Source organism: Dipodomys spectabilis, unplaced genomic scaffold (genome assembly GCF_019054845.1).
Source record: "Dipodomys spectabilis isolate Male_0828 unplaced genomic scaffold, ASM1905484v1 ptg000147l, whole genome shotgun sequence".
In the NCBI taxonomy this organism is placed as follows: Eukaryota; Metazoa; Chordata; class Mammalia; order Rodentia; family Heteromyidae; genus Dipodomys; species Dipodomys spectabilis.
The window spans coordinates 2,431,100-2,719,457 of record NW_024870824.1 but is presented as its reverse complement, the minus strand read 5'-3'; the positions used below and the strand labels follow the sequence as shown (position 1 = coordinate 2,719,457).

General features: G+C 37.8%; 1 protein-coding gene and 1 non-coding gene across 3 annotated transcripts; both read right to left on the bottom strand.

Annotated features, from left to right (window-relative positions):
• Positions 1–68,276: 68,276 nt before the first annotated feature.
• Man2a1 (mannosidase alpha class 2A member 1) lies at positions 68,277–236,755 on the bottom strand. 2 transcript variants are annotated; one of them, XM_042691919.1, is made up of 22 exons: positions 236,420–236,755; positions 212,500–212,754; positions 209,185–209,329; positions 198,233–198,404; positions 185,168–185,295; positions 174,262–174,435; positions 171,129–171,315; positions 166,701–166,878; positions 163,325–163,527; positions 160,395–160,577; positions 153,977–154,091; positions 151,035–151,105; positions 127,350–127,515; positions 124,819–125,037; positions 123,763–123,885; positions 120,948–121,062; positions 106,449–106,582; positions 103,318–103,459; positions 100,060–100,193; positions 93,416–93,616; positions 82,950–83,082; positions 68,277–68,287 (listed from the first exon to the last, which is right to left on the bottom strand). In XM_042691919.1, the coding sequence occupies exons 1-21, from the start codon at positions 236,552–236,554 to the stop codon at positions 82,963–82,965; spliced, it is 3,300 nt and encodes a 1,099-aa protein (XP_042547853.1). In that variant the 5' UTR covers positions 236,555–236,755; the 3' UTR covers positions 68,277–68,287; positions 82,950–82,962. The 2 variants fall into 2 exon arrangements, with proteins under 2 accessions (XP_042547853.1, XP_042547852.1); XM_042691918.1 differs by lacking the exon at positions 68,277–68,287 and adding an exon at positions 78,116–80,917 and having other exon boundaries at positions 82,972–83,082; positions 236,420–236,751.
• On the bottom strand, positions 113,321–113,428 carry LOC122118286. The gene has a single exon (XR_006149320.1). It is a non-coding gene; the product is annotated as a U6 spliceosomal RNA (small nuclear RNA).
• Positions 236,756–288,358: the final 51,603 nt, after the last annotated feature.

The following is a 288,358-nucleotide window of genomic DNA, read 5'->3' as shown; positions in this document are numbered from 1 at the left end:
GCCTCTATCAGAGGTACAACTCATATCCATGTACTGCAAGCACCTGGCCCCATGACCCCATGTCCAACCCCAGCCCAAGGCTTGACTAATAGAGAGAGAAACCAACACCTTAATTCACTAAAAGTTACTATATTAACTCTTCCTTTTATTCATGTCACATAGGCACATTGAGTCAAATGTGTACCCAAACTGAATTCTTTCCCCTCAGTAATGTCTTCCCAGAGGAAAATTCAGTTATCCAAATCATTTCTCCTACATAGAGTCATTTTCCTGGGGATTCTGTCAGAAAATTCCTTCAGCTCACTCTTCTTCTTTAATCTGCAGAAGCATAGTCTTACTAGGACTTTAGTGATTATTGTTAATACTACCTTAATACACTATGGGAGCTATTTGATGAGCATTCAAATGAACATATAATAACAGTGAGGTAAAGAACCATATACAATGCATTTTAATTATCTGAATTTGGAACTTGTAAGCAGTAATATTTACTACTAAATTTTATTTCCTGCAGAGAGCACTAGATTTGATATGTCTTCACTATTCTGTATTCTAACACTCCTTTCTTTCTTTCCTTCCTTTCCCTTTCTTCCTTCCTTCTTCCTATTTTATTCCTTCCTTCCTTCCTTTCATCCTTTCTTCCTTCCTTCCTTCCTGCCTTCCTTCCTCTCTCTTCTTTGTCTCTCTGTCTCTGTCTCTGTCTCTGTCTCATATCCCCCCCTCTCTTTCTCTCTCTCTCTTTTTCAGGTTGATACCAGACTCAGGTCTTTGAACTTGCTAGTTAAGTACTCTTCCATTGAACTAAATCCCCAGCTCCATAAATTATCTTTGTATGGCCTTGTGTCTAGATATTTTGGGGGGGTAAGTGCTAATATCACTTGAGGTAATCTAGAAAATTTGGAAGATTTATTACAGTACCTAGACTGACAACAGGCCATCCAACCTCAATTTCACTTAGAAAGCCAACAAAGGTCAATGGCTATTAACTAATTAAAGTCTAAAGGTGTTTTTTTTTCTAATGAGTACTATGCCAATCACAGGTTTGCAAAAATACTCTCTAGAAAATAAATGATGCTAGAATTAAGACAGTGGATTCTTACACAGTGGACTTGCATGTGATATGGCAACTTGCCAAATATCTGCCTTCCATTTCCAGTATTATAGGAGTGCTCAAAAGTGTTTATCTCCATGAAGTTTCATTTATTAGATTATATTGCAGAAACATCAAATGAGTCACTTTGGTTATCAATGACAAGAAACTTGGACATGATAAGGTGTGAGAATCTATATGATATGGTAATGCCATCAAACAAATATGGGTGTGTCAGCAAGTTTCAAAACCAACAACCTCCAAGAAGGAAAATAAGACCAACCTTATGCCAAAAGAGGGCAAGGAAGGAAAGCCAAGTGCTTCACTGAGTGCCTTCTCCATGATGAAATTGATATAACAAATGTCATTTTAAACATTTTAACAGCAAAAGAAGGTGCCCATTGCATTCTCTGGCTGACTCTTTTTCCTTCTCTTATTTGTTATCTATGTATGCTGTTGAAAGACGGTGGTTAAAAGCAGAAATTCTTAAAATTTAGAGACTGCATATTTGGACTAAACTTTCTGTTTAGGTTCTTCCTAGTGACAAGAGTTTGAGCTTGTGAATGTAGCCTTCTCCATTGGCTTGTACTTGTTCCCTTGTTATCCTAAGAGAATCTAACAGACATTATAAACTTTATTTTAGCCAGTAGCTCAACTTTGTCACATTTCTATTCTCAAGTATTTAACACAGAGAGAATGTTTTGGAAATATTTATATCAAAAGATTATTTATTACTCTCCCCAGCAGGTGAAACTATGAATACTCATCTGATTTCCTTGAAGTTTTACTTATTATCTTTAGGTAGTTATACAAAAGAATGCCCATTTAACATGTCTTGATTAAAGTCATCAACCCTTTCAACATTCCTACCAATCCCTCACCCACTCACCCTTTTCTCCAATCTTCTTAATTTTGTAGGATATACGTTGGGTTCCTATCTACATTTTCCCCCTCTTCTCCTCTTCATTCACCTACTCTTCTCCCTTGACCTCATCCTACACCTTTTGGGTACCTGCTTCCTGGTGTTGAACTTTGATTTTGGCTTTCTAAGGAATTTAAACTATTTGAGATCTCCCTTGAATCTATCATATTTCAGTTAATATAGTTGCGTACACTTGCATATAATGCTTCATTTTTGCAAACTTTAGAGCAACCAGCAACACACAAGTTGATGTGCTACTGAGGGCTTTCCAGTCCCTTCTATGGGGAGACACCCACATAGGCAGTGTGCCTACCACTTTCATTTACATCCATGCAATTAACTTCCAGGCTTTGCAGCCCACATTGAGAATAGTCTTCTGTGATTATCTTTCACCCTGTGCTATCTGAAGCAGAACTCATTATCTTCAAGTTTCATCATCTAAAACTTGCAGATATGTATTTGTTGTGCATTTGTTTTCCTCCACTGTGGCTTACACTATGGGGCATCTGCTGAGTAAGTGCTTTCATGTGGAGAAGATCCTCTGCAGCACTCCATTCCCTTAGCAAAAGTGGAGCTTTGAAAATGAAGAAAACCAGCTTTGAGAATACAAACAGATGATTCTGTACATGTATGCTAAGAGTGAGAGATTTCAGTCACTTAACAGAGAAATTATGGTCATTCTTCACTTCCTGATTTCACAATTCCCTCTTTGATGGTCCCTCTCTCCCTCCCACCCTCCCTTCCTTCCTCCCTCCCCCTCCCTTCCTCCCTCCCTTCCTTCCTTCCTTCCTTCCTTCCTTCCTTCCTTCCTTCCTTCCTTCCTTCCTTCCTTCCTTCCTTCCTTCTTTCCTTTCTCCCATTGTCCCTTTTACCCTCCTTCCATTCTACTCTCCATCTTTCTCCTCCTTTCTCTTTCTATTTCGGTCTGTCTCTGTCTCTGCCCCTGTCTCTGTCTCTTCATCTTTCTCTGCAATATTGAGATTTGAATTCAAAAATCTCATGTTTGGCACTCTATTACTTTAGCCATGTGCCTTTTGCTTTTACTTTGTTTTTGAGAGACATCTCACTCTTTGGCCTGGGTTGGCTTAGGACCACACTTGAGCCTTCTACCTCCACCTCCTGAGTAGCTCAGATTTAAAATACACACCACCACAGCTGGGTAATTTCTTCTTATCATAGTGTATTTCAAAGAAGGTTCTAATATTAGAAAATTCTAATATTTTGTCCATGTAAAAAACTTGATAGAATTTAAGTACATGGAAATCAAGCTAAACATGTTTGGTAAAAATGAGTAAAAATAAGCAAATTGACTGATGGCTTGATGGCTAAGTATAGATTTATTCACACAGGTAAAACCACTAGGATATACACTAAAATGCTAGCAGTTTTATTACTAAGATATATATTACCAATAGTTTTGATTATGCTATGGTTTCATGTATTCCATATTTTTAATAATGAAAATGGCCTAACAAATTTTGAAATTCAGGAGGCTGGATAAAACACCAACAAGTAGTTAGACTTCCCACATGAAGACTCAAGAGAAAATGAGGGCAGCTGCCAGTCTTCTTAGGTTCTTCAGTTTAGATCTGGGCAAAACAGTCACAAGCCAGCCCAGATTAACATGAATGGAGACAGAAACTTCAGCACCAGAAGATGTACTGAGGACGCATGTTCAGATAGTCAGGGAAGGTATTAAAGGTGGTGATTTTTAAGATAATCTACCATGGATTCCCAGAGGAGGCTAACAGGAAAGAAAAGAAAGCAAAAGTTTCACAGTGTTGACTTCTACCTGATTCTTTAGAGGAACTCTGGCAAGGAAGTCAGACCTCAAAGTAAGAGCTAGCCTTCCGTGTTCTCACATCCAAGTTCTTAGCCAACGAGGTGGGAGAAATCAACTGGAAAAGCACATGCTCTGAATAGGCATTTCTCCAGAAAATATATACAGCCAATCAAGTGATAGAGCACTAGCCTTGAGCTGAAGAGCTGAGGGACAGAACCCAGGCCCAGAGTTCAGGCCCCTTGACCTGCAAAAAAAGAAAAAAGAAAAAGAAAGAAAATATATACAGCCAATAAACCACAAGGAAAAATAGCTGGTATGACTCTTCACTAGAGAAATGTAAACCAAAATCACAGTGAGATGCCCCTTCATACTCTCTGTTCTCAGTGACTAGGGAACAAGGCTAGAGTGCATGCACAGGTGTGATCCTGTGAAAATTTTACTTGCTACTCTTGAAAAAATGCAGAAAGTGGATGGGGAAAATGTATCCTAAGTGTGTGTGTTGGGGTGCTAGTCCTCAGGCCTGGGCACTGTCCCTGAGCTTTCATGCTCAAGGCTAGTACTTTTCCACTTGGGCAACAACTCCACTTCTGACTTTTCAGGTGGTTAATTGGATGTAAGAATCCCACAGACTTTCCTGCCTAGACTGGCTTTGAACCTCAGATCTAAGCCTCCTGAGTAGCTAGGTGTGAACCACTGGTGCCAGGCATGTACCATTCTTCTTTATTGTGAAAATACCATAGAGAGATTACAATTACATAAGCAAGGTAATGAGTACATTTCTTATCAAGCATTGTTGCCTCCTCTGTTTCCCTTTACCATCCCTTCCCATCTCCTCCTCCCCCAACCCTGCCCCGCACCAAAGTTGTAAAGTTCGTTTTTCTACATAACGACTTGTACATCTCAATGTTGCAATGGGTCCACCTGTATCCCTATTTAAACAAGCTGTTTTTTCCCTTCCCCTCCACAAATTATACTAACATCAAATACAGTGAAAACAGAGGTTATACCATGGGGAAGGGAAATACAAAGCAACAAAGAAATCATCTTATAAACATGTTAGAAACAATAGCAAGCAAGAAAAGCCATTTGAGTCCTTATCTTGGGGTTCATTTCACCTAACATCAACTTACCTGACCGTTTCTGCTTGTCTCAGACATATACTAGTTATTGCAAATAAGGGAAACCATGGGACCTATGTTTTTTGGGGCCTGGCTTACTTCACTTAATATAATTTTTTCAAGTCTTTTCATGTACCATTTTTTAAAGCAACACATGATAACAATTGTGACTGCTATGGCCAAGGTTGGATGCTAGGTACACTCCAAAATAAACTACCAGGGTACTGATTTTTTCCCCAGCTAGTTCATTTCTGGTATATATAAAAACATTACTGAGTTTTGTATATTGATTTTGTATCTTACAACTTTATTGAATTAATCATTTCTAACAGTGGAATTTTGCTTTTTAATTTTTGATTTTTTTATTGTAAAGGTGATGTACAGAGGGGTTACAGTTACATAAGTCAGATAAGGAGTACCTTTCTTTTTGAACAGTGTCACCCCTTCCTCATTTTCTCAGTTTTTTTTCTTTTCCTTCCAACCTCCCTGCCCTGAGTTGTATAGTTCACTTCCAACATCGTGTCTAGTGAGTATCACTGCCGAATTAGTTCATCCTTTGTCCCATTGTTTCTGTGCTTCCCTTTCCCTCCCCAAATCAGTAGAGTCTGTAGGTTTTTCTGTAGAAAAATCTTGTAATCTGCAAACAGGAACACATGGATTTCATGAGAATGTGTTTGTACGTCACACATGCAGTTTGAAGGTAAGGCTAGGACAGTGATTCAAAGATAGCAGAAAAGGTGAGCAATTTCAAGGACTCAGTCTACTTTGATATTACTGTGTCCTGGATCTCTCTAGTAACACTTTGGTTCTTATGAACAGAATCTGTCCTGTCCAGATAGACAAGTGTAGCCGTGAAGCTGGCTGCAAAAGGATGTCTGCTTTCCATTTTAATTGGTTTCATAACCTCTGAGAGAATACAACTAGCTCCTGGATTTAGGGAGAATAAAAAAGTCCCTAAGAAAGGGTTTAAAGTGAAATCAATATCATTGGTCAAAAGCTTTTTGAGTACCATTTTTCCTACTGATTCCATTTTTGGCTTTACAAGAATATGTTAGCCTTCCTTTCTGCCTAGAAAGCTATGACTGCCCATTCTAAAGTCATAAATTATTCAGGAAACTCTTCTGTGAAGAGATCAAACCTGGACCACTCGATGGCTTTTTATTCATGTTAAATGTGTACAGTCTGCCTTGTCTTGGCGAGAAGGAGCCTCACACAGCAGGAGCATAGAAACACTGTTTACATGATCAGAAAACCAGTTTTGCTCCTGTTTCCCTCCTGCCCCCAACAGTTAGCCTCACTCAGAATATGAGCCTGCCCTTATCCTAATGGTGCATAATAGCAAAGCAACATCTGGCAGCTCAGAGCACTGGGGACCTCTCTGGAATTCTTCCCTGATGGTTTCCAATGCCAAAGGCATCACCCTCCTCTCTGGAGGCCTCTCAGGTACAAGCTTGCAGGATGTAACAGTTAAGTTGGTTAGTGGTCATCCATGAATTAAGAACACAATAGCTCATGGACTTTTCAGACCCACCTGTCAGATGGGCAGGTAGAAGGCTGCCGTGTAGATTTCTCTTCCTGTCTGAGTGAGGATGTGCAATGAGCATCAGTAGATTGTTCAGTTCATTCTGGAACAAAGGCAAGAGAGTTGGCACATAAAGGTATTAACTCTTGGCTTGTGCTCTTCCAGCTCCCCCAGGTCTAAGCCAGCTGCCAAGGAAAGAGCTTCCTCTGCTCAAGCTAGTCAGCAAACAGGAGGGAGGCTGAGGGAGGCTGAGCCCCTATACACACACACACACACACACACACACACACACATACGCCTGAATTCCAGTCCTGGAGCTGCCTTTGATCAATTTGTCCCAGTGAAAGTTTTTGCTGTTATTAATTACAACTATGATTAAGTATAACTCACTCAAAGTATCCTTAAGCCAAATGGAATTGGGGGGGGGGGGGTGACTCACACAGAACCAAGTATTTAGACCCCAGAAGAAACTGGAGCTGCAAACCTAAAAGCCACCAAAATCAGAAGGTAAATACTTCTTAACTCTGATCTTTGGGAAGAGCAAGGCGGTCCCTCTTCCAAAGGAGAGATAAAGCTGAACTGTAAGACAAATATGGAAAACCTGGACAGATGGGCCTAGGAGACCAAATTTATGAACCATGTTTATTTTATCCATTGAAACCACCATCATCTTCAAGGGCTCAGCATCTAGACCCTGGAATCCAGTGGAGGGAGCATTTTAACCTGCTAAGGTCCAGAGAAAACCCACATCATCAGGGCACAAAATAGATCAGAAATGCCAAATGTCCTATTACTCTTAGAGCCCCTGGTGCCCAGGTTACCACCTCAGTACCCAGCTGACCTCTATACCAGAGAGCAAAGGCAGCACTTGGGGCAAAGAGCCTCCAAGTGCTGGGTATGAGCCCATTCCGGGGGGTTCCACAGGTAGCAGTGTGTAAGCATGCTGAGTAGGAATGTGCCCTGCATTATATAAATGAGCTTATTTAGGGATTTCTCACTCTTATATGTGTGTGTCGGTTTCCTTCCCATTTCATCCCACAAATCATCTCTTTCTTCTGCTGGGGTTTCTGGAAATGGTTAAGAAATTAGGTGGCCCAGACTCACCCTCAAGCTGGGGAATCCTTCAGTGTCAGTCACTTCTGAATCAAGTGCATTTAGCTAGCTACCGTCTTGGTATTTTTCTAAATTACTGTCTTCAGCAAATGCTTAGATAAAACAGTCTTTTTATTATTCTGATGGAATTCAGCAAACAGTGTCTATGGGACTTTTGTTTTTGTGAAGTGCTCTGTTGCCAGGATACCCAGGGTGAAGATGTCAAAGAAGACACATTGAAAGGACAAGCTATAGCGAATATCCTGGAGCCAGCATCTTGCATACTAATCATTTTGCTTCACCCTATGCTGTCTTCTGTTTGCTATAGGAAAGATGCTAGTCCATAGTTTCTAAATAATAAACTATCTAGAGGACAGAAAACATGTATTATTAAAGAGGGCCGTGCATGTTTAACTCTCTTCTTTTTCCTTTTTGCCTTTCTTTTTAAAAATTATGGCCCTATGACCATTAGAGACAAAGTCTGTTTTTCTCGTTAATGCATATAGAGAGATGAAAGTGAAGTAGATTTCTTCTGACAATTTTGGAGATGTAAGTCACCTGTTCATTTTGAAAGCATATCTTAGAAAAGAAGTGGAGGTAGTGAATTTGTTCAAAGTACATTAGAAGTGTGTGAAAGTATCACAGTGAACTCTCTTTATATAATTAATATGTACTAATAAAAGAGGAAAAACTAAAAGTATAAAAAGCATAGTTAGGCATATCAACACGCATCTATTAAAGTATTTACTAGGTATATATATGCCACTAATGACCTAGAACTTAAACTTATGTAGATACACTTGAAACTGAATGAATTCCTACACCCAAATAAAGTCTTATACCCCCAATAAATAGAAAAGGCAACACCACAAGTTTAGAATAAGGATACTTGAGATTCTCTTGGCATTTGCTAGTAAGGGTATATTAGATATCAAGTTTATGATAAGCAATGTTACAATGTGTCAGGATTAAGAAGCAATTAACTTTAGACTGTCTTGAGTTTAGGTTCTTGACAATATATTATTATTATTATTATTATTATTAGAAGGCTATCTCATTTCATATGTGAAGTATCAGACTTGTCCAGGCAAAATATTTCTATATAACATTCTAGGTAAGCCTCGCAAGTTTGGAAGAGACATGGAGAAGGTCAAGGAAAATAAGCTAATAATGAGACTATCGTAATAACTGTTAAGGAAACTGAGAATAGGATTCAGGAGAAGAGAAGGGCAAAATGTTGGCAAAATGCTGTGTAGACAACACCAAATCAACTATAGATTTATTCATTTTGATTGATAGTTGTTGACAGCTGAAAATCAGTGTTGTTCTTTTATTAGTCAATAAAATCGAGACTTGTATACTGTAATTTCCAAAGGAAATCTGTTGGCAGGCTCCCATTGGACCTGCAGTCTGAAGTCTCCTTGCTCTTCCTTGAGGCTCCATGATATAAGACCTGCTGTTGGTTCTGGGGGAATCTTCTCTCTTAGCTACATGTGCTTTTCCTCACTGGAGAAGAAGAAAGACAATTGAGAGGGAAATCTATTCTTCATTTGGGGGAGGAGATTTCTCTGCCCCTTGAAGAATTCAGAGACCTCTGAGGAGATAGGTAGGAACTGCCATTTGGATCTAGGATTCTACCTCAAACAATAATCTCAGATTTTGAACAATTTATAAAAATCCATCTGAAGATTTCTGGCCAGTGATTTTGTTGTTGCTTTTTTGTTTTATTTGTGCTAGGCCTGGGGTTTGAACTTGGGGCCTGGGCACTGCCGCTATGCTTCCTTTTTGCTCAAGCTAGCACTCTACCCACTTGAGCCAGAGCTTCACTTCTAGCTTTCTTGGGGAGGGAGAGGAAGATAATAGTCTCATGGACTTTACTGCCTAGGCTAGCTTTGAACCATGATCTTCAGATCTCAGACTCCTGCATAGCTAGGGTTACAGATATGAGCCACCAGTGCACAGCTTCTGGCCAGTTTTTAGAATAGCCATCCAAAGAAGCTAACAGAATATGAAAAATAATTACTTTAAAGTTGACATGTTTTCCCACAATTCTTGTTGAAATATGCTGTAAATGCCCAAATGAGAATCCTTCAAGTGATTATAAACCTCTGTTCTTCCTCCTTCCTACTGACAGCCTGATTTAAAAAAATAATTTAAGTACAATGATGACTTATAGTTCTGTACACATGACCATATAAAATGATGCTAATCTAAATGAACTCCAAGATATGGAAAGAAGACATGTTGTTGATATTGTTGCTGTTGTTGTTTTTAATGTACTGTGGGAAGTTATTTCTTTCTTCTTCCTTTTTTTTCTTCTTTCTCCTTTTGGTTTATTCCCCCGATGTCACTTTTTTTCATTCTGGTACCCTGTGTCTTGTATATACATTTATCTGATTTGGGGAATGAAAGGGGAATAACAAAATGGTGAGAGAAAGGACAAAGGGTAAACCAATGCAACAGCAATACTCACAAGACACTATGTCAGAAATGAACTTTTCAACTTGAAGGGGGAATCCTGGGAGGAAGGAAAAATGGGAGAAAAATGAGAGAGAGAGAGAGTAACAATGTTCAACAAGAAATGTATTCACTGTCTCACTTACATAACTGTACAACACCTTTACAGTGAATTTTTTAAATGCACCATTGAATTGAAACCTCTTTTGTATAACTACTTACAGATTTTTTTTAATGGACCAACAAGACTCTAAGAAAAAATCAAAAGTAACTATACCATTAGTATGGGCATCTACTGACCTTTATACTAAGTTTCCGTACATACTGCTTTCGCCATTAAATAATTTACAGAGTGATATGAGAACCAATTGTTCAGATTATTCTTATTGCTTACTGAATATTATTAAGGTGAATATAAAGAGAACAACCAGTAGTTATACTGATAGTCACATTTGAGGTTGGTGCTCTACTACTTGAGCCATACCTCTAGCCCTTGATAGCTACATTTTAGAAGGTATCTTCAGTTCTTCAATGAATTAAGATTCATTTCTTTGGTCTTATAATGTCTTTTTTCTTATTTTCATAATAAAGAAATAATCTCAAAGCAGACAAGGATATATGCACAGAGATTAATATTTCAAAACTTTTAAGAAGAAAAAAAATCTAACGTCCAAAGAACAATTACATACATTTTGGAAAAACTTTAGCCAATGGAATATCATCATGGCAAAAATTTAAATTGATTTGAAGGGAAAATGGAATGTAAAATTGTAGAAATATGATTAAGTATTTGATAAAACATGCTCAAGCATTGATAGTTGGAACATTTGAATAGGAGAAATATGGACACCTCCTATTATAAACAGATATTACAGCTGAGTGCTGGTGGCTCAAACTTGTAAGTATAGCTACTCTAAAGGCTAAGATCTGAGGATCTTAGCCAAGCTGGGCAGGAAAGTCTGTGATCTTCTATATCCAACAAACCACCAAAAATCTGGAAGTGGAGCTATGGCTCAAGTTTACTGGCCTGGAGCATAAAAACTCCCAGGCCCTGAGCTCAAGCCCCATGACTGGCACCAAAACAAACAAAAACTAGTTTATTATTTGACAATGGAACCTGCAAGCAGAAACACCTTAAAGGTTTGAACTTCTCATGTCCATTATATTCCTATTCCAGATGAAATAGTAAAGGATTGTCCAAAGAGGAGAAATAGAATCTTGGTTGTGTTTGGACATCTATATCTAGTACATATATCACACATGTCCCTCTATTGTAACTCATGTTTAAACAGCTGCAATAAACTGCCTGGGAAAGGTTGTGTCTGGATTGACTTTTCTCGTGAGCTTGCCAATTTGGCAATCTGGATTTTTTTTTCCTGATTAATTTGCTTCTCATTTTGTAGACTGAAGCCCCACAGAAATCTCCACAGAAATGTCCTGTTTTCAGAGAAAAATGTATCTGCCTCAAAAGAACATGAGAGAGGGGCTGGAACATAGAAAAGCCTCAAGACATGAAATGCATTGACAAGTTTCCAGCACACCCGAGAGGATCCATGTGCAATTATTACATAGCCCTGAGTGGAATCATTGCCAGGTTGTGTTTCACATCAGCATTCTTGTGTCTTGCAACAGAATTACTTTTTACTCATTTTTCTCCTTTGCCCTCAAGCTGTCTTCTATTACTTAATTCTCCATCACAAAATTCATTGAGAATACAAGGAAACACAACCTATTCCTACCTAACCCTAAGGTGAGGAGGCATGTTATATAAACACATGTATGTATGTATATGTGTGATGTGTATGATTGTTTACATGATATGTATGTTATTATGTGTATATATAATATATTATACCCAATTAATTCTCATCCAAAGTATGTAGTATTATTATTTCTAGATTCTAGTCTGAAAGTGAGGCTCAAAAAGTATTTAAAATTTTGTCCTATCACTGATGGAATATCCAGGGTTTAGACTTTGGTTTGAAATCCCATTTTTCTATGTTGCCATGATGGATGGTTGCTGGACGACATCTGTTCTGGATTCCCTAGAAACAGGATAATCTCATCATTTACCATCCAAACTGGGACAATTTTTAGAAGGAAGGAAGAATTACATGAACACAAATGTGAAACAGTCTAGGACAATTGGGACTAATCATCTTAAAGTAGGAAAAACACTAAATATATCCAAGGGCCTCCAACAGTCTCACACACACACACACACACACACACACACACACACGTACGCACGCATGCATGCACGCACACACACATGCATACACATACCATTTGTGTTAGGTTTTCTCACCTTCTCAAGTAAATACAAAACCTTCAGCTACCTGGATTTCATTGAGAATTTTTGTGTCCCTGGAAACCATCCTCAAAGATCATAGGCAGGGACAATTCAATCAGAGCAGCCACTCAAAATAATCTTGCTTGAAATGAAGCCACAAAGTCAGGAAATCATTAGAGGCAGAAAATTTGAATTGACTTTCAATGATTCGCAAAAAGGGATGGGCTTCCTCTAAGCATGGAAGCTCAAATCCCATAAAGCCATTCAAGTGCCAGCAAATGTATCCTGTGCGGCAGCATAGAACCAGATGCACGGCTTACACCAACTCCCTTCCCCTCTCCATCATGTCCTTGCTAAAAGCACAGCGAATGCCAGAGAAAAAACAACTCAAAACCACTACTGGCTCTGTTGGCTGGGGCTAAAGAGACCCAAGCTAATAGTTGTTTTTCCAAGGAAAATTTTCATCTCTCTTCTTTTCTCCTGGACATCCTTATCAGCACTTCAGAGAACACGGCAATATCCACAAGCACGAATTGCCAAAATCTGCCTGCACAGCACCAGAAACATGACTGACTGTAGTATGAGTTGTGTGACCCAGAAGCCATTCTGTTCCATCTGAAGTGAGTGGCCGTCTCCCCAAGGAAATCCTTCAAAGCCCATTCTTCAAATTGATTCAGGATCCATCAGCTATCCCCAGCTACTGTATGTGAGCCAAATGGATTTTGTTCTCTGGCAAAGGAGCCAAAAGGTAATTTTTAGGTTCTAACAGTTTGGCACTGCTTTGGAGGCAAAGGAAATACTATGCATCAGGGAGAAACAGATGGAGCTGTGACAGGGAGAGGCAAGATTTAGCTGATAAAGAAGAGGATGAAGAGGCATGGTAAGTCCTCAAGAGAAAGTGGAAGTTTCAAAGAAATATACAGCTTATCACATAAAATTACCAGAGAAGACCAACAGACATCTTACAAAAGTCATTTACGAAATCAATCCTAATGATCTGTTAAAGCTAGAATTTCTAGCAGGATCTCCTAGAGCTTAGGAAATAAATTGTATTGTGTTTACATCTAGGTGTGATCTAGTTCCTCTGCAATCACTATCTCCTGAATAGCCTGTGCCCTCCGTTTCACTGAGCATGATGAGTTCACTTGCTTCTTCATTCATCACACCCATAACTGAGCGGTGAAGAAGACAGCATAGCATGGCGGTCAGAGGTGAGGAGGCTGGGCTCAGAATTCATATGCCTTCAAGCTTCACTTCTACTACTAACTAACTGAACCTGTGGTTTTGGAAGGATTTCATCACTGCTCTAGTTTCAATTTCCTTTCCTTTAGAATATAAAGAGGTTATTAATGGCACTTAACTGAATTCGTTCTATCAATATATGTACAAATGATAGAAGAATGCCTAGCTAATGGTGCTGTATAATCATTGGTTATCATTATGGTTAATGGAAATATTGCATTGATTGCTTTTTCACCATTGGATGAATTGTTCATGTTTGTTGTTGTTTTGTGTCTCTTCTTGCTCTGGATAACACATATTAGCTAACAAAGCAGAAAGAAAATGACACAATTTTCAAGTGAAAGCAAAAGAGAAATGGTATGGAACTAAAATTAAGCCAAGATATTTATACAAAAGACATAAGATAGATAGATAGATAGATAGATAGATAGATAGATAGATAGATAGATAGATAGATAGATAGATAGATAGACAGACAGACAGACAGACAGATAGGATTGATTGATTCAGATAAACTTTCAGGTTGATGTCTCATTATTGCTTCGTTTGAATTGAATATTTTCCTTGTTTTTTTCTAGCTTCTTCTTATCATTGATCATTAATGCTCATACCAGAAAGATATAACAGAGATCTAGCAAATATAGCTGAAGAAGTAGTAAAGTGAACAGCTAAAAAGAAAGGCATACAGAGACCAGAAGAGAAGGAAGAGAAGCAGAAAGTTTATAGGGCTTAAAATACTCCCAGCCTAGTCCTATAAATTTATTACTAAAGATGTTCTACCTACCCCAGAGTACTCTTAGGCTTTTCAGAACCTACAGGGAACTCCTAGCCTGGCCTCTGCATCCAATTAATGCTACCCATTAACATTTTCATGAGGTGATACATTTGTCTTCTGAATATGGTAATAATCTCAGAGTTCTTCCTCATCTTGGGAGAATTTATTCACCACAACTGTCTGTTCCTGGAACCAATTAGAAATTGTACTGCCTTGAAGATTTTTTAGTGGTGTTTGAACCTTAGGATTAACTTCAGCATAGTTCATGCTTATGTGTCATGTAAAGAAATTGTTGATATTCTAGAACTAGATGGTTAAAATAACAACTCATATTTAGACACAGAGAACCTTTGGAAGAACATTGAATCCTCTTTCCTTGTTTTGCATCTAAGATGAAGCAACTTTTTCCAGAGAGGCCTACTTTGTTCTTATGAGACTAAAAGTAGAGGAAGTGACACTGTGGCTCAAGTGGTAGGAACTAAAAGTAGATAGACAAAAGTAGTAGGAGAAAATTGAGGGAAGGGGTAACAAGGTTGACAAGTAATGTGCTCATTACTTTACTTATGTAACTGAAACCCCTCTGTACATCACCTTGACAGTAAAAAGAAAATTAACTTCTCAACAAAGGAGAGCTTGATGGAACATGATGTATGATGTTCCTGGTGGGTTTTGTTTTGTTTTCTGTTTTCTCTTATTGGGAGAGCATCTTTCACTGCTCTTCAGATGCTGTTTGGAAGGCTGTCTACACAGGATGTTCTCACTGCAGTTGTACTGGAGTGGACCATTCAGGAGCCTTGGCTAATTCTTCCCAGCTGTCCAGATGTCATCTGTCAGGACAGCCATTGCTATTTCTCATAAGAGCCAGTTTGAGTTTGAGCAGAATGACCATTTTCCAGGAGGAAGCCACAACATCAAGGTTATTACATTGGAAAGCATACTTTCATCCAAAATTTAATCAGTAAACACTAGTGGAGGGCCAGAAGATAATTACATACTTACGTAAGTGCATGAGCTTTCTCACACCCATTCTTGCCACTTCTCAGAAACATGGCAGCCAACAAAGAGTGGCCTCTGGAAGTAGAACCTTTGTTTTCAGCTTTGTAATCCTAGTTTAACCTTCCTGGCCTCAGTTTCTTTGGATGTGAAATTAAGATTCTAATAGTACCTATGACATCACTAAATGTAAATGAACCAAGGTAAATACTGGAACATTCAGGCAGTAGGTCAGGCCAAAGCCAATCTCAGAGCTATTGCATAAAGGGACATAAAGTATGCAAAACAAGACAATAAAAGGAAACTAATCCTTATAATACATGTAATTATGTTGTCTTGTAATGGGCTTGTTATTCACGGTATCTTCTTTCCATAGAGGTACATTGGCTTGAGTCACATTTCACTGGACGTACTTGGCCAAGTACCTACATTGTTATCGTTTCCAAGGGTTTGATTACCTTTGTACCTGGTATATTACTATAAGATGCGTTGCTGATATTTTGCCCTTAATTCTTGTTGAATATACTATTTTTAAGTAGTGCTACCATGCTATTATGAATCAGGAAGTACAGTATAGAAATTAGGTGAAAAATATCATAAAACCAGCGAACTATATGTTTTGTGGGGGAGCAATACTGGACTCAGAACTCAACCTCAGGCTTGCTAGGAAGTTGTTCTACTATTTGAGCCTTGCCTTCAGCTCCTTGTTGTGTTGATTTTTCGTTTTTGGTCGGTTGTGGGGCCTAAACTCTGGGCCTGGGCGCTGTCCCTCAGCTCTTCAGCTCAAGGCTACCACTCTACCACTTGAGCCACAGCGCCACTTCCAGCTTTTTCTGCTTATGTGGTGCTGAGGAATCGAACCCAGGGCCTCATGCATGCAAGGCAAGCACTCTACCACTAAGCCACTTTCCCTGCTCATGTGTTGATTATTTTCCAGGTACAGATTCACTTTATATCTGAGCAGGCCTGGGCTATATGTTGCTGGGATGATAAACAGTCCTAAAATTTAAATTATGATAAGTATATACATGTACACCATACATTATAGGTCTATATTCTGCATGTGAAAGAAAACATGTATCCTTTGCTTTCCTGAACCTGGATGACTATATTTAACCTAATGATCTCCATTTCCATCCATTTACCTGCAAATGACATAGTTTCATTCTTCTGTATGTGTGGATAGTACCCCATCATATATTTTCTTAATCCATTCATCCATTGTAGGGTACATAGACTGTTTCCATGGTTTGGCTCTTGTGAACAGTGCTGCAAAAAGACTTTAGTACAGTGCTGCACAAAGACTTTAGTATGCTGGTATCCCTGTCATATTCTGATTTTCATTCCTTCTGACATGAGCCCAATCATCCTTGAACTTTTCATTTACATTCTTTGAGTGCTGGCCATAATGTTGAGTTGTATAATATCTTCCTTGAATTAAATATGGCCATAGAATTCACACAAAACAAATTATTTCCAGATTTAGTTTCTTTAAAATTTGTAAATGTATTTCGTAGAGATGTTTACATTCTTTTCCATCTTTTATCGGTGTCTTACACACTAATTGAATATAAATTATCAAACACTTGATTATATTGAGCTCCTCTAGAGCATTGAACTTTTTGTAGAAATTATTCTTATACTCATCATCAGTTTATGTGATGTTAATTAAACTACAATTATAATCTTAAGGATAACTGGAAGAAAAGATTTGGAAACAGTCATTTGGGCCTTGGTAAGCATACAGGAATGCAGTATAACAGTGTACAGAAGAGTAGAGACTGAATGCTCAGCAGTCATGTGGCTGAAGGACTCCAAGTAACCCAAGCTTCATTTGTCATGTTTAAAAAAGAAATTGAGCCAAGCACCAGTAGTTCATGCTTGTAATCCTAGCTACATAGGAGGCTGAGATCTGAGGATCATGGTTCAAAGCCAACCCAGGCAGGAAAGTCTGTGAGACTCTATCTCCAACAAAATATCCAAAAAAGCCAAAAGTGGTGCTGTGGCTCAAGTGGTAGAGTGCTAGCTTTGAGCAAAAGAAGCTCAGGGACAGCACCTAGTCCTAGTGTTCAAACCCCAGAACCAGAAAAACAAAATGGAAGCAAGCAGTTAATCTCAATTGGAGCCCAGGACTGGTTCAGTAGTGTTCTAATGGTCACTTGGTAGTTTTATACTACATCTACTTATTTTTGGCTAGCAAAGCATTCCTTCTCATGGTGAACATAAATTCTCCATGAAACCGACCACAGGTCAATGAAACTACAACTAACAGTGGGAATTTAGTTGACACATAGCAGTGAATGCTTAAGCATGCTAGGCACAGCCATGGGCATTGAGTAGAGACAGATTCCCATGTGGAATCATCAGAATGCTGTAGTATTACTGGGCTCTTGATTCTTTACCCCCGTAAGACTTGTAAAAAAATCTGCTTCATTCAGTAAGCAAGCAATTGATTCAAGGCTATCTTTTTCTCTTCTGAGAGACTGGATGGATGAGAGTACAGGAGTTATTTTATTTTATTTTTTTTCACTCTGTGTCTGGTTAAATGATGTTATCATTTGCCACATGTACGACATCTTGTTTATGGTACAGTCAATTGATTATGACGCCTGGAACCTAGTGATGGATGGAACATGGCTGTGGTAGCAACAGAAAAACAAGGAAAAATAGCTGAGATTAACATATGGAGCCCTATGAATACCAATTTTGTGTCTTCTTTTATTTCAGCGATTTTCTAAATTTGAGATGATTCCTTTAATTAATCATATAGCCAAGGCTTTATCATTTTTTCAGCTTTTATCTGTGCCTTCAAATGACTTAAAAAGGGCGACTGCTGCTTTTAGTAAGAAAAGAAATGCGCCTTAAAGTTGGAAAGTAACAGGGAAGATTTCTGAGCTACTTATGTTAACGAATACAGCTAATGGGTATAGGTGTTAAATGTTGCCATTTCTACCTCCCTGAATGGCTCTGCAGATCACTTTGCTGGTAATCTTTATTCACTGCCCTCTTCCCTAGGCTCCCATGTCACAGGGAGTGCATCCCTGTGGTAAGCACACATCCAATGCACAATGTTCCCTGCCACAGGTTCCCTGCCAATAGTGGCTTCATCCTTTCTTCCCATAAGTTTGCTCAGTGTACAAGTCAAGGCTTCTTCTCTGTCAGCAGTTTTCTTTTCTTGTTCCTGCTTTCTGGATCCAGATAGTGCTTCCTGGGAGTACTGTCTAACAAACATCAAATCCAAACTCTCTCATCAGTGAGAAAACAGAGAGAGGATCTGATGAATAGCATTGCCATTTTCATAAAGTAGAATAAAATCTGTTGCATTCCAGCAAAACATTCTGTCCACAGTGTCATAATTTCTTGTTTTCATTTTTCTTTTCTTACTAGTGCATTTATTCATAAAGCTCCCACAACAGTACTGCCCTGAATCCATACCTGAACATATTCAGCTATGCACTGAGCCTGGTCTCCAATTAGCATGTAGGTTCCTTGAAGGCACGGACCTTTCATGTCTCCTGTCTCCAGCGTGCATACAATAGGACTGAGATGCAGCAAGCACTGACTATGGGTGGGTGGACATAATTAACCAAATCTCAGATCAGACAGAAGCACATCCTCCCTCCCAAAGACCTCCTTCCTGGTCCCCCAAGAATCTCTGCTGTGCATGTCTTCTGATTGCTTTTCTCTTCCCCCCTCCCTGAAGACCACCCCCACCATCACTACTGATTAATTTCTGTATTTTTCAGTCTTTGCAGTGTGGAAACATCCATTTTGTTTCCCAAGTGGGATATAGAACTGTAGGTAACAGGCAGTTAATAAGCTTAACAGGTAGGGACAGAGGCTCATTAATGGTTGCTCTGTGATTTGTAGCCAGTTCCCCCAGCACCTAAATCTTGAAATAAATATATTCAGAGACTCCGTTATCCCGGAAGAGGACATGGATCATTTTTCTTTCATTAACAATGGAGCTACTACAGCAACATTTTTATTTATATGCATATTTCCAAGCCTAAAAGCTTGTCCCTTTAAACCTGCTCGCACTAAATTTTGATCAGCCCTTGATGAAAGAAGACTTATGGATGGGAGACAACCTGGTAACCATCTGTGCCCAATGCATATTAAAGGAAATGTAAATTCAAAAGGCTTTGCAGCATATATCAGCTTCTTCATCCTGGGAAGACAGTGGATGATTAGAGAATCTGTGACCAAATCTCCTGATTCAGGAGGGCCATGTTAATGAGGAACTTTAGTGATATGCACAGCAGGAAGATGCCTTAAAAATTCTTGATAAAAGGGGGAAATTCATGGATCTTCTCTATATGACATGCTAGATACTTTGTAGGAAGGTGTCGCTATTCAACTAAGACCAACACACACATACACAGACACACACACACACATACTATGAATCCAGGGAGTCATGGTAATATTCTATGACCTTCTGTATACTCCCAACCATTCCAATGTACCACCCCAGGACGATAACCTTGGAACTGCCCTAGGCCTGGGCTGTTAGGCACATCCTGTGATCAGAACCCAGGCAATCATCCCATGCCTTCCTCTGAACCTTTATAACGTTTTCTGACTCCTCCCAAACTAACAAGGCTCTTTCCTGTCTATTTTAAAGTGGCTCTGTTAGTAACAGCTTTACTGTTTGCTTGAACTGAGAACTTTGGAAAAATGAGAGATAAGAGGTGGCCATCTTCAGCCATGAACTTTAAGAAATAGCAACGCACAATGGTAAGTGGAGAGCTAGAGACTGTTAAATCAGAGGGTTCAGGGAGGGAGATGGAAAGTGGGGGTGGAAGGAAGAGAGAAAATTATTTTTAAAATTATATTTTTGGACATTTTTCAGGTGCTGGCTCCAACTCTACTGGCATGTTTTTCCTTGGATTTCAGTAAGTAGCCACTTTCTTAGGCCAGTCCTCTGTTTAGCCTGAGCTCATTTGCAAAGACAACCTTGAGGAAGGCTTCTAGCAAACTAGGTGCAGGGGCTGCTGCAGACTTTGGCCAGGCCCTCAGCATACTTGTGCAGAAGGTCCTTCTCATTATCAAGAGCCTAGGCACCTGATATCAAGGCTCCCCACCTGTGAGCCCTGGCCTGGACTATTTCAGAAACAGACATTCCCATTGGTTGTGGAAGTGTCTTTTTAACAGTTCAGTCTTTCCAGAACACTCAGAATTGAAAGAAACAAGTACTAAGACACAGAGCTCTTTTCAATATGAAGACTTCTCAGAGATGAGAGCAAAGCCACTGATTTTAAGGTACAATCTCATTATTTGCTAGCTGTTCCCAGACTGCCATTACTTCAGTCATTACAATGGGCAGTCAGTCACAAAGAAAACTTCAGGCTTGAGTGCCTGTGGCTGTAACACAATGTCCTGACATCGGGAAAGTTATATGGGTAATCTCTTCATCTCAATTAGACGGAGGGCTCTTTCTGATCTTCAAAAATATTCTGTACATGATTCTAACTTCATTAAAAGTAGAATAGCAGGCTGAGAAAGTGGCTCAGTGTTAGAGTGCTTGCCTTGCATGCATGAGGCCCTGGGTTTGATTCCTCAGGACCACATAAGCAGAAAAAGCTGGAAGTGGCTCTTGTGGCTCAAGTGGTAGAGCGCTAGCCTTGAGCTAAAGAGCTGAGGGACATTGCCCAGTCCCCAAGTTCAGGTCCCATGACCGACTTAAAAAAAAAAAAAAAGAATACCCAGTCTCCTCAAATCTTATTGTTAGGTTTTTAAAAAGAGGTTGCCGAGTAAGAACAGTAGCACGCACGTGGTATTCAGGTAAGGGGTAGGTTTATTCAGTAGACCTGCTGGGACCAGGCAAGGTTGGCACTCCACGTGGCTAGGAAAGGCCTGGGAATGAGAGAGAGCTGGGAAAAGAGAGGAAAGCGCTAGAGCAGAGAGAAAGCAGAGAGAGCTAGAAAAGAGCAGCGAGAGGGAGCCTGGGCCTGGGCTAGGCCTTATCTAGAGTATGGGCAGAGAAAGGTGTGGCCACATCAAATTCAGATGTGACCTCAGCGGATGCAGATGTGACCTCTTCCAGGTATCCCAGTTGCCTAGGTAACACAGGTATTGGGTGGAGACTTTGCTGGGAGGAGAGTGGAGTCTGCTGGCCATCCAGGAGCGAACCTTACACTTACGTTTTCTTGGTTCGAATTCATATCCTAAATGTCCAGCCACAAGACTCAAATCTGTATGGGAGGAATTTTGCTCCCTTAAGCCAAGCACAAGAATGTCTTCTCACAGCTCTCTGGGTGACATTACACTTCCCACTGCCTCATCTTTTCCCCACAAGGCTTCCTGGACAAACCTCCCATTCATTCTCTACACTGCCTGAGCCAAAGGGAATAATTTAGCCTCACATGGGGACACCTTATCCTTAGAGTGCTAAATACAAGTTAAGACTCGTGACTCTTTTCAGCTCTAATCATAGACTAATTTCTCTGATAAAGCCACTCCAGATTTCCATTCAGCCCAGATCCTTGGCATCAGGCCTTGGAGCTGTTCTGGGCCCAGGCTTCAGGGCATATCCTGTGATCTGAGTGCACTACATCCCTCCCCCACTGAATCTTTCAACCTGCTTTGTTTTGATTATTTTAAAATCCTACCAAACCCATTAAGGCTAATGCTTAGCTGAAAGCAGCCACGACCTCTTGTCAGTGCTTGACACTGCCAGGCCATCAGCCACAAGGAAGAAGCTTAGGTCTTCTCTGAAAGAAACCAGCACCTTCTGTTTCCAAGGGGGCAGAAGCTATTGAAAAACAGACAACACCCATTCTCCCTAATTCTCCTAAGTCTGAGGCTCCCAGTCTCCTGCAGCCAGCTTAGGCCTGGGGCCTTTGAAGGTTTTGAGCAGCTGCAGAAGCAACAGCAGCCTTACTGTCCGAAAAGTTCCACCAGCAGCTCTGGGTGTTTGTAATCAAAACAAAAGTGCACCTGTGTTTTGGCAAGCTTCAAAGAGGTTATGAGTTGTAAGCAAAGGCCATATGGTAGAAAGTGAAGTGCTTGAATTCCATTGCTGAACAAATACAACCACAGAATCTTACCACCTTGACTGCTCAGTGACCTGAATGAGTGGACCCTTTCCTTATGAGAGATTTACGGCATACAGCTTTGTCCTTGAACAAGGGTCTCAGGAATTCAATCCACAGTTATAGACACCCCCGCCCCACCACACACATGGAGCATGTTCCTCGTGTCTTAGATTTATACTATTTTTCTGTGACCTCTCCTGGCTCCTACAATGCCTTTCTCACCCCCTATTCAAATCTATCACATTCTCTAGAACTCACTTATTTTTTTTTTCTCAAAATATTTCTTTGATCCTCAAGGCTCCTCCTCCAGCTCCTTCAGGGAGTCACATGCAATTCTGTGGTTTATCTTTTATTCCTTTTCTATTTGTCCTACCATGCTAATACTGTATTCTTCCAGATCTGATTTCATTTTCGCATACTCTGTGTGCTAAGAGTGGAAATTAAAAAATACTAAAACTATGACAAAGACCATGTTAGTCTTGTCCCTTAGCAACACTCTCTGAGTCAAGAAAACACACTTTGTCATTTCTTTTTTATATATACATTTTTATTGTAAAGATACTGTTCAGAGGGGTTACAGTTGCATGAGTAAGATAATGAGTACATTTCCTATCAAGCATTGTTACCCTCTCCTTTGTTTTTCCCCTACCATCCCTTCCCTTCCCACCTCCCCAACTACTCCCTCCCCCAGGCCCCAAGTTGTAGTTCCTTTTCAACATAGTGTCTTGTGCATCTCATTGTTACAATGGGTCAACCTGTATCCCTATCTAAGCATTTTATTTTTTCCCTTCCCCTCCCGAAATTGGAAATATATATATACAAGATGGAGGGCACTGCCATCAAATACAATGAAAACAGGGGTTATACCATGGGGAAAGGACATACAAGAGAAACAAAAAAATCACATAATACATTATAGATACTTTAAAAACAATAACAAGAAAGAAAAAAACAAGTTGTGTCCCTATCTTGGGATTCATTTCACTTAACATCATCTTACATGGTCATATGTACATAGCTTTTGACCTCTTCTGCTTGTCCTAGACATATACTAGTAATAGAAAATAAGGGAAACCATGGGACCTATGTTTCTTTGGGCCTGGCCTACTTCACTTAATATAATTTTTCCAAGTCTTTCCATTTCCTAACGATAACATTCTTTCTGATGGAGGCATAGAATTCCATATATATATATATATATATACATATATATATATATAATGATATATATATGAATATATATATATATATATATATATCACATTTTCCATCCACTCATCTACCGAGGGGCATCTGGGTTGGTTCCATATCTTAGCTATAGTAAATAATACTGCGATAACATAGCTATGCTGGTGGCTTTAGTATGGCCTTGTTTGTGATCATTTGGGTAAATGCCCAAAAGTGGGATTGCTGGGTCATAGGGGAACTCTATGTGGAGTCTTTTGAGGAACCTCCATACTGCTTTCCGAAGTGGATGAACAAGTTTACACTCCCACCAACAATGCAGTAGGGTTCCCTTCTGTCCACATCCTCTCCAGCATCTGTTGTTATTAGATTTCTTTTTTTTTTTTTAATTTAATTTTATTTTATTTGAGAACATACTGTACAGAGGGGTTACAATTACATGGGCAGGATAATGCATACATTTCTTACCAAGCATTGCAGCCTCCTCCTTTGTTTACCCTTCACCTCCCTTCCCAGCCTCCCCCCTCCCCCCCACCCAATCATACCCCCCCTCTCCCCCCACTGACATTGTAAAGCTGGTTTTGACATGACATTTTGTACTTCTCATTGTTGCAACAGGTCCACCTGAATCCTTAAACGACTTGTTTGTCCCCATCTCCTCCACATGTTATACTGACATCAAATATAGTGAAAGCGGGGGTTACACTGTGGGGGAGGGACATACAAAGCAACAAAGAAATAATCTTATAAATGCGTTAGAAACACATGCATGAAAGAAACAAAAACATTAAAATACATATTTGAGGGTTCGTTTTCCTAACATCACATTCTCTGACTTTTTCCGCTTGACTCATACCTATACTAGATATTGCAAATAAGGGAAACCATGGGACCTATGTTTCTTTGGGCCTGGCTTACTTCACTTAATATAATTTTTTCCAAGCCTTTCCATTTCCTAACAAATGGGGAAATGTCATTCTTTCTGATGGAGGCATAGAATTCCATTGTGTATATATACCACATCTTCTGATCCATTCATCTACTGAGGGGCATCTGGGTTGGTTCCATATCTTAGCTATGGTAAATAATGCTGCAATAAACATAGTTGTGCTGGTAGCTTTAGTGTGGCCTTGTTTGTGATCATTTGGGTAAATGCCCAAAAGTGGGATTGCTGGGTCATTGGGGAGCTCTATGTGGAGTCTTTTGAGGAACCTCCATACTGCTTTCCAAAGTGGTTGAACAAGTTTACATTCCCACCAGCAATGAAGTAAGGTTCCTTTCTGTCCACATCCCCTCCAGCATCTGTTTTTGTTAGATTTCTTGATTATGGCCATTCTAACTGGGGTGAGGTGGAATCTCAATGTTGTTTTGATTTGCATTTCTTTTATGGCTAGAAGTTGAGCATTTCTTCAAGTGTCTATTGGCCATTCTTATTTCCTCTTCAGAGAAGTCTTTAGCTCACTAATTATTTGGGTGGTTGTTTCTTTGAGGATTTGTTTTTTGGGGGGGTTAATTTTTTTTTTTAATTTTATTTTATTTTATTTGAGAACATACTGTACAGAGGGGTTACAATTACATGGGCAGGATAATGCATACATTTCTTACCAAGCATTGCAGCCTCCTCCTTTGTTTACCCTTCACCTCCCTTCCCAGCCTCCCCCCTCCCTCCCACCCAATCATACCCCCCCACTCCCCCCACTGACATTGTAAAGCTGGTTTTGACATGACATTTTGTACTTCTCATTGTTGCAACAGGTCCACCTGAATCCTTAAACGACTTGTTTGTCCCCATCTCCTCCACATGTTATACTGACATCAAATATAGTGAAAGCGGGGGTTACACTGTGGGGGAGGGACATACAAAGCAACAAAGAAATAATCTTATAAATGCGTTAGAAATACATGCATGAAAGAAACAAAAACATTAAAATACATATTTGAGGTTTCGTTTTCCTAACATCACATTCTCTGACTTTTTCCGCTTGACTCATACCTATACTAGATATTGCAAATAAGGGAAACCATGGGACCTATGTTTCTTTGGGCCTGGCTTACTTCACTTAATATAATTTTTTCCAAGCCTTTCCATTTCCTAACAAATGGGGAAATGTCATTCTTTCTGATGGAGGCATAGAATTCCATTGTGTATATATACCACATCTTCTTGATCCATTCATCTACTGAGGGGCATCTGGGTTGGTTCCATGTTTTAGCTATAGTAAATAATGCTGCAATAAACATAGTTGTGCTGGTAGCTTTAGTGTGGCCTTGTTTGTGATCATTTGGGTAAATGCCCAAAAGTGGGATTGCTGGGTCATTGGGGAGATCTATGTGGAGTCTTTTGAGGAACCTCCATACTGCTTTCCAAAGTGGTTGAACAAGTTTACATTCCCACCAACAATGAAGTAAGGTTCCTTTCTGTCCACATCCCCTCCAGCATCTGTTGTTGTTAGAGTTCTTGATTTTTGCTGTTCTAACTGGTGTGAGGTGATATCTCAATGTTGTTTTGATTTGCATTTCTTTTATGGCTAGGGATGTTGAACATTTCTTCATGTGTCTATTGGCCATCCTTCTTTCTTCTTCAGAGAAGCTTCTCTTTAAGTCTTTCGCCCACTTACTTATTGGGCAGTTGTTTCTTTGAGGATTTGTTGTTGGGTGGTTTAATTTTTTGAGTTCCAAGTATATTTTAGATATGAGACCCTTGTCCGTTGTATGGCTAGTAAAGATCTTCTCCCAATCCGTGGGCTTTCTATTGATCTTGCTAGCTATGTCATTTGCCCTGCAGAAGCTCTGCAACCTTATACACTCCCATTTGTCCAGCCTTTCTTTGATTTGTTGTGTTTCCAGGTCTCTATTCAGAAAATTTCGGCCTGAGCTAAGGAGACCCAGGGTTTCTCCTATTCCATCCTGTAATGTTTTCAGAGTGTCTGCTTTGAGTTCAAGGTCTTTGATCCATTTGGAGTTGATTCTGGTGCAGGGTGATATATAAGGATCTAGCTTTAGTTTTCTACATGTAGTTAACCAGTTTTGCCAGCACCATTTACTGAAGAGGCTGTCTGTCTTCCATTCTATTGTTTTACCTCCCTTATCGAAGATTAGATGGCTATAGGTCTGTAGGTTCATTTCTGGGTTTTCAATTCTATTCCATTGGTCCTGAGGTCTGTTCTTATGCCAATACCAAGCTGTTTTGATTACTATGGCTTTATAGTAGAGTTTGAAATTTGGTATTGATATTCCTCCAGCCGTGTTCTTTCCGTTGAGGAGCGTTTTTGCTATTCGGGGTCTTTTATTGTTCCATATGAATTTTTGGATTGCCTCTTCTATTTCCTTGAAGAATGAGGGTGGAATTTTGATAGGTATTGCGTTGAATTTGTAGATAGCCTTGGGAAGTATTGCCATTTTCACGATGTTAATCTTTCCAATCCAGGAGCATGGGAGGTTTTGCCATTTTTTAAGTTCTGTGTTGATTTCCTTTTTCAAGATTTAAAAGTTTTCATCATAGAGGTCCTTCACTTCTTTAGTTAAGTTAATTCCTAGGTATTTTATTTTTTGTGGGGCTATTACAAATGGAGTTGCTTTCCTAACTTCAGCCACACTTTTCTCATTGTTGGCATACAGAAAAGCCATTGATTTTTGGGGGTTAATTTTATAACCTGCTACTTTGCCAAAGTTTTGAATCAGCTTGAGTAATTTGGGAGTGGAGTCTATGGGAATCTTTAAATACAAGATCATGTCATCTGCAAAGAGGGAGAGTTTTATTTCTTCTTTCCCTATTTGGATCCCCTTTATGTCTGCATCTTGTCTTATTGCTGTAGCTAGGCATTCTAATACTAGATTGAAGAGAAGTGGAGAGAGTGGGCATCCTTGTCTTGTCCCTGAGTTAAGAGGAAATGGCTTTAGTTTTTCACCATTGAGTATAATGCTGGCTGTAGGTTTGTCATATACAGCCTTTATTGTATTGAGGAATGTTCCATGGATTCCTAATTTTTCCAAAACCTTCATCATAAAGGGGTGTTGGATCTTGTCGAATGCTTTTTCTGCGTCTATTGAGATAACCATGTGGTTCTTATTCTTGCTCCTGTTGATGTGATGAATAATATTAATTGATTTGCGTATATTGAACCAGCTTTGCATCCCTGAAATGAATCCTGTTTGATCGTGGTGTATGATTTTTTGGATGAATTGTTGAAGTCGGTTGGCCAAAATTTTGTTGAGAAGTTTTGCATCAATGTTCATCAAAGAAATGGGTCTATAGTTCTCTTTCTTTGATGAGTCCCTGCCTGGTTTTGGGATGAGGGTTATGATGGCTTCATAGAATGTGTTCGGTAGTGAGCTTTCTCTTTCAATTTCATTGAAGAGTTGGAGGAGAATTGGTGTGAGCTCTGCTTTGAAGGCCTTGTAAAATTCCGCTGTGAAACCATCTGGTCCTGGACTTTTCTTAGCTGGGAGGTCTCTTATTGCTGTTTCTATTTCAATGCTTGATATGGGCCTGTTAAGATAGTTTGCCTCATCTTGGTTTAGTTTTGGCATGTCAATATTTGCTAGGAAGAGGTCCATTTCTGTCAAGTTCTCAAACTTATTAGCATAAAGTTTTGAGAAGTATTCCCTTATAATGTTCTGAATCTTGCTTGTTTCCGTGGTGATGTTTCCATTCTCATCTCTGAGTTTATTGATTTGGGTGTGTTCTCTTCTTTTTCTGATAAGATTTGCTAAGGGTCTGTCAATTTTGTTAAGTTTTTCGAAGAACCAACTCTTTGTTTTGTTGATTCTTTCTATAGTTTTTTTGGATTCTAATTCATTTAATTCTGATTTAATTTTGATTATTTCTTTCCGTCTACTGGATCGGGGTTTATCTTGCTGCTCTTTTTCAAGGAGGTTTAGATGTGTCATTAAATTGTTGGTTTCAGATCTCTCCAATTTGTTGATGTAGGAGCTCAGAGCTATAAACTTGCCTCTGAGTACTGCCTTTGCTGTGTCCCAGAGGAGCTGGTATTTTGTGTGTTCATTTTTGTTGAATAGCATGAACATTTGAATTTCCTTTCTAATCTCTTCCATGACCCACTCATGATTCAGCAGTGTGTTGTTCAGCCTCCATGTGATACTGGACTTTCTTTGGTGGCTTTTGGTGTTGAGTTCTATCTTTATTCCCTTGTGGTCAGAGAGAATGCAAGGTATAACTTCAATGTTTCTGAATTTAGACAAGTTTGCTTTGTGGCCTAAAATGTGGTCTATTTTAGAAAACGTTCCATGTGCTGCTGAGAAAAACGTGTATTCTGATGCTGCTGGGTGAAATGTTCGGTAAATGTCTGTTAAGTCTAGTTGATCTATGCAGCTGTTTAGATCTGCGGTTTCTCTGTTGAGTTTTTGCCGAGTTGATCTATCTAGTGGGGAGAGTGGTGTGTTAAAATCCCCAACAATTAATGTCTTTGGATCTATATGGGATTTGAGGGAAAGTAGTGTTTCTTTGATAAATTTGGGTGCTCCATTGTTTGGCGAATAGATATTTAGAATTGTAATATCCTCCTGAAGGAGAGATCCTTTAATTAGTATGTAGCGACCTTCTTTATCTCTTTTCACGAATTTTAATTTGAAGTCTATTTTATCTGATATTAGGATTGCAACTCCCGCCTGTTTATGCGGTCCGTTTGCTTGGTAGATTTTGTTCCAGCCTTTAACATTGAAAATGTGTTTGTTTTTACGGGCAAGATGTGACTCCTGTAGGCAGCAGATAGAAGGGTCTTGTTTTTTAATCCAACTAGACAGTCTATGTCGCTTAATTGGAGAGTTCAGTCCGTTAACATTAAGAGATAGGACTGAGAGGTATTTGGGAGTTCCTGCCATGTTATCTACCTTCTTGGGGGCTGCGAAAACTGGGTTCTTCCTATGGTTCTTGGATTCTCAGTTTGGGTGCAGTTTCTTGGCCTTTATTGCGGTCTTGTTGTGGGGGGGTTAATTTTTTGAGTTCTAAGTATATTTTAGATATGCGACCCTTGTCCATTGTATGGCTAGTGAACTTCTCCCAATCTGTGGGCTTTCTATTGATCTTGCTAGCTATGTCCTTTGTCATGCAGAAGCCCTGCATTTTCATAAATCCCATTTGGCCAACCTTTCTTTGATTTCTTGTGTTCCTGGCTCTTTAATAAGAAAATGTTGGCCTGTGCCAAGGAGCCCTAGAGTTTCTCCTATTCCTTCCTGTAATGTTTTCAGGGTGTCTGCTTTGACTTTGAGGTCTTTAATCCATTTGGAGTTGATTTGCACAGTGATATATAAGAATCTAGCTTTAGTTTTCGACAGGTGTTTAACCAATTTTGACAGCATCATTTACTGAAAATGTTTTGTTTCTTCCATTCTATTTTTTTTAGCTTTCTTATCAAAGATTAGGTGGCTATAGGTCTGTGAGTTCATTTCTGGGTCTTCAGTTCTATTCCATTGGTCCTCAGGTCTGTTCTTGTGCCAGTACCAAGCTGTTTTGATTACTTGGCTTTGTAATAGAGTTTGAAATTTGGTATTGATATTCCTCCAGCACTGTTCTTTCTGCTAAGGATTGTTTTTGCTATTCAGGCTCTTTTATTGTTCCATATGAATTTTTGGATTCTTCTTCTATTTCATTGAAGAATGAAGTTGGGATATTGATAGGCATTGAACTTGTAGATAGCCTTTGGCAGTATTGCCATTTTCATGATGTTAATCTTCCCAGTCCAGGAGCATGGCAGGTTTTTCCACTTCCTTAGTTCTGCTTTAGTTTCCTTTTTCAGGTTTTTAAAGTTTTCATCAGAGAAGTCCTTCACTTCTTTAGTTATCTCCTAGTTATTTTATTATTTGTGGGGCTATTACAAGAAGAGTTGCTTTCCTGACTTCAGCAGCGTTCTTCTCATTATTGGCATACAGAAAAGCCATTGATATTTAAGAGTTAATTTTATACTTGGCTACTTTGCCAAAGTTTCAGATCACCTTGAGTAACTTAGGAGTGGAGTCTATGGGGTTCTTTAAATACAAGATCATGTCATCTGCAAAGAGGGAGAGTTTTACTTCATCTTCGGGACCAAGTTTTTAAGCACAAGAACCTATGGGAGACAGGGTATTCAGCCACATCACTCCCTTTAATGAGATGTCAAGGAAGACAATAGTGAGTTCCCACTCATAACTTTCTCAGCATCCTTAGTCCCATTGATATAAAGCAGCTTCTGGTGCCTTTCTTGGCAAAGACTTAATTCAGTCTCTATCCTCCGAAAAAGTAACAATCAGATCACAAGTCTTCAGAACCTGAGAACTGAGGTGGCCAGACCCCTCCAGGAAGGTCCATTAGAACTCTAACTCATTGTTTCACTTTGGGTGTCCTTAAGACCAGGTTGCGAGAGGAATTTTGCAAAATGGGACTATGAATAAAGTCCCTATAGGTAAAAAGCTCTAAACAAAAAGAGAGAGAATGAGAGAGAGAGAGAGAGAGCCCTTCCATGCCTATCCCCACCATTCCTCTCTCCATCAATGTAAGTGTGCCCCTGGGTGAGGTATCTCAACAACTCAGCCTTGTATGTGCTCCAGGAACTCTAGTCCCCTCATCATTTAATAGTAGAAACCAAACAAGAGAAAATCCACTCAAACCTGGATCCTAAAACATCAAAGTAGGAGGGTTTTTTTTTTTTGTTGTTGTTGTTCAGGGTTTTTTTTTAGAGTAAATAGAAGGATTTAGGGACTTAGATACTATCTAATTTCCTTTCACCCAGTTCATCACAGACAATGAAGATTTTGGTTCAAATGTTTGTAAATTGGAATATCAGAAACATATTTAGAGGCACCATTGCTAAAGAAGAACAAAAAAATATTTTTAAAAGGAAGTTTATAAAACCCTAAAGACATTCAAAATTGTGTCTCAGACTGGGCATGGTATGTTTTCAAGAACCTTGAACAGCAGAACTCTGGTGGCTCACACTTATAATCCTAGCTACTCAGGAGGCCAAGATCTGAGAACCAAGGTTCCAAGCTAGTTTAGGCAAGAAATTCCAGGAGACTCTTACCTCTCATTAACTACCCAAGAAGCCAGAGTGGAACTATAGTTCAATTGCTAGAGAACTAGATAGACCCATGAGTTCAAGCCCAAGGACTGGCAAATTTAAAAAGAAAGAAAGAAAAAGAAGAAAAGAAAAGAACCTTTGACCAAGCTCCACTCCCACCAGGAAGCTCTGTCCAGCCACACAGCAGTGTTGGAACCAGGCCTCCTTGTTCTAGAAACACTCTGTTCTCCACTCATCACACCATGCTGTCCTCCTACCCCACGCTGGGGACTTTGGCAGGCTGCTCAGTGCTTCATGCTCACACATAAACTCAGTTTTTCTTGGGTGTCTCCACGGCCGTCAGAAGAATTGTCTGTTATCAGGCTTATGTGAGATTAAATTTAGTCATTATCCTGGAAAAGAATTATCTTATGTTGACAAAAATCCCTCAGAGTTCACTGTAGAGAACTTTAATTTCCACATTCAAATGAGATTTGGATTTGATCAGGCATCAATTAAACCCCGTGCATTACACAGTGACCTAAGTTCTGAAGAAAAGCTACTTCCTACTTGATGCTAGCTCCAAGTGAAGGGCTTGTTTCTTTCCCCAGCCATCATTGGAGGTGACAGGTCAGACTCAGAGATGATGGGTAACACATTCACAGTAGTACATAGGAGCTTTGAGCTCTGCTTTTAGAAAAAGCCACATCTTAGATTATAGGCTCACTTTCCTGGGTCAGCTCTGCTTCACTGAGCACAGGACCACGTGACACTTAATAGCAAAGGCTTTCAGGCCACCAGGTCCAAGGTCAAGTGTGACTTCATCATTTCAGCCATGCCAAATTAGATTAATTAATTAAACAGTGTGGAGCCCTCTTACAAACTAAAACTAGACAGCATAGATGAGATAAGATACAGGCCTCTCATTTCTAGGTATATATTCAAAGAGAATCAATATACCAAAGAGGCACCACAGTCTCAAGTTTAATTGCATCAGTATTCATAGCAGCCAAGATCTAAAACCAGTGTATGTGTTCAAGGGTAGATGAAAGAATAAAGAAAATGTGCATATACACAGAAGAATGTTATTCAGCTCTTTAAACATACACACACACCCCCCCCCCACACACACACACACCCCACACACACAGCAAGCTGGTAGCTCAAGTCTGTAATCCTAGCTACTCAAGAGGCTGAAATCTGAGGATTGTGGTTCAGCCTGGGCAGGAAAGGCCTGGAGACTCTTATCTCCAATAATCCACCAGAAAACCAGAAGCAGTGTTGTGGCTCTAGTGGTAGAGCGCTAGCCTTGAGCTGAAGCGCTAAGGGACAGCACCCAGTCCCAGAGTGCAAGCCCCACAACAAAAAACAAACAACAACAACAACAAAAAAAAAAAAACTGGAACTGAAGGACTTGGAACAGAAAGACAAGTACTCCATGGTGTAACTCATAGGTGGGAAATAAGAAGTTTGTCTCAAAGTAGAAGAGACTAGAATAATAATTACCACAGACTCATAAGTGTGGGAAGAGAGGAAGAAGAGAGGTTATATAATAGATACCAAAACATAGACATGATAAGTTTTAGTATTTTATATCACAGCCAGATGATTGTAGCTTACAATGATCTGTGGAAAGAACTGGAAGAGAAGAACTTCAAAGTCCCAAATATAAACTAATATCGTCCCAAATTATAAGGAGACAGATTTTTAATTACGAATTAACAGGTATCAGAATATCACACCCTGAATATGATCAAAGTACTTTATCTGAATACATGAAAATTAAATAGTATTATATGCTAAAAATTATTTGAAGAAGAGGAGAATAAGAAAGAGTAATGGAGGGGTGAATTTTATCTAAGTATAGTATATGCACATATGGAAATATCACAGTGAAACACCTTTGTACAATTAATATATGCTAATGAAACAATCTCACAGTATCCTGAAATATGTATAATTATTATATATTAATTAAAAAGAAAGCAAAGATAAAGGGGTTCTCATCCTCTTAGAAAGTCCTCCCTTTTAAAAAGAACTATTAAAATTAAAAAATAATAACCCCCCCCAAGTGCAACTTCCTTTTCTGTCACATGGGAAATAATAATGATGTTATCATGACTATATCAATGCTTGACATTGAATAAGTCCTCAGTAAATGACAGGCATCACTTATCAATAACTCTCTTAGGGTTGTAATCATTTTCTACATTTTATGATTTATTATCCAAGTGTTAAGTATTCACTGGGCATTCTCTAAGTGTTGAGGAAGATAATATGGGTAAAGAAATGTCAACACATTATCTCTGTCTTCTAAGCACTTGTAGTTTCGAGGTATATGACATTTTTAGCTCACATATGAGACTGTAGATGGAGTGTTTTGAGAGTAGAGAGGAGTACTCGAATTTGACTGGAGAAGTCAAGGAAGGTGTCACAGAAATTCAGCAGACACTTAGAGCCCAAGGATAAATGTGTGTAGGGACACATGAGGGATGTGTCTCCAGCCAATCTCAGAGGACTGCTGCTTTGTATACCCAGTGAGGAAAGAAAAAAGAAGCAGGAGGAAGCAACAGGTAGATAATAAAAAGCTATTGTAAGCTTTCTGAAAGATCTTATCAGTTTCACACAAGAAGAACAAGGCCTAGCTTGCATTCATTTTTACCCAGCAGAGAGAGCTTCCAGAAGCAGATGCTCAGTCAATGTTATTTGAAAATACAAATTAATAAGTGAATGGAACACCAGTGTTACTATCTCAGGAATCACATCACATTTGGAGTGGAAAGGGATTAAAAGAAAAGGAATCCAACCCAAATCCCACCAGATTTCCTTTAGCGAAAGCTCCAAGGTTCCTGAATCATGCAAGTTAGACTGAAGGACAAACCTGACTCGCTTCCTTGATAACAAGAATAGCATCAATGTATATGAGGAGAGATGGTATATCTGCCCCTTGGAGGGTCTGAAGATATAAAATATCTCTGGCGGAGCCATCCACGCACTTTTCAAAACAAAGGATGTAAAGGTATGGCTATGGATTCAGGAGAGCTGAAGCCAGCCCACAAGTCCTCCCACATCTTAAGTGGAAGCAGAAGGGCTGGGCTGTGGGGGTGGGGGATGAAAGAGACCAGGAGGGAAAAGAGAACTTTTGCCAGGCTCCTCTGGGAAAGGGAAGTGGGAGGAATTCAGATGCTTTCTCTTGTCTCCAGAGCACTGCATTTCTTAATGAATCAGTTTTGCTCCAGATTTACTAAATGTATCACTGGGGGTGGGGTGCAAGAAGGCAGAAATACCACCTAGACTTAGATTATATGCTTGGTTTATTGTTAACACTCAAGTCAATATTGAATATTGATGAAAACTGTACAAATGTAACCACTGTTCATTGACTTATGAAAGGGAATATGCATGCCACCAGGAGGGAGCCTTTGAGAACCAAGTTTTCAGGATTCTGCTCCACACACTCCCTGTCTGTTCAAGATGACACAGTATAATAATAAACCAGAAGGCATAAACAAATGTTTCCCATATGTATTGCTTTTAGTAGGCAGTGGAATGTAACTTGAGGGTCCAGGTAAAAGGCAGGGGTAAGTTGGCTGACTCTGAGTTCAGAGAAGTAGAACCTTATCAATTACGAGGGGAATGAACAAGAATGCCTTGCTCAGTAGAGTGTATCATGAAGGGTTTGTCAAACTCTCTCTCATAGAGAGAGAGAGAGAGAAGAAAAAGGAGAACGAGGAGAAGGAAGAAAGAATAAGGAAGAGGAGAAGAAGCAGAAGAAGAAGGAGGAGGAGATGATGACAGAGGAGGAGGAAGAGGAAGAAGAGGGAACTGTTTCTACTGATTTTATTTCACGTTTTCTCTGTCGTGAAGAAGACTGAAAGAAATTAACCTTGGAAAGAAAGTAGCAATGTTGAGAATAAAAATTTTAAACATCATGAAAACCCTGTTCTTTTTTTTTTTTTTTTGGGGGGTCCGGTCGTGGGGCTTGAACTCTGGGCCTGGGCGCTGTCCATCAGCTCTTCAGCTCAAGGCTAGCACTCTACCACTCAAGCCACAGCGCCACTTCCGGCTTTTTTCTTTTTGCTTATGTGGTGCTGAGGAATCGAACCCAGGGCCTCCGGCTTGCAAGGCAAGCACTCTACCACTGAGCCACCTTCCCAGCCCGAAAAACCCTGTTCTTTCTCTAACCTCTGTCCTTTGTGAGGAGAGGGAAATACATTTTGAAAACTAGTGAGTCTTTCACTGTTCACTTGAAAGAGTTAAGTCTGGATCTTCCAAGCTGAACTGAGCTCCCTGTCTGTGCTAGATTAAAACAAGGAGGCATCTTCTTTCTGTGAAATGATCATTTTGGACATCAGTAAGGCTTCTTCTCCCATAAAAGGTCTCTCCAGCAATGTCAATATGCATGTGAATTCATCCACAAGTGTTGGCCATGACTATGCTTGTTAATGAGATTCCACAGTGGTCTGGTTGAGTGGTCCAAATCACTCTGCCTATGCCTCATTAACAGCTTCACACTTGGAGTCAGGCTTCCTGTGCACCACAGGGTCCTGTGGAGAATGATCACAGAAAGGCCAAAGGGTCCCACATCCATGGCCAGAGATCTCAGCACCATTCAAATACTATGAGACCAGAAACCAGGGCATTTCCAAATTTGGGATGTTGTTTTGCAGAGTTACCACAACCCTTTTAAGGAGATGGATATTCAGAAAATATTTATATTAAGACTCTCCAAGGGCAGATATAGTGAGAGGAGCAGCAACATGGCAGCTTACACTATATAAAATCTTGAATGAAAATACATATATATCACTCACTGTAATCAAAGAGAAAAAAACAGGTACAATGCTATATACAATGACTTAAAGATAACCTGGTAATTTAAAGAGATAAAAAAAGAACACATTAAGTACTTGAAAGAAGAGAACACAAATAGTGGGAAAAGTGTGTTCTCCATTTGGAACTTTCTAGATTCATATTATTTTTACTTGCATCAAGCAAAACTTTGATGATCTCAGGTACAAATGACAGAAGCAGAGGACTCTCAGTCACCCATTTAGGGGATCTATATCTAGTGGAGATACATTCAATCCTCTGCCCCAGAGCAGCAGGGATCTACAGCCTTGTCTAAAGCTGAATGTGGAGACTTGTGGGAGTTACTGCTCTGCATGCGGGACACATAGCACATGAAGCAGCATTAGGATGCAGAATTGGATGCGCCAGTAGACTAGCCTCTGAGTATCACCGATCTAAAGGTAGCAAGTGTGAGGCTACCGAGAATTTGGGGCACAAAATCATGTTTAGCAGTTCTCAGGGGCACTGGGATGACCAGAGGGACTTGTTATATTAGGCCCAATAGACAGGCCTGAAGAAGCAGAAAAGGAGTTATTAACCATGTGAGCTGGTGTGGTTTTTGTCACCTAACATAATGATGGTCTCCTCAGAAAACCTCTAGAGTAAAACAGAGGGAGACACTTCAGAAGGTTGCACCTGCCTAAAATAGCCACACTTGGGCCAGCTCCAAAGGTCCTGAGAGACAGTCATGTGCCACCTGAAGTCTGCAACTATTGTCCTACAACCCAGTGGAATAAATGAGGCCCATGTTTGAGCATGAAAGAAGAACATACAGTCAAAGAAGCATTTAATGAGGAATAATGGGGAAATACATAAATTATCTTCTGAGGCCTGAAATCAGAGAACAAGGCAGAGATACTGGTTCTGACAAAGGAATTTTGACTAACAGGAGATAATGAGTAGCTCACTCCATCCTAAGTCTAGGGCAATCTAACTATTGTTTAGAACATCAATTGATATAAGTGTATTGTAATGAACAAAGTTATATCAAACTGATTGGCTTCCCTATGGAGAAAACTCCCTAAGATTTGTGTCCAAGTTTCAATTAAAAAAAAAAAAGCATGAATCTCTTGGGTATAATTTAGTCCCTTTTCTGTTGGCATCTCCAACCTGAAGATCACACCGAAATTTCTCCCAAGACTCACTGTTCCATTAAATAGGCCACTATCCCCCAGCCAACTCTGAACTCAGCCTCCCTATGGCCAGCATGTCCAGATGCCAGGCTCTATCTGTGCAATCTGTAAACAGAAGCATCCATGCAATTCTTCCCTTGATTTGTAATGATATTTTAGGATTCAATCTGCTATTTAAAACAGCTGTTGTTGATTTACTTGGGACGCATGCTGATTTTACATCAAACACAATGTCATGCAACCTTCTCTAAGGAGTTCAGGGTGGGGTGGGGGAAGCACAGAATATAAGAACAGGATTTTTAACTGCTTGCCTACATTAGCAATCCCGTGTATATGATTTTTCAAGCACTCTGGGAAATAGCATGCATAGTTAACTGACATTAGGTTTACTCTCCCATCATCTATGTATCTATAAGGATAAAAGGCAGAGAAAAAGGGAAAAGTCCTCATATGGACAGTGAAAAACTAATTACAAAGATGGGGTCTTTCATTAATGCTGAAATATTATCTTTTTAAAACATGTGTTTATCAAAAGATTTTCAAGGAGATTTCTTAACTTGTCAATCTTTCTCTTTTCTGTTTTTATCTTCCTTTTGTCCTTTAACTTTGACCAGTTTCCAACATTGTTACCTTTATGCCTAGAGTTTCTTAGGACCAAGAAAACAAACTATGAGCAATTTGAGGACATTTTATCTCTTTAGTACCTAGCAAAAACCTGGAGGTTGTGGGCATTTAACAAGCATAAACAATTAGGTTGGATGAAGATTGTAGTCATTGCTCCAGAAGAATTATCTCCCTAGGTGGAAGTTTGACCTTCTTTATCACTATCCTACTTTGTTCCTGTCTCATGGCAGCTCAGTGGTAACATCCCTCACCTTGCCATTGGCCATCAGCGGAGAGCTATCTTCCAACCACAAAGCCCCCTTTCTCTTCCTTGAAGCATCTTGTCTGTCTGTGCACTTGGTTTTCAGTTCTGTGTCCCTGTGCTGGGGCCAAACCCCAACTGGCTTACTTTTTGCTATCTTGCTCTCCTCTATCCTAGCCTAATCTGATTATTCCACAACCCTCATCCTGATACACTGTATTTTAAGAAAAGCAGATAACAAAAGATCTGATTTTTTTAATATTTTTACCAAAAAGCCAATCCTAAAGTCTATTCAATGTGGCAATTTACCTTATATTATATCATATAGTGACACACCTAGGACTTCTTAGGAAGAAAACAATCCACAGATAATCAACTAAATAACATTGCTACTCAAAGACATTGGGATAGTAATGAATGGAATACCAATTCAGCAGGTACCTCCTTACTTTATAAGAAAGACCTCATCTCCTTATGCACTTAAATTTGAAAATAACATTATGTATAACATTATACACATATAAATAATTTTTGGGGGTCCTGTTGTGGGCCTGAACTCTGGGCCTGGGCACTGTCCCTCAGCTCTTCACCTCAAGGCTAGCCCTCTACCACTTGGGCCACAGCACCACTTGCGGCTTTTTTTTTTCTGCTTATGTGGTGCTGAGGAATCGAACCCAGGGCCTCATGCATACAAGGCAAGTGCTCTACCACTGAGCCACAGCCCATATAAATAATTTTTAAAGAAATTTAAATGATTTAGGGAATGAATAAGGCACAACAAATCAAGATGGAGCACCTGCTATTTGCTACACTTATTATATAAGTTGTGGATGTAACAGTAAATAAAAAGTATTTGTCTTCAGGATCTTATATTTATGTTGAGAGAGAAGAAGGAAAGAAGGAAGGAAAGAAGGAGGAAGGAAGAAAGGGAGGGTGGGAGGGATGGAGGGAGGGAGGGAGAGAGAGATAGAGAAAGAAAGAAAGAAAGAGAGAAAGAAAGAGAGAAAGAAAGAGAGAAAGAAAGAGAGAAAGAGAGAAAGAAAGAGAGAAAGAAAGAGAGAAAGAAAGAAAGAAAGAAAGAAAGTCTAAGTGCTCTAGGTAAAATATCTCAAATAGAAGCATTGTGGTGAGATAGGGAATAAGCTGTTCTCTCCATTAGGTGGTCATGGGAGGACTCTATGCAAACTCCTTTACATAAGCAAAAAGAAAAAAGCTGGAAGTGGCGCTGTGGCTCAAGTAGTAGAGTGCTAGCCTTGAGCTGAAGAGTGGAGGGACAGCACCCAGGCCCAGAGTTCAGGCCCCATGACTGAACCCAAAAATAAATAAATAAATAAAATAAAGATCTAAAAGAGATATAGGCAGAGAGTGCAATGGAATTAGGGAGGAAATAAGCCTTGTATGTGAAAAGATTTGAGATCTAGAATAGAATAGGAAATGAGGCTAGATTTTATGAGATTTTTTGCCATGCTAAAAAAAATATGGGATTTTGTTATAGGTGTGAGGATTATATTAGAAGATTCTGAATGAGAAGTGACATGACTTAGGTTGTAAAAAATCAAAAACAGGAAGAAAACTGAGGGTATTGTGTAGGAAGTGAATTTGGGGCATTTTAGGGTGGAAGCAAGAAGGTGTATTAGGAGCCTTTGTACCAGTCCACATGAGAGATGGTGTTAACCCACTGGAATGATATAGTGTTATTAAAATTGGTGAGAATCGTTTGATTTGAGGCATAATTGGAAGAATGGATAGAATTTGCTCCTGGATAGGATCTTGGATATGAAAGGGCAGAAGATTCCAAAGTGACTCCAGAAACTGACTCTTGTATCAGGAATTTAATAGGCTCTGGAGATGCTTTGATGTGAGTTGAGAACAGAGGTTGAAGCTGAAAAGAATATTGAGAGACACAAGACAGATGGGATGACTTAACAATAGAGAAAAAACAAAGATCTGAGAAATGAATTCCAGAGGATTCCAAAATGGAGGTCAGCAAGAAAGGGAGGAACCAAAGAGAAGCCTGAGGAGTAGCTGAGGGGATAGAATGGGTATCAGAAAGCCAGTATTTCCTAGCTGCCAAGTGAAGAACATTTCAGAAAAATGTTTGTGTCAAATGAGGCAGAGACTTCACAGAAGATGACAACTGTGTGGTAGTCTCTAGATCTCTAGATTCAGTGATCTAGAAGGAATCGGAGCTGAGCAGAGAAACAGACAGCAGCTAGAGGAAGGAAGACTTAAAATCTAGGAACTTAGGGTAAAGGAGTTTTTTTCCTCTTTGTTTTTTCTTTTTGTCTTTATTATTTCTTTGGTGCCTATTTTGTTTCTAAGATATAGTATCACTATATTACCTGGGCTTATGTTACATTCCTCAGGAGATTTTCCTGCTCCCGCCTTCCCACTTGTTTTAAGATGGAGATTATTGCAAATATGTATATAATTATGGTGATCTTGGGAAAGGAGAAAATCTGTGATACAAGAGAAAAGCTAAGCTTCACTTCCCAAGTACATAGATGAACTGGATACTGATACAGCAAAACTTTGTGATCCAAGTGCTTGCCACTCCAAATAAAACACCTTATAATTGCTTTTATTTCTCCCTTAATAAGGACAATCCTTTGGGGCTATATACAAAAAAAAATATTATTCCTTTCACTTAAAAAAAGTATCAGGAAACTGAGACAACCTAGTCAAAGTCACAGAGTCAATATCAGTAGCAGAGAGAGGACTCATCTTGAGCTTCAGCTAAAATGATTCCATTCTTTCCATTTCCCTCACACAACACATGTCAATGACAATCAGTTGAAACCCCACTCTCAGGAGGTCATTTCAAAGCCACTTCTTTAGTCTCTTGTGGATATTAAGTAAGACAAATTTTGACAAATTCATTCAAAAGTAGCATTTTCAACTTCGATCTGCACCTGTCTTCCCCCAATTATCCTAGTCCAGCAATGCAGAGCTGACAGATGGCTGTTACAACTTATCAAGGGAACACTTCTGTCCCTTTCTCTCCTGCCAGTCCTTCCAGATGCATTTCTTCTCAAATGGCAGTCTTATCAAGGATAGCATTCACTCTGCTAGCTAGCAAATAGCCAAGGGACAGGCTAGAAACAGAAAGACAGCAAGGGAAAATGACCTGAAATTATCCATTGCTGAGCCTGATGCTCAAGTGCATACTTAGCAGCTGACAATTGTTGTGACTGTTCAGTATTGTCATGGTCAGCTCAAGGCAAAGTCTACAGTGCTTAATTCTAATATACACAATTCTTCTCCCCTTGATACAAATAAAGAAGTGGAAAGATTTCACTCAGACAGATTTTTCTTTTCTTTCTTTTTTAATTTGTTTGCCGCCACCTAGATTCCCCTTTCAAAACAGGTTTCGATTCTTCCAAGGATAAAACCAGGATGAGAGACAAGAGGAGATGGATCTAAACAGTCGTTTTTGCTGTTTTACCACATCTGCTTGAAACTCCACAGCTGGCCCCAAATCCCAGAGATTACCAGAATGACTAATGAGTCACACTACTCCTTGTCTTAAATGTGCTTGTGAAAATGTTCAGGGATTTGACCACAGCTTTCCAACATCAGGAATGAGGAGGATGAGAATTCCCAGACATCAGCTACCTCATCTCCTGCATGGTCTAAAGTTTCTCCTTCTGGATGCCTTTAGCAGATGCTTTAGCTAGTCTTCTTTTAAATATCTTCACGGATGGCACTCCCTCCCCTTTTCTCTGAAAGGCTATTTCACAGTCCAGCGGATCTTATCATCACACTGTGTTTTCTAGAAAGCTGCCTGAAATTCATCTTTTGTTAATTTCTTAACATAACTCAGGCTTATTCACTTTGGCAACTCACCTACAAGCTGCCCATCTCCCTCACTGGCAATTAAACAAGGAAGTCTAAAAACGAGAGCTCACAAGCCAATCCTCTGTCTCCTTCCTTTTGCTTGCTGCATGAATCCCGCATGCCAAGAGCCTCTGGACACTGAAGAGCCAGTGGTTTTCTGTTCTTTTTCCTCTGTCTCTTCAATTATCACTTCAATCACTCTCAGCCACTTCATGGCCTGTGTTCATCTACCAGGCCTGGCAGGAGACCCAGTCATTAACACAGTGGAGTTATTCTTTCTTTTTCCACATTTTGTTATTAGATCAGTTCATTGTACAAAGGGGCTTCATTTGGACATGGCCCTATATGCGCACAACATACCTTGATCACACTCACCCTTTCTGGCACTCTCCCTCAAAATCCTTCCCCAATTCCCAAACCAATCTCAAAAACCTTCAGTGTTCTATTTTTCACACAATGTTGTTATTCTCATTGATCCCTGCTGGTCCTGACAGTGCCCCCTTCCCCAGTTCCCCCCTCCCCCCAGGTTCTTAACAAATTCTACCCTGTCACAGTGCAGAGTGTGGTCAGTCAACTGGAAGCAAGCACTGCAGCAAGGGTCAGAATCCAGTATTTCTTCTATCCATAGGCCCCACATTTCCGACTGTCACTCTGTCTTATCCACCCTTGAGCCAGCATCTCTGTACTCCTGAAGTCCATTAATACTTGGCTTTCAGCTCACCCTTTCAAGTTGACTCTACTTTAGGCCCTTTTTCTCTTTACTGCCAAATTTTCTGTCAATTTTACCTCACAGCTCTCATTTAATCCTGGCTGCACCATTTCTTACCTGGATGTATCACTTTTATCTTTTTTTTCTTTGGTAAAGACAGCCTGTGGGTTACAGAAAACACTATATTTCTTTTTTTTTTTTTTCCATTGAGAAAACACTATATTTCTTTCACCTTTTTATATATCAAAAAGCCAAGACAACATAGTCATCTAAATTTCAACTGTCTTGTCCAAAGTGGCAAAATTAATATCAGTATCAGAGTCAATGCTCATAGTCTAAGCTCTTGACATCATATCCATAGTGTTTCTCGATGTTCTGCATAACACGTGTCAGCAGCACACAATGGAAATGGGTCCTGTTTTGGACTTCTCTAATATTTGAGGAAAGTGCTACGTGTCTTAGTAGTTACTTCACTTACATGTTGTAATTAACTGGATAGAATCAACCTACTTTTCTTTTGCGTAAGAATTATATCTATGATATGGATGAAATGATTTAAAAACAAGGGAACAATTTCTTCCAAAGTTAATCCTCTTCAGGCCAAATACATTTTCTAAACAGAAACACAAAATATATGATAACTGGAAAGTAGTTTAATAAAATTTACATTCTGAATCCAAAAATTTCATCAGGCTATGAATTTATACAGACAGCTTCCTTTTGTTCAGTTCTTGATTGAACTAAACACCCACCCAGGCAAAATCAAGCATAAAGTTCCTCTTATCTTCAGGAGCTGTCGTCACCTGAACCATTCCACTTTAGAATCCACAGATGACAGTAAGAAAAACATGCATTTGAAGGATGAGCAATACACTCACTAAATATACTCAACTAACATCCTGTAGACTCACTATTAAACTTTTTGAATTTCCACACAAAATAAACTGTGATCTGCTTTAACTTATAAACTGTATTATACGGGTTTTTATTTCACTACTCTGGTTTAATTTCTACAAGAACATAGACACAGACACACACACACACAGACACACACACACACAGCCACACACACACACACACACACACACACACACACACACACACACACACACACACACACACACAGAGCGTGGTTTCATAGTTAGGGCCAACTGCTTATCCCAGGAAAATTAAATTAAAGCCCCTGGCATGAAACTAAAAGTTTGCTTCGCCTAATTGAGCAGCTAATGGGTATGGATGAATTTGAGGTGCAGATAAAAATATTGTTTTCAAAGAGCCTTTCTGATTAGCATGCTCTGAAATGGGCAAGAAAAAATATTTATGCAGCCATTTTCATAAGCAGGCTCGAATCCATTCGTTAAGCTCCAGAGAATATTTTAGAGAACTCTGTCTTGTATTTACATGAGGTGAACTACTTATTGCTAAAAGAAGGTTAAAATGCTGTATCAAAGCTATTAAGAGCTGCATCAGTACCCCGTCATCTTCTTCCTGCCCCTAACTTGTGTTTTCACTCAAAGACAATATGCATCTCCATTCAATGAAACTCCATCATTTCCTCTAATGCCCTCTCCCCCATCTCACAAATAGCTCTAATGTCATTGTGCTACTAAATAAACTAATAGTGACATGGAGGAGAGAAATAACAAATGACTAGTTGGGGAGGATTCTCAGAACTATTAATGTTCTGGAACTTCAACCTATAATTTTACTGTGTTTGTCTTTATAATGTTAAATGTCAGGGATGCTGGCCATTTTTTTTCTTTTTATTATCTCATACTTGTAAAACAAGTCTGCATTAGTAACAGAGCAGATATATACATTGTTTCCACAAACTTACATAAACCCAAAGAATTACAAAGCTTAGTTATGTCATATATCTTATTTAAGTCAGTTAAACAAAACTTGAAAGCAGCTATTTTTATTGATGGCTATCACTGAGACAGATTCCTCCCAAATTTCTCACTCATTATCCTTGTATATATGTCAATTTCTGAGCATATCTCTGGCTTTTTTTCTTTAGTTTTGGTTTTCTTAGATCTCTTGCCCATTTGTGAGGGAAGAATTGAGAAAATAACACAGATGTGGATTCGAACATTTAAGGCCTACAGATAATGTTCTAGAAGCTTCTCTCTCCCAAACCAAAGTTGGATAATTATGGAGTTATTGTTCCACCTGGGTGGCTATCCAGGCATTTCCTTCATCTGGTTCACAGGTGAGCTTATGAACATTCATAAGAACAAATGATCCTTTATGTTTCAAGGATTTCCTGCACCTGCTCTCAGAACCCCTGTCAGAGGGGTTCTGCCTAAGGAAGCTCTTTTCCACTCACATCTGTGTCCAAGAACTTTTTGTTGTAAGACAAAATGACAAAAAAAGATGATCTTAATGTAATTTACTCTTCTTTTGTTGGGCAATCATATAGTATGTGGCAGAGGCTTTCAAGTTTAACATGGTAATTTATTCATCCATTTTCCAAGTTCATTTTGTAAATGATGGATACTAACCTGAAAAGATCTTCAGATCTATCAAAGGAAATCTCTTGCCCTGACTATGAAACAAATGTTTTTTTTTTTAACAAAAGAATGTGCTTTTCCCCATTATCTATCAATTGGCTCAGATCAAACTCATTTTATCCCTTATTAAGTTAAAAAAAAAAAAAACAAAAAACAAAAGATCCTTGTTTGCACTTTTAAAGCTATGGAACTTTTCTCTTTAGAAACTCACATAGCTCAGCAAGTAACTTCTGTCCACACTCAGATTAAGTTTCCAATCAAATTCTCTTCTGAGTGTACAGATGCTAACTGTCCACCACTTTTTGGTTGTTGTTTGTCTACTACATTAAATGCAGAGCAGTGAGAACAAACTTCCTTTCATGTAACACATGCACCCCTGAGCTCCATACAGGCTCATGTACACACAGATCATTGAATCTAACTTTTTTCCTTCCACAAATTCAAAATATATCCCTTTAGTCTTCCATCCTTGAGGTCACAGGTCCAGCTCACACTTGACAAAGAAAGGGAGAAAGGAAACAATTTAACACCAACCTTCATTACTTCATCCTCAGGAAAACGTTGTCAAACGGGTATTGTATTTCTCTTACAGATGAAACTAAAGGAACCCAGAGTGGTCCTGGTCATTTGCCTTTGAGAGTTCTAAGCAAGATAGACACATTTTTCTTCTTATCAGAAGTCTCCTTTGCAATTTCCCTAATGCGAAGACATTCTGGCTTCCTCTTCAAGTAGAGAAAACACCTGAAAGGCTCAGAAAAAAAGTGTCTTCCAACACAAGTTCTCTCTGCAAGGTTTCATGTCAGACTATTCCTTGGGCCAGGCACAGTGGAGGTGCACTCAGAGGTGAACATCCTTTCCTGCTGCCTGTCAGGGCTTCCCTCACATGCCGTCCATCTTGCAGGCAAGCACAGGGAGTGTTTAATAAAGCTGACTTGGATAGTTGGAAATTGGTGTTTAGGCCATTCTCCAAAACTGTTAAAATGGCTGGGAAAAGCACCCATTTTGTTGGCAAGGAGTTCACTGCTGGTCCTGGATTTATTTTTACATAAATCTCTTTAAGAATTTTTAGTCGCCTGTTCTATTGAAAGGTCTTTCACTCATTCAAATCAAGTTAATCAGAATCATCGAGCACCGATCCTGTGCCAAGAATAGGTGGACGCTCTGAATATCTGTGAGATACTGCTGCTGGGCCTGGAGGAGCTCAACAGTGTGAGAAAGCCACAAAGAGCACAAAAAGTGCAAAAGAAGAACTTAAACGAGGTACAGAAAAAGAGTAACAGGGATTGGGACAGACCAGGCATCACATCTGATGAGGAATAATCAGAGGAGATATAATGAAAATGGAACAATCATTTGATACCGGTTTTTAGGAATTTATTCATTTGAACAGCAAATGTTTAGTGAGTATTTACTATGTACTAAGAATCTTCCCAATTGTAAGATATTTGGAAACTTAAGAGGTTCACAGTTCTTTCTTTTAAAATGCATTTAATCTAGTCACAAGTACACTAATGAGCACATAAATTAAGTAATTAAATCTTGAGTGGATGCTAAGAATTGAATGACCAAGACACACTGATAATATTAACCAGGTAGTGCTGGTAAAGGATACTGACCTTAGAAAAGTGGTCAAAGATCTTAAAGAATTGTTTTGTTGGTTTGTTATTGTTGCTTTCAGCCATGAGGCTTGAACTCAGGGCCTGGGTGCTGTTCCTCAGCTATTTTGCTCAAGGCTAGCTAGCATTCTACCAATTGAGTCACAGCTCCACTTCTGGTTTTCTGGTGGTTAGGTGATAAAAGCCTCACAGACTTTCCTGACCAGGCTGGCATTGAACCTTTATCCTCAGATCTCAGCCTCCTAAGTAGCTAGGATTACAGGCATAAGTCACCAGCACCTGGCTTTGTTTATTGTTTTTTCTTTGTTTGTGTTTGTTTTCATAGAGACCTAAAATATGAGGGAGAACTAATCATTGAGCAACAAGGACAAATTCTTTCTTAAAAGATTCAGAGGTTAAGAAGAAAGTCTTAACAGTTCATAGTGGCCAGAAGACAGGAGCACTGAGCAAGCCAGCTTGACAAGAAGCTGCAGAAACTGATAAAGCCCAGTCCTTACAAGGTGCTAGTCATGATAAGAAGTCTTTCTTTCTCCTAAACTTAGCAAGGATTTGAGTTGGGTGGTAGCTTCTTGTCACCATTTGAAAAGAGAAGTCAATTAAGAGTATCAAGTAGAGTTCCATGAGGTCACCTGTTGTAAAACTTGTAGCCGTAAGTGAAACAATGAGTTTTACAACAAGATGACTGCAGAGATAAAGATAGATATGGTCAAGATACATTTTGGAGGAAAAATAAGAATTTACAAGATTGAGCCAGACATTAAGGTAAACAACTCAAAGAAAAGTTCAGAGGAGAGAAGCAGTGAAACTGTTCAGGCTTCAGCGAGACTAGATTACGCTTAATACAGAGCCCTGGAGCCCTGGGTCATGAAATAACATGAGCCATCTTTGTGTGTGGAACCAGGTGGTGGTGGTTCTCCTTGATTCCAGTGTATTCCCTCTACTTGTCCCATGCTCCATGGGTGACTCATTCTAAGAAACATGAAAGTATAGGTTGCTAGAGTTCACAGACACTGAGACCAACATCTTCCAAAATGCAGTCTGTGTAAGGGAGCATTTGTTATATGACAATATTTCTTTAAAAGTACAAGGTAAGGAGATGGAAGATGGTTAGTGTTTGTGCTAGAGCAGTACTGTGGCACTTCCACCAATTATATTATGCTAGCCGGGCTTCTATAAGGTGAAGCAGACATTTTGGAGGATGAGCCTTTCTACCATTGGAGCTGTAATTGATGTTACACTCCAGTCTGGTGCAGTAGCCCCATCTTCTCCTTGGCTCCAACCTTAAGAAGTTGCACAGGGCACAGCTGTCCTCACCTGCCACTCAGGTTAATTCCATGGCTCTTTCCAGTTATCATTCTGGTTTATTATCGTCAGCCACATAATGTAATCACCACCTAATAGCAGCTTTGGATCTGGGAAATGTCATGAATTGCCTGATTTGAGGAAAGTCAGAAAGCAAGAGGAGAAAAGAAGACTAGAGGGATGAAGACCTTAATTATCAACTACCTGGGCAAACTTTGGCCAAATCAGATTGACACATAACATTAACCATCATACCCACACGACATTCATTACTTGCTATTCTGGGTCCATGCATGATTTGATTTCCCTTTGGTAAGTCACCTGCAGTCAACATAGTTGAGTCTGATTCTGATTTTTTTGGAACAGGCAGTGAGAAAATTCCACTGGATAGATGATTTACAAACAGACCATTAAGTTTCAGTTCTCAGGACTTTAGCACTAATCTGTTAGAAAATAGGAAAATAAAAGGATTTCCAAGGTTGCTAAGCTGGGAGGTTGAGTGGCAGAAATGTCTGACACTGCTATGGAGAAAGAGGACCTGAAGGATCCAATGAAGTAGCCCACACATCCATCCCAGGGGACCACTCAGAGGCAGGCAGGCACAGGAGAAAGATTATTATAAGGTTTATTAGAGGAGCCATATTTCCCCCAAGAGGGAGCACATGGCCTCCATCCCCATCCAGGTAGCAGGAGGGTCTGGGGGACAGGAAGTGAGGTCGATGGGAGTTCAGGTGGGTCTAGGCACAGAGAAGGAGGGGCCAGCTGTATGATGGGAACTCCAGGAGTGGGAGGGGGCCCAGGTGTGGGTGGAGCTGAGGACCAAAGGTGAGCATAATACTAACATTCCCTGCTCTGTTGTTTAGTTAAAAATAGGGGTACCAGGCGGGGGGGAGGGGGGGCGGTAAATGGGCGAAGGTCATTTCTTCTGGAGCTACTTTCTGCTGTCAAGTCCCTGTTTTGTTGCTCAGCTGGGTACCGTCCAAGAAGCATCTACTTGACAGTGGTTGGTAAAGGTCCTCCTTTGTCCATGACAATAGTTACCTAAAATGCAATACAATTAATAAAAGGCAAAATTGCTGTTAGCAGCCTAAGAGAGGAATATGCCATGGAAGGAATGATTTCCAGAAAGGGCCATCAAAGACCTGAAATTGCCTTTTCTGTCTTGGATTGGAGACATAGCATGGAACCTGACTCTGGCATCATGGAGGAGGGGGTAGCAGAAATAGCTAAAGGTACCAAAGCCAACTTTGGGCTACTTCCTGCTGGCCTGGGAGCATCAAGGAATCCCTGGAGTGGGGATCTTTAGGGTCCGGGTCTGTGCTGGGCAAGGCAGGACAATGTAAATGATGTCTTTGGTTGCCTGTAGGAACAGGATGGCCTTGACTTGTTCCCAAGTGGTATCCTGGGCAAGGGATGTTTGTTATCTTGTTGAAAGAGACTTTTGGAATGATCAGGCAAAAAGCTGACAAGATGACAAGGTCAGTTAACATGAATGACATAGGAGAACACACACTGACCACAGACCAGAAAAGTTCCACTTGGAGTATAAGCCCAATTACGGCCCTTTACAGGGAAGGAGGAATAACTGGACCTGGGGCAAGGAAGGCAGGAAGGGATGTCTAGGGTCTTGGCAACTGGGTAGAGGAGAACATCAGAAACTACAAATAGTAAATACAAATAGCAGGTAACAAAGGCAAGACTGTTAAACTTTCTGTCCAGTTAGATAGAGATGGACATTAGGTGGGCAAGCAACTATTCCTCTTGATCTCCTGGCTCTGATTAATTTTGAAAGGGTGAGCATGAAGTGACTTCATTTAGGATGTCATCTCCTCTTATTCCTCTCCATGGTTTTCCATTGTCAGGACTGACTTTGTCCTGGCGGGTGTCTCAGTATTCATTGCTGGGATAATTTGTCCCAGTTGGCATTTACCAGGTTTGGACTCAAGGCCTGGACAATGTCCCTGAGCACTTCTGCTCGAGGCTAGTGCTCTACCACTTAAGAGTCACAATGCCACTTTCAGCCTTCAGCTGGGTACTTAGAGATGAGAATCTCAAGCCATGCCTCCAGCCTGGCTCCTTGCTTTTTGGAGGGATTTTTTTGTGCCTGGGATGGCTTTGAACTATGGCAAAAGAAGTCTTTGTTACAAACCCCTTTTATTTCCAATTAAAGCAACAGGAGATCAATGAGATAGAGGTTACCTATAACTTGTTGACAACTGACTAACAATTACTTGTCAGAGTTTTTAAATAAAACCCAGTATATGTTTTTAACCTGTGACTGATTGTCACTCTAAGTACTGCCCACTGCCTCTGGGCAGCCTGTTTAAAGTGGCTTATATACAACATTTAACCTTTAACAAATGTACAGGCCTTTTCTTGGGCTACAGCAGCATAGCCTGTTTAACACCGTGGTTTATAAAAGCATTTTTGGCTGGCAAGGAACCTGATTTCTAGTGGCCCCAACAATGCCTACCTGTGTAGGCCTTTAGACAGATCTCAATAGGGAAATAATCTCAGCTCTACAAGCTTTTTAACAGATGAATTCAACCAGCTCAAAAGTTACTGCCAATTAGGACTTTGAGCAGACAGAGGGAGGTTGGGATTTAAATTATTTTTCACATTTTACAACCTTAGCTTTTACTGCCCACTATTACAGATGACTGGCAAGTTTTGCCCAGTTAGACCAACATGGATGTTAGGCATGTTTACAAATTATGTTTCCATAACCTCCTGGCTTTGATCAATTTTTTTTTTTGAGGGCCAAGCTCAAGTAACTCAGGATCTGGAACCATTTTTATCGTCCAAGCAATTGTTTGTAATTGCCTCTGGATGTTTTAACATTGCTGGAGCCCCTGGAGTGCCTTTTTCATGCTGGGATAAATGCACCTTTGGCCTTTTCCTTGGTCATTCATTGGACTTGAACTCAGGGTTTGAGTGCTGTCCCTCAGCTCTCCAGCTCAGGGCTAACACTCAGCCACTTTGAACTCCAAAGCAACTCTGCTTTTGAGCACTCTGCTGGCAGATTAGACATGACAATTTCACAGGTACTTTTGTCTGCCCAGGCTGGCTTCGAACTGCAGTTCCCAGATCAACGAGTTTCTACAAACGGCCACTTTTACTCCAATTAAAAGCAACAAAGATGGTCAGTGGAAGGAGTTTTATACGTGGAACTATATTAAGTTATATTTGACAAACTTGTCCTGTCTTTTACTGTTTGGGCTGGAAACTGTTACAAAAAACTTTAAGGGCAAACTGGAATAATCCTAATTTATCTTTTTACTTTGAAATAAGCCTTTAGGACAATTTTATCTTTTAAACTTTAGTCTGGGAGGCCAGCCACTCCCCACAACTTCCCACATTTTTACAAAGGGGCCGCCATTTTAATCCCTTTTGGTAATGTTACTTTAATTTGTATTTAAACACCTCATTGAAACACTGAGTTACACCCTTTACCTCCTGGCCACATTTTTTTTCCTACAGTCTGAGCTCCCTCCCAGCGGCGGTCCACTGTGAGGAGTGTAGCAGTTTTTCTTAATGTACTAGCACTGTAGCATCTTTCCTTGAGAAATACATACAATGGTAAAATAGCATAGATGTCAACTTATATCCTTTGCTCATACACCCCTTATGGTTTAACTTGTGGGATTAGCATTTACAAAATCAAATATCTGAAGTGGTTTGTGTTACCCCAAATTAGCAGGCTTTTGGTCATGTGTGATGGAGCAAGTCCTGCAAAGTCTGGGCATCTGTGGCATCTCCCAGCGTGTATGGACTGTCTCACCTCCTGTTGGTTACCTGAAGAATTCTCTATATACATTGGCTAAAGACCTGGTTTACACTGGCTTTTGTAGGCTGGTGTCACTGGTTAGGCAACAGTGACAACTTTGTTTTGTTCCTGGACATTTCCCATTCACATTTCCCTTGATCTTAAAGGGAGTTGATTGAGGCACAAGGGAGAAAACAGAGAATTAAAACCTTAGCCTTAGTTTACTAGTCATGGGCAGAGTTACAATATTTAACTCTTAGCTCTTGCCACAGAGGGTCCCCTGTGGTGCTATTTGGCTCATAATGAGGAGGGGGGAGAGTTATGGGGGGACACCAGTGAGAAACATCTTCACGTTTTCTCCATGGGGGCCTTTGGCCACGAGTAGGCCCTAGCAGGGAGCTCTGGGCACTTGTCCAAGATTTCAGTCAGACCACAGGATTGGGGCTTGATTAGCTCATGAAGGCCCAGGTGGCCTTACATAGACAGAACTACAGAAATCAGAAACCCAGAACTCCGGTTAACTGGTCGACTCACCTGGAGGTAGGACTTAATTAGCAGTGTCAGATGGGCAGGTAGAGTGCTTAGTCAGGAGAAAGTTACCGTGATGGTCCTCTGGTGACCAGAGTGTAGGATCTCAGGATAGGTCCTACGGCAGCTGGTTGAACCCCCTTCCAAAGTGGAGGGGGGAGCAAATCCACTGGGGAGCCTATCCCCGTATGGGCCACCACCAATGAAGGTCCCACACATCCATCTCAGGGGACCACGCAGAGACGGGCAGGCACAGGAGAAAGATTATTATAAGGTTTATTAGAGGAGCCATATTTCCCCCAAGAGGGAGCACATGGCCTCCATCCCCAACCAGGTAGCAGGAGGGTCTGGGGGATAGGAAGTGAGGTCAATGGGAGTTCAGGTGGGTCTTGGCAGAGAGAAGGAGGGGCCAGCTGTATGATGGGAACTCCAGGAGTGGGAGGGGCCAGCTGTATGATGGGAACTCCAGGAGTGGGAGGGGCCAGCTGTATGATGGGAACTCCAGGAGCGGGAGGGGCCTAGGTCTGGGTGAAGCTGAGGACCAAAGGTGAGCATAATACTAACAGGACCTACTTCAAAATGGCATGAATACAGAGGAACACATGAGAGAAAAGTGAGGACAGGGCAAAGCTTCGTTTGTGTGATTTAAATGGGTTAGTGACATAGATTTCATTTCATACAAAAGCTGGCTTAAGGTAGGCCCTTGTCTTCTGTAAGCAATGAGTCTTGACAGTTGCTGCGAACACATTATGCTCAGAAAGGAATCCAAGGGAATGGGCTTGCCTTTTCAAGGAGCACTGCATAGGCGATGGCAGCTCTGCTTCCTGAGCATTCCTTCTGAACTAAGTTACAGCATCACTGAACTCAGATGATTGAGCTGGACTTAGCTCCTCAGGCTGAAGCTAAATCTATCAGCTACTAATGTCACATCATTAATGGGAAATGATTCTAGCCCTGAAAAATCCCATCACTTTGACAATAAAAATCATCTTGTGCTGTTCAATATGAGCATATATAGTGCAGTGTCAGAGATGGGGAACAGCAAGCAGACAGGTTAAAATCCCATTCTGATCATTCTGAGGGATGGCAATGCAGTTTGGGACCCTTGATGGTTCCAGGTTAGAAAAAGGGATAGGGAGATGAAGGCACTACATGTTAGTATGAACTTCAAACAGATCCATGTGTACTCCTCAACAGCTTTTTCTTCCTTCTTCCTCTGTCTACTGCTTTCCTCTTTGTCTTTTCCACTACAATGTTGGATCCCTTTCCTATTTTAAGGACCATGCCAGAAACATATAAAAAGAGGATGGAAAGGAATGGACTGCACAGGCTGGGGTGGGGAAGGTCTGGGTGACTGGGGAGGGGAAGCATGTGGCTATTATGGTACACTACAGTGACAGCTGTGTAGTAATGGAAGATGTTTTGGGATCACCCAAGTTCTTCACAGTTCTTAAGTTTTGTTACTTTGTGGTCAGTGCTACAATGAATGAATTTCCTTATGTCATTATTGAAATTAATTATAGTGAAAATATTGGGAAAACTTAAATGTCAAACCTTATGAAATTGTTTAATTAAATTCAATAACTTATGGAATAAAATACTGCCTATCCACTTAATGACATTTTCCTTTTTCTTTTTAGTATATATTTTTTATTGTAAAAACACTGTACAGAGGGGTTACAGTTACATGAGTAAGGTAATGAATCCATTTCTTATCGAGCATTGTTTTACCTTCCTTTGTTTTTTCCCCACCATCCCTTCCCTCCCCACCTGCTCAGCTCCTCCCTCCCTCCCCCCTACAGAAGTTGTAAAGTGCATTTTCAACATAGTGTCTTGTACATCTCATTGTTACAATTTGTCAACCTGTATCCTTATTTAAGCATTTTGTTATTTCCTTTCCCATCCCCAAATTAGAAAAATCTATAAATAAGATGCAGGGCACCAGAATCAAATACAGTAAAAACAGGGGGAAGAACATGCAAAAGAAACAAAAAGCTGGGCACCCAGTGGCTCACACCTGTAATCCTAGCTACTAAGGAGGCTGAGATCTGAGGATCGAGGTTCAAAGCCAGCCCAAGCAGGAAAAGTCTGTGAGACTGTTACCTCCAATAAACCACTAGAAAACTGGAAGTGGCACTGTGGCTCAAGTGGTAGAATGTTCACCTTGAGCTGAAGAGCTGAGGGACAGGGCCCAGGTCCAGAGTTCAAGCTCTACAACCGGAAAAAGAAAAAGAAAAAGAAACAAAAAAATCACATTCATTTACTGAGGGGCATCTGGGTTGGTTCCACATCTTAGCTATGGTAAATAATGCTGCGATAAACCTGGTTGTAGATGAATGGATCAAGAAAATGTGATACACACACACAAAATGGAATTCTATGCCTCCATCAGAAGGAATGACACCACCCCATTTGTTAAGAAATGGAAAAACTTGGAAAAGTTATATTAAATAAAGTAAGCCAGAATCAAAGAAACATAGGTCCCAAGGTTTCCCTTATCTGCAATAACTAGTATATGTCTAGGACAAGCAGAAGAGTTCAAAAGCTATGTACCTATGACCATATAACCTGATGCTAAGTGAAATGAATCCCAAGATAGGGACACAAGAGGTTTTATCTTCGTTGCTATTCTTTTTAATGTACTTATAATGTACTGTGTGATTTGTTTTTGTTTCTTTGTATGTTCTTCCCCCATGGTACAATCCCTGTTGTCACTGTATTTGATTCGGAATCCTGCATCTTGTATACACATTTTTCTAATCTGGGAAGGGGAAGGGAAATAACAAAATGCTGAAATAACGATACAGGATGACCCATTGTAATAATGGGATGTACAAGACGGTATGTTGAAAATGAACTTTACAACTTTGCGGGGGGAGGGGGGAGGATATGGAAAGGGGAAGGAGGAGTTGGGAAGGTGGGGAGGAAAGGGATGGTAGGGGAAAATAAAGGAAGGCATAACAATGCTCCATAGGAAATGTACTTGTTATCATGCTCATGTAACTGTAACCCCTCTGTATAATATCTTTACAGTAAAAATATATATTAAGAAAAAAAGGATACACAATGAAAATGTCATACCTTGCTATTTTATATAATTAATAAAAATTTATAAACATCCTTGTTGAATGGAACTCCTTTGTGCAATTACTTAAAGATAATAAAATATTTTTAAATTTACAATAGGAAGAAGACAAGAGGGGAAGAATCCAGTGTATATCCTACAAAATAAACAAGTATGAGGGATGTGGGTAGGTGAGAGAATAAAAAAAGATTAAGAGATGGTGATGTGGCCCAAATAAATTGTATGCCGATATGGACTTGTCATGGCAAAACCTCTTACTATGTGCAATTTAATAGTCTAATAAAAATAAAAATAGCTTTTAAATTCTAAAAAGTTTGATTCCAAAACTATGTGTGTAAATAAATATAAAACATAAGATAGTAAGAATAAAGTTCATTTTAAATCACTTTTTTTTCCTCAACTGTCTACAATGATATATACTGGTTTATAGAGAAAAATCAACGTTTTTTTTAACAGAGGCATTTTTTTTGGGTCCGGTCATGGGGCCTGACCTCTGGGCCTGGGCACTGTCCCTCAGCTCTTCAGCTCAAGGCTAGCGCTCTACCACTTGAGCCACAGCGCCACTTCCAGCTTTTTTCTTTTTGCTTATGTGGTGCTGAGGAATCGAACCCAGGGCCTCATTCATGCAAGGCAAGCTCTCTACCACTGAGCCACCTTCCCAGCCCCCAGAGGCATTTTTAGAAGAAGAAAATTATTCATTTCCTTTACAGGCTCCATCAATTTTGGAAAGGAAGAGAAAGAAGAGAAAATATTTTTTGAAGAAGAATGTATTTCAGTTTCCTGTTCCCAAAGCAATCTCAGAAAAAAAGTAGCCCAGCAATGCTCTATCTCTTATTCAGTCATTGTGTGGTTCCATGCAGTGTCAAAAGACCTAGGGTCTCCTGCAGATGTCAGAAGTATGGCTAGATCCAGGGCAACCTTTCTTGGAGATGCTCTTCCATTTGATCTTGCAGATTTGTCCAGCCAAGTCAACCTCATGCAATGGGGGAGAATTCTTTATTTTTTAATTTAGTTTCACTGGTTAGGTACTGAGAAGCGGCATAACTGCTGGCCCTGCTAACAGAGATGTTGCTTAGAGCTGGGAAGAATCTATGCTCTGGCATCTTCTAAGCCTGCCTTTTCTTTCCAGGTTCCCCTTTCTACCTCCTTCTAGCTAAGTGGAAGCAAAATTATTTAACCTTCTTGACCTTGGTTTTCTCCACTACAAAATAGAGATGCTAATCTCCACCCACCAGTTCTGTAGAAGCGGCTCTTTTCAAGCTGTGCACCTGAACACAGTGGTAGTCACCACTAAGATGCAGTTCAAGCCAGTGAATGACCACTCCCCACCCACCCATACACCCACACACTCAGAGCGCTCCCCACAGCTGTCTCCCTCAGTCTCTCTGATACAATCCTCCAACCAGGGAAGAGAAGGCCTTACTTCCTGCTTCAGCTCTGTGGCAGGGGACCATTTGAGTCATCCATGGAACAATCCCAGAAGCTGTTCAATGTTTTGACTGTCATTCCTGGCTGTGGGTGTAAAACACGAACAAGGTGATTCACAGTGCCGAGACTGTAGATTGCAGAGATTTGAAGCTTTATTGTGAGAACAACATACTTGCTGAACTTACGTTAATAAATAAGATATGTCTCTGGCTTGGACGGTATCTTCCTTAAAACAGTAATTAAAAGAGAAGAGGGTTGGCTAGTGGCACAGGCTGCCTTGGGCTCAGAAGAAGGGCTGGGACCCTCCATGACATCTCATTATGAAGCCACCAACATGGCCATCTTTAATTTTGTTCCTATAAATGTAGAACAGAAGTAGATTTTTTTTTCTCCAATAAGATCCGCATTCCTGAAGAGAAAGTGTATGTCCTTCTATTTTAATAGATCATCTGAGAGTTTTTGACACTGATAAAGATTAAGAGCTGAACTTCTGGCCCATCTTGCTTCAGGCCTGTGCTGCTAACTCTTCAGAGATCAGAAGCTCTGAGAAAATAAAAGAAGAAAGCCTTAATTTATGATACAGGTCCTTTCTCAAGGATATTTTCTCCATTTTTTTTTGGAAAAGATAGGTCTAGAAGAATCTGGTTGAAGATATTTCATGGGATGATCAATCACTAACTCAGTAGACACTTCTATAACAGACAATCAATATTTTTACATTCTCCTAAAAAAATTGGGGGAAGAAAACCTTGTATGAGATTATATTGAAGAAAGAACTTTCTAGATACTAAGAATCTCATACAAATATGTCAAGAAAAAGCATTTGGTCTAGATTCTTGAATAATGTGTTAATGATATTTAAGTAAAGGCAATGTACACAAGAATGATTGTTCTTGTCTTTGATGGATACACTACAAAGACTAGCATGTGAAATTAATCCTAAACAGTCTTCAGAAATATCACGGCTTACGCAGAGAAAGGTCTAAACTACTGTGAACTTAAATCACATAGAATGCAGAGACTTTTTTTTTAAAAGAATTCACGTGCTAGATTTCTTGTGAAAAGTTTGGCTGAATTAAGTCCTAGGTACAAAGAAAACAACTCCAAATTGGGTGATTCAAGGTTGTTCGTCTCTTTGGCATTTCGATTTCACACCTGTTAGAACAGTTTGGAAACCCGAAAGGTGAAACCCTAAACATAATTTCATGATCTATTATTGTTTTGTTCTGTTTTATCTTCAGGCATCAGAAATTCTTCAAAACCCCTTTACCAGAGTTTGCATGAGGGCAGTGTGCACTTTTCACAGGTGTTCTGTCTGCCACAGACAACAGATTAAGGCTCACAAAAACTCATTGGCTAGCTTTTTCGGATGGCTTCTATTTCAAGGTCTTCTCTAATTAGCCTCCCCAAATGGACTGTTTAAAGCACGGCTAATCTTGAACTTGCTCTTTTTCCCTGACTGAAAGGAAAAATTGTGCTTCATTTAGTTGAGCTGTGGCGCTTACGTTGCACATTTGTCACGAGTGATATTTTACATTTCTGGATGGCAGCTGTTCAGAGTTTCCTTTGCTGGCAATATTAAGTTGGGAATTACTAATGGTGAATATATAAACCCCTTTAATATGCAACGGAATCAAAATTGCTCTAAATATTTACATTCCTAAATTCCAATGATTTTTTTCCCCCCAAAAGTATATTAGTCTGTAGAGATATTCTTTTTAGGGATCTAAAGGAGATATGAAATCATTTATAATATTTTTCATGTGGCCAAATGTTATTTTTGGTAATATTATAATTTAGGGTGTTGGTTAACTTTCACCCCTGCATCTATGTAATTTTAACTAATTTGTGTTATTTTCTTTCCAACACAAAATGAACTATTTCAAAAGCAGAGTTCAGTCTGGCAAAGAAGGCTGTTCTTGTGTTGTTCCTTCAAAGGCCTTTTTAAAACTTTGCCTTTGTTCTTCTACTGTAAGTAGAGATGTGGACCACAGTAAGTCCACAAGAGCTAAAATCCAACTGGCAAATCAATCCACAACACAGTTCCTTTCAGTGATTAATACCAAGCTTTTGTAGGTAACAAACAGCAGGAGCTCTTCTGTTTCTGCCAATAGGTGGAGTTCCTTGAGGAGGCAGAAATCTGAAGAAGGCTAGATGAAATACCAAGGAGCCTAAGAACCTAAAGTATCAAAACAACAACTACAACAATAACAAAAAAATTATTTCCTAACTTCCCTTTCTAGATTCTATAGTCCTTACCTTTTTTTTTTTCCTTTTACATAAGAGTCTTGATCCAAATAGATATCAGGAACAAAAGTTTAAAAGTCCCTGGGTTTGCAGGTGGGGAGGCAGAAAGCAAAGAAATATTAAATCAGAGAAAACCTTCCTCCCACACTCACACACACACAAATCAAAGAATAAATACTATTATGAAAAGGAACTCTGGGAGGATTTAACTGGAAGAGGAGGCACTCTCCAGTAGGAGAGAAAACATAAGGAAATTGCAGAGATGCTTAACAGCCCTGAGGTTAGATAACCACCACCCCTCCAGATACACAGACCAATCTCCAGCTGAACGCACAGTATGGAAAATGAAACTTGGTCTCAGTTGAACCTGAAGCCTCAAAACAATGGGTGGAAACCTTCCCTAGAGTCTATCTTGGTGGGCAAGAATGACCAGCTAAGACTTGTCATGGATGTAGTCCAATTTTGCAACCCTAGGCTTATCTCATAAGAGCAACAAGAAATAGTTGAAATTAAATCCCGGGAAAGTTCTGAGTCTCAATTCTTCTCTGCCGTCCACCTCCAGTGGAAAGGAAGATTTATGTTTTCTTTCTCCTGACCTTCAGTTCTATGAGGGAGAATCAAAGCATGATGTGATCTCTAATACCAGACTGGTGTATGACTCATTCCTGAGTAATCGAAAGTGAACTGTATGGTTGGATAAGACTGTCTTTTGTGGAAGACACCCTACATTAAGGTAAAGGTATCTACCAGACCCAGAGGGCTGCAGGAGGAAGTTCAAGATATTCGCAAAATCATATGTTCACATCTGGACGTGCCTGTCTCCATATGACCCAAAAAGTTACTTCAAAGTCAATTCTAAAGGTCTACCATTATCAATTGATTACAGCTTATTTCCCCTGTGCCTCTTTTCCCTTCCTCTTATCTTTCCAGGGAGTTGGAGGACTAGCAGAGTCATGAAACCAATCATATTCTGCTCCTATTTCCACCTATGGTCTAACAGGTGATGCTAGAGGAGGAGAGAAATTTAATGTTGAATGGAATGTAGTGTTTTGAGTGGGTATCAAGGTGATGGAACTGAGACCACTCTAGACATTAAAGAAACTAAACAGTATTTTATTTTCTAAGACTGACCAAGAAAATCAATGGCACCAGCTACCAATTTCATCTGAGGCAGAAAAGAACTGCCCTTGAAGTAGACTTGCTTGCCATAGTTCTAAGAAAATAAAATTAAATTGCTGGGTGACTTTTTAAGGACCCCTTAAAAGTTCTGTTTGTTCAACATAATGGTAAGATCAAAGTGAACATAACTAGGAAGGTGAAATCAGGCTATAGAATGCCTCTAGAAATGAGAAAGCATTCCACTGAGGAGAAGTAAAATTAGGAGAGCCTGCAATTTTGCTGAAGATACAGGGCAAGAATCCTCATTGCATTTAGGAAATAGAAGCATAAAAGTAATGGGGACTCTGATAAAACCATCTTTTCTCAATTGTGTCTTCCCATTGTCTCAGAACTGAAAACCTAATTTCCTTTCTTTTTAGGTAAACAAAATAAAGCAATACACTGGTGTGGATTAGACATTTTTCCATCAACTCATCAAATAGTAATAATACTGAAAAAGAATAATAACATCTGTGACTAGATGACTTTGTTTCTGTGATTATACATAGCTCTATTATGCAGGAAGCTTATGTCCAGTTATGAATCAGTCTTGTGTGTCAGTCTGGATAATAAATGAGTTCTTCCAGAATCCCACTGCTGGTATATGCTAACCCTCAGAATTCCTCTGTCAATAGATTTACAATGCAAACTCCATACTAAGGAGTTTTCCAACCTTATCACATTCACCTGAATAATGATATTTGAGAGTTATGGGTGTAAAGTATAAGAAGGAGGTGAGTAACATGTGACTAAATGATGGAGCAATCTTTCCATGATCTCCACATCTTTCTTCATATTGTACACAGAAATTGCCTCCTTCTACTAACAGATTTAACCAATGGGCATTATTAGATTCCAATAACTAGTAAAGTGATGAAGACCAAGTCATTTGCTTTATAGGACTTTCATTTTCTCCTCTACTGAGTGAGATGTTGGACTAGATCTATACTTGAAGGAGAATAAGACAAATCTGCTATTTAAAATGATATCCCATGGGGCTGGGAAGGTGGCTCAGTGGTAGAGCGCTTGCCTTGCAAGCTCGAGGCCCTGGGTTTGATTCCTCAGCACCACATAAGCAAAAAGAAAAAAGCTGGAAGTGGCACTGTGGCTCAAGTGGTAGAGCACTAGCCTTGAGCTGAAGAGCTGAGGGATAGCGCCCAGGCCCAGAGTTCAGGCCCCATGACCGGACCCAAAAATAAAAAATAAAATGATATCCCAAGCCTATCCCTAGAAATTCTTGTAGATAAAGCGTAGGGACTATCTGTAATTTAATACATTTCAGATAATTCCATAGCAGATGATATAGAAAAATGTTACAATATACAACCTGTGAGACCTCTAACAATTTTTATGGTCTCTTCTGTTCTGATCTGCTACGTTGTTTACTGACCATTTCCAAATGTATGGTGGTACCTTCCAAAATTTATTGTGCTTAATTAATTATTTTTATTTGAAACCCATTTACTCCTTGCATGCTAGGATCAGATAACAAAAATTCCAGTAATTGTACATTCCAGCATTCTGAGATTGCATGTGGTCCACTTGTTTTATTCATTGATGTAGGTTAACTAGATGATTGGACTAAAAGATTTTATTAACCAGCAGACCATACGATTCAGCTCTTGAGCTTTACCATGAGGAATTTTTTACTCTTTTGTTGTTATTCAGCAAATCCTGTTTCTTCCTTTGGGACGTATCCAAGAAGTTCTCTGTGTATTAAAAATGTTTACGGACATGGGTCACAAGTTAGACACTCTGAATTAATGATCCAACTTTCATAATTCTCTATTTGCTGTTTAAAGGTGTCTCAGTCTTGGAGAACATAGAGTATGTCTCCTTCTAAGTATTACTCTGCCCCTTCCCTTCACTCCATCCTTCCCAATTCACATCTGGTATTCTTACATGTGAAACATAAAATGGATGAAATCTCCTTAGGTTTATGTGTCATCATCCTCTGGTCCTAGCGGGTCTCTGATAGGTTATAGATTATTTGGCCCAGTGCCCAGGGAACACTAATTGCACCTTTGAGTTTCCCTACATGCTTCTTCTAAGTGCTATTCTGCTGTGCTCTGCTGAAGCCTTTTCTCTAGATGTATGGCCACCATCTTGACCTCTTCTTTCTAAGCCAGGGCCTCTTCTGGTCAACTGCTTTATTTAGTTTTTATTCTTTTCAGGAACAAAACCTTTATATGAAAAAGTGTGTGGGGTGGGGATGATATTTAAAGCTCAGCCTCTAGGTTCTTTCTTTGCACACATCCAGGCACCAGGTGAGAAGAGGTACTGCCAATAACAACGATATGCTGAAAATGCACTAGGATCAGCCACCATATCTTCCAACAAAGTACAACCCCAGGGTGGTCAAAGATAAGGGATATCCATGTCTGATGACTTGTTTTCCTTCCACTCCTCTCAGCCACCCACACTCAGAAATATAAGGGAATTCCTTTCCTTTCAGGCATAGCTTTTCCTGTAGCCCCGATCAATCCCCTGTACCCTACATGGCTTATCATGAAATTTAGTGATCTGGGCTCTCTAGATTCAGCATTTGATTTGTAAAAGGAATTCTGGCGAATTTAACCAACATATTTCCCCCCTCTCAACAAAGCTCTCATTACAATACTATGATCTCACTGTGAATTTTTTATAAATACGGTTTCCTATTGACAGCAAAGCAATAACTTTTCTAACTTCTTCCCCCAAATGATGAAGTCCGTTGATTTAATAAGTGCAGAGCAACATAGAAACATGATTTCTCAGGGTGAAAAATGCCTGCTTAATATTTACAAAAACACTCGTCCTAGAAAATAGTCCTGCCTCTCTCCAGGCAACTGCAAGCTAAGGAAATCATTTTTGCAGGAGTAACCATTGCATGTAGGCCCACAAACTATGAACTACTTAGGACCAAGTACTGTTAAGCTTTGATACTTTGAGATCTCCTCCAGATACTTAGAACCATAGGAATAAAGGGTTGGCAAGGTCATGATCAGTGTGATGAAATTTGGTACAATGAGACAGATGGCCTCTTCTAGGAAATGGGAGGTTAGTTGTAACCATTTTTGTATAATTTGGCCTCCATCTCACACTCCCGCCTGTGTCAACCCACTCTTTCAACTAGCTGAACCACCCAGGGACCTTCAGATCCTTCACATTGCTACAGCTGGGTCTGCTCACACAGTTTCCTGGATAGGAATGGCCCAGCGAGCAAATTCATCAGGCTATTGGAAAAATCTTACCTCTCACATATATTTCCATCAAACAAGAGAATCATGTGTTTTTCAGGAATGGAAGTACCATATTTAGTTAGTTTCACTTATGTTTCTTAAAGTGGATCATAGTGATATCTTACTTAAAGGGAAAAACAGATTATGTATAATTGCCATTTGCTATAATTTGTCTATTTTCTTAAAAAAAAAACAAAAAAACACCAGAACTTCTGAGTAGGAGCCACAAAGCTGTGTCTGGCTCTGAGGAAAGGGAGAAAATGGGAGAATAAACAGTGAGCAGGAAGCAGGGAGACACGGTTGTTACCATAGTGATAAACATCCAGTCCGGATGGTGCCTGTGCTGGCTTGTGCTAATGAGTGGGAGAAAACCACTCTCCTTCTGGACTGTAGTTGAGGACAGAAAAATCTGAAATGACCAATTTAACCCTCTATTTGACAGCCTACATTGTATATCTATAGATAGAATCGACATTCGTTAACTACTGGCTAAGTGGTTGATAACATGTTCAGTTTATCAGGAGATTTAATTGTTAGGTTTTAAAAGAAGAGGCCAAGTAAGAACAGCACCACGCACGTGGTATTCAGGTAAGGGGTAGGTTTAATCGTTCTGGTGGGCACCACACCAGGTTGGCACTCCAAGCAGCTGGGAAAGAAGGGGTCTGGCCCTGGGCTAGGCCTTATCTAGGGTAGGGGCTGGGGAGGGAGGAGAAAGGTGTGGCCACATCGAATCCAGATGTGACCTCAGCAGATGCAGATGTGACCTCTTCCAGGTGTGCCAGTTGTCTAGGCAACGCAGGTACTGGGTGGAGACTTGGCTGGGAGGAGGGCGGAGTCTGCTCTCCATCCAGGAGTGGATCTTACATTAATGTGTATAGATACAGAAAGAAAGGCTAAATTCTCGTTTTAAATATAAGGTAAAATGTTAAGAGGGTAAATAATTTGTTATTTCCACATCTAGCTAATGGAAGGACAGGGCCAAGACTTATATCCAAATCTAAACTTTAATGTATTTTCAACCTAAGTCTATTTCTATGGGTCACAATTTTGCATGTAATATTATGCACATCTCCTGGAATGAGGAAAACTTGGGAAATCCACAGTGGTCATCTCAAACTTCGATATTTTACCATTTCACCTGCCTTTCAAGTTTCCTAGAACAATAATTGATGTTTCTCTTTTGTTCAATTGTAAACCAAATAGGATAATGATAAGTGCTTAATTAGAAATGTGCTCAGACTAGAAAATGGTCCTAAGTGTAACAGGTTTCAACTCATATGCATTATTACAATAATGTTACAGCTTACTGATGATAAAGGCAAAGGTTATGGACTTCTCTCCTACATTAATTTTCTTTCAAAATAGGAATGTCTTTGAATTTTATGACAATCACACATTATTAGTAGGTACAATACTAAGAAATTAAAAGTCTCTATAATTCTATTCCAATCCATTTTCTATCCCCAACATAATAACTGTTGATACTGGTCTTTTCCAAATATTTCTGCAGAATATAGTGCTCAGCAGTGTAGATTCACATTCTAGCTTTGGCACTTATTAGTTATGCGACTAAATGATCCCTGTTTTCTTTCCTTCCCTTTTTCCTTCCTTCCCTCCTTCCTTCCTTCCTTCTTTCCTTCTGTCTCTTCCATCATTCCTCCCTCTCCCTTCCTCCCTTCCTACTTGTGGTCTTTCTTTCTTTCTTTCTTTCTCTTTCTCTCTCTCTTTTTCTCTTTCTCTTTCCTTCCTTCCTTCCTTCCCTCCTTCCTTCCTTCCTTTATTTTCTCTCTCTCTTCCTTTTTCTTTTGTTATACCAGCAATTGAACTCAGGTCCTCCTCCAAGGACCCTACCACTGGAACCATGTTCTATGTCCTTTTAGTTTTTCAGATGGGGGAGGGATGTCATTCTTTTGCAGAGATCAGCCTTTGTGATCATTCTACCTCTATCTCCCAAGTAGCTGGGATTACAAAAGTAACCCACCACATCTGACCCACACATTGGTCACTTTAATCCTTAATTACTTACCTGTAAAATAGGGACAATAATACTATGCAACACATATGAATGTTATGTTGAATAAGGTACATAATATGATAAATTTTGTTAAGTACCTTCCACAGTATCTTAGTATTTTGTAAGTGGTAGTATGCATAACTCTCCACCTCCATATACATAAACATAAATATATTGTTTACATAAAAGGATTATATTATACATCTTTAAAACATATCTATATATGCTTATATAAAAATCTATTATGGATGCATAATGCTTTGAGTTTTATATATATATATATATATATATATATATATATATATATATATATATATATATTATGCTACTTTTAGTCAGACCACCACATATTCCAGTTGTGATTTCAATCCAAAATCCAATCTTCAAAGGAAGAGTTTGGAATAATTTCTATAAAGGATAAGTTAACAAATATTTTATGCTTTGCAGGCCATTTAAGCTGATGCAATTCAGCCCTATTTCTGTATCAATAAAATAGCCAAAGATAGCAAGTAAGCAAATGAATATGGCTGTTTCAATAGTATTTTGTTTTCAAAATTATGCAAGGTGCTCCATTTGGTCTGTAGTCCTTGGTATAATGTTCTGATGGGTATTGCTATATTTATATCTGTTCTTGGTTCTCTTATTACTTTAAACACACTCACACACTTGTACACACATGATATTTTAGTAGACCACCATAGTAAAATAGTATAAGCTAGTGGCTTAAATACATTTATTTTTGACAGTGTCAGAGTCTAGAGGTTTAAGCTCAAGGTCCTGGCAAATTAGGTCTGGATGAAGGCTATGCTTCAGATAGAAAGAGAAGCAGAGGATAGAGTGTCTGCTATCTTTCCTCGCAAGGACTCTAATCACCATCATAAAGGCCCCTCCTCAATGATCTTACCTAGCCTACTTTCCTCCCATAGTCCTGTCTCCAAATAGCTTCATATTGGGTGTTAGGGCTTCTACATATGAGTTTTTGAAGGCCATATACACATTCATTCCATAAGACACAGAATAGGAGAATAGATTTTTATTGTGAAGCAGAAGATTTTTGAGATTTTATTCTCTTTCCAAAGTATGTGAGAGTACCCAATTTTCTACCTCAACCCTGCAGTACTTTTTTTTTTTTTGGGTCCGGTCGTGGGACCTGAACTCTGGGCCTGAGCACTGTCCCTCAGCTCTTCAGCTCAAGGCTAGCGCTCTACCACTTGAGCCACAGCACCACTTCTGGCTTTTTTCTTTTTGCTTATGTGGTGCTGAGGAATCGAACCCAGGGCCTCATGCATGCAAGGCAAGCGCTGTACCACTGAGCCACCTTCCCAGCCCCTTGTTTTTTTTGTTGTTTTTAATCATAACTCATTTTGTTTCTCAATAATCTAACAGGTAAAACATTCTATTTAGTTATGATTTACATATCCTTGATTATTCATGAAGACACATCTCTCCAAATGTTTATTGCTTTATTCAGGGATTTTAGTGTACATCTCTACAGCTTTTCTGTTTTAACATTTCTAAATAGATTTTTAATAAATTCTTCATATATTAGAGGTAGCAAGTCTTAGTTACTCACTCACATCATACTTTACCATAACATTTAAATTTGACCTTTGTATATACATTATATCAAAAGCACCTGTTTGCTGTGGATCCCTCACTCACTGGACCATGAGTTCATGGTCATGACCACTTGTTTTTCTTTACACATCTCAAGTTCATGCCACAAACAAAAAGAACTTCTTCACTCCAATGATTCAAATGTCCCCTTCTTTTTTTCTATCATATTTACAGTTATACATATATTTGCATTTGTATCTTTACTGTACTAAAGAATATTTATCTGAGATAGCTACACAATTTTATTTTTCTCTTAAGACTGTGCTGAGATAGACAAGTTGGCTCATGCTTGTTTGACTAGCTACTTGGGGGACTGAGATTGTGAAGTTCAAAGCCAGCCTACCCAGGCAAAAAGCTCATGAGACCCACCCATGAGTCAAAACAAAAATGCAAAGCGAAAAGAACAGTAGCATGCATCTGCTCTCCCAGCTATGTAAGGAAGTGTAAGTCAGAGGATCACAGTATAGCTTGACCTAGCCTAAAATAGCAAGGACTTCTTTGAGAAATAACAAAAGTAAAAGGGTTTGGGTATGTCTCAAGTGGTAGAGTGCCTGCCTAAGAAGGCTTAGAGTTTGAACTCTAGTTCCAAGAATAAAGTGCTATTTATTGAATGATTATCTCCTTACCATAGTTGTAAAATGTAACTTTTAACCTTTACTATATATGTATATATACTACATATGTATATATACTACATATATGTATACACACATGTATATATGTGTATGTATATATATGTATGTATACACACTCTAAGATAGATAGATAGATAGACAGACAGACAGACAGATAGATGTTATAAATGTGTTTGGGCACCTCTATATTTCTTTTTTTTTACTGTACAATTTTCATGTAAGAACATTTTTTCAGATAAATACAGTTTCAACTTGTCAACTCTCCTTTGAATCTAATCATTCATTCCCTACAGAGTAAGCCAATAAACAGAGCACCGAATCAGAACAGTCTTTCAATCTGGCTTTCTTCATTAGCTCCTTGGCTTTGAGCTTCATAGCTTTCAAAGATCCATAATCATACCTGTCTGACCTGCTTTGTGGCATTATTGTGAGACTAGAGAGTGAAAATTGAGCTGCGTACTCAAAATGCTCCAAAAATTAAAATTCCTGACAAGTGATAACTATTCATATTCCCCATTAGTGACAAATATCCATTGATTTCATTTTGAGCAGACTTTACTCTAATTGACTGGAGCTAGCTGAGCGGTATTCTGTGGGAAATGGAGACAAATCACTGAAAACAACTTCCTGTCTTATTTCCAGTTATATTCTAAACTACTGGTGGCTTAGTCATCTCAAAAAGTGAACCAAATACAGGAGGCATTCTTACAAAGTTTTATGCCTCTGATGATCCTGATACATGCCTTTCTATCAGGAATTCCCATAACCTCTCAGCTTCTCACTCTAGTAGCTCCTCAGGGAAGCTGGGAAGTCCTAGTGGACCTATGAGGGAAAGGGTTTGGGAAAGGAAGGATTTAGATTCTACTCATTTCCTGATATTGTTGTAATGAATTACCTCAAACTGGGTAGCCTCAACCATCAAAAACTTGTTCTCTCACAGTTCTGAATTCAGAGGTCTGAAGTTAAGGTATGAGTCAGGCCATCCTTGTTGTATAGAGCCTAGGGGGAATGCTTCCTTGTTTTGGCTTCTAATAGCTCTTGGCATTCTGTGATTTATGGCCACATCTCACCAAGTGCTGCCTCCACAGTCAGCATTGCCTTCCCATCGTTCTTTCCTCTCCTTTTTCCTCCATGCCTCCTCTACCCTCTTACAGATCACTGAATTTAGGTCCAACCCAGATGATCAAGCTTGAATGGTATCATCTCTAGGTCTTTTTACATCCTCAAAGGCCCTATTTCCAAGTAAGGTACCATTTAGAGGTTTCATGGATTGGGATGTGGATATGCCATTTTTCTGAGCAGCCTTTAAACCTACTACAAGAGCCTCACATTGTAAGCAAGGAACTGTAAAGCAGGCGGTGCTCATGCTATACTGGAGAATCAATAGGTTGCCGCGGGTACTAGCCAGAGTGTAAGCTCCTTTTCACACAATAGACTCAAAATCCTAACAGTCTATGGTTTCTCTATTGAGCTATATACCTCTAGTTTCTGTTGAACTCAAATTTGAATGAAGATGAATTAGCAAAAAAGATATCAATCTAATTACCTCCTTCCCGATCCCACTCCACATCTTTATACTCTTCATAGAAAACAGTCAAGATGAGATCATTAAACTAACACAACCTCTTTAACACGTGGTTAAAACAAGATAAAGACTGCACCACCAACCTTATCAATTGAACTGCAGTGTAAGACACTGCTTAGGCACTTCCTTCAGTGCAGCCTTTACTTTTAGTAAGTACCCTTTCTCTGAGTTTTTCAAGGCAAAGCTCTAGTAGGACTGATTCTAAACCATGGAGGGGCCAAGGATACTTCAGCTCTCTTGAGTTTTAAAGTGGTCTCTTATCTTTTGTTGAGCTGAGCCAGAAGCTCAGGCAGCCACCAATTTAAGGTGCTGATTCATGATCTGAAACTCAAATATTTTCACATAATCCTTTCAGGATTTTTTATGTTCTTCTTCAAATGCAGTCTTCAGCTTCCTCAGAGAATATTGTCATATTGTCAGTACATGTTTTTTTTTTTTTTCCTTTCAGGCTTAGGTTGTTTCAGGAGAGAGACTCACTGGTATTTATGAAAATAAAGAAAAACAAAAAAGTTTTTGCTTAAGAGGATCATCCTATTCTGATCTCCACACACCCAAAGGTGTCACAATGAAAACATGGAGAATCAGGACTTTGAAAGGTTATTTGGAAATAGCTCGGAGTGTTGCCATGGAGAACCAGTTAAAATACATTTTACTTCATCTGCTACAACAACTTTGTGCAAACCAGAAAATGTTTGGAAAGCCATCTAATTTGGAACTTGGCAGTGTGGCTTTAATGAGTAGACTAGAAAAAAAAGATTTCTTGGGAGATGGAGTGACTTGTTCAAGGTCCCACAGCAACATTTGGCAGAATTAAGATGAGAATTCAAATTTCCAGATGCCAATACAGGGCTTTTTCTACTATTGTGACCACGTTTCATTCTGTTCTATAATTAAAATATTCCTGGAAGTGATAACCTCAGGGATTCTACTTATCAGTCTTGAATCTACAGTCAGAGAAGAGGTCTGCAATAATTTCTCTAAAGAACCATTAGTAAGTATTTTCAGTTTATATGGTCTCTGTTAAAATGGCTCAACTCTACCTCCATAGCCACAGGTGGCCATAGAAAGTATGTAAACAAATGGTATGCATCATTGTGTGCCAATATAAACTCACTTATAAAAACAAGCAGTGGGCTTGATGAACCAAGACTGGAGTTAGATTTCACCAAACTTTACTTTGCTGTTCTGTAAAGTGAGGAAAATAAAAGGATATCCTTTATGGGGATTGACATGAGGGCTAAATGATAGAAGATATGTGATGCTATTTCAGTGCCCAGCATGACATAAAAATGTTGGTTATTATTATTACCATTACTTTATTTTTTTTAATTTAATTTTATTTTTTTTGTGAACATACTGTACAGAGGGGTTACAATTACATGGGCAAGATAAACCGTTACTTTATTTCTAATCATGCCTTCTGAGAAAAAAAAAGGAACAGAGAAATCAACATTTTTTTTGTTGTTGTTGGTCATGGGGCTGAACTCTGGGCCTGAGCGCTGTCCCTCAGCTCTTCAGCTCAAGGCTAGCGCTCTACCACTTGAGCCACAGCACCACTTTCGGTTTTCTGAGTGTTTATTGGAAATCAACATTTAATAACCTTTTCCTTTCCCCGCCCCTAGGCAAATGAATCAAGAATCACTCATGGCCATGAACCCCCGACTGCTTTTCAAGCTTCAACAAGTAGCTGTCTGTCACAATCACAAACAGCAGCCTCCAGATGCTACACCACCAGGGCTCTCTGCATGACCATAAGACAGTTAACCTTCCATCTGGAATCCTGGTAAATTCTGGACTCATGTAGTCTATTTGTTCTTTGACAAAAGATAATTGAAATGAATAATTTTCTTTTTAAATATTGAGCAGCTTCCATTTTCATGAGGAGAAAGCCTAGAGGTTTTTTATGGATTCATTTACAATGTTTCAAAGACCATCTTTTTTTTTTTTTTTTGCTAGTTCTACACTGCTTCTTGAGTTTTTTTCTAATTTGAAATTTTGTACTCCAAAGAGCTTCATCTTCAAAGCTGGGCTCTTTTTGTCTTTACTACAACTGTGTTGAAACCTCTCGCATTTTCTATCATGTAAACAGGGCAGGATTAAGGAGAAGATGGCCCAGTATTTCACCTAATGTCGTTTTTTACTGAATTGTAAAACCTCATTATTGTTACAGTTCACTGACATAGGATCAAGAGATTGCATTATGAAAAGATTCTTCTGATGTTTAAAATAATATAGAATCCTTTTAAAGTTAAAATATTTTAATAATGTGTTTCATTCATTATTTAATCTCTTATTGGAATGATAAATATTCCTGAGTTTATGGCTGACAAATTAAACCCTAGAGATAGCCCTGAAATAGACTGACTATGGGTTAATGAAAGAAGCTACTTTAATACCCTATAAAATTGTTCTGTCAAAGCTTAGATGATGCTCTACTATTTCACTTATAAAGTTTCATTGCATTGTATTACTTCAGTGTTCTAGGGGGTCTGATCCTCAGACTCATAAACAAGAGATTTGTGTTTCACAATTGCCTTAATGAAGCATCAGATGGTTACGCTGGAAAAGAACTATAAATTCTGAGATGTAATTTGTCCTTTCTTTAAAAACTATTAAGCAATTATGTGTAGTTACATCAATGTTTCTCTGAAAACTACACATATATATCTTTCATATTCTTAAACATTTAAGCAAATCAGTATTAACATGTATGCTATCATTTGTTCTCTATATGAGTAAAAGGAGTCTTTACATGAAAGTATTTCTAGTCTTCTAATAATTGTTCTTCATGAAACTTTCACCAGGCATACAGGTTCTAGATTTTGTCAAGCCACTCCCCTCTCCCACATCTAACTGATAATGTTTTATCTTTCCAGACTCACTCCAAAACAAATCCTTCCATCTCACCTTTCCATCTCCATAGGTAGGAGGGCATTCTTCCTTTGTTCACCCAGAGCATCTGTCATTTCTACCATAGATATAAGTTTCTTATGCTGTCATTATAGGGCACCTTAACTCTATCCAGATTTCTTGATCCCTAGCTCCCAGAATAGCTGTCCCACTCAATGACAAATAAAGTGTTTACTGAGTGAATACACAATGAAAAATCTAAACATTGATTGCTTCCAGAGTCTATTAAAGGTACCCCATAAATTTGATAAGGATGAATTTGCAGGTCTTACTTTAGAAAGTAGATCTTCACCTCAAAATAATCTCATTACCTGTACCTGGAAAACCCATTTGGGAAAACAAAAGAAATGAGTGAGTCAAATCACTTTTCTGGTGAACTCACTTCCATATAGCTAGTCTGAATTATCACAATCCTGCAGATAGAAAAGAAATGCACCCCAAGAAGGGCAAGTCCTCTGAGACCACTGCTCAATAGAGGAGTCTGGGACAAAAAGCTTAACTCCAACTTCAGATCATGGATTGAAAACCAGTCGATAAGTGTTACTGAAAAAAGTCACACATCCATACAGAAGTTTGGCTAATATTGCGAGGTTGATTTGGACCATAAAATGAGTCCCAATGCTAAGCTGAATAATAATACTAATAAAAGTGGAAAACAGCATACAGCATGGAAGCCAAGAACATATGCTGAATGGGAAGCCCTTTGGTAGATTAATACATTCATACGTAGTCCTTCCATGATAGCAATTTAGCTGGGAAAGCACCAGAATATGTAAATCATCACTTGAGATACTTCAAAGATGCTGGCCACCGCTGACTCACTGACTCCTCCTGCTTCCATCCCCTTTCTCCATTGCTCCCAATGCCTCTGTTCTCAGTTGACATTCAGAAGGTTCGCTTAGTCTCACAGGAGCCTAACTACTTCCACATTCAAATCAAAACACTCTGATCGTATGTGCCGAGGAACCTCAGCAAGCTTCAGGCACTTTGCTAGTACCCACATCCTTGATCAATTCACATTTTAAAAATCCCCTTTCCACTTTATAACCACAATAAAAACTGCTCTGCAATAAAGTACTGTTTTATTATTTTTTTTTAAATTGAAGAGAATGTACAAGGAGGTATGGACAGTAGGGACATATAAAAGGCTATATTGCATGGCCTGAACAACCAAGTATTCATCACTCAAGTACACACATAACACTCAGCGAAGCAGCCTGGTAGGCACATGTTCCTGGAAAGGCAGGGACACCCAAGAGTGCCTATTTCAATGTTTCTACTTCTTTAACATGAAATTCGATTTGGCTGAAAAGTGAAGCAGTTTATTATTTCGTATAGTAAGAAAATTGGAATTGGTTCATTTAGCAGCTCAAAATCATCAGACATAGGTTCTGATGATTTTGAAACGTGTGTGTCTTGGGCCTGGAATTGTGACTCGTCACTGAAAAAAGAAATCAGACTTAGGTTCTATTCATTTTTTAACTCAACACTTAGGTTGTCTTGGCAGGATTGCATAATTTCTGCAGTAGTTCTATCAATACTTCCACAATATTGCCTCTAAATGTTGCCATGCTCTCCCTCTCCCTTTTTTATATCAGTCTTAAAGCTTGAAATCAGTACTTAGATGCTATCCCTGAGCTCTTTTTGCTTAAGGCTAGTACTCTATCACATTAGCCACAGTTCCATTGCTGGCTTTGTTGTTGTTGTTCTTGATTAATTGGAGATAAGAATATAGGGATACAGGTGGACCCATTGCAACAACGATATATACAAGATGCTATGTCAAAAAACAAACTTTACAATTTAGGTGGGGAAGGTAGGCAAGTGGGGGGAAGGGGGGAAGTGTAGTTGTGGAGATGGAAGGGAAGTGATGGTAGGGGAAAAACAAAGCAGGAGGCAACAATGCTTGATAAGAAATGTACACGTTACCTTGCTCATATAACTGTAACCCCTCTGTACAGTATTTTCACAATAAAAAAACTTATTTAAAAAATAAAAAATAATAAAAAAAGAATCTCAAAGACATTCCAGCCTAGGTTGGCTTTGAACCACAATCAATCCTTAGATCTCAGCCTCCTGGGTAGCTAGAACCTACTACTTTAGCCAAGTCCACAGCTTTCCCCCTCTTAAGGGAAGACAATAGGTCTCTCCTAAAAGCACCAAATAACTTTTCATGATAGATCACTGGGGTATAATTGTGTCATATATCAACTCCTAAGCCAATCACATAGCCTGGATAAGCAAATTATCATATCAATTATCAATCATCATAATCAATTTATCTGCTGAGAGCCATGACACTGAAATTACATCCAGTCTTCTTAAGAAAGAAGATGGTGGAGGAATAGCGGTTGTTTGGTTTTACAGTTTCTTCCATAAGGTCAGGTCCTTTGAGGGGTTAGGAGTATAACTTCAAACAATTCTGTATTCATTTCAGGCCTTCAGGACAGGTTTTTGAACAAGGAAATAACATAAGCACATAAATATAATTAAAATATACAGGTTTTTTTTTCTAGCATTTGATTCTAAAACTAGTTTTTATTTTTCAACACTTACATGTTATTTACACGTGTTTCACATGACAAAACTGTTGAACTAAAATTCCCTGAATTGCTGTGTTCTATGTGTGAGAATGTAATGAACAAGATGACTCCAGTTCTTCCTCTTAAGGGAGTCTTACATCCTAGTAAGTCCACCCCACAAAACGTCAGGTTTGACTCTTCTGTGAGGAAAATAAAGGAGGGAGAGGAGATAGTTCTAGGAGCTAAGATTATGCCTCAAAATGTAGAGCATCTGCCTATCAAATACAAGGTTCTGAACCCAAACTCAAATAGTGAAAAGGAGGAGGAGGAGGGGGAGGGGGAGGGGGAGGAGGGGGAGGAGGGGGAGGAGGAGGGGGAGGAGGGGGAGGAGGAGGGGGAGGAGGAGGAGGAGGGGGAGGGGGAGGGACAGGAGGAGGGGGAAGGGGAAGGGGAGGAGGGGGAGGAGGAGGGGGAGGAGGAGGAGGAGGGGGAGGGGGAGGGACAGGAGGAGGGGGAAGGGGAAGGGGAGGAGGAGGGGGAAGGGGAGGAGGAGGAGGAGGGGGAGGGGGAGGGACAGGAGGAGGGGGAAGGGGAAGGGGAGGAGGAGGGGGAAGGGGAGGGGGAGGGGGAGGGGGAGGGGGAGGGGGAGGGGGAGGAGGAGGGGGCGGGGGAGGAGATGGAAAAAGCTTGTTTTGTATTGTGTAGCTCAAGTGGTAAGCCTCTGGCTAGACGATAACAGTAAAGTGGATTGGAAGTGGTATAAACTAACTGACCAGGAAAGATTCTTCAGATAACACTTGAGGCCAAACAAAAAGGAATAGAGAGCCCCTGCCATGGGAGATGAACAGACTCTCTGAAGCAGAGGAAACATGTACAAGACCATAAAAAGTGAGCTACCTAAGAGGGAGAATGGTAGACAAGGCTGACTTGGGTGAAGAATGGATTTCTTAAGCCACTCACAATGAGGTTCACATAAATCACAAGGTCAGAGACCAAGCCAGTTAGGGCTCTTCTGGCCACGGTACAAGTTTATATGTTATTTCAAGGGTAACAGGAAGTAGTTTTCCACAAATAAGAAAGAAGCCATCTAAATTTTACTTTCTAGAAGCTCCTTTTGGCTTCTGTGTGAGAAGAAACGTAGAAGGGCGGTAGGCGGGCAGTGTTGGAAGGCAAAGGCTGCAGGCTAGGTGTGATCTAGTCACTTGGAATTGAGTGCAGAGATTTTTTTTAAAGGATGTTTTCTGGCATTGCATATTATAGGGTATGGTGACTAATTGTCAAGAATTATTTAGAGAAGTTGAACAAGCAGACATTGCAAAAGCATGCCAAGCAGATGCTTTAATAAGTACATGAGCTCTTTGAAGAGCTTGTTAAAATGCAGATTCTGACCCAGGAGGTCTGAGGTCAGGACCACAAGTGTGCAGTTCTAACATTTTTCCAGGTAACCTAAACACTTCTCATCTATCATACTTGGTAGGATTCTAGCAGAATGTGACGTCAACTCACATTTTCAGTGCTGTGTTCTACTCTCTTAGTCATGCTACATGCTCCACAAGAGTTACCCATGTGTTGCTAGTCAAACTGAATTAAAAAATGTTGGGCTCCTTCGTTGCACTAATTACATTTCAAATGAACAAGAGCTATGCATAGCTAGCAGCAATCACACTGGATGACACGTTTATGTTGACATTTTCCTTTATCAAAAAGGCCTTATTAAAATAACCCTGTTTCAGAGAGGAAACTACTTCTGGTGCTCCAGGTTGAGCTTGCCATATTACCATGTTTTTCTTATTTTGGTTTAATGAGATATATGATCTCTATCAGCTAAAAGCAAATTGCATGATGGAAGTAATCTGCAATCTCCATTTGTTTACCCTCACCAGTGTATTTCTGTTGTACAACCCGAAGTATCCCAGTGTCCAATTCGCATTGCTCTGGTTGTAAAAGCCTATTTGCCTTGGGTTGGGATAAGGGACAGTACTTCTTATCCATGTGATTCAGTTCAGAATAACTTTGTATATCAATCACTATTACTAACACATGTCAAGAGCCAGCATACCACAGGATATTTACAATATATATAGGTAAAGGTGCTCTTCCCAATGGAGTCTCTATGATGTCCAGATAAAGTCTGACTCTTCTAGTAGATATATCAAATGCCCAGACCTTGCCTCAGAATGAGGACATGTCAGGGAAAGCAAAACAAGAAATATACTCAGAACCTGGACAATACCTCAAACTTCTCTACAACTAAATTCTTAACACTCTCTACCCTTGAACACTAGTTTCTAGGGAAAATTTCTTTTTTTTTTTCCTTCAGCCAGTGCTGAAGGATTCTTGCCTATTACACCCTAATTTATGTTCTAATTTCCTCTCTACCGCTTTTGATCTAATCATTCAAAATCATAAATCACCTTGGTTGGTTTCATATCACAGATCTATTGGATGCCTTGTGAATATGTAACCTTTTAAATCAAGCATTTCTCTATTAACTTCAACATTAAAATTAACATGTTGAAGGATTGGGTTTATTTCCCAAGGAAAGCCATTTTTGCTCATTTCTCTGGATTTCTACACTTCAGTGCATACATATTATACAGTGATCAATCTTTTTACTTCAAGTCTTTCCTAATAAGTCCAAATTTCTTAGTTGGATATGTTGTTTACCTGATCAACCTGTACAACTCCAGAATATTTACTCTTTGACTTTCCTCACCTCTGTTGTAAAGGAACTCCCTCAAAGCCATTGAAGCTGTGCAGCTGCCCAGGTCAATGGGCTGGGGAGGGGTCTGGCTCACCCTCTTCCCACCCTGAGCTTTGCTTTCTGGCTTGTCCTGGTCTCTGACTCTGACTTTACCAGCTCAACAAGAGTCTGTGGGAATAGCAGCTGGAAGGTTCCCAAATTCTCACTTGTGCCTATTCAATCTCTATAATTACTTTATTTTTTTAAAAAAAGGCTCTATTCCTTCAAAGGAATAAAGGTCGGATCCTTACTCCTTTGTTGTGTGTTCAACCATGTTTTAATAAATCTGTTTAGAAAATAGGATTAAAAATACTCTAGAGGACCATGCACAGGATAAAATTATCTTTTATTAGAGATCTTATATTACATATTCCCCAAAAGATATAAAAATCTTCCAAGAGAAAATATCAAAACCTGTTGATTCCAAGGTGAGCAAAATAATCAAAATGAAAGCAGACATGTTCTTGCAGACAAAGAAATGTGAAAACATTTTAGCACAAGTACAGTAAACACATGGGAAGATAAACTGTTTTACATCACATTTTACAGCATTTTTGTTTTAAGGGAAACAAGGATAATTAGTTCTCAAACAATGCACTTATAACCCCAAATTAAAATTTCAGAAAAGGAGGAGGCGGAAAGTGGTGAACTTACTGTGTGGTCAGCTGAACACCTGTGATAATAAATGCAACAGAACCTAACCAAACAATTACAAGACAGATCACAACTGAAGTGTGTGGTGCCAGAGACACCAAATTAGCCATTTAAAAAAAATTATCATAACCCAAAGCAAAGATAGCCTCTCTTCAATTCCCTAATGCTATATTCTAAAAGGAACTTTAAAAAGCAGAAATTTGCTGGTTAAAAGGACTTTCTGCCTCACCTATGAACAGCTGGTGGTAACAACACACACTGCATGAAACATCAAGTGACAAGGGACATAGCCACCTTGAATACCCAGAAGTGGCAGAACCAGTTATTGCATCAGGTTTTTGTTTCCTCTGATCAGAATTTGCAGAGTGATTAAGCACATCCACTTAACCACAGAACACAGTGAGCTCCCATAGGAAGGAATACATTATAGATGCAATGAGAACACTGATCTTATTCCTGGGATTTACTTCCGGCAACCCCAATGCCTGTAGATGTCCACAAGAAGGAAGTGGCTATTGTTGTTGGTTCAGTTGTGTATCCCTCCCCTCCCCCAAGTGAGGGAGGAAACTTATAGTTCATGTTTATTGCATGAAATTATCCCCATGTAATATCTTTATCAGCACTGCTATTGTTTCCTTAATTATTAAAGGCAAAGGAGTTTATGAATGTAACATAACAGTAATTGTAGGAGCTGCATCTTGAGCAAAAAATCCAGATGATAATCACACTACATAGTAAAACAATAATGGGTTAAATTTCTCTATAAAGACATTGGAAGGACGAGAGGTAAACAGTAGCTTAAAGTCAGATAATACTAAATCTATTACACCCAACCAAGGATTTTTCAAAACTGTACAGATCCAAAGAATGGTTTCTATGCTACAACTGAATATTCTAAAGGTCGCTAATGTTGCTGTGATTTTAAAATCAAGGAAACAATAATGTGACACAAAATTTATTAAAAGTACTGTAATGGCACATGGGCTGAGACCTACACCTTGAGGTTACCACATACAAAAGTTCAGAACAGACTGAACAAACATATCCTTTATAAGATACATTAGGATGCACTACATGAACATGGAATTCAAAACGGAGTCTATTTTAAAGCATTATCTCTTCAGTATGGTTAACTACTGTGAAATGGAAACAGTATCCGGATTTTGCCTGTGACAAAATCCTTGTTTCAAGTTGCAGTTTCCCTGGCAGCAGCATATTTTAATTAAACAATATTTTTCTTCCTTGTTTTGTTTTCTGACATCTCAGTACATTCAAATAGTCAAAATGTTTAGAGTAATACGACCACAAATTTAATGAAACAGATCAGAATGTGGCCAGCATTGTCAGGCAAGTATTACCTAAATGTATGTGTCATAGAAAGTACCCATTCCCCAGCCCTAACCTCCCCAAGTCCTCCCACTTTCCCAAACAGTAATATGGACACCAAAAGATTTAACAAGACTTATAAAAAAATAAGGCACATTTATTTTGATATGATAATTTTAAAATAGAAAACCCCATCTCAGAACACCTGTATTCAAATTAGCTGTGTAAAAAGACACCTTGTGGTACCTAAAATAGGAGTAGGGTACCTATGGAATTGCTTCTTCTATTTTCGTGACAATGGAATAAATTGCACCTATCCCACATTGTCAAGTAATGAAAAATACGCTTCTTTTTCTTCTTCTTTTTTTTTTCCTAACATTTAAGTTGAATGGTTCAAAATTAGTTATCTTGGAAATACAAAGGGTAAGCAAAGGAAGGTCAAGATGTTCAGTAGAAAGAGGAATGAAAATCAACTATGTTCATCAGAAAGGTAGGGATTGCACTTTTCCGTCCATTTCAACACTTGAGATTTTTCTGACTTGCATCAATGATTGCAACCCTTTTGGCCACTAGCAATTACCCACCAACCTTTTATTCTATTTTGGTCAAATGAGTAATTTTTATAAAACTAACAAATGCTTAGAAGGATCTCTTTACAACCTCTAACGCAAACAGAATGAGTTAGCATTTAACCTGAGATACAGTCCGTTATGAGGTTGTCTTTGAACGTTTCTTCACTCGCTGCACTAGTTCCTATCTATAGTGGTAGTTCTTGGGATGGACTCTGAAAATAAAAAAAAAGAAAGAAAAGAAAAAGCAACCTGGTAAAGAGCATGGCTTTTTTTCTTTTCTTACGGCATTGGATTAAAAAAAAAAATCACAGAATTCTTGTTCTCACAGTAACCAGAAGCTATAATAATGTGCTTCTTTATTGCACATCAAATCAAGAAAGGTATAAAAAGCCAATGCTTGTTGATTCAAATTCAAAATTCAGGTTCACCTCAACCGAATTCGGAATGTGCTGATTTCCATGGGATTCAAGTTGATCTCACTTATATTTTGGGCTTCTGGAGGTGAATACATCAAGGATAATGATGAAGGAATCAGACTTTCAACAGTAATCTTGTTAAAAAGTTTCTGTACCAACACCTAAAAGGAAATGAGAGATATTTATATATTGCTATAAATCCTGAAGAAAAATTACAAGACATCCATATATTCAGTCTAAAATAGTATGTGAAAGAATATGTATGCCATGTTGAAGGTCACTTTGAAGGGAAATTAAAGGGGAATGTTAAATACATGCACAGACATGCTTGCATACGTATGGGATTCCTGGAGGGAAACTTAGCAAATTGGCTGTGGCCATGAGCAATGTGTTCTGCATTACTTTCTGTACTGCTGGAGAATTTTTATACTGCATAGGAACCACTTTTTCAAAAGAAGAGATGACATCTATAAGAGAACAAGCCCTCACAGTGCCTGAAGAGTTAAAAGCATTCTTACATTCTTTCAGTCATTATATATCTTTAATAATGTGGTAGTTGGTTCTTTTCTTTTTTTCCTTATTGGAACTGATTCAAAGATACACACAGGCACATTTCTACAGAAGTCTGTAACATTACTGAGTTTTGTTCCATAGGGTGGAAAGATCATTTGGAAAACTCAAACCCTGCCAGGTTATTTTAATATATCTCTGGATCATATTCCACACCCTCCTTCCCCTTGGACTGAAATGTTTTAGTGTTAGAATGCTCAGAGCCAATTATACTCAGATCATCATCAATAAGAAAGGCTGAATTCAAATATTACCAAAAAAAAAAAATAAATCCAGAACTTCTTGGTAGCAATTCTGTGGAAAGTCAGGCAAAAATCATAGAGAATCAATCTATCCAGTAGACTCATGCCTATTACCAGATTTTCTCTCTTTTTAGATCTTTCCCGTATGCATTTGGAGCACATGCATTGACTCACTTGAGTATGGCCTGGGGGCTCAGGTTGGTAGAAAGCCAGGCCATTTGAGCAGCATGATGGGTCAGACCTGCCTAAGGGTTGAACCAACCTGGCTATATCACAGCACGCTAAGAGAAAGTGGCAGGAAACTGGAAGGTCCTTTCCTTCCAAGCAAAGGCTAAGGACTGCCCACAAGACCAACTTGAAGAGAAATCAGAAATAGGAAGCCAGCCAGCAATGTTCCATCTAAATGTTCAGTTTGGCCTGAAGAGTGTTGACTCATGCAAATCTGTATTAATCAGAAGACCTAGACATATGTTTATTTCCCAGAAGGAATAAATAGATCAAAGTTTTGTACAGCTGGCTATGGGCTATGCTCAATTACTTCACTGACCACAGTCTCAGTGCTCATATCATCACTTCCTTATTGCTATGCCAGTCAGCTTCAGTTATTCTAGAATATTTCCTAGCCACTGAAGAATTGGGGGTTACCACAGCTGGATTGCTATGGTATGTGAGAATGTGTAATCAAGAGAGGATGAAATGGTGAGGGGAAGAGATGCTTTGTCGTCTAGAAATGGAAGGCTGGAGAGGTGATCATGAGCATTGTCTTTAAACGGGGCTGAAGGTGAACAAGTGCTTTGTCTCTCCCCTTCCTCCCTCCCTTCCTCCCTTCCTTCCTTCCTTCCTTCCTTCCTTCCTTCCTTCCTTCCTTCCTTCCTTCCTTCCTTCCTTCTTTCCTTCCTTCCCTTCTTTCCCTCCTTCCTCTCCCCTCCCTTCCTCCCTCCCTGCCTCCCTTCCCTCTTTCTTTTTTATTTCTTTCTTCTTTACTTCTTTGCCTGCCCTTCTGCCCTCCCTCCCTTGTATGTACTATACTTGGGCTGGAATTCAGGGCCTGGGAGCTATCTCCTAAAATTTCACTCAAGGCTGATGTTCTACCACTTGAGCCACACCTCCACTTTTGTTTTTATTTTTTGGTGGGCTAACTGGAGCAAAGAGTCTCATAAACTTTACTGCTTGGGCTGGCTTTAAACTATAATCCTCGAATGTCAGCCTTCTGAGAAGCTAGGATTACAGGCATGAGCCACCGGCACCTAGTTAAATGCTTTCTTAAGCTGGAGAGACTTAAGGTAACTTGCAGACTGAGGGAAAGGAGTGAGGGAAGAGGCAATAAAAAATTACCCTTCTGTCAGGACAGTCAACAGAAGGTGAAGATTTCAAAGCACACCAACAACAATCTTTCAACTTACCTTTCCCTGAGTAGTAGGACAAACCAGCCCTGTGCCTCTGGTGACGAACCGGCAATCAAAGCCTTTCCTGTGGAGGATCAAGGCTGCTTCATCAGAGTACCCACTGCCTACCTGCAAATGATGAGCAACATCAATATGCTACAGGACATAAAAGCAAGGATTCAGAGAAACCACACACCAGTGTTGTGATGCCAACATCCCCAAAACATAACCACTCAGCAATGGAAGGAGGCAAATTCATTTTTCCCCAGGTTCTACATTCACTGTGCCTTTCTCCCCACCCAGCCAGGAGTGATGTGTTCTAGGGTTGCTGGTTAGGTGAAGTAACTTCATGCCCTGGTTTCACCTGTCGTCCTGCGGACACAGATTTAGGTTCACATGTTACATACTGTTTTATCAAAGTATCATCAAACAAGATTTTCTTTCTTTTTTAAATGTACACATCTGTTACGTAAAATGCACCTGAATTTAGTCCTTAACTGGTCATTGAATGACATGTCTCATCTCTTCAAAATGAATTGTGCTTCCTTGTGAAATACTAATTTTTGGTAACTGCATTAAGAGTCTTAATCTTTAATGTACTGGTTCATTATTTTTATACAAGAGGCATTTACCTGGAATCAGTTATGCTTATCACTTGCAGGACCACCCCACATTTGTTAAATTGACGTATCATTTAAATTCGTATTATAGAAACTATTCTTCCTGGGCAGACTAAACATGAAAAATAATAAACATAACCAGACATTTAGAGAGCTAAGTACGTATTTTCAGCAATATTCCTTGTATCCATTTAAATAATGATGCCACAACTGGTTCAAATTTTTTTCATTATTTTGAGTTAGGATTGCTTCAGTAAATTTCATTCCCTAAGGTAAAATATGCTTATGCTAATAAGCAAAATTAATTAAGGGTAATTCTTGGTGCTTTAAGAAATGTACAATTATTTAAAGGGAAGACGTGTTGGTGTTGTCAGCACTAGCATGATCCCTTTCTTCTCTGGCCACAGACATAAGCACGCTCAAGCTCTTGATCACCCCCACGAGGGGACCAGATTTTTTTTAATGTGCTATAGATATCTTTTGTGAGTAGCTGCCAGCATGTCCACCCCTGATTTGATTTTAACTTTCTTGAACAGTTTAAAGCTGTCCACACCTCAAAATTCTTGGCTGGAATAACCTGTGTTGGGATGTTTCACAGTATATTTTGCAGTGATGTTGTTAAAGATTTTGCTCAAGGGGAGAGAGAAAATATCTCTTAAGGAAATGAAAATAGCTTTTAAGTCATCACAGAACGTGATGCACATAGCAAGTTTAAAAATCATAAAGATTCCTAATGACATTTCAACAAATTTCACCCTGCCCACACAGATAACGGAAGAAAAAAAAACTACATAAGGAAACTCTGCACTTACTACATATAGAAGTTCCACAAAGAAAGCTGAATCAGAAACCCATTGGGAAGCTTGGGAATGGCTGTTTTTAGATTTGTAAATAGCAGTTTCACTTTCTGCAAAATGGAGCAAATACTTGTGTACTTTCTGTAAGCATTCATTGTGTGGATTAATCAATGGAAAATACTACATATGGAGGTCTTACATAAAGCCATGTAGAGCAGTGTGTACTAAGGGAGAAGCCAGGGATACTAGTGGATCAGTGCCTAGGCTAGGAGTTTGGCAGACTAAAATCTGGCTCCTTGTTCTGCAATGTACTAGCTGTCAATTTCAGCAAAACCAGTTTTTTTCTTTCTATAAAATGCAAATGGAATAAGATGAAGGAGCCATAGAAAGATGTGTTCTGTTGTTTGGCTTATATTATGCCCTTAGTATGTTAGCAATTAGCATTTCTCTCAATGTGATACAGTGAGTACTACAGCCTATTATTTTTTTTCTTTCCATATACTTTTTTATTGTAAAAATACTGTACAGAGGGGTTACAGTTACATGAGTAAGGTAATGAATACATTTCCTATTGAAGACTGTTACTTCCTCCTATGTTTTTGCCCCTACCATCCCTTCCTTCCCCACCTCCCCAACTCCTCCTTCTCCCCCGCCCCCGAAATTATAAAGTTCATTTTCAACAGTGTCGTGTACATTTCATTGTTACAATGGGTCAACCTGTATCCTTATTTAAGCATTTTGTTATATCCTTTCCCCTCCCCAAATTATAAAAATGTATATACACGATGCAGGACACCAGAATCAGATACAGTGAAAACAGGAGAAACACATAGTACACTATAAGTACTTAAAAACAATAGCAAGAAAGAAAAAAAACCACTTGTGTCCCTGTCTTGGGGTTCATTTTGCTTAACATCATTTTCTTGCTTGTCTTAGACATGTACTAGTTATTACAAATAAGGAAAATAATGGGACCTATGTTTCTTTGAGCCTGGCTTACTTCACTTAGCATAATTTTTTTCCAAGTCTTTCCATTTCCTAACAAATGGGTCAATGTCATTCTTTTTGATGGAGGCACAGAATTCCATTGTATGGAATTTTCTTGAACATTCATCTACTGAGGGGCATCTGGGTTGGTTTCATATCTTAGCTATGGTGAATAATGCTGTAATAAACATGGTTGTGCTGGTAGTTTTGGTATGACCTTGTTTGTGATTGTTTGGTTAAATGCCCAAAAGAGGGATTGCTAGCTCATAGGGGACCTGTATGTGGAGTCTTTTGAGGAACCTCCATACTGCTTTCCAAAGTGGTTGAACAAGTTTATACTCCTACCAACAATGCAGTAAGGTCCACTTTTGGCCATATCCCCTCCAGCATCTTCTGTTACTAGATTTCTTGATTATAGCCATTCTAACTGGGGTGAGGTGGAATCTCAATATTGTCTTGATTTGCATTTCTTTTATGGCTAGAGAAGATGAGCATTTCTTCATGTGTCTAATGGCCATTCTTATTTCCTCTTCAGAGTAGTCTCTCTTTAAGTCTTTAGCTCAATTATTAATTGGGTGGTTGTTTCTTTGAGGATTTGTTTTTGGGGGATTTAATTTTTTGAGTTCTAATATATTTTAGATATAAGACCCTTGTCTGTTGTATGGCTAGTGAAGATCTTCTCCCATCTGTTGGCTTTCTATTGATCTTGCTAAGTCCTTTGCCATGCAGAAGCTCTGCAGTTTCATGCAATCCCATTTGTCCAACCTTTCTTTGATTTGTTGTGTTTCTGGGTGTCTATTAAGAAAATTTCAGCCTATGCTAAGGAACCCTGGCCTTTCTCCTATTCCTTCCTGTAATGTTTTCAGGGTGTCTGCTTTTATTTTGAGGTCTTTGATCTATTTGGAGTTGATTCTGATGCAGGGTGATAAATACGGATCTAGATTTAGTTTTCTACAGGTGTTTAACCAATTTTAACAGCACCATTTACTGAAGAGGCTGTCTTTCTTCCATTCTATTTTTTTAGCTCCCTTGTCAAAGATTAGATGACTATACGTCTGTGGGTTCATTTCTGGGTTCATTTTCCTATTCCATTGGCCCTCAGGTCTCTTCTTGTGTCAGTACCAAGATGTTTTGATTACTATGGCTTTGTAGTAGAGTTTGAAATTTGGAATTGATATTCCTCCAGTGCTGTTCTTTCTGCCAAGAATTGTTTTTGTTATTCAGGGTCATTTATTGTTCCATATGAACTTTTGGATTGCTTCTTCTATTTCATTGAAGAATGAGGTTGGGATATTGATAGGTATCGCATTGAATTTGTAGATAGCCTTTGGCAGTATTACCATTTTCATGATATTAATCCTGCCAATCCAGGAGCATGGGAGGTTTTTCCACTTCCTTAGTTCTGCTTTAATTTCCTTTTTCAGGTTTTTAAAGTTTTTGTCTTAGAGGTCCTTCACCTCTTTTTTTTTTTTTGTCAGTAGTGGGGGCTTAACTCTGGGTCTGGGCTCTTCTGGTCTTGAGCTCTTCAGCTCAAGGCTAGCCCTACCACTGGAGCAACAGCACCACTTCCTGCTTTTTTCTGCTTATGTGGTACTAAGGAATTGAACCCAGGGCCTCATGCATGTGAGGCAAGCACTCTACTACTGAGCCAACTTTCCAGGTCCTGCACTTCTTTAGTTAATTCCTATGTATTTTATTTTTTTGTTGGGCTATTACAAAAGGAGTTGATTTACTAATTTTAGCCACGCTCTTCTCATTATTCGCATACAGGAAAGCCATTGATTTCTGAGGGTTAATTTTATACCCTGCTACTTTGCCAAAGTTTCTGATCAGCTCAAGTAACTTGGGAGCAGAGTCTATGGGGTTCTTTAAATACAAGATCATGTCATCTGCAAAGAGGGAGAGTTTTATGTCATCTTTCCCAATTTTGGATCCCCTTTATGTTTTCATCTTGTCTTATTGCCCTAGCTAGGCATTCTAATTCTAAGTTAAAGAGGAGTGGAGAGAGCGGACATCCTTGTCACACTCAGGAAATCAGACAATTATTTTCTAAGTGTTATAAATTCAACTTTCCCCCCTTTTTGTCAGTACCAGAGTTGTAACTCAGGGCCTTGTGCAGCTAGGCAGGTGCTTTACTAAAGCCACATTTCCAGATTTTTTTGGCTTCAGTTATTCTTTTGGATAGTATTTCATGATTTTGCCCAAGGCTGGCCTTAGAAAACAAGATCTTCCTATGTATGTCTCCCGAATGTATTATAAACATGTATTACTATGTCTGTCTTATTGCATGAGATAGGGTCTAGGGACTTGACTTTCTTTTTGGCAGGGGAAGGGGGGAGGGATAAGGGGAGTATGGACTGACCTGGAATCTTGATAACTGCCTCCCAATTAGGTGGGTCATTTAAATTCATATCCATAAACTTCCTCTATTTGGCATTGTGGACTTATAGATTTAGATAGGCTCTTATTTAAGACAATTTTAGAAGCCTTTGCCTCCTAAAGTACTTGGCTAGTTTTATTCATAGGATCATCTTTAAAACCCATATGATAGCAGGTGTTGCTAAAACTTCTGCAATACAATTCATCATGGGGGCGGAATTTTTAAGACACTAGTATATGACAGGGCAAGAAAATTCAGGAGTAAAACACCTCTGGAATTCTACTTTAGAGTTCTACAAAAGAGAAAAAGATCAACAATATAGAAGTAGAGATAAAATCATAAAAGTTAACTTTCATTGATAAAAAAGTTTTACTTTCTCTATGGACTAAAATTGTATCACTTTTGTAAGGACTAACTGAAATAGCAATCATCTGTCTGAGTTCCTTTAAAAATCAAATATTCATGAAAATATCAGTTTTCAAGCAAAAATACCTGCAGCAATGTAGCAGTTTTTTCAGTTTCAGAGTCTGTCTAGACATTTTATTTCCAAGAAAACTGTTTTTCAAAGTAGGGAAACTGTGAATTTAACTTGAATATGCATGCAAAAAAACAGATACCTTCAAGCAGTCTCACTGTATGTTCTGGGAGAGTAAATAGATCTTAGAAGAAGTGTATGTCCATTTACTAACACATTAGTATTATCTGAACCTCAGAAAAATAAGAGAGGTATGGGAAGAACAAAAAGAAAATGAAAAGATGACATCTGCTAAGCACTTGTCTGGATAAGTGTCTTCATCAATCACATTAGGCCACACTGGTGGGTGAGTCACAGAAATGAGGCTTAAATGTTCAATAGTCTTAGGGAAAATCCATTACAATAGGTGTGTGTGTGTGTGTGTGTGTGTGTGTGTGTGTGTGTGTGTGTGTGTGTGTGTGTGTGTGGTGTGTGTGTGTGTGGTGTGTGTGTGTGTGTGTGTGTGTGTGTGTGTGTGTGTGTGTGTGTTTGCTGGTATTAGGGCTTGAATTCTGGGCCTGGGCACTTACCTCTACCACATGAGGCACAGCTCTATTTCTGGATTTTTGCTAGTCAAGGTTAGAGATACAAGCCTCACAGACTTTCCTGCCTGAGCTGGCTTTAAACTGATTCTTGATCTCAGCCTCTTGAGTAAAAACTTGGATTGTAGGCATGAGCTACCAATACCCAACAAACTCATGGAACTTAATTTGATGTGTAAAAGCAAAATGCTTAACTAAAGGAAGCTATGCTTCTGGTTTAGGCTGGGAAAAGGAAGTATTTCAGTCAGATGCTAGTGGCTCATGAATATAATTCTAGCTACTCAGGAGAATGGCAGTTTGAAATTAGCTTGGGTAAAAAAGTCCTTGAGATTTTGTCTTCCAAATACCAACAAAGTGCAGGACTGGAGGTATGGCTCAAGTGTTAGAACACCAGCTGGGCAAGCAAACTGAGCAAGTACAGGCCCACAGTTCACACCCCAATACCACCCACTCAATAACGAAAGGGAGTACTTGGCCAAAGATCTCAGCAGAGTAAAAGATTTGGAGATGGTCATTTATATCCATTGTCTCTGAAAGCCCATTCTGAAAATTCCACTATTGTATGAGAATCTCTTCTGAGGGTGGGGGGATGGGTGCCACCCCACTCTTACTCCAAAAGGAATTTGATCTGTGCACTGATAACATGAGGACCACCAATAGGCAACCTATCATGAATTGTATGTAGTAAACCTACTGTTTTTTTGGAAAATGGAGGCCTTACTTCTGACTACATTTGCCCAGTGTAACAACATCTCTCGCCCCTACCTTTAAACTTCAAAGTTTCACTTTCCTGATTAAGGTCCTGCTAAATAAATACTCTGGGCCACTCAGATTCTTTGCAAATGCCTACCAGCACTTATCTTTCGTGCATTCTGGCAACTGGAAAGGTTAGAAAGTCACACTTTGTTATGAATTCTGAGGCAGGAAATAACCAGTAGAAACTCATTTTTGAAGGTATTCATTAAAATGTCCAATAATAGCTATCCCTGTTCTGATCCACAAGATAAGATGACAGAAAGAAAAGGGAGGTGAATAGTTGTTCACAGATACTTACAACAAAGGAAAATTTTCCCCATAATTTTCACCTTCCCCAGAAGCTAGGGAGGATCAATAAACCACTAATCAATTCTTATAACAAAGGCAAAACAAAGTAAAAAATCTGAAATTGCTATTTATAAGAAGAGAAAGTATGGCTAAACAAGTAGAGAGGAGACTCATTTGAAAAGTGGTATGGAAGGTGAAATGATTGGTTTTTCTATCTGCAAATGGTTACCCACAAATCAAAAGAAATCTCACAGGTATTAAGGAGAGATAAAAGTGTTATGTATGTGTAAATTAAATGAAAATATCAGATGATAAAATCAGTGGAAGTAATCTAGGAAAAAAAAAAAAAGCTGAACTTCACACTACTTTTCAACACGTAAGGTAGAATGTCACCACAAAGACAAACTGAATGCTTGGCTAGGTTCTCAACTCTATTTTAGGCTACCTGCAGCTCCAGCCTTCAGAACTTTGACTCAGGATCTCTCTTTCCATGGGATTTTCTCAGCATCCTCTCTGCCAAGCCTCTCTTTTAAATTTCTGATATCATGGCCTTCCTATTCAGTGTAGTGAGCAGTGTTTCTGTTCCCTAGTTTCAAATCTTTATAGAAACTTCTTTATACTATCTAATCTCTTGCTAGTGTAAAGAAAAGGGAGTGAAGCAGAGAAGACAATTTGAGAGAAGAGAGGACAAGCAACACACAGGATGAGGAGTCTAGCTGTCAAATTCCTAGACAGGAGCTAGAATGGGCGAGGCCACACAATATGCTGTGGACAGGCCTTCAGATAACTGTTCCCCCTTTACCTGATTATAAATCATTTCCCCAAGGCAGATATAAAGTAAAAAATCAACGTATGCTTACATAAAAACACAAATTCATCCACTAAAATAGGAAAAATTATGACAAACTAGATTTGAGAAACAGATAACAGATAATGGAGATAACAGCAATTTCTGAAATCGAATGGAAAGTTTCTAAGACTCATTAATTATAAATTTGAGGTTTTCACACCTATGAGACAATCATCTTTGACATGGGTTTATTTGTCAAAGTCTCTACTTTCTGAAATCTCCCTGGCATGATCTAGGCACAGTGAGTAGGAGACTGGCTGCTGGAAGGCAGACCACCTTGTCAGTTATCACACCTCCAGCCTGACCTAGACCTCTCACTGTGCCTAAATTCATAGTCCTTTACCCACAAGGAATTAGGAAGACCAAGTGAGGTTTAGAACTGAGGCACCTTCAGACACTGGACTGAGGGATCAGTCAACGCAACCTTTTTCATAATGGAGGTGATAGGCAAGTAGAGACATGTACTCTTGTCATGGATGAGAAAAATGCATAATTACATACAGGTCATGTTTATTTTGATCGTCCTTTGAGAGAAAAAATGAATTGCAACCCCTAAATAAATACCCATTATTTGTATACTGAAAGTTATCACAAGCACGCCAAACCAGAAACATGATTTAAAATGCTTAGCTTTAGTTTCTGAATTTATTCACTGAGTCATTTTTGTCTTCTTTTAGATTAACCATGGAATTACATAAATATCTCATTTTTTCTCTCCTTCCTTCTCCCTCCCTTCCTCCCTCTCTCTTTTTACTCTCTCTCTCTCTCTCTCTCTGTCTCTTGCTCTCTCTCTCACACACATTGGTATTGAGATTTGAACTCAAGACCTTATGCTTTCAAAGCAGGTGGTCTACCATTGAGCCACATGTCAAGCCCACACTGGGAATCTTTTAAGTAACATCATTCTTTGAATGACTACATACTTCACCTTTAATGAATGATTATCTTTCTTTTTTCAAAGGTAAGGGAACAAAAGAAGTCATTTTGAATGGACCAATTCTATCTTTTCTTGTACTTTGAGTGGGCTTTTGTAACCATTTCAAATACACGTATGTACTAAAAGTCAAAAGTTAACACAGGAACTGGCAACAGCTAATGTGATAACACAAAACAACGCCAAATATTTAGTTCTAATTATGTGTCAGCATAGTACTGATAGCAATTAACATTTCAATCTTTCTTCTTCCTAGTAAGATTCCCATATTGTTAAATCGCGCTATTACAAATCTCCATTTGCACACGTTTGCCTACACTGTAAGCAGTTTCAGGATAACAACATATATTTCTGCCTTTAAAGGCAGTGAGATTTTCCAGTGAGATTTCTTTTCTTCCTTACAAAAGACCTAATATCAGGATACCTGATACAGTCATATTTGACAAACAGTAGCTAAGTTAGCAGTCTCTCAGCCAGGGGGTAGTGAGGATGGGCCACGGGTTCACCTGTGCAAAGGTGACAGGAGCAGCAAGAAGCCAGGTGGCTGAAGTGAGTGCAGTCTAGACTAGATGGCCTGAATGCTCCAGGGTGTCAACTTAATTGGCAGGCAATGGGGTTGTTAATTAGGAATGAAATTAAATTTCTATTATAGGAAAAAAAACTAACAGCAGGAAGAATGCAAGGAAGTTGCCACTAAAAACAAGTGACTTGGAAAATAAGTGGCATTGTTGGATTATACAGGGAAAATTGACACTACACTCACTGATTCTAGTCAGTTTGAGGTGCTCCCAGAAAACACACACATTTCAAACCATTACAAGATCAAGGAACAGTGGCCATCCATTCCCCAAGTCCTTGGGGTCTTCAGGTTGTTCTGAAGCCATCTATGTCTCAAAGGAAGCCTTTTGACTTCAAAAATGGACATATATATAAATGAAAGCAGTCTAACCATTAAATTTCATACCTATTAAAACCTCCCATAGTTTATCTCCAACATTCTCCGAAATACTTGATTTCTTAATACAAAGGTCTGATTTGCAATGATTTTGTAGAAAAAAAGAACCAAAAATTCAAAGCCCCTCCTGTACAAATAGTGAAGTATCATGCTTCATGAGTCTCTTAACTCCTGATAAATACGGAGTCAGTAGAGCTGATCTACCTGGTCCTGCTACCTAACAGAGGCCAACCTCAGCTTCTGTTTTTGTTTTGTTGTTTTGAATTATTGCTTTTGCTTTGTTTTGTGTTGCTACTAGGGCTCTAACCTAGGGCCTTCAACCTTCACTAGGCTTAGTTTGCTCAGGGCTGTTGCTCTACCAATTGAGTCATACCTCCACTTCTAACTTTTTGGTAGATAAATGGAGATAAGAGTCACACACTTTTCTCTCTAGGCTTGCTTTGTTAGCTACTCAAGCATTTAAATTCAGATCTTAGCCTCCTGCGTAGCTAGGACTACAGGTATACAACTCAGCTTCTGAATTCATTATAAAATGAGGAGTCATCAACATTTATTTCCTGCACAGGAGAGCAGGAAATGATTATCTCTCTCCCTCCTTTAGGCTGTTATAGTAAAATGAACACTTGCTAAAACAAACATAGAATATTTCGGAAGGCAGATAAATTAGTACTGGGCTATGTACTGAACTAGAGTAACAATCGCTGAAAGGCATTGTGATTTTGGATAAAAAGCCCCCAGTCATTCTTAAGGGCACAGTAAACCTTCTAGTATTTTTCCATCCCTCCCTTTACCCCTTATATCAAGCAAAATATACTTTATCCATATACTTCGAGATGTACCTTTGACTGTATTGTCCGCAGATTAACCAGGTGGATGTCACAAGGCAACGATGATACCAATAGACGGAATTCACTCAGCAGCTCAAAGGTGGGTGAAGAGAACTTCTCTTTTACTACCATTGGAAAGACTGGATGGTTCAGGAATGAGGAAGTTATGTGGCTGAAGAGGGAAGGATAGCTGACTGGGATTTTTTCTTCTTCCTATCAAGCAAAAAAGTGTGAGGTAAATCATTGGTTAACTCTTATTTTATTCTAAAAACAGGAACACAATTATATATGCTATTGGGTATTTATACATTTACACAATACATTATTATTCAATATAATTTAAAAATATTTTAGTCTTTGCTATGGTGTAAACTGATAACATTTCTGGATATGCAAACATCAAATAAATCTATACCAGATTTAGGGGTATACATATGCTTGATAACACAAAAATTAATTAAATCGATGTCTATGTACAACCATAGCCAATAATGCCTAAGGAGTAAAAGCAGACATATGAAGAGCTAAGAGAATTTATGTAGAAATATCCTTTGATCACCAGCTACATTTGAAGTGAATTAATTTTTTTTTAAATGACTACTTCACGGATATCTCCTGATTTGCTTCTTTTTTGTAATAGAGGACTCTAAAGGCTTGGCTACTTATCTGTGTGAAAAGACAGGATTTTAAAAAGATATGGAGCTTAAAATTCAGAATGTCAGATTAACATTGGACAGAAGCGTGCTAGGAAAAAACAACTAGCATCATGCCAGCGGCTAACAGTAGATGTCATTACAATTCAGACCATGGAGAGAGAGAAAAAGTTAAAGGCAGCAGAGGGACACTGCAGTATTAAGATACTGACAAAAAAGATTAGGTCTGGAAGAGTTCTATGAAAATGTACGCATTAAATAAAGCATACAAAATAATATTCTCCAACAATACTGTCATTTAATGCAACTTGTAGAATAATGTGAATAGGGAAAGGGAACATTTTCAACAAGACACTTAAATGTGCTCACAGATCAAAGGACTTTTTTGATCTAGGTCAGGATTGCTGACAAAACTACTTCTGAGTAATAAAAGATAAAATATTCTAACAGACGGGAAAACATCTGCCTTCCCAGATTCAAGAGGCATTAAGTCCATTCTAGGTCAAGGCACATTCAGAAAAAGCTCTCAAGCTTTGTTTAATGTTCTTGGAGGAATTCCTGGACACTTCAGTGAGTAGATGAGACACTTCTTGACTAATTATCAATACCTGAGAAGCAATCATAGACAGATATACCAACCCTCCAAACAAGATCAGTTCTCTGACCTGAATTCAGCCAGTCCTTTCCTCGATTACCACACAACCTAATAACCTTGAAGCCTTTACAAAACATAGATTCTTGAACCTCACCCAGATTATTAGAATCAGGATCTCCAGGGGTGAGTCTCAGGGAATGTAAAAGTTAAAAAACAAACAAAAAAACATTTGCAAGCCAAGCCCACGAGTCAGCCACATCCTGTTCTGTGATTCTGTGCTGGGAACTGCCTGCACACACACATTCAAATACATACGTATCTATAAGCACACACATATACCCTATTCTCATATATTTATTATATTTATCTGTACGTATATAATCTTATAATCTATACTTCATTTATCTCTATCTGTGCACGTGCATGTACATGCCTCACTCAGCTACTTTTGGATTAAAGAAACAAGATTCAAATTGAAAGGTGTTGAGACAAAAAGAAACAATGCCATGCATGCAAATTGTTTGAGATTAAAGAATTGAAACTTGATTGCCCTCTGCAAGAAAAGACAGAAGTTTATATAAGAGTTGCATTTCAGCACCAGTAAGAGTACAATTAACAAGTAAACTGCTGAAGTTTGGCTGGAGTAACCAGGCAAAGTAATCACCTAGGGGTCCCATTTGTACATGTTTACCTACTGCAACAAAGGGCTCCCCACCATATTTAACTGTTGAACTACCAGTATTTGATTAACCGCTAGTAGGTAACCTTCTAAGCCTTTGGAAAAACCCAAAATTGATACAATGTGTGTTTAAGCTCTTAATGGGTTTATTGGCCTTATAGTTACTGATATTGTTCCTATAAATAGTATTTGGAGTTTAGTTGCCTGGAAGGTTTCAGAGTATGTAAGTCTAGCTTTCTCTCCACAACTTATTTGACTTTGAAGAGTTTCTAGTACATTGTGATTCAAACTACAAAGAGTTGAGATCTTTCTAAGTTAGAAGATCTTATTCTAGGAATCAGAATTAATTCCAGGCTGCTTGGTTCTCTTTATTAAGCTAACTTGAGCTAACTGATCATCAACAGTTAGAGGCTTTTTCATCTAATTAAAACTTGGTAAATTATTTAAGACAGTGAGTTATTTTTGTTTACTCAGTTTGATTTGATACATTTATGCGTCTGACCTTTGAGTGCTATTACTTTCCAGAGCCTTATATAAACAATTGGGGTTTTAATCTCATCTTTCTGTTTCTTTTTTCCTCCCTCCCTCCCTTCTTTGTTCTTGTTGGTTGTCGGGCTTGACTCAGGGCCTGGGTGCTATCCCTGAGTTTCTTTGCTCAAGTCTAGTGCTCTACCACTTTGAGCCACAGCACCACTTCTGGTCTTCTGGAGGTTAACTGGAGATGAGAGTCTCAGGGACTTTCCCACCTGGGCTGGCTTTGAATGTAATCCTCAGATCTCAGCCACCTGAATAGCTAGGATTACAGGGTGAGCCATTGGTGCCCAGCTTCTTTCTTTTTCTTCTTGTATGGAAAGAACCAATATCCAGAGGTAAAAATGACAGTTATACCACTTACGCACTTGTAGGATTTCCAAATCTATAATGCCTCTTTTCCCATACCAACCATCACTAGGAAAGGGGTACTAGGAAAGGAGTTACAGTCAAAGAAATAAATCTTTAAGTGATTAGTGCAAATACTTTCCTGTCCCCCCCCTCCCCCTTATTGATCATTAGTGTGACTACTAGTCAACTTAGTTCCACCAGTGTCCTCCACTGGTATCTCTGTATATCCCAGAGTACTGATCACTCCAAGTCTTTGCTCCCACTGTTTCTCTGCAGAACCCTCTGAGAACAAAACTTATTCCAAGATGGTTTCCGTGAAGCAGACAGGTTGAAAGCTTCCCATCAAAACGCTTAACTTTCTAGAGAGCATTTCCTACTTGTCCCATCATCAGTACCTTAGTCTTAGTAGAAGCTAAAAACACTTTTCTAGAAAAGTTAAATCAGTGTCACTAGAAATCAAAAGGTACAAGATATTGACTTAAGAATTTATAGTTGAGTGAAAGAAAAGAGATCAATATAGGATTATCAAAACATTGGAACACATTTGAATTGGTTATGTTCCAGCGAGGTTGTGTGATACATGTCAAGGCATGCATCTCAGACAGTCCTCAAATTCTAGATCCTCCTTCTAAGTATTGTAATTATAGGCATTTTGGGTGTTATCCAAGGTGTTTAATATTGGAATCAATAAAGGATTTCACTTCTAAGTGAAAGATTCATAGATCTTACATGAATTATTTTATTGCCATAGTTAGCAGAAGTTTTTGCACATTAGTATCAATATAGAGGAAAAAGCACATCTAAGCCAGAAATATTTCCAGGAGGATCAAGAGACAGTAGCTGTCAACACTCAGACAATGATGTGCCTATGCAGTTTTAGCTGTTAAAACTATCTTGCCAATAATTGATTTAAACTGTAAGACTTAAGAAACTTATATGAATCTTGACATCTAAAATGAATATTATTTTTTCCCAAAGAATTCTAAATACTTGAAGAATTCTTTCAATTAGCTGTTTCCATTTCATTCAATCAATTAGTGTTTTATTTATAGAATTAGTGTTTTATTTATAGAATGCCTATACCAGCAGCAAAAGGCCCTGTGGGAAACTTGGAGATGAAATGGACAAGCTCCTGGAATCTAATAGGGAGAGTAAAATATGCATATGGTGATAAAGCAGTGAGTGGAAATTGCAGTACAGTAGCATGATGTTCTGTAACAGCTCACTCATCTAGGTATTTGTGTATCCACTCATATCTATGGTATCTATCTATGATATCTGTCTGTCTGTCTGTCAGTCTGTCTATCTCCTGATTACCTATCAGTGAAGCAGAAATTCATGATCCAAAGGGAGAGAAAAGAATGGATCAGATAATCAAAATGCACAGATTCAATGGGAGCACAGGGGGATCCGATGTAGTCATAAGGAAGATAATTAAGTGAGCACTTATCTCAACTACTATCATGAGTTTTCTGGCAGAGAGGACAAAAAGTCACGTGTGAAAGCACTTTCAGGGAAGAGGACATGGGAAAAACTTAGAGTTGGGAAAAAAAAACAGTAAAAAAATAAAGCAGTGAGCCAAAGCAGAAATGGTGAGAGACATTCAAGATGTTTAGAGGACAGGCAGGAGTCATACATACCATGATAGGCTCTCAGGCCATTGTATGAATTTTGCCTTTTATTGTGAATGAAAATAATGAGAAGACATAATAAAGGCTAAGCTGAGATTAATAGGGTAGCTGTGGTTTGTAACAATAACAACAACAATAACAAAAATCCAATCACTCACTCTGTCTACTCAGGTGAACAAGCTTCTGGATACTAGGAGGGGAATAAAATATGTATATTTTGATTAAGAAATAAGCAGAAATTGCTATATAGTAGGATGGTAGTTCTTCCTATAAAGTGACAGCTGTGGCAGAAGAATGTGGGGTATATGTACAGGCAGATTTGGGAAATACATGGTATCAGCTTAGATCAGAAAGACATGAATCAAGAAACTCACAGATGTCAAATGTGCAGGTGAAGAGACAGGCCATTGGGATTAACTGTTGTGAGAAAAGGATTGAGGAGGGAAAAATGGCCATCGGGAATGATTCAGACATGGTCCTGGCTTAGAGGGGTGTTCTTGTCAGCCAGTGAGAGAACATTGGGACAAAAGGCCCTACCTGTATGGTTAAGGGAGCTCATAAGAGTAATCTGGGATTACATCGAACTTGAGACACACAAACACAAAAGAAAATATTAGGTAGGAGCTAGATAGATGGATTTGGAGATCAGAGGTAAAACTGATGTAGGGATATAAATTCGTGGGTTCCATCTGAGTAGAGGTAGCAGGTTGTAGAATGAAAGAGAAGATATTGCCAAGAGATAGCATCTAAAATGAGAAAAGGACAAAGCCAGGGGCTAGGCCTTGAGTACTCCATATTTTATGTCTAAGGAAATAATCAAAGAGATAAATAACAGCCAGAGAAGTTGAAGAAAAACCAAGTACGTATGGCACTGGGGAAGCACTGGCAGGGCAGTTTCTTAAGCAATGACCATTTTAAGTGTCAAATGGTACTAGAAAGTTTGGGTAGGTTATGACAGAAGATATCCACTGGAGACTGCCACATGGGCAAAAGCCAGAGAAGAGAGCCAGATAAAACAAACTCTTCATTAGCTCTGAGTGAGAAGTGTTTTCTGCTTTTATTTTTAACAGAAGAACAAAGACTGCTGAACAGCCAATGAAAAAGATCTCCTAGGGAAGTGTTGGCTTTGATGATGGGGGAAAGGGAAGAAGAGAGGACTGTCTGTAAAAGGATATGGAGGAAAGTAAAGGGGGTGAATTCCAAGTCATGTGGAGCTGCTGGCCTAAGAAAAACGGAGGGTTAAGGAAGGAAAATGGGGAAACAAAGGAGACTTAGTATCTGGAATAGAAAGCTCTCTTTTTTGGCTGTTCTCCCTAAGAAGTAAACAGTGAAGTTACTGCCTAAAAAGGGAAATAATGTAGTGCAGAAAAGAGATGGAGAACAAAAGGGAAGGGCCATTTCCAGGACCATTGATGGAGATGAGCATTAATACATGGAGAACTCTGAGATCCCTCTGATGACATCTGAGTATTATCAGGTACTCAGGTAAAGCCTGGCTTTTGTCAAATTGTTCAACACTGATGGCTGGACTTTTGCTTACTGGAATAAAAACTGGTTATGGACTACAGGTAAGTCAATCAATTTCCAATTAATAAATGTAAGACGAGAATAAGATCACTATTTGTTTTTCCCCAGTAACTAACTGGGTTTTCACTCAGGGCCTCAAACTTGCTCAGGTGACACTCCTACCTTCTTGAGCCAGGCTTCCAACCCAGCTTTTAACTGGTTATTTTGGAAACAGAGTCTGAGGATTTTTCTACCTGGTTTGGCTTCAAATTGCAATCCTCTGGATCTCAGCTTCCTGGTTTCACACTTTTGAATATATTCTACAATCAAGCTTAATTTTCCAAAGTATGTGACTAAGCTCTACTACATAATTCTTAATTAGCCCAATTTTTAAAACTTACGTCTTTGAAAATAATTTCATTTGAACTGCTTCCTTGACATTTACCTTCATAACGAACAAAAATAAAATGTAAAATGACCCAAATGCAGATCCAACACAATATTTACAATTGAAATTTGCTATGAATTTTGAATTGCTGCTCAATCTAATATAAAGATAACAGAATTGGAAATTTATATAAATAAAATTTTATATAAATAAAAAATATATAAATAAATTTTATATAAATAAAAATTAAGTATAAAGTTGTCACTTCAAATTAAGGTGACAAAGAAAACATCACCAGACCATGCTTGTTATTTTTTCCTACCATATTCACAACACTTCTTTTTTCCAGTAGTATTCGAAATAAGTTGGCTGTAATCTTGTTATCATGGACACCTTGCCCAAGGCCACGGTTATCATCTTGCATGAGTCTTCGATCCATGAAGACTTCAATTTGACCTAACAAACAACAACAGTGAAACTGAGTAGGATTTAATACATATATTCATGAAGGATAATTACAGAGGAAGATACGATATCATCAGCTAGGGCAGGTAGATACGGATACCATGGGTTTTCTTTCTTTGCTAATAGCTCAAAGTCACTATGCTAAATTCATAAAACAGGTCTGCATTTCTGCTTTCCTTCATTAATGTTTAATCATCTCTGATGAAAAGTTTAAAATGGAACAGGGCAGATCGAAACTTAACAGAAACTTTTTCCAAAAAAACCTAACCTGCAGGGCAAATCAAGTTCTCTTGAACTTTTGTTTTGGTAGCAGTGCTTAGAATAAAAATGCTGATGGAAGCAAATTAGGAATGCATTATACATGAAATAACAAGACACATATAGCTAAGGGGTCTTAAATAAGATTTGTGAATAAAATCCAGACTATTTGACAGGTGACAATTCTGAGGAAGTTGTAGAATTTGGAGACACCTCCTGATATTGTTAACAGTACCTCCAATTGTCCAGCTAGTCCTTTGGCTTACCTGGGTCATATTTAATTCCTTCATTTGCTATTCAATAGTTCCGTATTTCCTCTATTTTAGGATCTAAGCTACTGACTAGGTTACATGAGCTAGTAAACTGAAGAAACTAAAACCAGAACCAACTATATGTAGGCATTTAAGATTACACTCAATGAAACCTGAAATTAAAAGCTATGCATACTTTAAAAATATATTTATATTATTCATATCTATTAATGTATTAATGATCATTCAGAAGGAAAAATAAACGTTAATCCATTTTAGTAACTATTACTCTTGTAATTATACTAACTCTTTTTTTACTTTCTTTCTTCTTGATTTAGGTTTCCAAAACATAAAACTATAAGTAAAGAATAGCTGAATTTTTGTGGTTATTATCCCATAGTTCAGCTGACAACTATGTATATGCCCCAGCACTGACTCACTGTTCTCATGCCTATTCACAGCTTATCATGTTATATCTAACAAACATTAGTTCATCAATCTCTAGGCACTCCTGTTTCTAAACATGAATTCATAAAGCATGTGACATTTAATGATTTACCAGTTTGTGCTTCATTGACTTTACTCAAATAGTAGGGGTATTTGAAAGCCAGTAGCAAAGGAGAGGAAGATGTCTCACTGCCTGAATCTAGTGACTAGTATCTGTTGAGAGCACAACTTTGAGAAGTTAAAGCCACACTTAAATATTAGTGATTCAAGAGTCACTAAGATGGTTTGCATTTGTCTGAAGAATGGTGGGTTTTATGTAAGTTAACATCTACAGATTGAGAACTTCATTTAAAGTTATTTAAATTACAATTACTTAACATTCTGGATATTTCTTCAATAACTGAAAAACTTGGCAACATTGGGCTCCTATCCATATGGTAAAAATTAAACAACACCAAGTAGTGAGCAGCTTTCGCCCTGTCCATGGTAATGTGCTCTCCAGTGTGTCCAAGCCTCAGCCATCTGTGGTGCAAACTCAGTATTAGTCTCCTAAGCATAGGTTCACATGATTTAGTCTAGTGAAGGCCACAACACAAACTGAGAAGAAGCAACTAGTTTGTGTGTGGAAGAGTTCAATGGATGTAGATGCCTAGTATAAAAAGTAATTTTGTGTAAAAAGGATAATATATAAATATATTTTTATATTTTCTGCGCTCACATCGGACTGATCCTTTAGGTATTTTTAGCAATCCTTAGTAGATTAAAAAATGATAGAATGTATGGAAACCAATTAAAAGAATGTATCTTATAGAATAAAAGTCTCTCAATAGAAAGCTTAGCAAAGGTAGATTGATGTTTACTGTCTATTTTCTCTTTCTCTGCCTTGCTTTCTCTTTTAGAAGGTACTTCAGCTTCTTTCAGCTGCTTCATTCTCACACCCATATCACTCCTACCTCCTTTCTTCTTTTAGGAGGTAGCAGAGTAACAGACTATGTATGGTAATTAGTTTCTGGCACTGGAACAAAATACTCGAGTAAATCAGCTTATAAAAAGTAGCTCATAGTTTCAGCCCATGGCCACTTGGTTCTTTTTTCATGCTTGTAGCAAGACAGAAATAGCATGGCATAAGGGCATGGCAGAAGAAAGCAGCTTGCTGTATGTCAACCAGAAAGCAGGGGGAAAGGAAGAGACCAGGGACAAAGTATACCCTTCTAGGGAATGCCTCCAGGGACCTACTTCCTGTAGTCGGGCTTTGCCTGCTAGCTTCCATCAGACTATCTCAACAATGCCATTAAATTATGAGTCCATCAACACATTAATTCACTGGTCAGATCCAACTACTCATCATCCAACTATAATGTCATCAACGCATAAGCTTTCTGGGAAGCCACGTCACATCTAAAAGAATGTAAATTTGAGTTACAACTTCATACTCGCAGGCAATCAGAAGTAAGCTCTTGCTGTGGTTTAGATATAAAATATCTCGGTCCCAAGTCAGTGGCAATACTGAGAGTTTACTGAATCACAATGCTGCTAACTTCATCTATGGATTACTCCATTGTTAAGTTCATAGCTGAATGGTCTGGGTTACGGGGGACATACCTAAAAGATCTACCTGTTCCCATACTCCTTCCCTTTCTCTCTTCTTCCCTCCCTTCCTTCCCTGTCTCTCCTTTTTCTTTGCTTACCATATACCACCAGAAGAACAGCTCTTTTGGCCCCCGCCCCCTTACCTATGCTCCCTATATGAGGGTATGCTTAGGGCCTAAAACCTTTGTTATGACAAAAAACTGACTAACACAGGGAAAGGGAGAAAAATAAGGGAGGGGGGTAACAAGTTTGACAAGAAATATACTTACTACCTTATGTATGTAACTGTAACCTCTCTGTACAGCACTTTGACAATAAACTTTAAAAAAATAGTCACTGTGACATGGTGTCTTAGGTCCCTTCTTATCTGAAGACTGAGGCAATTCCTTTTATGGTGTTATCACAAAACTTTAACTTGATTAATATTCTGATTCTTGAAAGATAGGTAGGTTTTTAACTGGAAAGGCTAATGAACACATTTGGCAAAATGTAGTCATTACATTTTGAAGTGAATTATATTCTTACAGCTGAAATCTTTGAAAGCAAAAGAGAATTTAAAGAACACATACCAGAAGACATACTCGAAACTCCCAAGGACTGAGCAGAGAGCAGTGTCAATCGATGGTCAGCATCCTGGATGTATGCCATTGTGGTCATAGGATAAACATTTGCTTGAAGAGGCAATTTGTCCATGGTCCTTCTAGGTTGAATCTATAAAACCAAGCAATGCCCTTTTTGGAAAATGTGATATTTAAATATATGCATTTATAAAAGGACTATTTAAAGTACTGAGTCCTCTTCCAAAGATAAAGTGACACCAGTTCTGGTCTTGTTCGAGCAAAGAAATCATTTAAAAATTAAACTCTTCTTTAAAACAGTATGAAGGAAACCATGTGGATCTTAGAAAACAATTTTTGAGTAGGAATGCAAGAACTTGTCCAAATTTTAAAAATAGGCATTTCTATTTAAATTCAGAATAAAAATGCCTAACAAAAGTCTTCTGGCTCTCCCATATTTGCATAAAACAAATTATAAAGGTATTAAGTATTCATTTCTCATCCAAATCTAACATACTGCTTTTGTAATGAATGCTAAGCATAATAGCTCTGTATCCCCTTTCAAGAAATATCTCTTATTATTTTTGAATCCATTTTAATAAATATCACAGATCTCCCACCAAATCCTGTAATATATTACACATTATAATCAAATGCATTTATATTTAAAAATCACTCAATGTTTACTCTTCTTGTTTAGTTTCAATCTAGATAGGTCTAAATTCTAGTTTCTCATGCATGAAATTTTATATTTTAAAAGACTGTCAGTAGCTCAGTTAGTCCAAGTCACAATGACTTAAATTTTAGCCTCAAAAGACTTTTGCCAGCGAATCTTCATACCACTTAAAAATGTCACCTCCTCATTTACACTTTCAAAAGTTTAAGATGAAAGTCAGAATGAGGAGAAGTATAGTCATTGTAATAGTTCATGTGTACTGATTGCTCATTAATAGATACTGAGGAATGCCTCATAGATCTAATCTCTAATACTCCCAGAAGCCCTGCACTGTCATTCAAGTTATTGGTTGTTATGTTCCCTCCCCTCATTCATGTTCTTATAACCTGTGAATAAGACTTTATGTTAAAATATTCCACTTCAACTACTTAAGTTTTCCACTAATCCTATGCCTGGCATTCTTGTAAGAGGGAAATCTAGACATTGAAGGAAAGATAGAGTCACAGACAGGGCCATCAAGTGACCCCAGAGAAAGAAACTTGAGTGATATGTCTACAGGAATGCCAGGGGGTGTCAGCAAATGCCAGAAGTAGGAAGGAAAAGGAAGGACACTTTTTTTTTTTTTTTTAACTGACTGTAGAGAACAGGCCCTGTGGAGCCCTTAAATTCAGCTATCTGGTCTCCTGAACTGTGAAAGAATAAAGTTCTCTTGTTTTAAGCTACCCAGTTTGTGTGACTTGTATGGTATGCTAGCCCTATGAAATTAATATGTGGGTAAAGAAACAACTGTAAATTGTGGAAGGAAGGAAAGGAGGAAAGAGCAAAGATGAGAGGGGAGGGGAACACTGAAAAAATTTTCGATTTCTCCTAATTCTGACCTTCCCATATCTCTTAATTCATATCCTTAAATATTAGATATTTAACTCTGCCATAACTATATTGTTGCTTCCCAGTCCCCACCTATGGGTCTAGATATCTACTTTCACCCAAGTATTTCTAATTTCAAAGCTAAAATAACATGGTTTAAAAATAGATTATGGACTCAAAAATGTATTTTCCCTTTTATTAAAATATTTGATCCTTAAAAAGAAAACTAACATTTTTCAGTCACTCATTTTTACTTTTTTCTCATTCATGTATACACCCACACATACAAATAATTGCTTCTGAGAGATGTTAAGAAAGGATTTTATTTTGTACACATGAAAATGAATCACCATAAAGTCAGGATTTCATTTGAAAATCAAATGGCTATAATAGAATTAACATGTTAATTGGAATGTATGTAGCAATTTCCTGTACTTTGGAATAGGTTTAAATTTAAACTTTTAGAGGAAATCACAGGAAAAAAAAAACTATCACACTCTTTCCACTTATAGCCACTTGAAAACAGACAAAAAAGAAAGCATATGTTATATAATTATTTCTATTCATAGCCAGGAATTTCCTAAATGCTAATGTATAAAAAACTGCTCCTTTAAAAAAATACTATTATTTCAAAGACACATTGCCCATGCACATACAATTCAAAACACAGAGATTGAGTTAACAATAGAATTAGTACTATTACATTTTGATAGATAATGATCTCAAAAACTTATATGAGAATTTTCTTACTATTTAAAATTAATGAAAAATTTGATTAAGTATATACCTGCTCATATTTCTAGACAGACCTGTTTCTCTATGTATACATATATGTATGTATAAATGTATTGATAAAGAGAGGAAAAATTGTATAAAATTAAAATTTTCATAAAATTTAAGAGTTCATTATTAGATCATACATTTACTAATATATAAGGAATAAATAAAATATACACAGACTAATTCCTCATGAGGAAAAGGTATCTGTCAATACCCTGATCATGTTTCCTTTCTAGTATATTATATAAATAATAGAACATAGTATTATATAAAAGTAAAACAATATATTAGCATAAAATAATTATACAATAAAGTCAACAAATTTCCCTTTATGAAAAAAAAATTCTACAAGAAATATTCCTACAATATTTTTTCTAACTTAGGAAACCTGATTGAATATAGAACCTGTGTCTGTTAAAATTTACCTTAGTTTAGAAATAATTTGCAACATTAGGCATATTTTTTCAAAGGATCTAAAATCAACTGACTTATTATGTTATAATAATTCACTTTATTCACTAATTCAACCAATCCTTTCTCATTTTACTTATTTTGTGCTGGTTGCAGAGCTTGAACTTGGGGACCTGGGTGCTGTCTCTGAGCTCTTTTTGCTCAAGGCTAGTAACACTACCACTACCACTATCTCTTTGAACCACAGTGTTATTTCTGCTTTTTTTTTTTTTTTTAGTTGGAGATAAAGAGTCTCACAGACTTTTCTGCCTGAATTGTCTTTGAACTGCAATCCTTACATCTCAGCCTCCTGAGTAGCTAGGATTACAGTCATGAGCCACCAATGCTCAATTATTTTAAAGAAAATTACCTGGTATCCATTTAGGTCAGTATAAAATCTGTTTTGGTTGTTTATTTTAGAAGAAATTCTCATCACAATCTCACGGTTATGTACATCTCGGATGTCTACAATATTGGAAACTTCCACAGACTGTCCTTCTATTCCTAAAATTAAAAAAAAAGTATACGTTAGTAAAAAGTAATTACTGCCACAATTTTCCTAAATGTAAAGAGAACTCCTTCCAAATTAATATACATTTCCTTGTTTTCTGCTTCTTATCTTTATAATCTCATATACAAAAGTGCTAAAATTTATCTTTCTTCTATCTTAATATTAGAATGTTGGTAGCATTTTTGCAGGGGTATAAATTAATTCAATGGATGTAGATGACATGTAACATGCCACTGGCTCTCCAGTGAGTCCTGAGAGGAAGAAGGCCATTAAGTGAGAAGAGGCCAGCTCTCTTCTACAGGATTAGTTCCCCTTCTCACCTATACCTACTACTCCCTGACAGTGGCACTGAAACCCACCCACCCACCACCCTTTCTTGCTACACTACACATTAAGATCCACTGAAATTTATACTCTATTGATTTAAGAGACATGTGCTGTTACCCACAATCTACTTCTAAAAAAAAAGACAGGAGATCCGATGATTTATAGCTGAATCCCATCTTAACATATTGGTTCTAGTAGACTACAATCTAGAGAGCTCCCCAGAAGTGAAATCAATCTCAGCTGAGTTTGGTATCTCTTAGAAGCTTGAGTTATGGAGTAATCCATTCTACTTTTTGCTATATAAGGCAAAGTACAAGTGAAAAAAGGCCTAGACTTAGCAAACTTTTTTTTTTCTTTCTGATACATCTTAAGTGTTTACTAGTATCTATCTGTCATTCTACCTTAACTGTCTCATCAGGTCTTCAACAAAACCTTGGGTCAATTTCAGATGAAGAGAGGTATTATGAAAAACCCCAACACACTCAGTCAGATGGAGTATATGTAAGAGATGTTACAGGATCTTCAAAAGAGAACAATCAGGAAAGAGGTCAAAAGAAGAGACACTGCTCTATCCTATTTCATAAAGCTAATGCTCTTGAAGTTACAAGAACTCTGGAAACTTACCTACAGTTTTACTTCCTTTACCCTCTTTTCCCTCCTTTCCACACACTGTTACTGTTACTCTTACAAACACAAATTCTTTAAACTAATGAAGTCTGCATAGGGATGGTGAGCATGATTCCCATTCCTAGGAGTCAAAAGCAATCCCTACAGCTTAGAGAAAGTGACAAATGTTCAAAGAAATTTTTTATCTGTGAGATTTGAGGAAAAGAATTAACAGAGAAAACTTATACAGTCCACGCTCATGGATTCTGTGAAAGACACACTGGAAAATATAAAAATATAAATAATAATACAGAGATAAAGAATACTAAATGAGACACGGTATACATTTATAGCATCAGCAAAATGTTCATAAATTTTTTTCCTAGTACATAGTGCTCTTCTAACTAAACCACCTTAATTGGAGATAACTTCAATTTCTTGTTATATTTGTAAATATTTTATGAGTACAATGAGCCTCAAAAGGGGATGGCCTTTTATGGCCACTTCTATGGCCACTCTGAACTATTAAGTTGCTTGTTAAATATATGCATATGTTTCCTTCTGAGAGTTATCAGAGGAATTTGTAAAGGCAGATATACCCCAAATATCCCAACCACTATTGGGAAGTTTTAAAAAAAATCACATAAATCAGATAGTACAACATAATCTGCTATGAACTAGAATATAAATTGTTTTAAAGGCAAATTTTATTTTAATGTGCTTCCATTAAAGCAAAAGTGAAATGCATATAGAATTTTAATAGCTGAACATCTGTAAATGAACTTAAGATATTCATAACACAAAATGTAGGGGGTGAGATTGTAGCTCATTGGTACAGCTTTGTGTATGCAAGACCTGGGGATAAATTCCCAACACATACAAACAATCAAAACCCCCAAACAAAAAGCAAATGATAATATTCATGTAGCACTAAAGAGCATAAGTGATGACAGGATGTTAACTCTTCTTGGAAGCATTTAGAGGATTGTTGGTAGTCTTTTATGTTTTCTTCTCTCTAGATTGGATATCCTCTCAAGGTTAACAGAACACATGAAATCTTAGCAAGAGGGAGTATCATTAATTTCAATTCATGTCTCTCCAGAAAATATTTACAAAGAACAGCCTCAAGAAAAAATAAATGATTTCACATTCCCCCCCCAGCAATGATAAATTATTTCTACTGAGAAAGTCATCTTCCTCAAACTTAATATCATCCTCAGATCATGTTGTGACAAGACCTCAAGCTCTTTTAAAGCAGCTCATGGCCATTCACAATTTGGCAAGACATTAATTTGGAGTTTTAAAATAAGATCAATGTTATACTACTACAAACCAAATTAAAACCTACCATTGCAATAAAAGGAGTTCCCAAAGAGAAAGCATTTATATTTAAGAACAGTTTGTGTGTGATAAACAATTGCCAACCTTGTCATTTCCATGACTAGAATTCCCTAAAGTGTGCCTTTGTCTCAGAAGCCAGCTAGATACCATGGGGCCCAGTGGTCTCCTGGATTGCTGTAGTACAGGAGAGAGAGGAAAGTACTCTCTGAAAATGTTACTTCCCGGGCCTGGGTAGCCAAGGCTTTCAAAATCTTTCCAGATTTTCTGTAGTTCTGGGAAGGAAAATGATCTACATGATTAGAAACCCCCAAAAGATGGTGGAGCTGTGATCAGAATTCAACAATGAGAAAGAAGTGGCCTCTTGTTTCTAATACCTTCCCTCTTGAAACAGAGAGAAAGGACAGTATTTATATGATACAAGCAATGCAAGGTCAAATAGAGACAATTTACAAGTGAAATTTTGTAAAAAGAAAAGTTTTTCAGATGCTACTCCTGAGCAAGCTGCTCTGAACATACTGCAGATTCCACTCTCACCCCTGTAATAGGGAGTATTTTTTCACCCTAAGTCTGTTAGCTTCTCATAGACACAGTCCATCCCACACACCATCTTTATGTTACAGTTCTTAGCATCTTGGGTACATGGTTTTAAATGATTAATCACTGTTAAACAGAAGCAGCTAAGATATAAACACCTGTTCTTCATCACACAGAAGTTAGATGATATGAGAGGATAAAGTTTAAGCATCAGGGAAAATGAAGAGAAAGGGGTTTTAATTGTGAACAGATGAGGGTTGGAATGTAAGCTCAGGGATGGGGAATTATATCTTATTGAGCTCCCAGCATGAAGCAGGTAAAGCATAAATGTCAGCTTGTAAAAGGATGACAGCTATGACTAACAGTCACTAATACTGACTGTGTATCAGATGCTCATTGCATAGTATATATAATAACTCATTCAGTTGTGACATTGTCAGAAGGCTGGCAGCACCAGGGCTAAGCCTTTCAAACAACACCATACCTAATCGGCAGACCAACAACTGAAGAAAGTTGAGTTTACCTTGAAATCAAGGTCTGGGAGAAGCCCTGCAGTAACACTGATCTATAGAGTTTAGGGGGGTAATGGGATTAGAAGAGAAAGAAGACAGAGAGGAGAGAGACACACAGATACTGACAGAACTACTCGATTGAGTAAAATTGAATTAAGGGACACAGTTTGCCTGCACCAAAAACCTCTTCAGAACAACCAAAAACTTTAGTTATAAATGACATGCTCACATTAGAAGCTAAGGGAAAAAAAAAGTAAAGACATGTGCTCTATTACATAGTACATCCTCCCCCTGAATCTAGCTGAGTTGATCCCAGTTGTGAGCACAGGAAGCATGCATCAGCGTGTCTGCTGCTTCCTGTTGCTAAGAATCAAGCACAGGAAAACCTGCCAGATGTCCATCAACAGGAAATGAATTGAGAAGTGAGGGATAACAATGCAATGGAAGAATGAGGTAGTTGTGTGTCCTGACAAAACCTGATAAACTATGCTGAGAACAGACACAAACACAAAATAATACTCTACAGATACAGGGTGCCTATGTGCATGTATGTGTGCACACACAGTGTTGTTTTTCCTGAGGAGTATATGGGGACAGATACAGATTCTAGAGAGTCTTCACTGCATGTCTATAATATGTAGAGTTTGGGGGAAAAAAAGTATACACATATACTAAAATTTTTATTTATAAAACTAATTTTAAACACTTTTGAAGACTTTTATTAGCTATCAGGTAGAAATGAAACCATGTAGGTCAATCTTAAGAAGTTGTATCATAGCATCTTCCACCTGTCAGCTTTGCAGTCACTCTCCAAATGATCCTTGTCTTTTCAGTTTATCCACAGGATGGATGGGACCAAGAGAGCCAAAACAGAAAACCTAGAGGCCATCCTTATCATTCCCATGTCTGACAGATGAGTAGAGGGAACATCTGGGTAAAGTGTAAAGATTCTAAAGAATGTACATGGAGAGCCTAGGGCCATAGCTCTGAGCAACAAAACCTTTCCTGAACCTTCTGCATCATTTCCACTCCACTACTTACACTCTTCCCCTTGTCAAATGGACCTTTGTACAGTCTATCTGAAACAGCCTAAGTCTGACACTCTTCCCCTTGTCAAATGGACCTTTGTACAGTCTATCTGAAACAGCCTAAGTCTGACAATCTCAGACTCAGCCTATCCTACTTCACTTTTCTAGATCATCTCAGCATTTTTGAAATTCAAAGTATCTCTTTCTGAAGAATATACTCTTCACAAAAAGGTCAGCATTCTCCTCTCAGCCAACCAGTCAGTGAAAGGAAACAACCAAGGAGAAAAAGCAAGAGAGCTTTGCTTATTTTCCAGAAAAAATCCAAGTTCTTCTCAGTGGTCCTAAACAGCCCAATAAAATTGCCTGTCTAGGGAAATGAAAAGTGAGTTTTTGACTAAGACCCCAATACTCAGAAAGTAGGAGAAGAATTTTTCAGTTGGCCGTCAGATAAAGAATTAATACTCAGACAATATAATGAGTTCCAAAAATTAAACACCAAAAGAATAAATCAACTGATAGTGAAACTGAACAAATTTTAAAATAAGTACAAAGGGTTCAGGGATAGTTGAAATGTTTGACATCTTTACATAAAGGAAATGCAAATCAAAATCCCATCAAGATCTCATCTCACCCAGTTAGAATGGTTTTCATCAAGAATGTAAGTAGTTGACTTGAACATAAAATTCTCATATACTGTTGGTGGGAATGTAGATGAATGTATATCTACTATGGTAATCAAGGTAGAGGGTCCTAAAAAAACTAGGTAGAATTACCACAAATCCTGTGATCCTGTTCTCCAATTCCTGGGTATATATCCAAAGTCAATATATAGTCAAGACACCTGTCTACCATGTTTATCATAGCACTATTTACAATAACCAAAATATGGAATCAGCATAGATGTTCCTTAACTGATAAATAGAAAGGAAATATAATGCTTTCTCTCACACTATTTCTCTTTCTCCCCTCTTTTTATAGTATTATTCAACCATAAAGAATACAATCACAGCATTTTCAAGAAAATGAGTGGAACAAGAAATCATTATATGAAGTGAAATTAGCCAGATGGAGAAAGTAAAATACCATGCTTTCTCTCCTGTGCAGAATCTGGAACTTACAAACAAAAAACAGGAAGGTCATACAGGTTCTGTTTGTGGGTGAGTACCAGTTGGAAAAGTGGAGGGGTGGAGGTGGGGGAGAGTAAAAGGAAAAAGCATGAAAGAAATAGAGGATATATACATATAAGAAAACAGAATGATAAAACATCCCAAACATTGTTCTGAAAAGAGAGGATGGGTTTAACTGCATTCAATGTAGGGAAGTGTCACAATAAAATCCTTTGTCCAACTAATTTATGCTAATAAAAATGGGGTGTAAAGAACCCTAAAAAATTAAGTCTTGAAATAAAAGTATTAGTGAAATTTAATGTGGCTATCAAATGAAAATAACCCACCTAAGAGTCAAGGTTCTGTTTATGGTGAGTATCCTAAAATACGGGCTTTCTCTGTCAAAATGGTACCCTTTCCCTCCATCTGAGCAGACAGGGTCAGACAAGGAAGCGGAAATAGGACAATAATAGCTGTCACGAAAACAAGGGCTTCTGATTTAGTATACTTACTTTTCCAATATTGGGAGCATTCTGGTTTGTATTTAATTCACAAAAAAAATAAAAATACTTTTGTATTATATATTTACTTTTGTGACATTGTCTTTGTAAACATTATCCAACTAATCTTGGAGTTGATATTTATGTTTAACACACACTATTCAGCATGTACACTTAAAACAATTTTCACAAGGATGAACTGAGTAAGCAAACGTGGAAATGTTTGTAAAAAAGCAAATATTATCATCATTATACATTTAAAAATGTACTCATATGTGAAAGTGTATAAATATTAATGGTAATAATTCCTACAATTGGATGACCTTTTAATCTATGTTGACTTTCTCAACTCATCATTCATTATCAGATGAAATTTATCCTCTGTAAATGGTCACATTGATTATTTCTGAATACAGATTTTACTAAATTCCATTCCAACACTCAGACTTACAAAAATGATGCATCACTTTTGTTTTCTGAGTAAAAAAGTCTAGGAACTAGATGAATGACTAGATTAACTACCATGTATTGATCACTTATGGGTTAAGTACTACTTTACATACTTTAAACTCTTCATTGAATGAATACTCCTAACTGTGTTAAAGTAAACACATTTTGATTATATGAATTACAATTTGGGGCAAAGAATAGACCAACTAAGTATGGCAACTGGAAGATTTAAGAACTGAAAGATACATGAGAAAACTGAGAAGCTAATTTTTTTTGTGGGTGTTTTTTTTTTAAGCTCTGTTCCTCCCCCCACCCCCCTTCATATATGAAGATAAGAACTGTTTCAAGAACCTTTATGTCATCCTGGTTCAGGGGCCATGCTAAGCTCCTCTGTCATTCTGATTTTAGTTTGTCATTCTGATTTTAGTTTATATGCTTCAAAAGTGAATCATGGAAGCTCTGTTTCAGAGGTAACACAGCATTTAATCAAGTAGTTTTAATCTCAAATAGTCAGCATAGGTAATAGTAAGATCTAACTAAATAACTTCCTTAGGAAGTAAATGAAAGAGCTCAAAACACCAATGATTTCTTGGTATTTTCCCCATGATCCAAGGTTGGGCCGGTCTCACACACAGGCAGGAAGAATCGGGGAATAAAACCACATGGTTGGTCTGCACTAGTTTTCCTCAGTGCTCAGTTACTCTGAATAAAGATGTGCAATTCTTTAAGTGCATGAAATGGTAACATATGTATTTGTTTTATTTTGACTATTTCTGTAGTATCAATAATAATGCTTATAATTCAATCCAGAAAAAGTTAACATTTAGAGCTTTGGGATAAGTTTTTGAAACCTTAGAGTATGTATATGTGTGTGTTAGTGTGTGTGTATATTGTTCCAAAGACGTAATAAAAGGTTGACCAGCCCTCTTAAGCATGAAAATATTAAGTTATGACAAAACTCTGTGGGGAAAAGGGAATAAAAATATGAGTTCAGGAGAAAAATAACAAAGTCCATACTCCTGACTATTGAAGAAAAGCTAGTACAGGCTTTTTAAATGAATGATTTGGTATCAAATTTCTCTCTATGGATATGATTATTTTTAAATGTCACTATTTGCAATACCAAAATAACAGCCTTTGCAATTATTTAACTGCATACAGAAAAGCTAGATGTCAATTTAAAAATATATGTGACACAGAGCTCTCCAAATTCTCACAGGAAGTAGAGTTTAATCTAACTTACATCCTCCAATGCTTTGTGATTATTTGCCTCCTCTCTGCCCACTCAAATGACATACCTCTAAGATTTAGCATCTCAAAAACTTCCTTTATCACTTTAACACTTCCTTTATCAACTCCTCTCCAACTACCCTAACCCTCACTGACCATTCTTTCTCTTACAACTGGAGTTTGATTCCTATGGCTGAGTCTTCCACTTAAGTAGACACAACACTTAACTATGTGCCAGGCTATATGTTCAGTTATATTCCACAAAATACGCTGCAAAGTAGACTATCATTGCCACCACTTGAGAATGATGAAATCAAGGTCAGATACAAGGTCAAACAAGGTAAGCCACAGAGCTAATAGCAGAGCGTGGAAGGACCCGGAGTTTGAAGCACTGCACTTCCCCTGCTTTTTCCCATCCTAGAGCCCTTCATCAGAGTTCAATGCAATACCCATTTGTAGAAGATGACATTCTCCTACTAACGAGCTGTGTCTTCAACACAGCAGCTGCTGTCAAACAGACCCCAAGATAACCTCTGAGTCTGAATTTGCGTAACCAGAATGTACTTAAGAGTCCCTTAAAATAACCTTCTCTTCATGTCTGTAGGGAATAATCAGGTTTGACACACAGCTACTTACTTCAATTTTTAAAGTTCCAATTAACACACACAAAAAAAAAACCCTAAGCAGTCAATTGCACATTATGACATTCCAAAAATGTTTTAATTACCTAAGTCTGCCTAGCCATAACTTACTTAATGCTTTTTAACTCTTAAATAAAACTAAATATGGAATATAGCCCTGGAGGAAAAATAGGGCAATTGCAAAGTATTTTAATATTCTCATGAATCTTTTTGTAGAAATAAAAATGATTTCCATGAGGCTCTGGGATACTGTTTACAAGTGAGGCTGACTCCATGGATGGAAGATCCAGATAAAAGTATTCTTAGAAGATGCAGTTAGCACAACAGACTTTGTATGACTAAGTTATGAGAACTTTGATGGTAATTTCTTACTGTGGGTGCGTGTGTGTGTGCGTGTGTGTGTGTGTGTGTGTGTGTGTGTGTGTGTGTGTACACGTGTGTGCGCATGTGCTTTGGTACTGGCGTTTCTAGATACTTCTCAACTTGTTTTTTTCTTTCCATTTACAGTTGGCACTTTGTCACTTAAGCCATACTTCCATTTTGGCTATTTGCTAGTTAACTAGGGAAGAAAGTACCACAGTTTTTAGTATTCAGACTGGCATTGAACCTCAACCCTCAGATATCAGCCTCTTGAATAGCTAGGATTTCAGGCATGAGCCATCAGTACCTAGTTTCATCCTTTCTCTCTCTCTCTCTCTCTCTCTCTCTCTCTCTCTCTTTGTCTTTTTTTTCTCTCTCTCAATAGATTAAGAAGCTAAAGATCAGAGGTGTGGTTCAAGTGGTAGTGTGCCAGCCACAAATGAAAAAGTCAAGTGAGATGTGAGGCCCTGAGTTCAAACCCTGGTGCTAGCAGAACAAGGAAAGGGAAAAGGAAGGAAAGGAAGAAAGACACAAACTGAGGAATTAAAGGACAAACCACAGAAGTTTACTCTAGTATTCTTAGGTGACACTAAGAATTTTGAGACTAGCTTCAGATCTCTAATTCACGATATAAAATACCTTATATGATTAATTATATGAATCACTCTGACTCTAAAAATAAGTCATGTAATAAATTCACTTAGATTTATATATTCAAAATTCCTCAGAGAAAAGTTAAGCAGTGCTCTTTGATTGCTAACTACACCCATGCAGGGAAATTATTCAATCACTGCAGCCAAAGGAAAGCCTTTCCTCCCATACTTTTTTGATTGCAGTTCATTACATTTTACCTTCAGGCTACTTGCTTTCTTTTAGCAAGATCTATAACATATACTACTTTTATAATATGTTGGTAGAAATAGGACAAAAGCACTGCATTTAAGACATTTCTCCTAAGGCTGAAACGGGGTTTACACACACACAAACTCATTCACTCATAACCACCTGCCTTAGGAAAACACAATCAGAAGATAGGAGGAACTTGAAGCTATATATTGTAATAGATTTGGGGCCTGAACATTTTGTCAGTGAAAATGTACATGATATATAGGTAACCCATGGCAACCTAATTCTTTAAAGCAGCTGCTGATGACAGAAAACTAGGGCACTGAAGTCTAATCATTACAACTCTAAAGACAAAGATACAGTTAGCAATGTTACATATTGATTGTTTTGTAACTGTGAGGTTTGTACTTTTTGTGAACATGCAACACCAACTATAACACACGGGGATATGTCAGCTTTTGTTTATCTCATATTCTAGCTTTCAATCTAAGATTAACAAAAACACATAATGTAGCTCACTCAGTGATGTTTCATTATACTGAAAGAGCAATTAATGTCCACTACACCACACCTACCTTATCCCCCCGCCCAAAGTGTAATTTTTCTACATAGCTTTTGCTAAAACATGAAATGTTTCTAAAAGGGTATTTCATTAAGCGACATGTGCTACAAAATGGATTTCTCATTTACCCTGACATAAAGCAAAAAAAAAAAAAAAAAAAAATCACTCAGTAGAAAACTCTGAAATTGCTTTTAAAGCTAGAGAACACAGATTTCATATAATTGAATATTTCTAGAAACTTTTTGAATGTGATGTCTGAGTGATAATGAAAAGAAAAACGAAGTATTTTTAAATAGCCTAAATGATACTTTCTTAGAAGCCTTCAACTGCATTTCTAATAATTTATTTTTCAATTCCAGAAAGAATGCAAGTGAGGAAACTTAAGTTAAAAAAAAAAACACCCCCAAAACAGTTGGTTGAACCAAGGCCTCCAAACATAGTTTGTTTCAAAAGCAATAATGGCCAAACAGCCATTCACATTTCTTCCTATATCAGAAATTTGGTAATAACAACAAGCAGGTTCTATTCATTAATATTTATCCAGTAATTGCACTGGTCAACTGAAAGAGGGTAAAATTAGCATCTGTTCAAAAATAGCAAGTTAAATTTGAGAATACATACTTCTGTAATTTAAGAAATACTAGCTGAATCATTGTACAAAAACATGGAAGCTGCTTGAAGGTTTCTTTGTAATGAAGGCAAAAGATACTTTTGTCTACATATTTTTTAAAAGCATATTTTTATTATTAAGTGGTTGCACAGAAAGGTTATAATTCAGCATCAGTTTATGAGTAGATGGCATTTTAGTCAATATCATCCCTTTCAACATTCTCCTCCAACCCTTCAAACTCCATCCATCCCTATTGTCTGCATGTTGACTATTTAGAAACATAGTTTATAGGACTACAAAGTTCAGAACATTAATTATTTTTCAGGATTTTCTAGAGATAGATGGGCTGTGAACTGCACAGCCAAACTCCCAGATTATTCTTTCAAGTAGTAAGAATACTCAAAAACACCTGAAGACCTCACATCTCTGTTAAAAAGGATTTCATTTCAAATCTCCCTGAACCAGGATCCAGACACTATGAATCTTCAGTCCATGGTAAAATAGGTCAGATAGAGGTAGGTCAGGAAGATGAGGGAGAAAAAGCAAAATTTCCATCGTGAAAATAAGTATTTTCCCAAAGGAAGATTTATTGAAAGAAGCTCAAATAAAAGTGAAGAAAATGGTTTGGATGGTTTTGGTATCTCATCTCCCAACAACTATTTTCATGTTAGGAAAAAAAGAAAAGAAAAGCTCAGGGCTAGATCTATAAAAAGGTTTATATGTCACTTCACATTTATATATTCTGATTTTAGTTTCAATCCAGGCAACTAGAATAAAAGTCTTCTAGAGAAAACACTCAGTTAATGTCACATGATGGCTATTTATCTGTCATTTCCCACAAACTCCTAAAGCTTCCTGTTTTCAAGCTTCAAAAATCTATTATTGGAACAAAAATACACAATAGACAAATTTATTCTATCCACTGAGAAATCCAGAGGGAACAGGAAGTCTTCGTGTTTACTTTTGTTTTGTTAGTACCCAATTGAGAAGAACCTCCATTTCTTAACTAATTACATCTTAAAAAGTAACTCCTTTACCTAGAGGTTAGTCCGCTGGACATTTCAAAAGCCTGTATTTTTACATAAAGTACAAACCTGTATTTTGATATGTAAACATATTTCTTTGGCAATGAATAAATAAAACATGTACTACTGAGAGAAAAGTGAAAACAGCTAAACACAAGACTTTATTGGCTACTCCAAGTGCCAAGAATGGATGATGATGAGAGAAAGGGAGTGTCCATTGAAAAGGAAATGTCCCTAAAAGCTAAGTTTGGGCACCAGAATACTAAAGCAGAAAAGAGAACCAACCTACAAAGAAAATACACAAAGACAACCTTTAAATGAAAAACAAACAAAAAAAAAAGACAAGCTAGCAAACAGAAATGAGCCACACTGGAGAGGCCAACAGAGGATAACAGAGACAGCATGTGCAACCACTTTGGAAGGGCAAAGAAGTGGAATGTCCATGGACCCAGCTGCTGCTGAAGGGAGAAATAGTAACAATAGTAGAAAGGAGGAAAGGAACAATAGTAACCAGTTCTAATGAGTACAGTTTGTTCGGATAACTAAATAGGCAAGTCAGAATCTATTATTTTCAAATCTGCTTCTGAGGTATAACAGCTGGCTAAGTTATAGCCACAAATATACCTTACACAAATCACCCACTGATGTGAGTTCCAGAGGCCCTGAATAATCTAATAAAAACCCAAGAGATGCGGTGACATTAACAGATGCTATGAAACAAAAGGAAAAGCAACTGAGGAAATACACTTGATTGAGTGGTTACAATTTCAGGATAAGTTGCTTCAGCATTTATTCTAAGGCATAGACAATGTCTAAATACAAATGACAAAAACAAAGGTACCAGATATAGATCAGTGCCCGGGCATGTGCTACGCTGCACTCAAGGAAGAGCTTTCTTCTGGAAGAAAATAGGGGGAAGGGTCATAATTGTGGCAAAGGGATTGGGGTATGGCCAAAGCACAGTACATGCACGTATGGAGCTGTCATAATGAAATCTGTCACCATGTACAGTTCATGCTAATAAAAACTCTTACATAAAATTAAGATAGGTAATCTATGTGTGATGTTATTTTCTACCCATAAAATGAAATACTTGGTGATACTTAAAAAGGAAAATTTTTATAGCTTTCAGGGGTAGCTTACAAAAGAGTATAAAGTGATGTTCTAAAGTATTTTTTTCTGCTTTACCAAAGGTTTTGAGAAACTAAAAAAAAAAAAAAAAGATTTTAGAACTATAGACTGTTCTATGAGTAGAAAAGTATTTACAAATGACCTAAAAGTTGTGCGTACGACATGAAGTTTGTGTTTCAGAATATTATTTTTCCCTATTCCAGAAAACCTTTTATTTCTTGATTCAACCTAGTGATCATATTATTCCAACAACATATCGTATCATTACCTAAGAGATCACATGAGAGGCTGCTCATGAGTCAGCCCACACCCAAAATCCCACATAAAGGCAAAACTAATGAAAATTTAAATACAAAGCTAAGTAAAAGCAAAACTAGAGTTAGACATGTGAAGTCAGGAAGTGTAAGCTTATAAAGCAAAGCCTTGAAGATAGCCTTTACTTCTCATAAGTGTTTGTCGAAAGACTCTGTCATTAGATGGTGAAATTTTTTATTTTCTACCCATACCAAGAGGCAGCGATACTCATAAGACAGTATGTTGGAAATGAAGTTCACAACTTGGAGGAAGGGGGTACTGGGGAAGAGGGAAAGTAGGAGAAAAAAAGAGGGAGGGAGTAACAATATTCAACAAGAAATATACTCACTACCTTACATACGTAAGTGTAACCCCTCTGTACATCACTTTGACAATAAAATTAAGAAAAAAGAGGCAAGGAAAAAATTTTCCCTTTACCACTTTTTTCAACCTAATGAATAACAAAGATAATTTAAAGTGGCATTTTTATAAGGAACTTTTCTAAAAGAATTGGTAACCTGGTAAATATCCTGGTTACCAGAATTAAATTAGCAGTTAGTAAAGTATTCTATCCTAAGAACAATGAATTCAAAATCAACCAACATAACTGTAAGCGTGACTATTTGGGACTCATTGTTTAAACCCAGATCTCATGAAAGAACAAGTCAGAAAAGGACCAAAAGCTGTTTTCTATTACGCTGTTCAATACCCTCTAAAAGTTATAAACAATTAATTAAACAACTATACCAAAGAGCTGTAAACAAACAAAACTATATTCAAACATTAAAAAAATATATTCCTATGATATATGCTATTGTAATGCATTCTACATTTAAGGAGGCCGGTGTGCACATGCATGCACATGTATGTGCAAACACGTGTATGTGCAAGCATCTCATACTCAGTAATCCACTAACTGAAATCCATGTTATGACAGTATTCTAGTTTATAAAACAATATAAAATACTGGATTATTGTTCAGGCCTTCCAGGCTTCTTAGTTAACAAGCTCAGGACTAAGATGAAGAAAACATGCATACATGTTTATATTTTTGAAGGGAATGCAAATTTTTGTCATTTTTATTATTAAAGGTTAAGTCCTATGTTTGAGATCATATTACAATTAAGAAGTTCAGAAAAAAGAAATCATGTGTATAAGCCAATTGCCATTTTTAATGTGTTAAAAATGATACAAGGAAAACAAGAATTGAAAAAGGAGTTTATGAAATGTTTGACTACCGTGTCTATTTGCTTACCCTGTACATTGTAGAGTCGAACTGTATGAGCAACATGGTCAAAATAGCAAGTCAGCTCCGAGTAGATCATTCCATATGTTACTCTGACCAAGGGTGGGTGTAGGGAAACATACGGCTGAGGAGGAAATCAGAATTTTAGGAAAAACATCTTGGCTTCTAAAACTTTTACAGAATTGAAAAATGAAATCACTTAGAAGCCATTGTTTAGCTATCACTATTTATAATCTAAATTAATGAAAACATGGGAAATAAAGCACATAACTTTTATGACTGGGAAGATTTAAACCACTGGTGAAGAATTGTGATCTAAATATTAGCTTAAGAATAGCATGAATAGCCGGGCGCTGGTGGCTCACGCCTGTAATCCTAGCTACTCAGGAGGCTGAGATCTGAGGATCGCGGTTCAAAGCCAGCCCAGGCAGGAGAGACCATGAGACTCCTATCTCCAATAAACCACCAGAAAACTGGAAGTGGCGCTGTAGCTCAAGTGGTAGAGCGCTCGCTTTGAGCTGAAGAGCTGAGGGACAGCGCCCAGGCCCAGAGTTCAAGCCCCACGGCCGACAAAAAAAAAAAAAAAAAGAATAGCATGAATAGCTAGGCTTACAATAATAACTTACCAGTGTAAGTAATTTCAGAATTGTCTAATCTTATTCCAAACCTACCTCTTTGGCTAAAGAAAAGTATTCTGAAGTTAATAAAGCATGCGACAGTTTGTAATGTTCTTATAACTAATTAACATATAGCTAGAAAGTGGGGAGGGATAAGTGAGACCTGAGACAGTCATTTCTGGGCTCCTGTTCTGAGCCATTGACCTCTTTCCCTTAGTAAACTAAGGATAATTCTTTTTATCCTACTGACATTATAGATACTAAATACTTCTATGAATGCGTAATACCCATAACATAACTACCCTTTCTATTCAGTGTAAGATGCCTGTCCAATGGTAAAAGCTGGCAAGAGAGATATACTGAAACAGCTTATACTGAGGAACCACTGCTTATCCTACGATGGCTCCTGTGAACTGTGGTCTACCCCAAATTCTTACTGACACATATATACACACATATATGTATGTGTATATAAAACACTATAAAACAACCTAAAAATTGTTAGTTTTAGTGTGAACTACACAGTTTCAAATCAATCTCTTGATTTTGGTTAACAGGCTTTCCCAAATTATAACACAAGTTACTTTTTCTCAGGAATACCTAGGCAACAAAACCTTAAGGCAAACTGTTATTTAATTTTTTTCTTTATTGAGATTAAGTAATCACATGAATTTCACAGCATTGTGGCATAGTGATACTTAGCTATAGTCACCAACACATTTTAATCTTCACAATGCTAATTGTCATTGTCTTGATCCACAAAGCTTATGAACTCTACAGACTTTAACAATAAAATGATTTCTTCCAAACCGGGCGATTGGTACATTTCTTTCCTTTTGCTTAGTGCCAGCTGTTTCCTCTTTCTCTCTCATTCCCTCCCTTCCCATTACCACTCTAGAGCTGCTTAGTTCCCTTTCATCAATGTCTAGTGAAGCTGATGGGCCCCTCTGCTGTATTTTTTCACCCGTTTTCTTCTAGTTCTGTGTCCCCCTCCTAGCTTCCCTCTGATGTAAGGCAAACATTTTTTTTTAAATATTTAAAGCCAAAAAAAAGTATTTAAGCAAAAAATTTCTTTTTATAAAGAGAAAAAATGCAGAATTGCCTACAAAATATTATAGACTGCTAGAAAAATGAAATAGTAAAAATTAAATAACACAGACAGGAAATTTTGCAAGATTCATCTGACTGTGTATAAAGAATACTTATAGGTCAATAGTATGCATCAGTAAGACATAAACAAGAAACAAAAGAAATAAGAACAATCAATGTAGAAAAAGTATAATTTCATTAATAATCCCAAAAACTGTATAGGAAAATAAAAATTTTAAGTTAACCTACTACTACAGGCAACTCTTCTAATAGGGTTAATTCTTAGTGTTTGAAAAACGGCACACTAGAAAGTTACTTACAAATCCCAAGAGGAAAGGAACATTTATGTAGAAATAAGCAGTATGTATAAAAATGGTCTACCAGGATTCAGACAGTGAATTTCTATAAAGGTTTTCCTCAGGAAATAATCAGAATTATATAAAAAGAAAGCTTATTGCCAATATCTAACAGTGAAGAATAAGAAGAACACATGTACCTTAGAAAAATAGTAAACACAACATTGAATATTAAAATTATATCCAAGAAACACTATCAGATTGTGAACAGAGATGCATATAAAAAATAAAGCACATAAATGCAAAGATGAAACTGAGAATTAGGGAATGGATAGACTTTAACTAGAAGATAACAGATATTTTAAAAACACACCAAAATATTAGCAGTGGTTTTCATGGGGTTGTTGAAGTTTGTACAACTTACTGCTTTCTTCATAATTTTCTACATTTTCAGAATGTGCCAGAGTTTGCATATACTCACTACCTTTATAGTCAAGGGTGGGAAAATGCTCTATGAAAGTGTTGAAAGTTAAGGAGAAACAGCCAGTAGATGATCCATTTTTTCCACAGACCTACGTATTATTTTATCTCTTCATACTGTGCTGCACATATATAAAACACTACAAAAGCACCAAGTCTAAAGTCAAACTAGCTTCTTTCCATGGAAAACACTGGTTTAAATAATCCTAACTGAATTGCAAGTTCGATCCACTGTTGGTTTACCTAACTTTCAAGTGTAAGTATAACACTGGGTGGAAAGGTAGTAACCTGATCCTTGAAGAGATCATAAACCCAGGAGATAAACTTGTCAGCATTACTTACCTGGGCCTTACCATCAGGCAGGAAGAGGTAGGCACCACTTTTGTCTCTTTTATTTGTGGTTCCATACCAGAAAAATTGCACTCTTATTTCATGGTCTTTCCCATCATCTTTGGTTCTCATTCTCTAAGAAAAAAAGTTAAAGCAATTCACTATTGAAATGCTGTATTATATCTGATTTTATGTATATGTCAATTAAACCTCAGGAGAAACTGACATATGGTAATGTTTGTCTCTCAGGTTTAAAATTCTTGGTTGAACATTATAATTGTCCATCTAGTCTCAGGTTTTAAAACCTTCACTACAACTGTACCCATGTGGGTTCATGCCTATTCAGGAGACTGAGATCTGAGGATCTCAATCCACAGCCAGATGGAGCAGACAAATCTGACTCTTATTAATTCAACAAAAATTTGGAAGTGGAGGTGTGGTTCAGGTGGTACAGTGCCATCCTTGAGCCAAGAAAGATAACCAAGAGGTCAAAACCCCCAACCTGGCACAAAAGAAAAACAGCTTCTATCAAAGGCACAAAACTTTCTGTACCAGAAGATTTATTTTTTATTTCAATATTCCTCGGCCAATATGTTTTAAAAGTATAATAAACTTGAATTTAAAATTAAAATTTTAAAAATTAAAGTGATTTGCCAGCATGTGCAGCTCAAGTGGTGAAGTTGCCTATGTAGGAAGTTCAAGGTTTGGAATTCAAAACCCCTAGTGTCATCAAACACAAAGGAATAAATAACTAGAAAGTGATATGTTAAGTAAACATTCAACTTATTATTAGATTTAATGGGCATTTTATGCTGTCAAACTATGTTTTCAAAGTTCTCGAACACATTTGCAGCTTTCCTAATTATTTAATGGAGTAACAGCACTGCCTGGAAACTAGCAGTACCACACGATCAGGCTTGTGGTTGAAGTGCCTCACTAGAGGGACCAATAATTGCATGCTATCCTCCTCACCGAAGTATTTGGTGCAGCCTAAAGTAAGAAGACTTTCTTTTCCTTTCACTGAAATCAGCACATGTAGTAACTGTAACAATAAATTTCAGAACATACCTTCATCAGCCCATATCCATCAAACCAGAGTGCAATGAAGAAATTCTCTAGACTGATAGAATCCATAGCATTTGCCATATTCTTTAGGTTGAAAATTCCATTTCCTTTTACATCAGCATTATACATGACATAATCGGCCAAATGTGAATTTGTACTTTTAGATTGTAAAATCTTATATACTTTCAGTCCCAGTGGTGGGGTATGTGCTAGAAAAGAAATCTTTAAGAGACAGGGAAGGAAATTTTAAGAGAAAAATAGAATCTACACAAAGTTAATTTATTTACTGTTGGTTAAAAGCAATGTGCTACTGTGTGTGTTTTTTTAATGAGGATGCTATACTATTCTATAAGTAGTTGATAAGTTATGGGTATAACATCACATCACAATTTCTTCAGGAAATCAACCACTGCAATTCATCAGAGACACCGTTTCACTAGCAATTATATGCTCAGTCTGCTATAACTGTTCTCAATAGATGACCAGATGAAGGCTAAGTTGAATGCTTTCTGCATGGAATGCTTTCTTTCTTTAGATTATTATTATTATTATTTTATTTGTTGGTTGTGAGGCTTGAACTTTGGGCCTGGGTACTGTCCCTTATCAGCTCAATGTGAGTGCTCTACCACTTGAGCCACAGCTCCACTTCTGATTTTCTGGTGATTAATTGGAGGTAAGAGTCTCATGGACTTTCATTGCCTGGGCTGGCTCTGAACCACAATCCTCAGATCTCAGCCTCCTGAGTGCTAGGATTACAGGTGTGAACTATCAGTGACCAGCTATATTATTATTTTAATATTAAAATCGCCAATGTAATTACATAAATATCACAGCTATTAGTTCTGTCAGCACCAAGCATTCAATGTAGGAAGTTTGGTAGACAGGGAGCAAGGCGTAGCAGACACCATGTCTGTCTTCCTGGAGTTACTCCATTTTCTAAAAGGCAGGTAGCCTGTAATATCTGAACAAGTTATTCTATACTTTTCCATTCTGTCTCCAGAAATGTTCACGGCTCAGTGAGTCACCAATGGCTTTTTTTTTTAAAGAAAATACGTATTACCTTTAAGTAGTTACACAAAGTAAACAAAGTGGTTTATGAATGCAGTGTGTCTTGATCAATTGTCACCCCTTTCAACATTCTTACCTAACCCTCCCAACCACTCCTTTCTTCACTTTTCTTAATTTTGTAGGATATGTATTGAACTTTACTTAGTCATTTAAAAAGCTTTTTATGTATACAATGCATCTTGATCTGTGTCACCCCTTCAACATTTTCCCCCTGCAACATTTTCTCCAATCTTAGATCCACCCCTTCCCTTATTTTTCTTCATTTTGTGGTGTATACAATTGTTGACAAATAGAAATAACTCCATTTTAGAATTTGTCCTTGTTTATAGCTGTGTCTTTAGAAGTAGAGATTTAAACTACACTCCAGATTCTATAGCGTTTAATCTCAGTTTAACTTTGATTATTTTAAGAAAATTTCACACACAGACACACACATACACACACACACCCCTTTTAATTAAGTCTAGAGTTTTCAGACATATCTCAGAAAAAAACCAAAAACACCTTAATTATACCCTAGAAAGGCATTCTTCCATGATATTTTTATTACTTTTACAATGGAACGTTGAAACTACACAAAATTATTAAGGAGGGTAATATATCAATTTTTATAATCATCATTATCATTAAGTTGTATCAGACCAAAAATTCAGTAATAATAATAATAACCATCATCATCATAGTAATAATAATAACTAAGGAGGCTAAGATCTGAGGATTGTGGTTCAAAGCCAGCCTAGGCAAGAAAGCCCATGAGACTTTTATCTCTAATTAACTGTCAAAAAAAAAAAAAAGCCCCAAGTGGAACTATGGCTCAAGTGGTAGAATATTAGCCTTGAGCACCAAAGCTCGGGGAGTATGCCGACCTCTGAGTCCAAGCTGCAAGACTAGCACAATAAAATGAATAATAATTACTTCATTAACTCATAATCTCACTAGTATATATATTTATAAAGGCATATAAGATACATAATACACTAATAACATGTTACCTGCTAACAGCATATAATATATTAATAATGGCATTAACATTTTAATATGGGATCTATTTTTTCCTCTAGTATCATTTAAATACCCAGTTCATCTTCTCTGGTACTTAAATTTTTCACTTTTCATATTCCAACAGGACTGCTCAAGGGGCCTATCCTGAGGCTAATTATAAAAGTACAAGCTAGCTGGGCATGGGTGGCTCACGCTAGTAATCCTAGCTACTCAGGAGGCTGAGATCTGAGGATCCAGCCCGGGCAGGAAAGTCTGTGAGAATCTTAGCTCCAATAAACCACCAGAAAACTGGAAATGTGCTGTGGCTCAAGTGGTAGGGTGCTAGCCTGGAGCTGAAGAGCTGAGGGATAGCATCCAGGCCCAGAGTTCAAGCCCCACAACTGATGAAAAAAAGAAAAAAAGTACAAGCTGTGTACTGTGGTTATGTCCTTTTGTAATCATATGTTTTTCCAGCCACAACATACCTTGTAGGCTGTTTGTGAGATAGTGTGTGCATCATTCCAAACAGCACTGACTTGAGCCTCTATAGGCTGTCCTGAGTAAGACAGCACTTGTACAGTGGGAGAATTCACATAGACAGAAACCACTGACTTCCGCTCTTGCTCTAAAGGATTGTAGACCACAAGGTACCTGCAAAAAAAAAAAAAAAAAAAAAAGTAATTGTCAAATACTGGGATCTCAAAATATTTTTCTTTCACATATTTCCTAAGACCTCAGTTCACAGTCATTGAGCCAATGTGTAGAGAAGAGTGACACAGAACTCTGTCAGAACTGACAGAGGACCAGTAATTTCCTCACAACAAATACCACAGAGCACAAAGGGCAATGAAATAATGCTTCAAAGTGCTTTCTGGAGAATAAAAACTGTTTCAAATGGAAGACATTAATAGACTTGTAATGAAGCGCTTTCATATCCCAGAATTGACAGCTAAGTATGGTTTTAATCATCTGTCAAAATGGACTACCACTTTGCACCTAATACCCTGATCCTTGCAGAATTTCAGTAAAGAAAAAAAAAAAAAAACCCCAAACAACAACAACAAAAAACCCATAAATTGTCTATCTGCAAGTTAGCTACAATTCCTCCCATTTAAAAAAATATTTTAAACCACCCAACACAGAAAATCATATGGCTATATGTGAAAATTTGAAAATTTTCTTAATTCACATGTATATTTTATATACAGGGGTCTCACTCCAGAAACCTGGATCTGGAAAAAAGACTATTTGAAGTGAATCTACTTAGAATTAGGGCCAACATTTTATGATAAATATTGCTGTAGAAAGGACTTGACAGTGGCTTAGGAGAAAGAGGAAAAATAAAACTTTTAATACAAGTTCTAGCAATATTTGCCACTATGTACAATCCTTAGAATAAATTTTTTAAAAAAGAATGAACTGAGAATTTTAGCAAGTATTTTTCCACCATTTTGAATTGGCACATTATGACATCCTCATCTCAGAATTAATTTTTACAGGGTACTTGTAAGCATAACCATTTATAAAAGATACTTAAGATCTTATTTTTCCTATAGGCTTCTCTCAAATCTCTGAGCATCTAATCACTCTCCATTAAGCACCCATGACGTTGTATTAGGAGAAACTTTCTACACATCAGGAGACAAAACTCATGAAATATGCATGCTTCGCCTGATTAATGATTTTACATTAAAATCAATTTGCATCATATTATATACAAATAAATCAGGACACTTCAAAGAAGAAATATTACTCACTGATTCACTAGTGAGTTTTATATGATCTGAAATATTTGTTTTCATAGACAAATTTGTAACTGTAGAAACACAGACTGAATAGTTAGATAATATGTCCCCCAGGACATATGCACTACAAAGAGTAAAAGCAAACTAGCACATGTTTATCATAACACATTAGAAAGATTACTAATGTTCTTTCATCCTGAGTGTGTTTCCTACACATTTTTGCTTTTATCTACATTATAAGCCATTTGTTAAGAAATCAAATAAATATCTACAGTGACCAAGTGAGGCAAAGGAAAAAAGAACAGAGAAAAAGGAAGAGGACTTAGCACAAAAATCTAAAATGTTTTACCTGTAAATTTCTTACCAGCAGAAGCAGTTATGGTTCAAATAATATGTTATGATACCACCTTGACAATATAACCAAAGAATGTCTCTAATCCTATTAGACTTACACTTCTATGCATTAAGACAAGAAGACTTGTCCTTTTCATCACTTGTGTTCATTGATATTCTACATACATAAAAGAGAAGCGAGCCTCTTAGTCACAAATCCACAAAGAACTCTACACTTCCTTCCACTAGAGTACCATAGAAACCATTCTCAAGGAAAAAAGTTGTTTCCCACTCAAGAGGAGTGCTCAACATACATCTCTGGTGTTCTTGCCCACATATTTGCACCCTTCTAATGCACCTTGCTAGAGATTCACTTGACTCTTCTCCCATCACAAACACAACTGGAGAATCATAACTGCTAAGATTCAGTGCTATGTTTTCTAATGTTAGATTTTCTAATGCAAATAGAGGAAAGAACAGTTGATAGTCACTCTATCTGTGCCAAAGATGTTTAGACCAGAACCTCCTAAAGAATGATTTGTTTCACTGAAACCCATGGTCCTAGATACTTACAAAGCTTGCTAATATGAAAATCTCTAAACACACTCCTAATTCTGCAGAAGTCTGCAGGCATTCCCAGGCACCAATATCACAGACGTCCCAGAATATCTGCTGAGTGGTTCATCAGATGCTCCACTGCAGAGAAGGTCATGAAGGCTGTGATAAAATAAAATGTGCCCATATACAACTATTCCTTCCTATGGAAAATATAAAGAATGACTCACACTTAATGCGAATGATAGTTTTAATCATACATTTGGTTTTGTACCATATTAAACCACTTTGTAAAGTAAGTTGTAAACTAGATTCTACTTGTTTCACTTAAATAGCTAATTAGTATTTGAAAATAATATTTCTATTGTACTAAATGATTATGTAATATCATGCCAAGAACCTATTCAAAAACTAATTGTGTAGGGTATGAGTATAATGCTATACTAAGGAAATAATTTTTAATGTAGAGAGCTCCAGTATGCTCAAATACACAGTACAAATTTATATAACAAAAATTTATATGACACATATAGAAGCTCTTATCTATGTACAATTTAAGTAGAGTACTGAGAAAGCATAATTATAAATTAATTTCTATTAGAAATAAGCAAATTTTCATAAATCAGCTAAATTTCATTGCCATTCTCAGGTTTGATAGTCAGACGCTTATTTTTGTGCCAATAACCTAAACATGAGTTAAGACTTTCAGTTATAAATGAAATCAACAACTTTCAATATCATGTACAACTTTCATTCACTTACTGAAAATTGATAACATTTGATCTACACTAACCAAGAAAATTAATGATGTTCTAAAAATGGAGATTAATTTCTATTTTATCTAAGAAGTAATGTCAGAGAAAACTCATGAGAATTTTGAGATTTTCCCCCCTCTAATTTCTTACACATTAGCACTAACTTTTTAGCTTTATCTGTCATCAAGCCTTATGAATCCCTAGTCCTCAATGTGACACCAGACCCTGACAACTTGAGGTGATAGACAATTAATTCTATATATACAAAGAACAATTCTCATGTCATGAGGAAAGAGCACTCATTTGTTATCTGCCAATCAAACTTCAAGACAGAGGTAATGTACTATGGCTTGGAGAAAAATGTATGAAGAAAAATGGAAGGATGTCTACATGCTCAAGTCAAAGTGGTAATTACTTTATGGAAGAACTGCACTTTCATGGGAAGTGTAGTTCTGTCCTTGAAGAGTCTATCAAGGACGAGTGTATTCAGAATCCCTCCCATCTTTCACAGAGGGAACTCACACCAGGTTAAGAAAGAAAACTATGACAATCTCAAGTCTCTTCTTTGAGGCAAATCTAATAGGATCTACAAAAGCTGTGAACAATTCTAAGTGCACACAGGCTTTCTGATGGACAAGGTGGAAGAAGAGTGCATTGATCAGTGTTTCATGTAAGTTTGAGATAGCCTTTGGACTAGATGGCCAACATAGGAAGCACAGCCTTCATCCTTCTTAAAAGGAAACTGTGGTTCTACAAGCTGAGTATTGAGGATCCAGCCAGCTATGGCATTGCCTTTATCCTGCTTTCGGGGAAACTGGTTCTCCTTGTTAGTTTAGGTGTGTTGTGGAAATCCACCCAGCTGAAACTACCACAACAAGGCTTAGAAGTCAGTCTTAATCAAGAGCCATCTTCTTAACCACATCACTCACAGCCAATTCTATAAGGATCTTTTTGACAGATGGAATTTTCTGTAGAGATTTCCTTAATTTCAAATAGCCATGAAAAACTGTCTCCTCAGCAATACCAAAGATTCCTGCAGAGCTTCTCTCCTAGGGAAGCTCCAGGTGAACAAAAAGCTATTTACATTTCATGTGTGTTATATTTGTGAGAGACAACTTACAAATGCAAACAGAAAAGAAAAAAAATCTACCTCACTCCATTTAGAAGGCAAAAACAATATGCGAGGAAAGATTTTAAAAACATCACCTGTTTCTATGTCTGTATAAAAAAGATAGAAAAGAAACGTTTTCTCCAGATGCCGGTGGCTCATGCCTATAATTCTAGCTACTCAGGAGGCTGAGATCTGAGCATCATCATTCAAAGCCAGGCTGGGCAGGAAAGTCCATGAGACTCTTACCTCCAATTAACTACCAAAAAAGCCAATTAACTACCAAAAAGCCAGAAGTAGAGCTGTGGTTCAAGTGGTAGTCTTGCATGAAAAAGCTTAGAGACAGTGCCCAAGCACTGAGTTCAGGCCCCAGGAACAGCATACACAAAAATTATTATTATTTTTTTTTTGGGTCCGGTCGTGAGGCCTGAACTCTGGGCCTGGGCACTGTCCCTCAGCTCTTCAGCTCAAGGCTAGCACTCTACCACTTGAGCCACAGCGCCACTTCCGGCTTTTTTCTTTTTGCTTATGTGGTGCTGAGGAATTGAACCCAGGGCCTCATGCATGCAAGGCAAGCGCTCTACCACTGAGCCACCTTCCCAGCCCACACAAAAATTATTTTTAAGTCCTCTGTTAGCACAGTTTAAAAGCCAATTAAGTAAGCAGAAAGTTTTATGAAAATAATTGTGACTTAATGTGCCTGTCACAGTACCTGGCATAGTCACATTCAATAAATATCTGATGAGTGACTAATGCATAAAAACTGCATTAGGAGAATCATCATTTTGAAATAATATCAGTAAGTTTGGGGCTTTACAGTTGTATCAGAGCAGTTTTCACTTTGATTATTTTCATTTCTCAAAAAAATGCAGGTCAGGTATGTAAGAATGGAGGAAATGACAGCTCCAAGGACACAAAGAATGTAAAGAACAAGGGGAAGGTAGAGCTTATTCTGTCTGATTCTTAATCAGTAACAGCATACTGAAGATTCATTTCAGCCTGGCACTGATAGTTAGGTCACCTGCAATCCTACATACCTGAAGAGTCAGAGATCAGAATGATCATGGTTGGAGAGAAGCCCAGGTGAAGAAGCTCACAGGACCCTAGCACAAGCAATAGCTAGAGCATAGTGGTGTGTGCCTGTCACCCCAACTATAAAAGAGAAGGGATAAGAAGGACGTGGTTGGAGTCCAGCACACGCAACACTCTTCACAAGATTCTATCTCAACAGAAGAAGCTTGACATGATGGTGTGAGACTGCTATTGTTGCTATGATAGGAAGCATAAAAATAACCAGAATACAAAGGGCTGCAGGCATGGCTCAACAGTAAAGCACCCACGTAGCAAGCACGAGACCCTGAATTTATATATATGGCAAGTTCAGACCCAAAAAAAGCTGAACAATATAGAAAAGCGTATTAGTGGCATGGACACCCCACCGTAAAAAGGCAATATGTAAAATAAGCTGTCTGCATATGGAAGAAAACTGGCACAATATATATATTTGAACATCTAAGAATTTTTTAAATACATACAGTAATCAATCCACAGATAAAAAGAAAATTTGAGCCCCAAATAAGGATAAAATATATTGGGATGTATCGTGTGAAATCCTCTTAATTCTTCACTTGGATCAGAAGTACTAATCTAAAAATTCAATCCAAAAGAAGGCAAGAGAGAACTATCCAAAGTACATTGGCTAGCTAACTCACATAGTGAATTGAGAGAAACTGCTGGATAATAATAGTAATAGTCACAAATACTTAAAATATCCTAAATATAAGAAAATATTATACTATTAGATAGAAAATAATATTCTGGATTATATAGAAACAATAAAGTATGAAATATATAAAATTCTGAACAAATGCTTAAAAACTGTTCATTGAAACTTCTAGATACTGGCATTACTAGTAGATATTCTCTATCTCCTTTTTATACTTCTTGACATATAATACTGTTAAAAAAAGTATTTAAAAATAAATAGTAGGAAAAGTAATAGAATCAACTTCTCAAAAGGGGAAGGAGGGAATATAGCCAGGCAAAGGTGGGCATGGACATCCAATCCAGGTAAGACTGGTACAAGATCAATGGCACAAAATGTGAAGAAAAAAAAAAGATGCTATGTTCAGTAACCCTAGAATCTATTTAGTAAAATGTATCTTTGAAATGTCAAAAATGTTAAAACTAAAAAGGGAGGCAAATCCAAAGTTACAATGGGAACTGAACTGTCTTTAAGTCATGACATAAAACTTAAGACTTCTTTATGCAGGTGATGGGGAATAACCAGAAGGTTTAACGTGCTCGAATTTTCATTTTCAACACCTAATCTTAGTTGTCAGGAGAAAGAAGGATTTCGGGATGACTATTCAACGCAGGAAAACTATGTAGATAGCTTCAACAGTTCAAGTAGGAAAGGTAAAGACTGACAAAAAGGGGAACGAATTTGTTCAGTAGGATGTACTTGGATTTCCTGAAGAAGGCAGACTCTCCTACAACACAGGTATGATGGTACAATTAACCAAATTAAACACACAGGGGAAAAGAGGTTTCTAAGGGTGCTAATCCAGGTATAGAATTCCTGAAACCTTATGTTTGAGGAACCTTCACATAGATTGGTCCTTCTGCTCCTAAATTAATCTGGAACTTAGAACCCACTTTTCCATGGGAAATAAAAAATCAGCTTTCCAAGCAGGCTAAATAATGGCTCTCTAGTCGTCCATACTCTAGTCCTCAGAACCTAAAAACTTCTTCTGTAGTAGCAGTGATTCTGTTGATATAATTACATTAAGGATTTGGGGAAGGAATTATCTAGAGAAGTCCATGTAACTCAACAAGGAACCTCCTTCAAACAGGGAAGACCACACAACAAGCGCAACAAAAGGCTTGAATGTGTATAAGGAATGAGTCACCAGCTGAGCATGGCAGGTGGCTTCTAGAAGACGAAAAGGCAAAGGAGGCTAGCTAAAGGAGCCACCTGTGCCACTGCTTTCTTAGCCCAGTAAAACACGTTTGAGACTCCTCATCTCTGGAATTCCAAAATAACAGGTTTGTGTCTGTTTTCTTTTCTTTTTTTGCTTATGTGGTGCTGGGGAATCGAACCCAGGGCCTCATGCATGCAAGGCAAGCACTCTACCACTGAGCCACCTTCCCAGCCCCTCTGTTTTCTTTTTTAAGAGACTAAATTTGTTATGGCAGCAACCAAAAGTTAATATACCAGATTCACCATAAAAAATCCCTATGGAAAATAGAAAAGACTTTGCCCCATGTTATAGTCGTTAGTGTGTACTAGTTGTACGAGGGGTTTCCTTGTGATATTCCAAAATATTCAATATACTCAATGGAAATTAGTCCCCTTTACTGGTCTTCCTCATTTCCTGTTCTCCTCCTTCCCAAACATATAAATGGATTTCATTATTCTATGTTCAACATGAGTGCAAAGCATTTCGACAACATTTACCCCTCCATCTGCAGCTCTTTACATCCCTCCCGCACACAGGTTTCCCCTCCCAAACTGTTCCTGTTTTACACTCATAAAGACTTTTATAAAGAAACAAACATAAAATAAAACTGGAACTCCTGGAAAAGAGGATGAGGTGGGGTAAATAACAGCAGGAAGACCCCGGGGTCCCGAAAGTGGGCCCAAAGCTTGAAATGAAGTATGCCTGGCCCTCTCTCTCATAATTCTGAGTTTCTCCTGCTTCAAGACTCCACTATATCTAGCATAAGTGCCCTCTGTCAACAGGGAGAAACAAACAAAACACAACACTATACTTTCTAACAAGCAAATGACTAACAGTCCCTTAATATATTGCTCAAGGTCCCTTATATTGTTACTTAATGTTTTAAAATTCTATTTGTTTTTCATCTTTGAATACCTTAAATAGAACCCCCATTCACCTTTCTATTCTTATAAAATAGGCCACAAACATTTAACAATTTTCCATTTTAAAGAATCCCTCTAACAACATTTATCTTCATTTGCTAAATATATATATATATTCAAGGGAAAAGCAGAAAGTGATGGTTTCTAGAAGTCTATATCCAATGAAATAATAAATATGGTCTAATCTACTAAGAAAAAAAAGGTGCAGATCAAGCTTCCTATCAGCCGTGAAAATTACAATTTGAGTATAGCAGCATGTAATTGTTACCTGATCACCACTTTCCAGGTATTTAGGGAAAATTTCTCAAAATTGATGAATTAAAAAAATACTCTGGGGGCTGGGAAGATGGCTCAGTGGTAGAGTGCTTGCCTTGCATGCATGAGGCCCTGGGTTCGATTCCTCAGCACCACATAAGCAAAAAGAAAAAAGCCGGAAGTGGCCCTGTGGCTCATGTGGTAGAGTGCTAGCCTTGAGCTGAAGAGCTGAGGGACAGCACCCAGAACCAGAGTTCAGGCCCCATGACCGGACCCCCCAAAAACAAAATACTCTGAATTTTTTTATCCAATGAGACACAATTCCAAGGACAAATCAAAACCAGCACATTACAGGTGTACTCACATGTAAGCATAAAGCAACCTTCATACAGTATTACTAAGATAGCTACTAAAACTGCTGTTTGCCATTCAGTAATTTCTGAACTGTGTTACACTCCTCAAATTCCAAGAATTCCATAAAATAGCTAACAGCTAAGAGCTAACAATAGCTCCTAATTTAAATAAGTAGTATATTACTAAGCAAATATTCTAGAAAGTAAGGTGGTAAAGTACTAATTATTTGGGTAAAGACTTATGCCGGCTCATATTACTAATAGATAGTGAATCAAATATAAAAATGTTAAAGGAATCTTTTTTATTTTTATCTAAATAAAATGGACCTAGTTTGTGGTTGTTGTTTTTTCCAGGTCTTATGATAACAACAACAACAATAATAATAGTATTAGCACTTAATGAGCCTTTAGAATGATGCTGGCCATATAGTACGAGCTTTAATTAATTTGCTTCAGCTTTAAAATTACCCTACGAAGTCTCAAAATCTTGCCCCAAAATTTACACCTACATAGGGTAGCTCCATATCCTCCTCAAGATAATGTAATTATTTTAGTGGTAGAGCCAAGATTCAAAGTTAAACAGATTGGAGGCAAGAAAGGCAGCCAGTGATTCTCCTGTAAGCCACTAAGTGTGCCTGTGCTGGAAGCGCAGGGAGTCATTTGTAGCACTCAGTATCCACCCCACCCTCCCCATGCTTCTCCTAATCCAGCCCTATTAGATTGTGTTTTCCCTAATAGCTCTCACCTTCAGGGTAAAGGCGGTTTCTCTGAAGTGATGAGGACTAGGCTACCTCTCCTGGTTTGTGAAAGGATTAAACAAGCAGTAACTTCCTACTTTTGTAAGAGGTGGTAAGAGGAAATTGAGCACAAGTATCTTCACTTGGCAGTATTGTGGTTATTCTAAAAGATAGCTTCTTTTACTGGTATACCAGCATTGGATATTATTTTCCAGAACTGAGTGCTCTTCCCACAATTTCTTTCCTGATGTTTATGCCAATGATTTTTTTTTAATTTAAGTTTCATGTATTAGCAGACAAAACTCAGAGAGTAAATATTTAAACTCTACCCCTGCCAAGATACACAGCAAGTGAGACTGAAGTTCTAAAACTAGGAGGTGGTTAGTGGCTAAAGCCAATCAGTTGCCTAATTCTCAGTGCAGGGATTCCTTTAAATCACTGTGCTCCTTTGAGCTGCCAAAGCTCAATGGAATGGAGTAACAGAATATCATGAATGTCATCACAATCTGTAAGAAATACAACTTAATACGACAAAATATTAACCCTCAAGTAGAACTAGAAACTTCAAAGCTTCTCTGCATTGTAAGAATCACTTCTAAAACCATACATGCAAAGTAAAACCAAGGAGTAAACTTAAAACTTTCAAAACATAGATGGGCTGAAAATTCTTACAATCATATTCAGACAGTAGCAAGTCAATTAAAAGAATAAAAATTCCTTTCTAAGCATTCTAAAACTTTTGATACTAAAGCAATAAAAAGACAGACAAAAAAATTATACATAATTTGACTGACCCCAGGAGTCTTGTCACCAATTAAGTTGCTTTCACTCTGAAAGTGTTTTGCCTACAACAAAAATACCATCTATGTTACCTACAACATTAAGACATTCTATTTTCTTGTCAATTCAGAAACCACATCTGTAGCTATTTTCTGAAAAGGCAGCGAAAGACATTATATTTATGGGTGACTGCATAAGGAATGATGTTCAATCAAAATGTAATTTTCATCTACTGGAAGGAAATTTCATTTCTCCAATACTGGAGAAGCCTGTAGTATATGTAAACGAAATGATTTTTCACAAATAGAAAAGACCTTAGAAGTTAACACAGTAAGACAAGTTTGTTTTGTTCATAAAGACAGAAATGACAAATATGTTTATATTCACTCTGTGTATCTTTGTTGACAAATGAAATTTATCCTGTGCAAGTTTTCCCGGTAAACAAGGGAAAAGAGCTTCTTTTTATTGGTACCACATTTCTTCATGTTAGTGAGCCTTCATGCAAATGATAAAAATATGAAAACAACAAAACACCAACTACTTTCTATTCTCACAACACTTTTAGAAGCAATCAACAAAACACCAACTACTTTCTATTCTCACAACACTTTTAGAAGCAATATTGGTCTCAGGAAAGATGACTGAAGAAGATTATCACTCATGTAAGAATGTAAATGTGTCACAAGGATGAAGAATACATCTCAAAGAAAAGCACACAAACCAACCAACTACCTTGGTTATTCTGAATGTCTATTAAATACCTACAACAAATCTGGAACTCAGATACTCTAAAAAGCAGTCCTATGTCATTCATAATTTTCTTGTCAAATTAAGTTAATTAATTAAGCTACTCTCCAAATAAGGATGAATTTAAATAAGTCCAAAGGCTCTATTTAAAATTTTTCTTTTACCACAAAGTTGTGAAGTGCTCTGAAGTCCAAAATGGGCTTGAAGCCCTCCCTGACTTTCTCAGGACCAGGATACTTTCACTAAAATCCTTTTTCCTTGTTCCTCTTGTAGTGCCCGCTTTATTAATCTGCATTTAGAAGGAAAAAAAAATCTGGTTCAGAAGAATGGAAGACCTTGAAATACTCCACATTACTTCAATCTATTCTCTGAACTCCGCTTTTGGTTAGTTAGTTTAACTTCACAATTTCAAAAGCCAGGATGAACACCAGAAATAGCCCTGATGGAACGTAGAAACTAGATAGAGAACTAAATTTAAAACAAACTGGGGGGAAAAAAAACTAACAAAAACAAAAACCACTTTCTATCATCCAGGTAGAAAGTAGATAGAGAACTGATTTTAAAAGAAACTATGAAAAAACAAAAAGCTACAAGCTCTCTCATATTGTTATCAAAAACTTTCATCCCAATAAAAAGCACTTGAAAAGCACTCGTATTCCAGATAATACATTTACTGTAACACTTTCACAGTGCATTACATAACTACATCTAGCTGGTGGAAAAACTAGCAAGTCAGAAAAAAACTAGTAATAAAATTTTTAAAAATTTTAAAAAATCATTAGAAAAATTTAGTATCTGGCACACATGCAGAAGTTAATACCAGCTATTCGTCTACAGTATCTCATCTACGTTCCTAAGTATTATGAAGTTATGTATTTACAAACAACTAGAAGTTGTTACAATCCTCACTACATTGTAGAACTAGTGTCATCTGCCTTCATCTTAGAAGGTGTCACAGTTCTTCAGTATGTGCCTACACGAAGACATGTATTTTTTCCTCCCCTTCTATACTTCTTTGATTATGGTCACTGATATGGCAATTGCATGATGTCACAAATCATACAACCAAAAAATCCACTGTAAAAATATAATTCACTGTCCAATAGTTTGACAAACTAGAACAACACAGCTAGTTAAGAAAATCTGATTTAAAATAGAAACTAGAGCCAGGTGCTGGGAGGTTCACACATGTAGTGCTACTCAGGAGGCTGATATTTGATTTTTAAACATCTGATGAAAGAATTGTAAAATTAAAAAAAATTATTTCAGTAGGTAAAATAGTGCAGTAGAAATGAAAAAAAAAAAAGAATTCTGATAAAAGAGAAAGTATGAAGTACGGCTGGGAAGCCATCTATATTAGGCAGACATAAGAAAAGGCCTCCTGCAAAATTTTACTGTCAACTCCTGAATAATTCCATGCTTAAGAAATGTGGTACAAAAAACAATACTGCTTAAGCACAAGAATTTCCTAAGACTCAGACATTTTCCCACAGGCTTTTCAATGAGATGGGAATTCACACAGAGGAGAGAAACTGGGATAATCAAGCCTTGAGAAACAGTTGCAACTCAACATTTACCATGCAGAAGAGCTAAGGTAGTTGCTATTGTACAGTGTTTAATATTAGGGAATTTGCTAACTGTTTTTAAACAACCTCACAATTCTCTCTAACCATTACTCTAAACTCTCATCTGTAAAATCCAAAAAGCTCTGAAAGATTAAAAAATAAAAGGGTTAGTCAATTCTGAAGTTTTAGATGAAAGATGTGCTTGTTATACAAGTGTCTATTAAGTTCATAACCAAATATCTGAAGTAAAAAATCACAAGAAAAAAGTTAACAATATGACTTGATAGACAATTAAAAAGCTTGTCTATAGCTATGGATCTTTGTTGGAAAAACGTAAAGTTGACTTAAAAGTCACAGAAACAATTATGTATTAATCTTAACACTTTATTATAAAACATACAGTTTTATGTCACAGTCTAATCTAATGATCTTCTGATCTAAGAGTAATCATTTTGTTTTGACTATGGGACTGTAATTCTGGTACTAGGTCCTATTTTCTACTAACTATAAACATGATGGAGCATGATTTTAAGCTTAGGTTTTATATAATAGAACAAGAAGTTATATGTTAAGCAGATCAAGTACTATGAAACTCACAAATATTAAACAATCTGAGTGAGGACTGTTTCATTAATAACATTATTATCTGATTTATTTCCAAGCCTTCATTTTACTAACATTTGATAATGACTCCCCTTTGTTACATCTTTCAAAAGCAGTCAACTTAATAAAAAGAGGGAGAGCTTTGGAAGTGGCGCTGTAGCTCAAGCGGTAGAGCGCTCACCCTGAACTGAAGAGCCCAGGGAGAGCGCCCAGGCCCAGAGTTCAAGCCCCACGACCGACAAAAAAAAAAAAAGAGGGAGAGCTTCTTTTATAGAATACAAATTAATCAAATTGTGAGAGAAAAATAACAGAGGGCCTGGTATATGATACAACTGATTCATTACAATTATATATCTCATAGAAATATACCGGCCTGCAATAGACACATGAAGAACATCTCTAGCCATAAAAGAAATGCAAATCAAAATAACATTGAGATTCCACCTCACTCCAGTTAGAATGGCTAGAATCAAGAACTCTAATAACAACAGATGCTGGAGGGGATGTGGCCAGAAGGGAACCTTACTGCATTGTTGGTGGGAATGTAAACTTGTTCAACCACTTTGGAGAGTAGTATGGAGGTTCCTCAAAAGACTCCACATAGAGCTCCCCTATGACCCAGCAATCCTACTTTTGGGCATTTACCCAAATGATCACAAACAAGACCATATTAAAGCTACCAGCAAGACTGCGTTTATTGCAGCATTATTTACCATAGTTAAGATATGGAACCCACCCAGATGCTCCTCAGTAGATGAATGGATCAAGACAATGTGGTATATATACACAATGGAATTCTATGCTTCCATCAGAAAGAATGACGTTGCCCCATTTATTAGGAAATGGAAAGACTTGGAAAAAATTATATTAAGTGAAGTAAGCCAGGCCCAAAGAGACATAGGTCCCATGGTTTCCCTTATTTGCAATAACCAGTATCTGAGATAAACAGAAAAGATCAGATAAGATGATGATAAGTGAAAGGAACCCCAAGATAAGGATCCAAGTGTTTTTTTCTTTCTTGCTACTGTTTCTAATATATTTATAAGGTACCACGTGATTTTTTTGTTGCTTTGTATGTCCCTCCCCCACAGTATAACCCTTGTTTTCACTGTATTTGATGATGATATAATTTGGGGAGCGGAAGGGGAAAAACAAATTGTATTTTCACAATAAAAAACTTACTTAAATAAAAAGAAATATAATGGCCTGCTAACCAGGGGTCTATTTGCTACAAGCCAGGGATGTTTCAGAAAAGGCATGAATCAGATCATGTGGTTGATCAATCCAGTAAACTGGTTGAAAGAGACTTTTGAGAAGGAGGGAAAGAAAAAATAATAAATTGCTCCCTATCTTCTCATCAGCCTGAAAAAGTAACACCTCTCCAGCAGAAAAATATTTGTCCTCTTTTCTAGTTGATGTATCAAAATTTCAAAGCCATGAGGATAGATACTTTGAAAAGGAAGAGGATATAATCATATTTGCTCCCAGAGAGCTGCATGTTGTTTTTACTTCTATTTATCATAGTCAACAAATAATAGCATTTTTTCGGTCCAGTTCTATCAACTTAGTAGTTTGTGAATATGCTGGGTTACAGCAATAAGCTGACTCTCAAAGAAAGGTTTTGGTGTGCCTGGGATTGTTCGCCAGTTCCTTTATTTTCATATGAGCTTTAATAGGAAATTGAGAGAGTCAGACTCAGGGTCCCTAGTCAGCCATCACGTAAATTGGAAGTGCCAACCTTTTTCTTTTAATATAATAGGTATTATTTCATCAGAGTCAACGAGAGGCTGAAACAGTACCTCAGGAATTAATATTCATCATTCCTGATGTCATAAAATAAACAGGACAAGGGTAGGGAGAACACTGTGGGAAAGGTGGAATTCTTCTCATTTCCTCCCCCAGAGAATTTTCTATTTCCCTGAAAAATCAGGCAAAATGCAGCTCAAATTTTACTTTTTTTTTTTTTATTATTTATTGTGTGCTTGTGTGTGTGTGTGGGGGGGGGGTGGTCATGGGGCTTGAACTCTGGTCCTGGGTGCTTTCCCTCAGCTTTTCAGCTCAAGGCCAGCACTCTACCACTTGAGCCACAGCCCCACTTCCGGTTTTCTGGTGGATTACTGGAGGTAAGAGTCTTACAGACTTTCCTGCCCTGGCTGTCTTTGAACAGCGACCCTCAGATCTCAGCCTCCTGAGTATCTAGGACTACAGGGGCCACCAGTACCAGGCTAAATGGCTAATTTTAAAATAGCAAGCAACAGATAAGGAACTTACACAGATACTTCAAATCACTAGTTAATGAATATCATTTTTAGTATAATAAACAAGGATCATACTGAAGCTATTTCAAGTTCTTCAGAACCTCCTGTTTTAAATAATGTTCTATGTTCTACCTAGTCTTTTGGGTAAGTTATATATTCTAATAACATCCCAACAGATTACAGCCAGGATAAGCCATATGTCTAGATGATGAAAACACTGGTCAAGTTATATCTTGAAAATAAAACAATACATTGAAGTGAAAGCATACAAACATCTTTTATAAGTAATTCATTCTTCAAACAGAAAGACATCTCATAGAAAAATCTGTGAATGAGTATTGTGGTAATAATACCCAGGTAGGCTTACACTAGAAAAGCTGCTTTCATGTTTGTAAGATGCTGGCACTGTCAGCTAGCAAGTTCTCCCATCAAATGAAAATTTCTAACAGTGTTAAAAGTTAAGGCTATTTCAGTTCTGCAAATCAAAATAATAAAACTTGCAGAGGATTCAGGGTATCATATCCTAGTGAAATCATGTTTTCCTGAATTCCCTTGAGATAACTTTCTCTTTTTGTAGTGAGGTTTGAACTCAGGGCCTCATACATTTGCTAGGCCAGTGAGCTACCACTGGGCATTTGCCTGTCACTTTTTACATTAGTTTTTCAGGAACAGGTTTCACATTTTTGCACTGGCAGGCCACACAATTTGATCTTTCTATCTTCATCTTCTAAGTAGCTGAGACTGAAGGTATGACCAACACATCCTACATCTGGTCCTAAATGGGATAATATCTAAATATAGCCCATTGTTTCCAAGAAAGACAACCCTTAACTTCTTGACTTTACACACTTATGTTTCTATTCAACAACATGAAGTCTTTTTTATACCAGTTTTTTCATACATAAGATTTGAGCTTAACCATTAAAATTCATAACCAGTAGCCACACCTCTCTCAATAATTACCACTTATGACACTTTTTTTTTTTAATCTCTGCATAGATAAGCAGCAGGCAAGCTCCTCTTAGGACAACACAGACTCATTTCTCAAGCTAGAGCTACCTGTCTTCAAGCTATGGAACCTTAGCACCATACTTAAGTATAATTTCTTCTAAGACATCTATGTTAGAATCTGACAGTACAATTCTATTAGCCAGAATTGGACAAGATCCAATTCTGTTTTCCTAGAATTTCCATTTCTAAACAACAAAAATAATTTAAAACATACATTTACATATCATGTACATATATTAATTTATCAGATACATTCTTATGTGGCATAAAAATATATGGATAATTTGATAACAAATTTTGAAAAAAATCACCTAAAGCCTTAGGTGTCATTGTTCTAGTAATTACTAAGAACTACTTGCAACAAGGATATTGAAAATACAAAAGGTAGAATCAGGCAAATACTCAATGTCAATAATAACAGAAAAAAGTTTCATGCATAAAATCTGATCTGATGAGTTCAACTCATTGAGCTATTCAGGTATGACCTTTATATCCCTTTATTGTCAAAATGTAATCTCAGGAATGTTAATTCGATGAAAGTATAATAAAGCTGAGTGAAACCTAATTTTTTATCAGAGTTCATGGTATGAAGCTGTAAAATCTCAAATAATTGCACAAATCCAAAGCTCAATCACATTATTTTTTATTTATAGTAGCATTAAGTTCATTCGAAAGCACTGTGACAGATTATCTTCGGACATTTGATGAAAGAATAAGAACTACCTGGGGAGAAGAAATGCCAGCATGTAACGTTTTTATACCTGCTACAACATTTTCAAAATACTGTCTTCAATCAGTAATTAAATGTATTCCAGCAACTCTTTATATTGAATTCTTTATATATTGAATACAATACCACAGACATGGTAGAAAATATAAATAAACAGTCCCTAACTCCAGAAGTTTAAAATCTAGTGGGACTGACTTCAAATAATGATACAGGCAGAAATAAGTCAACACCAACCAAGAGCTCCATGAGTAAGCTGTTTCAGACCTATATAAATGAAAATTCTGTGCCAATATCATAACAGACTTTGGGCATCTTGGAACAAGGGGGACTGGTTTTGGTACCTGGGAGGTATGAGATTTACAGTGGCTAGCAGATCAACTATGATAGTTTCCAAAGGTGACAGCCATCACACCTTTGTTTAAAGATATATCTCACATCAAAATAGAAATAAATTTCCTCATCTTGAATCTTGGCTAACCTAAGTAATTTTCTAGACAACGACAGATTAGTGAAAATGACTCTACAATTTCCAAGATCAGGTCCTCAGAATTCTCAAGTTGTCTCAGGCTTTCCCTTCTGGAATAACCCTCATGGTTAAAGAAGCCCAAGTCCCCCACAGAGGACATGTAGAAACACTTGCAACTTATCCTAGTCAAACAGCAAGAACAACTTCCAGCAACTGTTGAGTTCTCTTGGACATATATCCCTGTCCTGCTTTTAAGAAAACTCCAGTCCCAATCTGCATCCAAGAACCAGGTAGTGCTTATAAAGGACCATGAGAGATATAATAAACTGTATTGAATACTTTAGATGTGAGGGTAGCTTTATAAGCAACTGACTACTAAAATATAATTAATTAACTATTAGATCACACTTTCCTTAGTAGGAAATATGAAGGACCTGCAGAACAAAAGTAATAAACAATAACTTTCATAGAGTTCTGCCTTTGAGTGGATTCCTTAGATACTGGCACGTAATAAATAAAAGGCATAGATCAATTGAAGACAGAAGGGCAAGAAGCCATAGTAGTAGTTCACAACACATAAAGGACAGCCCCAAACCAGAGAGTAACAGGAAAGAGGATGATGCCAGACATGAGTAGAGGTAGGACCCAAAAGATTCTACAGTTGATGAAACTTAAGTAATAAAATGTAAGGTTAAAATGAATTCTGGGATTTCAGAACTGAAAGCACTAAAAAGAGAAGACAGCTATTAATCAAGACTGAGACCTCAAAGGAAAGTACGTGAAGAAAATCAGAGGTACTTAAATAAGGAGTGCTGGGAGGTCACTGAAGGAGGACCATCCAAGAAGCAAATGGAGATGATAGCCTGGAATGCCAGGTGCTACACTTTCAATACAGACACATTCCACTTGAACCCACTGCCAGTTTCCTGCTTGCCTTGGTTACTTCTAAGGCATCATCTTACTTTATACTCAGACTGGCCTGGGCTGTGATCTTCCCACTGTGCTTCCCTGTGTCAGTGGGGATAACAGGTAGATGTCATGATAGCTGCCATCTCTCAAACTTTTATTCCTTGTCTGGTCTCAAATCACAATCCCTGGATCACTGCTTCCCACGTAGCTATGATTACAGGCCTGAGACACTATGCCCAGCATCAACTAATAAATACTTGTTAATAGCTGGCCTATCTTCTGAACTCACTGATTCCCAGGAGACACTAACTTCTATGTGTCTCCATAAGGTCAACAGCATCTTTTCAAATTCATCCCTTGACTTTGTTTTTCTTTGCACATAAAAGAAAAAGAGAGGGGGTTGGGAAGGTGGCTCAGTGGTAGAGTGCTTGGTTTGCATGCATGAGGCCCTGGGTAGGATTCCTCAGCACCACATAAGCAAAAAAAGCCAGAAGTGGAGCTGTGGCTCAAGTGGTAGAGTGCTAGCCTTGAACTGAAGGGCTGAGGAACAGTGCACAGGCCTATAGTTCAGGTCCCATAACTGACAAAAAGAAAGAGATAGAGAGACAGAGAGACAGAGACAGAGAGAGAGGTTTACTTGTTAAAATTTAAATTTAATTGTCTACTAAAAATTTTAAAGAATTTACATTTGTAATAATCTACATAAACTGCGCTCAAAACTGTAAAAGTTTGCTATGTTAGAAATGTAATTTCCTGCATTAGAAATGTAATCCACAATATAACAGTATTGAGAGATCAGCTCTCTAAAAGGTGATTATGCAATAAGGGCTCTGTCCTCATGAATGGATCAATTTTGTTGTTATGAATAGGAAGGCATTCTAAGAGTAGGCTCCCATGAGCTCCCCTCCCACCCACCCTAGGCTCTGATGACATCCCATGTTCCCCCAGGGATGATAGTAAGAAATCTTCCCCAGGTAAAGTCTTTCCACCCTAGACTTTGCAGCCTCCAATCTAACAGCCAAATACATTTCTGTTTATTACAAATTACCCAGTCTAGAATTCTATTACATGAACATAATGAACGAAGACAAACTTTCTATTAAAAATTTAAAAAAACTTTTTCAGGTTTATATAGATTACCTCAATCTCAATTTTAACATATACTTCTTCACCTTACAGGAAAAACATTCTTTACCAACAATTGAGCCACGTGACTTCATGGTCCATGAAATGGTAAATATTCTTGTCCTTCCTGGTTAGATAAAACACTGAAAGAATACCCAATTCTCCACTGGTCTGAGACTGTTACTTTACATAACCAGTGTTTTCTGAGCCCTTACTTTTCTTGTAAGTCTTTCTATTCCAGTGTTTTCTGAGTCCTTACTTCTTTTGTCTTTTTATTAAGTTTCTTTTACTATGTTTTACTTTTTCCATATATATTCTTTTTTTTTTTTTGGGTCCGGTCCTGGGGCCTGAACTCTGGGCCTGGGCACTGTCCCTCAGCTCTTCAGCTCAAAGCTAGCGCTCTATCACTTGAGCCACAGCGCCACTTCCGGCTTTTTTCTTTTTGCTTATGTGGTGCTGAGGAATCGAACCCAGGGCCTTGAGCATGCAAGGCAAGTGCTCTACCACTGAGCCACCTTCCCAGCCCTTCTTTATTTTAAAGATACTGTACAGAGAGGTAACAGTTGCATGAGTAAGGTAATGAGTACATTTCCTTGGTAATTATTTCCTTTCAGTTATTTTTTTTTCATTTTTATTACCATTAAATGGTACTACAGAAAGGTTACAATTCAACATGTCAATATATAAGTACAACAAATCTTGATAAATGTCTTCCCCATCTCTCCAAACCCATCCCCCCTCAATTTGCCTGGTTCTGTTTTTACATGTGTACATTGAATAATATGAATACATCACAATATTCTTTAACACCTAACTGTACTGACTCTCTATGCAAAACCTAAATCTACATATAGTTTTGCCCAAATAACCTTGTATGACCTAAATGAGTTAGAGCAACATGTTCTAATGTCACTTTCAGCAGATTACACATTACTTTCTAAACAGTCACAAACTAAATTGTGTTAGGCTATAGCAATAATGAACTGCCAACAGCAAAAAAAAATTCACTTATGTGTATTATTTAAATTTAGTTTAGATCACTATTTCTCAAGCCTTTTTTATATTAACATCTCCCTGAGGACTCTCTTTAGACATTTATTTTCTAATAATCCTCTCATACCATGATAATACCACATATAAACTGTCTACTACTAGGTACTAAGTCTGTGCTTTGTATATTAATGATATTTTTTTCAAATCCCCTAAGAACCAAATTTACCCTCCTGTGGAGGGTTATGTTCCCCATTGTTAATACATACCTTATTTAGATTAATAATTTGTTATTAAAAAAGGAATTATAATTAAAATAAAGCTAACCCCTAGAATACCACAGAAGATTGATAAAGAATGTGAGACAAATCCACAGCCATACTTTTAGAAGTTTCACTTTAAGGACTGAAAATAGCAATTTCACTCTCAGGATCTGCTAAGTAAAACTCTCAAATTGTTCCGTTTTTTAAAGGTCACTATACTCCCTTTATTGGTCACTTTTTTGTTGTTTTGTTTTTGTTTTTGTCAGTCGTGGGGCTTGAACTCTGGGTTTGGGCACTATCCCTGTGCTCTTCAGCTCAAGGCAAGCGCTCTACCGCTTGAGCCACAGTGCCACTTCTCGTTTTCTAGTGGTTTATTGGAGATAAGAGTTTCACGGACTTTCCTGCCAGGGCTGGCTTTGAATCGTGATCCTCAGATCTCAGCCTCCTCAGTAGCTAGGATTACAGGAGTGAGCCACCGGCACCCGGCTTGGTCACTGGTTTTATGGAGAGATCAGTAAGGTAATCAGTAGATAAAATACAAAAAAAAAAAAAAAAAATATATATATATATATATATATATATATGTATATTGTTTCAACCCAAAATAAATATTTATGAAGCTGTGAAGTTCAAAATGGATAATAAACATAAAAATCAAATCTGACATTCAGAAGTATCCTTAATTTACTAATCTAGGCAAATAGTCACATTGATATTTTATTAAAACTGACTGTAAAGAAATAACAGTAAAATAAAACTGACTGTAAAGAAATAACAGTAAAAGAAAACATTTAAAAACAAACTGCTTTAAAACAACATCAAGAGGTAAACATTTTACTAATAGCTTTAAAATTCTCTTTATGCATACCTGCACTTGAAATCTTTTAATATTGAAGTTCAAAACCTGTTTTTCTTCTACTGTCACACCTACCTACATTTTCTGGCTTTCTTCATCTAGTATAAGCAAGACTAAATAATCCATCATTGCAGTTTGAGGCTGGAACAGTAAGAAAGGAGAAAAACCAAAGGAAATGCATCTTGTCCCCTGACCTGTCCAGCTCCAGCATTAGTGAACAATCTACAGGAGGGGTTTTAATCAGTTAATAATATTTATGTTACTCTTTTACTCTAGACTGCATGTTTTCCCTCATTGGTGATAACTAGAATGTGTCTAAAAATCTACATCTACTGGATGGTAAAAGACATGATAAATTATACAGGTCCCTAAACTTTCACACAGTGAAACCAAAGAAAAATCAGAGGAAAGGCTCACAAAGGCTCAACAGCTATGCATACATGATCATATAAAATAATATTTATCAAAATGAACATGAAGAGATGGCAATAAGAGGGGTTTTGGGGGTTTTTATTTTTTCCTTTGTTGCTGTTTTTGCTTTCTGTGCCTTTTGTTTGTAAGATTATCTGTTTTTGAGAGGTGGGGCAGAGAGGGCAAGACAAAGATTGAACAAGTACAGCAGTGACGCTCTTTAGACATTATGTTGAAAATGAACTACATAACTTACAGGTAGGGACAGGATAGAAAAACTGGAAGAGAGCAAGGGAAAAGAGTGGCAATGTAAAAGGTCTTTCTTTGTTGTTATTGCTTTTTTTTAACATACTATGTGATGTTTTTGTTTCCTTTGTATGTTCAGCCCCTTATGGTATATCCCCTGTTGACACTGATTTTGGCACCCTGTATCTTGCATATACATTTATCTAATTTGTGGAGGGGAAGGGGAAGAACAAAACACTGAAACAAGGACACAGGATGACCCATTGCAACAATGATACCCACAAGACACTATACTAGAAATGAACTTCACAACTTTTTGGTGGGGGGGTGGGAGTGAGGGAGGTGGAGGAGGGAAGGAATAGTGGGAGAACAACAAGGGAAAGGGTAACAATGCTCGAGAAGAAATGTACTCATTGCCTTACTCATGTAACTGTAACCCCTCTGTACAGCATCTTTACAATAAAATTAAATTAAAAAAAAAAGACCAAACACCATAAAAGACTAAAGAGTGTTATAAGTAAAGAAAAAAGAAGGAAGTGTACTCATTACCTGACTTATATAACGTTAACCCCTCTGTACATCACCTTTACAATAATAATAAAAACTATATATTTTAAAAAAAAAAACAGAATTGGGCTGGAAAGGTAGTTCAGTGGTAGAGTGCTTGCCCTGCATGCATGAGGCCCTGGGATCTATTCCTCAGCACCACATAAGCAGAAAAGGCTGGAAGTGGCTCTATGGCTCAAGTGGAAGAGCACCGAAGAGCTGAGAGACAGCACCCAGGCCCAGGGTTCAGGCCCCACGACGACAAAAAAACAACAACCAGAATTGAGGACTAATTTTAAAAAACCACCAGGTAGCTGGGTGCCGGTGGCTCATGCCTGTAATCCTAGCTACTCAGGAGGCTGAGATCTGAGGATCACGGTTCAAAGCCAGCCCGGGCAGCAAAGTCCCTGAGACTCTTATCTCCAATAAACCACTAGAAAACCGGAAGTGGTGCTGTGGCTCAAGCAGCAGAGCACTCGCTTTGAGATGAAGAGTGCAGGGACAGCACCCAAGCCCAGAGTTCAAGCCCCACGATCGACAAAAAAACAAAACAAAAACAAAACCACCAGGTAGCTATATGAAAGATTAGCTAAGAACAAATGCCATCTAAAAGTTATAAAAGGTAAGTGATTTGTTTTTAGTCATTAGCTATATATTTATCAATGCCATAGCTTATGAAAAATACTAATTCTTATAATAATACCTAATTATTGTAACAGTATAATTGTTATAATATTAAATTCGGTGATGTATCAAATTACCATCACTGAATATGACTGATATTTGAAGAAAATGTTTCTTCAGAAAATTCACATCAAATCAAATAATAAACTAAATGAAATACTGCCTCCAAATATATGCTGAATAAGGACAAGTATGGTGAAAACCAAGAAAACTAAGCCAGGCACGTAAGTTTTCAATAAAATTACAAACTTACCTGGGTTCACTTGTACTCAGCTCTATAATATTTTTTGCTGGCAGGGAATCTTGTGACTTTTGCTGTGAATCCTACAAGAATGAAGTATAATATTTTATTTTAATTGGAAAACAAACATAAAAATTAGCTCTGCAATGCTACTTTGCAAAAATCTTGAAAGTACAAAATATGAAATTAAAAAAACCCACTTCCCAAATCAAGTACATCAAAATTCAAAGCAAACAAGCCACTGAAAGTGTGTGTGAATACATGTGGGCCTGTGTTTGTGTGTGCACAAATGTGCTTAAGTGTAACTCAAGCTAAACATGCATTACCATCATGGGCATTCCATTTTGGAACCACATAAATCACAGTTCTAAGACAATTTTGCTAGTAGTTTTACTATGTTACTTGTGCCTTATATTTAATATCTTTAGGAAATCTAAGTCCATTTCTTGTCTTTTTTTCTACTTGAACATTTATAATCATAACTTGATTACAAGCATCATTCTGAAAGTATTGAAACTATATTTCTCATTTCAGATATGTAAATTTAAGTTACATAAAAAATAAATCCTAGCATTCATAAAATACTCTAAAGATAACTAGGTCCTAATTTACAAAAGAAAAACTTTGGAGTTGCAGGGTGGAATTGTAAAGAGGTTGCACTCACCCATTTTTTTGAACTGCTGTTCCTTTCAAAATACTTTGCTAAGATCAATAGAAAGCCCACGGACTGGGAAAAGATCTTCACTAGCCATAAAACAGACAAGGCTCTCATATCTAAAATATACTTAGAACTCAAAAAATTAAATCCCCAACAACAAATCCTCAAAGAAACAATCCCCCGATTAATAAGTGGGCTAAAGACTTAAAGAGAGACTTCTCTGAAGAGGAATTAAGAATGGCCAATAGGTATATGAAGAAAAGCTCAACCTCCCTAGCCATAAAAGAAATGCAAATCAAAACAACACTGACATACCACCTCACCCCAGTTAGAATGGCTAGAATCAAGAAATCTCCTAACAACAGATGCTGGAGAGGATGTGGCCAAAAGGGAACCCTACTGCATTGTTGGTGGGAGTGTAAACTTGTTCGACCACTTTGGAAAGTAGTAAGAAGATTCCTCAAAAGACTCCACATAGAGCTCCCCTATGACCCAGCAATCCCACTTTCAGGAATTTACTCAAAGATCACAAACAAGGCTAAAGCTACCAGCAAAACCATGTTTATCAAAGAATTATTTACAATAGATAAGATATGGAACCAATCCAGATGCCCCTCAGATGAATGGATCAAGAAAATGTGGCATATATACATATATATGTATGCATATACATATATATGTATACACACACACACACACACACACACACACACACACACACACATACGTAATGGAATTCTATGCCTCCATCAGAAAGAATGACACTGCTCCATTTGTTAGAAAATAGACTTGGAAAATATTATATTAAGTGAAGTAAGCCAGACTCAAAGAAACATAGGTCCCAAGGTTTCCCTTATCTGCTATAACTAATATATGTCTAGGAAAAGCAGAAGAGGTCAAAAGCTATGTACATATGACCAAATAGCCTGATGCTGAGCAAAAAGAACCCCAAGATAGGGACACAAGAGGTTTTATCTTTGTTGCTGTTCTTTTTAATATACTTATAATGTACTATGTGATTTTCTTTGTTTCTTTATATGTTCTTCCCCCATGGTACAACCCCTGTTGTCACTGTATTTGATTCGGATATCCTGCATCTTATATATACATTTTTCTAATCTGGGAGGGGAAGGGAAATAACAAAATGCTGAAATAAGGATACAGGATGACCCAGTGTAACAATGAGAAGTATAAGACACTATGTTGAAAATGAATTTTACAACTTTGCAGGGAGGGGAGGGAGGAGCTGGGGAGGTAAGGAGAAAAGGGATGGTAGGGGAAAAATAAAGAAGGGTATAACAATGCTCAATAGGAAATGGACTCTCTACCTTGCTCACATAACTGTAACCCGTCTGTACAGTATCTTTACAATAAAAAATATATATTAAAAAATACTTTGCTACTTGAGCTCTTCTGAGCTGAACAGCAAGTGTACAGGTAAGGTAGACATGACCATTCCATTTTATAGATAAATGAATTCAAATCCATAGATCCTAAGTGACTTTTTAAAGACTCATACAATGAGGAGCAGAGATGAGACAGATAACTAGATTCCTAATCCTTTTCACATTGCTCTATTTGTTTGGCATTCATTTCAGCTCCTCCTGTAACACTCCATGGATTTACCCTGAAACCAGGTGACCTGAATTCAGGTTTAACATAAACAGACCAAGAATGCAAACAAAATGAAAATATCAAAACATGTCTAATTAAAGCCAAGCAGAATATTCTTAATTTCAATGCTCAGTTGCCTTGCAAGTGTTCTAATGCCTATTTTACCTGTCTTAATGTACGTTCACTGTATTATTTTTCAAACTAAAACTTAGAACACAATTCACATAAGAAATCAAATGTAGACATACTTCTAGAAAAGATGAATAGGAAGACAATTTACATAAAGGGATAAAAAATTCTTTCAAGGAGGCCAAGCACTAGGTAGCTCTTGTCTGTAATCCCCAGTATTCAGGAGGCTGAGATCTAAGGATCACAGTTTAAAGCCAGTTAGGCAAGAAAGTCTGTGATACTCTATCTCCAATTAACCACTAAAAAACTGAAGTGGAGCAGTAGAAGCTAGCCTTTAGCAAAAAGTCTCAAGGACCCTACTCGGGCCTTGAGGTCATACTCGGGCCTTGAGGTCAAGCCCTAGAACCTGCAATAACAACATAACAAACCTCTCAAGTTATGCACAAAATAATCATTTTTTTTTCATATCTCTTTTAATGAAATGTCACATCATGTTTTCCAGTTCAATAACAGAACATACATTTTACGGCAATTATAAAAGGGCCCAACTTACCATTTCTAGGACTGTATCAGAAGAGTAAGACTTGTACATGTTTTTGTCCTTCAAAAGAAGAAGAAATGCAGAGTCTCCAATTATCTTCTCCAAAGCAATTAAAGATTGAAAAAGCCTGCAAGTTAAAAAAGTTATTAACTTGAGAATTCAAAAATCTACAGACAATATTCCCAAATTGTTTTTTTTAAGTAACAGTCAAACTACTAACACCTTCATCTTATAGTCACAAAGTGAAATTTATAATGAATCTGTAAGGAACTCACCCAATTCATCTCCACAACTAAATATTTCTGAGTATGGTTTAAAAAAAAAAAAAGAGATAATCCAAACTACCTAGGAGGCTGATATCTGAGGATCATGGTTTAAAGCCAGCTTAGGCAGGAAAGTTTATGAGACTCTTCCCTCCAATTAACCAGCAACAAAAACCAGAGTATAACTGTGGCTCAAGTGGTAGAGCATTAGCCTTAGACACACACACACAAACACACACACATACACACACACACACACAAAGCTAAAGAACAGTGCCCACATATTGAGTTCAGGCCTTAGAAATTTATACATATATATGTATTTTTTTTTAAAGTGTGTATACATACAGATAGATAAGGATTCTTTTCTTAAAAAAAACTTTTGGGATATACTTAAAAATCAAAATTTTATTCAAAATGCTTATACTTTCTACAAATATCACACCAAATAATAATATCCACGATAATCAGTCAAACCACTGGAATTCATTCCATCACAAAGCAATTTTTGCTCCTTTGTTTCAGAAATATTGTCCAAAAAGGTTAATATAACAGCAGGAGAAAACAGAACATACACTCTGAGAAATTTAAGTCAGTCCATAAGCCATTCTCTAAAACTTAAAGGTGGTATTTTATTGAATTTGGTTTCATTTTCCTCTTCAAGAGAACTAGAAACAAGATGTTTTCACAGATTTGGGTAATGAAGTTGTCTTCATCCTTGCTTGTCTTCATCCTTGTCATTGAAATTACTAGCTATACTCAAATTTCCAACTGTGGTTTTAACGAATGAGCCAGAAGGATGGTTAAGAATCTACTGATTCACAATCAGCTACTGATGAAGCACTACACATTGAAAAGAAATTCCTTATTTATTTTCAAATCCAATCAAATTTCTTTTTATTAATTTATATAGTATTTTATTTACTGGCCTCTAAATCATGCCCGAATTCTCAAGGCTAATGGAATTTCCCATGTTAAATACTGGACATGACCAACTTTTATAAACTTCTATCAGAACTGTTTTACACTATGCTGCCTTTACCTGATGAACCATCACATGAAATATTATATTTAGATTGTGAAATCAGTTTATGGCAATAAGTATGAAATAATATTGTACCCTTGCTTACTGGCCAATGTAACAGTTATCAGTAAATTTAACATCTTAGCTCAGGTTGAATAACCTTTAGAACTCTGAGAAATTGTTGATGGGAAATATGTAGTGAATATTCTATGATACAATGATTGCATACTATTATGTTTCTTTAAGACTATACAGCCCAAACATCTGTAATTCATAACATAGAAATCTATAGATAAACCTCATTATTTTCTTTAATTCACCTGTGAATCTATTATTTTAAAGAGAATCATCACATGATTTTTCTCGACCACAGGGAGCAACTTGAGTTCTATGCCTTAGAGATATTTTTTGCTGTCATTGAAACAAAACAAAAGCACCTGTGAAACAATTAGAAATGACTTTTTCTCACAAAGCACTATGCTTTAAAGACATAAGGGTTCACAATCAATAAACTACATTTACATAACAAACTGTAACTTCAATACCAAAATGTTATTAAGTTCACACCATCATCCAGCCAAAAGTTTTAGTATATCCAGATATTTTCCCATAACGATAAATGTGTTCATGAGACTAAAAAACTGAAAGCCCAAACACAGTTTCATTACCAAATTCAGTCAGTTTGTTTCTACTATCTACATGGTGACCCTTAGTAGGCAGCATCAATGTGAAGAATATGTTCTCCAGTAGCTAAAACTTCCCGTGAATCGCAGTGCATTGAACAGTCTCAATTAATGAGGTGAATGCCACAGATCAGTGTCTACATCCTAACAACACACATGCAGCCTTGATGAAATGAGCACTAACAACTGCAGCACCACATTCAATCAAGATCTTTCTCAGGCTGTATAATGCTGTTATGACTGGGAGTGCTGGCTCATATTCAGCAGGTGGAGATTGGCAGGATTAAAATTCAGGGCCAGTATGGCCAGTTGAGAGGATTTCCCTTCCCCCTTCCATAGCAAAAAACAAGCTATCAATGGTGGCTCACATCTGTAATCCTAGCTATGTGAGAAGTAATAGGCAGGAAGATTATACTTTGATGCTGGTCTGGGCAAAAACATAAAACCCTACTCAAAAAATAAGACAAATAAGGGCTGAAAACGATAAGAGTGACTGCCTAACTAGTGCAAGGCCCTGAGTTTAAACCCCGGTATCAAAAAAATCTATCATACAAATACACTAAAATACAATAAAACAATGAAACATGAAGTGGTGGCAGCTCACATCTGTAATACTAGTTACTCAGGAGGATGAGATTTGAAGATCATAGTTCAAAGCTACCCCAGGCAGATAATTCTCAAGACCCTTAGCTCAATTAACTAGCAAAAAAGCCACAACTATAGGCATAGATTAAATGATAGTGAGAGTAAAGGATTCAAGTAAGAGCACAAGGCCAAGTTCAAGCCACAGTACCAGCACTAGCACAAAAGAACACTACCACCGTCACCATCAAAAGCATTAACAAAAACATGGTAAATAAATTTGACAATTATTGGGTATAACAAAATTTTAAGTGTTTAAACATTTCATTCACATGTGTTTAAACATTTCATTCACATGGATTTCTCAGAGCCTGAAGTATCTTAACCTTCATTTGTCCCATGAATACAGAGCACACAGAGTTCAGGGAGAGTCACTGAGCAATCACAGTCCTGGTTTGCTGTCATTTGTTTGTTTGTTTAAACAAATGGTATCATATCTTCCTTCATTAGTTTGATTTTTATGTTAGGACTTTATGCTCACCTTCTGTTCGGCTTTTTTCACTAATGGCAACTTAGAAATAGCTGGCAGAAGTCTAAAACCTTTCCATAATGGACCGCATTATCATTTCTTCTTCCCTCTCATATAAGCCCCATGAGGTACCTTTAAGGTATATGTCCATTACAAACAGTCTAATTCATTTTCTCATGCCATGATTAGAGTTAGCCTCCAGACATGTCACAAGGTATTTTTGCTCTACAGCTTGTAATTCCATACACATTCAAGGTGAAGAGTGTGACCCTCAGAATAGCCCTATGATTGCAGAGGAAAAAGTTGGAAGGCCTGGGTACCTGGATACTGTGGACTCTCATAACTGACCTGGTTACCTGAAGATTTCTTTCAAAGGACATAAATTACAGGAGTGGACTTGTTCCATTTGGGATTGCTCTTACCAACAGGGAGAAATGCAACCTCTTAACTCAAACACTAGTCTCTCCTCAATAACTGCAAACATTTTTGCCGGTGCTATTCCAAACAGGGATGGTCCTGATCTCAGCCTCTCACACAGGTAGGATGACAGGCACAGACCACGATACCCATCTGTTGGTTGAGAATGAAGACTGTTTTGCCTGGACTGACTGACTGATCTTGAACTTTGATCTTCTCAATCTTAGTCCCCTGAGTTGCCAGGATTACAGATGTGAGTCATGGTGCCTACCTTCACTCACAAGAACATTTCTGTCAACATCTGAATGAACAGTAGTTGAAGCACCAGACAATACCCAACATTAACTACCTCCTTGTTTATAATTCTACAACTTGTGTTTTGAAATTTCCTCCTTAAAATATCTGTGTTAATGACTTGATAATTGTTTACAGCTTTTCAACTGAAGTGTGAAATACTCACAAAGCAAATTTACAAATGTCAAATACAATTTGAAAATTACTATATCTTTTTTTTTTCCCCCCTCTAACATGCAGTTCTGTAATAGGGCTGGCTTTGTAAACTGAAAGCAGTACAAAATATATTGAGAAATTAATGACAGACTTTCTGGAAAAGCCATGAAGCACAAATTGTCCTGTAACAAAAGCTCAATGTCTATACCCAAATCTCTTTAATATGATAGTCAGAAAGAGCAAGTAAACAGTATAAAAGAATCTCAAGTCCTCTGGCATCACCTTATTTCTGAACTCTCATAAAACCAAGAAGGCAAGGAGCCAGTAAAAACAGAAAACAAGAGACTATAGCTCACTTAAAAAAAAAGTTTTTTCCTATTGGGAGATTGAAATCAGAAGGATTTTACTTCAAGGTCAACTGGACAAAAAACATTCATGAGTTCTTGTCTAAACCAATTGCTGGTTGTGGTGGCATGCACTTGTTATGCCAGCAACACAGAACACCTTGACAGTCCCAGTGCAAGCTGACCTGAGCACATACACAGACTCTACTCAGAAAATAACTAAAGCAAAAGAGGTTGGGGTTGAGGTTCATGTGGCAGAACACCTATTCAGCAAGCACAAAACCCAGAACCACCCAAAAAGAAAAATGCTTTCTTTGGGAGGAATACCAACATTACATCAATCATGTCTGTTTTACTTTAAGCCCAACCTCAACAGACAGAATACAATAAGGAAAGTATATTTTCCACAGAAAACCGAGAAAATATTCAAGATTATTACATTAAATATATTTTTGAAATATTGCAGGCTAGAGTGGAACCTCAAAAACATCTTTTTTTCCACATCATTTCTAGAACACTAGTCAAAATATTACAAGTAAAAATGTAATAGTTAGCAGTGTCCCTTGTGATTCATATTTTTAATGTTGATTTTTATGTACACTGTAGAGACTTTTTTTTTTTGGGGGGGGGGGTCAGTCGTGGGGCTTGAACTCTGGGCTTGGGCACTATCCCTGAGCTCTTCAGCTCAGGGTGAGCACTCAACTGCTTCAGCCACAGCACCACTTACGGTTTTCTAGTGGTTTATTAGAGATAAGAGTCTCACGGAGTTTCCTGCCTGGGCTGGCTTTGAACCGTAATCCTCAGATCTCAGCCTCCTGAGTAGCTAGGATTACAGGCATGAGCCACTGGCTCCCGGCTCTAGAATCTTTTTTTCTACATATAGGAGTAACTTTTTTTTTAAGGAGAAAATTACAATACACTTTTAATGATTTTCCAAGTATCCTCAACGCATACAACTAGTTTTGGTTTGGTTCGTTTTTTTGTTTTTGTTTGTTTTTGTTTTTTTAGCCTTGGAACTCAAATCCAGGGCCTCATTCATGGCAGGCAAACACTCCACCACTGAGCACAGTCCAGGCAAAACACTGACAGAAAGAGAATCTAGAAGAAATAATGGTGGCAATTACAGGAAATAATGCAGGAATCCACTCTGCACTGAAGCTAATGCACAGCCAGCCTCACTCTGGCAAGATAGTGATCTCTCCTTTACACAAATCTGATTTTCCATTATTAGGAAGCATTGTTTACTAAGTCCTCACTCTTTCTCAAGCAAAGCATGTGTTCACTGTGTCTAATTTTTAATATAAAAATAACCAGCCAGGTACCTGTGGCTCACACCTCAGGAGGCTGAGGTCTGAAGATCACAGTTTGAAGCCAGCCCAGGTAAGAAAGTCCATGAGACTTATCTATAATAAACTATTCAGAAAAAGCTAGAAGAGGTGCTGTGGCTCAAGAGGTAGAGCAGTAGCCTAGAGCACAAAGAGGCTAAGGGAAGGGCCCAGGTCCTGAATTCAAGCTCACCAGACCAGCCAAAAAAAATACAATAAAATAACTGAGCTTTCACGCCTTCACTTGTCTGATGGGTCTTCAGTGAGAAAGATGGCTTTGATATCAATAATGAAGACACTCTCTTCATTCCCAGCTGTGTATATCATCTGTACCTGACTTGCTTTCTAGATCTTTCTGTTTCCTAGCTATGCTCTTCTTCCCTCACTTTTTCCTGTGAAGGTCCCTTGAATAATTTACATATCCAAGAACATCTAAATAACAGAACTGCTGTCCATGAAAGTGGGCTAAATCTTCCTGAATTCTAGCTATGATTTGATGTCAAATCCTTGATAAAGAAGACGACCCAATTTTCAAGCTATCCTTAGGGGAAAATAAAATCAGCTATATAATATTCTGCTACTCTATTTGAAAAAGACAGTATGAGAAAAAGTTGAGGCAACTAGAATGCAACAACAAATTTCGTGAAAAGTAAAACTGAAAGTTGTTGGTTTTGCTGAATTAGAAGGACTATCATTGATAACGTATACTGACATATATTAACAGCTTCATTTCAAGATAGATGCAATCTTATGTATCAAAACACTTAGCATAATCTTACGTATAAAAATAGTCTTTTTCTACAGTTACATTACCTGGTACCATAATCCACAACTACCCAATCTTTTGCAGTCCCAGTGATTGCATCATGATGCTGAAACAGTCCCAGATTCCTTCTGGCTTCTGTTAGTGACGTGTAGTATGTGGATGATAGGAACTTATTTATCTTGTATTTCTGAGCTTGCTTCAGGGCAATATAGTAAAGGATTTCAGCAGTCCTAACGGCATAAGAAAGTACATAAATTTATTTCAAAAACATACATTGTTCCCATATAGCCTAAAATATATGACACTGATTTCCTTTTTAAAAAAAAAAATCAATACAATTTATACAAGAATTACTAATAATGAAATTTTCTAAAAAGTCATCAAGGTATTTCCATCTAATGTATTGAAGTTCTCATGACATTGGACACCCATTGGCAACATAGAATTTATTTATATACAGCACAATAAAATAAACTTTGAACATAGCAATAAGAATTGGAAAAGAGTCTCTGTCTTCCCTGTTCTCTAAGCAGCAAGGATGTACACCAGGAACATCGCCTGAAGGCCACTTCCTCTCAGACCTGGACATTAAGAGGAAGACGGTAAAGCCATGAGAGTTGGAGGCTAAGTAGGGGAGAGGCAGACAATGAGAGGCAGAGAATATCACAGGGACACACACAAGTACAGAAACAGATGAAAAATGATTAACATGATGTAACTTCTCCTTTGTTTAAAAAAGACTCTTCATCTAAGAATAGCTTTGAACATCTACGAATAGGGCTTAGGATTTATAGGGTTTTTGTTGTTGTTGTTTGTTTTACCAGAAGAGATGGTTCAAGGAAGGTTTAGTAAGCAGTTTAAAAAAAAAAACAAAACACATGTAACAAGAAAGTAGAAGGGGATTATTGGAAAAAAGGAAGAGTGGTAGTAGGAAGAAACGAGAAGATAGAGGAGGAGGATAAGAGGTAAATGTTATCAAAGAACATTATATGCACATGAAAATATCATGCACTTATTATTCTCAATGTACACTAATCAACAGCTGAAAATTCACTAAAAATGAAAGAGGGGAAAAAAACCAGCATATGGCTGGAATCCAATGGATGAGAACGTTCAACCTGTCAAACACATGGAGAGGAAAAAAAATGGAGAAAAACCAAGGCAGCTTTAAGATAATTCAAGATTCAGGAAAATGAGATATTGATAGTATTTTATTTTGTTTTGGTTTTAAAGTAATGAATTTCTCTAAGTTGTGGAAGTAAATAAAAGACAATAAATAATCTTCCATATGCATCCATGGTTTTGAAAATAAAAATTCATCCTGTAAGAATCTCAAATTATTTAATCGATCTTAAAATTGTTTTATTCTTTATACTTTTTTACTTTTATTCAGATTTTTAAATGAGGGTGACGTTACTATTTTCAGACTAGAAACAGTTTCAAATAAATGAATACATTGGAAAATACCAAACTATTGTATAACCTTTCTTTTTGGCTTAAATATATAAGGATTTTCTAAATAGACCCCCAGCTATAGACAATATGCCTCATATATGTTGGATAAATTAGGATACACTGCCACTGGAAAATACCTAACACTTAAAAATCACAAATCCAATGGATGAAGTTATGTCTACAGTATTTAGCAGTTATTCCATTTTATCGCAAAAAGTTTAGATTAACATAATAATTGACCATTTTATGCATGAGTCTCTATAATATATGAAAGCGATTCCATAATAAATATGGTAAAATATACTTTGCTTTCATACCACAAATACTTTAAGAAATTCTATATTTTATAAAAAGCCTTTCTATCATGTACTCAGAATCCACTAGTATATAAAAGGGGGTTGGTACAATCTAATTTGTTTTTCAATACCAAGGTTTGGCATATAAATAAAGCATTTTACTTTAAAGTATTATCTACTTTCAAGTCTTAGTAGTCTATAGGGTAATTCATCTTCACAAAAAGAAAAAAGAAAAAAAAAACGCTATTTGATTCAGTTTGTTAGAATCATCCTCCTCAATATTATTGCTACTAGCTACACAGCTACTGACACTTAAATTGATTAAAAGTATATAAAGTGTAGCACAGTGCCAGTGGCTCACACATCCTAGCTACTCTGCAAACCAGCTGGGTCAGAAAGGTCATAGAGGCTACATCTCCAAAATAACCAGCTAAAAATCATGCTGAAGGAGTGAGTCAAGCATTAGATTGTTAGTTCAGCAGGACAAGACCCTGAGTTCAAATCTCAATACAAACTAAAAACATCAACAGGAATGAAGAAATCAGTTCTTTCAAGTAGTCACCTTTCAAGTATCCAATAGTTACAGATATCATACTAGACCATACAGAAACATAACTGATTACCGTACAAAGTTCTATTGGACAGGAGGAAGTTCTATTAACCTGTACTCTATTAATGTTGTTAGAGTTCCTATTGACTAGTCTATTTCCTCTGAATAAACTTACTTCTTTAGCCAATCATTCTGCCTGCATCTTCAATTCTCATCTCTTCTAAGCAGAAAAATCATACCTACACAAGTATGCCTCAAACAGAAAGGAGATGAGTCTTTAAAGTTCTCCCATGCATACAAGGCAGTTTTGGAGAGTGCATGTGAAGGTAACTCCTGGTTGTGGAAGCCCTAACACTTTCTTGAAACCTTTCTAGTATTCCAGCCATTCAAAAAAATAGGTGAATTAATTATAAAGACACAAAACAGAGAATACAAATACAAAAAGAAATCTAATTGATTAAGTGATTCTTCCTCCTTCCTTCCAGAATTTTAGAATAAAAAGTCTCATGTTATAATTTGATTATATTTTGGAGAGCTATTCCTGATTGTATCAGCATTTCATTATTACTTTAAGTCTACCATAGCACTAGATAAAGAATGTATCGTATACATCTCTAGGTAAAGGCTATATGGAAAAAGTGAACAGAGAAATGTCTCTATTTCCAGGTAAATGTACCTTAAGTGGGATTCCATAATTCTGTCCATTCGTTTGTAAAAGGGTCTAGATGTAAAGTAGCCACTCCAGTAATGATCATCTCTGTCGGCATATGTGAAGAAGTCTCCACTTAGAACAGGGAACATGGATGGATCTTTCTTTCTCTCAGTTGCAGCTGCTTTATCCAGTGCATCAAAATAGTCTGATAACGTTCCAAACTGTATCTAGTAAAAAAAAGAATAAAAACTTACAATTTATATTAATTTCTGCCCTATAATGTTTTATTTATCACATGAAAAGGAAAATTTAATAATAAATATTTAAGTTGTGCCTATAACTTCAAATGAGCATAAACTGCAGGGGGGAAAATAGCAGCAACACTTTCTTTTAGTTGAATTTAATATAACTAAGAGAAAACATATAGAACCTAAGCAGTTAGAAGGAGTACTACTTAGTTCTACAAATATGTGAACAGGAAAATCCCATATATACCTTTAGAACTTAAAATGTTCAAAGACCTGGACACAGATGAATGAAACGTATGTAGAATAGAAGCTATATATTAAAAAAAAAAAGTTGCATGCAACCTAAAAGACCTCTAGTTTGAGTTTTTGTAAGAGACTTTTTAAGAATAACAATTCATTTAAAAAGTACACTTTTCCTGTAATGAGTAAACTAAAACATTAAGTATGACAAGAATAGCAACTACTCAAATTAAGAGTTCTTTTAACTAATTATTTAAATAACCAGTATATAACTCTATTATATATTATAATGATAACTATAATTATTTATAATTATTATATTACTATATACTAGCATAAAATATAAATACTAGACAGAACCTTTACCATTTAGAGATATCCTCTGAAAACATTACAGACATAACTATATGACATCTGAGATCTGCTGCTAAATGATCATAGGAAGAGAGCAGGGGAACACCTCTTAAACAACGGTGGTCTTGGCTTAAAGATTTGGGAGCTGATGGCAAAATTGATTAATCACCTGTAGAAAACTAAAGCTAGATCCTTATATATCACCCTGAACCAGAATCAACTCCAAATGGATCAAAGACCTCTGAGTCAAAGCAGTCACCCTGAAAACATTACAGGATGGAATAGGAGAAACCCTAGGACTCCTTGGCACAGGCCAAAATTTTCTTAATAGAGAACCAGAAACACAACAAATCAAAAGAAGGTTGGACAAATGGAATTGCATGAAGCTGCAGAGCTTCTGCATGGCAAAGGACATAGCTAGCAAGATCAACAGAAAGCCCACGGACTGGGAGAAGATCTTCACTAGCCATACAATGGACAAGGGTCTCATAGCTAAAATAAACTTGGAACTCAAAAAATTAAATCCCCCAACAACAAATCCTCAAAGAAACAACTGCTTGATAAATAAGTGGGCTAAAAACTTAAAGAGAGACTTCTCTGAAGAGGAAATATGAATGGCCAACAGACACATGAAGAAATGCTCAACCTCCCTAGCCATAAAAGAAATGCAAATCAAAACAATACTGAGATACTATCTCACCTCAGTTAGAATGGCCAGAATCAAGAACTCTAATAACAACAGATGCTGGAGGGGATGTGGCCAGAAGGGAACCCTACTGCATTGTTGGTGGCAGTGTAAACTTGTTCAACCACTTTGGAAAGCAGTATGGAGGTTCCTCAAAAGACTCCAAATAGAGTTCCCCAATGACCCAGCAATCCCACTTTTGGGCATTTACCCAAATGATCACAAACATGAACATACTAAAGCTACTAGCACAACTATGTATATTGCAGCATTATTTACCATAGCTAAGATACAGAACCAACCCAGATGCCCTTCAGTAGATGAATGGATCAAGAAAATGTGATGTATATACATATATATATACATATATATACACACACACATACACACACACACACACACACACACACACACACACACACACACATACACACACACACAATGGAATTCTATGCCTCCATCAGAAAGAATGACATTGCCCTATTTGTTAGGAAATAGAAAGACTTGGAAAAAATTATATTAAGTGAAGTAAGCCAGGCCCAAAGAAACATAGGTCCCATGGTTTCCCTTATCTGCAATACCTAGTATATGTCTGGGACAAGCAGAAGAGGTCAAATGCTACGTACATCTGACCAGATAAGATGAAATTAACCGAAATGAACCCCAAGATAGGGACACAAATGGTTTTTTTCTTTCTTGCTATTGTTTCTAATGTATAAGGTACCAACCATGTGATTTTTTTTGTTGCTTTGTATGTCCCTCCCCTATGCTATAACCCCTGTTTTCACTGTATTTGATATTGGTATAATTTGGGGAGGGGAAGGGAAAAACAAAATGTTTAAATAGAGATACAGGTTGACCCATTGTAACAATTAGATGTACAAGACAGTATGTTGAAAAATGAACTTTACAATTTAGGCGCGGGGGGGGGGGCGGGGGGCAGGGGAAGGGTGTGGTGGGGGGAAGAGTAGAGTTTTGGAGGTGGGAGGGAAGGGATGGTAGGGGAAAAACAAAGGAGGAGCCAACAATGCTTGCTAAGAAATGTACTCATTCCTTGCTGATGTAAATGTAACCTCTCTGTACAGTATTTTCACAATAAAAAAAATTAGAAAAAAGAAAGAAATGAAATATAGCAATTAAAAATGAGCTAAGGAAAAAGTAAGAGTTATCAGGGGCTAGGGAGATTTGCAGTTTGGGAGATGTAAATGTTATGGAAATTGGTAGTGATTATCATTATAGTGCACCTGATACCACCAAATTATACAATAAACATGTTTAAAATGTATCTTTCATCCCAATAAAAATGACTTTTTTTGCTTAAAGAAAAGATTTGGAAGCTGAGCCATAGGTTATGAAGAGAATGAGGTTATGTATGGTATCTCAAAACTTTGGGAGATATAAAATTTGCATAAAAATTTTCATATAAAAAGTAAGAAACAAGTAAATGCTTAATTTTAGAGGTCTTCTAACTTAAGAAAAAGACACAAAATGTTTGTAAAATTCATGGAATGTTTATTTGAGACTGCCAAACTACAAAAGTCAGAAGGAAAGAATTCTCAGAGGAAAACAATAAATTTCCAATGGTGGCAGAAAAACTAGATTTCCCTGAAAAGCACAACTTAGTAGACACACATTTTGAACTGAAAAAAAAAAAGCAAAAGCCTCATTCACTCCCAAGAAGTGGTAAGAAATGTTTAACTTTAGAAGTTTGACTACAGGATGTGATGTTTTTTCTAATTAATTATACTTTATACTTATGACATATTCTAAAACTAGGATTCAGACAAGGAAATGATGGATAGCATGTTCTAGACTCTTCATAATGAAGACTCAGAGTCAAACATGGTATTATAAATAAATATTATCTTATTACCTTTACTTTAAACTGAGGATGCGAATTCATATAATTGAAAAGCTGTTCATAATTCCTGAACTGAAGATCCCATTCTGTGTATTCACTATAGCGAAAATCATCTCCCAGTGGGGCCAAAAGAACTTTGGTGCGGAAAAGTTTTGACTTCTTTCGGTACTGATCTAGCAGCATCCGAGCCCTACAAAAAACGGGGAGGGGAGAAATGGGTTATATTAAGGAGATGTTAATGATATAATGCAGCAATGAATTTGGAAAAATCATTTATCTTTTAAATAAATTCAGAGAAATTGTTTATTAAATTAATTAATTAATTATTATTAAAATAGAGAATTTTTTTCCTAAATAAAAAAGTAAAAAAAAAAAACAAGTAAAACTTATAAGGCCAATTTTTGACTACCAGACATTATCCAATTTAAATAGTCACAAATTCTTTTGATAAGAAAAAAAAAGCCGATAGTTTTCCAATGGATTACCCTTAAAGAAACAACAACCAAGTGACTAGGACACCAGTGTCTTCCTGAAACCCAACCAAAATAACTAGATCATGAAGAGCCCATGTTTTAAGATAAATTAGTCCAAGAAGACAAAAGGATTTTCATCTACACCAACTTGGAAATTTGATTTGCTTTACTATTCCTTTCTCCAATTTAAAAAAAAAAATTAATAGCCTAATTAAATAGGAAAAGGTACATGATCAAAAGATCTTAACTTATAACATTTTATACCCACAATAATATTTCATTTTCCAAGGGAAAAACACCAACTCACTTAACATCTGTCACCAATTATCTGATGATCTTCACGATTTTCTCTTTCAATACTGATCAGCAGATAACACTCTAGAGTTAAATTAGCTACTTTGTTTTCTCTTTCCTTGGGCTCTATCCATGACTCAAAAGACCAAACATAACTTGCAGATACAAAGAACAGCTTTGATGCTTCATGTTTGGCATTCTGTAAAAAATCCTTTTGGGAAAGCTAAGTTGGGAACTGTCTGAAGGAGGTCTGGTAACAAAAACTAAGAGGAAACACTTCTGAAAGTGAAATTAAATGAACAGATGAACCTAGAGCAATCCACAGGGTTTAGAGGGCCCACGCTTAAGAAATCATATTTTTTACCTAACATTCTAATTTTTATTTCAAGGATTATCCAAATTTCAACTCATAAATCATACAAATGCTAACAGAAACAGGTGTTTTATAAAAATTATGAAAAATTAGTTAATGATATTTTAAAACTCCATACGGTCTTTTAAAAATTTAATCTCTGGGGGCTGGGAAGGTGGCTCAGTGGTAGAGTGCTTGCCTTGCATGCATGAGGCCCTGGGTTCGATTCCTCAGCACCACATAAGCAAAAAGAAAGAAGCCAGAAGTGATGCTGTGGCTCAAGTGGTAGAGCGTTAGCCTTAAGCTGAAGAGCTGAGGGACAGCGCCCAGGCCCAGAGTTCAGGCCCCATGACCGGACCCAAAAAAAAAATATTTAATCTCTGAAGTTGCCTTGCAAATGTTAAATTTTCACATTCATGTAGTGACAGTGTTTGTCTTTTTCTTTTTTCTTTTTTAATACTGGGAATCAAACCCAGGACAATGATTTTCTAGGCAAGCATTTTGCCACTGACTAAGCTACATCTGAGCCTGGAGTTTTCTTGAGTAGAATATTTCATCTTTTCTCTTAATTTAATAACATTTCACATTTACTCAACACTAACTTTACAATATCACTTACAATATCACACACATAAATGAGATTTATCACATAAAAATAAACTACCAAAATAAGAGTAAAAAAGTCAGTTTATATCAAAGCTTGTGTGTGTGTGTGTGTGTGCGCGCGCGCACGTGTGTGCACCCGCACATGTACGGGCACTTGTGCATCTGTGCTTTGGAGAAAAGAAAGTACACGCACTCTACTGCCTGTGCTTTTTAAAATCTGACATCTAGTGAACTCTTAAACTCCTCCTCAGAAATTATCAACACTAGGAAGGCAAAAACCACTGTCCAGTAATACCAGCATATAGTAGATTCTCACTAAGTATAAGCTGAATTAATAAATGATAGATGACTTGCTCACCAGCACAATTTACTCCTCACTTACCCTATCAGGTAAAAAATGTAAACTCTAACCATGACCATCAACAACAAAGTCCTTCAAATATCAAATTATCTGCTACTCAATGGCAAAAGCCCAATCCACTATGATCCTGGACCAAAAAAAAAATAAACTTAATGAAGTACTCTATTTCCTTATTTGTAAATTGTTGACAGAGTATATCAAAAAACTATCACCACTGAACTGGATATATCAAAATATGTCATCTGCATATATACATATGTATATATATATAAATAATTTCTGGATGTGAAACAAGCAGTCCAAGACTTGTAATAAGTTAGAAAAACAATTTATACAAGTGTTACACAGGGTCTTTCACCCAAATGTACCCAGATGCCTGGAAACCACCATTAGAACCAGTGAAAGTGAACAAGCACAAGGTATGTTCCTGGAGGTTAGACAACAAAAGGATTACACAGAATGGCATTTTAATCCAATAATGCACCTTTGGTACTCTGAGCAATACCCATAGAGAATAAGGGTTTTGCATACTTATGGGTATATCACAATTCTTCAACTGAAACATCCAGCTAATTACATGGTAGCCCCAACTACCACCATTTGAAATGAAAGGAGTGGTATAAATATCTGTGAACACAACTACTTGTTCAAATAGACAGGTCATATACTCTGCCATTCTTTTTTACTACAACTTCGAGTACATAAAATACAAGCTTGTCCTTTATACCTGAGAAGCTTGACACTAGAGAGCAGGTTGCTAAGAGTTTCTCAATTGTTTTCATGGCTGTAGGAGCCATAATATTGAATCACATCAATCTCTAAAGTTACACAATTTTCCAAAACAACTATAAAGCCAGATTGTGTGTGTGTGTGTGTGCGCGTGCGCATGCACGTATGCATACACACGCACACACACACACACACACACACACACACATGAGGTAGTCCTGGGGCTTGAACTCAGGGCCTAGGCGCTATCCTGACCTTATTGCTCAAAGCTAGTACTCTATGACTTGAGCCACAGCTCTAGTTCTTGTTTTTCTGGTAGTTAATTGGAGATGAGAGCCTCAACATTTGCCTGCCAAAGCTGGCTTCTGTCTGTGACTTTCAGATCTCAGCATCCTAAGTAGTTAGGATTACAGGTATGAGCCACTGGTGCTTGATTGAAGCTAGATTTTGTAAAGGACATCTCATACCTTCCAGAGGGCTGGAATGCTAAAATACTTTGGTGTCTAACACACTGAGAGGTGCACAGTGGGATTTATTGATTACAGGTTTATTGAACATAAAGTCATAACATCAAGGTAAAAAGATCCAGCCTTACTTTCTTCCTCACATATATTTTTAAAGCAATATTCTGATACACAGAGTTGATAGTGCACAGATCTTAATTAATTAAAAGGTTATATTATTTTCCTAGCAGAATGCTATTTTTCTATATAACAACAGAATGTTTTATTTTAATGCATTATGTACTTCTAATTTTTTTTTTGGGTCCGCTCGTGGTGCCTGAACTCTGGGCCTGGGCGCTGTCCCTCAGCTCTTCAGCTCAAGGCTAGTGCTCTACCACTTGAGCCACAGCACCACTTCTGGCTTTTTTTCTTTTTGCTTATGTGGTGCTGAGGAATCAAACCCAGGGCCTCATGCATGCAAGGCAAGCACTCTACCACTGAGCCACCTTCCCAGCCCTGTATCTCTAATTTTTCAATAAAGAAATTAAACTTAAAAAGCACCAAAATTAGTAATAGTACACAACTTGATTTAATGAAATTATTTAAGTACAATTTTCTTCAAAAAAAGAGATTCATCCTTTGATTTTTATTTAAATATATATAAGCATAAATATTCCTAATTAAGGTTTTCTGTAAGTCAAAAACATCAGAATGATGCAAAGATACGTATTCACCAGAGCTGGGCGGCATTCGCTATTACTGCAATTGTTATTAAGGGCACAGATAATTGCAGTCTTTATGTGCTCCATTTCAATAAATGGTTTTTTTGCAGTTGAGCTGCTTTTCTTACCAATTTGGACAATGGGGACCAGAAGTTTTATTATCAACAAAAGTGTATGAAATCAATCAAACACAGTAGAAAGCTTTTATAATGAGGGCACAGGAGATGGTAATGATAGTGTATTATAGGTGGCCACTGTATATTGATCTGCCATTGTTCATATTCTATTAAATTATAACACAAAAGAGGTACAGTGGAGAATGTGGCATTTTTTAAGGTGCTTTGGATCTAGTCTAAATGAATACTCACAACAAGAGTAATGCTGCTACTGAAACCCACTTACTCTACCCTTAAGCAACTCACAGTTGAATGGTTGCTTATAAAATAACGTATTTTCATACCTGCTCTGGACATTGTCAGAAGATATTGCTTCTGGGGGGACTCCCCAAGGACAACCGTATCTGCCTCCAGGAAGCCGTTTAAAATCAAACTGGCAGCATATTTTAGGATCAGGTCCACAGGTGTGGGGGATGTCATAGCTGTAGAAGGGCATCATGTGGCAAAAAATGTCTGTGACAGAACCCAGATCTAAAATAAAAAGCCAACAGACAAACCTGTGTTTACACGATTTATTTCCCCAAGCTATCCAAAATGCCATTACATTATACATACATACAATGCGAGCTCTACTCAAAATCAACAGCCCCTTTATCAGGACATATGTCCCAGTGTGAAGGAAGATACACATTTCAGATTCTGTTTACCTTTTCTATCTAAATATAGTACAGATAGATATGCCCCACAATGGCACAGCATCTGCTGATATGGAAGGACACAAACTGAGCAGAAGGAAAAGTTACAACTGCTTCATATTAAATCATGACCATGTCCACTGATGTCTGGCAGATCCTGCCACATCTGATCCCACTGCAGGGAGTACTGAGGCTGTTACTTGAATGACAAAGGCTGAGTGAAGAGAGAATTAGGGAGTAAAAGGGAGAACTGAAGGAACAAAGGACTAGGGACTATAAACACTGGACAAATGTCTATTTGCTTTCTTGCTCTGAAGAGGGAAAGTGCAACACAGAAAAAGTTCATGGAGTTACTTCTGACAGTCATCAAGAATGAGTCAACATGAATTGTCACCAAGAAATAAGTACAGAAAAAGAAAAAGCAATTGTCAAGTATAATGTAAACAAGCAAGTTATGGAAGCCAGCAATGATGAGTTGATAGAGAACTGCTTTCAATGAAAACCTCAGTGTTGACATGAAGCCACTGCCTGGTGAGATCAGAAGCCTATGCCGAGCCCTAAGTAGTATGAAAAGTGGTTACTCTTGTGTGTGAGATCCTGACTTTTAAACACCTCCCCATGTCTATGTATGTGTGGATTTCTGACTTTTAACAATGGGTGAGTATTACTTTTATAACAAAAACAAAAAGAATCCAAAACCCAACATTTCCAAATATCCAAACATTTACTAAATATCCAAACATTTCCTAATAACCAAACATTTTTTAAAAAACTGGACATTGGTGGCTCACTCTTGTAATCCTAGTTACTCAAGAGACTGAGATCAGAGGATGGTGGCTCAAAGCCAACCCAAGCAGGAAAGTCCATGAGATGTTTATCTTCAATTAACTACCAAAAAAAGCTGTAAACGGAGCTGTGGTTTAAAGTGGTAGAGCATTAGCCTTTAGCACAAAAGCTCAAGAACAGCACCTAGACATTGAGTTCAAGACCCAGGGACAGCACATAAAAAAATTTTTAAGTACATATTCAAATATCTCAGAGAATTCTTAACATATTACTTTTAACCCCTTAGTTGAAATAATTAACACTTCTTTGGTACATTCTTTTAAACATTTAAAACCTGTATATTTCTGGGCAGGCAGAAGTTTCACTGAAGCATACTGGTAAGCATGACTACAAAGATACAGTTACAGCTCACGCCTGTAATCCTAGCCACTCAGAAGGCTGAGATCTGAGGATCGCAGTTCAAAGCCAGCCCAAGCAGGAAAGTCCGTGAAATTCTTATCTCCAATTAACCACCAGAAAATCAGAAATGTGCTGTGACTAAAAGTGGGAGAACTAGAGGGCTAGCCTTGAACAAAAGAGCTTAGAGACTGTGCCCAGACCCCAGGTTCAAGCCCCATGACCAACAACAACAACCACGACAAAAGATGCAGCTCTAATGACTACAGTGTACACACAAGCTGACTGTATAAGCCCCAGATCCAGTGGTAACTCCCTCCTTCCTTCTTACACTTTCCTCTCAACCTACTATTTAACTGTTCATTTAGAGATGTAATTACATTTAGTTATGTCTGTATTCTATCAAGTTAAGACTATAATTTCCATATGCATAAAAGAATACTTTCTATATTCCTTCCCAACACAGTATTAAATACATCAAAGTACTAAAATTTCTGGCCAATTAATATTTATAGGCAATTTGAATGTGCACAATTATTTATGTAGGATTTCTTCTGACAGTCTTTTGTTTTTCAAATTAATAAATTCCTTGCATCCTTTGCATCTGATCACCCCCCTCCAAGGTGCTGTCTCCCCTACTGGTTTAGTTTTCTGCAGTGAAAAGATCTCATAGGCAATTGCTTCCTTAAAAAACTTCCTATAAGACCATTATTATCTAGGTTCCAAATCATTTTTCTGAAACACCTAAGCAGGGTGGATCTCATAGGAAAGCAGGCACCATGTAACTTAGCAATTGCCTAACATTTTTTCTAATGAAATCTTACTAAAGATTCAATGGAGTTGGGAGTCTGGGATTCAGGAACTTGCATACAAGATTCAAACTGAATTTTCAAAAATGGCTTCACATATCTAAGACTTCATTGCTTCACCAAAGAAAGGGAAAATATAGAAGCTAATTTGAAGGACAGTAGAAATGCTAAATGAGAAATTATAAAGCATGTAACAAGGAATGGCTTGATAAATAAAAATAAAGTGTTCTGGATTAAATTGGGATTGGCAAAGGCAAAGTATCTCAGAAGGAATAAACCCTATCCCTTCTCCTCAATAAAGTCATGCAGAAGTGCACCACTGGAACACACATGTATCTACAGAATCGAGTGCCAACCAGTGATGCATGTGATATGTGGACGCTTCCCAAAGGAGGAATTCTTACCCAGGAATTCTTACATAATGCAGATGGACAGGAGGAGGATACACCAGCTGCATATGAATCAATCAGGTCCTTGTAAGTTCTAATGTGTGTTCAACTTTGTGGCAAAACATACTTTTCAAACAGAAGTGGAATCATTATTCATATAACACTAACCCCTTATATTTACTTACTTAACTTCAGGCATAAAAAAGACTCTATAGAGATAAACATCAACACCACTGCTGAACAGAATCTGACACAAATACCTTGGAAAATAATTGTAGGTAGTTTTAGGCAATCTGATTTTCAAGACTAACACTCCAAATAAAAACCCCAAGGGTTTGAATTCACAACCTTTATGACATCAAAGTAAAGTGGAATCTTCAGCATCCATCAAACACAACATACCCCAATTCTGTCTCCAAAAAAACTCCAATGTTTTATGGAATGCAAAGTGTTTTTTAACAGCATAATGAACTCTCTGGATAAGCATGTGTGAAAACCCAGCACGATTGAGAAGGTAAGCCATTGTTGGTGAATGTCCAAAGGGGTCAATGGACCACCCAGACCGAGGTTTCACTCCTGTTGACAAAGAAAACAAATGTTATTTTTAAAATTAATAGGCATAATAAAGACAAGGTGCAATACATTCAGATGCACCAGAGTTCTATGGTCCCCTGGATCAGAAGATAAAAGATCACCTCAGAATTACCCTTTGCAAAGTATTCTCAATGAGACACCCTGATATAAAGGATTCTGACACTGCAGGTTACCAAGACAGGTTGAATGCTCACTCATGTTTAGTTAGACTTGAATTAAGCACTCTATAGCTACTATCAAGGTACACTATTCAGTGGAGAAGAGAGAGAGAGAGAATCAGGGCCTAACCTCAGATCCTCTGATCTAACAGCTCTGTGGGGTTGGGCAATCTGGAAACTTAATTTACTGTTCTGTCATTTCAACTTATCCTTCATAATCCTAACATGAAGGATTTTTTTTCAGCCTGCTTCTTACATCTTAAAAAAAATTACAAAAGCCCTTACGGTGTCATACAGTGATAAAACAGACCAAAACAACTATTTACCATATTTCATTAAGTCTCAGGACAGAAAGCTAGTGCTTTCTTTCAACAACTAAAGATATATTTGTTCAAGAGAGGATAAAATGAGAAAAAAATGCATGGTTTAGTTAATGAGGTAAGATTATCCATCTAACATTATGTAACTCTGGTCCTTTATTAATTACTGAGGATCATAAAAATAAGACCTCTACTTATAACTTAAACACTGACATAAGTGTGTGTTTTTTTTCATTCAAACCCTGATTTAGCATTTCCATATACCTAAAATTATGAAAGGCCTCGGGAAAACAAAAATGAGTTAACCTTGATCTTGACTCTAGTTATAGAGACTAACATTCAAATAGATATCACACTAAATAAGGCAAACCGCAGGGGAAAAAATAAAGATCTGCGTAAAACAAAGGCTAAGAAATAACAGAAAGACAGAAAGGAAACAAAGAAAACTGAAAAGGAAAATCAGGATCACAGAAGGCCAAGAATATGGAGTGAAAATTTAAAAAAAAAAAAATAAAGTCCAAGCACAAAGAAGTTTAGTTATAAGATTTCTGCATTTCAGGTGAATAATTATAAAATCAATCACTCTCAAAAATGGACAGAAATACTGAACTCTGCTTAGAAGTTTTACTTTTTATGGTGCTATAGATTTGGCAATTCAGAAAAATGCACATGTGAATCTGTATTTAGGCTTATACAAGTGTTCTTATCAATTACTATCATAGAACCTTTAGTAAGTTTGAAAGTATATCAAAATTAAGTTATAAAACAAAAGAGATTATGTGTTAACCCAAATGACAAGGCTTAGTAAGATTACAAGAAGATGAATATCAGGCAGGTGCTAGTGTCTCACACTTAATAATCCTAGCTACTCAGAAGGTTGTGACTTGGAGGATCCAGTTCAAACCCAGTATAGATAGAAGTCTATGAGACTTTATTTCCAATTAAACAACAAAATGCCAGGTTGGAGGCATGGCTAAGTGGTAGAGCTTCAACTATAAGCAAGAAAGCCCAGCAAGAATGATAGGCAGGCTGTCAGGCAGGCCCTGAGTTCAAACTCCAGTGACACCATGATGATGATGATAATGATGGAAGAAGATGAAGAAAAAGGAGAATCAACATATCAACTTCAAGGCTTCAGTGATGTTACAGAGGTCAGTATCCACATAACTTAGCAATACTGACATCATCAGTTATCTTTCCACATATAAATCTACAATGAAACACACTAGGTGGTAAGCAAGGGGTTAGAAATGAATTATCTGAAGTGTAATAGATTCTGTGGAGAGTGTAAATAGTATAATTCTTTAAAAAGACTAAGTCAGTTATGCAAAACACAAGGTACAAAAAACAAAGAGAAAGAAAGAAAAAGAAAGAAAGAGAGAGAGAGAGAAGAACAAACTATATACAGAGTCTAATGAGAACCTCCTGTTTCCATAAGTTGGAGTTCATGTTAGTAAGCTTCACTATATATAGTCCTATGCTCTAAGAATATCATATACATATTCTAGTTCTTACAAATGAGGGAAATCATGCGATCTACTTTTCTTTGGGTCTGGTTTACTTCACTTAATACAATTTTTTCCAAGTCTTTCCATTTCCTTATGAATAGAACAGTGTTATTCTTTCTGATGGAAGCAAAGAATTCCATTGTGTATATGTACCTCATTTTCTTGATTCATTCATCTACTGAGGGACATTTGGGTTGGTTCCATATCTTGGCTATGGTATATAATGCTGCAATGAACATCATCGTACTGGTGGCTTTAGTGTGGCCTTGTGGTCATTTGGGTAAATTCCTGGAAGTGGGATTGCTAGGTCATATATGTTTTGCATAATAAACAATGCAATATGTGGAAGGGAAAGGGAATCACAGAAACAGCAGGAAAAGGTATGAACCACAGCAACACTGACACTCAACTTGGCATTATGTGACATATGAACATTACAACTTGGTGGCAGGGATAGGGAGGGTAAGTGGGAGATTTAAAAAAAAAGACTAAGTCAAAGCCCAACAAAATAAGAACCAGAAATAGGTACTTGCAAGAGGGAAAGGTGGGGCCAGGAAGAGAGGGGTAGAAGTATGAAGTGGAAGAAAGGGGAGAATGCAGGCAAGAATTCACTGTATATACCATAGAGTTGAGAAAAATAAAGGAAGGGGTGAGTTGAAGAGGGGTGAAGATTTGGAAAGGATGATACACATCAAGATGCACTGTACATATAAACTGCTTTGGTAAATTAAAACAAATTCAATACATAATCTAAAATTAAGTAAGGGAAAGTGTAGGTTGTAAGAGATAGGTGAGAATGTTGAAAGGGGCGACACTGGTCAAGACACGCTGTATTCATAAACTGCCTCAGTCAATGACAACTCTCTTGTAAAACTACTTAACGATAATAAAAATATTAGTTTAAAAAAATCAGTTAGACGTCTCTTTCCCTTTGAGAGTACCCACACTCTGTTAAAGAGAGTACCCACACTCTGTTAAAGAGAGTACCCACACTCTGTTAAAGAGAGTACCCACACTCCGTTAGAGTGTTCCCCTGCCTTTCCTCTCATCTGTCTGCTTGTCCGCTACCTTACTCAATAAAGCTCCACCAAGTTATTAAAAAAAAATCAATTGAACCTAGTTGTAACTGAATAAAGAATCTCTGAAAAATAATGGTAGAGAGAAGAAAAAACATAAACCACATTTCTGTGGTTGCTTTAGTGGTGCTTGGGTTTGAACTCAGGACCTTGTGTTTACCAGGCATGCACTTTATGACTTGAGCTACTTCCTGAATCCTTTTTGATTTAGAATTTTTTGATAGTCTGACTGCTTGGGTCTGTGATCCTCTTATTTAGGCTGATTTCTTATTTAGTACCATGCGCAGGTTAATTAGTTAAGATGGAATCCCACATTTTTTTCACGGAGGCTGGCATCAAACCGCAATGCTCTTGATTCTTGCCCACTAAGTAGCCAGGACTCCAGGAATGAGACACCTCATTCCAGTAGTTAAACTACATTTTAAAAAACAGAACAGGGACTGGGAAGATGGCTCAGTGGTAGAGCGACTACACTGCATGCACGAGGCCCTGGGTTCGATTCCTCAGTACCACATAAGCAGAAAAAGCCAGAAGTGGCACTGTGGTTCAAGTGGTAGAGCAGTAACTTTGAGCTGAAGGGCTGAGAGATAGCGCCCAGGCCCAGAGTCCAGGCCCCATGACCAACCAAAAAATAAAAATAAATAAATAAATAAACCTCAATAAAAGGAAATGAGGGGCAAGAAGAATTCTTCTAGGATTTTCTTGGCACTAGGCAATTATTTTGTAAAAAGAAGGTAGGGTGAAAATTTAGGAAAAAGTGTAATGTAAGAAAACTTACAAATTACACAAATCATATGGAATACTATATGTATCAAACAGTTATATCTATGTAGTAGGCACACAGGATTTTTTCCCTTTCAATCAATGTTTTTTGCTTATTTTCCCACAACGTGGCTATTATTTGCACAATATATTATTAACACAAAGATTCCTACATGAACATGTTATTTTATATTCTAAATAATTTATGTTGGGGTTTTATTAAAATAATTTACATTATATCTGATTGTGGTAAACTTCTTAGCATTTTCAAAAATTTCACCTTCAACAAAATATACAGGTCTAAAATTATAGCAGTTAAATTTTCAAATGTTCCCAAACTTCATAAAATATAAAAACGAATAAAATGATATCCAATTTTTGTGTACAACATCATAATCCAATAAATGATTCATACACTTATAGCATACTAAAAAGGAAAACTAATCTCACTTATGAAAACAGATATAAAAATCATACACAAAAAAACACTAAACAGATTGAACTCAATAACACCAAACCAAAGGGGATTTATCCTAGGAAGTGAATGACTTTTTAATTGAGAAAACTGCCATCCTATTCATAAAACAAATTAGCAAAACCTTATAGTTTTAATAGATGTCTGAAAAAAATCTAGTAATATTCAGGGTATAATGAAAATTGAAAATGCTAAAAAGGGATTTTATCAGCACCATACAAAAATGCCTACCACGAAGTAACAGATACTGTGATACTTAGTATAGCTAAGCAACTTCTTTAAAAATCTGGAAGAAAGGCAAATATCATCATTATTACATACCACAATTACAGTAGATTTGACTAATACAAACAAATACACAGTCTAAATGCTGGATGTATTTAAAAGAGGAGTCTGAATTCGCTTCTTACATTTTTAAGATACTACATACATACTATAACAATAAGAAATTATATTTCCCCAACCCAAAACAGTCTTATGAATTAGTGTGGTTAAAAGTTAAATGGTTAATTGAAATTAAAAAAAAAAACAGCACTAGAGAACACATGAATAATTATAAAGGGGGGAAATATTCATAAACAAGAGACAAAGAGTTTCTATTAGAACATGCAAAGACACAAAACCCAATTGAAAATGAGTAGAAAATAGTAAATGTATTTCTTCAAAGTTCTCATAAACTTAAACATTCAGCCTTGCTACTCTTCCTACTTATCCATGCCAATAAAACCAAAGACCAATGCTTTTTGTTATGGCACCAAATGTCATGGTTAACAACTGGAAGAAACACAAATGTTCAACAAAAGACAAGATCAAATACTACTCTGCCATAAAAAGGTATGAATTAATAGCATATCAAACAAGGACAAACCACAAAAGCTTTATTAGTAGAAGGATTTAGAAAAAAAATCAATTGCATTTTATTTAAATCTCCTACACAAATTTGAGAAAACAATCCTATTCACAATGATGGCAAAAGAAATAGAATATCTAAGTTAAAATTTAACAGAAAAGTACAGAATTTTCACACTAAATGTATAACAACACTGTTGAGAGGAATTCAGGCTCTACACTATCATTCACAAGTCAGAAGATTTAACATTGTTTAGATGGAGCATTTCCTCAATTTGGGTAAAATAATCAATGTCATTGCTACTAAAATCATAGTTGGTATTTTTGCAGAAGTAGCTAAACTGTTTATGAAAACACAAAAATCCTAAGACTCCAAGGAGCTGAAAACAAGCTTTAAAACAGAACAAAGTTGAAGAAATCATACTTCCCAATCTCAAAACTTACTACAGAGATGCAGTTCTAGCTCCTGGAGAAGATAAGGCAAGTAAGTGGATCAGTTCAGTTCTGGAGTTTAAAACTAAACTGAACAACAGTGGAAACCATATCTCAAAAGATGTTTTATAATTATGCACATCAAAAGTGGTAGGAAAGATGGCTGATTAGAGAGCAGCAGGTACCTGAATCTCCATCAGGTAGCTAGAGGTAGAAATGGGTGGCTTAGAAGGCAAGATTTGTACAATGAACACAGTGGACCCTATAAAGTGCACTAAGCAAAAGAGTGGAGGGTGAAGCTCCCTACCTCCCCCAGCAAGTAGGGCTACAAGAAAAAGCTGGAATATTTGTGTGTAAGCTCCACTCCGAAATAAATAAATACATAAATAAATATTCAAGATGAGAGAACTGCATAGCACATAAGCAGATGCTGGAGAATGAGGCCCCCTGAATTTCCATCCTACCATTTTCACAGATGATGGGAGGAGGGGGCTTATATCTGATAAGAGGTATTATAATTATTGATATGACCAAACCCTGAAATCCTTACCCTTTCCACTGGCTACCCAAACCACCACTCCAATAATTAGTGTGGATCCAGTAAACTGGTTGTGACAGAATCATGGAGACCTTGGGTGGGAGATGGGAGACATGCCACATTGGAAGGCCAAGGGGGAAAATGCTAGCAGAGCTGTACTCAAGCCCTAGTGTATGGGAGAGACCAACTGTATGGAAATACAACAGGGGACAGAGGACAGAGAGCTTAGGTCAGGGCACACGGGCTCAGTCAGGGCACACAGGCTCAATCAAATTGTGGGCCTTGCCCAGACAATGCCCACGGCTTTGGATTGACTGTGTTGTGCACTCCCCCAGGCCAGGAGGATTAGTAGAAAGCACCCATTACTCAGGAATTCCCCATGCCAAGAGGCAGAATGCCTCTGCTGTATGGAGGAATGCCGCAAGGATTGTTGTCCTTGGTCTCATATGAGGGCAGCCTAATGTAGGAATTTAATATCAGGGAAGAAGATATCATGGAGCTCAGTCCACAAAAAGCCCCTCTGGTCTTAAGTCAGATTTCAGAGGAAAAAAAAAAGTAGGGGTGCAGAGGGAAGGAATTTGCTCTCTTCTGAGCAAGGAAGACTATGGACTGGTTTGATTTTTCTTGGCCTTCGGTCTCTCTGTATTTTATTGTATGATTTCTCCTTTCTACATCTCATCTCCTTTTCCTGTTTTGTATCTTTCTGTTTTTCTTTTTGTCTTCTGTCTTTTTCTTTTGTACCTTTTGCCTCTTCCTTTATTCTTCTAGCCCCAGTATAGCTGGGGAATATTCCAAAGAAATTAAAGTCAGTGTACAATAAAGATTATCTGCACACTTAGGTTTACTGTGGCTCTCTTCAAAATAGCTAAGTTATAAAATATTGGGTTGGGATTAACTAAGTGCTGGAATTAGAGGTATGAATCACCATGCCTGGCTTTAGAAGCAATTCTTGTAAGCCAACAATAAAAAGACAGCCTTACTAAAATAAAGACAATAAATTAGAATAAGCATTTCTCCAAATAAGATATGTAAGTAACATATGTGAAAGGATTTTTGACATTAATAGTCATTAAGCAGATGCAAATCAAAATCACAATGATACAACATTTCACATACAATAGGATGTTTATAATAAAAATGACAGATAATAACTTATGTTAGTGAAGGTGTATTGAAAGAATTCTCAGTTGGAGAGGAGGGAAAATGATGGAGATTTAAAAAAATTTGTTCCTAGAAATACTAACCATGACATAACCATATAACCCAACAAGTCTACAAATATGTAGGTAGACAAGAAAAATGAAATCACATCTCTATACAAAAATATTTACACAAATTTGTATAGTAGTGAATAATGGTAACCAGAAAAGAGAAACAACTAAATGTCAGCCAACCGAGGAATAGGTAAATAAGTGTGGTATTTATATATATCAAAGTATTATTAAATCATAAAAAAGGAATTCATTTACATGCAACAAAGTATTAGTAAGCCACAAAAAAGGGATGTGTGGTTTATATTGAACAAAATATTACTGAGTCACAAAGAAGGATAAAGAACTGATAGATACTACAAAATGGGAGAACTTTCAAAATAATATACCAAATAAAGAAGCCAGGCAGGGGCTGGGAAGGTGGCTCAGTGGTAGAGCACTTGCCTTGCATGCATGAGGCTCTGGGTTTGACTCCTCATCACCACATAAGCCAAAAAGAAAAAAGCCAGAAGTGGCGCTGTGGCTCAAGTGGTAGAGAGCTAGCCTTGAGCTGAAGAGCTGAGGGACAGCGCCCATGCCCAGAGTTTAGGCCCCATGACCAGACCCCCCCCCCCCCCACCCAAAAAAAGAAGCCAGGCATAAAAAGTCATAGTATGCTTCCATTTAGGAAAAATGTCCAGAATAGTTAACCCATACACCAGTGGCCCTCAATCACAGATCAGGAATATTGGGGGGGGGGGGGGGGGGGGGAAACAGCATTACTGTATAGGCCTTTTTATCTAGTCATTATTCCCTAAAAAACTATTTACACAGCATTTTGACTGTGTTCAATATTGTAAGTAATGCAGAGATGACAAAGTATAAGGAGAAATGTATGTGAAAAGGTTACATGCAAATGCCATGCCATTGTATTTAAGGGACTTGCATACTGATGTCTGAGGAAAGATGTAGAATGAATCTCCCCAGATATCCAGAGAGGACCACATTCTAATGGCAGAGTATTTATTGGTAGCTGGGATGGGGCAGGAACAGAGGAGCCTGAAGGTCACTAGGATTGGATATGAAGTTTCTTTTGGGGATGTGGAAAAAGCTCAAAAAATAATCAAAATGATGGTCAACCAGTCTGTGGATATAGTAAAATTCATTCAACTTTTTTTTTCGAAGCAGAACTCTTTCATGGGATTAATATACAGAATACACAAAGCCCAAAAAAATTAAATACCCAAAGAACAAATAACCTAGATAGTAAACTGATGAATCCACTGGACAGAAGTATAAATGACAACAAATACATAAAGAAGTGTTCACCATCCTTAGCCATAAAGGAAATATACAAATCAAAACAACACAGATTCTATTTCATTCCAGTAAGAATGTCTTTCAATCAACCCAGCAAATGCTAGCAAGGAAATGAGTAGGGAAAATGTGGTTGATAAACTCAGTGAGTTTTAAATGGATGAATTTCACAGTATGTAAAATATATCTCAATAAAGTCACAAGAAAAAATTATGTTGAACAAAAGAAATGACTCAAAAGAGCATATATAATTAGAGCCACATTAAGTCTTCCAACAGGCAGGATGGAAGTCAAGGAGCATTTGGGTGTAGGAGGAGGGATAAATGGATGACAGAACTTTAGGGATGATGGAAATACATATGGTGGTTACAAACATTTGGGGACAGGGAAAAAGGGGTAGATGAATGAGGAGAAGAGGGCGAAAATGTAGACAAAAACCCAGTGCATATCCTACAAAATTAAGAAGAATGAGGGGAGGGGTAAATAGGGTGAGAATGTAGAAAGGGTTGATACTGATCAAGGTATTTTGTATCCATAAACTTCGTTATATGGAAACTCCTTTGTATAACTACTAAATGATAATAATTTTTTTAAAAATTTAAAGATTTATATATTGAGTTGCTAACTGTGGTGGGTTGCATATGTAAGTAATACCAGCTAATCAGAGTGGAGATCAAGAACACAGCAGTGTGAGGGCATCCCAGGCAAGAAAGGACCTCCCCCCCCCCATCCCCACCACCCATCACAATCAACTAGCTGGGCATGGTGGTAGGGGACTGTAATACCTGCTACGTGGGAGGCTATAGATAAGAGGACCGTGGCTTAATAAGACTTTTGAGGACAGCAGTCTCACACCTGAAGTGTATTTCTCTCTACCTGGGGAAAATATCTGTAACTCACTCTCACAGGTTGTAGTAAATAGCAACAGAAAGACAAAAGGCAAGCAAGTGTGTCAAATTGGGAGTGCTCAGCAGTATCCCTGCTATTTTGTTTAAATGGCAAATTATGTGACAAGAAAAAAAAAAGATGTTAGATAAGGGACTTTTAACTCTAATGGAAAATATATTTAAATAACTAGTTATCTAGGAATTAATAAAGAGTATGTGTGCTTAACGTAATGAAAACTATCAAATTAAACTTTAGTATGAAGTATTGGGGGGTCAGGACTTGAGCTACTCAAGAACCTCATGTTAGCCTTGCTAGCTCATGACAGTGTTTGAGCCACTCAAGCCATTCCCTAGCCCTGCTATTTTGCCGGTTCATTGGAAATGAAGTCTGGTGGACTTTTCTACTTGGGTTGACTTTGAATCACTATCCTTGAGATCTCAGCCTCCTGAGGAGCTAGGATTACAAGGGTGAGCCATCAGAGCCACCCAGCTTCAAAAGGATTTTACTTTAGTTCAGCTTAAGTTTTCATGAGTTAAGGTGAATATCTGATCTTATCAGACTTGAATTCTCCTTCTCATTCACTGTTAGGAGAATTTTCTCACACTGGTACTCCCTGCACAATTCCTTTCCATTAGGCCACTAGCACCAAAATGATGAGGCTGCTGTGATTTCAGCTCCTATACCTCTGGTGGACACAGTAATTGGCTGTCAGATAAAGCACGTGATAGTGGGGGGCCAATTATATGAAACATGAAGTTTCTCAGATACCTAGGTCCCTTTCACCACAGTGTGAAAGTACAGAAGACAGCCTGAAGCACAAACAAGATAAGCCCAAACAGTAAGCAGATTACATAAGTTCTCTGGATCCAGCCTCATTTGAACCCACCATATCTCTTTTTAACTTAAGTTAGTCTATGTGTTTGCCTCTAATTTCCTGCCTTAACTAAAACATAATTACAAGAAAAACTTCTAAATCTAATAAAAATAGACAAAATAGACATGATAGATGACCCTAAACGAAAAATTTATTTTTTATCTATGTAACTTAGTCTCTCACCTTAGAAACATCACACATTAATGAATAATAAAGTATCCAATAATTATCAGTACTGGGAAATTAATGTCTAAGAAAACCAAAGAACCAGACACTACTTAACTTCCCCAAACAGCTTATGGGCAAGCGGAAAACACAAACACATACCTAAGTTTTTTTCCAGCCACTGATGTCCTTCAATTAGTTGGTCAATTAAGGCAAAATAATGTGGAGTCGCTTCATCAGGCATAACCCAGCCGCCTGTCACAATTTCAAGCTGACCATTTTGAAGTAAACTAGGAAGGAAATAATAAGAGGCTATATTAACAGATAAAATTATGGTCAAATAAAGAACTAAAATAGCATAAACATTTAAGAACTGTCCTCAAATATAACCGGAACTTATGCTAGCTGTAAAAAAAAAAAAAAGTAACTTTTTGGTAACCAGTGAGTGAAATTCAACTTCAGGGCCCTGGTGGTAAAGCCACTTTAGGACAGTGTCTTGAGCAACCCTTTTTTTCCTACTATGATCATTCTTTGCACAGGGTGCAAAGCAAAGACTGTTGTTGGTAGTCAGGAGCCACACACACAGGATTTAATCTTGCAGAATTGGACAGTGTTTGCTAGACAGCTGTCATTTTAAGGATGAGATTTGTTTCAATACCAATAACAAGAAATCAGTATGTATATCAGCCCTATGGCACTGATAAGTCACTCCTGTAAACTACACAAAACTAATATTTAAAACACTTTGCTCCAGGCTTAATTGGCATGTAAGCTATGTAGCTAATTTCTCATTATTGGATGAACAGTTTTGACACTTTCATCATTTGTCTCGTGGGTATGCCTTTATCACAACATCACACAGGGTAACAAGATCCCAAGCCCTGGCTTTCTCTGAGGAGGAATAAAAGAATCATAAACTATTAAGAATTTTTAAACTGTTTTAAAAGGGATAAAAGTAAAGAATTAAAACAGTCATCTTAAGGGTTGGACACTTGTTAGTTTTAACATAATGGTTTGCACAATGATGCAAATGTTCAGAAAGCAGTGAGGAAGTTTTAATAGTCATAAATCCAAAATTTACACACGAGCTAGAAATTTATCGAAATGGTTTTAAGAACTAAACCCAAGGCTATTTTGTACTGCCTACCCTCAGTCCCAATGATCCTAATGTCAGTTAGTCATTTTATATGTCTAGCTGCTGAGTGTCTGATCCAGCCACTCTCTAGCAGTCATACACCCAACATCATATACCCCAAAGGCTCCTGTGTGCCTTATGCTCAGAGCTCAATGACCTGAGATGTAGGGATATATTTTGGGGTTTAATCTCAAATGTGCAAACATTTTCAATCTCATTATTTCATAGTCCAATCAATATATCTTTTGGAAAGTTTTCTTTTTCCCATGCTATCATCAGTTTTCTTTTACTACATCACTCCTGTCCTATGGGCATGAATGATCTCCAAGCATCAGTGAACCAAGCAAAGAATCTCACACGTAGCAGAGATCCACTTGTGAATGACTCTCCCTTGCCCTTCTTATGGTCCCTGGGGTCCCTACTTTGATGGTACTCTGAGTTCTTATCAACATATAATACTTTAAGGAGTAAGCCTCCCATTGGTTAAGGTATTTTCTAGCATTTTCTTACTTTCTACTCTCTTTCCCAGTATGCCCTGTTTTGGCTCCTTCATGTTTTGAGTCATCTATAATTTACTCAGGGAAGTCCCCATGAGAGCCAAGCTAAACCCATACTCCCACTGCACCCCCACGCTCTTATCAGATCATAGCTGTTATCATGAACCAAAGTTACCCTGCTTATTTGCATGCATCTGTCCTCCTGCTGCCTCCCACCCACTATTAGAACAGAAGTACAAAGACAGCAGGGGCTGAGATGAGCGGTGTTATTCCCATTTGCATGGCCAGATCTGAGAAGCCTGCTTTGAGGATCAGTGAAGGAGACTCTCAGTTTTTAATATAAGTATTTACAAAAAGTTTTATATTCGGTTGAGTACACAGACATATGCAAAATGAATTTAAGCGGAAGGGTGAAATAGGAGTCTCAGAGATCTAGAATACTGTAGCATTGGAATGTACGAAAAGGAGAAAGAGAAAAAGAGACATTTCATGAAATATCAGCTGGAAACAAGAAAACAATTGGAGCTAAAAAAGAGAAAGGACTGCAGTAATTATGACTTAGGAGTTTCAAATGACAAATTAGTAACATTAATGAATAGTGAAGGTAAGTTGAGTCATATAAATTTGGTCTGTGATGACAGTAAGGCCTCAAAAAGAACTACATTAGATAAATTATCTTAGGAAAGGGGCTATGTAAAAATTAAGCTTTAGGGACTGCAAAATGAAAACTATGGAAAGATATGAAATCTTTTTTTTAAACCGAAAGAAAGACAAAGATGATATAGAAGAAACAGAAGTGATGAATATTGATGACAAAAAACAAAATCCTGTTAAACATTCTAGAAAAGAGTGGCAAAGAGAAACCTGCCCTTCCCATTGGTATAAGACCTTAAAGATTTACCAGAACTATGGCATAGAACAGACACATCAAAAGGTCAGACATTATTAATATATACACTAAGTTATTGAGAAAAGAATTGGTTAAGAAGAGGCATATTGTGTATATATATATACACACACACATACACACACACACACACGTATGTATGGAGATGCAACAATAGAACCTACTTCTGTTTAATAAAAACCAACTTTTTGTTGTTGGTGGTCATGGGGCCTGAACTCTGGGCCTGGGCACTGTCCCTCAGCTCTTCAGCTCAAGGCTAGAGCCCTACCACTTGAGCCACAGCACCACTTCCGGCTTTTTTCTGCTTGTGTGGTGTCAAGGAATCAAACCCAGGGCCTCATGCATACAAGGCAAGCACTCTATCACTGCACCAACTTCCCAGCCCACAAACCAACTTTTTTAAAAAGCCAAGATAACAATGGAAACCAAAGGACTTCTGTTTTAAAATAACACATTTCTATACTTAAGAAAAAAATCATTAATCAGTTAAACCTAGGTATAAATGATGTTATGATAGCAGACTAGACAGAACATCAGCTGTAGATTTTCATTGCATAGTTTCTCCAATCTAAGAGAACAAAACACTAATTGGAAGAAAACCATTAACTTCATTTTAAATACAAAACAACAGCCTAAGTAATGTAGCAACAACCAGACTAGTGAGTTCTATCTGTATCACCCAATTGCCTGTTTTTCCTACTGTGCAATCCTGTGAACCATCCATAGGAAGAAAAACAATATAAGAAAACACAAGTTTCAGGAAAAGTCTGGTTTGATATGAAATATCTACGAACTATTCATGTAAACACAAACATATGCAATCAATCTCCAAAAACATGTAAGCAGAACATGTAAACAAAACAACATGTAAACACAAACACATGGCATCACTACAAAGAGAAGAAAAAACTTTATAAGCACATACATTTTCCCCTATTCCAAAATACATTAGATAAATACTTAAAAAGTATTTGATGAGTAAGAGGAAAGCAAATGGTAATCCTACCCCAAAAACCCCACTAAGATGTTGGCCCAATTATTGAGATGCAATAAAGACTATCATCCTTTATTTATAGTTATAAAAATTATAATGCAAACAATATGTCAGGACATTTGCAGAAAAGCTATATGACCCACAAAAAAGGAATCATACTTCAAGTCATTGTTAGTAACAAGGTAATGTTAAAATTAAGGTAGACTGTAACTGCACTCTCAAGACTTTAACAATTAAAAAATGTATAAGGGAGATTTCTGTACCTATGTTTGCAGAAAATCTGCTTAGACCAACTATAACCACTTCCAAGTATATTCATTTATTTATTGTTTATTAAGCATCAACTGAATTATTTTTGTGAAACACAGGAAAACATATCCAAAAAAAGACATGTTGGGGGGGGGGGGGGATGGTGGGAGATGGGAAGGGATGGGAAGGGGAAACAAAGGAGGAGGCAACAATGCTTGATAAGAAATGTACTCATTACCTTGCCCATGTAATTGTAACCCCTCTGTATGGTATTTTCACAATAAAAAAAATTTAAAAAAATTTTTTTAAAAAGACATGCCCAGCCCATAGGGTCTATTCTTTAGTTTCTGCAATATGCTCTTTGAATTCTAGCTATTTTATTTAACACCTGACATTTCCTAACAAACACAAGATCTACAAACCAACCTGAAAACAAGGAAAATAAAGGAATACACACACACACACACACACACACACACACACACACACACACACACACACACACACACACACACACACACACACACACATCAAGAAAATACAGAAGCCCAGAAACCAGGTACCAGGTTCCAATATGAACACTTTTCACAATGGGAAGTTGTCTTGTAAAAGTTATTAACATAGTTCTGTTCCTACTTAAATGCTGGGGAATTTGGTATAAAAAGCTCTAGGAAATAACTGATCAAAATTAAGCCGGGCATATCTGTCACTGTTCATTTTGCCCAAGATGAGTAATTTACACAAGAATTTACCACAAATGACAAGAAGCTGTAAATCATTTCCAGTGAGTGTCATCTTCTTCCTATATAGAATCGCCAAACATTTGGAATTTGGTCACATGCTGAAGGATATATACTCAAAGAGCTTTTTCCCTAATGGGGAAATTGTTACAGATAACTAAGTAGCAAACAATGCATCATTTAGCAAGCTTTAAAGAATCACAAATTAATTTCACATGAGAAAAATGAATGAATTTCTAATCACACATTTGAGGAAATATGAAATGATACAAGATAATGTGCAGGGTTTCATTCTTAAATTTAAAAAAAGTTAAACGGAAAACTCAAAAAGAGGCTCCCATTGAATCAAGCCATTTTCTAATCAGACTCACTGACTCAGATTCCGTTCAGGAGGGCACCTCATGTGAAAGCAAAATAAGACTTGTTTTAAACTCATCATACAGTAACTGGAGAATCTTAGATATTTTTGCCTGTCCTCAAAGTTCCAGTGTATGAGAACAAAAGAATATGCGACTTATCCCTCATTTCTTCCTCACTACATTTCAGATCTACACCATGAATTAGTCCCACTTACTAGCTGGCTTCATGTTTCCCTTCTAATTGTAGCTTAGCTGGGTCTTAGGAACCCATAAGGAAGCATTTCTCCATCCCACCCAAACCTCACTTAAATTATTAGCTTTCATAAAATCACAAATTCTTTCATTCCACTTATCATAAAACTTAATTATACATTTGGATGATTACTATTTCCTCTGACAGATTGTAAGTATCAAATGGGCAGGAATCTACACTGGTTTGGCCCTCCATTCAATACTCAAGTATTCTTACTGATATAAAACTGTAAGAAAAAGGTACTAGGAATGCAAAAGAACAATAATATAAAGCAGAGATGTAAAGCAGGAATTTTAGGGGGGAAATGGCTCCTAAAATGAAAAGAAATTTAACTTCGCATAAGGAAACACAAGTCAAAATTTCAATTAATATTACCTTTTCACTTATATAGCTAGAAAAACCATAAAGTTGTACAACACACTGTGGAAACAAGATATGTCAAATAGGAATCTCACACACTGCTGACAATTAAAATGTAATATGCATATGTACTTTTATGTACATTCACTCAAAAAAGTCAGAAAACATTTAAAACATAAAAAACACCCATACTGAAAATAGGGCCATAACCAAGAGCACTTACGTAAGTTAAATCCCGCTTGCAAAATGGACTTTACGCAAGGATCTCCAAGATATGATGACAAAACATGGTATAATATGCATTAGGATGGTTTATCATTTAAAAAAAAATCCGGCAAACAAGTGTTACAGATGTAAAGAATGAAATCTGTACCTCATTTGTGGGGATGTAAAACCGTAGAGCTGGGGTAGAAAACAATACAAGGGTTCCTTAAAATATTAAACCTAGATATACCTACTTCTGAGTAATATACACAAATAGATTGAAAGAAATGACTCTAACAGGTATCTGTACCTTATAGCTGCATTGTACATAACCTTCATAGTGCATTATGCACAACAGAAAAAGCACAAATGTTCATCAAAGGCCAACTGGGTAGAAAAAAATGTGGTTTATATGCAGACTTAGTAAGGAAGGAGACTGACAGATGGCACAACATAAACCTGGAAGACGCTGTGTTACAAGAAACAGGCCAACACAACAAGACAAACATTGCACCTTTATATGAGGTTAGTAGTTACACTATGGAGATAGTAAAATGGTCAGTTTTTCAGCAAGTGGGAGAGGTAACTATAGACAGAAAAGGGAATTACTGTCTAATAGACATTATTTTATAGTTTGGGATGGTAAAAAGTGACAAAACTGAAGCCTAAATATATGGGTGATATTTTAAGAATATTTCTCACATTAGGTGATTAAAAAAAAATTATTTCGGGCTGGGAAGGTGGCTCAGTGGTAGAGCGCTTGCCTTGCATGCATGAGGCCCTGGGTTCGATTCCTCAGCACAACATAAGCAAAAAGAAAAAAGCCGGAAGTGGTGCTGTAGAGTGCTAGCCTTGAGCTAAAGAGCTCAAGGCCCAGGCCCAGAGTTCAGGCCCCATGACCGTCCCCCCCCCCCCCCCCCCCCCCCGCCACGAAAAAAAGAAAGTATCATTGAAATAATTTAAAGCAGAGAACTAACATGATCAGACTCAGATACTAAGGCCTGATTGTGCTAGTGAAATTGAAAACACCCAAAAGTGGCAGAGCTAGAAAATAGCTAGATGCTATTGGCATGGATCTCGCTTCAGTTAACTAGACTTTTCATTTTATTAAGCTTATAGAGTAAAATACTACTGCTGCAGGAGAGAAGAATCTAAGCTGATGCTAGAATAGATTATGAAGATCATTTGAGTTATGTTTCTGTTAAGTTCCCACAATCAATTGGTATTCTTTAGGGACAATAAAAGCTTAGGTGAAGCGCTGCTGGAATTAGCAGGTTCTGCTTTGCAACAGCAAGCTTGCAATTTTAAGTACAGACATTTAATCCATAGCTCATCTTCAAAAAGGGAAAAACAAGCCATTACATAAGCATTAGACTAGTAGTCAAAAAAAAATTCTATTAGTAATGCCACTTAGTGTTCAAGCTAAGAATTTCAAATTATGGAAGAAAATCTAAGTATTGAGTTTCCCCCAAAATATATAGATGTTGCCTACGTTTAGGCAATAAACAACAGGGATGTTTTGTTCAAGTAAGGAAAGCAAATGCTATTATTCCACATAAATGTAATAAACCAATAAAGTGAATATTTATAGTTTTAAGAAAGAGCATTTTAGCAAATCTTAACCCAAAACAAAGTCCAATGTCCTTATGTGATTACAAGACAACTTTTTCTTCAAGAAAATGAAAAATATTTACCATTAAGCACCAGGTCTGTATTTCCCAATAAGAATATAAAGAAGCTCTCAAAAAGAGTCTGAGTAAGACAAAGAGTTGAATAGTACATTCTTATTTGCATTATGCTCACTCCCCTACAAAAAAATTAGCATTCTTTCTCAAATGAGTTGGATCATATGAAATTTCCATTTTTGTACATCAAAAAGTGGCCAACTCTTATGAATGTTATGTTTCAACATAAGTAAAAGTAGAAAAAATAATGGTAAAATAAAGTAAATAATAAAATAGTAAAAGAGAATGAAGAGAAAAAAACACTGTCCATATGCCTTAAAATTTGTAATGCTTCTGACAGAGGGCAGGTGAAAGTAAAAGAATTCAAATACTGAGTCACAGCTGCTTCATGTGGGAAAAAAAAAAAAAACAGTCAAGTCACAAAAGAAGACCATTCTGAGACATTCCAGCACCAGCCCAATTTGGAGAGCCAAAGACTGAGGCAAAGCCAAATCTTAGGAAAAAACCGTTAACACAATAGCCTTACTTTGGCAGTTCCTTTATCTATAGATCTTGCCTGCTACAGAAGGTAGCTCTCACAGTCAATAGGACAGAACCAAGCATGGCCTCACAGGACCAAACACAGAGGGCAGCAAACTCCCTTTCCAAGCCTGAACTTAGCAGTATATTCTGAAAATATTCTTTGTCACAGCTCAAATCTCCCACCTAGGATACCTGGCCACCCAGAAAGAAACTCAGAGAGTCTGCCCCAGGCTCAGTAGCTTCAGTTTTAAAAAAGACAAAACATTAATAAGCATCCTTTCTCCAGATCTTCTCCCAGCTCCAGCCTCTCCTCCCCCTACTGCCAGCCCAACCTAATTCCATTTATAATCTGGGCATATTCCTCAGCTGCTGGATCTCTGATGCTCAGGTACTCTTCCAGAATCTTACTGAACAAAGTAACTAAGAAGGCACACATCAGCTAGCTTTCTTATTTGCAAGCAATACATCTGATTCTGGAAAGAAAGCATACTGGGGAACATTCCTGGGCACAAAATAATTGAGCACAAGGTTTTAAGTCTAGTCTTAACAAAGGGCTAGGGGGGAAATGAAGTCACAAAGCAGAGTCTTCAGGGACCATATCAGAGGGTGGGAAGACTCATAAATGCAGGTGCTTTGAGAAAACCATCTTTACTTCCCTCCATGTCGCTTTCCTGCCTTCCATCTGTCAGCTCACACCTCTGGCTCTAAAGGTCCTAAATCCTGGGAATTAATGTGCTGATTAACTGAATGCAGATCACAGCTGACCTGAGGAAGAGCTGACTTCTCTGTGTGAGGGACCATTTCCCAAAGGAAATCAGGTGGGATAGAGGCTGAACTGCCAGTAAGAACACACACCATGGGAAATGACAGCATTTGGCTAGACACAGAAGGATTTTCTAAGCAAGTTACCCTTTGTTGGGGGTCAAATGCCAGGTGTGGATAAAGCTGTTCTTGCTCAAGGATGAATAAAGGGGGAAAATGCTTGGTCTTAGGGAAAATAAGATCTAGGAAAAAAAAAAAAACACAAAGCATTCAAAAGCCAGGAAAGCCTAGACTCAATACCACAGAGTACTGAAATCTTCCTTGAGAGGAAGCTTCCCAAAGGCAATAAATATACCTGGTTACTGAAATAAAAATGCAGATAGAAAAAATAGAAATGCCAGATAATGCAGTTTTAAAACAAATTAAATACAAGCAATATTCAATTAGAAGCCGGGTGCCAGTGGCTCATGCCTGTAATCCTAGCTACTCAGGAGGCTGAGATCTGAGGATCTCCGTTCAAAGCCAGCCCAGGCAGTAAAGTCTGTGAGATTCTTATCTCCATTAAACCACTCAGGAAACCAGAAGTGGTGCTGTGGCTCAAGTAGTAGAGCACTAGCCTTGAGCTGAAATGCTGAGGGACAGTGCCCAGGCCCAGAGTTCAAGTCCCACGACCAACCAAAAAAAAAAAAAAAAAACAATTAGGAAGTACAGAAAACATATGCTGTTGCAGTGTTTGAACTGAGAGATGGGAAACTATGAAAAGTTATAAATACCTAGATATAGAACTTGTTGAAAATTTAGAATTTCCTGAGTATTTTAAAAATTCTAAAAGCATCTAAGCAGAGGGTTAAAAAAGTTATCTTCAATGACGTTTTACATAAGCTTTTTAAAGATAGAACAGAAACATAAATTTTATAATTAGCTCTCCTACTAAAAGATGGAAACTTCCAAGCTGACATCAGCTCTAAAATTTACATTTAGGGTCCAAGGAAAATATTCTAAGTAGGAAGTAAAAGATGAGATAATAAAAGCCACAAATATTTCAAAATGTACCAGAAAGGTTACAAGAATAATTCAGTAGCCCTGAAGTTCTTGCTTAACAGATACAAAGCCTGGTTTTGATTTCCAGAGCTGCAAATAATAATAATAAAAATTAAAATGTGCCAGCCAAAAGGCATCTTACTGGTATTAATTTAATCTAAAATATAAAATAGGTAGTAACATTGTCCCTATTAAATAAATAAAGTGAGGCACAAAAAGTTACTTAAGTAACTTATCTAAAATTACACAGTAGGTGGGAGCTGACAGGATTTGAATCTAGGAAGCCTGCCTGCTGATCCTACACTATGCCCAACCCAACTGCCTAAGGTAGTTAGCTATCCTTAACGTAAGGCAGTATAGACCAGACAAATTCAAACAAATAATAGCAACAGAGGAACTATAATCACAGCAATGTTAGTCATTCAAAGAAGAAAAGACTGTCACTTATCAATGGTGAAAAAAACAATTAATAATGAAGCTAAATGAACAGAAATACCCATCAATCTTTGCCCCATAGTTAATATTCAGGAAGTGTTTGCCATTGAATGAATGATCTAAAGAACACATAGGTAAAAGAGAGAAACAAAAATAGAAGGAAGCTGGCAAGAGAACAGTAGCAAAAGTTATATATTATCAGTTATGCTTTTAATGTTTATTTTTAAAATGGCAATTTGTTCCACAGTGCTTCATTGCATTTAGGAACAAACTTTGTCCAGTTCATGTGCAATTTAGCCCTAAGAAAACTCTAGGTGTCAGCCAGGTGACTGATATCTAAGGATCAAAGTTTAAAGTCAGCTTGAGCAGAAAAGTCCCCATTAGACTCTTTATCTCCAATTAACCACTCAAAAACTGGAAATAGAGCTGTGCCTTAAAGTGGTAGAGCATCAGCCCTGAACAAAAGAACTCAGGGACAGTATTCAGGCCCTGAGTTCAAGTCCTATGACAAACCAAAAACAAAGAAAACAAAAAACAAAGAACAACAACAACAAAAAAAAAATCTAGGCGAAAGCAGACAGCTGTACTTGACTTTGCTAGAATACACATACCTGCACACTACAAACATCACAATGGTCCATCATTTGCTATCTATGCTCCTCACTCATGCATATTTGCCTCACAACTCTAGTTTCGGGAGATATTTGTTGCAGTTTCACATAGCTCACAATCAATACTTTTGACCCCACTTCCAGATCAAACCTCAACTTTTAAGGTAAACTGACATTTTTTTTTTTGTTGTTTCACCTACGCATTTCTTAATCAACATGTGAAACAATGGACTAGCACCTGTGTTAGTCTTCTGTTTTCATGTTGAGGGTGTTGTCATTAATGAAGCTGTTGAGCTGTGCATTAAAGCCATGTTGTTTTTCCATAAACACTATAGTCCTTCTGTACAATTCTGCACACAGTCAATTTTGGAAATGTGTATGTTGGGTGAACACATACCTAGCCATATATACATAAATGAAATTGTAATTATAAAAGACTAAGTAGGGTGCTGAGCACTGAGGGCTCACACCTGTAATCCTAGCTACTCAGGAAGCTGAAATCTGAGAATCATAGTTTCAAGCCAGCCTGAGCAAGAAAGTCCATGAGCCCCTTATCTCCAATTAACCAACAAAGCGCCAGAAGTGAAATGTGGCTCATGTGGTTCAGCACTAGTCTTGAGTACAAAAGCTCAGAGACAGTAGAGAGGTCCTAAGTTCAAGCCCCAAGACCAGCATTTCCCACCCTCCCAAAAAAGACTGAATTAGGGTAAATCCAACAAAATCTATATTCCACAAAATGTTGCTCTTCTAGCATTAGGAAATTCATCTGCACTAGTCACATGCTGGTCACATATCACGTCACAAATAAATAAATAAAAATCTAAAACCAAATCCAAAAAAAGAAATCTTTAAAAACCTTTAAAAAAAACCTAAAAAAAAAAATCTAAGCTAACACAGTGGCTCACAAATATAATTCTTCCTACTCAAGAAACAGATTGGGAGGATAACAGTTCCAGACAGCCTGGGAGGGAGAGAGGAGTTTTCAAGACCTCATCTCAATGGGAAAAGCTGTTCTCAGTTTATAGCAAGAAGTGTCAACAGGAGTTGCTTTCCTAATTTCAGCCACACTTTTCTCATTGTTGGCATAAAGAAAAGTCATGGATTTTTGGGGGTTAATTTTATAACCTGCTACTTTGCCAAAGTTTTGAATCAGCTTAAGTAATTTGGGAGTGACTAATACATTAAGTGCTATAAAAGTGATGCTGTGGGGCTGGGAAGGTGGCTCAGTGGTAGAGTGCTTGCCTTGCATGCATGAGGCCCTGGGTTCGATTCCTCAGCACCCCATAAGCAAAAAGAAAAAAAAAGCCAGAAGTGGCGCTGTGGCTGAAGTGGTAGAGTGCTAGCCTTGAGCTGAAGCGCTGAGGGGCAGTGCCCAGGCCCAGAGTTCAAGCCCCAAGACTGGACTCCCCCCCCCCCCAAAAAAAAGTGATGCTGTATAAATAATTCATGATAGCATAACTCATAATTTCTAAAATCAGGGATATTTTGTGATCAAAGAATCTCATATCATTCCATATTTTTAAAATTAATTTTGGGAGCCAGGCACCAGTGGCTCATGCCTACAATCATAGCTTCTTATGAGGCTGAAGTCTGAGGATCACAGTTCAAAGCCAGCTGGAGCAGGAAACTCTATGAACTCTTATTTCCAAGTAAACACCAAAAAGCGTAAAGAGGAGCTGTGGCTCAAGTGGCAGGATGCTAGCCTTGAGCAAAAAAGCTAAGGGACAGTTCCCAGGCCCTGAGTTTAAGACCCAGTATTGTCACAAAGAAAATTATAAAAATTTCAAGGCTAGAAAAAAACTGAATGATTAAAAAATAAAACTGGAGGTTAAAAAGGACAAGTGGCAGATTAAGAAAGACCTTTCTAACTGGCAGCAAAAGCAATATGACCAAAAAAATTAATCATTTTGAGCACATGAAAATTTTAGGACTGCATATGAAAAATAATTATAACTAATAATTACAACTTCAGGAAAAATACAACTCTATAAATGAAAAAGAAAAGTACAATCAAGCAATCACAAAAACTTGATACATATGAGAAAATATGAAACACTGTAAGCAATCACAAAGCAAATGAAAATACTTTAGCCATAAAATTGGCCACGGTTTTCAAACATTGTACTGTTAACTACTGTCAGAGAAACTGGTGCATTTCTACATGGAAGTCTGCAAAACATACAAAACAACCTCTCCAGGAGAGCACTTTTAACGTAGGCTTTAAAAAAAGAAAAAAGAAAAAAACCTTTAAAATACTAAGCCCCCTTTTGACCTCATAATTCCATTTTATGATAAAGTTGATATAGAAGACTTCAATAGGAAAGTTTGTGATTCATTTTTTGCAGAGATGAACCAAATATCAATGAAAACAGGATGCTAAAAGAAATAAATTTCAGATATAACTTTCTAAAATTAATGCACTCTAAAATCAACTTTAATATTACCAAATTTCAAAAAAAGTTTTAAAACAAACCTTTTAACAGCTTCCTTCTTCGGAATATCTATAATATCCCACCATTTTGAAAGATAAGAGATTTCAGACCACATAAATTTCCTGCTTGAATCTTCTTTCAGCTTTAGGACCATGTTATTAAAAATATACTGAGTCTTGTCTCTAAAGTAGTCATTGAAAGTCTTCAACCAACCTAAATCAAGACACAAATACACCACAAAGGTCTGATTCATACAGCCAATTTCAACTCAATCACATTCTATTCTATTACCTTTGAACACACATAGATCCTTCATTAATATAAAGATGTATTTAAATTTTTAACACATACTTTCAATTAAAGAAATCCTATTTTTGTTGCTATGAGAGACCATAAAAAAAAAAACACTGAAATGAGGAAAAAAACCTGAAACCTTCACAAAAACTCAGATAGAAATGATAACAATAGAAAAGATGAACAAAGGACAAAAAGTAGTTGTTTAGATCTAAAAATTAATTCAATTATTTATCTCCAGTTTAAGGACATTTTCAGCCTTTGTGCAAACAAATCAGTACTAGTCTCATGAGATAAAAACTATATTCTCTCATATTACACGTAAAACTTTCCTTCACCCAATAAATTGACAAGGAAAAAAAATCACAAGTATAAATTAACCCAAAGCAGCTGAGCAGCCATAACTGTAGCACTGATAAGAATACTGAGAAATAAAATTTTGCCAAAAAAATAAGTTCTTGCTCTCGAAGGCTGTTTATTACTCATTTATTTTAATTTTTATTTTATTATTAAGGTGATGTACAGGGGGGTTATAGTTACATAAGTCAGATAATAAGTACATCTCTTGTCAACCTCTTAACCAAGCAACAAGTATTTACACACTTGTGTATGATTTTTTTTTTAAAGAGAACTTTAGGCATTGACTATTTGGATCTCTTATATTTTCCTATTTCTCAAATATACTGAATATGTTTCCTAAAGACATTAAGAATTCAACTACAGGAAAGTTTTTTTTAACAAGACTCACAGACCCAAACTCAGTGCCATCAGACTACTAAACTGGCAACAGCAAAAACATAAGGGCCATCAACTTCACCTACTGATAGTAGATGATTGGAGCCTATGAATTGTCATCTATGAATTTTTCCAAGGCCAGTTTCACTTCCAGGCTTAGCTACTGGCTCAATTGCTTCCAAAATTCCTACTGATACATAAGAAGCCCAAGTAACTGATTATGGTTAACTTTCAGTGTATACTGTATTTGTACTGAAAAATAAAGAAATAAGAAATAACCTGCTAATGCAGAAGGACAGTACAACTGTCTGGATAGTACACATAGGTCCATTTGGAAAGGGCACTGCAGCTGTAACCGTATTTATTCCCCTTTCTTTAACTTATTCATTTGGTATTATTTCTGAAAATTATTTACAATATATCAAGTATGACACTATGACCCAAATAAGAATATAATGAAAAATATTCTTTACAGGACTTTCTCAATAGGAAATAATTTTAGATCTATTATCAAAGAAAAGTCTCACCGACCTGCTTAATCACAAAGTTTGGACCTGTAGAAACACCCAAATATACCTGATGAAACCATTTTACAAATAATCCCATCTTGCTTCACAAAGCACTCACCTGGAACTCTGCCCAGAGCACTGAATCAGGCTCCACCATTGGAGTCACAGAGATAGGCAAAGCAAATCACTGACCTTTAAACAGGAACACCCTAACTCCTTGGTGTTCGTGCCAGTACCCTTAAGATTAGCATCAAGTGCTCAGAACTGAGCCCAGAGATAATTCAGCACCTTAAATACTACCTGCTAACATCATCATTCTTCAATTTACCTATTCCCATTTGCATAATTAAAAAATTGTATTAAACACTGTATAAAACTGTACAAAAAATTTAAAGATATTTCTAACATTTAATTTCTAAAAGTTCCTAACTAAAATATTTAAACAAGTTGTTCCACATCTTAAACATATTGATTGCTCAAAATATCAGTTTGCATAGAATTCAATCTTTGCCCTTATTATATGCATCAATTATAAGATATGTTAAGTCCTGACTCCTACACATTAGCATGGGATTCTACTTGGAGACAAAGTGTTTAAAGCATCTTAGCATGTGATTCTACTTGGAGATAAAGTATCTAAAGAAGTAATTAAGGTAAAATGAAGTTATGAAGCACTCTTATAAGAAGAGATGAGGACACACACACACACACACACACACACACACACACACACACACACACACACGCCCATGCCAACACAAAGGAAAAGATGGCCACACATAAGCCAAGAAAAGATGCCCTCAACTGAAACCATTCCTGCTGACCACTTGGTCCTGGATTTCTGGGCTCTAGAACTGTGAGAGAAGAAAATCTGGTTGTTTAAACCACCACTCTGTCTATGCCACTTCGTTACAGCAGCTCTAACATATTAATCCAGACTTAGAACAAGCTAGTGATATTACCACCCAACAAAAATGTCAAGATGGAAACAAATCATAAACTGCCACAAGAATATTTAATATCCTATTTATACATATTATATTAAACAGAACTCAAATGTACATAAGCAAATGCATGTATGCACCATGCTCTAGTTATGTATGTTCAATGCAGATCATAGAGATACCTAAAAAGCTCCATTAGAATTATCATCTTCAAGGTATTATATACACCTTTTAACTGAATTCAAACAAAGGTCCAAACTACTAATAACTTGACTATGAACAAAAGAACTATGAACAGTGCAATGGCTCAACAATCAACAGAAAAACTCAACTGACCTAGCATGAAAGGCAACTTTAGAAGGACTAGTCTATATGAAGATTAATAAGTTAGAGGTTTTTTTTTTTTTTAAAAATAACGATTTTCAACAGCCATCATTTGTTATGAGCTAAGTTCATTTCAAAGAGTTTATCATGAGAGTTTTCATACAGGAATCACAGTGACTGATTAATCCATTTTGCCTTCAACACTTAATTTGCCCTTCAACAATCATGCAGAAAATATGTCAAAGATATTTATATGAGCCAAATATACAAGCTCAGAGATGTCAACTTAAAAGCCTTCCATAAAACTCATCCATAATACATACTAATACCACTACAATATAGCACAATTAATGAAGAATGAACTGAAAGATAGCCTCTTGCAGCTTTCAATATTGAGTAATATAACAGTAAATTAGCTTTTATTGCTCTTATACAATAGAGTAATCAAGTATTCCCTTTTACATGGAATTGGTTCTTTCTTTCTCTAAATTACTCTAAAAACTACAATTGTAAATTAACATGAGACCAATCAGAAAGACAGTATTTTATGAAAAGTTGTATGGAATGAATTTTGCAACATAAAAGTATATTCCTACCTCTAGATTTAATAATCTGAGAACACTGAGTTACAAGATGATTTACTTAAGTAGTCAATTCACAGCTTCCCTCACCCCCACTCCCCCCCCATACTCTGGGAAACTGAACCAGAGCTGGAACAGCATTAAGAATACCTTTCAATGAACTGTCACAACACTGTCATCTATAAAAGACCAAGTAGCTATCTTAAATAAATAGGGAAATATCTTAGGACAGTGTGTGAATAATCAGAAGTTCCACAACAAAGATATAAATCCAAATTCAAAACAACTTTATTATTTTCTTAAACTAATTTCTAAAGTAAAAAAAAACTAATGTACTTGGAAACTCTAATACTTATTTGCAATGTTCATGAAGAATTAATTATCTAGTGATTACTCATTGACAAATTGTGATTAAATTGTTAAATTTATTTTTTGTACTACTGATAATAACTTGGAAGTCTGAGGAGATCTTACCCTCTAAAAGAGACAGTCACTTTTATGTAGATCACAGACAAATATAGTGTCCTGAGCATCTACTCAAGTGGCACTTGACCTTGGATGCTCTACTCCAAAGGAGCATTCTCCTTCCACTATTCCTAGGGCCATACACCTTTCTACAGGACAAATCCCCAGGGTCACAACTTTTCTACTCAAAGTCTTCCCTGCCTCTTTTGAATCTCGAAATCGGAGTCTACACAACCCTGAGCTGGTCTCCAGTTTACCAGTACCTACCTTTTAAGGAGACATTCAACCCAGTATGTGGTGCTCCCCCTCACCTGAAGAGTGTCCAAAAGGCTACATCATGGAGATGCAGGCAGAACACTATGGTGTCCGCAACAAAGAGCCCCCTGGTGTAGGACAAGGCAAGGCCTTGGAGGAAAAGGGGATTGACTCTTCCTTCCCTTATACTATACCACATTGCATAAGACACTAGAGCCTAAGATTTCCAACCCACTCTTGGTCTTCTAGACAACAGAGCTATTCCTATTTCTCCAGAAAGGAGAAAAAAATCTTTTTCAGTTTTCTTCTTATTATATATCTAGCATTGTGTATTGTGTATCTAGTATTTATAACTTTTAAACATTTAGACACAAGGTATGTGGGCTCTGTGTCCTTTTGCATCAGATCCTGCAAATTTTAGAAGTAGGCCTGGACATATGCTACATCCCAAACTTGAAATCAGCCAATTCTCAGGAATCTGGCAACTTTGCAAACCTACATGACGAAGATTTCAGTATGTCCTTCATAGATGAATGAAATCTGTGGACAGAAGGACTGAAAAACAAAGCCGGTGGATTTAAAAGATGCTTAAAATTATTCACTGTCTATATTTTAAGGCTAACCTAATGGTCTTTCCCTGGTGTCTTCAGTATTGGGGTTTGAACTCAGAAGCCTCACACTTGCTCAGTTTGCTTGCTCGCTGCTGCCTCTGCTACCACTGGAGCCATACCTCTAGGCCCACTTTTCGCTAGTAATGAGAGACAAGGTTTTGCAGACTTTTCTGACTGGGGATTGTGAATTGAACCATGATCCTCCAAGGTCTCGGTTTCCTAAGTAGTTAGGACACCAGTATCTGGCTTTATATAGTATCTTTACATTGCTGCAATATTTATATTTTAAAATGCTCCATCAGTCCCAAAATGATTTAAAACACTCATCTCAAAGAATGAACTCTCCCTAAAAGAGCATTGTGACATTGTTAGGGCCAAAGCTGCTGCAATAGTATTTTTTTAACTCAAAAGTTTAGTTTGCATGAACTCACTGAAAAGCATAAAAAATTCTGAGTGAGGGGCTGGGAAGGTGGCTCAGTGGTAGACTGCTTGCCTTGCATGCCTGAAGCCCTAAGTTTGATTCCTCAGCACCACATAAGCAGAAAAAGCCAGAAGTGGAGCTATGGCTCAAGGGGTAGAGCACTAGCCTTGACCTGAAGAGCTGTGGGACAGCGCCCAGGACCAGAGTTCAGGCCCCATGACTGACAAAAAAAAGAAAAAAAATTCTGAGTGAAAAATATTTACTTTCAGATAAGTAAAATGTCAGTAATAAACATTTAAAATATGCAATTTAAGCTTTGAATTATTTATATTTCAATGTGATATTAACTGAATTTTAAAATGAAAATGAGGTTTACAATCTTTATTTTACTAATTAAGTTATTCTCTATCAACAAATGATGAACATGTGCTTACATCTTTTTTAACCCTTTCATATTTGACATCAACATCCAATCTTACAATTAAAGGGCAACCTATAATTAAGGTATGTGTGTATGTGTGCTTGTGTTTGTGTGTGTGTGTGTGTTACTGTTGGTATTGATAATACTATTACTATTACTATTGATGATTAATTTTCATCACAACATTTATATTACAAGTTACGCTTATTTTTCTCCACCCAGTATGCTGTGAAAGTCTTAACAGTCTCGTTTACTCATTTAGAAACACAGTTTTAATAAGGACAAAGTAATAAAGCAAAGCAAGATGAAAACAGAGACTACATTGAAAAATATGTATATCCAAAATGTTGCGGGAATAAAGAATCAGTGATTCTTTATCTAGAATAATAAAAGAGTCTTGGGCCAGTCATCAACTAGATGGAGAGAAGAGCAAAAGGAAGACATAAAACCATGAAAGTTTGTGTAAATTCCAGGATGTAGCAACCTGATGTGGTATAGGTACACTGCTGTGAACATACACAGTGAACATATGGAAGAAATAACAGTAAAAAATAGAAGTCAGGGACAGATATTAAAAAATCTTCTAAGCAGGGGCTGGGAAGGTGGCTCAGTGGTAGAGTGCTTGCCTTGCATGCATAAGGCCCTGAGTTCGATTCCTCAGCACCACATAAGCAAAAAGAAAAAAGCCAGAAGTGGCACTGTGGCTCAAGCGGTAGAACGCTAGCCTTGAGCTGAAGAGCTGAGGGACAGCGCCCAGGCCCAGAGTTCAGGCCCCACGACCGGACGCACCCCCTCCCCAAAAAAAAAATCTTCTAAGCATTCTTGTTTCCTACAGAAAATCTAGGAGGAAGTAAGTTCTGGTTTTTTAATCTGATTACTAAAGAATCTGTACTTAAGAATATAAACAGTAGGCTACAAAGGTAAAAAGCAACAGAGTACCAAAAAAATGAGTCTGCTGCAATACTGTGGAAAACTGGTTATGACCTGCAGTGGAAACAGAAGAAATCAGAAAGAAGAAATCAACCAGGAAAAATGAAGACAACTTAGGAGCTTATCAAGATTTCTAAGAGAAGATAAGGAGAGTCATACATAAGGCTGGTACTTTCAAATACCTACAAGTTTTGGGAATAGTATAAACCTGCTAGTTCCACAAAATGCTCCTGAACTCAGGTTTCCAACATAAGCTAACCTCTCTTTCCAACTGACTCACTGTCATCTAATACTTTTCTAAGCATATCAGCTTCACTTCCATTAAGTTGCTTGTGATATGTCACCTTTTAACTTCTCATAAAAGGCCCTTAGTGGAAAGGTGATCACACAAGACAAGAGCCTATTTGGACAGCAGGGTTTGGTTCACTCTGCAGCTGTGTGTCTAATTGTGACTCCATAATACACTGCTTAGAAAAGTGTCCTTTAAAAAGACCCATATACTTTGACATCTGACAAATGCAAATTTGAGATAAGCTTCCAAAATAATTTTGAAATCTGTGCTATTTCCTTTCCTATCTATGAGCATCTAATATTGAATGAGGGACAAGTCTTCCCCAAACATTATGTAGTTCCTTGAAATTATGGGGTTGAAAGCATGAGTAATATGAGATCGATAATGCTAAAGTAAATGATAAATAACAATACTTGAAATACTTTCCTGTGGTTTCAGAAGTGTTACTTTCCAAGAGCAATATTATAAGAATGGTATATATAGGATGCTGAGTTAAATGTGAATTTCAAAGTAACAACCAACATGTCCCACGTGATACCTAAAACGACTTATTCATAGACTACAAAACCTATTTATTCTTGACTAGAATTTCAAGTTTAACCATGTATTCTGTATATTTATTTGCTAAGTTTGAATATCCTATGAACTTTATCTGAAGTCCAGATAAATAAACTGAGTTGTCTCATGCCTATAAAGCAAGAGGAAATAGAATCATTGGAAACGAATAAAGTATCTAGAGATTCTCTGTGGTACATGAAAGAACATAGATTTTTAGAATCAAATAAATGTGAAATTCAGTTCATCAGTCTCTGAGAATTCATCATTGACTCGCTTTCCACAAATTACTGTATCCTTAGCTCCAGAGTTTTACTGTTCAAGGTGAAAGGGAAAGCAGGGGAGAGAAGGGAGGAGTAGGCAGTATAATAGATGGGGTAAACATGATCAAAGTACATGCATGTAGGGAAATGTCATGGTGAAACCAAATTACTATGTACAATTTAATATGAGCCAGTAAAAACAAATTTGCTTTAAGTCATCACCGGCTACTCCCTTGGTGTGGGACTGGAAAAGTCATTTCTTCTACTCACCATTTCCCAAAATGGTTATCAAAGCCAAACAACCTGCTTTATCTGCATAGAGCACTCACCGCACTGTGAGTATTCACACAAAACTGTCCCAGTGACCTTCATATAGACTTGTTTCTCTGGCTTTCATCTCTATAGACATTCACCAACCACAGCTAACATAACTACTTTCAAATTCTGACTGAATCCAACAATATTTGAACAGATATGTTTAAAAATATTATCACACTGTGATTTCCTCATGTTCCCACTCTTTTTTTGTGAAATCTTTTAGAACAAGGATTCATAAATTCATTGCAAATTAGCTTTTAATCATAGATGCACAGAGCTATTTTCTCATCTTGTAAGATGCTGAAAAATCTCAATTATCATTGAGTCAAAAAATAAATAAAATCTTCAAAAACAAAACTACAAATGTACAAAAGAAAATTATTTTCCAGTCTGACGTAGGGGAACAACTCTTCCTACTATTTTAGAGTCATACACATGGGGGATTATTTTCTAATGTTCATTTTACAAATTGCTTAACTAACAATATGGTGTTCAACTTTCTACTCAGTATACCTTATCTTTCCGTGACACACTGTGATTTCTTTGAAGGAAAATTAACTAAATATTTCAGCAGTTTAGCTAGTGGGAAGCAAAGAATTAAGATCATAGATACAAAGGTCCTATAATTGTATTTTAATCAGCTTATTAAATACAACAGGAACATGTATCAATTAACTAACATTTAATTTTATGATCTCTGAATCAAAACTTTCCAAAAGCATAGCAATAAAAGTTATCAACATTTACCTAACAATTTCTGTACAATTTTTGTTTTAACTCATGAAAACCACTGAAATATTGTATGACAATTGTGACATGTCCTCATAGACTGGAAAATGGAATTAGGTCTTTTATTAAGAGACAAACCTATTCTGAAATTTGCCTTTTCTGCAGAACACAACCATCAACACCAAAAGAAAAAATGCTTACAGAAAAGCACAGTAAAAAATTCTTTGTGAGATGACTAAATACAGAAATCTTAGAATTTTATTTCAAATATTTCTCTCCTCAACAGACATAAATCCACTGATGAAACAAACTACTACTGAACTAAAGAGTGTTACAAATTGTATATGCAGAAAAACCAAACATCTCTGCAGATTTCATCTAGAAAGTAAATTGTCTAATTGCAGATTCATTTGGGAGTATTCGATGAAGATTTCCCATTATAGTCACATTTTAACTTGTAATATAAGTGTACATACTTTTCTTTTTTTTCTTCTGTTAACAGGACAATTTTTCATGATCGAAATGATTCATTTTTTTCACAGAGTAATTTATCAATATTCTACTTTCACTAAGAAACAGTGAAGACTAACTAGAAATATAAGCAAGTTGTTTTCGCTAGCATTTTGCTTCATAACAAAAACTGCTTTAGTTTTAAAAAAGGTCTGATTCTGGCCATTATTTTTAACTCAAGTGGAAAAGGGCCTGAGGGTTAGGGTCATTAACATCTTTTACTAAGACAAAAAGATGCAACTGTGGTTGCTAGGATACCAACAGACAGATTCATTTATTGCAGTCAGAAAGAGTTATTAAGGATGCCTTGACACAAACAACATACTAACTGTAAAAAGAACCATAATGTAAATGACCAGAAATCTAAAAAGTAACAGCAATCAATTCCTGCCTTCAAAGAGCTTAATAGTTTAATATTATGTATTGTAAGTACAATGTACTTTGAAAATAAAGTGGAACTTGTTTTTGTTTTAAGAAATAGAAATAGGTAGATAAAATAGGTAGACATCAGAAAGAAAGGAAATGTGTCAAGTACAATGAATGATTCAAGTTTGTAATCCCAGCTGCCTGAGAGGAAGAAATTGGAAGGACCATGGTTTGAGGGTAGCCCAGGAAAAAGGTTAGTGAAACAACATCTCACTAACCTAGCCAGCTAAGCTTGTACCAGTAATCCCAGTTCTTCACTAGGGATAGGTAGGACTCAAGTCTCATTCCAGTCTAGGCAAAAATAGAAGATCCTTTCTGAAAAATAAACTAAAGCATACTTGCATAGCAAGTATGAGCCTGAGTCCAAGCTCCAGTACTTCCAATTAAAAAAAAAAAATCATGAAGTTAACTAAAACTCAAGTATTAAGAGTTAAAGATGTGAGTTATATAATAATAGAAATAGAAATAATCTAATAAACTAGTGGGGAAAATGTAAATAGAAGATAAACACACATTTGGTGTCAAGAAGAAAATCTCCACAGTACCATAAATCATAGTTCTCTGAAAGCAATGATAAATTTGAGACATTGACAAAGTAGCCAATAGAAGCATGATAAAGTCATTCAAGAAAAGTCTTGGGAACTACTTCCCCACCTCCTCCCCCAAACTTAAACTCACAGGCCTTCACATTGAGTGGTACACAGTTACTAAACAGGTACACACCTAATTATATGCTCATTTTCATGATAGCCATTTCTCCTTACCATGAAAGAAAAGATTTTTCTGGCATTACTAAATAAAGCCACTAAAGGAAATAATACTTATGTTAACAGTAGCATCTACTCTTATGCTAGGCATAGTTCCTTCCCAATTAGCCCTGTGATGAAGATACTGCTACCCTGATTCTATCAAAGACAAAACTTGGTCTCATAGAGACATAGTAATGAGTCTAAATTCACCTCACACTGCAGACAAGTAGGATCCATATTCATATTGGTGCTTGCCTGATCAGCATCAACAAACACCAAGTTTCTTCCACCACCTCCTAGATGTTTCTCCTTGGAAAGATTCAAATGTCCAGGAACTATCAGAAATATTAAATGCTTGTCACTGCTTCATACTACATAAATACTACCTTCACATGGCACACAAATTGGTAAAATGAGAACACCAAAACAGAATTACATAAAAAGAACAAATCAGTAATAGAAGTTAGAAAATAATGTCTCATGGCAAGTGAGGTAGGCTGTCTCCGATGCCAATTATAGGACTCTGGCCCTACAGAAGCTGATGACATCTATGGCTGAGGGAGTGGCTCATCGGTATGGCACTCGCCTAGAAAACACCAAGCCCTGAGTTCAAACCCCAGTAAGCTGATGACCTCAAACTTTCATGAAGTACAGAATTTACCTGGGTCATTATGAGAATGAGGCACCACAAAGACTTGAAGGGGCTCAGTGTCCCATTCATCAGCTTCATACTTAATGTCAAATCCTTGCTTCCACACGCCCCCATCTGGATTATCAAAGGGAATTAGGCTGTAAACATCCATCATCTAAAAATATGAAAGAAAAAAATTTGAATTTAAATGTATGTATATATATATAAAACTTTTTCATATAAACATCAATTAAAAATATTAAGGCTCAAAATAGTTCATCATCAAATGCTTGAAATGCTGGTTGTGCTAGCAAAATAGGTTTCTAAAACTTCCTCCCCATTTGGTTCTTAAATACGATGTTGCTTAATTCCTTCTTTCCCTGCTTTATGTCCAATACACTTCATAGAATTCTGTAGGAATAGAAAAGATGTTTATGAAATTTGATTTTCATCAAGTATAATTTTCCAATACGGTACTAAAACTGTGTTTTTATTGTGAAAATACTGTACAGAGGGGTTACAATTACATGGGCAAGATAATGAAAAACTGTGTTTTTATTATATGTGAGTTGTCTCCATTTTACAATCAATCTAATTTATACATTCAAAACTAATACCTGAATGAAAATGAATCTGTACTTACTGTTCTACCTCATATATATAGACCCTTTTTCATCCTATTTACTCCTTTTTTATTTTATAAGAACAATTATAACAAGGTCAACCAGCTATAATCATTTGAAAAGGCAAGACATTTTTGAAACTGAGATTTAACGTTTTTATTAATATATATTTTTATTTTACTGTACAGAGGGGTTACAGTTACATGAGTAAGGTAATGAGTACACTTACTATTGAACATTGTTACCCCCTCCTTTGTTTTTCCCCTACCATCCCCTCTCCCACCTGCCCAACTCCTCCCCCTACCCTGGCCCAGAAAGTTGTAAACTTCATTTTCAACATAGTGTCTTAAGACGTACATCTCATTGTTAGAATGGGTCAACCTGTATCCTTGTTTCAGCATTTTGTTATTTCCCTTCCCCTCACCAAATTAGAAAAATGTATACAAGATGCAGGGAACCAGAATCAAATACAGTGAAAACAGGGGTTATACCATGGGAAAGCACATACAAAAGAACCCAAAAAAAAAATCACACAGTCATTAAAAACAACAGCGACAAAGAAAAAAGCCTCTTGTGTCCCTATCTTGTGGTTCATTTCGCTTAACATCATCTTATCTGGTCATATGTACATACCTTTTGACCTTTTCTGCTTGTCTGGTAAGATTATCCTAGACATATACTAGTTATTGCAAATAAGGGAAACTATAGGACCTATATTTCTTTGAGTCTGGCTGAAAGAGAGACTTCTCTGAAAAGGAAATGAGATTTAACTTTTAAGTATCCAAATGTCTCCCAAAACTGAGTGTGGTGGTGAGTACCTTTGGTTTCAGCATATAGGAGCTGGAAACCAGTCAGGGCAAGATAGAAAGATCTTGTTTCAAAAAAAAAAAAAAATGTTTTCCAGCTTTCCAATGCAGTATTCCTTGTAGATAATAATCTACTTGCACACAAAGAAATTACTCCCTCAAAACATAAAACTTATTCTTCATATTCTCTGATGCCAAATATGAAAAAGAAAAAAACTACTGTTTATAGTATTTCCATTATCCAAATTAATTAGGCTATAACCATTACAGAAAAAAATACATATGTAAGAGATCACACTTATCACTAGACAATAACATATCACTGGCTAAGGAATGATGCCTTTAAGAACTATCTGGGCAGGGCTGGGAAGGTGGCTCAGTGGTAGAGCACTTGCCTTGCATGCCTGAAGCCCTGGGTTCCATTCCTCAGCACCACATAAGCAAAAAGAAAAAAGCCGGAAGTGGCGCTGTGGCTCAAGTGGTAGAGCGCTAGCCTTGAGCTGAAGAGCTGAGGGACAGTACCCAGGCCCAGAGTACAGGCCCCATCACTGGACCCCCCCAAAAAAGAACTATCTGGGCAGGAGGAGGCATTAGCATGCAGACTCTATATTCCTCCAGATTCTTACTTGGGCTCTGTGGCTATCCCAGAGCCCTCATGCCTGGCTCCACTGCAGGCATGGTGACTTTGTAAATCCTGTCTATCCAACCCACATTCAAACAAATACCTAAAGGTTGGCTATTCACTTAGGATGGTTGACAAGGGTAGGTACTTAATATAGTCAGTAAAAACACAAATGAGGCCAAGCTTCACAGAAGCCATAATCCCTGCAAAGCTCAGCCTCTGATATGCTCTGAATCCAGCAACCCATCAGCTGATGATGTTGTAGGTGCAAAACCTGGTCCTAGGTTCTGGGTTGACCTGGGAGTCCTGGCCTAAAAACCAGGTTCTAGATCCCCAGGAGTTAAAAGTACCTTCTCTAAAGCCAAGCTTAAGGTCAACTAATTCTGTTCAATTTTAAAATATTCACACTGTAAGATCATCCAGAGAGTTCCAGTTTCTGGTCCAAGGCACAGGGTTAAACATAGTCCTCTGCTTATTTGCAGAGCAGGGGTGGATATGAGTTTAAGAAAGACCAAGTCTTTTCTGGCCCTGGCTTCCAACTTCATTACCTTCTAGAAGGTCCAGGTAAAATGTTATACAAACCAAATATGTTAATTTTCTAGTAAGATGAAACAGATGAGATTGATTTTAATGTTGTATTTTATTTAACCTATCCTATTATTAACTCAATATGTAATCAAGGCACAAGTGAGCTGAGATACTTTCCATACTAAGCCTAAATCAGTCTGTTTTTTGTGTTATACTTTTAGAGTACATCTCAAATCAAATTTGCCACATATATTGCAGGTGCCTGGAAGCCACGTGCAGATGGTGGCTTCCATACTGGAGATCACTTCTCCAGAATAGTTCTCTCCCCATACAATGTATCCTGCAAAAACACCTAACTCTACATTGTAAGGTAAAATACAGTAAAAGCAGGACTTTTCTTCTATAGAAAAAAAGGACAAAAGGAAGAAATGAGGGGGGGAGGAGAAAGGAAGGAAAGAAGGGAGAGAGAGAGAGAAGAATTGGTAAAAAAAATCTCTGGCAAACTTAAACTTGCAAAGATTGTCAACCATTATAGAAATTAAGAACAAAATGGCACAAAAAATGATTGCATTCACAAGAAAACTGAAACACCAAAGTATGGAATTTTATCACATCAACAAAAATGAAAAATAATGATGTGACTAAATTACTTCACAGAAAGAGCAAATGGAATCTAGAATTTAAACAACTTATCACCAACAGAAACCTGATCAAATCTGAAAATAAAATAATAAAAACACCCCGTGATTATTAATGTCCACAGTACCTGTACATCAGGGTGATGACTTCCTTTTTGCGAAGCAAAGAGACAATCATTAGGGTCGACCTTAAAAAATAACTGTGATGAGGTGAGACGTGAACCAGCACCATGGCTGAAATTGCCTTGTGAACTTTTGGGACCATCCTCCACAGATTCACTCAAATTGATGACTGAATCTCTAATATTTGAAATGATCTCATTATTCTCAGCTAGCAAACGTTCCAAATGGTCTATTTTTTCTTGCAACATCGAAAGCTGGCCCTGTAATAAAAAGAAAAAGGCAGCTATGAAACACTACTATAGCTTTGCTAAGACATACTGTGTTTTTTTTCCCCCTTAATTATGTGGCTGCACGAGAGGGCAGCCATTCACCCTTCCCTTTTCACTTTTATAAGTGGATCACAGAAAACATGAACAGCTGGCAAGATGGAAATACCAATTTATAGCACAAAATCTTCTCCATAGCTCCAATTTTTGTTTGATGATATTTCAAAATGTGAAAGAGAACACCCAAAATCCTTGGGTGCGTATTTCCTACTCACTTTTCTGTCCCATTAAGTTCTAACACACCACTGGGTCCCTGGAATCATTAACTATAACAAATAGCCTGTTACATTTTAGGTATGGAATTTTTAATTCATTTTAGATATGGAATTTTTAATTCAAGTCTACCTGATTTAACTTAATTCACAAGGGACAAAAATATGGACCTGACAAGATCATTCCATCTCAACCTGTTAACAGTAATGGAGAAACCTAAATAAGAAATATCATCTAGAGAAAAAACAATTCATCAACTCTTAAATAATCATAAACATAAACATCTCCCAAGCAGCCATTCCATAAGCCATTCATATTTTTTATTAGACTTTGTGACTTTCAGAGTTCCATAGTTGATTCTCACATTAAGAGGTCTGCCATACATATGAGATAAGCCTCATTTGCTATGCAGACTAACACCTCACTTATGAGAGCAAGGACAACCTTGGATTTGCCCAACATACTATCTTTCTCTCTCTGAATATATATATATATATATATATGAATATATATACATGTATAAATGTGTATGTATACAAAAATTTTTATATATACATGTATATATATACATACACGTATATATACATATATATGTTCCAAGTATACAAAAGATTTTTAGTCACCAAAAAGAAATATAATATCATTTAAAAATAGAATACAAGGAAAGTTATTTGGAGAGAAACATTTTAAAAACCATTATGAAAACAATGTATGGAGTTGGGTGCCAGTGGCTCACACCTGTAATCCTAGCTACCCAGGAGGCTGAGATCTGATGATCATGGTTCAAAACCAGCCCAGGCAGGAAAGTCCATGAGACTCTTATCTCCAATAAACCACAAGAAAACCAGAATTGGCACTGTAGCTCAAGTGGTAGAGCGCTAGTCTTGAGCTGAAGAGCTCAGGGACAGTGCACAGACCCTGAGTTCAAGCCCCACAACCAATCAAAAAAAAATGTATGGGATAGGATACACTTTTGAAAAACATAGATAAGAAAAATATTTTTTAAAAAAAAACTAGTTTTGGATACTTATATTCTTTTTTAGCCTGTTACAAATATTTTCTGTTTTTCTAGTGAGGAGGGAATGGTAGATACAAGAATTATATTCACAAGTTATGTGGTCAGTTGAGTAAGAAGGGGATAAGTCAATAGACTAAGAACTACCATGACAATGATAGTCATTCAAGTGAATCATGCCAGAATGGACAGAAGTCTGAACAGACTAAAGAAATTTTGGAATAAGGGGGAAAAAAAAAACCTAGCCAAAAGTAGCAACTAATATCTTAAGGGTGGGGAGGAGGAGGCTGAGTTAAGTATCAAAATCCTTGCCGCTATAAGCAAAGAGCACAAGACTGCAACATGCCCCCACAGACCTGAAAGATATTTTCACAGGTTTCTGTACTTGGGTAGTGATAGAAATAGCTCCTACACTTTCAAATAGTAGTCTGTGTAGGCAGCTGTGCATCTAGGGTGAAGTGGTATGTCATACAGTAGAACGCTGAAGCCTGTTCACTGGCACACATAAAGGAAAAGCAAGGTTTCAGAATAAGACCTCTTTCTATATGACAAGCTCCACAGGTAAGAAAGGAAGAGAATATGCTTTGATTTACATCTGGAGACAGCACAGCAAAAGAAACCTGAGAAATTCACACAGCCCAGGATTATTTCTGGAGACATTAAAGAGGGCTTCTTAATCTCACTGTAGCTGAATGACATAGATTCCGAATAAGTAAAACAATTAAGTCATATCATATCTATTCACATCAGTGAAGCACTCATCAATGTTGATTTTCCATGGAAAGACTAAAGATGACCCTCTATCATAATCCAAAGAAGAAAATATTTAAGAGCCAGGCATGCAAATCACTAATCTATACATATAGCCTTTCTAAACTTAAGACATGTTCTCAAAGTTTGTCTGAAATAACAGAAAGCCAACACCACTTCCAGTTTTCTGGTGGTTAGAGATAATACTCTCACAGACTTTCCTGCCAGGCTGGCTTTGAACTGTAATTCTCAGACCTCAGCCTCCTGAATAGCTAGGATTACAGGCCTGAGCCACCAGAGCCCAGCATGAATCACTTCTGATAGATTCTACTAAGTGTTTCCAATACTGAAAATAAAAATCCACTCCATTGTTGAAATTTCTAATGCCCTAGTAAGAGACAATCAAGTTCTTATTCAAAGCAGAATTAGAACTTGTTGATCTGCTTTGGCTTTAGTAAACCTACCCATCATTACAAAATAAAACTTTACCTCAGTCTAATGCACTGACACACCATCTGCATACATTTCTCTAAATGTTTTATAATTAAAAAAAGAAAAATACAATTTTAGATGCAGGTTACCTACGGTAACACTACCTTTGAAGTCGGTCCCTCCAAGGAATATTTTTCCCTACGGTATTGGGTCTATAACCTATGACTTACTCAAAAATAAACATTTCTGGAGATATTTCTTGAAAAGGAAGCCTGCAGACATTAAAGAGGGCTTTAAATCTCATTGTCGCACTAAAGATACAATTAGTGATTAGTACTTAGAATTCTAGGTGCATGAAGAAAAGAGTGGCCCAGGGACATGTCAGCATAATAGCCTGATGAAAATCACTTTCACACTATCTTATGCGGTGGGAAAAAGTCTCCTTACAAAAAGCCCAAATTCTTGATTTACACCTCATAAGCAAACTCCGTACAAGTGACAGGGAAGAGTGGCATGACCTTAAGAGGGTGCTCTCTCCGTTTGCATAAAAGAAACAGAAATCACAGATAATGTTTCAATTATGCTGACAAGTCAACGAATACTGATAGTAATATTGAAAAAGCCAATTTTCTGTAGGGCAAGAAAATCACTTGTGAGGAAACCACTTTATCCTTTGATTTGCTAATCAGTTCTATTGGAAAGCCGCGCACTGCTCTGTAAGGAGTGGGGAAGGTCATATTTGATTTTTCTCTCCTGTTGCTGAAAGAGAAAAACTGAGCAAAGAAGAAAAGAAAATCACAAATATCAAAGACATTGAAGAGAGCAAATTTAGAGTCTACTACAAGGTAGAATATGATGAGTACCCACTCTGTCCTGTGAACAAAATCAATGACTATGTATCTACAACCAAATCTACATATATTATATAATGATTTCCCCCAGGGGGAACCAAGGTCCAGCGTCACAGTGGTTACTTGATCACAGCAAAATCTACAAGTTCTTCTTTCTCATTACAAGTGAAAAAGAAACGTGTTTTCTTCTCTCACCAGATCAAAGGCCAAGCCTCTCCTGACATCCAAGCAAATCTCTCTGGACTGCTCAAGGCTTTGATCTTGTGGTTACACTATCTCCATACTGCTCCATGAAATTTCCCTACTACAGTAGCAGTACTCAGTAGGACTCAGTAGTAAATTTAGTAGTATAGCATATCCTACGTAACTATCTGAAGTTGCTCTTCTCATAGGGGAAAAAGTCACTATATAAACATTTCTGTGTACAGGAGTAAATACACATAATTATTTTTGTTTGAAAATGCTAAAAACAGAGGAGTTACCATTATGTAAGTCAGGCAAAGAGTACATTCCCTTTTGGACAGTATCACTCCTTATACAGTCTATCTGAATTGTTTAAAGTCAGTTCTGTTCCTCTGCTTTGATTTGGGAGTCAACTTAAGTGCATTCAGGGATCTAGGCAGTCACTAAACATTAATAGCTCTCGATGCTTACATAGACATTGAAGCGCCTCACCTTTTCTATTGAGAGGGAAGCCCAGGCAGGTGGGTCTGGCATTGACTAGAATAGACTAGGTGCCCCAGTATGTGAGGATTTCTAGGGGGGATAGGTGAGTCAGTGGACTGAGTTGAGGAGACCTGCCCTCCTGGTCATTCAGGGACCTGGATGGAATAAAATGCTAACAAAGGGCAAATTCCTACTCTCTTCCAAACCAGTACCTATGTCTGGATACAAGAACTGCAGGTGCTCCAGCGTTTGGGTTCTAAGACTCACACCAACAGAACCCTGGCTCTGAGAATTTGAGCCTCATCTTGGTTCAGAGCCTGCAGACCTGGACTGAGCAATAGGACCTGTTTCTCTAGTTCTCCAAGTTTGTAGTTTGCATTTTTGTGGAGCCTTTTGGCCTCTTAAAAACCAAGTAAGCCACCTCTCCAGTAATTCTATTCCCACTCTTCCTATTTCTTCTTATCCTCTTACCCTTTGTCGCTCAGTTCTATCAATCTGCAGAACCCTGATTAAAACTCCCAGATTTTCCCAAGGGCCCCACATCCTTGGTGGATACGTGGGGATCATCCAGAGTCTCTATTCATCACCTCTCCTTCCTTATAAATGTCCACTCACTCACCTGCCCTTTCCAGTCAGGTCCTGCCCACACTCCATAAAAACTGTCCTTGTGAAATTCCCACAGCCTCCACATTCCAAGCTTGATGCTAAGTTCTGGGCCTGAGGATGGGTGGCAGAGTAGGGCACTCCTTCACCAGAAGCACTACCTTCACGGATTCCCAACTGAACGTGTCCTGTTTATCAGTCTCTTTTGATGACTCCTCTACCAACCCCAAAAGGTTACAGAGCCTCAAGTTAGCTATCTCCTTAGCCCTGTTACCTCTCCACACAGTCTAACGTGATATCATCCATTCTATAATTCAAATTCCTGGTTACACTTATGTCTCCCACATTTATATCTCCTGCTGAAATCTGGTCTCTGAAAAACAAAGCCATATATTCAAATGTCTATCTAATATCTCTAACTGGGTAAATCTAAATGCCAAAACTATCCTTTCCCCCAAAGCTACTTACAATTCTGAAGTCGCCAGTAAATGGCTTTAAATCTCTACCTAGTTGAACACTCACAAAATCTTGGGTTCATAAATGACTATTCCTCCTTTCTCACAATGTTCAAGCTATCTTTAAGCTCTTTCCATACTTCCTCCAAAATACACAGTTGATTTCTCTCCCTCCTGACTTCTAATACCTTGCTCAAAGTCACCAAGACTCTCTTCTAGTCTGGTGCATCAGCCTCTTAGCTGGCTTATATGCTTATATCCTTCCTCTATTCCAGACCTTTTTTAGCATCCACTTCTGATTTTCTTGTTGCATTTGGAATAAAATGGTTTTTCTTTCTTGCTATTGTTTCTAACATATGTATGATGATTTTTTTTCTTGCTTTGTACGTCCCTCCCCCACAGTATAACCCCTGTTTTCAGTGTATCTGATGTTGGTATAATTTGGAGAGGGGAAGGGAAAGAACAAATTGTTTAAATAGGGATGTAGGTGGCCCCATTGCCACAATGAGATGTACAAGTCATTATGTCGAAAACGAACTTTACAACTTTGGCGGGGGGAGGGGGGGGGGCGGGGGGGGGGTAGCAGAGAAGATGGGAAGGGGAAACAAAAGAGGAGGCAACAATGCTTGATAAGAAATGTACTCATTACCTTGCTCATGGAATTGTAACCCCTCTGTCCAGTATATAGAAGAAGAAGAAAAAACACCTGAATGCGGTACTACTCTGCTATAACAGTTAATGAGGGAGGACATGCATTGCTCCATCCTTTTTCTCCTTTTTCCTTCCCATTCCCATTTAGCTTCTTCCTGATTGCAACCCAGTTTTGAGCCTCGCTCCATTTTAGTATCTTTGAATATGTTCTCTATACAATGCTTCAGCTCTCAACTTTAATATCACCTCTGCATAGCCTTCCCAGCCATTCTATATAAAATACTCTTCCTTGTGTTATTCTGTAGCCCAACTACTTTTTCCTCCATAGCAAAAATTTATTTTCTTCACGCACCGCTTCCCCTTTTTCCCTATTAATGCATCCACATGTCAAGAGGGGGTGACATATTTGCTTTGCTTCTCCTACTTCCTTGATGCCTAGCACAATGCCTCCAGCAAAAGAGGATCTCCAATATCTGTTAGAAGGAAAAAAAACAGAAGGGAACAAGAAAACAGTATGGCACATGTTCTGGATGAGGAAGTGTTAAACTGTTTTGAATATCACCTCCCACCAAAAACAATTCAAATAGTAACAAAACTCTCACAATTTTGTAAGAGAGAATTATTTTCTTGCTAGATTTAACTCGGTGAGAAATTAATTTTTCTCAGATGATTTAATCCTCACTGGAAATGAAGTAGGTAAGGAAAAAATGGAAAATCCTAATTAATAGGGTGGTATTATGAACTGTTTAGAAATAGCCTTGGCCTATGCTTGGTCATTGGTGACAAGCATGACTCATGAGTAGGATGAAGTCTGTGGTTCCATTTCTTGTGTAAAGACTGTGGATTCTGTATAGTTCAACTTCAGGTATTTAACTTGCACTACCCATAGCTCAGTGAGTTATGATTTTCACCTGATGTGGGAAATGTAGAAGGTTTGGAAAAAGAACCTCAAGATGATGCCTATATGTCTCTTACCAAGGTAATGATATAGGATCTGCAGTCAATCACATAAAGTTTCCAGTTAAGAGAACCATAAAAGTAGTGAGATTACATGTTTATAATATAACACTACTGAGAGCATTACAAAAGAAACAAATCTTTACCCATGTATATATCTGAAATTCCTGCTCTCTCACCTTGCATTTTCCCCCCTTCAAATCTATTTCTGTTAGATTGAACCCATCCCTTCATTACTCTATCTTTCTGTACTGATTCTGTTATTGTGTTCCTACAATGTAACACAGATAATGATTATCTTTTTCTTCATGACTTCCTTTACCAGATAAAGGTAAAGGTCTTTTAACTAAATGGCTGGTTCTGAGTCAGATTTTTATGTCTAATCCTAGCTCTGTGACCTTGAGGAAGTAACTCAACTTTTGGGACCTCATTTTCTTTACAGGCAAAATACAGATAAACTAAAATCCATTACTTGAAATAGTTGTAACAAACTTAAAATGGGGACCTGCTTTACTTGATGACATGATCACAACTGCTGCTACAATGGAAGTGCAGCTTTCTAACAAGCACTTTCAAGGCTACACATGAAGAACACACACAGTAGTTAAAAGCAGATTCAACGCTAAGCCCTGTAACCTTACGCAAATTCCAAACTTCTCTGAGCCTCAGTACAGATGTTTCCTCGTCAAGTATACGCAAATAATTAATAATCCCCACATACGCATACAAAACGTAAGCAGAATAATGCTTACCCCAAGATGCCCATGAACTATCCCTGAAGTCTACACATTATCTTACATGGCAAGAGGAACTTTACTCATGTGAGATGGTAAGATTACCAAGATAATCACAAAAATTCTACTAAGGGAAAGGAGAAAGGCAGAAGAGTGGCATCAGAAGAAATGTAAAGACAGAAGAAGGCAGAGTAATGCTATTACTGGGAGGGGTCTTGAAACAAAGACTCTAACTTGATCTTTAGAAGCTAGAAGATGCAAGACACTGGTTCTCACTAAAACCTTCCATGAAGCAATGCTGCTCTGCCTGTTCCAGACCTCTGACCTCGCAACTACAAGACAATACTGTTCTTGCTTTCAGCCATTGTTTGTGTTGTTTACAAATGCAATGGGACACAATACACCTGGTGAAAAGTTGGCTTAATACACATAAAGCATGGAGGATATCTTTATACTTGCAGTCTGCTGGAGAAAGTCTCACAGATCCTCGTCAGAAGAGCTAAAGACTGCTGTGAGCCACACAACCAGGCTGAAGAGTGAGACCATGAACCTACATGGCCTGTTCCATAGAGAGAGCAACCTGGGGAGAAGAAGCCTCTACACCTGACCCTGAATAAAGGAAGAAAAAAGGCAGAGTCACCCGGTGAGGAGAGCCACTCCAATTCCCCATTTGTTAGGAAATGGAAAGGCTTGGAAAAAATTATATTAAGTGAAGTAAGCCAGGCCCAAAGAAACATAGGTCCCATGGTTTCCCTTATTTGCAATATCTAGTATAGGTATGAGTCAAGCGGAAAAAGTCAGATAATGTGATGTTAGGAAAACGAACCCTCAAATATGTATTTTAATGTTTTTGTTTCTTTCATGCATGTGTTTCTAACGCATTTATAAAATTATTTCTTTGTTGCTTTGTATGTCCCTCCCCCACAGTGTAACCCCCGCTTTCACTATATTTGATGTCAGTATACATGTGGAGGAGACGGGGACAAACAAGTCGTTTAAGGATTCAGGTGGACCTGTTGCAATAATGAGAAGTACAAAATGTCATGTCAAAACCAGCTTTACAGTGTCGGAGTGGGGGGGGGAGAGGGGATATGATTGGGTGGGGGGGAGGGGGGAGGCTGGGAAGGGAGGTGAAGGGTAAACAAAGGAGGAGGCTGCAATGCTTGGTAAGAAATGTATGCATTATCCTGCCCATGTAATTGTAACCCCTCTGTACAGTATGTTCTCAAATAAAATAAAATAAAATTTAAAAAAAAATAAAAAATAAAAATAAAAAAAAAAAGGCAGAGTCATTCTTTATAATTAAAAATAATATCCAGGGAAAGAAAAGCACTATCTGCATCTTGAACACAGTTTTGTAGTCAATGAATAAAAAGTGATTTAGAGCCCCTCTGGTTGGACAAGCAGAGTACAAATTGCCAGGGAAAACCAATAGTAGCCTGGATCAAGGTAGCAAAGGAAGAATAGGAAAGGCTGGATGGAGTAGCAATGAGAGGGACAGGATAGGAAGAAAAATAGCCTCTTACTTTTTTGCTGAGCCTAGTGAGAAGATGAAGGGTGCCAATTTAGAGAAACAGGATATTAGGGGAGGTGCAGATAGAGAGGAAAGTGTTATACTCAACAGCTGCCAGATATGCATCAGTGGACACCCAAGCCTGGAACTCAGGACAGAAGTCAAGGATGAATATATAAATCTGAGAATCAGCAACTAGAAGAAATGGAGTTACTTACAGAGCAAGCACAAATTTGCTTTTTATTATTTTCAATGGCTCACTAGGCAATAGTCACACAACCCCCAGTTAAGAACCACTTCATTCAAGCTAAATCTAGGAACTGTGATTTGGTAAATGCAAGTCCATACTTCCAGCCAGGTATCATTACTGACTATAGCTGCTATCAACTTGGATGTAAAAATCCTGCTATTTAAGCAGATCTCTAGCACTTACCAGGAAGGCTTCCAGGTTTGATACAATGACTATGACAATGACAAGTAACCCCTGAAGTTCAGCACTTCATCCCTGAAGACATAATGCTAAAGCTAAAAACAAAAATGTAACTGGGGATGGGCTGTAGCTACAGTTCCTTATGGATACATACATATGTATCCCTACCACTCCAACAAGCCACAAGCCACAGACACAAAGGACTTTCTAATGGCATTTTTCCAACCTAGAGATTAACATGCCTGAACATCTTCACAGATGTTGTTTCAGTGTAGTCACTTGTTCATTCAAAGAAGTAAATGCCCTGACCATGTGAGCAATTACATAATATCCTACAAAACACAGAAGCCATACACACGGTATCCTAGTAAATAATTATTCATAAATCTCACACCACCTAGTTATAACTGTAACAGAGGCCACTCAGAAAGGAGTAGGTGATATGAGTGCTAAGTGACTGTGAGAAGAACTGGCACTCCCAGTATGCTCTGGCAGGGCACCCAAAGGCCTTGTGACTGCACTTGGGAAGCCATTCAGCCATGGCTGGAGGACCCCCAGCCCTGCCCTGGAATAATAGCACATCCTCCTCCTCCAACTCTCTTCCGAAAATGCTAGCTGCTGGCACTTTCCACAGAATCCAGAAGACAGATGCATTTCCATTCTGAAATTCCAGATGTATACTCAGATTATAATTTCATGCCTTCCCTCCCCCCCCCACCTGCATTAGCCCTGTAAGACTAAAAAGAAACAATTCCAGGTTGAGGTAACATTTTAATTACCAACTTATCCCATACAGTACAATTGTGTAAAAACAGATACCCTTTAAAAACCATTACTAGAAGGGTTTATAAGTAGGACAAAATGTCTGGATTATAAAACATTCTAATAAAAATCAGAGCTATTGCTTATAGATCTATTCATAATTACAATTATGTGGCACTGAGCAAATTAATTGACTAATACTTTCTTTAAAAGTAATGTTCTGGGGCTGGGAAGGTGCCTCAGTGGTAGAGCACTTGCCTTGCATGCATGAGGCCCTGGGTTCGATTCCTCAGCACCACATAAGCAAAAAAGAAAAAAAAAGTGGCGCTGTGGCTCAAGTGGTAGAGCACTAGCCTTGAGCTGAAGAGCTGAGGGACAGCGCCCAGGCCCAGAGTTCAGGCCCCACGACTGGACCAAAAATAAATAAATAAATAAATAAATAAAAATAAAAAATAATAGTAATGTTCTGGAAACACAATTTTTTTCTTGCAGAAAGTTTTAAGAACCACACCGATTTTGTTCCCTAAAGTTCATTCTTAATACCTCAATATCTTTACACCTAGCACTCTGAAAGTGTATCATGCTTGAGAACTTGCATGAAAGGCTATGTGATACATGTTTATGTATCACATAAACCAGGATTATGTTGTCACATATACCATATGGACTGGCTGGTGGTTTGTGGTGGTAATGTGCCTTGTCTTTTCTGACATATACATAGTTTCTGGTAATTCCAGAATATGTATTTGTACTACCTAAATTCATTCCCTGTAGATTAAATGCATAGATTGGATGTATTTTAGAATTTGCTGACCTAAGTTCTTTCAACATATACAAGTAATTTTGAGGGGAAAAAAGAACAATTTCAATGTAAAACAGAATAACAGTCTGTAACAGACTAAGCCAATCAACCTAAGCAGTGTTAGTCTATTAAAATAAATGCAACTGGCATGCTGGAGGTCATTTTTCAAGCAGAAATAGTTCAGGAGAGCCTCTGAAAATGGAGTTATATTTATTAATCAGCCTTCTTTTCAATCTTATATTTATGAATCACTTCCTGAGTAAACCCCTTCTAGTCTTTATTAGTAGGCAACAGGTATTTATGCAACCTCAGCTTAAATTAATGAACCCGGAACTTCTCAACAATGTTTTACAAGCACCAATGATTATCTTAAGTAATACAATTTTTCCCAATTGCCTTCTTATATAAAAATCCATCTCACTCTATTGATTGATGAAACAGCAATCAACAATAAGATATAATATGTAAAAATACAATAATAACAAATCTGTAAATATACCATCCATTTTCAGGATATAAACTTCCTGAGTTTTCAAATTCTGTTGTTTTAGTTGTTGGTTTAAACAACTACTAGTCAGACCTTCTTCCCCAAAAGTCACAAGATGTGTCTTATATCAGAAATGCTGCAGTTAACTAACTCTACAAGTTTTCAAGAAGTAGCCCTGGGTCAAGAGCAGGTCTTGTGTCAGCCACCAAACAAACAAAAAAAAGGAGCTCTATGCTCTAAACAAGAGGCAATATAGGGAATATTCTTAGAAATATGACCTACAAAATAACCTTGATCCATGAGCCCCCTATCTGGCATCTTTTGCCTCTTAAAGCATATCCTCCCATCTCCTCCTCCTCCATACACACAAATAATCTATGTTCTGTCTTACAAGGTAGGAGAAGTAATTTAGTTCCATAATTGCACTAAAGATGAGAGGGGTCTTTTTTAAAACAACCTCCTAAAATGCTTCTTTGAAATCCCTCCTTATGACCATCTTACCTTGTTTCAGGTATGCTGATCCATGAGCTGGTTTCTGACACATTGAATACAAGCCCCTTTATTTCATTAACATCTGCTGCACAATAATCTTAGTATAAGAAGTGTAGCTTTAGAGTATAACAACTGTACTTGGCTCTTTGTGTCCTCCCTAAGCACAGTCAGAGTGAGCTCATTCTGTTCTCAACTCTGATCAGATTCCCAGATCAACACTCCCTTCCTTGATCTCTCATCCAGCATTCCGGCTCACTTGGCTATTTCCACGAATGTCCACTTCGTCATAAATAGAACTGAACCTGGCTTCCCAAACCAGCTTGGCTTTCAAACTATTCATCTGTGAACAGTGCAACTAGTCTCCAAGGCCCCAAAAGGAAAAGACGAAAAATAAATTTTTGACTCAAGCCCCCATCACTGTTCTTTATCCAAGGGCTTCTCTTTGCAAACATCTCTACAGTTTCTTCCTCCTGTCTCTCCCAGCCAACTCAATACTAGTGCAAGGAATTTCTGATTTATTTCTTTAGTACCTGAAACAAATTCTCAGCTTCTTTCTTGCTTCTGAATTGTCGTGTATACTGTTACCAGAATACTCTAGAATGAATATTCTCTTAGCTCCCTTCCAGATCTAAAATTTTCTACAAAATGTAATTCTCTAACACTACTTTCCTCTAGGCTAGTACACTAAGTAACTCTGACTGGTTTGGTACCATCTAACTCATAATAACATTTTGGACTGACTCTCCAGGCTATTCGCTAATTGATCCCAAACTGCGATGCATTCTCAACCACTCTTCACAAGCATCAATGACTGACAAAACTCCGGGCACTCTCAATTCCTCACCCTTTCTCAGTTGTAAATCCTTCAGGACTCCAAGGCTTGGAAACTCTGTACTTACTACTAGGCAACTCTCTTCCTCTCCTCAAAAGTCCACTCTGCAAAGCTTAGCTTCTTCCCAACACAACTTAGTTCTGTTTCCTTTTAAGGGTTTTGTCCCTAAATCAAGTACATAAAATAAGTTCATGGATGATTATGTCAGTCTTGGATCCTTCTTCCCTGGAATCTACAACAGTACTTGGATCATAGTAGGTACATTATAAATGCCTATCCATTGGAAATAACATCTACTGAGCACCTAATATATGTCTAGCACCAGTTCAACCTGTTTAACTAATTTAATGAGCAACTAAGCAGCACTTAACTGTGTCTAATTGTTTCACCTATGGCAATGATATTTCCCAAAATAACTTAAAAGGCTGCTACAAAAGGCAAGGTATCTATGTAGTATGTCTATTCTAATTTTTTCCGGGCATAACACTAAATTCTAAAATGTATGTCTGCAATGGAACAGCAGAAAATGCATTCAAACACCGGTCAGCAAGCATGTGCTAGTTATGCTATGGAGCTAGGCAAACTGCTGAGGTCTAGTTTGTATGGCTCAGTTCCTTTATCTGGAAAATTACATCCACTGATCTGGAAGGACCTTTATTACTCTAAAATTCTACATCAAACTTTTTCATATGCATGACTTTTCTGGGATGGTAATGATTATTAAAAAGAATGATTGTTCAATGTACATCTTTGAGGGGAAGGTCAGGCTGGACGGAATGGTGGAGAAGGATGAAAGGGGTAATGTTAATCACTAGGGATACAGGTGGACCCATTGCAACAATGAGATGTACAAGTCGTTATGTCGAAAAACCAACTTTACAACTTTGGTGGGGGGTGGGGGGAGGACCAGGTGGGGGAAGGGGGGGAGTATGGGAAAGGATGGGAAGGGGAAACAAAGAGGAGGCAACAATGCTTGATAAGAAATGTACTCCTCTGATAAGAAATTGTAACTCCTCTGTACGGTATTCTCACAATTTAAAAAAAAAAAAAGATGCACTGTACTTATGAACAGATTTGTTGGATGGTAACCCCATTTATAACTACTTACTAATAAAAATATTAATTTTTTAAAAATAGAATGTAACTGGTTTCTAAAAGTTCAAATTCAGAACTGCTTTAATGCAAGAACTTATTCTGAAAGTGAGCCACAATTTCAAGTTTACATCATCTAGTGCGCCACAGGTGCACATTCCTCCACAATTGTGGTCAGAAAAGAACAAGTGATACCTTCAGCCCAACATCTTCACCTGGCTAACAGGCAGCTTCCCATGAAAGAGAAAATAAAACATTACAAGCCTGGGGAAAACAAAAAAAAACAGGTAATTTGAATAAATATGGGAGATAAATTCCCAAAAAAGATGGGGGGGAGGATGGGAAGATTCATATTTTCAGTCCCATGAAACCACAGGGACAAAAATGTAAGAACATACTTAGTTGTAAAACTATTTTTAAAATAATGAGGTTCAGCAAGAAAAAGGGAGAGAAATTTAAAATAGGAAAAACAAAGATCCATAGTCCAAATGTAAAGAAATACAGCATGAATCTGAGGAACTATAGTACAAGATACAAGAATCCACTTTCTCTGATGTTTAGAATATTTCTTTCAAGTAGAAGATGTCTAACACTATCATATCATCCTTCACTCTCTGTAAGATCAATCTACCTGACACAAAGTAATATTATATTAACACAAATTTAAACTATTTGTTACTCTTAACTTTTTAATTTCTTTTTAATTAACAAATTAAAATTGTGCACATTTACCATGTGCTGCTTTGAAATGGAATACATTTTTGAATGACTGAATCAAGTTAATTATCATATGTATTCTCATAATTAATACTTTGTGAAAGAAACCATAAAATTTACTCTCTTAGCAGTTTGAAAGAATAAGACACATTGTTACTATGTATAGTTAGTATACAACAAGTCTCTTGGACTTGTTGCTAACTGAAATTCTGTATCGATTGTTCACTAATTTTCAACTTTCACAACCAACCTATAGTTATATATGTCTGTAAGACATTAGTCCTAGAATGAAATACAGATGACACAGGCTTATGGAGATAAAAGAACTCAAGGAGAAAGAAAAGGAAGAAAGGAGTGGGAAGTGAATGGAAGGAAGTGGAGAAGTACCAGCTTCTTCATTTGCTGCAATACAGAGTAGAGACTTTCTATCTAAAGGTGATGGACCAAGAAAACAAATGAAATTATATCATGTAAAGTTGGTAGGCACATCAAACAGGAGAATTAATCATAAAATTAATGTTTACAAAAGAGTAAGAATCCCTAATTTTTATAAAAAGAAACAACAGCTCAAAATCAAACACAAAATTCCATATATGTGGGATTATGTTGGGGAACATGGGCAGAAGTGGGACTCAGAAAAGAATGGACTGGGATGGGAAAGGAAGAAGGTAACCAGGGTGAGCTGTCAATGAACACCTTTCTATACTGTTTGAATATATATTTATAGGAGTATTTATACTTTCCATAAATACTTAAGTGTTTGAAAGACATAATCATTGGCAAAATCCCCACTTCTCCAACATTATGACTCAGGACAATGTAGTTCCCTGGCAAGAGCTTAGAATAGGGTCAGACTTAGGATCTGCTCTGCATTTAGGACAAAACAGAGTTTTCTTTTTGGTTGGTTGTTGTTTTATTTTTGTTTTGTTTTCTGGACCTGTAAAGGAAGCCAGTGAAAAAATCTACTTATATGTTAAAAATGTATAAATACATATATTGTAAAAAGAAAAACAACATCACTTTAAGAACTTTACTTAACACTAATCTTAAACAATACTCAATGAAATGCAATGCACTCTTTTGGTTCAGACAAAGTATACAGCAATTTAAAGATGATGCTATAATCATTAAGAGCATAAATAAGATGAAAACACCACATAGTCTTTAGGAGTGAAGAAGGTAAAAATGAGTAGAAAATAATTACTCCTTGACAAGTAGAAGAGTAGTTTAGTAACTGCGAACAGCCTGGTGGTTCTTTGTCCCTAAGTTGGGCAACCATCCCCACCACAGACAGAACCACCAAGTCCTACCCCCACATTGACAGTTCACAAAGATGTCTATACCTAGAATTTCCTTCCATGGTGCTGATGAATCCCAATACTTTGGGCACTGAATTCAGGCTACCTGTGAGTTACAGCCAATCAAAATCATTACAAAAGTCATGATTTTCAGTTGTGAAGCTGTAATTCAATTTTGTATGGTTCATGGTCCAGAACCCTCTTCAAATCAGAAGACTTCAGGTGATAGAAAATGAACAAATTAATTACATCCAGACTTACCACAGACATTCCCCAAGGATATTTAGAAAATAGGAAAAAAGCCGGTACCAGTGGTTCACACCTGTAATCCTAGCTACTCAGGAGGCTGAGATCTGAGAATCACAGTTCAAAGCCAGCCCAGTCCATGAGACTCCAATCTCCAATAAACAACTAGAAAACTGGAAGTGGCACTGTGGCTTAAGCGGTAGAGTACTCGCCTTGAGCTGAAGAGTGTAGGGACAGCGCCCAGGATCAGAGTTCAAGCCCCAGGACCAAAAAAAAAAAAAGATTAAAAAAAATACGAAAAACAAGTTCTAACAAGTTCTAAATCTCACTTTAAAACACCAATTTTCGCAAATAGTAATTTAAGAATTTGATTTTAACAATTTTTGCTTGATTTCAATCATCCTACCTTTACTTCACCATATCTAATTACTTGCTCTAATGACAGAGAAATATGGCTTAAACCCAGAATTGACAAACTTTTCCTGAAAAACATCAGTGAGTAAATATTTTAGATTTTGTGGGCCAGACAGTTTCTGTCCAACTATTCAACTATGCTGTTACAGCTTGAAAGCAGCCACAGAGAATTTCTAGATGAATGGCGACGGCTAAGCCATGAAACATTATTTAACCATTTTAAAAATGTTTTTTAAGAAAATCCTTAGCTCGTATCCCTACAAAAATAAAGGAGCAGGCCAATTTGGCTCACAGATAGCTGACTTAGGCAGAGTTCAACACCAGAGAACTTTGGGACAAAAGAGAAAAGGGGAAGAGAAAAGGTATTTGCCAAGGATGTCATTCTTTTCCTGTTCTCACTTCTATATTCCTTTTTTTGAACAGGCTATTTAAAGGACTAAATAAAACGAACAGCAAGGAAGTTTCTTTATTTTCCAGTTTCTTTGATTTATCTAGTCTCAGGAAGGCTCACAAAACTCAATAACCAGTAGCATCTAACTTAATATAAATAAAACAAAAGAAGACACTAGAAAAAGCAAACAAAATGCCTTCAAAAATCAGAATTGCAAATCATTTCTACACATATTATACTGCCTTACTGTTAATCAATATATCTTATCATGCGATGCTAAAAGGCAAGGGGAATAAATCTGGACTACTGCCAACCTCTAATTCAGCTTTTAGAAAGTAAAGAACTACCTCTTAACTATGACCTGATCACAGGCTCTTCTCAGCATGTAAATGTTAAATAGTAAGTTCCATTATAATATTCCTTTCTCTTCTTTAGCTTGTTCTTAAGCATAATCTCCCCTTGTTTTTTCTGTGACATCCTGCAATTTAAGAGTCCTAAATTTGCAACTGGACTTTAGGCATTCAAAAAAGAACACAATTCAAGCATCAAAAAAGGCTACTTATCCTTTTTGAGTATTAGAATTTAACCTTTTGATCACTCTTTCCTAAAAAGAAAAAGGAAAAGGAAAAGCCCTGAGTAAAAAAGAACAAGCGTTTGCCTTGACTGTGGCCAAAATGATTTTCAACAGGGACAATTCTCCACCAAAAGATATTTAGTAATGTCTAGAGACACATGATTTGCCCAACTTAGGGTAGACCAGAGAAAGGGGAGAAAAAGGTGGTCCTATTTTATTCTGAGTATCTGAGTAGAGAGCAGGAATCCTGCTAGACATGCTACAATCCACAGGCCAGCCTCAAATACCAAAGAATTCTCAGATCTAAAATATCAATAGTAAGGATGGTAACAAAACCCTGCCATAGTGGCAGTGAAAGTTAGGTATGTGCAATTTTAAACTAAAGTGCTCCAAGGTTGGTCTTTTCTTTAAAAAAGAGTGTGTTACAATTATAATGCTCGACAACATGCCTACCATGTGCTTATCAGCATAAAAGCATAAATAACATTTTCTTAACTATTCTATCAAAAACTGTAAGATGTAAAGAGACAGAGTTTTTTCCTAACCAGATAGTTTCTTCCCTATCACAAGGCAAATTCAGTCATACTAAAACATGAAGTATGAGCTCTATTACAATAGAATCAAGCCTCAAAACTTGTTTCAACCTAACACAGTTGCAACCTTAAAATTACCAGCTTGGCTTGATAAATGAAACAGAAACTCATATAACATCAAATGTTCTACTTCCTCCCCTGACCAACCTACCAATAAACAACTATAGGAAAAAAAACAAAGTTCCCAACTTCAGAGCTCCTCTACTTAGTTCTACAGGAACTCATAAAAAAAAAAAAAAAAAAAAAAAACCTGTGGCATTCAGAAACTTAACTATTAAGAGAGAAAAGGCAAAAAAGAAAAAAAAAATGTGATAGGGTCTTCATAGTCCAGTGACCACAAACCACCAGAGCTACTGAATACCTCCTGTTTTTAAAGATCGATCTATGGAAACAGGGAAACAGTCGGGGGAAACTGAGACTGCTGAACAGAAAAGTCAAGAAGGAAGCAGGGGATCAAGAACACCTGCTCACTTCAGTCTTAAAAATATTTTTTCACAGGAAGCAATATGTGGCTCAGGAATGGGTAACAAATCAGGAATGGGTAACAATGCTCGACAAGAAATGTACTCACTACCTTACCCAGGTAACTGTAAACCCTCTGTACAGCATCTTTACAATAAAATAAAATTTTAAAAAAATCAAACTAGTCATTTTTATCAATGTTATGTTCATAGTCCAGACATTCTTTAATGCTAACAGAGTAACAGAGACAATCCTCTTCCAATAAATACAATCATGACATCTCTGTAGCAAACCTATTTGCTTAGGCCCAGCCAACTGTAGATCTGGGAACAATATACTGTAATCACCACAAAAAAATAAAATAAAATAAAACCTTCAGCAGACCAGATAAAATGACAAGTATCTGACTTGGCTGGTTCTCAGAAGCTTGAGTCTCAGAGAAATCTATCAAACAAAAGACTCCCACAGGATAGTTGTACTCAGGAGGAGATGGAAGACACAAGCACAAGAGGTTTTAAAGTTCTTGAATCTTTCAACACTAGTTGGCACCATTGTCAAAGTTCTACCGATTTTCAAAAGCCATATATCCCAAACTTTACTTGAAAGAAATGAGAAAAATTCCCCTTTAACACCTGAATAAACCCAGCAACCGATGCTACTGTTTTTAAATACAGTGCAGTAGAGGATAGGTAGAAAGAATACATAATTTTTTCTTGTTATTCTTAAGAGTTAGAGATTCATGAAAACAAGAAAAAAAAAAAACGTACAAACCAATATCCTAGTTATACTTACTACTATGAATCAACTTTTAATATCAACTGAGACTCAAAAATACTGGTGTTATAGAGCATTTTATTACATTTCTTCATATAAATTATAGTTTCATAATAAATTTTAATTTTTTATCTTCTAATGGCTTTTTTTGGGGGGGGAGGGTCCAGTCATGGGGCCTGAACTCTGGGCCTAGGCACTGTCCCTCAGCTCTTCAGCTCAAGGCTAGCACTCTACCACTTAAGCCACAGCGCCACTTCCGGCTTTTTTCTTTTTGCTTATGTGGTGCTGAGGAATCGAACCCAGGGCCTCAGGCATGCAAGGCAAGTGCTCTACCACTGATACAACTTCCCAGCCCCTCTTCTAATGGCTTTTTATAAAATACTATGTGTGTATGTCTTCGTGCGTGTGTGTGTGTGTGTGTGTGTGTGTTTGTGCATACACTGATGCTAGAGTCTGAACTCATGGCCTTGGTTCTCATTTGATTTTCTTCTTCTTACTCACAGCTGGTACTCTACCACTGGAACCATGCCCTAAAGGAGAGCCTCAAAGACTTTTCTTCCATGGCTAGCTCCAAATCATGATTCTTCAGGTTTCAACCTCCTGAGTAGCTATGGTTAAAGGCATGGGACACTAGCACCTGGCTCAAATATATATATGGATCCACAGATTCAGTCTGACCTTAACTTTCACATTTTCCATCAAGATTCTAAAATCAACATTAAAAATTACTATCCATCCTTTTGGTATATGCTATATCACTTAGAAAATGTTTGTTACACAAAACCTGATTTGTTATTTTAATTCTCCAGAGTAATCATAAGACATCTTGTTATTCATAATGTACATAATAAGTATTAATTTGTGAAATGTGCCTTGTAGGATGATCAAGACTTTCAGAGAGATGCAACGTTTCTCCTTTCCAACTGCTGAAATCTCTACAAGTTACAATAAAGCATTTCACCACATTACCATGGCCAGCCTCTCAACCAGAGTGGAATTGTTATCCTTTTTTTTTTTTTTTTTTTTTTTGGGGGGGGGGGGGGAGTTGGACGGTGGTTGTCAGTTGTGGGGCTTGAACTCTATGCTTGGGCGCTGTTCCTGCCTGCTCTCTTCAGCTCAAGGCAAGTAATCTACTACCTGAGCCACAGCACCACTTCCTGTTATCCATTTTTTAAACTAAGATTTATTAACCCAAAGAATGGACACACACACACACACACACACAGGCTAAAACAGTAGGCCACCTGACACACACACACACACACACACACACACACACACACACAGGCTAAAACAGTAGGCCACCTGACACACACACACACACACACACAGGCTAAAACAGTAGGCCACCTGACACACACACACACACACACAGGCTAAAACAGTAGGCCACCTGACACACACACACACACACACACACACACACACACACACACACACACACACAGGCTAAAACAGTAGGCCACCTGTTAGATCCAGTCCACAAGGGAATTCTTGCTGGAAGCACAAGAGAAAAACCCCCACAGAGGATCTTAGAGGCAGACAGTTGCTTCAGGGAGAGAGTGGAGCACTGGGTGGGTCCCCTCCAACCTCAGTCTGACCAAGTGATAAAAAAACAATCAAGAGAGGAGGGGGAAAAAAAGCACCTTCCGCCCCGCCCCCCCTAGCAGCAAATGAACTGCTGCTAACCTAGGATAGCTGCTTACAACATGGACCTTGTACCTTACTAAAGGATCCACAGCAAGTGAAACTGAAATGGACAACCCAGAGAAAATACTGTTCTAGACACATTACCCTCCTAGATACCAACAGTAACATTTAGTGATTGACTACACTGGCTCTACTCAAATGCAGGAAATCAGTACCCAAAGTTACCAACAAAATACACTACAACACATTGTTGCTATGTTTGATGTTGCCATCAAATTAAGGCACAGTTTAAAGTAGTTTAAAAAAAAAAAGAAAGAAAATAATCAACTCATATGCTAGATTGCTGTGCTGTGTAATGGTTTTCATTATAATGTTTAGCTATGAAGTAAGCTAGAAGATATTCTGGGAAGATATAAATCTCTAGCATGGTTTCAGAAAAAGGACCACATCCTTTATGCTTTCATAATAAAAGTTCCTTTCAAAATGAAGGTATCAGAGAACAATATTCTTTATATTTTGTTATCAGGCCTTTCTACAGGCAGACTAGGGCGTAACCCATAGACAAAGGTCAGTATAGTGGTAGAAAGCCTAGACTCTAAAGGTTGCCTATTAAAATCCCAGGCGTTAGCTGTGTGACCTGGGAAAGATAATCTCTTTGTGCTTCAATTTCCACAACTTCTGGGTGGTGGTTGTGGAAACCAGGCCTCTCATGTAAGAAACCCATGCTAATAATATCAGATAATTGAGTGTCAAGCTTAGGAAGGGATTACAGAGTCTATCCACTTGGGGAGTCAGTATCCTACTATCCTAGCTGAGTACCTGCTTCCTGTAGTAAAAATCGAGCAGTGACAATCTGAGAAAGGCAACATTAAGTACCAAAAGCTCTACCTTCCAAACCATGTTACCCGGCACACAAAACCTACACATGCCGGCTCCTCTCCAGCAGCCAGGGCTTCTTCCCTTGCATGCTCTGCACTTTAAACAGAGCTTAAGTGCCTCACAGAGTACTGAGGGATAGATATTAAAATACTGGAATTAACACTGTCTGAGAATTCCCAGTAACTGAATGAGTCACTTCTTTAGCAACAGAGTAAAATGTCAAGGTTGCCAGAGAACCCCATGCAGATGTTTTCATAAATCATCTGCAAGTGATCACCAAGCCAAAGCTAAAGGACATTATTCAAGACAACACTTTCAGTGAAATAGATCTGTTTTTAATATTTTTTTTCCTGTAATGAAGAAAATTCTGAAAATGAGGTAGGTTACTGGGAGGAGAGGTTGGAAATCACAGGGAGTTTAACCACCAAGTTATACAACATGTCAAAGGTTAGAACTGTTCCTTGCTCTGGAGCAAGAGTCAGTCAAACTGTTTTCTCTAGCCTTATCAAAAGGCAGTAGGCAAACTCTAAGTTCAAGTTTAAAAATCAGCCCGCAGCCCTTACATTTTGTTTCTCAATACCAGAAGCAGAAACTCTATAGAATCTGAAACATTGCCTTGCAGCAATCGTTTTAACACTGCTACCGACAAAATCTTTGCACGTTCTGTATTGACAGTAAAAGGCATAAAAGAGTCTTTTTCAACTTTCATATTATTTAAGTAAAGTTTGTATTTGCATGTCAATCAAATCTAAGCCATTTGTCCTGGTACTACCGGATGAAACCCTGCGGGTATTTTCAGCCACTTAAACTGTCACACAAGGGGGGAAAAAATGAAAACATGGACTTGATCCACCTCATAGGTTTTTCTATCTGTTCGTCTACGGATAGGCTAGCTTGTCAGCACGTGTGTCCTTCAGATGGATTCATCACAGAGCACAGTCAGTGGTAAAAATCTACAAACACTCCCCGCACCCGCCGTGCTGTACCCATAAAAGCAGAACCGATTGTGATTTTTTTTTTTTTTAAGTAACTTCACATAAAAGACTTTTCAGATGGGTCGTTTTCTCAACTCATTTTCCCAATTTGATCTGCGGGCACAGGACTGAGCGCCCCACAGCTTCCGGCAGGAGAATAGCACGCGGTTTCCCCACCAGCTCCCCACCCCAGAAACCTCACAAACGCGATGTAATAATAACAGCTGAAGAATGATGACGACACTAAAACCAACCCCACATCGCAGCGGGTAGAAACACCAAATCAACTTTTGTCTCTTAAGTGTCACAGAGGATAAAGAAGCGGGGCGCCGAGGAGGGGGCGAGGGAGGGGAAGAGAAGGAAATAAAACGGCCAGGTGGGATGTGTTTGAACAATTTCCGGGACCCAGTGCGCGCCAGGGGTCTGGGCTGGTAGGCGCAGCTCAGCCCGGGGTAAGCCGAAGGGTTACCCAAAGCTACACCCAAGCTGTGCAAGTCAAGGGACACCTCCTGCTCCCCGCCGCACTCCTCGCCAGCAGGGGCCGAAGGCCACTTCCACAGTCCAGGTCTCAGTGCGGGAACATGGCCACTTCCATCCCCCCCCCCCCCCCCCCCGCAGCGGGCGCCTGCCCCCGCACGCCGCCCAGCAGTTTGCTAAGTCGACGCACCGGAGAAGAACCAGCCACGGAGCCGCGGCCCCCGGGGTGCCAGCGCCGCCGAACCTGGCTGCTGGATCCCTCCCCTCCTCTCAGGGACCCTCCTTAGGTTCGCCTCCACGCCGAAGGGGGCACACGGGAGGTGGAAGTCGGGGAGCAGCCGGTACCCGCGGCCGCCCCACACCCCCGCCTCCCGCGCCTCGGAGCCCCGCGCCCGGGGCTGCCAGGTGCTTACCTGTGGGAAGGAGCCCTCGCGGCGCGGGCTCCGAGGGTAGTCTAAGTGACCCCTGTCCAGCATCAGGTAGAGGGAGAAGATCACCACGCAGAAGATCGCGCTGCCAAACACGGTGAACTGCCGGCTTAACTTCATTTTCCTCGATAGACTCGGGGCCAGGACACCGTCCTCACCCGGAGGCGGCGGCGAACCGCGGACTCCAAGAAGCGGCCGCCAAAGGCTCCCAGCTCCCGGGCTGCGCCCAGTCCGTGCGCTCGGGCGCCAGCGCGGGTCCCGGCCGCGCTCCGCACCTTGTCCCCGGAGCCAGCACGAGCCCCCGGCTTTCGCTCGGGTCCGCTGCCCTCTCCGGGGCGGGTCGTCCCCCCTCGAGGCCGGGAACCGAGCCTCGCAAACTTGATCTCCAGCTCAGCGCCCAACACGCAGCCTGGCGCGCCCGGCAGCAGCCGGAGAGGTGGCTTCCCCGCACTTCCTGCTACCGCCGCCCCGACCGAGGAAAAGTTTTTTCTCGACGAGGGCAGGCGTGTCTGCCGTCACCCAGACCACGCGCGGGCTCGGCGGCCCCGGGGCGGACCGCGCTGAGCCAGGTCCGACCCGCGGAGAGAAGGAACTGGCTCTGGCGGAGCCGGGCCCCACAACTTAGCGCCGGGACAGCCGGGCCCGCCCCCGCCGCCCCGTCCCCGCCTTCCTCCCCGGCTGAGCCCCTTCCTGCTGCCGCCACCGCCCAGACCCGGCCGGGGCGCGCCCGGGGCTTCTGGGCGCACACGCTGGGGCGCCGGGGCGCTCGGATCCGGCTGGAGTTTCCTCGGGGTGCGCGTCCGCTCCCGGCCTCTCCCGCCCCCCGTCTCCGGCGCCGCCGCCTCTACCTTCTCCCCCCCCCCCTCCCCTCCAAGACCCGGGCAGTGCGGGGAGGGCGTAGGGGGCGGGCGGAGGCGGCGGCGGCGCGGAGAGGAGGGAAAGGAGAGGAGCGTCCCCGGAGAGAAGCCCGCTCCAGCTGCAACCGTGAGCAACCCCCTCCTTCCCGCCCCGAAAACGCGGAGATGGCGGCGGCAGCTGCGAAAGGAAGCGCCGGTTCTCCAGCGCCACTCGGCGCTCCGGCACCGCCTGCCAGGAGCCGGAGGAGGCGGCGGCGGCGGCGGCGGCAGCAGCAGCGGCGGCGGCGCGGCAGCCGCTGGGTCAATCGGCTCCCGCAGCCCGGGAGCAGGGCAGCCGGCTGGCCCCGCCCCCTCCCGACGCGCCGAGATGAGAGGGCGGGGCCCCGGGCACCCAATCAGGGTTCGCCGCCTGCCAGGCCCGCCCCGCGTCTGCCTCCCCTGGGCCCAGGCTATAGGGAGACCTCAGGAGGCTTCCGTGACCCGGGAGACTCCCCCGCACTTGAGGCTGGCAGTCATGGTCATCCAAGCACCAGCAGCCCACGTTCCATGGGAGCTGAGCTATTCCCATGTTCCTTCTGATGCCCAGGCTTTGCACCTTGGAACACCCAGATTAAGGGTGTCTTGGAAGGGTACAACCATGAAGGGCTGGAAGAGAAGAAAAACATGAAACCTGAGAATTCTGTTTAGTTTCCTCATTTCCTCCTTGGCTTTTTTGGTGACATGCCAGTAAAACCTAAGAGAAGAGAGCCTGGCAAAAGCCTATCTGGCAGATGTAGATGTCTGACTACAAAAATCTGCGTGGAGAATCAGAGAAATCATTCTGGTAGGGATTGTTGATTTATTGGGTCTCAGCTCCACATTCACCCTTTTTGACTGCACCATGAAAATGGATCTGGGCCTTTTAAGTAGCTTTGCCTTTGCCTTCTGGGACTGAAGCTTTGTCAGTAGAGGGTGCTGAAGAAACATTGCAAGAAAAAGGATTTCCACTTTCTGGTTTTGGTATGTTCAGTGGGCAGACACTTGCATACCAGGCTTTCTCCAGTCCCAACTTCCTGTAATACTTAGTATCCACCAGATCTATGGAAGGCAAGACAATACCACATTTATAGCTTTCCTGACACCCCAGAGATAATTTGCAGCACATACGAGGGCAGATTTTCAGGGTTTTCGAGTTTTTGTAGTAAGAGCACCACCATCTTGACTTCTCAGCTACTCAGTGCCAAAGTATGCTCTTCAATATGGGGTAGATCTTAGCTCCAGCAGAGATGAGGTAGAGATCTTTTTTGAGCCTTTTCTCACTTCGCTCAGAGGTTAAAGGCAACTATTAAGCCTATATTGTGTGAATCCTCATCTGGCTAGTGAATCCTTCTTTATCTAATCCCTTACTATCGTTAATAGTTCTTTTTAGTAAGGCTTTCCTGTCAAGAAGGAGCCCCAAGAAATAGAGCAGTAAAAATAAAATTTAAAACTCAATTTGATTGAGATTTTGGTCATGAGTTTCTTGCAAAGAGAAATGGAATGCTGATAATTTGTGGCATTCAGGTCATCTCGAAAGTAATCACCTGTGGATCAAGAAAATGAGTTATATTTATACAATGGAATTCTATGCCTCCATCAAAAAGAATGACATCACCCCATTTGTTAGGAAATGGAAAGACTTGGAAAAAATTATAGTAAGTGAAGTCAGGACCAAAGAAACGTAGGTTCCATGGTTTCCCTTATTTGCAATAACCAGTATAAGTCTAGGACAAGCAGAAAAGGTCAAAAGCTATGTACCTGTGACCACATAAGAGGATGTTAAATGAAATGAACCCCAAGATAGGGACGCAAGTGGCTTTTTTCTTTCTTGCTATTGTTTTTAACGTATTTAAAATGTACTGTGTGATTTTTTTTTGTTTCTCTTTTTTGTTTCTATGGTATAACTCCTGTTTTCACTGTATTTGATGTTGGTGCCCTGCATCTTGTATATGCATTTTTCTAATTTGGAGAGGGGAAGGAAAATAACAAAATTCTAAAATAAGGATACAGGTTGACCCATTGTAACAATGAGATGTACAAGACACTATGTTGAAAACAAACTTTACAACTTGCAGGGCGGGGGGTGATAGGGGGAAAACAAAGAAGGAGGTAACAAGGCTCAATAGAAAATGTACTCATTATCATAGTCATGTAGCTGTAGCCCCTCTGTACAGTATTTTTACAATAAAAATATATATAAAAGAGAAAGTAATCACCTGTAGTTGATGCTGATTAAGTGGCAACTGAGGTAATTGCCTTGAAGGCCCAGTTGGCCTGTTATACCTGACCACTTTGGTCTGTACAGGTAATCGTAACCGGACCTATAGAAGGACCATGGTGTGAAAAGAATCCTTAAAAGGCTTTTGAATGCATGTAAAGAAAAACAACAAGCACAGGTCCACTAAATCCCAAAGTTGCAGTGGGAATCAGAGAGACCTCATAACAGTTCTAAAAGAATCTCCCTTATTGTATCAACAGAATGATATTGCTGAAAATCAAATGCAACATTTTAATTTTCAGAATTCTGAGTTGTAATTACTGTTGAATTCAGACATGCCAAGTTCCTTTATGAAAGTTAAGGTATTAAATGGTAAATAATATGATTCAAAAACTTGGAATGCATTAAACACAGCTGAACTTGGCAGTCTTAAACCACTACCACCACCAACACCCTTCACTCTAAGTCTCTCAACCGATAGATGTAAGTTACTTTCCAATGTCTGAGGTCACGACTTCTCTCTGTTTGAAAGCTTTATGACAATTCACAAAGGTATTTCTCTGAAATATCCATTCCCTCTGTAACAGTCTCCAAGAGCAGTTGGCTTCATGCAGGGCAAATACTTTGAGAGGAAATTCACATCCTCCTCAGAGCCAGAAAACTTGAGACCATAATCACAAAGTATTAGACCTTAGAAGACAAAATATAACATTTGATTGACCCAAAATGTATCATTGCTGTGTTATGTGTGTTGGTTCATACAGCTAGAGGTGCCTCTAAAAAATCATTTGATGGATGGATGGAAATGTGGGTTCAGTGGTGGAGTTGTAATGGTTTGTAAGATTGAGATGCTAGAGCTTCACAACATAAACCAGGAAAGGTAATCCGATGGCCCAGAGAAATAAGAAGTTTGTACAGGACTTACCATATGCAATTTGTATACCATCTCCCAACTGTGTTCCATGCAAAGATCCAGAACACACTCCTTTCAGTGAGAAAGGCATTAATGAGAGGAACACTTGTATCTTTAAAGATATCTGCTAATACTCCCCTCCATAGGCCTTCTATGAAGTAGAGATACCACACTGAAATGGGCCCTCATTGTCATCCCCCATTCCATGGGATGACAAGATCCTAGTATAGCAGAGGCCAGGCAGCATTTACCAACAAAGACGCGAGGGGAACAGCTATCTTCAATGGCAGCAAGCATTCAGACTGCCTTGTCCCATGGAAAAGTTGTCAGAGCAAAGTAGATAGGCAGCCTAATAGAGTATTGGTTTATATTTGTAACATAAAGCGCTAGGTAAAATCAGCTTAAATCTGACTGAGTTGTCACAGTCAACAGTCAGACCCTCTTAATAAATTTTCAACCCTGAATCACTTCACATACCTACAGTACCATTGTTGATGAAGAGTCTACATCACCTTTAGGACGTCTGCCTTAACCACAATACAAATTGTATACTCCCTTTGAAACTGGCTTCAAAGATTCATGGCCATCTACTAGAGTGATTATGCACTGATGAAAGAACACATGCAGATCCCCACGCTACCTTCATTAGCCATGGAATAAGGACCATGTTGTGGGAAGAGCCAGGTAGAAGCTATACAAACTTTTACTTTTTCAGAAACCCGGAAGCAATATTATATTAATGGTACTAATTGCAGGGGTTAATGTCATCATAAGAGAATTTAAGAGTAAAATAAGGGCTGAGAAGGTGGCTCAGTGGTAGAGCGCTTGCCTTGCATGCCTGAAGCCCTGGGTTTGATTCCTCAGCACCACATAAGCAGAAAAAAAAAGCTGGAAGTGGTGCTGTGGCTCAAGTGGTAGCGTGCAGGCCTTGAGCTGAAGAGCTGAGGGACAGCGCCCAGGCCCAGAGTTCAGGCCCCACGACCGGACCCAAAAAAAAAAAAAAAAAAGAGTAAGAATAATAGTATTTAGTATATTTCTACTTAACTCACCAATATGTCCAATGAAAATGACTTTGGACTATTATAAATTTAATCAGGGAATGATCTCAATTTTAACTGCTGTCTCAACTATACTATCTTTACTGGAACAACTCAACACAGAACTTGGTAGTTGGTATAGAATTATCAATTTGGTTAATGATATTTTCTCCATACCTCTTTGGAAAACAAACACAAGAAGTGTTCTGATAGAGTTAACAGAATACCTTCACAATGTTGCCTTAATGATCCATTAATAAATGTAGATTATCTCTATATTCTATAATATATCACACTAGTTCACTACATTGACATTATGCTGATTGCACGCACTGACCAGAAAAAAAACACAAGTATTCTAAATGTCCTAGGAGTATATAATTGAGCTAGAGAGGAGATAAAGATCATGGGTATGAAGTGACAATGCTACAATAGTTACACTAGTTGTAGAATGTGTTCCAGAATGATACAAGCTATATAATAAGAAATTGTTGAGACACAAGAGATGAACCCAAGCAAATGGTTTGGGTTAAATAGTGAGGACTGAGAAACAAGACTGATTATAGCAACAGGGAATACCAGCAATATGGCTATGTGGGAAAAGTATGGTAAGTTAAATTATGTCTCCTAAATGGTTATGTGCTGCTGGTCACCTGTGCTTATATCTGTGAGCCTAGCAACTCAGGAGGCTGAGATCTGAGGGTTGCAGTTTGAAGCTGGCCAGAGCAGGAAAGTCCATAAGACTTTGATCAACCACCAAGCAGCTGGAAGTAGAGCTGTGGATCAAGGGGTTGAGCACTCACTTTGAACAAAACAAGGACAGACCTCAGGCTATGAATTCAAGCCCCAGGACTACCTATTTATGAAAAGAAGCTTTTTCCTATTTTTAGCATGTAAGTCTGTATGTCTCAAAAATCGAGAATAGCCACTCTAATAGGTATGAAGGGATATCACATTAAATATTTGATCTCTTGTGTTCAGTGCATCAGAATTCACAACACCCAAGAGTCCAGTTAGGAACCACCCTAACTAATCATCAACAGATGACTGCCACTCAATTTATTGTATGTGAAAACAGAACTAGGAAACTTAAAGAAACAGAAAGAGATGGGATAGGTGAGGGATGATGCATCATATACATGAATACACAGTACATTGTATACATGAGTACACAGTATTCCTCTGGACAACCATTTGGAGACAATTTAAAAAAAAATAAAGCAAGAACAAAATATTGCTAAGTATACAAAGTATATCTTATATATGCAGAAATCTAACATCATAAAATTAAAACTTTTTAAAAAGATGAAAAACATCCAGTGACTACCTATAGACTATATGACTATATATACAATGGAATACTATTCATCCCCAAAATAAAAGAAAACTGTGGTCAGTTGAAACAAGAACCCTACAGGACATTATGTTCAATAAAATCTGCCAGACCCATGACCTCACTTACATGAAGAATCTAAGTTAAAATCATAGCAATAGAGAAGAGCAGTTGCCAGGGACTGAGAAGATGGAGGGAATGGACAGAATTTTTCTAGGTGGTATGAACTTTTTATTATAAGGTTCAGTCTGGAGATATAATCTACATAATAGTATCTATAGCTAATAAAAATGTATTGTCTACTTGAAATTTATGGCAAGGATAGATCTTAAGTACTCTCACCACACACACAAATAGCTATGTGAGGTGATATGTTAGTAGCTGAACTGCTTTGTAATTTGTAATGCTTACATCAAAACCCCATACCTTAGGTGTATACAATTTTTATTTTTCCATTATCCCTCAATATAACACTCCAATCTCCCCAGCACTATCAGAACCAACATGGGGGCTTATTATACCTTACTAAGGGCCTATTAATACTTATATTACCTATAGGGTAATCTCTAGCTTTAGGGAAAATCAGTGAAATTTTAGTCTCCCTTTGGATTAGAGTAATTAGCTGTGTCATTAGGGAAACAAAGATCTGTAGATCTAGTCCTTGTGCTTTGAGAAAATGTATCTTGGAAAAGTGAAAGTAAACATCCTCTAGAATATCTGTTTCTATGACTCAAGAGGTTCCCACTTTTACTAGGAACACCGAAAAAAAAATCCAGAAACATTTTATTTCCCCACATCTAGGGGAACAGAAGGGCAAGGTTCATGTAATAAAGGTTCAAGGCCGATTCCCTCTAGAAGACACACAGCCTTTATGACTTTGGGAAAGTTACATAGTATCTCTGTGCCTTCATTCCAAGCATACTGCATTGACATAGTAATAGCAATGGTTTCCAGCATTGCTGTAGGAGTCCATGAGGTGATAAATGACAGGTTAGGACAGTCTTTCCCAGATGCCTTCCTTTTTTTTTCTGGAAAAGGAGATGATGCGTCTGATTGAATCACCGTCAGGGAGAATAATCTGGAAACCAAGTTCTCTAGTTCCCTGCCCAAAAGCCTTTTGACAAAACAAAACCAAGCTTTAGACTTAATTCCAACTAAATACCCAGTGATTTTGTATGTGCATATGTTTTGTGTGTGTGTGTGTGTGTGTGTGTGTGTGTGTGTGTATGCACCTGAGTTAAGTATCAGGCAAAACCAAGGTAAATCTTTGGGAAAGCAGTCTTACATGTGAAACGTGAAGCCATTAAAGAAAGAGCAAAGCATCAAGGTTTGGTGGGAGGGTAATGTGAGTAGGGAAAAGCACAAAAAACTCACAATCTTACAGGACTTTTATTTCTTCTCATTTTTGAAACAATAGATTTGACTTTTTTGCCTTTAAAAATCCTAGTAATTTAGTATTTGCTATGTGACAGAGCTGAGCTAAGTGCTTTCCATGGGTTATGTCCTTTAACAGGAACAGTTTAGAGGAGGAGGGACACTGTTAGTAACCCTGTCTTGTAGACTAGAAAGTGGAAGCAGTGCTTGCATTACTTTGACCAAATCCACGTGATTTTACGGCTGAGTCAGTATTTGCTCCATCCCCTCAGCTCTTCTAGCTACAGGAAACTTACTGGACAAATGAATATATGACAGACCTTTCATTTTATTATCTTTCTATAATCTTAAAGTTATAGTTATGGAAAAGCATAATAAATAATAGAGAAACAGGATGCAAAAATGCACACCCATATATGCACATATACCTATGATTACATCTATGCTTTAAAAAATATAATAGATATAAAAGATCAGACTACAGAACACTGGAAGCTCAGAGGATGAAAATGCGAGTAATCTCCTACCCTGTTTTTTTTTAATTTGTTGTAAAGTGGCCATGTCAAATTACAATGGGAAAATATATTCTAAAATAAACTTCCCATTTATCTGAAACATAAAATTTCATTTCTATTCTCTTTCTCCCCTACAGCTTTGTATAATCTTTAGAAACCTCTTCTGCTCAATGAGTGACTTCATTACTAAATTGATGCCACTGGATCATTTTAGCTATGCAAATCACAAATCTACAGCCAGCTAAGGAAAAGGCAGATAAAAGATTATATTAAAAATTAAAGCAACATATGGAGATGTGGAGATAATTTGCTTACAATTATTTCTACATATTTAATATTTATGCAATTACAAAACCAGTCATGACAAATAGTAACTCTTGAGTCATATTCCTTTTGCCCTCTGCTATTTTTGACCTTGAACTGAGACTGCCAAATACTAGATTTTAAAAATGGCCGGAGGATAAGCATTTCCTTTGGAGTATAAATAAGTGTTGTTTTTTTCTTAGAAAGTGATCTCATTTCTTCCCAGCTTTTGTTTATTTGCAATGCCTTGTATCTTTTCACTCTGGTCTATTCTGATCACTCTTGAAAGGCTGGGCTTTTAGTCTTGCACAGTTTGCCTGTGTTGTTTGCTGGTGCTGCTGCTCTGATGTGTTTTCTGTCAAAGGAAATTTACAGGCACATTAGCCTACTTGACAGGCACAATGAGCCACAAGGCTCCCCTTAAGAGAAACCTCCAGACAAGAGCTTCCGTCTCTCTGTCTCCTCCCCCCGCCTTACACAGTAATGCTGTATGCATCACCATGACTCAGACACAAACCCACACTTTAGATTCTGGGGTTAACTCTCTAGTTTCAAATAACTGCATTAAACTAATTCTGCAGTCATTAATTCATATTTTTCCAACAATTCTAGTGTGACACTTTGTCAATAGCTAAGCTAATTCTTTCACTTACAGCCACCCAGATACTAAGTAAGGCTTATTAAGACAGGGGTTAAAAAAAAAACGTTTTTTCCTTGGAGTGAATCATAAATACAAAGAAATATAATAAATATAAACAATAATAATAAATAAATAAAACACAAAGAAAAGGAAAGGGGAATCCCGGAACTATACAAATGGAAAATGTAATATAATTAACTTTTATGGGTAGTGTTTAGAAGGAAAACTTTAGAACACTTAATTTACTTTACTCAGTGTGTCATAGGAAAATAGTCTGGAATATAAAATCAATGGAATTTATTAAAAATTCAAAACATAAAAAGAAATATAAGTGAAAATATAGACTATGTGGGTGGGAGGCAGATTCCAAATATATTAGGATATTTCCCTAAGGCCTTGGGAAAGCCAAAGGCCTCTTTAACTTTCTACTTCATATATATTATTCTGCCTCTTGGGAAGTGAATTTACTAAGACTAAGTAGGCCTGGTATATTCATATCATGACTAAATGTTAGGGTGTCTGTTCTATTTTAAATCCTCCAGGACTTTTTTTAATAATGGTGGATTTTTATTTTGAGCGTATTTATTTATTTCCTCTTCCTATGTGTGAACCATCATCACTTACCATGTAGCTCACAGAAATCATTTAAAACAGTCCAAAATTACATGTTAAGTTTCTCCCTTGAATTTTGCCAAATTACTAAGCCCTCCTGTAATATTTATTGGTCAGAGCTACTCTATTTGCTGAATAGGTAAATAAATACAGGGATTTATATTCTCTGGACACTAGGAATGGCTGGTTTCCTGAGGGACTTTCTGTTCAGAGAATTAACTAAATCTTAGGATTTTTCCCCCATTGTCATATATTTGTCTCAGGCTACATGTGTTCTCACCTAAACTCTTTCTTTCATCTAGTCCTTTGGATAGCAAATAAGACTCTTTTAGTTCTGGGGTCCTGCTGGTCCTCAGAGAGACTGACTCATTCCACAGACTCTCCTAAGGTCTCTCAGTGTCAGCTGACTAAAGGATTGAGACCTCTGCACTGGTTCTTCCTTGGTTTCATGTTTTGCAACAACAGAAAATCTCATCTCTTATGCTCCTATGTAAAGACTATGAAGACAGAGATAGGAGTTGAGTTTTTCAGGTTCTCCAGAGGATTAACGGTCCCTCCAGCTCCTCAAAGTAATGACAAGAGTTCCCATCAGTCCTGCTCACCACTGGGAAAACACAGAAAACTGGTTGATGAGTATTATTTACCCTGGACAAAGAAAACCAAAGCATCTATCATCAAGTTTTTACATATAGCTGTTCTTCATCTAAAGCTCTTTCAAAAACAAAATAACTCATTTATTTAGAGTGAATGGAGTAAGATTCTTTTTGAACCTGGAAATAAATGTACATGACATCTCAAAGTGTCTTAATATTCATTTATTGTTTTGTTTTATAATTCACAGGGTCATAAATCAATGACTAAACATTTCATAAACCTTGTACATTCATGTACATGCCTACACCCCAGTAAAGAGTTTTTCTAATTTTAATATAGAATTTTATAGATATATATATACATATATATATCTTTTTTTTTTTCTTGTTGGTCATGGGGCTTGCACTCTTGGCCTAGGCCCTGCCACTCAGCTCTTCAGCTCAAGGCAAGTGCTCTACCACTTGAGCTACAGCGACACTTCCGGATTTCTGGTGGTTTTTGGAGATAAGAGTCTTGCGAACTTTCCTGTCCTGACTAGTTTTGAACCACAATCCTCAGATCTCAGCCTCCTGAGTAGCTAGGATTACAGGCGTGAGCCACCGGCACCCAGTTTATGTATATTTTTTATTGTAAAGATACTGTACAGAGGGGTTACAGTTACATAAGTAAGGTAATGAGTACATTTCCTATCGAGCATTGTTACCCCTTCCTTTGTTATTCCCCTACCATCCCTTCCCTCCCTACCATAACTCCTCCCTCCCCGCCCCAACATGGAATTATTTTAACAAATAGTTATCCACTGCTAGCTTTGTCAGGCAGGTATGTCCTACTGTAGATACTGGGTATACATGAGCACGCACACATTCAACTTTAGTGTGCAGACTGTTACCTTCATGCTGGGAATCCAGAACTCTTTCACAAAGCCTATTCATAATGTATATATCTGACCATTCTTTAAACTGCACTGAAATGTGCTCTCCAAATCATGAAATCCCTTTACTCCTCTCTCCTTCACAGTAAGTTAAGACAAGCCCAGCTGTATAGACTCAAAGATGGAAATCCCTGGGTATTATCTTATTGTCTTCTCAATGTCTTAAGGATTGTTTTGCTTTTACTCTTTGAAATCCACTGAAACTCAGTGGCCACATAGATGAACTGCCAAGGAACAGTTCCTAAAACATGGAAGCATTTGCCAGTCTCAATGCTATGTGCATAGCTGTCTGGGACCTGGATAGATAGGAATAGATAAGATGGATAGAGGTGACAAATTATTCACTGGAAGCTTGGCTGTCAAGAGAAAATCCAGACTCAGGAGCTTTTCTCCTAAGAACCTCTATGACATTTTATTCTTTAAATAAATCTTTTCTTCTTCTCTTTAGGTGAGAGATTGACATTTTAAGATCAATCATCCTCTGCTTTGCAGGGTTGGTAGATGAAGAACAGGATAAATGGAAATTAAATGAAATTTCCATTTTTTGAATAAAAGTGCTCAGAATAGCCATATTCTAACTCAGCATAAAAGAAGGGCTTCTCTTCCCTGGTCTCTCCCTGCAGTGGTCATTCTTATTCCTTTGTTGATCTCAATACCTTTTGCTATCAGAATTTTTACCCTGTTTTCTTTCTGCCTGTCTATTTTATTTGGAAGCCATTCTGAACATATACATGCTGTTTGAATAGCAGCAGAAAACCAATGAATCTCATTCAATGTTTTCCTCTATCATGGGTAAGGATACTGTAGTCCTTCAGACATAGTATGGGCTTCTAGTTTTCTCAGCTTTTTCCTACCAGGAGATAAGTTTTTAAATATCTATATTCTCTATCTGAATTTTTTTCTGTTTATATTATTCAGTAGTCCCTCTTCTACAAAATGGCCTTGTTAGCAACTGTGCTTTTAGCTAATTTAAAATCATTTAAAAAATATTTAGGATCTCATGTCAGCCACCCAATTAGTAGAAATGCATTGTGCATGTACTAAGTGCAAGGAATTGGGCCACATGCAGGTGTTACAGAATTCCAGGACATGCTATGATGAAGAGAACTGGATAAAGTCAGCAGGAGTTTATCTTAGGTTTAGCCTTTTCTCTGACAAGCGTGTGGCCTAAATAAGGTGACCCAACTCCAGGAATCTGGTTGTATATCTGTAAAAAAAGGTGTTGTGAGAGCTGTCTTTCCCTTCCACCTCTAATGTTCTCTAACTGTAGCTGGGTGGAGGCTGGGTTGATGGATTCATTATGGTAGAGCCCAGTGGTTTCACAGAGGTGAAAGCTTTCATAAAGTGGATAACTCTAATCTAAGGTGTAGTGTCAAAGACACATTTAAAACAATAATACATGCCTATAGTCCTTTTCACTCTCTTCATATATGCATTCACTTTTTCACTTTACTGTTATTTCCAAATAGTCTCTCCCACCTGAATGCTTGTCCTAATTCTCAGATGCCAAGTAAGTTTAGGAAGTGACCTTGGACAGTCAATTAGAATTCCAAGCACCATCTCCCTAGGACAATAACAGAGCAAAGTTACAAAAACAAGCAATAAAGTAGATCTATACCCATCAGTCAGTCAATCAGTCAATTAGGGCACCACCTTAATTCTGTGACATCTCAGGTTGTCCAGCAGTTTTCAAAGCATCTGTGATCACTATTAGTATTTATCTGTAAGTATTGATAAAATGGTTTCTGTTGGTACAATATTGTGTCATTCTTTATTGAATGTGTCATTCTTTTAATATTACGAAAGAATTACTTTTCTTTGTTCTGTCTTCTTGTTCTTTTATAAAAAATGACTTTTAAGATACACTAAACTTGTAAAATATGTTGTCAGGCAGACTATTGTAATTTGAGATAATTTTCTAGTTTCTTTTTCATAAAAAGGCAAAACAAAAAAAGAAGAAAGAAAAGGAAAAAAAAACTCATATTACTTCTTCAGATCTCATCTGCCTACATTTCTATTTAGTTCTTTGCAATTTCTAGCATTAAAAGAATGTAACAATATACCAAATAACTGATTTTAAAAGGACAGTTTATTGTTTCCATTTCTAAAACCAGACCCCATATATACATCATACATTTTGAAAAATGAAGAACAGGTAACACATTATGAGTTATACTGAGTAGCCCGCACTATTTCCCTGACTTCCTAATAACATTTCATGGCTTTCTCTTCTTTCTTTCCTCTGTCTCACTATAAATATCAGAGCTGCTGACTGACTTTTACTGCTGCTTTGCATGCAAACTCCTCAGGCTTGCAAATAAACTAGTGATTCAGGAAACTATCTCCCAGTCTCCTGTCCTCAGTTCCAGTTTTCTCATAGGACTTCTGAGGCACAAAGCATACAGATGCTTTGTACAGCACACAGATTTGAATGGCAAAACTTGAGGGCCGAATTGTAGGCTCCTTGCTTCAGCCCATTCCAGCACTTTTGGTCTTTGGCACAGGGCATCTTCCCCTGAAACATCTATTTGAGAGGGTGGCTAATGGGTAACTTAGCACACTTGGAAACAGACAATGGAATAACTTAGCAAAATAGACATAGATTGGCAGAGCCTTCCTGAAAGCCGGAATTCTGCTTCTTATTTCAAACACTGTTACTCTTTTACAATAACATTTTAAGTTGTTGTATTAAATGGACTACCTTCTCTAACAATGGTCCAGCTTCACAGAGTATTATTCTGTTCTTTATTTATTTATGTTGTGCCAGTCCTAGGGCATGAACTCAGGGCCTGAGTGCTATACCCAGGCTAGAATTCTACCACCTGAGCCACAGTTCCACTTCCCGCTTTTTAGCTCTCAAGGACTTTCCTGCTCAGGCTGGCTTTAGAACCATAGGCATCAAGTAGCTGGGATTATAAGTGTGAGCCACTGGTTCTATTACTCCCTTTATTACTCCTCCATTACTCCTTCTTATAGTACCTCAGCACACTCACATCTATCTCTAACTTTACCTCATCAACACTTATTAAGCAAGTTTAGTGGACAGGTTGGTATTTATATATGCACACATATATTGCCTGTATGTATGTGTGTGCATAAATACCATGCTAATAGAGCACCATGGGAGAATAGAATAGTTCATTGGGGAGATTAACACTATTGAGAGCATGCTATATACTAGTCACAGTTTTCAGTATTTTGCCACACATGTCCTCTCATTTTACATGATTATTTGACCTACAAACTAGTATCAGCTCCTGCCTATAAATGAGAAAACTGAGGTACAGATATTAACTGGGCTGCCTGAGGTCACATGTTAGGTGTCAGAGCAGACATGTTAACTCAGGCCTGCACTCCATTCCCTAATACACAGATATTCTGCATTGGGCTCTCTGTATCATTTGATCATATAGTTGCAAAGCTTAACGACGCTTGGTTATCACTGGGCAAATTCTAAGTCCTGTAGTCAGTCATACTATCCCCTGAAAAAGTAAAATTCCTAGAGTTAATGAATCCTAAAAACAAAATTTTAAACCGCAGAATGCTCTTTTTATGGGGGTGGGGGTCCGGTCGTGGGGCCTGAACTCTGGGCCTGGGCACTGTCCCTCAGCTCTTCAGCTCAAGGCTAGCGCTCTACCACTTGAGCCACAGCGCCACTTCTGGCTTTTTCCTTTTTGCTTATGTGGTGCTAAGGAATCGAACCCAGGGCCTCAAGCATGCAAGGCAAGCGCTCTACCACTGAGCCATCTTCCCAGCCCCCACAGAATGCTCTTAAACTGTGTTAGTCAACAAAATTACTAACTTCATGTTGACGTTAAAATTAATACAACTACTCAATTGTACTAACCACATTGCAAGTGCTCAACAGCACACTGTGGCAAGTGGCCACAAAACTGGCCAGCACAGCTATGGTGTGCCATGATCTAGGAGACAGATAAATGAGTACCCGTAAGAGGGTGAATGAGCTCTGAGCCTCTTCAGAGAAGGAACTAACATATATTTCTTAAAAAGGACATTTACTGGGCTGGGAAGGTGGCTCAGTGGTAGAGTGCTTGCCTTGCATGCATGAGGCCCTGGGTTCCATTCCTCAGCACCACATAAGCAGAAAAAAGCCGGAAGTGGTACTATGGCTCAAGTGGTAGAGCGTTAGCCTTGAGCTGAAGAGCTGAGGGACAGTGCCCAGGCCCAGATTCAGGCCCCACGACGACCAAAAAAAAAAAAAAAAAAGGACATTTACTGAGTGCCTGCTCTGAGCCAAGCATGATCAACAATCTTCAATAAGGATCAATAAGGCAGTCACAATCTCCACCTTTCCTGGAGTTCACAGTTTCCTTCAGAGCCAGAGGGTCTCCAGTGGGAACACTGCTGACATAAGACCCATTTCAAAAGCAGGAGGCATAGAAGACCAAAAAGATGGGTAAATAATCTGACCTTGGTACTGGGGTCAGGCAGAGAAAGAAGTCCAAAGGCAATTAACTATAAGAAGTATGATCCCTTATTGAGGAAAACATTCTTGTATAAAGACTTCAGAGGGGGAGAGAGTCTGCCATGCTTTGAGGGACTTAAAAGGCCAGTAAATTACCTTCTCCATCTACTCTGTCTCTTAGAGTTGACTATGAGGGAAGTTTGCAAAGAAGAAATAAGAGATGATCATTCAAAGTAGATATCTACTCATGAATAATATGCTGAACTCATGTCCAGCATGCTCCAACATGAAGAATGTGCTTGGAGAGTATCCTTGGATTGATAATAACAATGTAACCACCTTCTGCAAATGGCATGTGCCAGAGACCAGGCTGGGGAGTTTACCAGTATTATTATATTCAATCCTCACCACTGCCTGCCTAGCTATTAACTGCCATTCACAGTTACATAATTGAAATGGCTTAAACAACCCTCAAGACCTGAACTTACAAGCTTTGTCCACCTGATTTAACACCAGATTATACAAACTGCCAGTGATTGCTACTCCCTGGCCCCTGGCTAGTATTACCTAACATGACCATCTAGAGAGATGAATTGACTGGCATGAAGACATGAAAGTCTAAGCAAACCTGTGCTATATAGAAATTAGTTTGCACCCATTAAGTATAATCCAAAGAGAGAAACAAATGACTGGGGGAATTGCTCTATCTTTCCAAAGAAGCCTGAATAATGATCAGTAATTTGTCAACATTGATCCACCTCAAAGAAAATTTTTGTATTCAGCCCCATAATTTTCCAGACCATCATGAAACTAGGAACATGTGTACTTTTTTGTCTTCTCTTGTATCAATCAAACTGACTTCTGACCTACAGCAAAATTCTTCAAGCCAACTTTCTTCACCATCTTCCCTCTCAGATTGTTTCAATCTGTTGAAAACTGTTCACTGACTCAACCCAGGTGAAATTTCAGTGGCTCAAATCTTTGGCTAAAATGCTTCATTCACATCAAGCAGTAATTAAATATGCAGGGCATGAAATAAGCAGCAAATTTGGCTCCAGAGCCATCTTGCAATCTGTAAGCCATCCAAGATAGACCATATGCCTTTAAATCTACATGACTGCGTATGTATCCAAGAGAAACTTAACTGCTGCTTCTGCACAGCAAAAGTCTTCAAAAGAAGGAAAAAAGGAGAAAAATTTATGAAGCTTGTCTGATAAGTGTATGTTAATGGGTCTGTCCGCTGAGACTTGGTGAAATAGACTTAATTTTTCCTATTGGGTCCTCAATCCATTTCTAACAGACAAACCATTCAAACTGGCAGCTCATGCTAACATTACTTCTGAGTAGTTTGCTGCCATGGAGTGTGGAAGAGTCTTTGTCTGTCTAGAAAGCATTGCTATTCTCCTTTTTGTCTCCTTTAAATGCTCCTCATGCCGCACTAAGGGTGTCCACACCTAGGCTGTCGCCACTGTGTCTCATACCCTGACTCCAATGGTATCCTGACAGAGAAGAGAGGGTGGTTCAATCATGAACATGTAACTTAGCAAAACCAATCAGATGCTTCCTTTAGAAAACATGAAACGAGGGCTTCCATCCATAGGCTTGCTAAGCTGGGAGAATGGACAGTGGGACTCCTGGTCCTCTCACCACCTGATGGAGTCAGTGTGAAAACAAAATCAAGCAGTAAAAAGAATGGAGTCCTGGGTACAATGCTGGGGTTCCTGAATTCTGACGTCTGAAGTAACCTCAGGAGCATCAAAAAGAGATAAAGAGCCTGTCGCCATAGAAGGTTCTCAATAAACGTTACTCTCTGTTTTCCCTTTCTTTGACTTTGCCAGATTCCAGACAGGGATTAAAGCCATCTTTGGCAATGCTTTTCTTTCTGGCTTTCAGAGAAAAACCAGAAAGATAGAATGGAAAACGATGAAAGCAGGGTTATACCGTGGGGGAGGGACATACAAAGCAACAAAGAAATCATCTTATAAATATGTTAGAAACAATCGCATTAAAGAAAAAACATTTGAATACTTACCCCTGCTTTCATTGTATTTGATGTTAGTATAATTTGTGGAGGGGAAGGGAAAAAACAAATAATTTAAATAGGGATACAGGTGGACCCATTGCAACAATGAGATGTACAAGTTGTTATGTCGAAAAACAAACTTTACAACTTTGGTGGGGGCGGGTGGAGGGAGTTGGGGAGTGGAGAGGGTGGAAGATGGGAAGGGGTGGGAAAGGGAAACAAAGGAGGAGGCAACAATGCTTGATAAGAAATGTACTCGTTATCTTGCCCATGTAATTGTAACTCCTCTATACGGTATTTTCACAATAATAATAAAAAAGAATGGGAAACGATGGGCACAAGGTCTACCCCCAAAGCAACAGGAGTCTTGTGTATCTTACAGAGACAGCCATTCTTTCCTCACCATTCACACCTCTGACAGCAGTACAACCATCATCAAGCTAGTACAAAAAAAAACAATGCCTCCCAGGAAGGGATGAGTTACTTAGACCCTAAAGTAGAACCTACTGCAGGCTCCAGGTTACATATACAACTTGACAGACATGCAGTTTTCCAGAGGACTATGCTATGAAGAAACCTAACTGCACTTATTTGGTTATTTGCTAGCATCAATCTCCTAGAGAACAGACAATTGGAGTGTTAAAAATACAGAATTTATCAACTTAACACAGTGTTTAATGTCATGAAAACATGACAATGTGGTGGTAATTAGAACTAAATATTAATGGTGACAAAATTCAATGACTAAGGGGCAAGTATAAGACACCAATGAATGGTGTCTATAGAATACGTATATTCTTGTCTATACATAGTTGTGTGGATAAACTAATTGCTTGCACAATAAATGCCGGAGGTTGATGATCAGATTACATTGTTTATGTGCTTCAACCTTCATGGCACAAAAAAAATCTTAAAGGCGAGGCTGGGAAGGTGGCTCAGTGGTAGAACGCTTGCCTTGCATGCCTGAGGCCCTGGGTTCGATTCCTCAGCACCACATAACCAGAAAAAAAAGCCGGAAGTGGCACTATGGCTCAAGTGGTAGAGTGCTAGCCTTGAGCTGAAGAGCTGAGGGACAGCACCCAGGCCCAGAGTTTAGGCCCATGACCGGAACCCCCCCCCAAAAAAATCTTAAAGGCAATTTCTGAGATCTCATGTTTGTGATATTTACAGATTCAATGAGCAATACCATAAAAATCAGAGACTTTAGCCCTGAAATGTAACTTACAGATGAAAGAAACTAAGGCTCAGAGCTGATTAGTGAGTTGGGAAATGGCAAGGCAAAGTCCTCAAGTCATTTGTTCTTGATCTAAGGTAGACATCTCTCCATCTTATCTGTTTCATAAACAAGAACAGAGAATTGGAATTCTAGAAGAACAGTGCATCTAAACGAGCTCATCTAATGTGCGCATTTGTACAGAAGGAAATGAGTCTCACAGACATGAGGTTCTTGCTGGAGATCAGAAGGGAATTAGCCTGAAGTGTATTGATCCCAAGGTCAGCACTCAGTCCTTACTGTTGCGAATAAGCATGCTTCAACTAACTTAGTTGTAACCACGTGACATTCTACCATTTAATTTCTGTCAAAGGTGAATAAGCTAAGACACTCAGACATTACCATGGAAATCCTAGTGATATGCAAGGACTGGTAATAAAAATATGGAGAGTAATGAGGTCTCTTAGTCAAGTGTAGATCAAATATAAGTAAACAAAATAGCTAAATGACTGTAATCTCTAGGTTGTAGTATTTCAGCTTTACCCACAGTCACTGAGGCCTAGACACTGAAACTATATCTGATCCTAACACTTCATTGACTTCTGTAAGAAGGCCCTTAAATAGCCCCAAGCATCAAGTTACTTTGCAGGTCTTGACTTTTAATTTATTCTATTTATGTTGCTGTTGTGTTTTTCATGTTTGCTGCTTATTACATTCATATAGGATGTGTTACAATAGTCATACCTGGAAGTCAGTCTCAGGTCAGCCCCCACCCCTTCACACTTGGAAACATTAGAGTTGTTATGTCATTCTACCTAAGGAAGAGGAGGCAAGTGAGAGGCAAGTTTCTGAGTTTCTTGTTGGCCTACTCAAGAACATTAACCTTGTTAATCAGCATCACAAACTTGGCTTTGCTTCCCAGGGAAATGGTTGGTAGAGATAGAAAACGTGTCACTCCTTCCCAAATGGTGTACTGTCCTTGGTGATGGCCAGGGGGAGGGTAGCTCTTTTGGTTTTGATTTGGTTTTTCATTTGCGTCCTTGTACAAACTAAAGTCAACTCTGGTAAAGAGTATGTTACCAACTGCTTCCTTTATGGTCCACATTGTGCAAAGCCCTATCATATGGTGTGTGTGTGTGTGTGTGTGTGTGTGTGTGTGTGTGTGTGTGTGTGTGTGTGTGTGTGTGTGTGTGTGTGTGTGTACGGACCTTGCTCTGGAAGAGTTGACTATCTTTTAAGAACAATAAAATGTAGCTGTCCTATAAGTACAGTAAATTCAGTTACGGCTACACTTAGTCCTTTGTGGGCATGGTGCCAGACCCAGGAAAGCAGTTAGAAAGCCCCAAGAAATAATAGAAGGTATCTCTAGTGCATAGTGGTGCGGAGCCCAGGATGAAAATAGGCTACCTCAATGTCACACATGAAGTTAGTCTTCTTAGCCTGTGACTCCAATCAAAATTGGTTTTATAACCAAGACACTTGAGGCTGCAGCATGAAGGATTTCCCTCCTACATTCTACCTTCATGTGGCCCTCATGTAGTAATGTGCTATGTGGCTCTGAAAACTGTTTCCAAAGCCTCAGAGAGATGGTACAAAGGAGTCCCTTCATCTGGCTTATGGCTCCTGAGCCCTGGTGAATCTGAATAGACCTTCCCTTGGACCTTGAGTGATTAGATCAAACCTGAAGTCTTCCTTCTCACGTTCCTGAAAATGAGATGCTGGGTTTTGTCTATGTGTTGTTGTTTTCCTCTATCCTGCACTGTGGTGTTTAATTTCTCTGATTTGTTCTGCACTTTTGTTCTGACTTGTCTGAGATTTGAATAAATGCCATGGCTGCAGCCACCATCCTTAAACACAGAGTACTTGTCAATGTGCTCATTAATCCCCGCTGGAGCGAAGTAGCTTTGCCTGAAGATGTGTGTTCTAAACTGCTTGTCCCAGATTTGGTACAGTTGTTAGCAAGGACATTGAAGAACAAACCCAAGATACTGTGTGTCCCCATATAAGTTGTTTAACCTTTCATGGTATGTCCCTCTTCATTTCTGAAACAGAAACAGTGGTTAATAACAACATTGACAGGATTAAGTGAAATAATGCAGTTGATGTGCAATAACTATATTTGACCCATGTGTGAGTATGCAATGCTAGCTTTTATTTTTACCATTATCCTTAACATTGATCTAGTTGCTTGTTTACTTGTTTATTTGTTTACTGTCCTGGAATTTGAACTCAGGGACTTCTGTACTAGGCAGATGCTCCACTCCTTGAGCCACATAACAAACTAATTTCTTGTTCTTACTTTTTTTTGTGTTTTGGTTAATCATGGGACTAGAACTCAGGGCCTGGGTATTGTCCCTGAGCTCTTTTTGTTCAAGGCTAGTGCACTACCACTTGGAGCACAGCTCCACTTCTGGTGGTTAATTGGAGATAAGAGTGTTATGGATTTTCCTGCCAGGGATTGCTTTGAACTGTGATTCTCAGCTTCCTGAGTAGCTAGGAATACAGACGTGAGCCACCAGTGCCTGGCTGTTCTTAGTTACTTTTTGTATAGGGATTGCATTTATGCCTGGGCATCCCTGGTCTTTGATCCTCCTATTTATGCTTCATAAATAGCTGGGATGAAAGGTACCTACCACACCCAGGTTTTTATTAGTTTATTGGTTATTATATTATCTTTTAAGGCCATAGAATCACCATGGACTTTTGGTTGGCCTAGAAGCCTGATTCTCACAATATCTGCTTCCCAAGTAGCCAGTATTAAAAACATGAGCCAGTTTGCCCAGTTGAATGCTGATTTTAATTCAAACCTACTGCATAAAAAATTTTGGGAATCAGAGGAAGTGTGTAATGTGATTTTCTGTTAGTAAAATAGACATCATTGAATTCAATCATTGATGAGCATAGGCATGGAGCAAATGAACCCTATACAGCTTTTATTTTCTTTCTTGGGACAAAGTTATTAATTTTTCTGTAACTTGGATTTTCTCATCCCTAAAAAATGATAACTTTTTTGCATTTTGGTCAGCAAATATTAGTTGTACAAGGAGGCTCCATTGTGATGTTTCCATACATGTCCATGATGTACCCTTATCAAACTCCCTCCTTCACTTCTTAAAACAATTTCAGTAGATTTCATTGTCTTGTTTCCATACATGCATATAAAGCACATAAACCATACTGGCTCTCATTCACACCCTCTGTTCACCCTCCCCTACCTATTGGTTCCAAGACCATTGGAGCAAGATTTACTCTATCCTGTCATTTCTCTCTCTCTCTCTCTCTCTCTCTCTCTCTCTCTCTGTGTGTATTAACTAAACAAGGGGTTTTCCCCATGTACATATAGCATATTATAATTAGATTTAAAAGCACATTTCTTTTGAGAACTAAGCTAGAGCATGAATGAAAGTCATGACCAATAGGATAAGTATTACTACTTTTTATTGTCCACAGAACTTTTTTTTTAAATTACTATTGTAAAGGTGATGTACAGAAGGGTTACAGTTACATAAGTCAGATAATGAGCACATTTCTTTTTTTAACAGTGCCACCACTTCCTTCACTTTCTCCCAGTTTTTCCCTCCTGATCCCTCGCACAATTTGTATAATTCATATTCAACATAAAGTTTAGTGAATATCATTTTTGTGTTGGTTCATCCATTGTCCCACCATTTCTGTGCTGCCCCCTTACCTTCTCCAAATCAGATAAACTTTACATACAAGACAAAGGGTACAGAAAACAAAAACAGTGGCAAAGGAGAAACAAAAACAAAGAACAGAGTAACCAATAAACCTCTTGTTTCCATTTCTTGGAGTTCAATTTTAAATATCATTTTATATAATCATATGCACGTACCTATTTAACTTTTGTTATTTACTCCTTTGAGTATCCTCATTTGGTCTCACTGTATGACTATCTACAGCCCTGAATACTTTATCATGTCTAAGTGTAATTTTTGTCTTTTACCATCCAGTGTGTTTATTTGTGTATATGTAGGCACATTCTAGTTACAACAAATGAGGAAACCATGCAACCTATGTTTATTTGGGTCTAGCTTACTTTACTTATAATTTCTTCCATGTTTTTCCATTTCCTTAGGAATGTTAGAGTAGCACTCTTTCCATTGTTTGTCAATTGAGGGGCAAGAGGGTTAATTTCATATCTTGCTGCAATGAACATGGTTGTGCTGGTAGCTTTAGTGTGGCCTGGTTTGTGGTCAGTGGAATTGTTGGATCATAGGGAAGCTCTATGTTTAGTCTTTTGAGGAACCTCCATACTGCATTCTAGAGTGGTTGAACAAGTGTATATTCCCACCAACAGTAGTAGTATTCCTTTTTGGATATATTCCCACCAATGTTTGGTATTGTTAGTTTTCTTTTTTCTTTTTTTTTGCCAGTCCTGGAATTTGAACTCAGAGCCTAAGTACTGGCCCTGAGTTTCTTTTGCTCAAGGCTAGCACTCTACCACTTGAGCCACAGCATCACTTCAGGTTTTTCTATTTGTGTGGTACTGAGGAATTGAACCCAGGGCTTCATTCATGCTAGGCAAACACTCTACCACTAAGCCACATTCCCAGCCATTGTTATTTTTCTTGATAATGGCCATTCTAACTGGAGTGAGGTAGAATCTCAATGCTGTTTTGATTTGCATTTCTTTTATGGCCAGAGATATTGAGCATTTCTTCATGTGTTTATTGGTCATTCTTACTTCTTCTTCTGAGAAGTCTCTAAGTCTTCAGTCCATTTATTAATTAGATCATTGTTTTTTTATTTTGGGGGGGGCTAATTTTTGAGCACTAAGTATATTTTGGATTTGAGGCCTTGTCTGATACATCGCTAGTAAAAATTTTCTCTCATTATGCACAGAATTTTTTGACTGTTCAGTCAGCAGTGTAACAATGCTGAAGACTAAGCCAATAGCCCAGCACCTGAAGCTTTCCCATCTAAGAAATCAACTATTACTTTTCCATGTTTGTTTTTGATATTGAACAACATTTTGATATTAACCACCATATCACAATTGTACCAAGCACAATTGTGGATCTATTTGAAAAGTAAATAGTCCTCAGATGAGCAACTATTGACTGCCTTCTAGGTACTAGGCAGCATGATACAGAAATAAATACACAAAAAGGAAACACCTCAGAAAACTTAGAGTCAATCTAAATGAAATATTACTTTTTTGTTTTGTTGATATATATTTTTCACAGTGTATTTTTTTACATAGCACTACAGAATTAAACAGAAGGTAATGCATATTTTAGGGTTTGGAGTAAAATTAAGAAAAAAAAATCCCAAATTGAAGAATGCCTAACCATCCCAGATGTAATACTGGGCCCATTTTAAGAGAGAAATAAATGTCCTAATATAGATTGTGAAGTTTTTTTTATATTACAAAATGGTGGTAATAATAATAATAATGTACAATTTATTTTATTTTATTTTATTTTTTTTGTCGGTCATGGGGTTTGAACTCTGGGCCTGGGCGCTGTCCCTCAGCTCTTCAGCTCAAGGCGAGCGCTCTACCACTTGAGCTACAGCGCCACTTCCGGTTTTCTGGTGATTTATTGGAGATAGGAGTCTCACGGTCTCTCCTGCCCGGGCTGGCTTTGAACCGCGATCCTCAGATCTCAGCCTCCTGAGTAGCTAGGATTACAGGCGTGAGCCACCAGCGCTCGGCTTGTACAATTTATTTTTATTAGCATATACTGGTGGTACAGGGGAGATTTCACTGTGATATTTTCACACATACATGGAATGTCCCCTGGTCAAATCCATCCCTCAGTTACTTTTCCTCATTCTCATTGCTGCTTTTCTTCAAAGAATTCCAGATTTCAATGTTGTATTTTTATGCAGGAACATACAGCTCTTCAACTATATTCATTCTCTTTGAGCCTTTCTGTTCACCCTACCTTTCCCACTTGTTCTCATTCCCAACAAGACTTACTGTTCATTTCTGTCATTCAGTTTCTTTAGTATATATTAACCATCTAAGGATTTTCACTACCTTTTAAAAGAATGAAGGTGGTTCATGTAATATATGACACAATATTAATGTCTGAACAATAAATAGAAACATAGAAGCAATAAAAGTAGAAAAAACTGCTTATGAAATTGGGGTTATTAAGAAAATAGAATAAAAGAACAACAAATTTGAAAACTTTAGCTTCAACTCATTAGCCTCATATTGATGCCATGAAATGTCAGGTTAAAAAAATTCAGTCATTAATATAAAGGTAAATATAGAATCATAATTTACCAAGTTTGTTGATGACACACAAAACAATAATGATAACTAAAACTGACTATTGGTGTAAAAAACTAAATGACATTTTTTTGTATAATTTTTAATTCCCTCTTTACTGCTTATGATCTGACTACTATTACATCTTTTCTTATAGGAATCACATGAACCATCAGGCATGCACACAGGGTAAGATGAAATCTTGTTTGTTTGTGGTGTTTCTGATGAACGTTCCTTGCCATCAAAAAAGGCATTGTACAACGATCATCAAAACAATCAACTTTCCTCAGACCTAGCAAACTTACATCAAGAAATAGCAATAACTATATTTTAGTCATCTTGTTTAATTGGTTCCCAGAATCTCACTGTAGAAGTAGAATGTGAATCATTGTTGAGACATGGGTTATATAATATGAATTTCATGTCTTTTCTCTAATTAGTTAATACTTATTGTTCAATAAAATGATGGACATTTTCACTGATATCCATCACTTTTAAATGTAATCTCGCAATGTAACCCTCAAAATATCTTAAATGTTCATAAATTGAATACTAAAAATTGTAATTCCAATGCAATGGAAAGCTATTAAAATAACACACAAACAAATGAACTTAAATATTTTGTGGCATCATATGGGTAATCAGAATTACCTATAACACAGATGTAGAAAGATATTCAAGAAAGGTATATGGAGAAAAAAATCTAATTGTATAATGGAATCAGATGTAATGTTTGATACACTTTTAAAATTCAATTTATTATTTTTTTTGTACATTTTTATTGTAAAAACACTGTACAGAGGGGTTACAGTTCAGAGGTTTCAATTCAGCATGTCAGTTTGAGTACAGTGCATCTTGATCAATGTAACCCCTTCATCATTCTTCCCATCTTTCAATTTACCTACTAACATTTTCACATCTACTCATTGAATATTATGACTACATTTTCCCATCCTTACTCTTTCCATCCATCTGAAAAAAATACGTACATGTTAGTATTTCCAAAAGAGATTGGAAATAGTAGCTTGACTAGGCCTGTGACAGTGGTGACAGGTATACTTAACGCTTTTCAATTTATATGCTTCCTTATTCTTTAAAGCTTGTGGCTATGAGTATGTATTACCACAATTTGCACTAGTTTAAAACCGAAAAATATTTAATAAAAATGGCGTCAAAATAGGCAAGTGCCAGGGGCTCATACCTGTAATCCTAACTACTTAGGAAACAGATTTGAAGATTAAGGTTCGAAGCCAGTCTGGCAAAAAAGTCTGTGTGATCCTTACCTCAAATTAATCATCAAAAAGCTAGAAATGGAGCCTGTGGCTCAAGTGGTATAGCACTTGAGGAGCAAAAAAGCTCAGGGACAGAGCCCAGGCCCTGAGTTCAAGCCCTCAGGACCAGCACACATGCACACACACACACACACACACACACACACACACACACACACACACATGCACGCACACGCACACGCACATGCACAGGCACAAGCAAACACATACACAGGTGCCAAAATTTTAGTTAATGGCAAAAATCATATGTATCAAAGGAAAACACTGAAAGTTTAATAAAAGGAAATCATAATTTGGTCCAAAAGTCTGAGATAGTTTTCAATCAAAATAAATGTTATCTCACAACTCTAAACTAAAACCAGCAGAAAATAAATGCTAAACAACACATTAGTTGCCATGTGTTAATGGTATCAAACTACAAATAAACTGTGAAGCTAATGATTCCTTCTCATTTGATTTGCTTTAATTGTCAAGAACCAACTCTATAAATGAAACTTTTCTCAAAGAACTTTATGCATTTGCATGAATATGCATCTATCAGACAGAAGGCCTCTCTCCCTGCTTCCTAACCACACACTTGCACACAGCTCTGCCATGCAAAGTCAACATATGCTCACTCCCAAGGAGAAAGTTAATTTCATGACCCACCTAAAATATCAGTATCCAAATGTAGACATTCCTTTCATTGGAAGAGCTGCTGCAACTACACCCTTAGAAAGGAAAGAAAAAATCAAGTCATCTTGGTTGTACACCAAATGGTTATTTAACACATGATATAGGTGTGCAGAAGAGAGGCTTTGGGGTATGAAGAACTCTTCTGCAAATTGCAGTAGAAGGGCAAATTGTACCTGTTGTTATCAAATGTCTACAATCACTCCTTAATTAATATTTATGTTGGTATCACTTGTGAAGTTTGTAATGCTAAACTGTAAAGAAAATAGAAAGGGCAAAATGAGAATGCCTGAATCCACATTGGAGGATGGATGAATGTCCAGGATATAATTAAAAAGTTAGACATGTAAACACCACGTAGTTGGCGGGGTATGAAGTTTGCTGCTTGAGTGCTTGCTTAGTATCTGTGTGGCCTTAAGTTCTACCCCTAGCACCACAAAACAAACAAACAAACAAACAAACAAGAAACACACTCTGTCTTCCCTCCAAACACTATTTCACCTGGTTTTGCCCACAAGTTCCATTATCCTTTGCCTAGGATTTGTATGTGGTGAAGTCTTCAGCTACTCTCATTTGGATCCTCTTCCACATCTGTTTCAGTTTCAAGTTCCACACTGGTAAAAAAAAAAAAAAAGGCCCAAATTGCAAACACTTTTGCACTAACAGTGATTGGTAACATTACAAATAATGACTCTTGCTTCCATTTATTGATAACTACTATAAATCAACCAAACTGCATTTATTTTCTAAATTTTCAAAATTCTGCTAGGAAATAAAGACTCAGAGGAGTTTCATGTTTCAAATTTCAAGACTAGGATGAGAATTCTGCTTTATTAATTAGGGCTCTGTAAGGCTAACTAACATAAACAGAATAATACTTTATTGGAAGATTAATGTCAGAGCTCAACACCTCTACACAGATACATCCAGAAATTACAAATGTGCATATTTGCTCTTTTTAAAAAGTATCAGCCTCAGTCTGGAGGCATGGATCAAGTAGTAGAGTGCCCGTTAGCAAGCTTGAGTTCCTGAGTCTATACTTAACACATGCACACACACACACATACACACACACACCATCACCACCATCACCATCACCACCACTGCCAACAACAACAACAAAAATCAATGCTAAAGAAGTAGGCTCAAGCCCAAGCAGAGAAACAGAAAGGGAGCAGGGCCATCAGAAGTTAGTCTTAGTGATGGTACTTGTTCATAGTATAAAAAAAAACCATGACTGACAAAAAAACAAAACAAACAAAGAGCAGGAAGGAAATGTTGAATGGCTATCAGAAATAGCTGCATACACTACAGTGGAATTAATGGAATAAAACATAGACATTAATAAAGATAGAGTTCAACTGTTCCTTTAAGGATATATATATATATATATATCCTTAAAGGATATATATATATATGTAGATATGTATATGAAGTTACTAAGTAAGAAAAGCAAGAGGCAGTAAAACATCTGTAATATGATCCTGTTTTATTAAAGCATGATGATGTCAAATATTTACACATATGTATATATGTTATAAAGAAAATAGTATAAGATGTCACCAGGGATGACTGGTTGAGCTGGGAGATGACAGATAAGGTTAATGGAATCATGAACAACAACAAAAAACAGAAAAGGAAAAAGAAAGTATAGATATTGTGTGTAATTTCTGCATTCATGTAAACTTATATTTATGTGTGATGTATGATGCAAATGATAATGTATTAAATGCCAGATGAGAGATCTGGTTAGGATGCTGCCAGCACCAACATGTGCTCTCTGATCCATGGCAATACCACTTCCTCTTACACTGAACCAGAGGATCTGTCAGGGACTTTCCTTGCACAGACAAGAGAAGCTTGAATCACAGAAATCTACTTTTTTGCAGTTTCAGGAGGTAAAGTCCAAGATAAAGTTTGGCTGATCCAATTTCTAATGAGACCTCTGTGCCTAGCTTGAAAATGGTCATCATCTACTATTTGCTCATCTGACCTCTCTCTCTCTCAACTACCATTCCTATGGGATTAAGGTGCCACACAAGATTTCATAGAAATCACTTCCTATAGACCCTAACTCTAAACACAGTCAGTGTGGGCAGCCACTTCAACATAGGACTTTTGAGGTAATCATAGTAGTGAGATAGCTGCTTTGCTTCTTTATTTTTCTTTCATCATGAAAGTCCAAGTCTTGTCTTTCAATAGACCTTACACAGTGGCTCTTTTCTTCTAATGCTTAAAGGTGATATTATGACCAATGAACCCTAACAAATACCCAGCTGTCACACACTAAAACCCAGATTGACATTTCACTATTCCCAGTTGTCTTCTTTACAGAGATGATACATCCTTAATTTCTATGATATATGTTCACTCTTCAAATACAGTGTCTTTATCAAATATATCTCTATTGCATTCATCACTGTGTCTTATTTGCTGGTAGCCTCACCCAATCTTAATTTGTGGTATAATTGTTTTTATACCACAGATTAAATGGGAGAAGTGACAACGTATTCTCTTTTATCTTTCTTTGTGTTCTCTTTTATGCTGCAGCAGTGAGGATTGTACAGATCACACTGGCCTTTGGAGAGAAAAAAAATTAATTCATGACTGAAAGATATTTTCTTAGTGAGAAAGATTGGCTACAATGCTACTTCTTAAATCATTGTCAAATATATCAAAGGTCACCTGGCAGTAGCTGCCTATAGCTTTGCTGTTTAATTATTTCATACTTTCTGTACTGGATTGTGGGACTATGCTTAGAAATTATTGCTTTTCAGAATCCTCAGCCAAAACTCCAAGATGATTCCTCACTGGCACTCCAAACACGATTTCTATGAGACGAAGACTAATGCATTGCTAATCTAATGCATAAAAAGTCTTTAATCTATCCAACATATGCAATAAATGTTACATAATGTATACTAAAATTTTAAACTTTGTTTAACTAAAATGCCTCTGAAAAGATGAGCCAGAAAAGTGCAAAAGAGTATAAATACTGTGGTCTCATTTGTGAAAGAAAGAAGAGAAATAAGAATGTACGCGCACACACAAACACACATCTGCTTCTCTACACATACACACAAATACACACGCATATAAGAGGGTATGAAAGATTGTAATTTATGCCCCCCTCCCAAATTCATATATTGAAGCTCTAATCTCCATTACCCCAAGATCTGACCATATTTAAAGACAGGACTTATGAGAAGTACTTAAATCAAAATGAGACTGCTAGGGTAGGTGCTAATCCAATCGGACTGGATTGGTGTCCCTATAAAGAAAGATTAGACCACACTGAGAGCCCCAGGGATGTGCACACTCAGAGGGGTGAGCAGCCAGAGCGTGGCCACCTGCAAGCCAAGGAGCCTCAGAGGAAAACTAAACTTCCAGGTCTAGATATTGAATGCTAAGCCTGCTTTCATCCACACATTCTGTGGGGATTTTATGGCTACTGTTACCTACAATGAGATCAGGAAATTGTATAGTAGGCATCCAGGCAGAAGTTGATTCCTCTGTATACTCTTTTGCATACTTCTGAATTTGTAAGCATGTTAATGTTTAAAAATTTAAAAATAGAGTTAAGTAACCAGGTGCCGATGTCTCATGCCTCCTATCTACTCAGGAGGCTGAGATCTGAGGATTTGGGATTTGAAGCTAGCCTGAGTAAGCTGATGAGACATCCTTAATCACCAAAAAGCTGACTGTAGAGCTGTGGTTCTACTGGTAAAGGCACTAGCTTTGAGCACAAAAGTTCAGGGACAGTGCTCAGACCCTGAGTTGAAGGCCCAGAACCAGCACAAAATAAATAAGTAAACAAACAAACAAATAAGTTAAATCAACGTGAATGACACAAAGGAAAAAAAAACTAAAATGAAAAATAAATCTCAATAGGCAAACACTATTGTATTATAAATGTATACCATAACTACACTGAAGGCGGTAAAAAAAAAAACTTATCCAAGTAATCCAGAAACACAAGTATATTTCTCTGTATGTCCTCAGTCTTAGTTATAGAATGCAATAGTGTGAATATAAAAAATTAACCAATAACTTTGCTTCTTAAATTTATTTATTTATACTGTAGGGATATAGGCAAAACAATTTTGAAGCTGATTTAGATACGTTTTAAATTAAACAAATTAATACATGATTTGAGGTTAAAAGCCAAAGATCTCCCTATGGAAGAAAAGACCCACAAATATAGAAGACTCACAAATATATCAGAGGAGCCTCATGGAGCTGATTTAGAATTGGAAGCATCGCTGTGAATTTATAATTTGTAAACTACATTTAGACGTGAGACATAAATACCCGTGTATATTTCCTAGCACAATAACAATGAGCACACTTAGTATTAAAAGGAACAGGCTTCTCAGAAAAACGGCCTTGCATAAGACAAGAGCAAAATAAGCCCAAGATGAACACTTAGTGCTTTAATGTAATAGAGATAAAGTGCTAGAAAATAGGCCCACCAGTGTGAAGACTTACACTGGTCAAATCCAAAGCATGTTTAACTCATTATATTTATTATACCGAGTAGTAATGAGTTAGAAAACAAGTTATAAAATAAGAGTCCATGTTCTCATACTAAGTCACATGAGAGATTATGGCTTCCAGTAGAATGCTGTATCAAGGACTACTGTGTTTGCAATGATTCACTCAGGAAAGAGTCACCAATGGACAGTAAAAACAGGTGAAATTTTGGTTTGAAGCAGGTTATTGTTCAAGCAAGCCAAAAGTTTCTTACTATCACAAAGGAACAAAATTAATACCTACAACGTGAATAAATGGTATACTTTCACCATGTCAATAGAACTAACATTACCATTGTAGGGCAATTTTTGCTTCCAATTGTATCAATTGAATTAAATTATACAATAATATTAATAAAACTCCAAAGGAATCCTATTACATATTTTTATATACTATATTGTATATGTGTATATGTAAACAGTGGTGCTCCTTATATAAAATATTTCTAAAGTGAAATATACATTTTAGTATTAAAGGGTAAAGAACATCATATATGCATCTTATTCTCAAATTTTACAGAGAAAAATATACACACCAAATAGAGATAGATGACAAATGGATAGAGGGCATGCATAAGTCATACAAGTAGAATCCAATATGAGTGATAGGTGAATATGGGTAAAATGAATATTGATATTCTCTAATATATTCTTGCATCTTGATGTAAGTTTGAAATTATTTCCAAATAAAAAGCTTAAAATATTTCTGGTACTTGTTTATGTATCAAACATGTCTGGGAAGGTGCTCTGAGAAAAGAGTTTTGTCTTCTGATAATATTTTTGACTGGAAGTCGGTTCACTTTAAGTGAAATTTTCTTTCTTGGGCTAGTCTATGGGAAATGGCAGTAATTAGGAACACAGCTCAAGAAGCTTGTTGTGGTACTATTTTAATCAGGAACAATATATTCTTCCTTACATTGCTGAGTTGTTATCTCAAGAATGAGTAAAACTTTTAACAGGAGGAATTTAAGAATATGAGTTATGGCACATTTATATATAGCTTTAACATTGTACATGAAAAGAAGTGATAATATGTAGAGTCAACAAGCATTTCCTGTGGTGCAGGTATAAGATTGAAGAAGAAAAGTAAAAATTCCACATCTCTCTTGATTGTTTCTTCAAAAACTATCACTGTCCTCTCATGTTTGACATTGAGTATCCAAGGATCTAACTTGCTTCACTCCATTTCCTCTGGGCAATAAGCTGACTTTCTTTGTGTCTGCCCCTGCTTTCATTTTGAGTTAACAACAATGCAGAAATTCTCTGAATGTCAAGAGTGACATCATCCCCACCTGCTCAAAAACTAGATTTATTTCAGTTATGGGACTTTATATTGAAATTATTTCAAACCACTAATACATAAGTGAACTGTCTATCATTTTTTTTTGTTTTTTTTGTCGGTCGTGGGGCTTGAACTCTGGGCCTGGGCGTTGTCCCTCAGCTCTTCAACTCAAGGCGAGCGCTCTACCACTTGAGCTACAGCGCCACTTCCATAGTCTATCATTTTTATAACTATCCAAATGCAACTGTACAACATTAATTGAAATGCCACAAAACTTATATAGGCTATAGTTAATTCAGACCATTAAAAATACCAGTGTTATCACTTTGGAAGTTATTTCACTTTTAAGACTTTTTTGTTATGAGTGTTCAAATATACAAAACAGAAGAATATCATATAATGAATTCCATATGCATTTACACAGTATCAGCAACATATAGGCAGTCGTTCATAACTATAATTCCAAAGTTTCACAGCCCATCCTTCATGTTTTGTGTGTTTTTGTGTTTGTGAGTTTGTGTGTATTGGTCTTGAGTCTTGAACTGAGGGCCTAAGGGCTGCCCCTGAGCTTTTAGGATCAAGGTTAGCATTCTGTCACTTGAGCCATGGCTTTACTTCTGTGTTGTTCTTTTTGTTGTTGTTGTTTGCGGGGGTTGCTTAATTGGAGCTAAGAGTCTCATGGAATTATGATCCTCAGATCTCAGCCTCTTGCTAGGCTAGGTTTACAGGCATGAGTCATCAACATATGACTTTTATGTATTTTTTAAAGCCCATCTCAGATATTATATCACTTCATTTGTAAATATTTTAGAAGTTATCTATTTGAAAAAATGTGGTATTAGTTTAGAAAGTAATTTAATAGCAATTCTCATGAAAGGTAATTAAAATTAACCTTTAATAATCATGCAGTTTTTCTCTTCTATTTATAGCATTTCTTCTGGATGTTTTTGATGTCTAATCATCTCTGTACAATATTGAGACATGCTAAGTCAGAGTCACACTTAAAGTCCTGGAAATATCCATATTTATAAATGATCTACAGAATTCTGCATAAAATTTGAAGCTCCATAGTTTCAACATTAAAAAATATTATTTATTGTAAAATCAAATGTGGATAAAAGAAGCTATGGATATATATTTTAATCAGTTTTTATGAAATGAACACCCTTTTTATAAGTTCATCCCGAGCCATTTCCTCTGCCAAAGCAACCATAGGCCTGATCTTTATACTTTTCCTGAGTTCCTTTAGAGTTTTATCATTCATCAGTGCACAAATAGCTGCTATAGTTCAACCTTGCCATTTGCTTGTCTCTTGGTATATGTACTTGAAGCTTATGTCCCTTAAGTCAGACTCAAAGTTCATTTCACTGAAGGCCCAGTTCCTCTGTTATCCATGGAAAGTAATTAGGTTTTATTGCTCAAAATATCCTTTCCTTCAATGTACCATTACTATAACTAAAATATAATCAACTATGCTCACACAGAGATGAAAAGCAAAACACTTTGCTCCTTTGTAAACAGAAAAATCAGTCCAAAATAATTTAATCTAGATTGAAGTGGGAAACACAAAGATTATTTTTTATAATAGCCAACTTTGGGAAACCCAGTGTTAAGTATTACATTGTATTTTGAACAACGTCTGATGGCAAAATTTCTTCTTAGTTGGCATAATAATATTCAATTTTTTTGTAATGTGGAAGTAATTAGAGAGTACCTGGGAGATTAAAAGAAAAAAAAACATGAAAACTTCTAAGCAAAGATGCTTATTTCTGGATTATTAGGGAGAAACTAACATGTTTTGATCAGTTTGGAGCATAATGTCTTTTGAAAATCATACCTACACTTCCATTGATTAAGGAAACAATATGGATGAAAATGATGGTTACATGATTACAGGTCAAACAAGAACATACATTGAAAATATAAATTCCTGAAGGACACTAGTAACTCACTACTGTAATTCTTGCTACTTCAAAGTCCAAAAGTGGAAAGATGTCAGTTCAAAACCAGCTTCAGCAGAAAGTTCCTGAGGCCTATCTTGTAAATAACAAGCAAAAAATACTGAGAAGTTTGGCTTAAGTGAGAGAGTGACAGTTTAAAGAGTACACAGATCATTGAGTTCAAACCTAATTAGCATCTAGCCATATTACCATCAAGCCCTATACAGAGAAAGAGCAAAATAATTACAAAATATTTGTCTTCATTTATGTTTCGTCACTGGACTTAGGTAAGAAAGAAGTTGATGTTAGCTCTACTATTAATATTCATATTTAGTGATGAGGATAACATAAATTTACTATTTGTTACTTGATTCATTTTGCTACATTTTATATCTTGAAAAGAGTGATAGGTTCTAGAATTTTACCTATTCTTTTCCTTTCAAATTTCTTCGTATGACCCTAGCCTACTGAAGAAAAATCTTATGACATTGATCAATCACTAGCTCTAATATCATGATATTAATATGAAAAGTGATTTGTTCCTGTTTTGAAATGGCTTTGTGAAACCTGAAACAATGATATAAATTAAATTCTAAAGATAACAGTAAAATGTATCATTGTAATAAGCATACTTACTACTCATAAGAATATCAGGTGAGAAAATAATTAGGACTATTATCATTCATTTATATTAGTTTCAATGCTAACATTTTTTCCATAAATAGTCTATATGGTAGTGAAGATCCAACTGAATGAACATGCTTTCCTAAGGCATTTGTTATATCATACTCTCAATTTAAGCTACATTGCTCATTTTTCCTTATAAATTTAATGATTAGAAATCATTGCTTGGCTATGAGATCTTGGTATTACCTTAAAGTTCTTGAAGAGCCTCACAAAGATAAACTCTCCATCCTAAGTTTTATATTTCAAATTCTTCTAAGAGGAAAAAAAATGACTTCAAGACCTGGTCAATATTTCTCAGCTGTCAAAAAATGTCTTTTGTTTTTGGAGGTAGAAAAATATGTTCAAATGTTTTGTTTGAAGGTCATCTGTCAACAGTCATCGTTTACCTGCAAGTTTTGATAGACCTTAACCATCAATAAATGGCTCATTCCTACCTGACTCTGTTCTTGTGTCACCTAATAAGACTATGAATGTTTTTTAAAAGCAGTTTTGGCAGTAAACACTCAAAAACCCACATCTAGTGCCTTTTTCCCCCTTTCCTGAGAGACACCACAGATACCTCCTTCTAAGGAATAGATAGTCTCTGGCTTCATTTCTTTGTCAAACAATCCATTTCTTAATAAAGCAATAACCCTGCTATATACAGAATCTTTACAAATGTTTTGTCCCTGTTCTGAAAGGCACCTTCTCTGCCTTCACTGTCCATAAAGCAGCTCTTTTGTGTGCTTCCTTCCTATTTTTCATGGAATTTAAAGCATCCTTTTACATTGATATACCAAACAGCCATCTGGACTGCACAGTAGCGGGGAGCTTATTAAAGGGAAGTTTTACAAAAGGAAACCACAAGAGCCCATTGTGTGCTTTACATCACAAGTGTAAGGATATCAAATGTCAATGAATTAAGTTTTATGTGATCCAGAGCACCTTTTTTGTTGTTGTATGGCATGTGAGCTATATGATTTTTTTTTCTGAAGTTAACATCCTCATGCTCTTATCCAGGAAGCATAAATGGGCTAGGCTACAGGCCCAGAGACTTTGTTTATTATTCCCCATAATTATCAATACTGCTAATAGTTGTAACAGTTTGTCAAGGTTTGTTAAGTCTACTTACAAGGTTTGTTAAGTCTACTTAACAAACTGTTAAGCAGATTCTCCATATCCCCCTCCACGCCATTATCTTCTATCCAACAAAAGGGAAGAAAATTTATTTATTTTGCCATCAAAAATATTTACAGAGCACTCTGTACTTGCAAAGCACTTGGCTTAATGTGCAAGAATATTCAGATAAGTTTAAGAAAAGGTCTTTGTTTTCAAGGATCCTGTGCTTTTAGAGAGACAGGAAGATGTGGTCTAAAAACCCACAATGGAAGGCAGTGCCATTTGAGTGCTAAAAAGAAAGGGAGATGTATTGATCATCTAAGTGCCTTCACATGTGATCTCATACCATTCTTACAGCAAGCCTCCCCCAGGAGGAGTACTCTCATCCCATTCTCTGTTTAGATAAAAAAAAAAAAGAGGGAGCTGGTGAAGGTCATAGGATTTTTACATGGATCTGTCTGACTCTGCAGCTTATGCTCAAATAAGAATGCAGTTTTTAGCTTTCAGGAAAGCAAAAGCTGCATCATGCTGAGATAGTCAAAGGTACCCAGGCTGGAAGAGAAGTGGTGTTTGGAGAGAGGATGTGTTAGGGAAAGGCACAGGTGTGCAACAGGGAAGGAGTCACTTGGGGAAAAGCAAGGAGTAGAAGAGCAGAGGGGTAGGACATGAAAATAGAATTAGCTGCTATGGGCTTAAGGAGCAGGAGCAGGTATGAGTGGGCTATGGAGGCTTCTACAAACTGGGAATCCTGGGAATGGATGATGGAGGGTATGGGCTAATCTATGTCAGGATTTTTTTTTGTTGTTTGTTTAAAAAAAAACAACAAACGTTTTGCTGGAAGAGTACAATCTACTTTTCAGAGGGAAGAGATACAAACTACCATCACTCCCAGGGGGAGAATCCACTTCCAGCTTCACTTTGGCCCAGGAAGCTGCCAATCGTGTTTTCTATCATCTGTGGTGGATGAGTTCATTCCTTCCTGTGCCTGACTCATGATTCCATCATTCTGTATCATGGAGAGTGAGTCTTTAAAGGGGAAAATGAGAGAGATTCAAACTCATTATGTTGTAATTAAGATTATAATTTTACTTCCTGAATAAGCTCAATGGGTTCCCCTTTTTCCCCCTCCCCACCACGTTTTAAAAAAGAAACCTCACACTAGAGCAAATGCCCATTCTTTTTCTTTATATATATATATATATATATATATATATATATATATATATATATTATTGTAAAGATACTGTACAAAGGGGCTACAGTTACATGTGTAAGGTAATGAGTACATTTCCTATGGAGCATTGTTACCCCTCCTTTGTTTTTCCCCTACCATACCTTCCCTCCCACCTCCCCAACTCCTCCCTCCCCTACCTCAAAGTTGTAAAGTTCGTTTTCAACATAATGTCTTCTCTCTCTCTCTCTCTCTCTCTCTCTCTCTCTCATATCAGTCATGGGGCTTGAACTCTAGGCCTGGGCGCTGTCCCTCAGTTCTTCAGTTCAACCTGAGCCACAGCTCCACTTCCTGTTTTCTGGTGATTTATTGAAGATAAGAGTCTCATGGACTTTCCTGCTTGGGCTGTTTGTACTGGGATCCTCAGATCAGGATTACAGGCATGAGCCACTGGTGCCCAGCTAAATGCCCATTCTTAAGGTAAGAGAAGAGAATCTAAGGTTATGGTGGGTTATTCTACAAATACCCTTCAAACTGATGTTTCATAAAAGTTCTGCAAGATCCAGGTGGGAAAAGATGAAGAGGTTATAATCTTGTTAGAAAAGAATAGTATTATCAAAGCTACATGATACTACATAATACAAAGCTACCTAATACTAAAGTTTGAGATCAGATCAAAGGAAAGATTTACAGATATGCCCTGATGTTGCAGGCATGCTCAGACCCTGTAACAAACCATACATACCCATATTTAGTCTAAGTAAACTTTGAATTAATTGATCCAGAATATTTTCCTCTATTAAAAAATGAAGTTTTATATATACAAGATAATATACACTGGTTTATTTGGTCTGCAAACTGACAAATGTTTTCAGTCTTTAATAAAAGAATTGTAATAAAATTCATAGGTGAACATTCTTTGACCTTCAAGCAGTAACTATCTCTATGGTTAAAGGAATTTCAGAGACCTAATAGATATAAGAATGATTATTTAAATTACCTTTAAAATATATTTCAGACTAAATGTACTTAATAGAGGAGAGTTCAGGAGAGGCATTAATATGACTTTTTTCTTTTTCTTTTTAGGCTACATGTGTTGAAAGACTGAATTCACAATGCATATCATGAGCTCTGGGAAGACTATGTTTCATATTTGTTCCCTGATATGATTTGCAGGATTGTTACAGAGATGAAGGGTACAGAAAGGACAGTCCAGAGGGGTTCTCTCATGCCCTTATTTGTGTGGAGGAGGGGTGTGTTTGTGTGTGTGTGTGTGTGTGTGTGTGTGATCACACCCATTGGGCCAGCATCATCATGTCCCAAGGCAAAAGCCTGCCTGTGTGGTATTGCAAAGAAAAGACCCTCTGCACAGAAAAAGATATTAGAGAATACTAAGTAGTGAAACCTAGAAGAACACTATGGTAGGAAAAATAGAACCAGAATTGAAAACATTGTTTAATTTCTCTTTTAGAAATTCGAACTACTTCTGCAACATTGGTAGGAGAGCTCAAGCATGAGAAGAGTGAGTTTGGTAAACATGTAAGCAATTAAACATGCAAGATATAACTTTATTGTTCATGTTCATTTCTGGCACTACTTCCCTAAAAAAACTGATGACACAGTAAAACTTAATTTCTGGAACCGAGTTTTTCAAGATCAGACTTTAAATTCTTATTGGTTTTTTGACAATAAACAGACAAACTCTTCACAAAGCAATGAAACCACACTGGATCTCCATTTCAATTAACATTAGGCCTAGGAAAATACTGCCATAACTTTTTAACATTCTAATTTCAGAGGAAGGTTTAAAAAATGAGTGAATAAATTCTATATGTAAATTTAGTTGGCTGAAAAGGAGATTTTAGTGTTTGGAAATGTAGGCATCCCAAAGAAATGACATCACAGTGTCACATTTCCCTGGGGCTCTCTATACATAGGTCCTGTAGGGGATGACTGCTAGAAGTTCCCAATGTGTCAGGTCAGGCTCCAGGAAAAGTTCCTTGTATAGATTATCATTGGATACAGCCCTCTCCTGGTGCTGGTTCTGTGTTTCTATCATCTCTATTTCAGAGCTGAAGGACTGAGACATTAGTTGGTCTAGGACCCTTAGCCACGGGGGCAGATTAAGAACTGGACCACATGTAGGCTGTGTGATTTCAGACCCAGGGAGAAACACACAGCTGATATATCACATCCCCTCAAGAATGATCAGTGCTCATTTTCAGTAGTTCCATTCACAGTTCCAATGGAGCCTGTCCAGATGCAGGATGGGGAAGGCAGGGATCTGAGACCCAATCCTGATCCATCTGTCATTGGCCTCCTGGGTTTGGATACCTCAGAAGAAGTATCAGTCAGGTAATTATCTTCCTTTCTTCTCCAATGTTTCTCTTCCATTAAAGCGACAGCTTCAAAGTGAACAGAAGGACAGTCATAGCTGCAGGCTTAGGGCAGCTTGTTTTTGCTCAGTCACTGTGACTGGGCCACAAAAACATGGCTGAACTGTGCAGCAGGCAATGAGTGGGTGGCTGGGCCTGTGTCTGTGGTATTGACGAGCCTTTACATCTGTATTTTTGCCTCCATTTTTCTCTGTGTCTTTAAATATCGCCATTCACCCTTCATTTCCAGAGAAATAGTGGTGGTAATCAATACCTGCACACTACCAAGTAGAAGCTAATCTAAGTACTTTACATACACAACTCCTTTCATCCTCCTTTCCATCCTTTGAGGTAGAATTAGTCACCTCCACTTTCCCAAAACTTTCCTTGTTTTAGCACAGAAAGTTGTATATCCCAAGTAAACCAACATGATTGACAGACATGTAGACATAATCACTAACAACAAATTAACCCAAAGAAGTTATATGACTGCTCAAGATCAGAGTTAACAGGTTCATAGCCAAGCTTTGAAGCCAAGTGATCTGGTTTCCTTTCTAAGTAATAAAATAGGAATAGCTCTTTCTTGAAGCAGGCTAGTAACAATGATATAATATCATCTTAGATATTTGAGCTGGGAAATAGGAAAAGGAAAGGGGTTACTGGAAACTGCTCATTGTTTACGTGGTTTCATTAAACTCTCACAACCACATTGAATATCAAGTGTTTTCATTCCCATTCAAGGTCTGCAAAAACAGACACTACTATCAGGTGATAGTACTAGATTTCAATTTTGACTCTTACTGTCTCTGAAGTCAATAAATTTCAATTCATTTGTCTACTTCTGACAAGAATTGACATTTGTGCTGGGTGCTAGTAGCTCCTGCCTATAATCTTAGCTAGTCAGGAGGCTGACATCTGAGATTGAATTTCGAAGCCAACTCCAGGCAGAAAAGTCAGAGAGACTCTTAGCTCCAAAATTAACCACTGAAAAGTTATAAATGGAGCTGTGGCTCAAGAAGTTGAGCACCAACCTTGAGTGAAAAAGCTAAAGGAGAGCACAAATCCCAGAATTATTGGTATACACACACACACACACACACACACACACTTGCAGGGCATTTCAGGGTTTACAAGGCCATGTAATATGCATCATCGACTTTGTTCTTTGTCATCTCACTACAGTGACCTTAGTGAGATGTGCTCTCTGTCACACAGAAGTCACGTGGCTGAACTGAAAGCCAGGTTTACTCTTCCTAACTTTACTAGAATATCGCCTGGAGGATATCTGTGCACCCACGTGGCAGAAGTAGGTAAAGCAAAGGTGATTTCCACTTCCAAAAATAAAGAGTGGTAGATTTAGTAGGCAAGAAGGAAATGAAGCCTAGGAACTTCTAAAATGGCCAATAGAAGGCAGGAGGGAAAAGGCTTTGACCTTTGTACATTTTAACAATAGCCAGAAAAAGGAGTGTATACCTTACAAAAGACCTCTGTCTCAAACTCATGCATTCATTCAACAAAAAATATGAATTAATTCAACAATTCATGAATTCTAAACCTATTCCAAGCAAGAGTAAGGTATACAGGGGTGAGCAGCACAGATTTTGGGCTTTATACACACCAAACATATTGCATAATGGGTACTCACCTCGTGGTTTCTCATTCATGCCAATCTTAGCTCTTCCAGTCTGGTTAGGGGGCATCAGGTTGTTTGGCATTTGTCAATTTATGGTGTAAAATACTCTTCTTATGACTGTAAGCTACCATGTCAAGTCAATTGACTCACAAAATTCCTGAAAACAAGCAGCATTCTAGTTTTACTATACCACTGAAACCATCTACCATCTGCCTACCCAACCCTGAAATATAAGTCACACTATGATTAATCACTTTAAAATTCTAAAAGGGACCCCAGAATAGTAGCTCATGCCTATAATCCCAGCTTCTTGATGAGGGTTGGAGCAGCCTAGGAAAAATATATGATCCTATCTCAAAATAACCACAGCAGAAGAGGCTGGAGGTAGGTGCCAAGTGACAGAGTACCTTCTTAGCAAAAAATGAGCCATGAGATCAAACCTCAGTATTGCCTGTACCAAAATGAAACAAAGAAACACAAAACACAAGAGAGTATTTGAGTAAAGCAAACTAAGAAGGATACAAGCTCCTGGAATCAAAGAACTTTCTGAAAAGTTCAGACCAAACTTAAAGAAGATCCAGGTGAGATGTGGAAAATGACTTAATCCCCAACAGCCTAGTCAACTGATCTTTGAGCTGGGAAATAGGAAAAGGAAAGTGGTTATTGGAAACTGCTTATTGTTTATATGACTTCATTAAACTCTCACAACCACATTGAATATCAAGCGTTGTCATTCCCATTCTATGTCTGCAGAAATAGACACACTAGAAAGTTCAAAATCTTGCTTAAGGTCTATCAGGTGATAGTACTAGATCATTGGTTCTTTGTTGACAGCTTAGTTAACTGGCTATAAGACTTCCTGTAACCAATCAAGGGTCAGTTTCATCACAGGGAGTGGTCAGACTCTTCCAATCCCGGGCCTCTCGCACTTCTTATTTAACTGAAGAAAGGCTCAATGTAATTTAGTAATTTAGTTCTTGCTACAGCTTAAGACATGTGTTTTCTGACTCCAGGAGACTGGCATCTTAGGTAAGTCTGATTTCCCCCCAACAGCTTGGCCATACTCTTCTATGTCCATTTTATCCCATAAGATTACCCAGAGCTGAGTTAGTAATTCCTGAATACGAATCTGTGGATGATAGTGATCTGTATTCTCAAACCACAGGCTTAAAATGGTTAATTTTTGAAATGAGTTTTTCTTTACTGCTGTTTTCCTTTTTTTTCTCTTTGTCTTATTTGTTTATAATGTCTTGGGAGGGGGCGGGTAAAGGGGAGGCACAGAAATGGAGGCTCAGCGGGTAAACGAATGCAGCACTGTACTCACTGTTGAAAATGAACGATATAACTTGTGCGCAAGAGGCAGGAGGGAAAAACTGGGAGAAAACAAGGGAAGGGGTGACATTGTCCAAAAAGAAATGTACTCTTTACCTGGCTTATGTAACTGTAGCCCCTCTGTACATCACCTTTGTAATAACAATTTTAAAAAGGGCCAATTACCAGGAGAGATGGATTCAGGAAGTGAGAGACTTGCTTGCAGAGAAGGTAGGCAAAGAGGTAAGAAGCAAAAAAAAAAAAAAAAAGAGCTAAGAGGCAAAGCCCTCATTTTGCCTGGGGATGGTGAAATTTTGAGCTGTCACCAAATAGAAATGATAACAAAAGCAGGTCAAAAGGGAAGGGAAGGTAACTTGGAAGGGTTTCCTGCCTTCTCACCAAAGACATTTGACAGCAAATAGGAGTTTATAGCTGCTATGGCTTCTGATGGAGATGAAAGTCTTGGCAGTGCACTACAATACTCAGAGCATGTGTGAAATTTCTCATGGAAATGCTTCTCATTTTGTGCGTTTTATTTATTTATTTTTGAAACTGCAGTATGAGATTGGATTCTTTGTAAATGCAGTAAAGTGAACTTGCCAGGTTGCTTTTTAGTGATAGCACAAAAAATTTCTTTCCACCTAAGGAAGAAAAAAAAAACATTACAAGTGATGTTGGCATTGCATAAAAGTTTCCGAAGGCCTGCTCAACTGGAAATGACTTATGTGATACTTGAAGGCATTTGATAATCACAACACACAGCAAATGCATAATGAGAAATTGGTCAAATGAGTTGGTAATGGCAATATATTTTAGTGATTTCAGCAATATAAGATGTGTAAACAAGCCTTAGCTCTGCACTAGGAGGCTTGTACTTGATAAAGAAATGACAAAGACGCAAAACAACAAAACCTGAAACTGTTGGATTTGCCTGGTCAGCTCCAGGGTGACAAGCCCTGCCCCCTATAAACTTATCATCTATTTGCCAATAACAGTCATATGTTTTACTTGTTAACTACAACACTAATAAATACTCAGTGGCTGCCCTGAAACAATATATTATAGGAAAATTTATGCAACCCATAATGACTTTCAATGCTATATTTGAATGATAAATTCAGTTGAAAAGCAGTGCACGTAAGCATACGTCCAGGTATAGCCCTATTTTGTAGTTGTAGTGTATAGGCTTATGTCATTTCCCTTTTGTTCCTCCTGTCATAGAAATTACAATTTGAAAATGCAGCAAATAAGCATCAAAATTTAGTAAGTAGTAGCATGTGTGACTTTGTGTGTGTGTTTGTGTGTGTGTGTGTGTGTGTGTGTGTGTGTGTTCCTCATATCTCAGCCTCCCCAGTAACTAGGATTACAGGAGTGATCCACTGGTACCTGTCTTCAGAAAGTAATATTTTAGAAGCTAGATTTTTCTCTCTTATATAGACTTATTGACACATAATCCCCAACTTTTTTTTTATTTTGGTGAAGTGGTAGAGGAAAGAAAGACCCTATGCTTGGGACTATGCTGCTGCTGTTATTTCTTCTTCTTCTTCTTCTTCTTCTTCTTCTTCTTCTTCTTCTCCTTCTCCTCCTCCTCCTCCTCCTCCTCCTCCTCCTCCTCCTCCTCCTCCTCCTCCTCCTCCTCCTCCTCCTCCTCCTCCTCCTCCTCCTCTCCTCTCCTCTCCTCCTCCTCCTCCTCCTCCTCCTCCTCCTCCTCCTCCTCCTCCTCCTCCTCCTCTTCTTCTTCTTCGTCTTCTTCTTCGTCTCCGTCTCCGTCTCCGTCTCCGTCTCCGTCTCCGTCTCCTTCTCCTTCTCCTTCTCCTTCTTCCTCTTCCTCTTCCTCTTCCTCTTCCTCTTCCTCCTCCTCCTCCTCCTCCTTTTCCTCCTCCTTCTTCTTCCTCCTCCTCCTCCTCCTGTTCCTCCTTCCTCCTCCTCCTCTTCCTGTTCCTGTTCCTCCTTCCTTCTCCTCTCTTCGTCCTCCTCCTCCTCCTTCTTTTTCTTCTTCCTGCAATAGGGTTATTTTCTATTATAAGCTAGCTTGACAGCCTTTATGAGGTTTTTGACAGTTGTTTATATCTAAAGGTATGTTATTTTGTGCAAGTGTCTGTATCTGAATTCTTTTATCTAAGATCAGAGATTAATGTCTTTTATTTATTCAATTAATATGACATATTATTGACATCAGGTAATATATTAAAAGATATATATCATAATTAGTAGAAACTTTAATCAGTTCAAAAATAACCCAAAACAGAATGCAAACTATGGGTGGATCTTATTTTTGATCCAATCTGCTATTTTTCTTTTGATTAGAGAATTGAGTCCATTAATATTTAGGGTTATTATAGAGAGATGTGCCATATTTCCTGCCATTTTCTTTTTTTAAATACATTTTTATTATAAAAATACTGTACAGAGGGGTTACAGTTACATGAGTAAGGTAATGAGTACATTTCCTATCAAGCATTGTTACCTCCTCCTTTGTTTTTCCCTTACCCTCCCTTCCCTCCTACCTCCACAACTACACTTCCTCTTCCTCCTCTCCCCGCTTTCCCCCCCACCTTTGCTCCCTCCACCCCTCACCTAAGACACTATGTTGAAAAACAAACTTTGTTTTTCAACATAGAGTCTTGTACATCTCATTGCTACAATGGGTCAACCTGTATCTCTATTTAAGTATTTTGCTTTTTCCCTTCCCCTCCCCAAGCTAGAGAAGTGTGTATAAAAGATGCAGGGCACCAACATCAAATACAGTGAAAACAGGGGTTATGCCATTGGGGAGGAACATACAAAGAAACAAAAAATATCACATGGTACATAATAAATACTTTAGGAGCAATAGTAAGAAAACAACAACAACAAAACACTTGTGGCCCAGCACCGGTGGCTCAAAGCCTCTAATCCTAGCTATTCAGGAGGCTGAGCTCTGAGGATCAAGATTCAAAGCCAGCCCAGGCAGGAAAGTCCGTGAGACTTTTATCTCCAATAAGCCACTAGAAAACCGGAAGTGGCACTGTGACTCAAGCGGTAGAGTGCTCGCCTTGAGCTGAAGAGCACAAGAACAGTACTCAAACCCAGAGTCCAAGCCCATGACCAACAAAAGAAAAAAGGAAAAAACCATTTGTGTCCCCATCTTGGGGTTCATTTCACGTAACATCTTATCTTGTCATATGTACATAGCTTGTCACCTTTTCTGCTCATCCCAGACATATACTAGTTATTGCAAATAAGGGAAACCATAGGATCTATGTTTCTTTGGGCCTGGCTTACTTCACTTAATATAATTTTTTCTAAGTCTTTCCATTCATCTACTGAGGGGCATCTGGGTTGGTTCCATATCTTAGCTATGGTAAATAAAGCTGCAATAAACATAATTGTGCTGGTAGCTTTAGTATGGTCTTGTTTGTGATCTTTTACCTTTGGGTAAATGCCCCAAAGTGGGATTTCTGGGTCATAGGGAGCTCTATGTGGAGTCTTTTGAGGAACCTCCATACTGCTTTCCAAAGTGGTTGAACAAGTTTACACAACCACCAACAATGCAGTAGGGTTCCCTTCTGGCCAGATGCTGGAGGGGTCCAGCATCTGTTATTAGATTTCTTGATTTTAGGCATTCTAACTGGGATGAGGTGGAATCTCAATGTTGTTTTGATTTGCATTTCTTTTATGGCTAGAGAGGTTGAGCATTTCTTCATATGTCTATTGGCCATTCTTATTTTCTTTTCAGAGAAGTTTCTCTTTAAGGCTTTAGCCCACTTGTTTATTGGGCAGTTGTTTCTTTGAGGATTTGTTGTTGGGGATTTAATTTTTTGAGTTCCAAGTATATTTTAGATATGAGACCCTTGTCTGTTGTATGGCTAGTGAAAATCGTCTCCCAGTCCATGGACTTTCTATTGATCTTGCTAGCTATGTCCTTTGCCATGCAAAAGACTCCACTCCCAAATTACTCAAGCTGATTAGAAACTTTGGCAAAGTAGCAGGGTATAAAATTAACCCTCAAAAAACAATGGCTTTTCTGTATGCCAACAATGAGAAAAGCACAGCTGAAATCAGGAAAGCAACTCCATTTGTAATAGCCTCACAAAAAATAAAATACCTAGGAATTAACTTAACTAAAGAAGTGAATGACCTCTATGATAAAAATCTTAAAAACCTGAGAAAGGAAATCAAAGTAAAACTTAGGAACTAGAAAAGCCTCCTATGCTCCTGGATCAGAAGGATTAACATGGTGAAAATGGCAATACTTCTCAAGGCTATCTACAAATTCATTGCTATATCTATCAATATTCCAACCTCATTCTTTAATGATATAGAAGAAGCAATACAAAAATTCATATGGAACAATAAAAGATCCCAAATAGCAAAAAAGATCCTTAACAGAAAGAACAGTGCTGGAGGAACATCAATACCAAATTTCAAACTCTACTACAAAGCCATAGTAATCAAAACAGCTTGGTACTGGCACAAGAACACACCCGAGGACCAATGGAATAGAATTGAAAACCCAGAAATGAATATACAGACCTATAAGACCTATCCATCTATAAGGATAAGGGAGCTAAAAAATAGAATGGAAGAAAGACAGCCTCTTCAGTACATGGTGCTGGCAAAATTGGTTAAATACTTGTAGAAAACTAAAGGTAGGTCCTTATATATCACCCTGCACCAGAATCAACTCCAAATGGATCAAAGACCTCCGAGTCAAAGCAGACACCCTGAAAACATTACAGGAAGGAATAGGAGAAACCTTAGGTCTCCTTGGCACAGGCTGAAATTTTCTCAATAGAGACCCAGAATCACAACAAATCAAAGAAAGGTTGGACAAATGGGATTTTATGAAGCTGCAGAGCTTCTGCATGGCAAAGGACATAGCTACCATTTTCTTCATTTCCTCTATTTTTTTCTCTCTTCCTGTGTTTACTAAATTGATCTTCTAGTGATTTTTTTGTCTGCTGTATTTCTTTGACTTTGATTGTTTTCTTCAGATTGTATTCTTCCCATTAGAATTCTTTATAATGGTGGTTTAGTGATCATGAATTCATTTAATGTGTCTTGTCATGGGAGTTTTTGGTTTCACCATCTAATGTAAATGGTAGTTTCACTGGGTAGATTAGTTTGGGTGGCAGTTGTTGATTTTCAGTGCTTGAATTATATCATTCCAGATCTCCTTGCACTGAGGGTTTGTGTGGAGAGGTCTGCAGTGATTCTGATTTTCTTTCCATTGTAATATAGCTCCTTTTTAAATTTTGCAGCATTTAAAATCAATTCCTTTCTATTCATGTCTGACGCTTTTACTATGATGTGCCTCGAAGTATTTCTTCTGGGATCCAGTCTACTAGGGGTTCTACATGCTTCTGTTAAGCAGGTAAGATTTTATCTCTTAAGAGTGGGGAAGTTTCCCTATCTCCAACTCTTAACTCAAATGATTCTGAGTTTCAGTACTTAGGGAATCTAAATTCCTAATTAAAATTAGGAGTGGGGAAAATACATCAAAGAATCAGAGTCCCTCAAAACTACCTCTAGAATCTATGCTGACAATTCTTTTTTAATTTTTGCCTCTTTAATAATAAAATGAATATATAAAATCTACGTTAAAGAAATTTTTTAAAAACTCCAAATGTTTTGGATAGCAGTACAATTATCTTTAGTTCATCTGTGATTGCGTTCTTCAGCCTGTATGTCACAGCCTATATAACTGTGATTGTAGCATGATCTGGCATTTGTATTATTTTCATGAACCATTTTTAGTATATTCTAAAACCATTGAGCATAATAGTTCCTAAAACAGTGCCAGGCATATTGTAGATTATGTAAATGCTTTCATAAAGGATAGCAGGGTTATTATAATACCCAAAACTCCTGAAAACACAGGTTATGTTTAATGTTCAATTGTATCCCCTTTGCTTCAAGGTACAACAGAACCACAGTTGTTACCAGGAGAAAAAAAATATGAGTTGATGAATTCCTCCATCCTTTTCACTTTCTCTTGAACTGGTACACATCTTTTCCTGGCAGAACACAGAAGCTGAAGTATGATTAAAGCTTTGGTTCTGCCAGTAAACTCTTGGGTTTTGTATGGACCACCTTCCTGCCACTGATTGCTATAATCCTAAAGGGATATGCACACACACTCCCTTCCTTTGCAATTAATTATTCTTTCCTCTGATCATGAGATCAAGCAGGCCACATTCTGAACAGTGGGAGTAAACAGGGCCAGATGAGGTGAGTGTCAGGTGGTGGTAAACACTTGGCAATGCAAATAAAAATCCATCCCCCTTCAGTGTGGCATGGACAATGAAGCAAGGCTTCACCTGGGCTATGATTTAATAATTTGTTCTATACTCTTGTTCCCCAGGGTGACAGTATTGGGAGGGACTATGGGTCATTCATATTTAGGCTGCTGCTGGAGGCCCAGACTTGTAATCCTAGCTACTGAGGAGGCTAAGATCGAGGACTACAATTCAAAACCAACCCAGTCAGAAAAGTCTGTGAGAACCTTATCTCCAATTAATCACCAAAACGCTGGAAGTAGAGCTATGACTCAAGTAATAGTGTGCTAGTCTTGAAAACAAAAGCTCAAGAAAAGTTCAAGTCACAGGACTAGTGCACACACACACACACACACACACACACACACACACACACACACACACACACACACATGCACATTAAGGTGATAGCTAGTAGACAGTCCTTAGGTTATAAGAGGCATGTCATTGAAAGGAATTTTGGGACTCTTGTCTCCTTCTCTCTACCTCCTTTTACTTCTGCCTTCTCTTCCTTCTTTGTGGGTTGTGATATGACCACTCTGACATGTGATCTCCAATTGCCATTTGCCATTTTCATCAGAGACCAGATCAATGAACACCTCATTCTGAATTTGAACCTTCAGAGACCAATAAAACTTTTCTCTTTGTCAATCTATTACCTCGGGTATTTTATTATAATAATGTAACCAATGTCTACATAACTCACTACTTTGAAGTAGTCCCTTGCGTAAGCTGTTTAAACTCCAGCCTGCTGGCCACAAGGCATCCCAGTGCACTGGAATCATGGGGGCAAATGCAGTTTTGGTTACCTTCTCCCTGTCCTTGATTACAGTTAAGCATCATAGGAAAGTCCATATTCTCATCACTTTTTGTATTGAACGTAGCATAATGGCATGTTGAATACTATCTGATTAGACTGACTAAATGTACCCTTTTCTTGGTTATTTAGTAAATAGTCTAGACTTAGATTTAGATCTGGATTCAAATTCTGCCTCGGACACATGATACAATAGTTGTATGACCTATGTCATGTGCCTGTATTTCTTAGTACCCTAGTGTTTCATCTTGGCAAATGGGGAGAATAGCAACATTGTGGAAGTTTGTAGAGTAAGAGAGTAGATGTGGTCATTGAAGTAGCATCAATAAGACAAGTAGGCACTCAATCATTCTAAGTTTCTTTCTCAGACTAAGGTCCCCAAATAATCGAGATCCTCATATGTGCCTTTGCTGCAGAAAGCAGGTATATGGCTATTTCAGATAAGTTAAAGGTTTTCTGGAAGTCCTTATTGCCCACCAGCACTCTGTAAATTAAACGGGGCCAGTTGGGAGACTTGACCATCCTTGCTACATTGAATGGAGCTGATTTAATGCAATATTGGCTTCCACCAGCAGATAGATTCCTTAGGTGGCAACTTACACAGAGAGCAGCCAACAGCAAATCCTGCCGAGCTCAGATTTCCACTGATAGACTTCAACTCTGGAGGTAAGTTACCGTGTTTACAAGGCAAATGAAACACAATCTATCAAGATGAAATCATCAAACCAGCAACTCAAGGCCAGAATGGATGTGATTGGAACAAGTTTTCTTGCAGATCCTTATTTCAGATTCTGACATTTTCTTACAGTTTGTTTAAAAGTTTTCTGAAGTAATCTGAAAAGTAATTGTATTTTTTGGCAACATAGAATCCTTCAGAAAGTACTTAAAATGCAGCAGCTGATGGCATAGGAAGAGGAGAATTTACTTGATTATAGATATTCTGCCAGAGGTTTTCAAGTATTTTTGTATACTGAAAAATTGCAACTGAATTATCTTACTTTACGCAAATAACACCCTTCTTTGCTTTTAACATAAGATGCAGATAATTTACCAGTCTATCAAAAGTTCTTGACCAGGGTATTCTTCTCTGAATAAATAATATGAGGTTTTAAGAAAATAAGAATGGAAAAATAAAAATTTGAGATTTTAAGAAAATAAATGGAAGGATAAAACTTAAGGTATCCCTTTTATGAACACATCAGAGTAGTTCAAAAATCATGATAGAAAGCTAAGCACAACTGCTCTGCTGGATTTTTTCCTCTTGTTTATTTGGAGAGTTGTTTTGTCTGTTTCAATGTTTCCTTATGAATCTTTTGACTTTTTAAAAAATATTTTATTGGTTTTAAGCTATGCAGATAATATATAAATATGTTCTCCCTAAAATTAATAGGGCATTTATTTTTTTCACTATGTTAATATCCTTTAAATATTAATTGCATTTTGTTGCCAGTACCAGGGTTTGAAGTTAGAACGGCATATGCATTCTACCCTTTGAGGCACACCTCCAGCTTAGATTTTTGCTGGTTATTTTGAAGAAAGAGTCTAATGAATACTTCTACCTGGGCTGGTTTGAAATCAGAATCCTCTAGATCTCAGCCTCTTGAAT

Excerpts from the sequence above, each read along its gene's own strand:
- Man2a1 (XM_042691918.1), bottom strand. The coding sequence starts at position 236,554 with ATGAAGTTAAGCCGGCAGTTCACCGTGTTTGGCAGCGCGATCTTCTGC. Across the intron at positions 166,879-171,128 it reads TCTGACAATGTCCAGAGCAG|GGCTCGGATGCTGCTAGATC; the intron begins GTATGAAAATAC and ends CGTTTTTTGTAG. Across the intron at positions 151,106-153,976 it reads CTGATACAGTCCTAGAAATG|GATTCACAGCAAAAGTCACA; the intron begins GTAAGTTGGGCC and ends TCATTCTTGTAG.